This window comes from Cydia amplana, chromosome 5 (assembly GCF_948474715.1).
Source record: "Cydia amplana chromosome 5, ilCydAmpl1.1, whole genome shotgun sequence".
In the NCBI taxonomy this organism is placed as follows: domain Eukaryota; kingdom Metazoa; phylum Arthropoda; class Insecta; order Lepidoptera; family Tortricidae; genus Cydia; species Cydia amplana.
Genome location: NC_086073.1, coordinates 6,195,037 through 6,465,518, shown reverse-complemented (window position 1 = coordinate 6,465,518; position 270,482 = coordinate 6,195,037). Strand labels below are relative to the sequence as shown.

Sequence of the window (270,482 nt, the reverse complement as noted above, 5' to 3'; positions counted from 1 at the left end):
CGGATGTGGAACAGGTCGGTACAGAAACGTCTTAGCATCGGCGTAAGTGCTAGACTGCTAGGTAATTTAGTCGGTAACCAAAAAACCTATTAGAAGCATGGACCTAGAATATTACGGACGGACTGCCACCTAAGACAAACTGTGACACTGCAATGGCGGACGGTTTGAATGTGTGCGTGTAGACAAGTGTTACCATGTAACACAAATTCTCCCCTAATGGTAAAACAATTATTCAAACAAACGTTAACTATCATACATGCATGTAAGCGTCTAATCTCCTTAGTATCGGGAAATTACCATACCGACCTAGTTTGAAATGCACTATCAATAATTTAACTATTTACCTAAACGATCTCTTAATACATAATGATTTAATAAGAAGGGTATCAATTACCCTACTTTCGGGAAATTACCCTATTCATGTTACTGGTCACACTCCTGTTTTGCAGTTTGATAATTTAAAAACAACAAATTATCGTGATTTTACGTACTAATTGATAAACTTAAGTATGAAAAGTTATTCCGTGACTTTTTTTCTTTCGATCGGTACAATTCTAGCAGGATTTAACTACGCATGCCGGCATATTTTATATTTTTCTTCGACATGTTTACTTCAATAACGTTTCGATTCATCTGACGGCAAACTGGTGGATGTGGGCTGTCAATGTGTGTGTGTCACGCGTAAATACTATGAAACAGGTGGATGTTGGAATCACAGTTGTGTTGTAAGCGAAACTCTGACCGTAATATTATAGGACCATGATTAGAAATGAGCAGTCAAGCGTGAGTGGGACTTAATGTACGGAACCCTTGGAACGCGAGTCCGACTCGCACTTGGCAGGTATTTTGAAATAAAAATTACTAAAATGTAATATTTGACGTTTTTTATGGTGCTATCTTGACATCCGCATCCGCATCCGCATCCGCGGATGTGAGCCTTAAAAAATCCGCATCCGCATCCGCATCCGCGGATGTCAAAAAATCGGCATCCGCAACATCCCTGCTTAAAACTTACTTCCTACAGTTCAGAAAATCGCAACTCGCCACATTCCGTACCTACATGCCGAAGGTGTGGCTAAATGGCAACGCCTGTCTAGTTTAAATATTATAGAATAGAATACTCTTTATTGGCACACCTCAGTAAAAAATAACAAAAGAAAAGTACAATTGATTAAATGTAGAGGCAGACAACAGGCGGTCTTATATTTATATTATAATTTAGCCACACCTTCGGCAAGTAGGTACGAAATGTGGTGAGTTGCGATCGTTAGGTACTGGCGATAATAATTAATTACTTATGCTTCCAAAATGAAACTTTAATAACGGGCGGCAATAACGCCTTACAGGACAATTCGAACGTACACTGACATCCGAATTAAACCTATCTAAATGATGTGATTTAGTTATCGTGCATTTCGCTCATACTTGTTCGTACATGTGATATTCTGATGTCAGTGTACGGTCGAATCGGCCTGTTAGACCATACGAGACAATGACAAGTCAAGATTGTTGTGTAAGATGGTAACACCAAATAGTCCAAATACCTACACAATTCACATCAGTATGTTATATTATAACTACTGTATCTAATGAAAATCTTTAAATTGTGTTTACTTAAGTCTTGTAATGTACTTACTGAAATAACTATACCTGCCTAATCTACCTATACATATATAACCACATTTACTATTAATTTAATAGTAGGGATTTATATTTTTACGGCGTCAGTTATGCAGCCTGAAATTATCAAACATTTAATTAAAAATGTACATAGAGTCTGTTCGGAAATAGAAGAGTCGTGGAATGTATTGGGCCCCATACATTCCACGATTCTTCTCTTTCCGCACAGACTCTATATATATCGTCGGGTGACAAGCAAAAGTACTATCAAAAAATTAAAGTAACAATGCACTTTATTACACTTGTAAGGCCTTGTAACACGGTTTATTGTCCAATAATTTCAATGGTGTTTGTGACTTTTGCTTGTCACCCGACGATATTTTCACATTAAACACGCAAATAAATCAAAACTGAAAACCCTAAATCGAAGGTTATGTAATTAATTTTTATTGTAGAATAAATTGCAAACAATCATTATGAATTATGATACAGTATGACTGAATGTGAATTGTGGTTTCAGTGAACTCCATATTTCACAAAGATCAGTAACACCTTAGACGCTAGGAAAAGTCGACTCCTACGTAGGTACCTTTACATTAAATACGTAGTGCGTACTTGTACTACCTACTAAAACATTACATGCGTAAGAATGTAATATTTAAGTAATTGGAAATGTCTTTAATTTATTATTCCTACGTAATGTTGTAAGTGTAACTAAGAAAAATAAACAGAACGCGTCAATGACCTCATCATACGATTTATACGAAACGCCGAGCCCCTTCTTGGGCCACAAATATTTTTGATTAATCACTTTATTATCTATAAGGAGCGTAACAAACGGCAGTGACGTACGTAATGTTTTGATGGCGATGAATTGACATGATTTTATGCAATAAATCAATAGCAGAGATCGAACAAAACAATGCTCGAAATTAATTCGATTGTTCTAGGAAAATATATTACGATTAGGTATGTAAATGGTTTAATAGTTATTTGTACAACAAGAGATCAAAGTTTGATGTTTCTTCGTGTGCTTATTTTGAGTCCCGTGCAAGCTAAAGATTCTATAATTTAGAATCTTGAGCGTAGTAAGGGAGATGTAAATAACTTTGATCTCGTGTAGTACACAACATTTTTCACCGGAGCAGTGAAAACATACCTACCTATTAGACGACTTGAAAAGTGAAATCCTTCTTCATCACTTAATACCTGCACTCATGTTTTCTTAAGATATAAAAACAATTAAGTTTCAATTACCGCAATCGAACACAAAAACAAAACGTAATAGTACATTAAATTTCAGTAAAATAATATGAAAACGAACATCAACTAACACTTCAATCGACAACTTTTTTTTTGTTAAAAAAAATCTTTGTAAGATACGGACCGAATTGCGGATACGCGCTATTTGTTAACTATGGTAGAAATTCTTAAAAATAAAATAATTAATTTTGCGTGATAATCTGTGTATTTTACGAGTTCATATATATAATTGTACAATAAAATACATAAAATATGGTATTTTATCAGTTTTTATCAAATCTTAAACTTTATTTTTATTAATTAATTATTAAGAATTCATACTCGTACGTGGTTTGGAACGATGTGGTCTGAAGTTTTTCGGGGGTCTATTATAAACCGTCAATATACCGTTGAATGTCGTTTTGACTTTTTTTTTACCGTTTCTTTTTGCTAACAGTGTGAAAGGGACAGAGATAATGGAACCCAAGTATTTCGAACTTGTATTACCCTGTATGTACCCCGCATGTTGAAATGACATTTGACTATAAAGGTAACTTGAATGTCATTTTGTCTCACTCAGTGAGCAAAATCGCATTTAACTCACTGTTTTGAAGAAGCAAAGTACCCTTGTTCGAGCTGCTGAGGTGAAAAATATAAAACCTCAAACTTTTGATGATTTTAATCTCTATTAGTTAACTTATACCTACATGCTTACAAATAAAAAGAAATTGCCTACGTTCAAAATAAGAACAACAAACTGAATAGGGTTACCGAAGTAAGAGATCTTGGTGTTTACATAGACAGCGAAATCCAGCTCACTTCTCATATTGACAAAATTACGTCTAAGGCATATAGAATGTTAGGTTTTATTTTCCGGCAAAGTAAAAATTTTAGTGATCCTCGAACCGTTATTTTACTTTATAATGCCTTTGTCAGGTCGCATTTAGAATTCGCATCGGTCGTTTGGAGTCCTCAATATTCGGTGCACATTAATGCCATCGAAAAAATTCAGAATAAATTTATTAAATGGATGAAATTTAGGTTTAAATTGTTTAATGGTGATAACATGGTAAGTCTCCAGCTGCGCAGGGAGCAAAAAGATCAAATTTTTCTGTTTAAATTATTAAACCATCTAATCGAGTCGCAATATCTTATTAGCAATATTTCATATAGATGTCCTAATTCCCGAACTAGATCAAAAGCTTTATTTGCCATTCCATTCTGTCGTACTAGGTACTTCAAAAACTCATATCTTGCTAGATCATGCTCAATGTATAACTCTAAATATTCAAATTTTGATGTGTTCAATATGAAGCTGGGTAAATTTCTCACTTCAATAAAAAAATAAAATAAACCCTAACTTAGTAATAATTACAACGATGTACCTAACAAACTAACATTAGCATAGAATGTACATCTATTTATTTATTTTTCCTTTCTTTCTCTTTTCTTCTCGATTTAACTAACAAGTTTAGTTAAAATAATACAGTAGTTAAAATGAAACAATAATGTAGTTCAATAACTTTCAGTTTGCTTGATTGCTTTGGATAATACGTTTTGTATTTTTTGTATTCTATTAAGTACTTCCCTTTGAGCATATCTGCTTTAATTTACTAGTGGAAACTGTTTTGGCTTGTGTTTTATTAATATTAATTCATATTGTGTAAGATTGAAAGCTGTTTGTTTCCCAATAAAATAAAATAAAAAATAAAATAAAAAAAATAGCAATTTACTAATTTTCCGTGTATTCAATATTTACTGCTTTTAAAAATCAGTGACGTTGTCTGTTGCCATTATTTAGTATGCAAGTACATACATACATATGACTAATTCTCGTTAACTTTGTCTAAAAGTGTAAAGCATGTATAATTACATACGTATTGCCTATTAAGGGGTTAGGCCTATGATAACTTCAGAATATTGATAGATTAAGAACCTAAGTATGTACGTAGATTTATAATTTCGACTGGGTCATCTAACTATACGTAGATGACACTATTTCAATTGTCATATTATCAAGCTACTGCATGTACCACCTCTACAAATTAAGTCAGGATTTCCGATGCTTAGCATGTACGTACCATATTAGATGTCACGTGATTCCTCAAAGGACGCTAGTCAGCAGTCAATGCACAACAATGCCGAGTTGCCGACGCAGCAGTCGTCGCGCCCGGTTCGCGAGCGCGCGTAGTAACTTTTCTACGCCATTGCGTCATCCGTCTCCATTGATTCCAATTAATGCACAATTAGATGTTTAGCTTTAAAATTAGAATGAAATCGCGAAAACATTTTGCATCAGATGATCAGAATTTATAATAGGGAACAAGTTAGACTAGAATAACATGCGATTTATTTTATTTTTTACCTATCCCCTAATCGAAATTATAATGACGGTGGACTTCATGGAAAACATAATAGGGATTTTTTTGCCGACTATTCCATACTTGATCTTAAGGAAAACTGTGGTAGGAAGTGACGACACCTTGTTTATCCGAATACTTATTACCGATAAATGATATTGATAAGAATATGTTGACGTTAGAGGATCACCGCGCGATCCGCGAGGGCGGGTTCGTTCACCGAATACGTCACGACCGACTAATGTATGTCGTGTCACAGAGAAAAAAATACATAGAGTGCTCACTCCATACATCAGTTTTAGTACCAAAAAGACTATTAGCATCTAGCATCGAGTAGCGGAACTATCAGTACTGCTACTTGACAATAGATGTAGCACCGACCGGAAAGTCTTATCTCAACAGCATAAGACTTTCCGGTCGGTGCTACATCTATTGTCAAGTAGCAGTACTGATAGTTCCGCTACTCGATGCTAGATGTCGACACTGAAATTAATAGTCTGAACTGATGTATGAAGTGAGCACTCTTGTCTTACTATATTTCTCTATGGTCGTGTACAATAATAACACTACGCCTATACATGCCTATCAAAAACCGAATTTCTGGAGCTGCTGTAAAGATATGAATGAATGAATGAATGATTTATTCACTTGATTTATTCCTTTAACAAACGCAGATATTAGTATTCATATAAAATGTATATTTCCGTACAGACACGTAGCCGATTGTTTCTCTGATATTGAAGCACCATTAACATCCGATGTACTATTTCTAAACATGAAGGTCTTTCTACTTCTGTTGCCGACTATAGGTACCTAATACCTACTGTAATCTCAGCTCGCTATAATGCGATTCACAAGACATTGGTCTACATCTACAATATTAATACTAAACGCTATCTAACTAAATATCCACAAGAGCTACTCTGCCTTCAGTTAGTTTTATGATTGCCTGAAGCCACCGTACACAGCCACCGAAGTCACCGTAATCTAGGTATTAGTAAAAATAATTATATGACATACCTACCTTCCTTCCATATACTACTACCTACCTTCTATATATTTCATAATAAATGCATTACAGTTGAATAATCAGCATTACAGGGGATGAAGCTGATAGTATTCGGCCGGCGCGGCGGCGGCGGGCGGCGCTAGAGCGGGCGGGCACGCGGCAAGATAACGGATTTATTACATCAGATCGCGGCGCGTGCGTCTCTGCCGCCGCTACCTATATAAGCTGCGCACCGCCCGCTCACGCTCATTCACTGATCGCTACTGATAAATGACACGTCTATATTAATTGGTGGCAATGATCTACGCTCTCATGCATCATCCTGAATTTTGTGTAAATAAACAACCTGATTACGAACAGTGGTGGAAAAGTGACAATTGGTGCGACTGCCATTCTCCGCGTTTCGAGCAGCAACAGAGATAGCAAACGGATCGCAAGTGCATTGATAAGAAGGTAAATATTGTGTTTACATAAACAGGTTATTATAATATCATTAGATAAGGGTGCTGAGACTAGGTCAGGGTATTGATTTTCAGTAAACATTAGATATAAATATTACTGATTAGTTACTAACACTGAATTATCCTAGATTTCAAAGGCTTTTTACTACCTACACTACATTATTGTACAAAGTATTCCATTTTTTCTGAAAGAAAAATAATGTTCATTAAATACAGTACAATAGTACAATCCATGATTTTTTTATGTGCAAAAAGTACCAAACTTGACTACCTATCGATAACGAAAGGTCAACCCCATGTCACCCAATTATCGTGAAGTTTCATTTGCGTCACTATTGATAATGTCAAACAGTGGGCATTGTTTCCGATAAGAAGCTCTTTTGCCATTTTTAAAGAAAATCTTCCTCAAATTATAATTTAATGATCTCCAAGAATAGTGTTGCGAATTCCATGTCCGGGCATTAGCCGTGTAATTCTATACAAGTAACTGTATCCAGTAAAACGTAACTATTCACGCTCTGTTGCATTGAATAGGGCTGCCAATAGGATATACCTACATCTCCATCCATTCATCCATATTTCCCATACTAAACATCGTACATTGCCAAACAAAAATTACATTTTAACAGTAAAGTTTATCAGCAATTAAAAAAAACCTTTATTTGCATAGGTAACATACTTGTAAAGAATTCTAACTCTTCTACATTACAAATAGCCGACAACCCTAACATGAAGTGAAAATTGTACTTATAAGGTTTCTTAATTCTTTTACAGACAAGCGAGACACCGGTGTTCATTCGCATCTAGTCCGCCTGAAGACATTAACGCTTGAAAGCTTTGAAGACTCACGCAGAAATTTAAAGAAGTTTCTTTTGAAAGTTTAAAGAACGAGAATCAAGATGGCAACGGTGCAAACTGCTCCTGAAATGAGCCTTTCGTCAGCTCCGCTGGCCGTGCCGCAGAACAAAGATCTGGATCTAATGGCGCTCACCATGGCCGCGCTGCGTCTGGTGAACCCCTGGGTGAAGGCCGAGCCCGAGCCCTGGCAGGAGCCCCGGGACGAGCCGAAAGACCGCGTCATCACCCTCGCGGAGGTCAGCCAGCACGACACCCCGCGCGATTGCTGGGTCGTCATCTACGACCGCGTCTACGACATCACTACCTTCATTGATGAGGTGAGTTTCAACTTCAGCTAACTTTGCAATCTTAAAAATTTAAACCAATCAAATCATCCATGGATGTCACTCTTGAGCCCTATTTCAATTCGTACTACTGCTTTGGAATCAGAGCTTGTTCAGCAAACTAGACGCAGAATATTCTTCTGGAAACGATTATTATCTTCCAGCTTCAACCCCCAATTTGCCTTAAAAGGTTCTGTTATCTATAGGGGATATGTATTCATAACTGTTTTCTCTTTGTTACAGCATCCCGGTGGTGGCGACATAATGCTGGAGTACGCGGGCCAGGACGCCAGCACGGCGTTCCGCAGCTCCGGGCACTCGCGCATGGCCGCCAAGGCGCTCGACCGGTTCCTCGTCGGCGAGCTGCCGATGAGCGAGCGCATGTACCGCCGCCCCGGAGGCATCCGGCTCAGCGACATACCGGACTAAACATGCGTCGGATCTACGTCAGCCGTTTGACATCACAACTGCCTCGACCAACATCAAACGCAGATCTCCTTTTTCAAACGGGAGAGAAGCGGGATAGAGCGGGAAATATCTTTACATCCGCTTCGCATCTCGTATAAAAAACCCCTATAAAGGAGGCGTTAGAATTTACCGCCAGACATTTGTGAATTATCTAGTTCAAAGTACGGTTGAATGTAGGACGTAAATAAAAATGTTAAGGTTAAACAATTTATATAATACACTAAAGGCTTATTTAGACGGTGCGACAACCCGCATGCGAGTTTCATTACATTGCGTTATTTGATCGGTCGGCTGAATTGTAACCTCAATAGTCCGCAATATAACTAAAATCTATGCGAGTTCGCGCGCCGGCTAAATGAGCCCTAAGGCTATTTACTTATCGCCTTGCAACAAAATAGCTGTTAATTATTATAATATTAACCTTTCGCTATACAGACAGCTTATTAAATAACATGATAAGAGTGACTGAGGATAGAGGCCCTCAGAGACATATTCTGCCTGCTTGTCTGCCTGTATGTGATTGTCCGTAAGATATTTTTTAAGTATTGAGTTTAAGTGATTGCATTTATTTACTTTAAATTAGTTCAGTAGCATCCCCTTTAATTTGTATTCAGTATTATTTCTTATTTTATTTCAAGCCTTCTGTTTCAAGTTCCTATTAGTTTTAACTTTTAATTATTATAATAAACTTTATTATATTGAATAATACCGTTTTATTCCTTCATGACAAGCCTGATAGTTATAGTTGCATTTTTAAGGAGTCTGATTGTTTCTTAAAATATGTTCCTAAAATTCGAAACACACCTCTATCGGGACCTTAATAAATTCAATTATAATTATGTATATTAATTACTACTGACATGAAATCAGTAGGTAGGAAGCTAGGAAGTAGGTCATCCCGTAAAGGTCTAGAGGATAAGTTCAAACTTTGTTGCAAACTTTTTTTTTTTAATTTGATCACACCTATTACTTAGGTACCTATGGTACTAATTGTAAGTGGTACAGTCAACCGTATCAGGAAAAATATTAATCCGAGTAGGTATCGGTTAACTTTCTCTCTGCCTCTTTTCATTCGCACAGGATTGAGGATCTTTCACAATCACTGGTTATTTTACCTTCCAAGTATGCAAATCTCAAGTTTATGTCAGTCAGTCCATCTAAAGATTGCTAGATTTAGATTTAGATATTTATTCTCATAATATGAAATTAGATTATAAATTATGCTAAACTAATGTACATGAATTTATATTATGATCGTTACGCTACGCTTATTGTTCTTTGTATGCCCAACCACTTTGAATTTTCCAGAATTGTCCCTACGTATGTGCCTACTACTTGTGTGAGTGAACTATCCAAGAATTCGTTTGCTTGGAAGCAATGAGGACAAAAGGGTTTAATATTTAAGTCGTGAAAAGATTGTCTCGTTGGCTCCACTAGTCTTTTCGTGTTGTCCATTTCACAACTCCTTAAAGAAACAACCCGCCGCTAATAGTATGTCAGGCTATACTCAGTAGGGTTCCGTAATTCTCTAGTTACCCCTTCGTCATAATAGGCGGATTTAAAAAGAGTTTTTTTTTGTAGATACTACTAGATACTATAAACAATGAACAAAACAAGCAAAAGGGAGTATTTTCGCAGCACTTACGTCTATTTTGAAGTCCTTTATAAGTCTCTTACACAGCTGCCAGCTGCCATCTTGGTCGCTCGCAATACCTATCTCAAAAGTACTTGAGGAAAAACTTATTAATGTAATTTATAAATAAGGCAAGTAAGTATACAAATGGATTTAAGCAGTTCTACACTCTTTTTTTGACAACATTTTAGTAATAACTACGGGGCCCTAAAAATTAAGGAAGCGGGCAAGCGATATGATATGAGGCTTAATTATTATTTATAATCAAACAAAGAAGTTCGGCAAATTGAACTCTTTACGGCGTTAAACAAGATAATAAAATTCACAACACAAATGAGTGCCGTTATGTCAGGCCACCTAACCAGATATAAATTATAAAACAACTAAAATGGCTATTATAGACTTTATTACATTGTAATAAGAATAGGAGTTCAACAAGCCCATCTTGTACATATTATGTATCTATACTTTCCTAGCAATATTAAGTAGGTACATTACGTTTATCCGAAATGTTTTTCAGATGACCGATCGGGTAAATTCTAATAAGTACCTAGTAAATTATAGTGAGGAGGTTTCACTTTCTGGTTTGTGTAGTTTAATAGCCTAAACATAACATAACAGTCAGAGACTAAATCGTCAATATTGTCTAAATTTTTTTATGTCAATCGATTCCATATCGGTCCAGGATCAAAAGCTTCTTAGAGACCAACCAAGGTTAGGCCACTAAAAAGCCACAGAAGAAAGAAAATTATGCTGAAAACTCAGCAGACGTTTTAGATGGCTGATCTCAGATGTAAGTGACCGCGCCTGTAGGTACGCGATATTAGGTAACTAAGTAATGACAGTTCATGGTCGCAACGATAACTCGTTTCCAAAGTTCGTTATGCTTGTGCCTTCAAATCAACCTACGATAAACCGGCTCAAATTTATCTACTTAAATAAAATAATTATCTTTTCTTATTTTTTTATCTTTTTTCATGTAGTATACCGCAATAAAGCATTTTATTATTATTTATATCTTCATTTTGGATTTATTTTTTTATTAATTATATCACTAAAACAACGCAACAGAAATGCAATTTTTATTTTGATGAGCGGAAAATGGATTTTTATGAAATTTCGGTGACAAACATCTCGCTTGGTGGTAAGTGGTCACTATAGCCTAACGACGCATGCATCTCCAGGAGTGTTAATGCGCGTTCCAAACTTTAAAAAAATCTGAACACTCCATTTTGAAGAACTCCTCACATTACATACGTATAGTCCATCGAAAAAAAATATTTCCACAGTCAGTAGCGAAAGTGTCGTCAAATACTCGCTTGCATACATCAGTTTACTCTTTGTAATTCTTGATATCACTTTACGAAATATCAGTAAAAGTTACCAGTCGTTTCTTTACTTCCCATTTTATAATTAAATCTCATGAGGTACGTTGGGTCATCTTAATCAAAACCAACAAAAAAAAACCGACTTAAATGTTTATTGTTTTATGTTTAAATACTAAAATAAAGATAACTAATAAAAGATTACCTTGTTTTTCTGCTACACTTTCTTCCCCGACCTGTAACCAAGCGAGATTATCTTTTAATAAAGACGATGACACGTGTTCAATTGTATAACATGTCTTCTTATAAATTGATACTAAATAAACAAAAAAAATGTGACAATGAAAAATAAAATGAAATATAATTCAAACAGCTGTTTTTCCGACTACTCTCAATAGCCGACTGTGTCTTCACACCTTAATTTAGTATTATGCTTGTTCTCTCATTTTAGGGTTCCGTAGTCAACTAGGAACCCTTATAATTTCGCCATATTACCTAGTCTATCTGTCCGTTCGAGGCTTTGCTCCGTGATCGTGCTAGAAAAAAAATGGTACCTCTACACGTACAATCGTGTTACATATCAAATGAAAGAGCTCAGTGTAAGGATCTCAAATTTTTTTTTTATAATTTTAGAATTAATAGTTTAGCAGTTATTCAAGAAAATAGGCAAAAAATGACCATTCCTCCCCCCTTATCTCCGAAACTACTGGGTCTAAAATTTTGAAAAAATACACAAAATAGTTCTTTACCTATAGATGACAGGAAAACCTATTAGAAATGTGCAGTCAAGCGTGAGTCGGACTTAATGTACGGAACCCTTGGAACGCGAGTCCGACTCGTACTTGGCCGGTTTATTACTTTTGTGTTGATTTAACGCAATTGGTCCCATATAGGTATGTAGACATTTTATCTTCATAAAAATAGAGTAAAATTACATTACGAGTACGTCAACATGCGTCAACATTCTAATGCGCATATTCACTCCAATATTTTGTCAACATCCCTATACGTGTTGGCTTGGCACTGATTCTAGAACCTATATTGCAAGTTCATCCCTTATCTACGACTAAGGCATAACATAAACACATAATATTATTATGTGCCGCAAAGACGTTGCTATGCAAATATCAGTCAGACGATGTCGACCGTTAGATTTAAACTTGAATGGGCAACTTTAACTTTCTCTGACTTTTAGAAAATCTGGTGTAAAGTACCTACAGTTGTGTGCAATAAAAATTAAAAAGCAGTGATGAAGATTGTCATAGACTTTTTGAATCTACTTAAACAAGCAGTCAATAGTAAAATGAAAATTAGGGGAAAACTATAATTTTAGATTTAGTATATGGGATCTTTTTTATAATTCTTATGCATTACTTGACATTGTTTCAAAATTAATTCGTGATGTACACGATTCTAGGTTTTTATTGATATACCTAATTTAAAAATATTGACCCTGGACTATATTCGTATCTATGTAATCAGAAATCAAAATCATCATTACCAATTCATCATCAATATATTTCGTCAACTGTACCATGATCTCACCACAATAACATACGATAGGTCAGAAAAACATGTAGGTACCTACTTATGTTTGAAAATGTACTTATCAACTATCTCAGTTGCTAAGTCGGATTCCTTATCGGTTTTCAGAAAACAAAAAACAATTTATACGGTCAAGTGTGACACGGGCTCTGTGTTCTGTACAGGGTGCGTAGCCAACGTGCAGTCGATAACGCTCCGCAGCGAATGAAACAAAACTGTCACTGTCGCACTAGTGTGGAAGAGTGATAGCGAGAGATGACTACGATACGCTACGGAGCGTTAACGATTGGCACGTTGGCTACGCGCCCCACGGCTTTACGGCGGCATTAGAGTAAAAAGCAATGAAACTTATTACAGTAGCATTTTTGTGATAAGTCGCAATACAGAGAATCGAATAGACCTAAACATTTCAGTCTTTATTCAAGCTTAACCTGTTGACCTAGAACTATGAAATTTGGCAAGTAATATCGTCTTACTCTACAAGTCTTACCTACAGAAAAAAAATCTAAAAAGATAAGTCCGACTCGTACTTGGCCAGTTTTTTTAAACAAAATATGTCTTCACACCTGCATATGGTTGTCAAAACTACAATAAGTGAGTCAAGTAACACAACATAATATTAATTATCACAGCAGTTCCAACGGAATACAGAAATTACCGATTGTTGCAACACTACCACACCACATCCAATGTTTTTATTGCATTTGCAATTTTAGTGATGTAATTTTACATTGAACCTTAGTTAAACTATTACGTTAGCTGTTTGTGATGTAAGAAATCACTTGCGCTCTTTTGACAATAAATAACTAATTAGCTTATCTTTATAGCTCTTTACCCCTAAGCCGGACATACATACAACTTAATTTTACCTGATTCCATAAAGCATAAAAGAGGGATTAGATCAACTTGTTTCCTACCCTTTAATCTAATAATTTATCTGTCGATCATGCGTATTACATGCAGGGAACACACGCTGATCAACATGATCCTGTATTTATGTCTTAGGTTTGTTTATGCTATGCCTAGCTGTCTGTCGGAACCCTAAAAACCCGTTTTCTCACACCCAAACCGGCTTCTACGTAAAAGATATACAACATACAAGGTCATGTTTTTCTCTCGGTGCTTAAATATCGACTTGGCGGCAGTTATTTGATATAGGTATAGGTATCTATTGTTGCGAACGTCAGTAACGTCACACAGAGATGACGAAATACTATTAAACTAGCTCCTCCACCTGACTTAGTTTGCGTAGTCCGCCATCCCTCTTCCCTTACTATTTAGTATTTTCGTAGCAGATAATTTGTGTAATAATGTCCTATAATATTATTTATTTATTATCTTTCAACCAACTTTTCACTCCCTGAAGACTTTAGCAACAAACGTACAAATGTTCAATCATCTAAACGTCCAAGCATGACACAAACCTTCAGATCTAATTTACATAATACCGGATTCGCAATATAATTTCATGGTGGTGGGCTAAAATCCCACCCACCAATGATTGCCAGTTACAACAGTTAGGCAGCAATTGTGTATTAATATACAGCAGTGGTGTATTATTGCCTACACAAATAGTAGCGAATGACATAACAGGTTAGTGCCAATCATTGAATGGTTTCCTACTTAAATGACATCTTACATTTAGGCTACAAAATAGGTGACCCTGCGAAATTACCCTTTGAAGCCTTTGTACTTCTCACTACTTGTATGTTATTTTCGAACGAGCGAGCGAAGCGAAGTGAAGTTCTTACATTCATTTTCGAACGAGCGAGCGAAGTGAAGTTCTTACATTCAACTTGGGACACACGGCTGGCTAGGGGCACGTCCCGGCATTTCGATGTTTTTAAGCTGAACTATCAGAGGATAGTTTGATACACAATAACTTAAGCAAATTTGGTCTAATTTAAATGAAATTCGGCAAACGTGTAGATGAAGGCATTATATTTTAATCATTGAATTATGAGCAGGCTCGATCAAAGCGTTATGGAGCTAGAAGGGCCTAGAAGGCCAAAAAGCTATTTGTGGGAGGTCTTGCTATTCTGGTCAACTTATTTGCAAGAAACATGGTCGATCTTGGTATCAAATGAAAGTGCTCGGTTTACACATTTAAAATAGATTTAGAATAGATTTTTTAATTTACGATATTCAAATAATTGGCTAGATTTATAATAAAAACAAAATAAAATAAATATCATCATATGGGTAGGCATTTGACGTTTGACAAGAAAGATACCTTACCTACCACAGATACTGTTTTAAACCTGATTCTTATATACAATAAAAACTTTGAACTTTAAAATTTATGGTGACTTAAATCTATCAGTTAAGGGCTCCACAGACCTTGCAATAAATCGCAAGCGGTTTTCGATCCTTTGCTTACTAGATTCAATTGATCTAACTTTTTGGCGAACCGCGAGTTCTCAGTTCGAGGCGAACTACTAGTTAATATGTCTTTTTGTACAATAAAGAGTTTACTACTACTAAATTATCAGTAATCGGAAATGAAGAACCAAATACGTAAAGAAACCTAGATAGGTATTAAACTTAATCATTTCTTTAAATGAAACTTACAAATGCTTATAGTTGAAGTCTCTTCGCCTGGTATTGTAGTATCTCAGGTACAGTAGGAGCGCAGCGAGGAGTGTTACCGCGGTGACCTGAAGTGTCCATTCGCGCGGCAACTCGCACTTGGACACCCGAGCCTCCTCGGGGTTGATGGTCACCTGCATTCATGAAGTTAAAGTCTATTTTTTTATTCGGTAGACTAAAATGACATTTCATAGTATGAAATGACACATGATGTTCATACTATGAAATGTCATTTTAGTCTACCGAATAAAAAATAGACTTTATATATGGTGGAGAGAACTGTCACTTATTTGCCATACTAAATTGAACCTTATCACCTAGCTAGGAAGGTGTTCTTACCAGACTAGAGAAAACGGTCCACTTGAGATAGCAAAGATGGGCCACGGTGTCTCACTCGCACATGTTGCCAATGTTAAAAAGATACCATTGTGGTAGTATTTGAAGTATTTCTATCAATATACAACTGAAATTAAATATCTTCTTATATTACCTATTTAAGTGCTATATTCAGAGTACGGTTCTGATATATTTTAAGCCATTTGTAAATAATTATGATGTCAATATTATTAACTGGTTTAACCAAGCATGTGCACAACGAAAAAAAAACATTACTTTTAATATGGTAGACATTGTAGTAACTTTGAATATTAATTGGTATCCCTAACCTGATGACATGTTTTCAAAACACGTGAATGTAAAATTTCTTAAAAATGGTGAAGAAATGTTGTGTTACAGGTTGTGGGAGTGAAGTAATTGCTAATTGGGGAATATCGTTTCACAAGGAAGCCACAATTATTACATTTTACGATAAAAATACAAGACAACATTTCCAAACTCATTAGGGTGACTATGATGTCGGCACGTTGTGGATCGGTCTCACAGAATTCTTATTACGTACTTACTTAAAAGTACATTTATACGTATTTATTACGGCATGGTTAAATTGGTGAAATGAGAGCTATTACAGAATAAATAATTGCCAAAATTGAAATCCAAAGTCCTTAAACATTACAGATACATTTATACATTGTTATAATAAATAAAAAAACAAATTGATAATAAAAGAAAAATAGAAGTTTATCGTAATTTACGGACTTTTGGGACGATACCAGAAACGTTACTGGGAATTTACGAGTACTATCTTTGGAAAGTTTACTGGGAAAGGCACATGGTTCATGGAACGTTCGTTCGCGGTAGAGCCACTGCTCCTGTCAGAATATCTATACCTCTCACTCATACCTGTGTTCTTGACAGACATTACGGCGGACCACCTTCCTGACGATCGACCATGTTCGTGGTCCGGTACGCCTATCTATCTATATTTAGAACAACAAAATTGAGTACCTAAGGTTGCGTGAAGCGTTTTACAGAAGAGAAAAAAACCTATATCCATCCCTTTTGAGGCCATAATACTAATACAGCGAAAATACAGTATGATCCTCTATAACTATACACGAATAAGAAAAGATCCTGGCCAAACTATATATTCCATGTAATCCTAATATCCCACATACATATGACTTATGAACCCTAATTAGAAAGAGATGCAAGGGCCCACCTTGACGTCTCATGTGGACACACTTTTTGGTCAATGTACTCGATCCGGTTTATTCTCTAGGTCCGTGCCTGCATTATAAAACAAATCTTAACACCCTTATAATCCTTATATATTGAGCGAGCGAAGCTAAGTTCTTACATTCAACTTCGACCAGTTACAATACATGGGAGCGCCATACTTGATGTCCAAATTAGAGTAGGTATTAGACGGACGCTAGATGTTTGATATATGAATCTCATTTTCATTAACTTTATATTAATGCTAATCAATGTAGTTACGTCATCCAAAAAAGCATTTGATGTCAAATAATTACTGTCCCAGTTCAAAACGACTGGTGATTTTATAATTAGGTAGTCGTTATACGATACATTTGAAATGCAGTTGAATTGATGAGATCCATGTGCGCTGAGATGAGATCATATGCTCTTTATGTAAATTAAGTCGATTCACATTATCATCAATTAAACAGGTAGGTATATGAATACATAGGTTACGAGTATCTGTCATGCACCTACTTATGTGAATCGTGAAGGTCCAGTGAAGACCCCAGAAATCGCGAAAATGATTTTGATGAATTAGAATAATTTCCTTGTATTATGCAACGTTATGAAAGGAGCGATTCACATGTGAAAAGCAATTCAATTTAAAGTTATATTGCCAGTCATTTCATTACTAAATTACGATAACTGAGGTACAACTGATTGATAACGATGAGAAGGCGTTAAGTCACGTAACTCGTAAAATCTCATGAAGTTCTAGATAAATGTGTTTTTATTGATATTATAAACAAATGGCGTCATAAGAAGGCTTCATATCAGAAATTGGGTATTGGATTCATAGCAGAACCAAGGTGACCTACAGTGACCATCCGACTACTATTAGAATTAGGTACCACAATGGGCAGAGCACATAGTTCATAGAACGGAGTCTGTGGACTATTTAGAAGAATATCTGAATGACCAGACCACATAACCATTACCTACTTATGCTATTGCATAGGTACCTACTTCTACTTACCAAGTAATTTTATGTCTCAGAGCTTACGCTCTGCCCATAGCATATTTTGCGTATGCGCACCAAGCGCGTGCCGTGGGTGCAGACTCTTTAAAAAAAATGTGAAGACAAGTCTATTCCATAAAACTTACCAAATAATATTTAGGATCCAATCTATTCCGCCACGAGAACGAGGGAACAGTATATTCCACAAACTCAATCTTGTGGTCCGGCGTAGGCACGAAGCTGTGCCGAAGCGCGCAACTATGATGCGTATGAGCACCGAACGCGAGCCGCGGGTGCAGACTCTCCACTAGATACTCCGTGGATTCCTTCGACAGGCAATCCCTTCGTTCAACGAACAGGCTGTCCCTCTCTGGTAAGGGAGCAGCGTCGGGCTCCGTGCATTGGCTGTCGGATGCTCTGTATAGGGGAAAATGCTGAAAACATAAGCTGGGTTTAACCTTTAGGGGCGCATTGGCCTCATTGGGGGCCCAGCCTACAATAAAAAAATACCTATGCGTTAGGTTTTTATATTTAAATTTGAACACAAAAGTGTTGAAATAAGTATAGCGGTGTGCCTACGTTATGCTTCGTTCTAACGACATCGACACTATAATTAATTCTCAGCATATTTAAGCGACGTGTTATTAAGTAGGTACCTACACTTATTTAATAGATATTTTATCAAGAAAAGCGCAGCCAGAATAAAGTTTGAAGTATAAAATATGTGTTTAGACTGTTTAGTAATAACATATAGGTACCTGAATTAATATAGGTTTGCTGTACTTTTCTAGTTTCTTCTTCCCTTTGCATAATTTTGACCCACTGCTGCACTTGAGGATATCTGTAAGCACCAAAGATTTGCTTTAGAAAGCTACACATCCCATATAAAATATAGTTCATCCTTAATCCTAGTATTTTTTTTTTACCCAGCCCAATCTTTAGAAGTCCGCGACTTGAATGGCAATTGTTATTTTCAGTACAGTCGCCATCAGATATACCGAAGCGGCCGAGGTGCTCAAATATATCTGAACACTGAGGCGTGTTGTGTACATACCATCGGTAACCAGTGCTGCCTTGAAAAACAAGTCATGCACGAATGGGCACTGCAAAACATTGCTTGTAGAATCATACTAGGAGTCCATGCGTAAACGTAAACTCCTATGTTCTAGGTAAAAACCGGAAGGTGACACCACGACAAAATAGGCACGTCTGGCCGTTCAACGATTGACAGAAACCCATTCTAATTGTGCCCTACAAGGTGCTAGATATCTCTGCGTTACAACTGTAACAAGCAACTGACACACATGGCTATAATTCCGTGCTGCACACGTGCAGGCACGATTCTTTTCAACAAGTAAATCGTACCGACTGAAGACGAGAGCAAATACTTATAAATAGTTCAAATTACCAATCGAACAAAGTAAGAACGAAGCGTGGAACGAGACCCCAGGCATTACCAGCAATCGTAGAACAGAAGTGCGAGCAGCCGCTTTCAGCGCCCCTACTGCTGTATCTTGATATCATGAGAAACGTAACGCTAAATAGATTATTCCAGGAATATGCGCAAAGAAGGCGCCTAGCAAAGCTGCCACATATTAAGGTGGGTCCACACGTCACAGACTTTAGTCTGCGCAGCGTGTCTGTACAGACTTAAGTCGGTGCAAATGGGACGTGTGGACGTGAAGTCTCAAGTAACGACATCTGTGCATTTTTGTATCTGGCATCAAAAAGTCAGCGCAGACATGCGTGTTTGCGCCGACTACTGCACTGTGTGGACGCATGTTCAGACTTATTTGGGTCAACATACGACAACTTTGGTTAATTAATTCACAGTTTGCTTTGTTTTTATTATAAAAATGAACGATTTAAGAAAATATTCAAGAGAATTCTTAGTTGAATTTATAGATCTATATAAGTCCCTTCCAGCTGTATGGAAAATTAAGTCCAAAGAGTACAGTAATAGGGATATGAAGACGTCCGCACACCACGAGGTTTAAGGAACAACTAACATGTTTGTATCGTGTGGACGATGTGAGTCGCACATACTTTTGTCCGTGCAACAATCTGCGCAGCGCAAGTCTGCACCGTCTGGACCCAGCTTTACGGATACGAATATTAACGCGCCACAACATGTTACGAGAAACTGTAGAACCGCGAGCAATAAACTAGTATACTATACAAATATGTAACTATGTACTCATATACGTACAGCTAGAGAAGGCTGCCTAGTACCTACTTATTACCTGCGATGTTATGTATCTCAGCGTCGGCGCGCGCGCACAGCTCGCAGCCGTCGCCCTGCAGCGCCATGGAGTTGAGCAATACGAAGTGCGCGCCGCGCACGCTCAGCAAGCGCACGGGCGGCGCGCGCATGCGCCGCTCCCAGCGCCCAGAGAGTTGTGGAGTTATTCTGCCAATACATTATTTAAAACTTGGAATAAAATTATTATTATATTATTATTATTATTTGGAGCCTGTCGTGTCCCACTGCTGGGCAAAGGCCTCCCCCCAATTTCTCCACAAATCTCTGTCCAGTGCTATGTCTGGCCACTCCTTTAAAAAGGAGTCCAGATCATCCCACCATCGCCAGCAGGGTCTGCCAGAGCCCCGGTTTGAGTTTTCGGGCTCCCACTCTGACGTGATTTTGCCCCACAACTCACTCGGCATTCGGCAGACGTGACCAGCCCAGTCCCATTTTAGCTCGCCCGCCTTCCGAGCTACATCGACGATTTGGGTATAAAATTAAAGGTGGAAAACTTTACTGTCCTGGGTGAGTCACAACCTGGGTCAGCCCAGTGCTCTGCCATCTGTGCTATCAAAAGACCTCATCCACCACACCATCCCACTACTACCACACCACCATCCCAGGACAGTAAGTTTTTCCATTTTTAAATTTGTTCTAAGCTTAATAGTATTGTTCACAGACGTTTCGGCTTGATACAAAATTATTTTAGATTATTTCAAGCACCCCATTTCCCATACAAAACGAACCCGACTATTGGTTTCTTGGCACTGAGTGTTAATAATGTTGAATTGTTAGAGAAAGTTGTTGTTGAAAGAATTACATTTTAAATTGGTCAGAAAATAGACACAATTACTTATTAACAACAAACACAAGTAAGATGATACATACTTGTAATGGAACCCAACGTCGTGGTTTCCGGCAACAGCATACAAAGATGTCCCATCAGGTACTTTAAATAATTCATGAAATCTTTGCACATATTCATTGAAGTCCTTTTCTGAACACTTATCACCTTCATCAAACAGATCACCTGAAATTAAATGGATAGGTAAGTAACAGTGTCCAGTCTAACTCATATTCCTATTTTATAGAAAAAAAAATATGGACATAGTACCTACCTAAAATGTGATAAAAAAATTGATGAAACAAGAAGATTAACAAAAATTACAAAAATAATCATAACTAAAATAAAATATAAAGTTGCTTGCCTACCTAAAACAAACACTATTTCTGGCCTATGTAAGGTCATAGCAGTTTGAAATGCGCGATGCATCTGCCATTCCCGTCGCCATTTGTCCAACCAGTGCGCATTGCGACCCAGCAGGTGGGGATCAGCAAAGATCATGGCATATACTGGCTGGACATTGGACATCTTGTCTAACGCAGGAAAGCCGCACTGAAAAAGGAGAACTTTACCTAAGATACTAGCAAATAACATGAGGTAAACCAACGCAAGAGTATTAATCGAGTACCTGAATTTGAACTACATAATATATGATATATTCACAATAAACATAAATAAACAACAGTCCTGCTAAAAGCCGGGGTAAAGTATTGATAAACAACGACTGTCTTAACTTTCGGAAACCTAAAGCCATAGCCATGTAATTCTTACTATCGAGATAATTTATACGCACATAAAACCTTATGTTTATAACAACATTTTATTTCTAATAATACAAGTCCACCAAACTATGCCCGAAATTAACGATCGAAATGGTTTTGACGTTAATTACGCGTATTTCACTCGGCCACCACCCCCGAGTTTTTTTTTTAACAGTTATGGCCTGGATGCGAGTCTTTTAAGCCAAGTCTTTGTTTTGTTATTTTTAAAACACTTCATATTGAAGAGCGCTTTTCATCCAATGATCTTGTTTTCATCGCCATCAAGCACAAAACTCTACTCCATTTTTTGGTTGTTTGCTTCGCGCTACGAATCGCGCACGAGTGTGGAGGGCCCATAATAGCACCCAAAAGAAAAGGATGAGTATAGTTTTCTTGGTTCTTACTGACTGATAAATTGATTTGACCAACTATACCTAACAGACGGGTTTAAAGAAAGCTGAAATGCTCCTTTGGACAGCTGATTAGAACTGTCATGTTAGCATTTTATGATATGGTGTCTGTGCTGCCTGATTGTAGCATTTGTTTTGTTATCATGAACTGAACAATCTGTGTAAATAAAAGATATAAAGTTTTAATAATTATTATTGTATATAATTAATTTGATAACTACTAATCAAAATGTCTGTGCACTGGAGTTCCGAGCTAATGAAGTGGGAGTACCGGGAGTTGCAGGCCACTGCTATGTCCGTCGATTTCTCTGGCAACAATGTGTTACTAGCCGGGCGGCGATGGCTAGCGATTAAGCAAGTTAATTTAGAAGAAGATGCTGGTGACATTATAAAGAAGTACCCGCGTCACAGCAAGTACGACGCAGCCGGAGCGGAGTGGTGTCAAACATATCACGGACAGAAGCTTTGTGCGATTGCGGTAAATAAAATAAAATATTCTCCGTGTAAATTGGCAGCCGTTGTCATTCACACAAATATATGATAACCTATTTTAATTTAATTCTACTTATTCTAGAGTAATCAGCGTGTTGACGTATACGAATGGCGAGCAGGCAACGATCTGACTTGTATTTGCTCTCTACGCGGGCACACGCGGGTTGTGAGCGACACGCACTTCCACAGACAAGACCACAACCTCATAGCAACATGTTCTATAGATACTTTCACTCATATGTGGGATCTCCGGGATGCAAGAAAACCAGTAATCTCACTGTGTGCAGTTGGTAAGATGCAATGTTCTTAGTAACTATTATATTACACAGGTATCCCAATGAGTCTAAGTGTATCCATAAATCTAGATTGCAAACTATATTTACCTATTAGAATTTAATAAGAATTTTTAATAATTAAACAGATTAGGATTAACAAGTTTTATTATCTGTATGATAACTTAATGAACAGACTTTATTATAGCTATTTTTAAACGTGAATTTCTTGAGACTTGTTTAGTCATGTCACTGTATGTTTGGTTTGCAGCGGGAGCTTCTCAAGTTCAGTGGAACAAGGTGGCATCTCACATAGTTGCAACAGCACATGACGGGGACATCAAAATATGGGATTACCGAAAGCACAGTGCACCATTTCAGTACATTTCAGCTCACTTGTGCAAAATCCATGGTGTAGACTGGAGTCCCCATCATGAATATCAATTAGTGACATCCAGTCATGACGGGAGCATCAAGTTCTTTGACATTAACAATGCTAGGAGGCCAGAGAATGTTATAAACACTAACTTCCCAGTGTGGAGAGCTATATATACACCATTTGGGAGTGGTTTGTTGACTATCGGTGTTGGATGGGGCGGTTTACCTCGGGTGGAGCAAGCTGGGGTCATTGGTATATGGGTGTCAGATATCTTAACACACCGGCTCGTGGGACATACAGACACAGTACAGACAATGGTGTGGAGGCCGAACACACCTCCAGATAACTACCAGCTAGTGACATGGGGCAGAGATCAATCTTTAAGGATTTGGGCAATGCAGCCCTCTTTGCTGAAAATGTGCCACCATTATTTACCCAATGATAGTGAAATTGAAGAGGACAACAGTAGTGACAGTGAGTATTCTTGCATAATATAAAGCAAAGTTGCTGTGTTAAACTGTATGTTTGTATAAAACTCAGAAACAACCTTGTGCAAATAATTGCATTCTGTTTCAGCAATGTCACCAGTTGAGTCTATGAATGATGGATCTGACAGTACAGGACAAGATATACAAATGGTATCATTTATTTCCTAAGATAATAGGTGTCTCTCATTTTGACACAGCTCACTTACCAAAAAACCTATTTATTTCCAGACCAAGATGCCAACCTCAAACTTAATATCTATAGATGAAGAGTTCGAATCTATACGAGAAATGGCGAATATTGAAGTGACTGACATGAACACAGATACAAGGATATGTCAGATACACTCAGAACGCAATGGATATACCGCCAACCTACAAGTGGCATTCCCTAAGAATGTACCTGAACAAATTATACCAAAGTTCTCCTGGCTCTCAGGTACAAATATCGATAGCACAACAACTATCAAAATTCTACAAGCTTTAAATAGAACAGCCCATCGCAAGAAGAAGGAAGGCCAAAGGTGTCTGTTACATTGTCTAAAGACATTGGCGACATCTATTGACGAGGTAATTACCGACAAGTTTTTTGATCAAATGAGCAACTCCGTATGCTACTTCAAATACTAGTACATAGGCAAAATTATTGTAATTATTACAATAGCCGTTGTAGGTCAATTTGTCACAAGCACAAAAATTGATGTGAGCTCTTTTTGATTTTTTTGATGTTTTATTTCTGATAAATACGGGAAGGGCGAGTAAAACCACAGACGGCCGTTAGCGCACTGACATATATTTAAAACAAGTAACAGCGTGAGGACGCAGCCTCACGCACACATATGCAACACTTCCTCCCCCTAGTTACATAACTAATCTAAAACAATTCTTTTAAAAATACTTCTTAAAACTAACATTTGTACGCTTGCGTAATATTTTTTTGGGGACTATTGGCGCATTGCTTGCCACATCTGGCAAATCTGGCGTCTGGCCTTCTGCTTCCGCTTCATGGAATTCCTCCTCGTCATCTGAGCTTATCGCCTCATTTCTCACTTCGCTCTTTGCCTTACTTTCCCCCTCTGCGGGGTCTTCCGATGATGGGGCCATAGTCCGCGTGAGTGATGGACCCAGCGGTGGTTCATGGGTTGTCGTCGGCAATGGCGACGGCAGTGGAGTTGTTGGTGGCGGTGGCGGCGGCGGCGGCGGCGACGGCGGCGGCAGCGATTGCGGCGGCGGCGGCGGCATTTGCGGCGGCGGCGGTGGCGGCGGCAGCGTTTGCGGCGGCGGCGGCAGCGTTTGCGGCGGCGGCGGCGGCGGCAGCGTTTGCGGCGGCGGCGGTGGCGGCGGCGGCGTTTGAAGTGCAGAGGGTAAGGATGTCTCAGGTAAGTCACAATCCAGTGCGTCACAATAGTCCCAGTTACTTTCTGTACCTTTGTACTTAAGTATATGATTTTTATGTTTTTTAATAAACACTGAAGAAGTAATGTCTTTTATTAAGTATAAAACTTTACCTAGTCTTCTTTCAACTACACCTTTCGACCAAGTGAACTTGTTTTTATTAGTGAATTTTTTGTATAGAACGCGTTCACCGGTTGTAAAGGTTTCATTGTTCTTCCTATTCAACTTGTTATTCTGCGAACACTGTTTATTTTTGACAACATTAGCAAGGGTGACCGATAAGGATGAGGGCGTTGGCGTAACCGGGTGCAGTAAATCTAAACGCGTTTTTAGTTTGCGACCATACACTAGTTCAGTTGGTGAAGAGCCGGTGGTAGAATGAACGGAGTTCCTGTAATTGAACAAGTACTGTAATAGTTTAACCTTACTATCCCGTACATTACGACCTGTTAGTAAACTCGATTTGATTCCTTTTTTAATAACTTTGACCATACTTTCCGCCTGGCCATTACTGGCCGGGTGGTATGCCGGTGACGTCATGTGTTGTATACCGTTTAAGTTACAAAAGGCGGTAAATTCGTGCGAACAAAAAGATGCACCGTTATCACTTACGATTACCGCAGGTAATCCGAACCTTGAAAAAAAATCACATAATTTATCTATGACCGAAATTGATGATGTCGAGCTTCCCATATCATAGACCTCCACCCATTTGGAATATGCATCCACAACGATTAAATATGTGTGGTTATTTATGGGACCCAGAAAATCAGTGTGGAGCCTAAAAAATACCGTGGGGGGTAGGTCCCAATGTGCTAATGGCACCCGCGCCGGAGATGGGCGTAATTGAATGCAAACGTCGCACGAACCTATCATTTTTTCTATCGCCTCATCTATACCGGGAAACCATAACCTTGAACGTGCCTCCGCTTTAGTTTTAACGATACCTAAGTGAGAGGTATGTAATTCAGACAACACTTTCCCCCGCAACCTTTCCGGTATAACTACTTTATGGCCCCTCATAACACACCCGTTCTCAATTGATAGTTGTGTGCGACATAAAAAAAATGGTTTTATTTTATTATCGTTAATTTTATGAGGCCAGCCATTTACGGTATACTTAATTACCTGTTGGAGCACAATGTCTTTACTAGTTTCATTACGGAGCTCATTAACAGAAATAGGCAAATTACCATCCGTGACAAAACAAATGTATGCAGCTCGATCCCAATCATCGCGCGGGTTGACCCGAGTTGCATCTTCCCCGCCCCCCCGCGGCGGCGGCAGGCAAGCCCGCGACAAGTAGTCCGCGCTGTTATCAGCGCTGCGTACGTATTCTATGACGTAATTATAGCCACTTAGAAACATTGCGTATCTCTGCAATCTATTCGCAGATACTTCGGGAATGCCACGCTCGGGATGAAAAATGCTGGTTAAGGGCTTGTGGTCTGTACGTAAAACGAAGGGTACCGACCTTCCGTACAGGTACTGGTGATATCGACGTATACCAAACACGATACTAGTGGCTTCCTTCTGTAACTGCGAGTAACGTTTTTCGGCCGCGTTAAGGCTGCGCGAGGCAAACGAAACCGGTCTTTCGGTGCCATCTGATTCGATTTGTGATAAAATGGCAGATAGCCCGGTAGGGGATGCATCAACTGTTAAGATGACCTTCGCATTAGGATTGAAATGCGCAAGTACCTGATCTGACGCTAAGACACTTTTAATTGTTTCAAACGCGTTGTCATGCTCGCTAGCCCAATGCCACTTTATACCTTTTTTTAATAAGTCGTACAACGGACTCAGGATTGTTGATGCTTCCGGTACGAAATTCCGGTAATAGTTCACGAGCCCTAAGAAAGACTGTAACTCATTAACATTTTTAGGTTTTGGTGCATTTACCATCGCTTCTACTTTGTCCGATGATTTTTTTAACCCGTTTTTATTTATGACATACCCTAAGTATGAAACTTCGTTCTGAAAAAACACGCACTTTTCCCTTTGTAGGGTTAACCCTGCTGATTGCAACCGCTTAAGAACTGCGTGCAACCGTTCTAGGTGCTGTTTTTCATCACTGCCCGTGATGAGCACGTCGTCCAATAAACACAACACGCCATCCATGCCCGCTAGTAGCCCCTCCATAGCACGCTGGAAAATCGCTGGTGCCGAGGACAGACCGAACACTAACCTTGTATATTTATAAAGGCCTCGGTGTGTATTTATACACGTTATTTTTTGTGAGGGCTCGTCGAGCATAAACTGATTATATGCCATCGATAAATCGAGTTTAGAAAATTGTTTGCCACCACAAAGTTTGGAAAATAACTCATTTGCGGTAGGTAGCGGGTATTGCTCAACGACTAGCTGTTTATTTATACTCACCGAGTAATCTACACATAGTCTAACGGTTCCGTTTCGTTTTAATACGGGAACAATTGGGGAGGCATATTCGGAGTGTTCGACCGGAACGAGAACGCCTAGATTGACTAGCCTATCTATCTCCTTATCGATCTTATCTCGCAACGCGAACGCGATCGGCCGCGCTTTAATAAAAACCGGTTTGGAGTTTTCCTTTAAGGTTAATTTAATTTTAGTTTTATTGTAACACCCAAGTTCATCCGAGAAAAGTTGAGGATACTCTTTTTGCAACCTTTTAACTATAGTTTCGTCACTACAATAATGCACAGGGGTTAATTGTAAATTAAATGTAGAAGTGAAATCTCTTCCTAGTAGTGCGGGGCCCTCATCACAGACTACATATGCATTTATCGAATGCGTGCTCCCCGCATATGAAATGGGTAACGGAATCATTCCTATACACCGAATACGTTCCCCAGAATAACCGTGCAACCTTTTGTTCGTGGATCTTAAGGGAATGTCACTAAAACTCTTATTGTATGTATTTTGCGGTACAACCGTGACGGCACTGCCAGTGTCAATTTCAAATTTAAATTCTTTTTTACGAATAGTAACGGTTTCGACCATAGGCTCTCCGCGAAATGAACGAATAAAATAAATCTTACCGTCGTCGTCATCGCCCTCATCCTCTGGTCCCATATTAACGTATTTCACTTTACACATTCTACGCAAATGTCCCTTTACATGACACTTTTTGCACACGAAATTTGTAAAACGACACTCTGCAGTCTTATGATTTGTGTAACCGCAAACCGTGCACGGAACCTTCGCGACACCTTCGGTTTTCTTCGGGTTCTTCGATATCTTCAACAGCTGATCAGCACCGGGTTCGGAACCCGACGCCACAGCCCCCGCGCTGGCACACCGAATAGTTTCTGCCAACTGGACTGCTTTAGCGAGCGTCAAATCTTTTAAGTTTTGGGCATAAAGCTTTTCCTTCTCCCGACCTGGCAACATGCCTATCAGGAACCGGTCACGCAGTGCCTCTTCCACATTCACGAAGTCACAGTGTGCAGTTAGACCACGGAGCCTCGCCGCCCATTGCGTGTGAGACTCGCCTACCTGCTGTGACGCGGAGTAGAACTTATGACGCTCCCCGAAGCCCACCCGTGTCGGTGTAAAATGTCCGTCCAAGAGTGTCAAAATGTCCTCGAATGGCACGCTTTCCAATTGCTTCGGCAACGCTAAATCCTCAATTAATTTATACGTGCCTTCGCTGAGTGCGCTTAAAAGAATGGCTTTTCTCTTCTTCCCCGTAGCATCTGTCGTCTCGTCCAGATCATTAGCCAAAAAAAATTGTTGAATCCTGCCTTTGTAGCTCTTCCAACTTTGGCCAGCGTGATCAAAAATAGTTAAAATACCGATATTAGCATTTGCCATGTTTTATTTTTTGCGAGACGGGTAGATTGCGCACGCGAGTCGCCACTGATAAATACGGGAAGGGCGAGTAAAACCACAGACGGCCGTTAGCGCACTGACATATATTTAAAACAAGTAACAGCGTGAGGACGCAGCCTCACGCACACATATGCAACAATTTCCATGAGACTTTCCCTGATTACTAGAAAATACCCTCTTATTTATTTATTTTTGCAAGCTTGATTTATTATCTGACCTTCAATTGCCCTACATTTGACCCGTAATCATTCTGAATAAGGAAATAGTCGACGTGTACTCGTCTACGTGTTATTAATCACTGTTTATTTACAGATTCCAGTTAAATCTAGTGACGATTCCGACTCCATGAAGTCTAGTCAAAGAAGTCAATCGGAAAGCGAAAACGCCGGCGACGCGTGCATTCCCTTCCCCCGCACTTCCGGGGCAAAGTGGTGCGGCGTCAGCACGTTAGTTGTGTTCAATCGTCCGTCGAATACGCGGAGACTGTCCTTGAAGCATGAGGCGGGGACCCCGAGGTCGATGTCGTCGCTGTCGACTATTCCGAGCCTTTTCGGCAGCGGGTACGGCTCGGTGTCGCCGCACGCCACCACGACGCCGTCGCCGACCAACGCGCCTGGGTTCCCGCAGTTGCTACATAGGCATCCGTCTAATTCTATTACGACGTTCTACTTTCAAGATCGTTGGGTAAGTACTCGTACAATTATAGTCTGCCACCCATGGCTTTGCGAAGCGTTTACGAACGAGAGCGCACAATACATAGGTGTTCTTTGAATTTTAAAACGCTTCGTTGCAAGCTGCACCAATCACTCAACTATTTTTTTTAAACATGTTTTTCTACTCGTCGACTGCAATGCTTGAATTAAGACTTCGTATACCAAAGTGAAATCGCATACTTTTTTCACTATGGGACCCCAACTCAACTATAATATTCATTTCGATACTGTTTAGGAAATTATAATATTCATTTCAATCTCGTACCTTCCTTAGGCAACTCAGCAAGCTTCGTTGCCTAAACACGGTACTCGACTGAAAAGCTCTCCATTATATCACGATTGTATAAAATACTATTAATTTACATAAATAATGTCATAAACGTGGCAATTAAATGAGTAACCAGTTCGCTTTGCAGCCTCAATGAATACATTTATATAGGGCTTTGTTTGGTGTACCTTACAAATAATTGCATTATGAACATGTATGTACATGTTGATACAGAAAGCGCAAGGCCGGCGCGCCGGCAGCATGCGCAGCCGCGGCAGCATCTCCGGCTGCTCACCCCGGGTCGTGCTCTACGCGGCGCCCGATCTGTTCCCTCTGAACCGGGTTCTCGCCGAGAAATACGTCATCAACGCTGAGGATTCCGTCGGTACGATTTCCTAGTATTTTTTATTCCAATTGACGTTATGTAAACTTCATCCATCAAACATACGGGTTGTTTTCTCAACCCTTGGCCATATTTTGCGAGGTAAGGATTGAAAAGACAGTCATGCTGTATGTGGCAAATATTGTCTACATTTTACGGTTAGTGCAAAAAAAAATCGTTGACATATAGACGGACAGTTTAGACTTAGTATCCTATCCTTGAATTTAATCCTTGAAGTGTGTATACATTTTTACAGAAATGTGTGAGGCGAATGCACGGATAGCATCAGCGGAAGGCGAAAGCGAACTGGCGCATGCGTGGCAGCTCGCGGCGCTGGCGGCGCGGGCGCTCCGGGCGCGGCCCACCGACCACTGCGCCTCCAGCGAGGAGAGCATGGGCTGGGCGCAGCACCCGCTGTGCTGCAGCCTGCTGCAGTCGCTGTGAGTACTGCACTACTAACACCTCGCTCACAAAAACTTACATTCTAAACATCCGGTTCGAAGGACCAATTTGCTGTTAAAATAACTGCATATAACTTTGAAGTCCATTTTAGTTTAGTACTACTTATATAAGTTATATGGTTAATATATATTCTAATTAAGAATAAATAAAGAAAATTAAAAAAAATTAAAATTAAAAATATACTTTTGATACCTTTTTTTTTTGATACCTTTGGTTAGTGGTTCACGTAACCACTAAGTTTGTGATTGACAGTTTTTATACAAATGAGTTTCTACTTTATCAGAATAATCAGTGTCTATATTACAAGAAATAAACATTTTAGAGGATGTGTTTTAAATAGGTATTAGATTCATTTTATTAGTGGCAAGGTTAAGGTAGAGAGTGTTGATATTAGTGTCAGTACATACATCTCACTAGAACCCGTATTAAATTCTTCTTCTGCCATGCTCAAGCGAGCGTCGGTGATTACCTTTGCAAATCCTTTTCTATTCTTGGCCACTGGCCAATCTTGTTAGCGTACCCGCGTTCATGTTGACTTTGTCCATTTTTTGATGTTCTCAAATTCAAGATACATAAAAATATGTTTAATAATGGATTGTTTCTAAAGCTACTTTGAATTGTAGGATATCCCATTACGCGAAGGCGTTGGACGTGCAAATGGCGGCGATGTTGGCGTGCGCCTTTTCCATCTTCAACGACACCAACAAGTGGAGCTCGCAGTCCACTATTAGCAATTCTAGTTATGTAAGTTGTTATTTTACATTCTAAGATACATGGAGATATAAATCCCATGTGAATGAAAGAGATTAATAAAATAGTTATTGATCTTTGAATAAAATGTCATATACTAAGAAAAAGTGACCAAGGCCTCCAGTGCCCCAGGCTGGAATCGAACCAGCGTCCTCTGCTATCGCGGCAGGTGCCTGAGCCATTCGGCCACCGGGCCACAGCGGCATAGTATATGACATTTTATTCAAAGTTTATAATTTATAGTAGTGTGTCTACTTGAAATAAAAACAAATTAAAATATTTTCTGAAAATAATTTAATTTGTTCTAATACATAGTTATTGATCGCTGAATGTCACAATTGCTTTTCTAAACTAAAACACTCGTCCGAGAGGAAAAGTTCACTCTCAGTTTTACGTTGGTTACCTAAGTTTTACGCTCTAGTACTTTTTTTCTGTTGGGCGCGATTGACTAGTAAGATTATATGAGAACATGGCATCGATTTAAACACATCTTGTGTATTTTATTTAAGACACTATACTAGGGCTTTTTCTACGAATTCATTCGCGATATCCTTTTTATCTTTCATTAATTTGTGATCATGTTTTAGGGCAACGGTACATCTCCATACAGCACAGTAAACCAATACAGCGAAATAGCCGACGGCTGGACGAACGTCCGCAGCAACTCGTGCTCCGAGGCCGAAAACTTCTACACGGACTCGAGCGTGTCCAAGTCGGAACGGATGTCGGCCTGCGTTCTCGACGAGGCCGCGGTGCACCAGTACCACTGCTTTAAAAGAGTCTACGCGGATATTTTGCATCGGTGGCAGCTTTTATACAAGAGGACGGAGGTGGGTTTTATACTAACTTGTGATGTAACAACTCACGCTCCGAGGCCGGAAACTTTTACACGGACTCGAGCGTGTCCAAGTCAAAACGGGGGTCGGTTCGGGTTCTCGACGAGGCCGCGGTCCGCGGTGCATCAGTCCCACCGCTTTAAAAGTGTGTAAGTACGCGGATATTTTGCATCGGCGACGGCCGTCATACAAGACGATTGAGATAATTTGTATGCTACCTTGTGATATTACAATATTTGGAGCAGGGCTCGGAAACCGTTTTATTTTTCAAACCGGTTACGTTCATTCACCCGGGAACGAAAAGGATTTCGTTTCCATTTGCGGTTACCGGTTAAAGAACTGTTCTATTGAGATACTGAATCATGTCAAATTCGTTCGTCTTCCGTTTTTGTGGAACGAAATTAACCGGTTAAATTGAAAATATCGAAGCGAGATAGAAGGAATAACTATTCCTATCTATTTCACGTATGTCAACGAGTTTAACCGAGAGACTCCGAAAGTCAAGGGTAACCGGTATTATATCGTTTCTTGCGAACCATAAAATTCCGTTCCCTCTTATTGCCGGTTAGGAGAGAGAACGTAATTTTTTAGTTCGCGTTCCATCAATTGACAGGTTTTTTAATCAACGAAATAATATAACGGTTTTGGAACGATATTAACAGGTTTTTCAATACCGGTTCCGAGCCCCGATTTGGAGCGCTTATCGTACTCCAATTCGACCTTTAACACATTCACTACCGGGAATCCACCCGGTCGGCGCTCGTAAACTTTGCTCAGATGCCGGGCGGGTCGTTTTATACGCAGCTATAGACGACCGGTTTCTGGGGTGGGACGCCGTTTTTTGTCTGGTAGTTAGTGAATGTGTTAAAATAATGTAACAAAAAAATACGTAGCTTCGTCACATGCATTAGGCAAACATTTAAAACGACGAACGAACGATACATAGGTAATATTCGTGTCCTTAGGTGATGAAGCTGGTCCGCCAGCGGCAACCGGCCCAGTGCGCGGGACCGGAGCTGAGCGCGCTGTGCGCCGGGTGCGGGCGCGGCGCGCGCGGCGGCGCGGCGTGCGGGGCGTGCCGCCGCCTCGCGCTGCGCTGCGCCGTGTGCGCGCGCGGCGTGCGCGGCCGCGCCGTGGCCTGCGCCTACTGCGGCCACGCGGGACACGCCACGCACATGCTGGCCTGGTGAGTCTACCCTAATATCTTGTTACCGACTTCCAACCCAAGTAAAACTCGCAAGTCCTCGGTTTTCAATGACACCGTGTGAGAAGTATGCGACTTTTACGTAATACTGTACGCGTATGGCCTTAACCGCGCGCCGATTGACCCGCCTTTGAAACATATGAGACCCCGTATCGAATGGCATATACGGTCTGAACACGAGCTCTAAAGAATTGTAGGCGCCGTATTTTTTTTTTAATACCACTTCGATAGCAAACAAGCATACGAGCCACCTGATGGTAAGCAGTCACCGTAGCCTATGGACGACTGCAACTCCATGCGCGTTGCCGACTTGGTGCGCGGCGCGACGCAAACTGCACAAACTCCCACTTCTACAACTCGGAAATGGACGGAAATCGTGCTCGGGCTACCTGTAGGTATATAAGTATAGTGAATATGTAAAATGTGAAGTAATTATGTTGTTTTGTTGTGCCAGGTTCGAGAAGCACGACACGTGCCCCACGGGCTGCGGTTGCAAGTGCCTCGTCGACAGCAACGCCTTCTGGAAGGGCGTCAAATATGCCTAGAACTATACAAGTACCCACCTTTCTTATATCTCACTAGTTTCTTGATTTCCACAGGTTATCTAGTCTTTACAGAAGGGACGAACGCAAGAAACAAAATGCGAACAAGAAGTTCGATAAATAGCAACTTCTTGACAATTGGACATCATGTAAACCTTCATATTTACATTTCCTAGGCATATAAAAAATAAAATTTCTAAGAGAACTGACATTAAAGTTTGACATGAAGTGATCAGGTCAAATATGACGGATTTGAATATCAATGTTTAAACTGGAAACACTTTCATATCCCGATCGGTATAACTTAGCTGCAATTTAATAACAGTAACTTAGCTGCAATTTAGTAACAGTAAGTGAGGTTGATTTGTAATGATAATGACTATCATTAGGATTTATTTGTAAATATGTAATATTTTAGACATAATTTGTATAATAAACGACTGCCAATTTGAGTACAATTTGTAATAAAAACACTCAAGTTATTTTATATTTTTATTTAACAAAGTTTTTACAATTTTATAATTATGCAATTACAATGAAAAGTGCACATTACTATTGTAAGTCGAGTGCGCGTACGATCCTTAAAATGTATGCTTTACTTCAGTCTCGTTAGAGCATTTCATAAGATTAATCGAAAGCGATATTAGGTACGTATAATTTGACGGTCGGTCTAGATAAGCTAGGGTTTATGACGAGTAAACGATAAAAATCTTAATAGCAATAAGAATTATGGTAGAGAAATATGATGATACCGCAAGATACAAGCGAAAAGAAGATACTGACGTGTCAAACTCGTCGTAAAACCTTTCCACAATGACTTTTGCCAAATCAATATTCGTATCGAATCAAGCGTTATTCGAATCGAATTAACTAATATCAAGTGAAATAAGTTACGAAGACTGACTTTATCAATCCAGTAGTAAGCTTTATTGGAAACTGTCCATCGCTAGACTTAGGATCTAATAAATTAAACTCAATGGCATTAACACAGTATGTTTGATGATCTACTAGCCCATCCTTTATGACACTGGACATGAATTATTTCACCTTAATTGGACTAACATACTTCACATGAGGGTGACAACACGTCATAAAAATATAAACCACGAAAAATTCGATCACACTCAGTCTTAGGCCGCTCTTACTTACTTACAATCCTTCCATTTCCAATGTCGTAATGAATGAAGCTGTAGAAAAAATGGTGGCCAGAAGAATTTATTTTAAATGTACCTGCAAACAGCAGTAGCAACACTTAAACTGTCATTATCATATCACATTTTTGCGTTGATAATCAATTCTACAAATGGTTACTTGATTAAGTAGGTATGTTAGGATTAGGTATGTATGTATTGTATGTTACTACATTATGGCAATATTGTTAAGGTTAGATAAGGTAAGAGAATCACTTGTGGGGAATTCTCACACGGTTCCTCTTTCCCCGAGCAAAATAAACTGTTTCTCTTCCCAACATGGCCTCACCTATTTTTGTACCGTTTGAGTAATTTTAATACATAGATTCGCTCGATCTATCAATCGTATGTTCGTATGGTAGTCAATATTCTAATTACATTAATTGGAAAAAATATAGCTTATTTACAATTTGCAGCAGGTTTTATTCTATACATTACTGTTAACTTACGACTAGCAGGCAAGGTACTACTAGTAGAACAACGCACTATTAATAGGTACGCACATTAAGGCGACTTCCTCCATAATGACTTCGTGTTCATTCATTGTTATTATTTTATACTTCATAACATGTGTTTTTTGCACTGCACGTTTCGTTATCTTGTTTGTGGCATAAATAACTGATTAGTGATTACACACTAAACCAAAGTATCTTCACAACTACTATAATACAATCATTATTGAGATTCGTCTCAATCATTTCGAGTGTTTTTGTTTATTTATTAGATAATCTGGTTTTAATTACGTAATGTCAATTAACTTAACTTGTTATTAAATTTGTTTAGAAGCATTCAATGTAACATAAAGTTTACACTTACATGACTACGAGGGGCGGCTGAAAAGTTCGCGGCCTTAGAAAAAAAAATGAAAGAGAGTATTAAAATAAATGTTTTTATTTTTCAATATAGTCCCCATGGAGTGATAAGCACTCTCGCTTCGAGCAAACAATGCTTTAATACCGCCGAAAAAATAATCTTTTTCCTTCGCTTCAATGAGGCTCTCTACCGCAGCCTTGATCTGATTGTCATCGGCAAACCGGCGACCACGTAAGTCTTTTTTCAAATTTGAAAAAAGGAAATAATCGCTCGGAGCCAGATCTGGACTGTAGGGTGGATGATTGATTTCTCCATAACCAGTGTCTTTTAGTGCCTGCCTAGTAACACGGGAAGTGTGAACTGGTGCGTTGTCCTGTAAAAACAACACTCCATGCTAAGTTTCCCACGTCGCTTCTGGACGACTGCGTCACGTGCTTGAATCAATAAATTTGCATAATAATGACCGTTCATTGTGGTCCCTTTTGGCAAATAATCAACTAATAAAACTCCTTCACTGACCCAAAACACGGTCGCCATAAGCTTCGAAGCTGACTTTTCCACTTTAAATTTCTTTGGTGCCCTCTCGCCCTTTTTTAACCATTGCATAGACTCTTGTTTTGATTCTGGATCGTATTGGCGAACCCACGTTTCACCTACGGTTACGATTCGGTTGCAAATTTCGTCCAGATTCCCTTCAGCTAGATCCAAAAATTCTTTGGAACTTTTACGTCGCCGTTCTTTGTCAAGCGGTGTCAGCATTTTTGGTACCCAGCGCGCAGTAATTTTTTTCATGTGTAAACGTTCATGTAAAATGTGTCCTACCCTTTCTTTACTAATTTGTAGTTCCTCCGCTATCTGCCAGATTTTAATTCTTCTGTCAGCCGGAACACATTTCTCCACTTTTTCAACATTTTCGTCAGTGACCACCGTGACAGGCCGCCCATGGCGGGGGTCATCTTCACAGCTCTCTCGTCCTTGTTGAAATAAACGAGCCCATTTTTTTATCATAGTGTACGAAGGGCTTAAATGATGGAGAGTATCCGTCATATCATTAAAAATCTCTTTAGGCGATTTTCCTTTTTTTACAAGATACTTAATAACCGCGCGATGTTCAAATTTGTCAAAATTTCCGCATTCAACAGACATTGTTAAGTATATCCGCGCACAGAACGAAAAACGAATATTTTTTTTTTAAATGGCGGCAATATTTAAACTGCCAAAGAGGCGGGGGAAAAAGTAGCATAGTTTTTTTTTTAATCTTTCTTTTTTTCTAGCTTAGGCCGCGAATATTTCAGCCGCCCCTCGTACATTTTACAAATACCTACCTTTTTTTAAATTAAAACCAAAATATATTTAACACGCCCATTTATTAAACTATGAAATATGTATATGTTAACTATGATAGCGTAAATTATATGGGTGGGTAGGTACGGTCGAAAGTAGGTATGAATTTATGATCCATTTCGTACCTTGTCACAGTGACAATCAATATGAAAGTCGCTAGAGACCTCAATACTCACACACTGTGACAAGGTCCAAATTCGGTCATAAATTAAAACTTTCGACTGTACTTACATTGTTTTTGTCAGCGATATCATATATTGAGATTCAATTTAATATTCATAATCAATGCGTTACAGTATTAGGTATTTACAATATTTTATAATCCGAATGTTGAGGTCCCAGAATTGAATTAAAAACCTAAATAACAATGTAATAGATACTAAGATGGGCATATCTGCACACGGCGTTAATATTAAAGTCTATTTTTTTATTCGGTAGACTAAAATGACATTTCATATTAGGAAATGTTATTTTATGTTCATATTATGAAATGTCATTTTAGTCTACCGAATAAAAAAAATAGACTTTTAGGTAGTTACCCATAAAACTAATTTAACTAATCGTGCTAACTTAACTGTAACTTCTCTTAATATTCACTAAATAACTTATAACAAACACAAGGCTACAACTACAACTAAGCGCTATTTGTAAAATAAAAAGCTAGAACACTCTTCTATTATAAATTCTTTGAAACACAATTTAAATAGGTAGTCACAGTCAATGTACGTTTGATCAGATAACATCGTAGGTAGGTTTCGCACAATCTACGATGTCTTCGTGACATTGGTTGGACCCGCAGAAGTGTACAATCTACTAATTGCTGTTAAATGATATAAATTAGCAGAATAGCACCTATTCTGCTAATTAAACATCAAATTGCGTTTACGGATAGATATGAATGGGTGATGCTATTGGAACATTTTTGAGTATTAGGTACTAAAAATATCTACACACTAATAATCTACTTTCTTCATAGAAATAAGGTGCATGCACGACGAAATAAGGTGGACACGTCGGGTCTCAGAGGCGAGTTGTTCTATTGTAGCAGCTAAAACAAACAACATCGATTATACAACACCTATAGCAAATTTTCGAACAGTGCAAATAAGTAGTTCAATGGTGTGCAGTTTGTCCTATGAAACTAATTTACAGGTCAACTATTCCATGTGTTAACTAAGTAGGTACCTAACCTAAGTATAATTTAATGTGGGTGAGTAAAATGTCTATTTTATTAGTTTTAAATTGATTTTTCCTGCCCTACGACCGGAAAAATCAACTTTCGGCCCGCTGCGATAAACAAAGTTACCGCTTTCAGGCACCGTCGAGCAGAAAAATAGTATACACACCTCGGCCAGTCAATAAGATAGCCTCAGATCCCATACCTATTACATGTGATCTGATGCATTTCTTACTTTACTGCAGGTACGCAATACACTATTACTCACATAGGCATGTTGCCAAAATCTCTACAAGAGCAAGAATCTCCTCCATATTGAAGGTCTTACTGTAAGAGACACATCAGCAAATACCTTACTAGATTAGCGGATACTTTCGAAATGATCGTAGACCTAAGTCTGGGGGTTCTAAACGAATTGAGCTGAATAAGAGAAATATTGGACTGGAGAAATATGCCTAATGGTGAGCGCATAAACCACAAAACTATGTAAATAATGGACTGACAACGGACGTTGTCGTCGAGGTAATAAAGTACGGTCGAGTCGCAAATGACGTTCAACTTCGAAGAGATCGTTCAGCGCGAGTCAACGTAAAGAAGGCACTTATATTATATGAGGTTACATGTTGATTACATGGCACATAAATGTTCAACCGTTTTAAACTATAACGATCAATCAACGCGAGTCTGCCTGATAAAGGGCGTGAGTAAAATGAGCGTGACGTTCCGTGCGTACCTCTCGAGCAGGCGGCGCTTGAGCTCGGGCGGGTAGGTGACGTAGATGTAGTGGTCGTCGTGGTCGGGGTCGTCCAGCAGCGCCTCCTCGGCGGCCAGGCGCTCGGCGCGCGCGGGCGACGAGTGCGTCGTCATCGACACCGACGCGCTGCCCGCCACGCTGCCCTCCTCAGAACTGGAAATAGATCACAGATTTAAACTTTCACGATTTTTACACATTATTAAATTGTACACTGGGACTTAATCGCGTATCTAAGTTTTAAGATTTACCTCCGACGATTCAAGGACGGCGTTGTCCCCGTGGTCTCGGAGAAGACTGGCTTAAGTTGACATCAGCATCTTCTAACCGCGCGAGTTTTTCGAACTACCCGCACTTGATTTTGTTTATCAGCTTGAACGTTTTGCGCACTAGGGATGTCACTCAGTGGACACGCAACACTAACGATATTCGATTTATCGACTGTCGATATACGTTTACGCTTACATTTACTAATGACTGGATTCCATGTGGATGAGATCTTGAAACCCTCGTCCCGATTGACACGGGGACAACGCCGTCCTTGAAACGTCGGAGGTAAATCTTAAAACTTAGATACGCGATAAGTCCCGGTGTACAATTTAATAATGTGGAAACAAATCATTTACAATTTATATGATTTGACACTTTCGTGCTGACCAAAAAAGACTGACCTTCCCGGAGATATTCCCACAGCCGTTTTATAGCACGGAACCAATCGCAGCATTGGAGTAAGCTTTTTCAAAGAGATGAACGCACTGTGATTTCGCAAAACGCGAACCAGAGTAAATAGGAGAAGCCAGCGGAAGATGCGGCCAGCGTCGTGTCTCCTATTGTAACAAGTGAAGCTCGCAGTAGCGAGAATATTTTTATTAGTTTCCCATTAGTAATATGCTTACTCGAACACGATCCAGATGATGTAATAGCACATGCATAAAGCCAACGCGAGCCCGGTGGCTAGCGCCAGCAGCAGCGGCCAGGGGAAGGCGCGCGCGGTGGGCGCCGTGTCCTCCCAGTAGCGGTCGCAGCTCAGGTACCAGCACACGGCGCGCTGCATCTCGTCTGCACAAAGTGGGACATTATTTATGGTAGTCTGTCGCAAAAGCAGTTACTTTACTTACTTAAGTAAGTAGATACCCATGGACTTTGCCCTCAACGTCAATAGAGATATACTCCGTGAAACTTGTAAGGTACTAGGTACCTAGAGAAAACAATCTGTGTACCGCACTTCCCAACTTATTTTTGAATTGGCTGATGTATAAATTTAGGTAAGGAGGTGTGGTGTGACCCCGTATTAAATATTTTCGGCACAGTATTACAAATTTGGCACTCAGCCTACAGTTACTTTAGTAAGACTCCGTAGCCGATGTGTTTGTTATCAAGCAGAACAATAGTGAAGCTAAGAAGCTGTTTCCTTCTAATCAAATATACCTTCAAGTTCTGTGAACTGATGTTGCGTGAGATGCAACAACAAAGTGGCGATGCAGGAATGAACCACTCGCTCACACCGCACTTTGAGTAGCTGAAGACGCGCTGGGTCGCAGGCAGCACGCTCCGCCTGCAATCGCAAACAAGTTGCTGGTGTCATTAATTTATTAATTAATAGTAATGATTAGGGGCAATTGAGCATGGTGTCTAAAGATCACTGAGTAATATAGCCAAGCAATAAGGAATTCTGAAGACCTGGCGAGCCTGAAATGTGACGTTTTGATACTTGCCGGAACTTGAGAATAGTTATCCAAGAAGAAACTAGAGGAGACTGTAGGTCAAATTCTGGAAGGTCAAGCTCAGGGTGTTGAGAACGAGAACAATAGATTATGATACAGTTTCCTCGCGGTTAAAGGATGTCGAGTTGCGGAAACCTGACTGCCCTTGCCTTGCCTGCTGTTGAATTATACAATACAATGATACAGTTGCATTGAACATGTAACTGTATAATCACCTGCAGGTCGGCCAGTCGCCGCTGCCTGCTGTCGGGTGGCAGAGAAGACTCCACCGTGTCTGCGTCGCATAGCTCAGAGGTCTGATTCGCGTCGCCTTCGCTGTCCTCTGTGCGTTTCTCTTCTGGCTCTACAAATTGATAATTGAATTCTTTGTTTAATCTGCTTTGCTCTACTTAACCCTATATAGTCACATGTTTCATTGAGCTAGATAAGCACAAAAACAGACCATAAAGGAGAAAAACTTAAACGATAGAAATGTCTGAAACTGAAAGCTATGCTTGTGTTGTGTGTGACCTAATTACGGCGTGAGAGGAGTTATTGGAATTTGCTCGGTGTTTTTCTGGCGTTCGGGTTACGTGAGCATTAAGCGGTGCTGGAACGGTGGTCTGTGGTACGTATTTTTGATGGCGTCAACCTGCAACCGTGTCAGCCGTGGTTTAGATTAGCCCCACCGGCGAGGTCAACCTTCCCTGCTAACCACTTTCCTTACCTACAATATCAGGATCAAGTTCAGTCGACGGGCAGTCTCTGACAGGGTGCGACTGGACAGCACGTGGACGGCGTCGCCGCGCCGGCACGCGAGCCACGGATCTCGGCGCAGCGGGCGCTAGCGCCTTACGCGCCGCCTCTGCATCTTGCCACACTTCCATATCAGTGCTAGGCCCGCCACCGCCGTTTAGAAGCCCATGCGCTACCAAAACTTGGCACCGCATTATATCGCAGTACTCCGCTAGGCATACTGCATCCTCCGCCTGCAAAACATATTTTGATTTAAAGGAAGATGTTTTTCAAGGTTTCCGAAACAACAAACTTAAATATTTCTAAATGTATCCTCATCAAAATTTATGCTGTGGTCGTAGGTCACGCGTAACCTGATAATGAAGAATTATCAAAATGTTGCAGGTACCATGTTAATATCTGGATCGGTCGAAATGTGTGTTGATGTTCCTTATTATTGTTTTATTATTTATTGATTTAATAAAATACAGTGATATTCTTAAATATATACTCGTATGTATATAGTCATAGACCCGCAAAACTCAACAATAATTTTGACTGTGCGGTCATCAGTCTCTATTTATGTAACTTAAATGCACCTCTACCTCATAAAACGCCGCGAAGAACTGCGCCTGGGGTGAAACGGTTTTCTAAAAAGGTATGTTACCTGTAGTCCTACATGTTAAACATGGCGCAGTCGGTAGGATACGAACCTATAAGCCCCCAAATCAGTTGGTTTGCCTCACTGCGATTTATAAAACAATCCCATTCCGGTCATTACTCATACCCTGTTAATCTGGTTCTTGTGTCGCTGGTCGAAATGTGTGTCGAGGTGGCGCTCCTCGTAGAAGGACTTGCCGCAGAAGGCGCAGGTCCACTGCGAGGGCCGGTGCTGCATCTTGGCGTCGTGCTGCGGCGCGAATATGTCTCGCGCGGGGTGGAACGGGCACTCCAATGGCAGCTTTACCTGTTACACGGATGTAAACCTTCATTACTTAGGGCCAGTTGCACCAACAGCCATTTGACAGACTGATCAACGTCAGCGGGCGCGCCCCGGCGCTTTACTATGAAACTTTCCATACATAAAAATTTAGCGAACTCTTTAACGATACTAACAGTTTGGTGCACTCGGTTATATACGCGGCCGAAAGGGCAACGGACCCTTAGAGTTGCCTTAGGGTAAGACTATTTGGAATTCGTGGAACTGTGTGACTATTTGGTTTAAAAAGATCTAGTACAACAACTCCATATGTAAACTACTTATCTAATCGAATGATATTTTCGTACGTGTTTTCTGGGTCATTCGGGAGATTGAAGAGGGAAAACTTTACATTACCTCCTAAAGCTAAATGTACATTATAATGTACGTATTCGTGCAATCTAATTTGAACCTTTCATGAACCAAATAAAGACGCATTTCTTTTGTTTCATAGGTTTTTGCATTAAACAAAATTCGTTCTAATTTACTTATAGAATAAGGTTCAAATTAAAAATTTGAAAACTTTATATGTTGGGTGTTACGAGGTGGAAGTACTATTTATTTGTTTGGAAACTAAAGTATTTCTACCCTTTTTTGTCCGACTTTACCGAGGTCGAAAAAATGTGACTGTTGAAGATAAAACCGATGGCTCTACATCCGTGGTACGAGTACTACAAATTTGTATAAAATAACTTAGCTACATTCGCTTAAAAGCATAAGTAATGATTAGAAACATATTCCTTTTTTATTTACATCTAGTAACAACGGACACTTACTTGAAACCTTTCTAAAACGGGGAGCCATTTGTTTTGGATGACCTTCCGCACAATTTTGGAGTTGTCACGTGAGCAGGTGATCTTGAAGACCGACGGCCCCGGCCAAGGGATCAGCGTTAGGAACAGCAGGGCCAGGACCTGGAAACATGCCATATTGTTTTACCCCAGACCTCTGAAATTGTAGTATAACTACATCAAATATGACTTCACAACCTGAAATGTAAACGATGTAAGTAGGTAACTTCTATACTTTCAAATTTTTCATAATTATGCCTTGTATTGAGATTGTTGTTAAAAATGATGTGTGTAAATCAACCCGTTATCGTTATAATAAACATTCATTAAGCAAGATTTCTGAATAAACGTTTTATTTATTTATTTGTTTTTATTAAGTATATCCTACGCACGAATACCTTCCTGATTTAATTAAAATATAGTATAGAACGAATGTGTCCTAAAAGCGATAACTGTATAAATTATTCAGTAACCTATTGTATATATAGACGCTAGTAGGTACGCCTACCCACGCACGATGATTCGCTTTGAATGAAATAAATAATCAGCAAACAACAACATCAGTAGGTAGTCGTCCTCGCAAAATAGGTATCTACTTACCTTTAGGTATTAAGTTGAGTTAGTACACATGTCAATGAAAAATAGTATTTTAATTATTGATATCGTTTCTAATGACATTGTATTTACTTAATTCTAAGATTTTTAATAATTAAATACAGAAGTGCACTGTGTAACGAATCTCATTAAGTGATAATATACTTGCCTGGGCAGCCGAAAAGCTAGTATAAAAACAATCTCGCATCACTGATAATCCATGTTACGCGCACAAACACCTAGTTACCAGGCAATTGTTCAACAAAAGCTACAAAATATCCACTTTTCTAGGTTATGCTTACTTGTGTCATTTCACTATCGATTTTCCATCATCGACTTGCAGGAAATGTTAAATGTAAACCATATTCACTGCTTACCTCGAGAGAGAACGAAGTGGTCCTCATTCATATCTCTTATACGACTAATACTTAAAGAAACTTGGTATTTAAATATAGATAAATAAATGGTACACCGATGTAGTTGTCAGTTTCGTGGTCTAGTTGTACTCAATTAGGCCATCGCCGGTCCACCCCGTGCGCATGCGTCTACTTACCCTTCAGATGGGGTTGAAACTTGCAGTAACTTATCACAGTATATAGAAATATCAACAGTACTTTAAGCTCAAACAGATATTGATGTTGTCTTGTTTTGATTCAGCAGGTGCCTAAGTAGTTCGCAAATAGCAGCAAAACAAAGAATGAATAAGAAAACTACTGACATTAAAGTTACGGTCAGGATACCTGTGATTTTATTGTTTCGGTCTTCAACGTTTGTAATAGCGGCTACAGAACTTTTGATTGAACATAACCCGATACCTATGTATTAGCCAGTTTTACGTTAAGGGGACTGGTAGCCTCCGTACAAAGTCTGAAAAACAAATTAACGGCTTGCCGCGGTATACCTAGTCTTGTTCAGATATTTGTTATTTACTTATTTCCTACAAAATTGTTTCCAATACTTTAGGATAAGTCTCTTAAAACTCTATCATATCTAAAATCACAATAGTTGAAAGAAAACGCCCATAAAAACTTAAATAATGTACCTTTGGAAATAGACATAAGTTATCCCGATACATTTATTAGTTAGTTAGTGCTTCTGTGGGCATTTTCCGCAAATCGACAACCATTATGCCTATTTTGCGTGAAACGAGGTAGCGCTACTACATTTGTTCTTTCCATTCGGGGTTTGTCGCTCTACGATTGTTATCAGGCTATAGGCACCCTTGTCTGCCTGTAGTGGCAGGGCCTAACCTCGATTCCCATAACTTGCCAAATTGGAACAATGGCCACCATTTCTACAGAACTCGACAAAAATTGCCTAATCCTACTAAAATAATAAAAATGCGGTTAGCATAATGAATTATACTTTAATATATTTTTGACGTCATCCCATTGCAGTTTAGTAGCCGCCATAACTACCGTATAGTAAGAAAACGTAAAACTATGGTGCTCGCGAAATAACAAAGCAATAAAACAGCAGTTAGCAGGTCAAAACATTGTGTGTTATCAAACATGCCGAGAGCACAGCCAATTAGCCGTGGCCTCTTCCCTCCGTACCAGCAGCCGCTGCGCCCGCGCCTCCCACGCACGTTGCCTCACACCTATTTCTAAGGTCAGTCGGACTTGGGTTAAACTCTCATTTTATATCCAAGATATCCACTAAATGCCGGTTCGATTGTCCAATTAACTACTCAGTTAATCCTGTTGTTTTGGCACAAATGCATGGAAGGCAGTTCGGTTGGACATGGCAATACAACTGTCATTTAGTATCTAGGATAATGGGGGTCCTTGATGTGTAGGTACTGTATTATAAATGTTTCAGTGGTCCTGCCATACTCTAACTAAACTATAAGTAAAACACGATTTATTTACGAGAAAAACACTATTATGAACTCTGTAGCTGCACAATTTCGGTACCTTGTCGCGCTAACATAATAGAGTGGCGTCGATTTGCATTCATGTGTTAGTGACTGCGACAAGGTACTAATTGTACATGCAATGGACTGAAATTGTTTTTAATTGCCCATTTATTTTAATTAAGAATTTATATCATACGTTTACTTGTGTCTGTCTGTTTGGAACCAAACCACGTGAATTGGCTTCTCCGGCGACGGTACAGTTATAGGTATCCAGAATTGTAGTAAAATGACACCAGTTTTTTATGCACAATCCAGAGCGCTGCCGGCATTAAAGATGGGAGTAAGTACGCTCTTTTCTAAAAGGTTTGAATTTTAAATTTAAAAATTGTTTAGCTGTGAGTAGATGAAAATTTTTAGAAGACTGCTAACCATCGAAACATATTTACATATATATATATTATAAAAAATACATGTTATGGCGCTACATAGAGATAGAGAGATCTCAAATAAAAGCGCGATACCATGAGTGAGTGTGTTGTGATGATGATAATGACAAATTTATCTAACAGAGTGAGGCATTAATAATCACTCGGTGCCCACCGGTTTCATCGCATGAATATAATCAGCTAAATTAGTTCTGGCTTGCCAGACGACATGATGAACGCTGTGCCACGGCCACGCCATCTACCTACAACAATGATGAGACCCGATCGACTTTGTATGGTGATTAGCTGTCTTCAATGTTTAACGGTCTCTGGTCTAAGTAGGTACTTTGTTAATCATGTCTATATCATATTTCCGTAACTACGTCTGCACTTTGAACTATAGTGAAGCAAAGTGATAAGTAATTCCTGTTCTTTTTGAAGGCTAACTATTAATTTGCTGCATATTTCAATTTATTTGTGTCAATCATCTGTTTTGATAACAAAAACAACATGGCAGATCACTAGATGTTGTTATCATTTATTTAAAGTCGTGGTCGTTACTGAGTGTCAGATTTTAATAAGTGAGCAGATATCTAATCAAGATGATCTTTTAGAAATTCTAATGCCGCTTCCTCGTTCTTCAGCGTCAGATCATAGCAGTTACTATCCTCCGAATCCGTACCCTATTCTTGTATTCGAAATTTTAAGTTATGATCTTAATTTGACACTGATAATGCACCATTTGTGAGGAAAGTCCGTCAAAATTTAGGTGCGCACGATCCAAATGAACACGAATTATCGTGTTGAACAGATAAGGAACCACATACTTAATTGTTTACAAATGCAAGATTTATCGAGTGATTGTTGATTTTTAAAAATGTAACAGTTTTGTACCTACCTATTTTCAATTAGAAGTTAAATACTTCTTTAAGGTATACCTTAGAAGACTATTTACATATTTCTTGTATTTCTTTATTGTATGATTTGTATGTATCTAAATAACCTTACCGCCAACTGTACGTGGATTCATTTTCATTAAAATCATGACTAATTCGATAATCGATTAGTTTTTCATTACACTGTGTGTGCCACTTCGCGTCTCTATCTGTAGCATGGTGCTACGCTTGCCTAGATTTAACGTGGTAGTCGTGGTACCTAATGGTAAACCTCTGGGTTTCTCCTAGTTTATAATTATAGCAGCGATAATGCTATCGTTATTATCATGTGGAATGAAAACGGAGTTAATTATAATAGGTACTGTGTCTTTGAGAAATTAACTCGATTTACGATAACGAATCAAAAAAAATCAAAAACATGGTGTATTTCTTTCACCTCCTTCGATGTGGATGCTTACATATAATAATGATTTGTGGGGACCTCCGATCATAATGGGCGGGCAGGTCGCCTCGTGCGTGCGTCTATTTAGGAGCCAAATTCTACATGTTTAATGACAGCTCGTGATATGTAAGTACATAGATACATACGGTTGTGTCGCTCCATTTTTCCGAAAACCGCGGAGGGTAAAAGAAAGAACGACCAAAAATCACGATGAAAATATCAGAAAAGATTTTAAAGCCGCAGCACTTACAGAAAGGATACCTAACATATTAGAAGGAAGAATAGGTGGACATGAAATATGTCACCAGCTGTTCAAAGCAATTTGGAAAAATGCCCCAACCCAATTCTCTTCTCAGGTACTTATGGATTCTAAACGCGTTCCTCATCCCATTTAAGGGTCCCCAGCAAGCTCGATATTCCATACAAACGTAGTTACGCTCTCATTTTAAAACGACTAGCTAGATTGTTCTGAAACTTTGTACTTACAATAGGATAAGGTATATCTAGTTCTGCAATTAATTAATTTAGCTTCTGATACGTTAGTTAAAAAAATACAGCAAATTTAAGTTTTTCATACAAAACTTACTTTTGCTCAATTTTTTTATTTTATAAACTGGAGCTATATACACTTATTACAAAACTAGATAAACCTCATGTCATTGTATATGTATTACAATCCAACACGTATAGTTTTCAAATGAGAACGAAACTGCGTTTGTATGGGAAGGTGAAATTCGGCCGAGCTTGTCACTCTTAATTCTAGTTGAGGCGCCTATTCGATGAGTACGAAGGCAGCATATTTTAACTCACTCATAATAAGGGTCAGCTTCCTCCTATCAACTCAGCAAAAAAACTTAAAGAAGCAATATCTGACTGATATTTACCCAGCAACTACTGTAGCTACGAGGCACCTTAACTCAACCGTACGTGCCTGGATATCCATTTGAGGGTTAACCTGGTTAACATAGACGGACCGCCACTTATTTTTTTTATAATCAACTATACTACACCCCTTTACAGAGTAATCCAATACGTGGTATGTATTACATAAAGGAAGTCAAATAATTAACAGTTAACAACACACTTAAAAATATTACAGTAAAAACAGACTATAACTAAATATTTGGCAGATAACATAATTGCCGGCTTGTTATCTTTGTGAATTCACTCAGAGTGCAGTTAAATATATCTATTTTGGCGGAGACTTCGTTCAATATTACTATTGCCCTGACAATGGGCGCTTTGGCAAGTAAATTAGTATATCAAAGAGAATAGAGAATACGGAGTTACAATATGTCTTTGCTTATGTGTATTTATGGAAAATAGCGCGATATTTCTGCACGCGAATCGCCGATTTTCACACAAGTTGCAGCTTCTATTCATATCAATGCAATGCCCCTTTCACGAAAAATGGTTTCCGTGTCCTGTGCCTATCTTCATTCTTCCGATTGATCCCTAATTTTCATCAAAATACTAATACTAAACCATGCTTTAAGTATTTGCATAGTTATAGCTAGTCATAGAGTGAAACAAAAACGGGTGCAGTTTGATGAAATTTTTCAATACCGGGGGTTCAAAGTGAAATGAGTAGCCTAGGTACTTCCAAAATAGAAGGTTAAGTAATCATTTCAAATAGGTATCATCATCATATGTAGAATTACCTTAATAAAAAACAACTCTAGAAAAAAGTCTAATTAATGATTTAAAATTGAGTGTTGAGGCGTGAGGCGGGCGGGCGGCCGGCCGGCGATTTCGCGCAGGCGCGCCGCGTGCAGCCTCCGCTCTCACCCTCATCTTCAGTGCAACCACACTTCCCTACCGCGCGCCCGCGACCTTACTCGCGCGACTCATATTACCTATGCACTGAACTGCAACTTACGTCATCTTACAGAAACAATAGACAATCACTAATGACAAACATGGCACCACAATGCGAGATAGACACCGCTAAACCTATCATATGTTTTTGTTTTTATGACCCCGTACTTGTTAAGTGGTGAATCATTTCTTGATCTGGTGAGAGGTGAGTTACAATCAGGGTATTACCGTAAAGTGGGCTGGTCGTCCGCCGTTAGTTGTTACGTGATATAGTGACTTAATTATATTAGCATAATGCACTCATGTGTTGTAGTGGAAAAAATATTAAATTTTAGATGAGTGAACACTTGACTTTAGTATCTATTATTACTAACGTATATCCTTCATAGATAAAACAATGTTGCTAAATTACTTGGGTGATTTAGCGTTGTGTCTGAAAGCACCTTCAAGATTTGGGGCTCCAACCGAAAAAGGGTTAAGGCCGATTAAGGTTCGTAAGGAATAAATACGACACAATTTTTATTTGATATTCCTAATGTAGAGACGACAATTACCTAATCTTCTTTAATTTCTTTAGGTTATGGCTAGTATCATTTTATTTATATTAGCCATTACCTACATATATTGCTTCTAATTTTCAGCATGACGTCGCTTCAACCGACATGTTTGGGAGGGATACGCTTGCGGTGCCTATTCGTGGTGGCCTTGGTGTTCGGCGTCACCTTCACGACGATGTCGCTCTACCGCGAGCCCGAGTTCATGTCCCTCGACGGCGAGCTGCTCCGCCCCGCCCACTACTACCAGCTCGACTCAGACAGCCGGTTCACCATCAATACCAACGGCTGCACGATACCTGCGCTGCGCCCGTTCGACGACAACATCAAGAAATTTATTGAACCCCCGAGGCGCTTAAAAAAATGTCAGCATATGCACACTTCCCTCCTAGCTAACAACGCCACGCACATATGGATCAACAATAATAACTTACACCACTATAACTTGTCTAAAGATTTCAATATTTCGTGCTGCTACAAGGCCTTCTACCGACCTAACGCGATCGCGGACATCACTTCGTACCACGTGGACGACCGCGTCAAGTACCACGAGTGTATCGAGTTCTCTGATGTAATAGAAGCGCTCGATGAATTTGTTAGAGTATCTTGTTATGATAACATGGGTGAAAAGGATTCCCTTATATTTGAGAATTTTTTCATATTTGCGCCAAAGAAAGTCTTTATTTCGGATAATATAAACAACGTACAGATTACGCAAAATCAGTCAGCATATAACGTGATCATTTTAGGCATTGATTCAGTATCGAGATTGAATTTCTACAGGACAATGCCAAGGACATTAGAGTTCCTTAGGAATAAAAGAGCAATTGAATTATTTGGCTATAATAAAATTGGTGACAATACTTTTCCAAACCTCGCCGCGATGCTACTGGGTGTCAAAGACACGGAGTTAAAACGGATGTGTTGGCCAAGTCCGAGACACACTTTCGACAACTGTCCGTTCGTTTGGGACTGGTACAAGGAGAATGGGTTCTACACGGCGTTCGGCGAGGACAGCGCCTACCTCGGCACGTTCAACTTCGTACGGCACGGCTTCGCCGCCACGCCCACCGACTACTACCTGCACACCTTCATACGCGAGGCCGAAATGCACGTAGGGAATATCAAAGATTTCAATTCCTACATATGCATGGGGAATAAGTACGCATATAAGGTTTTATTAGATTATGTCGAAAGCCTAACAAGAACTCTGCGGTCTTCTAAGTTATTTGGATTTTTTTGGGAAGTGACTATGAGCCACGATTTTTTAAACAACCCGAAGTCTATGGATATTGATTACGCAAACTTTTTAAAGAAGCTTGACGAATCTAAATATTTAGATGATACTGTTATTATCATGTTAAGTGACCATGGTATAAGATGGGGTAATTTCAGGTTAACGAAACAAGGTCGGCTGGAGGAACGTTTGCCGTTCGTGCATATCCTACTGCCTCCGTCGTTTCAAAGGCATTATAGTTTGGCATATAATAATATAAAACTTAATAGTAAGCATCTGACAACACCATTTGATATGTTTGCAACGATATCGGACTTAGCAAACCTACAGTCTATTAGAAATGAGAAAATTTCGGCTAGAAATAAACAGAATTATGCTGATAACCGAAGTATAAGCCTATTCCTGCCTATACCAAGAAATCGGACGTGCAAGACGGCCGGAATAGATGACCACTGGTGTACGTGTCACAAAGACCGGTCGCTGTCTCTAGAAAGCGATGAAGCGAAGGAAGCTGCACAGTTTGTAGTGACGCATATGAACGAGTTGCTAATTGGACATCCAGAATGCGCGCGTCTGTCGCTGGCTAAAATAGTGGACGTGCGAGAGATGGAGGCGGGCACGCCGGCGATGGACGAGGAGGGGTGGCGGGAGCTGTTGGTGCTGGTGCGGGCGGCGCCCGGCGGCGGCGTGTTCGAGGCCACGCTCCGGCGCGGCGTGCGCGGCCCCGGCGGCGCCGACACCACCCCCGAGTCCGCCGCCGCCGACTGGGCGCTCGCCGGCTCCGTGAGCAGACTCAACCTCTACGGCGACCAGAGCCGCTGCGTTAACAGTTACATCCTAAAACTATATTGTTTTTGCTTGACTGAAACTGTTACGTCTTAGCAGACAATGTAAGTGCTGTGATATTATTTAGTAGAATGCTACATGTTCATTCCATACAACATTAGAAAAATGTTGTATCCTATAGATAACATAGGAAATGAAATATGGCACCTAGGTACCTACATACCTAATTTATGTTCTAAGATAGATTTTTAATAAGGGTTCCTAGTGTGACTACGGAACCCTAAAAATGAGACTCCCTCTACAATCTAATACAATTTAATCAATTAAATTGTAGACGAATGAAAGCTCAATCAGAACTTCAAATGTAGGTGTCTAGTCTAGGTACCTATATTATATTAGTCGACGGCCGAATTTAAAGTTCCTGTGTCATATATTTTGACGGTAGTCACATTAAACCAATAGATAGGTTCGATAGATTGCTTCAGATGCCCGAAGGGCAAACTAATCCAAATAAGAGCCGTTGACATAGAGAACAAGACAACGATTTTCACGTATCACGATATGCCTAGAAATTTCATGATCTGCCAGATTTTACGATTGGCCGCCAAAATTTATATGTAAAGATATGCCACCTACTGGGGCCCATTTCTCAAAAGCTTATAACTTGTAATACAAGCGGATGTCACTTTTTGACAGCTTTTGGTAGAAAGGGCCTTCCACTTGTATTACAAGTTACAAGCTTTTGAGAAACAGGCCCCTGATATTAAATGCAAGCTATGTATTAGGTATACTTACTAATTAGTCGCCTAGCTAAGTACATATCTGTCTTGGTACCATGGTACCTATGTACCTAAACGAACTGCCGCGCTAAGCATAAGAGCAGTAACTCATTTTGAAATATCTTTCAATTGTAGAACATATATCTTACAAGTACAAAGTATAGAATTGAGTGACATTTCAAAATGAGTTACTGCTCTTATGCTTAGTGCGGCAGCGAAGATGTCCGTTCCATCTAATCTAAATGCAAGTTTAAACTTTAAAGTGTTTAAACCATACCGAAATAAATGTGGCTTTCTATCAGAGAAGTGTCCTTGGTCCCATAAGGATCATTCTATCAGAATTTCTGTTGTAATTTCAGATAAAACGATCCTTATTGCACTTGAAACATTAAGGACCCGTCAATATGAAAGCTACAAATATCCAGTCCTCGACATAGATAGAATTGCATTAAATTTCAATCTACTTTTAAATAAATTTTGCTGATGTTTCTTGACGCTCGAAATTCAGATGTTACGTAATGCGTACCTATTTAACTTTTCCGTTTAAGTAACTTATTCAAGACTGCATTTCACATTCACATATCAAAATTATATCAAACACTTATTATCCAATAAGCGTATGCGTCTTTACTCAAAACCACAGTGTGCGAGCGCAAAGACTATTGGAATTTATAATACTAAATTGGTGTTCATTGTTGTTTCTAAGATTTATTTATGATGTCGCATACATTTATAAATTGTACCTACCTAATCTTTGAATTTTATGTATGTATATATGTAGGTACTTGAATATGCGTTAAGCATGCTGCTATGAATAATTTTTGCTGCACATCATGGAAAATTTAAATTAATTCGCGCTACGAGCTGCTACGCAGCGTAGCCTCGGGATGCAAGAGGTTGGTGCGTAGCATATAAATAAGGCTAAAATCCGTTCATGTAACATTAACAATGGCATTAAGTAGTACGTCATATAATTGTCATAAATGTCAGAATAGATAACTTTTGACTAGTACTTAAGTATGATTTTTGTACTATCAGCAGTCTATCGCTATCACAACACCTTATAGTTACCTAAAACAAAGTCCCCGCCCACCGCGTCTGAGGGTCTACCGCGAACCACGTTCGACGTGTTGCCTCCCTGTCACACTTACGTACCTACGAATTTACAAGTGCGACAGAGAGGCAAAACGTCGAAAGTGGTTCGCGGTAGGCACGCTGTCTGTTTGTATATATGTATGTTCGCAATTTACTCCAAAACTACTGAATCTAGGTATCAATAGAGTGATACTTGAGGAAGGTTTAAATATAATTTGTTAAGGTTTTGTATAACCCGTGGTCCCTAGTTTTTTTAATAATACTATGTTACTATGCGTGAAGTAGAGCCAAGGGTTATTATTGAAGCCGTTTGGTTGTAGCCCTATTTTCCAAAATGAATAGTGACAAAAACATGTCAAATAAATACCTTATTTATATTAGAAATTAAGTGCTAATGATTACGCTTTCTCTTTATTTGTAAATCCTAGTAAATCTAGTACTATTTGGAATGAAATATCAGTATTGCCTAGTTTAAGGCGTTCTAAAACGATCTATTTTTGCTCAAAGGTTCTGTTTCTTCAAGTGATTGTTTATAGGATACGTAAACAAGGCTAGGAAGGTTTTCAAAATCTCTAGATAAGCGGCTGTCCCAACGTCAGATTAATTTCGTTATACCTACATATCTAGAGTATACTAGAGGTAGGTAATTATAGTATACATATAGCTGGTCAACCAAATCTTGTCAGTACAAAAAGGCGCGAAATTCAAATTTTCTATGGGACGATATCCCTTCGCGCCTACATTTTTCAAATTTGCCGCCTTTTTCTACTGTCAAGATCTGGTTGACCGAGTATATATGCCATGTGAAGCGGTCGTTAGAAAATAAAAGTATCTACCCTCCGCCAAATTACTGAGTCACGTGGTTTTTTGTTTAAGTATTAGGTACATTACTTTAAAATCCGTTTGAAAAACCATACAAACCGTGTCATCATCATGTTGGTACAATACCTAAATAATAATCCTAAGCCTAAAAATTAACACGGTAATAATGTTCATGACACTGCAATGTATACTAGTATATTATTGTAATTCCATGTCTGAATCCTCTTCCATGAACTAAGTACTACATACTACATTTTTTCTTGCTGCACCCTAATTTTACGTGGTGCATGCGCAATCAGAGGGCCTACCGCGAATAACGAAAATCTAACTATCGTTATCTGCCTCTCTATCGCTCTTGCATATTCGAGCTATAGAGAGGCAGATAAGGAAATATCGATATTCCTAATTTCGCCGTCTGGGCCTCTGGTAATGTGGGATTCTGGTATTTCTACCCACTAAAGTCTTCCAGAAAATATATAACATAGCTAAGTAATATATAGTCGTAATTAACAGCTTATAATCTCACGATTAAACTTATTTAAGTAGTGGTATTTTAGTCGTGTTGTTGGGAATGATGTGTCCCGTAGAAAGGCCTACTCAATGAAATAATTAGTGATCTATTCTATTCTATGTACTTAACGAGTATATCTATCGACACATATCTCATACCCATTATGTATCTATAAATATATTGGGGTTTTAGTACTTATGTGTTTCCATGATTTATGAATATTCTGGATGGGTTTAATTTGAAAAATAATTTAAAAATAAGAGTATGTGTTTACCATATTTTTATAACTTTAAATGTTACATTTCTAAATAAATTAATGTGCCAAAATTCCAAAGATTGACTACTAATATTTTACGTTCCTGTAGCCCCGTTTTTTTCCAAATATCATTACATTTTTTGACGAATATTCAGTGTATAATAATTAGTATTAATTTTCTGCACCTACTAAAAAATCTGTCTTGGCGGGGGCACTGATATGCCCCTAGATGTGCTTATGTAAGATCGTCGATTTCAATAACCCTGCAGGTATACCCATATTTCGGGTACCTATGTAATCCTAAAAACTTAGGTACATACTAAGTCCAGTTGTTCAATCTTGTCAAAGCCAGGTACAACTTAAACAATAAATGATCAAAGTTGATCAAACAGTTTGTCATTTTTTTCCTGCTTTGGCCCATAACACCTTCCCAATAAAGTGTCGTCAGGGCTATAACCGCGAAAATCGAAGTTCGCAAATTGCGGGCATTTTTCTCTGTCACTCTAATTACGCCTTCATTGGAGTAAAAGAGAAAGATCCCCGCAAGAGGGGCTACCGCGAAATATGGTTTTCGCGGTAGCCCCTCTGATGTAGAAGGTAATAAGTTCTAAGTATTTTGCAAGACTCTTCTCTATCTTCTAAACTCTTCTCAGTCTATCTCGCGCCGAGATACAGGATAGGGGTGCCTGAGCTAATTACAGGACGACAAATTTATTTAGGGCTATGGGGCTAGTTCAGTAGTTTTATTTATACATTGCGTATAGAAGGCACCCAGAAAAAACTTACGAGTTCAAAGCGCCAACACCATCGTGTGAATAAATACACATGTATCTGTCGCAGGGAAATGATCAAAACAGAGATTTGAACAAATCTCTAAGGGATAAGATCAAATCACGCAGGATGTTAAAATGGCGAATCCATATCATCATTTCCCTAGAAAAATTCAGTCATTTGACTAAATCACTGACTCTGTTTAGTGAAAAGACAAAATCGGCCAATAAACGCGAAACGCTTTTTCATTTCACTAGATTTGTTTAGGAATTTGACAAAATCCCTAATCACGACAGTAAGTTGACGAAACGAACTTAAAAAGTCAACTTGTTTTATCATTTCGCTAAACAGGTTTAGTGAAATGATAAAGTCTCAACTGGAAGATCTTAATACTAATACTAATATATAACTTAATCTAGTCAGAGATTTGATCAAATCGCTTAACTGTAAACTGTTGTATTCTGTCTTGCTTTCGTCATTTCACTAAACTGTTCAGAGATTTAATCAAATCACCATATAGGTACTATCTTCCAGTTGAGACTTTATCATTTCACTAAACTTGTTTAGCGAAATGATAAAACTAGTTGACTTTTTAAGTTCGTTTCGTCAACTTACTGTCGTGGTTAGGGATTTTGTCAAATTCCTAAACAAATCTAGTGAAATGAAAAAGCGTTTCGCGTTTATTGGCCGATTTTGTCTTTTCACTAAACAGAGTCAGTGATTTGATCAAATGGCTGAATTTTTCTAGGGAAATGATGATAGGGATTCGCCATTTTAACATCCTGCGTGATTTGATCATATCCCTTAGAGATTTGTTCAAATCTCTGTTTTGATCATTTCCCTGCGACATATCCATTCGTGTCATTCAAAGGTTTTTTAACGCGCGTTGGAAAAGCGCTCGTGCTTATTGGGCCTTATGGTTAATATGCTTTAATAGCCTTAACACACTGCCGGACCGCACCATGCGACTTAAAGCTATAACAGACGGGCGTACCGGACCGCTACATTGGTCCGGTCCAAGGCCTGTTCGATCGTGTATCAGGTGGTTCATCGTATGTATGTTTAGGGCGCACTATAAGAGAGAGCGAGAAAGAGATATTTTGACCGGACCAAGGTTGCGGTCCTGTACGCCCGTCTGTCACGGATTTGAACACCGACCGTAAATCGTAATAAATAAACCGAACCGTAACCGTAAGAAACCGAACCGGATCGTAAATAATAATTATTCAGAGACTACGTCTTTTAAAAATAGGTTAAAAGAACAAGCCGAACGCGAGTGTAAGCGGTGGGCTCGCGTCTCGTGGCGCGGCTCGCGGCTCGTCTCGTGGCTCGTGCGAGAGTCTATCTGCCTATATTATAAAACATGTCTCGAACGGTATTTACCAGCTACGCATGGTTGCGCATGAGCTACACCTACGCAGAAAACAAACTTCACTCACTCACATGTTAACGTCAAATTGACAAACTTGACAGAGGCAAAAGTACAGTTTTTAATTTTTCATGCAGTTTTCAACAAGTTTCTTAAATCCGTAAAACATTTGTTTTAGTTGATTGACTATTATAATGAGCCTATGAGATTTTCACTCTGAAAATATGTCTCATTCTTTTAAATTATTTTATAGACAAACACATTGCTTCCTAAATATAACCACGCCGGTGAGATGTAGTGCAAACCAATATCCAATCCGGATTTTATCTAGTGGTATCAGCTATCAAAATAACCCAGCTTGGAATATATTGAACAGCGTGAAGCGTAATAGTATATCATCATGTCAAATACGAAATTACGTTAAACCTGAAGGAAGCAATGCCTGTGACACACCTGAGAAACCCACACCCCCGGAAAAACAAGGGCTTTTCCAAAAGTTTAAGGAGATGTACAAAAACTACTGGTATGTCTTAGTCCCCGTGCACATGGCTACTTCTGCGGTTTGGCTGGGCTCTTTCTATTATACTGTGAGAAGGTAATAAATAAATGTAACGAAATATTTTCAAATGTTATGAATTTTTTTTCAGTGTTTTAAATATAACTATTATTTTTCAGTGGTGTAGACATAATACCTATGCTAGAAACAATGGGGATCAGTGAAAAACTGTTAGAGCCATTGAAAAACTCGTCTGCGGGCTATTATGCACTTACTTTTGCTCTGTATAAAATAGCCACACCCCTTCGATATGCGGTCACTGTTGGTAAATATTATATTGTTTTTTAACTTGCCATTAAGATCATACAAATAACCTCCATATCCATGGATCTCGTCGATCTTGTATCCATCGTAACATGGATCCATGCAGTTCGTATTGAATTCTAATTAGAACCAAATACCTACAAACATGGATCAATGATCTGGAATATGAAAGGTTAAGTGCAACTGATCATCATCATATTCAAATTGTAGCAGCTGTTCTTTGTAAAAAAATTGCTTAAAACATGGAATTTATTAAATTTTCCAAGAGAAATTTTAAAATGCTTTCCAAGAGTAAATACACAAAATACCCAAATCCTGTAGGGAGATACTTATTGGCATGCCTGTAACATTTGAAGGGTTATTCCCACTAGTTACCACCAAGTTGTTACCAGTGGGAACTACTGGGATTTTTTTTTCCCACCTTTTACCAATTCCCAGTATTTACCACCAAACCGAGTTGGCGGTAACTACTGGAAATTATTTTTCCCAGTAGTTACCACTGGCAACAAAGTACCCCTTTGAAGAGTGCCTTTGATTTCAGCAAAATCTATAAATACCCTTTAATTAAAAAAAGTATTTTTCCAATATGGTTCACCTGTCTTTAAGATTCCAGGAAAGATATGAATGTGAGTTGTAGTTTTTAAAGAACTAATAATGTTTTCTATATTCAAGGTGGCACAACCCTTGCTATTAGAAAGTTAACAGCACTGGGATGGATCAAACCAGTGCCTTCAAGACAGCAATTCAAGGTGATGCTGCAAGAAAGAAAGGAGGGCTTGCAGGACCGGTTCAATGAGAGTACGGCCCACTACCGTCTGACACAGATGAGGCAGCAGGGCACAAAGGTTATGGACGAAATGCGACGATATAAAACCGAAATACGAAACATGAAGAATAAAGTCAAGAAAATGTGAGACAACTAAATATAAAATTAGTGTAGTGAGTTAGGGCTTGGCCAGGCCTTATAGGTTGAAGCGGTCAAACCTAAAACACTTATGTACATACATCTTGGTTTTCGGTGCGGGAATGTTTTACACTAGCCAAATAACAGGTAAAAACTGTAAAAAACGATACTAATTTAACATTTCTAAGCACATTTGGACCTTGTTACCTATATTTAATTCATAGTTTGGTAATTATTTTACAATAAACAAAGTTATAAATACACGAAATCATTCCCGCACCGAAAACCCCAATGTATGCTTATGTATCGTCAGATGAAAACCAAAAGAAACTAAATACTACCACATGATCAGAGCCATAGTGAACCAAAGTAGTACCAAAATTGGTTAATTTTTGTTCAAAGATTTTTTTTGTTTACATTATTACACACTTTTAGTAGATTTTGAACATTTAAGACTCAGCTGAGACCTAACTTGCTTTGCTAGGTAAAGGCAATGACTACATCTTGATCCTAAGCTAGTAGGTGTTGTATGAGAAAGTGTTTACACTTCTGTGATGCACAATATAAATTACAAGTATTGTACTTGAATTTCCATTTTACAATTATATTTTAATTGAGTATCTACTCTGAAGATCTAGTTTTGCAGGAGTTGATACAAAAAATTCATGATATCATTTCGTCAGGTGACAAGCAAAAGTCACTAAGTACCTCCACAAGTTCATAGCCATAGTGAACCATATTAGTACGAAAAGGTTGATTTTGGTTTAAATATTTTATAGTAATTAGTGACTTTTGCTTGTCACCTGACGATTTGTAAAGTGTGGGTAATGTGATAACTGTCCATTATAAGGCAATAGGAATTTCATGGAAATTACTTGGATGAAAATATTTTTATGAATTTCACTGTTACCATATATGTATATGGTATTTATATATGGGCCAAAGGAGAGTGTTGAGTGTAAAAGGTTACTTATAAAGTAGGATCCTTTTAAATTATCAAACAATTTATTAAATTTTGAATGATTTATTGTTTAAATATTATTATTTAAATATTAAAAAGTTATGCCTTAACAAACCATCTTTATTTTGTATAAAAGGGCTAAATAATCACATTTTTCCTCAGCAATATGTACAGATTATAAAACAACCTAATATTAAGTACACAACAAGACAGCACGGAACTGGAATGTATAGGAGCGCCATCGTGAATGTCTGGAGATGACATTGAATTTACCATTTAATTTCATTGCCACAGACCCGAGTTCATCACCAGGTGTGCTGTCATATGGCGTTTTATTTAAAACGTAATAAATGCGTAGCGACATTGCCCGCTTCTAGTGGCACTTTTCCATTGAATGGCATAGTTAACCATTAGCAATCGGTGTCATAAGTCATTATTGATACATTGCGAAAAATGCATAAGTTGAGAAAATGCATAAAACTGTCTTTAAAAAATACATATTAATGGCATAATAGTCAATTATTATAGTGTACAACAGCAATTCACTTGTTGTTCGCAGTGTAGTAGAGACATAATATACCTACACAAAAGAATCAGAACAGTAAATCTATCGATATCACATCTATAACAGGCTTGTGCCACTGTTGGCTCCAACTAATCACAATATACAATTACATATACATGCAATTTGCTATTTATATGAAATATTGAACAGAGTAGCCTATTTGCTGACTTATAATTATAACAAACTACATTACATTTTCGTAATGTTTATCAACTTAAATTAGTTTTTATACGCGTTTTGTATTTATGGACAATTGAACATCTAATACTTTTCCTTTTTGTCAGCTTTTTTATCACCATTAACTTAAGCCTATATACTAATATAAATCAATTCATTGTCAAGTGGAACATATGCCGTAATTATTATTTGAGCCTTTTAATAGGTGTATAACGTACATCGAGTCTTTCGTTACTTTAACAGCAACTAGAGAGCATATAAAAAAGTGCACTTTGAATACTTTTCTAAAAAAACATTTTTCTTGGCCAACTGCCAGGTTAAAAACAAATGCATACAAATATTACCAAGCTGCGCATATTAGTCTTAAATTAGCATCAAACATTGTTTTGATCGTTTATGGCTCACAACTGGATATTGATATATTTTCTTTACTTACAGTAACACCTAAAATTTCATATGAACATAGAGCAACTAAGAACTAAAAACTTAACAAAGGCTTTAATGGACAACGAGTTTTTAGTCATTATGCATTATAGTTAGTGTATATCTAATTGTCTTTGCAGGCATCCCGATATGATTATATGTAATTCTAAAGGCGTGGTTCCACCAGTGTGCGGCACAAGCATTTTTATACTGAATATGCTTGTGCCGCACACTGGTGGAATCCCACCTAACAATTTCAGTGCAAAGCGCTCCATTTTCAATACGCCCGTCTGCTCCATTAGGTATTTGTAAGTTGACAGATCTCAAATGACAATTTGAGCCCACAAGTTCAGTTTTGCAGTCGCGCACAATGCTCAACAGTATTGCGCTTTTTGTGACATTAGAGCCCTCGTGTGTTTTCCATCAGTGTGTGTGTGTGTGTTTGTTTATCCCATGTACTGGTAGGAGGCGGGCGAGAGGTGCGGCGCGGGCGGCTGGCCGGGGCCCGAGGCGGCGCCGATGGTGGCGAGGTGGCACGAGCGGCACATCAGCTTGCCTGCAACAACAACCACACTCACGACTGCTCATACGACAACCGTGGGATCTTCTCATGAATGGCTCGACCGATTATAATATATTCTAAATATTTTTCGTGGAAATTTCATTAAAATAAGTCTAAGTTATCATTCTAGGCTACGGAACCCTAGAATTAAACAAAACCCCGACGAGAACCTTGAGTTAAAAATCGGCGCTGTCGTTCCTAAGAAATTTTGCTAATCTGACTTTCCCACGCTGTTCACGGACGCGTTAAGCCCCGTCTCCATATCGCGCGGCAAGCTATCAAACATTGGCTCGCGCGGCAGCCGCGCGCAGTGGATACCGGGTTGGCTCGGGAGCCAACTCGCTGGCTCGCGAGCCAACCCGGTATCCATTGCGCGCGGCTGCCGCGCGAGCCAATGTTCGATAGTTTGCCGCGCGATATGGGGACGGGGCTTTATCTACAATTCGATACTAAATTTCAAACTCCAAGGTCGACTTTTGACTAGCAAATTCGACCCAGGGGACTCTATAGTTGAACCCCTAGGGGTTAATATAGCCCCTATAGATATACTGACCGGCGAGCGGGTAGCAGCGCTTGTCGGGCTCGTCGGTGAGCTGCATCCCGCACACGCAGCACATGTAACAGTCCACGTGGAAGTCGCGGTCCATGGACACCACGCGCACCGTCTCGTCCGTGCCCTCCACTGGGGTTATGCCTGCAACAACAGTTCAGCTTAGTGCTTCTAGCCTCTGGTGTTACTAGAGTCTAAGATCCAACTAGGACTGACAGCAGCAAGTAGGTACTAAAAACCCCGAAAAAGTATAAAAAGAGAAAAGTAATTCATTGGGTAATCAGACTGCAGTTTAGTATAACGTTTTATATACTCGTATATAGCAAAAATGGTGAAATCAATAAAACAGCAATGCGTTATATATGTATGTACCCATACGACGGTAGGTACACGAAATAGTCATAGCCATGGAAAATAAATGAATTTTTCCCTATACAATCGCCATCACATATATTGGAGCGATGTTGCACAAAAATGTAAACGAACGTTTCAGCTAGCTAGGTATTGATATGAAGCGTTACAAGCAATTAAGTTCGATAGTTGGCCTGATAATGGAACCAGGAGGTGAAGGGCAAAACTGAACTCTTCGATAACTTAACGGTAATTATGATAAGTACATTTGTAAAGTGGGTAAGGCAAATACAGTCGGCAACTACATGTTTTAAAAAATCACCCGTAACATACGTGATTATCAAAGCATCTGATTGGCATTGCGATATGTAGCATAAATATTCTTTGACGAACAATATCTTATCTTGGTATTTTATCACAAACCTTTTGAAAGAGATTGATCTCGTAGAGCATGTTACGCGTCTACAGACGGATCAGTCAGGGATCAGGGGCATATTACTTATGATGTGTTTTCAAATAATAGACACCCCCTAAAGCCCGTGGTATTTTTTTTTAAACTACTTAAAGTCGTTTTGGTGAATGAATCGATTCGATATCGAGGTTAATAGGCTAAATTATTTACAGACTTCGCAAAAATGTTGAATAGCCGTCTTCTCGTCGTCATTAGAAATTCAGTAATTCGAGTTAGCAGCAGGAAGTTACGTTACCTACCTTTTCCGCAGTTGGCGCACCGCACTCGGGCGCGAACATGCGGTTGGGTGGTAGTCGTTGACGTAGTAGATCTTGTTGTCCACGTCCACGGTGAAGGCAGTCACACTCTACACACACAGGAACATGAGTTACCTTTCCCGCAGCTGGCGCACTTGGGCGCGAACATGCGGTGGTAGTCGTTGACGCAGTAGATCTTGTTGTCCACGTCCACGGTGAAGGCAGTCACACTCTACACACACAGGAACATGAGTTACCTTTCCCGCAGCTGGCGCACTTGGGCGCGAACATGCGGTGGTAGTCGTTGACGCAGTAGATCTTGTTGTCCACGTCCACGGTGAAGGCAGTCACACTCTACACACACAGGAACATGAGTTACCTTTCCCGCAGCTGGCGCACTTGGGCGCGAACATGCGGTGGTAGTCGTTGACGCAGTAGATCTTGTTGTCCACGTCCACGGTGAAGGCAGTCACACTCTACACACACAGGAACATGAGTTACCTTTCCCGCAGCTGGCGCACTTGGGCGCGAACATGCGGTGGTAGTCGTTGACGCAGTAGATCTTGTTGTCCACGTCCACGGTGAAGGCAGTCACACTCTACACACACAGGAACATGAGTTACCTTTCCCGCAGCTGGCGCACTTGGGCGCGAACATGCGGTGGTAGTCGTTGACGCAGTAGATCTTGTTGTCCACGTCCACGGTGAAGGCAGTCACACTCTACACACACAGGAACATGAGTTACCTTTCCCGCAGCTGGCGCACTTGGGCGCGAACATGCGGTGGTAGTCGTTGACGCAGTAGATCTTGTTGTCCACGTCCACGGTGAAGGCAGTCACACTCTACACACACAGGAACATGAGTTACCTTTCCCGCAGCTGGCGCACTTGGGCGCGAACATGCGGTGGTAGTCGTTGACGCAGTAGATCTTGTTGTCCACGTCCACGGTGAAGGCAGTCACACTCTACACACACAGGAACATGAGTTACCTTTCCCGCAGCTGGCGCACTTGGGCGCGAACATGCGGTGGTAGTCGTTGACGTAGTAGATCTTGTTGTCCACGTCCACGGTGAAGGCAGTCACACTCTACACACACAGGAACATGAGTTACCTTTCCCGCAGCTGGCGCACTTGGGCGCGAACATGCGGTGGTAGTCGTTGACGCAGTAGATCTTGTTGTCCACGTCCACGGTGAAGGCAGTCACACTCTACACACACAGGAACACGAGTTACCTTTCCCGCAGCTGGCGCACTTGGGCGCGAACATGCGGTGGTAGTCGTTGACGCAGTAGATCTTGTTGTCCACGTCCACGGTGAAGGCAGTCACACTCTACACACACAGGAACATGAGTTACCTTTCCCGCAGCTGGCGCACTTGGGCGCGAACATGCGGTGGTAGTCGTTGACGCAGTAGATCTTGTTGTCCACGTCCACGGTGAAGGCAGTCACACTCTACACACACAGGAACACGAGTTACCTTTCCCGCAGCTGGCGCACTTGGGCGCGAACATGCGGTGGTAGTCGTTGACGCAGTAGATCTTGTTGTCCACGTCCACGGTGAAGGCAGTCACACTCTACACACACAGGAACACGAGTTACCTTTCCCGCAGCTGGCGCACTTGGGCGCGAACATGCGGTGGTAGTCGTTGACGCAGTAGATCTTGTTGTCCACGTCCACGGTGAAGGCAGTCACACTCTACACACACAGGAACATGAGTTACCTTTCCCGCAGCTGGCGCACTTGGGCGCGAACATGCGGTGGTAGTCGTTGACGCAGTAGATCTTGTTGTCCACGTCCACGGTGAAGGGCACGCCGTCGAGACACTCGTTGCAGACGCAGCAGCGGAAGCAGCCCGGGTGGTATGACTTGCCCATTGCTTGCAGGATCTTAATACAAAGAAAAATGTTCATATCATGTCCATAATTAATTATATATTTTTTTTTATTGCTTCGAATTATGTATAATGTATTATGGGCTATGCACGAAATCTAAGGAGCTAAACTAGCTTGTTCAGTATGGAAAAATGACCACCACTACAAAATTAGCTTTAAGGCTTGGCCAGACAAAGAGCGCGACGCAGCGCCGCGTGATGCCGACGCGATGTGAACAGTCATCGCGTCGGCATCAGGCACAACAGGCCGCGCGCGGACTGCGCTCTCAACACGCCCTCATCACGCGCGCGAACGCGGCGCGGCTGCGCGGGAACGCGGCGCGGCCGCGCGGGAACGCGGCGCGGCCGCGCGCCACCGCTCGCTGCCTAACGTCCGATCCGACTGATGTGACACAGCGCGACGCGGCGGTCCGCGGACGCAAGGGGCCGCGCGGCGCGGGGCGCGACAGAAGCGGGGCGTGATACCGGCGGGACGCAGTCTGTTTGACGTCGGTAACCTGTTAGCATGTGCCGCGGTCGCGCGGCGCGGACGCGGTGCTGCGTCGCGCTCTGTGTCTGGCCAAGCCTTTAACCTCTTTTTAATACTTTTGATTGACTTACCAATTCCATGATCAAGTGGCCGCATATTGCACATTTCTCTGCAGTCTGTTGGAACCCAGAATACTAAAATAAATAGAAAATAAAGTAAATTAGCATTTCTAAACAAAGGTACCTACACAAACGTCGCAAAAAGAGGATTAACCGAAATATTATATCTAAATACACAATGTTTTGTCTAGGAATCAGTTGAATAATCTAACTTGAATCACTGCAATATTATATACCTTTGCAGTGACAGCACAGCACAGCATCTGAAGACAACTAGTTTTTTATATCTCACAATTTACACCACAGTGTATTACCAAGTAGTCCTCCTCGCAGTACACCTTGCCGTGCACGTTGTAGAAGTCTTTCCCGCGCAGCGCGCGCCCGCACGAGCAACAGATGAAGCAGTTGGTGTGGTACAGGTTGCCCATGGCTTGGCACGCCTGTCCGGCGCCCGTGACGCCCGTGCCGCATGTGTGGCAGATGCCTGCAACACAATAATATTACCGTTCAAAAAACCTGGACAAATAATAAAGTAAAATACTTTAGGTACTTATTATAGGTTGTAAACAAAATAATATGGGTCCCAATAATCCTCACCAAAATATTCTCCTTCCTCATCTTGCCTTTCCATTTCTTCTTCAAGCTGTCTTGTGAGCTCCTCAATCTTGCGTTGCGCCTCACTGGGCCCAGCAGGGCGAGGTGGCGTGATGCTATACGGCAGCAAGCTCTTTCCACGTCCGCCTGAACCGCGCGAGCCACCTGACACTCCAGACACACCCGATACTGAACTCGGTGTTGGGCTTGGTGCTGGTGATGCTGCTGGTGAGCACATGGATGGCAGACCTGACACTAAGTTCCGAGATCCTAGAGATTCCGAGCCAGATGACATGTTATCTCTTGTTGTGGGAACTGTTGTTGCTGGGGAACCTCCACTCATGCACACATAGTCTGAACCATTGGCATCATCCACTATCTGCATCCGATTAACTGGCAGTGGCTTTGCAAATCCACCATTTATAGCCGGTGGCTTGTCAATTCCTGGATTAGGCTTAGAGTGATAAAAATTGGGATTTTGTTGAACTTCAGTGGCAGAATAAGCCTTAGGCCTTTGAGCACTTGGGGCTATTGAGGCGTAAATAGCAGTTGATGGAACAACTTTACTATCAAAACTGGAAGCGCTGCCATTTTTAAGAAGAGCAGTGACATCTGTGTACTTAGGTGGAGCCGATTTCATAACTGTGTAATCACTGCTAGAGCTGTCTTGGGAGGAATTGTATGGAGGCGGTGGAGGAGTTTTTTCTGTAATGCCTTTGTCATTCATTAACAACTGAGAAATGCTCCTGTTGGATGAAGTATTAGGCACCTGTGGCCCTGGCATTGATCCTTGCTGCACAAAACGTTGCTCATTCTTCTGAAGTGGTTTATATTCATTTTTCTTATCACCATCTGAACAAAGCATATTTTCGTAGACAGTGGGGTTATGTTTAGGCTTAGCGTTGACAGGTACTTGCGGTTGAGCCTTGCTGTAGCGCGTGTCGTAGTAGCCGTCGGACACGGGCGGCGGCGGCGGCGGCGGTGCGCCCGCTTGGTACAACTGGTGGAAGTACGGCGGCTGCTGGGATCGCTGTTCACCGTAGTATTCTATGTTTTCATACACAGGGGGTGGAAACTGAGAATTTGGGTTTGCAGGAATCTCGTACAGATCCTCAGTTTGGTAACTGAGCGACCTCTGTGACTTACTATCGATGGATCGTGTTGGGCTCGCGGGGAGGGCCGCCGTGTTTATATCGCGTTTGTTGATCGACGCTATCGTTTCTACACGCTTTGGAGTCGCGAACTTTGAAGCTGCTATCACGTTTGAACGTTCGTAAAAACTGTAATCCTGTCTATTAGTCTGGGTGTTGTCCAGAACGAAGCTTTCGATCGCTCCCACAGGCCGAGCTTTGGCGAGAGAATTTGTTTTCGATGTTGCAGCCCCGTGCGCTTGCTCAGTGCCGTCTTCATCTTTGTTGGATAATTTCAAATCTTGTAGTCCTAGGATGCACCGCTGATCTTCAAAGTTATTTCTTCTCGAAGAATCCATTATTATATAAATGCCAATCGTTAAAACTGCTTAAATAATGATTAACAGTTCATTTGGATACGTGAATCATAATTTTTGCTTTTGCAAAGAAAACCTCAAACAAAACATCAAATCGGATTGGTATAAAGGTAGTTCCACACAACGCTCAACGCTATTAAAAGTTGCTCTTTTGTGTCCGGGTCCGTGAAGCATATCAAGACCGAATTCAAAGTTAATAAGATATTACTTGTACCTTGTTCGACAAATATATGAACATTTGGAATATATAATACATTTAAGTTAAAAACAAGTAAAATAAACGTTTTGTAAAAATTTACGTTTATCTTGCGGCTGGCTGCATGCCTGATGATCAAAGTCACTCGAAAATAAAGTAATAAACGTCAATAAAATGTTACCATAAATTTATATTTTAATACAATTAGGCAAAAAATATAGAAAATCCAGAAACTAATATTTTTAATTTAGACTTTTTTCGTATAAAAAATGAGTTATAAGATATGTGTATATTTAATTTATATTAATTATAACTTTAACTTCGATTCTTTTACCCTTTTCTGGAAGCGTTAGGCAAAATAAGAGTAAGTAGAGTGAATTTAATTTAGCAAAATGGCAACACAACCTTTTACCGCAACAGCGCATGAACGCCAGTGTTGCCAACTTGGCATAATTGATGCCAGATCTGGCATATTTTCACACTCTTTGGCATCAAAATTTTCCATTTAGAGTCAGTTCGGAAAGAGAAGAGTCGTGGGCCCCATACATTCCACGACTCTTCTCTTTCCGCACAGCATCTGGCATAATTTTTAGCATAATAATTAGTGAATTGTGTCCCTAAGCCAAGTTTGAAACCTGGCAGTGTAATCCAGGGATGTTGCGGATGCAGATTTTTTGACATCCGCGGATGCGGATGCGGATGCGGATTTTTAAAGGCTCACATCCGCGGATGCGGATGCGGATGCGGATGTCAAGATTAGGTACTTAGAAAACGTCAAATATTACATTTTTCTTCTTCTTCTTGTTAGGGGCTATATAAGGCTCCAAACCCTATGTATCACTGCGACCATCGCTGATCTATTGTGATCGCCACCTACTACAACTCTCGATCCAAACCTGCAACTTCAAACAGCTGCAGGATCTTTTTGAACTCGAGAGACTTTACCTCCTCCGGGCGCAATATGTGCCCGCCCAGGATTAAGTCACGAGTACGCATTAGGCAAGGGCACTCTGTGAGAATGTGCAAGGGCGTCTCCTCTGCCTCCATACAGAGTCTGCACCGCCCCATGTCACGTTTCCCCATGGTGTGCATGTGCTTATTTAGGCAACAGTGCCCAGTAAGCACCCTTACCAAGTTGCGCAGTTGGTTCCTAGACAGCGCTAAGGCGTTCGAGGACGCCTTTTTGCTGAAGGCCTTGATAAGCGCTTTGAAATGGTTCAAACCTGTTGTTTCCCTCCAGAGTTGAATTGTTGTGTATTGACAGTAGGTCTTTAGGGTGAGCCGCGTTAGGCTTTTGGGGATACCACAAAACGGCTCAGGACTGTAGTTTTTCCCTTTAGCCCCTGCTCGCGCGAGCTCGTCGGCCTTTTCATTTCCTACGATACCCGCATGCCCTGGGACCCAACGTAGAACAACTTTGTTCCTGGCTCCAAGGTTGTTCAATAGTTGCCTGCCATTACATTTTTAGTATTTATTTATTAAAAAAACCAAACCTTTAGTATTTGAGCAAGAATATAGGTGCGTTATATTTAATAAACAGTAACTTCGCCGACTTTTCTGGATCTAGATGATTTCGTTATAGGTAATGACGAAATTACCTAGCACTTACGCCGCCGCTAAGACGTTCCTGTACCGACTTGTTCAACATCCGCATCCGCATAAGCTCCGCATCGATTTTATGCGGATGCGGATGCGGATGCGGATGTTGAAAATAATGCGGATGTTCCGCGGTTGCGGATGCGGATGCGGATGTTCGCAACATCCCTGGTGTAATCCATGGCACAACCGTCAAAGGAAATTTTATACATACGCGGAATTCTAAACGGTAACAGACTACCGCGGTAATAGACGAGAGTAGGTACTTATATTTAAAGAAATGTTGAGGCGAAAGGTTGAATTCCCATAAGAAAATTGAATCTCGCGCCTTTTCTACTTACAAAGTGGGTGTGCCAGCCAGAGTATAACTATATTTTTTGTTGTGCCTGTTTTACATTAGCCACATCATATTAAATTTGACAGCACAAAGGCTTGTTTTAATATGTTTCCAAATTTTCCAATATATGGCATTCTTGTCACAATGATTGCCTTCTCTGCATCAACAGGTACAAAGTGTTGAGAGCCACTATAAAGTCAAGTTTCAAAGAAATTTGGCATTAGCTAACCAAGTCGGTGCAAAGTTAGCTTGGTCTGACTCTATAAAAATTTCAGAAACAGCATTGTTTGATTTATGTAGAAGATCCTAATTTTTATAGCTGGTCAAGCAAATCTTGTCAGTAAAAAAGGCGCGAAATTCAAATTTTCTTTGGGTCGATATCCCTTTGCACCTACATTTTTCAAATTAGCCGCCTTTTTCGACTGAGAAGATCTGCTTGACCAAGTATATTGTTTAGCATTTTTTTTAGCACTTTTCTGGCATAATCTAGACATAAGCCGCTGTGAAGCCGCGGTCCTGGGTTCGAATCCCGGTAAAGGCATTTATTTGTGTGATGAGCATAGATATTTGTTCCTGAGTCATGGTTGTTTTCTATGTATTTATGTATTTGTATATTACATATGTCGTTGTCTTAGTATCCACAACACAAGCTTTCTTGAGCTTACCGTGGGGCTTAGTCAATTTGTGTATAAATGTCCTATAATATTTATTTATTTATTTTATTTATAAGTCTGGCATTTTTTCAAATTCCGAGTTGGCAACACCGATGAACGCTACGCGTCATTTCATTCCCCTCGTCGGCTAATGGCCGGGTGGTATTTATTGGATTGCATTGCATAGCACATTGTAACACAAGCAAGTAAGACGCACTATACGTCATTCTTTCATTTCATAACAAGGGATAACTGCGTATCCACGCAGTTTTCCCTTTACTAGCTTTGGTTTCAAACTATAAATTGTAACTGCAAGCCATCAAAATGTACGACACAGAAGATGATCAGTATGAGGAGGAAGACGTTGAAGAAATTTCGTCTGAACTCTGGCAGGAAGCCTGCTGGATTGTCATCAACGCATACTTTGATGAAAAAGGTTTAGTACGTCAACAATTGGATAGTTTTGATGAGTTTATTCAGATGTCAGTGCAGCGCATCGTAGAGGATTCGCCACCAATAGAATTACAAGCTGAAGCACAACATGCTTCGGGAGAAATAGAGGTACCACCAAAATACCTTTTGAAATTCGATCAAATTTACCTCTCCAAACCTACGCACTGGGAAAAAGATGGTGCTCCATCACCTATGATGCCAAATGAAGCTCGACTTCGTAATCTGACCTATTCTGCTCCACTATATGTTGACATAACTAAAACCATTGTAAAAGAAAATGAGGATCCCATTGAGACGCAACATCAGAAGACATTCATTGGTAAAATTCCTATTATGCTGAGATCTACATATTGCTTACTTAGCAATCTAACTGACAGAGATTTGACCGAGTTGAATGAATGCCCCCTTGACCCCGGTGGCTATTTTATAATTAACGGTTCAGAAAAGGTCTTGATAGCCCAGGAGAAAATGGCAACAAATACAGTGTATGTGTTTAGCATGAAAGATGGAAAGTATGCCTACAAAACTGAAATAAGATCATGCTTGGAGCACAGTTCCAGGCCTACATCCACTCTTTGGGTGAACATGATGGCTCGAGGTGGTCAGAGCATCAAAAAATCTGCTATCGGTCAGAGGATTATTGCCATTGTGCCTTATATCAAACAGGAAATACCAATCATGATTGTATTTAGGGCTCTTGGATTTGTCGCAGATAGAGATATTCTTGAACACATTATCTATGACTTTGATGATCCTGAAATGATGGAGATGGTTAAACCATCACTTGACGAAGCTTTTGTAATCCAAGAACAGGGTGTTGCACTCAATTTTATTGGATCTAGAGGTGCCCGACCTGGTGTTACTAAAGAGAAGCGTATTAAATATGCTAGAGAAATCCTACAAAAAGAAATGTTGCCTCATGTTGGAGTTTCTGATTTTTGTGAAACAAAAAAAGCATATTTTCTGGGTTACATGGTGCACAGACTATTACTTGCGGCTCTTGGACGACGAGAATTGGACGACAGAGATCATTATGGAAATAAGAGATTAGACTTAGCTGGGCCACTGCTAGCTTTCTTATTCAGAGGTCTGTTCAAAAACTTGTTGAAGGAAGTTCGCATGTATGCCCAAAAATTCATTGACAGGGGAAAAGACTTCAATCTGGAGCTGGCTATCAAAACAAAAATAATCACAGATGGCCTTAGATACTCACTTGCTACTGGCAACTGGGGAGACCAGAAGAAGGCTCATCAAGCTAGAGCTGGAGTGTCTCAGGTGTTAAATAGATTGACCTTTGCATCAACACTCTCACATTTGCGGCGTGTGAACTCGCCAATTGGACGCGACGGAAAGTTGGCGAAACCTCGTCAGTTGCATAATACTCTATGGGGAATGATATGTCCTGCTGAAACTCCTGAGGGAGCTGCTGTAGGCCTTGTAAAGAACCTGGCCTTGATGGCTTACATTTCCGTAGGAAGCCAACCTTCTCCCATTCTTGAGTTCTTGGAAGAATGGTCTATGGAAAATTTGGAAGAAATTGCTCCATCAGCCATAGCCGATGCTACTAAGATATTTGTAAACGGGTGCTGGGTAGGTATTCACCGTGATCCTGAACAGTTGATGGCTACATTGCGTAAGCTTCGACGCCAAATGGATATCATTGTTTCAGAAGTGAGCATGATTCGTGATATTAGAGACAGAGAAATACGAATCTACACTGATGCTGGCAGAATTTGCCGTCCATTATTGATTGTCGAAAATGGAGCTTTATTATTGAAGAAAAAGCATATTGACAGTCTCAAAGAAAGAGATTACAATAATTATGGATGGCAGAATTTGGTAGCCAGTGGTGTTGTAGAATACATTGACACTTTGGAAGAAGAAACAGTAATGATAGCAATGAGCCCTGATGACTTGGCTCAAATAAAAGAGTATGCCTATTGTTCTACATACACCCATTGCGAGATTCATCCTGCTATGATATTGGGAGTGTGTGCTTCAATTATTCCATTCCCTGATCACAACCAAAGTCCCAGAAACACATACCAAAGTGCTATGGGTAAACAAGCTATGGGAGTTTACATCACCAACTTCCATGTCCGGATGGATACTCTCGCCCATGTGCTGTATTATCCTCATAAACCACTGGTAACAACAAGGTCCATGGAGTACTTGAGATTCAGAGAACTACCAGCTGGCATCAATTCAATTGTAGCTATTCTATGCTACACTGGTTACAATCAGGAAGACAGTGTCATCTTAAATGCATCTGCTGTGGAAAGGGGCTTCTTCAGATCAGTGTTCTACCGTTCCTATAAAGACTCTGAATCCAAACGTATTGGCGATCAAGAAGAACAATTTGAGAAGCCAACAAGACAGACCTGTCAGGGCATGAGGAATGCTTTGTATGACAAATTAGATGAGGATGGAATCATTGCCCCCGGTATTCGTGTCTCTGGCGATGACGTGGTAATAGGTAAAACGATAACTTTACCTGAAAATGATGATGAACTCGAAGGTACCACAAAACGCTATACAAAGCGTGACGCATCAACATTTTTACGTAACAGTGAGACTGGTATCGTAGACCAAGTCATGTTGACGTTAAATAGCGAAGGCTACAAGTTCTGCAAAATTCGCGTGAGATCCGTCCGGATTCCACAAATCGGAGACAAATTTGCTTCACGTCATGGTCAAAAGGGTACTTGTGGAATTCAATACAGACAAGAGGACATGCCTTTCACCTGCGAAGGGTTGACCCCCGACATTATTATTAACCCCCATGCCATCCCGTCTCGTATGACAATTGGTCACTTGATCGAGTGTATTCAAGGAAAGGTCTCTTCAAACAAAGGCGAAATTGGCGATGCCACACCGTTTAATGACGCTGTAAACGTGCAGAAAATCTCGTCCCTTCTGCAGGAATATGGCTACCATCTGCGAGGCAATGAAGTCATGTACAATGGCCATACTGGGAGAAAAATAAATGCCCAAGTTTTCTTAGGGCCCACTTACTATCAGCGTCTCAAGCATATGGTAGACGACAAAATTCACTCCAGAGCGAGAGGACCCGTGCAGATTCTAGTACGACAGCCTATGGAGGGCAGAGCCAGGGACGGTGGCCTGCGTTTCGGAGAAATGGAACGTGATTGTCAAATTGCTCACGGTGCAGCGCAATTCTTACGTGAACGTCTTTTTGAGGTTTCAGATCCCTATCGTATTCATGTCTGCAACTTCTGTGGTTTTATCGCCATAGCCAACCTCCGTAACAATACATTTGAATGCAAAGGCTGTAAGAACAAGACGCAGATATCGCAAATTCGTCTGCCATACGCTGCTAAGTTATTGTTCCAAGAACTCATGTCAATGAACATTGCACCTAGATTGATGGTCGTCAGCTAGACATATAAGTGGATTATTTGATGTAAGGCATAACTTTGTAATGGTTTGGTAATTAATAAAACAATATTACAATGTTTTATTCTAGTTTTATTATCACAAATCGACAACATTTAAATGCATCTTACTTAACACAACAATATAAAAGTGGACAATACTCCTAGAATTTCTAAATAACTACCGTCGCGTGAAGCGATTTCTAACTTGGAACTTAAAGCTCAAAAGTTATTAGTTTGAATAATGGAAATAGTTATTAAATGATTCATTCATACCGTTATATAAATTATAGTAGAGATATTGTGATGGTTTAAAGCATGTACGGCTTCCATTCCAAGCTTAAATTAGCTCTACGCGAAGGTATTTTTATAATAATTACACACTAAGTACAGTATCAAATGCAATAATCAAATTAAGATCTTGAGGTATATTTTGTATATATTATTTCATGGAAGTGCGTGATTTTTATCATCATAATTTTTCGATACTAAAATACGAAACAAGTAACAAAAATATAAATATATATAACAATATATTTCACAGGCTAAGCAGAAATACCTCCAGGTAACCCTTACTTTGGTTAGGAATACAATAAATAGACGTAGTTTGCTCTTATGTACAGTAACTGTACCAATCCAACAGCATAATTGCGAAACCAAACGGACTCTCATTGCAATCGGAATCTATCCAGTTTCCATGTAAAAAAAAAACATCGTCAACAGCAGTTTGAATGTCTCGCAACTAAGCTGTAATATCGTAGATCGTCCATCCGTGGCACAGCGGGGACGATAAATAAATAAAAAAGTGAGCAATATTTTTATAACAAAACAAGCGAAAGATAATAACAAAATTTACAATTAACGCCAACGTTTTAAATGCTAAAGGAAGTTAAACACTAGCAATTTACAGAGAGCTTATTCTTGCGGTAGGTACTATTAAGTATAATGCAAATTGAAAATAATTTATATAAGTAGGTACCTATACCTAGTCATCTTATGTGTATTGTGAAAAATCATGTACAAGAGAGAAGAGAGATTATTTAACTATAACGACCACCACAACAAAATCATGTTACTTTTATGGGTGCAACAACTAAAGCGACCTAAGTATTTAGAGTGAATTTACATAACAGGTAGACAACAGTTCGAGTTTCATCTACGCACTCATTGAAGTACAGCAGTTAGTCTTATATAAGTTACGCTGTACAACGTATGTGTTTAACACACATGTAAATTACTGCATTAATATGTAAAATTAAAAATATGGAAACTTTTAAGCGTATTGTAAGTTTTAAAATATTGTTCATAATAAAGTGTGGACGTAATAGTTTAAATGTCATTCGTTGATTTTCATAGTTGGTATAAAGTCGACTAGAACAAATTAGGAGACACAAATTGACCATCACTAAATCATTCAACGTTAGCTTACTAGCTACGACTCACTGCTGGGCACAGGCTTTACCTTCTATTCAATTAATTTCATTGCAAATCTAAGGTTTTCTCACCTTTGTGTGTCGCCTTTATAGAAAAGCTAGTAGTGTGAAAGTTAGATTAGCCGAGTCATTCAGCTGCCTTTTAATCTGAGTACCTAGTATATTGTTATTGCCGTTACGGGCGCCATAGTGGCGAGACGTGCAACTATCAGACAGAAGGGAATCACATTGAGATTCTCAGAACTTTCTTTTACGTTGATAACATTTGTCAATTACTACTAGCTTTGGACTTTATGCCATTACAATAAGGATTAAAAACGAACGATCAGTTATCCATGTCTTCGGCAGTAGTGCGTTCAGTTCCTCGAGAGCGGCGGTAGCGCGCGCTGCTCGGGAATCACATTGAGATTCTCAGAACTTTCTTTTACGATGATAACATTTGACAATTACTACTAGCTTTGGACTTTATACCACTGCAATAAGGATTAAAAACGAACGATCAGTTATCCATGTCTTCGGCAGCAGTGCGTTCAGTTCCTCGGGAGCGGCGGCAGCGCGCGCTGCTCGGGAATCACATTGAGATTCTCAGAACTTTCTTTTACGATGATAACATTTGACAATTACTACTAGCTTTGGACTTTATACCATTGCAATAAGGATTAAAAACGAACGATCAGTTATCCATGTCTTCGGCAGTAGTGCGTTCAGTTCCTCGAGAGCGGCGGCAGCGCGCGCTGCTCGGGAATCACATTGAGATTCTCAGAACTTTCTTTTACGATGATAACATTTGACAATTACTACTAGCTTTGGACTTTATGCCATTGCAATAAGGATTAAAAACGAACGATCAGTTATCCATGTCTTCGGCAGTAGTGCGTTCAGTTCCTCGAGAGCGGCGGCAGCGCGCGCTGCTCGGGAATCACATTGAGATTCTCAGAACTTTCTTTTACGATGATAACATTTGACAATTACTACTAGCTTTGGACTTTATACCATTGCAATAAGGATTAAAAACGAACGATCAGTTATCCATGCCTTCGGCAGTAGTGCGTTCAGTTCCTCGAGAGCGGCGGCAGCGCGCGCTGCTCGGGAATCACATTGAGATTCTCAGAACTTTCTTTTACGATGATAACATTTGACAATTACTACTAGCTTTGGACTTTATACCATTGCAATAAGGATTAAAAACGAACGATCAGTTATCCATGTCTTCGGCAGTAGTGCGTTCAGTTCCTCGGGAGCGGCGGCAGCGCGCGCTGCTCGTCGGCGTCCTCGTCCTTGGGCCGGCTCCACTTGATCATGGTCTCCGGCGACCGGTACAGGAACACTAGTTTCGCGAACAGGTCCTCCTCGAGCGCGAGTTCCAAGGCTTCACGGACCTGAATACAATTTGTTTAGGGTTATATTTTATAATTATGAACATAGTTGAACCGAGTGCCCGTTTAGGCTGCACGTCAAAATTACCCTTAACATTATCACAGATTACCAGATTATCACAGACTATCACAGATTATCGCCGGACGATATCAGCCTCTCAGTTGTTCGGAACTGTCACCTTTTAAGTTTAACTGACAGGCTAATATCGTCCGGCGAACTGGTAATCTGTGGGCCCCATTAGACTCACTCATAGACTAGGAATCCTCTAGACGGAGTTTAGAGCAATTATTTCATGAAACCGATGCTGCCAAAAATACTGGGGTGCGGGGGACGAAGCGAGCGAGTCCCGTGCCGTGATTGGTCCGTTCGAAGACACGGACGTCACACAAAGACACTTTGACTCGAAAATGGAGTAAAACTACCGTATATTTGTGGCAGAGGGGGTAGCGCTACTATGCTCAGTCTGGAGGATGTCTTGTCTGTGGACTCACTATACTCTATAATGCAGTGGCGCTAGCAGCGCGTCTAAAATATTTGCAGCGAAGTAAAACCCAGTAAAATTTAGCTTTCCTTTGCCGTATTTAAAGTACTTGACTACGAAATCATAGGTCAATTAGAGACTGAAAAAATGTGTATATACCAAGTAGATGTCCAGACAGAGCTGTAGCACCCTGTCGGCGTTGGGCAGGTCGTCGAACATGATCTTGGTGTAGATGCCGGAGAAGAACCCGCGCAGCAGGCGAGACGCTAGGAACACGAACGTTGTGTACAGACCGATGATCCTGATGGCAGATAATTATGTTATGTCAGAATATTCTAAACTAACATAAGATATACATATACTCCAAATGATTAACTATTAAATCTGTCAGCTCCCACGGCTCATATATGAGCCAGAACGCTTATGGTGACGTCATATCGTGGGATTCGACAGGTTAATGGGTTCTTGGTAATAGTTGTTTTCAAACTACGTTACGGGCCTCAAACTATAGTTCGTTTTTTTTTTGCATTAGAAAGAACTTGAAAGAAGGTAAGCGATTTTGACATGTCTTTTAATTGAAATCACTTTTTAAAAATCAATAACTATTACTTATGAAAGCAGACGACTATAAAATATCGTATTATTAGTATTTAAAAGACACATCAAGATTGTTTACCTTATTTCTAATGCTAAAAAAACGAACTATAGGAGGCACGTTTCTTCATTCTCATGATGCGTTTTCAAGCTTCCCAAGCTATTGCAAACTAAAGGAGGCATTAGGTACGGTCGAAAGTATTAATTTATGACCCATTTCGTACCTTGTCATAGTGACAATCAATATGAAAGTCGCTAGAGACCTCATGCCATAGTCAAAGGTACAAAATGGGTCATAAAACTCATAAATTAAAACTTTCGACTGTACTTATAGTTAGATACCTAGATTATCTTGCTAGCCAGACATGAGTAAAAATACACAATTAAAAACAACGTTTACCCTCCGCCGGAAATAAAGTTGAGCGTCTCAGGAAACAGCTTGTCGTTGAACGTGAACATGACCAGCATGTCACAACTGTTCTTTGGTATGTTCAGCAACTGCTGTTCTTCCTGAAAAAAATAGTACGTTGTTATCTACATCTTCATTAGTATAATGATTACTCAAGTAGTATAAGTATGACAATTTAGGATAAGGCGATTGGGAAGAATGATAAGCGCTGGTGGCCTAGCGGTAAGAGGGTGCGACTTGCAAACCGGAGGTCGCGGGTTCGAACCCCGGCTCGTACCTACCAATGAGTTTTTCGGAACCTATATCATTTGATATTTACCAAGTTGCTTTTCGGTGAAGGAAAACATCGTGAGGAAACCGGACTAATCTCAATACGGGCCTATATAGTTTACCCTCTGGGTTGGAAGGTCAGATGGCAGTCGCTTTCGTAAAAACTAGTGCCCACGCCAATTACTGGGATTAGTTGCCAAGCGGGCCCCAGGCTCCCATGAGCCGTGGCAAAATGCCGGGACAACGCGAGGAAGATGATGAATTATATAAGAAGAAAAAGTAGTGGAGCCAACCTTAGTTGGCTGCACTACCGTAAAATGGTTGTAAATGTAGGTACAACGGTACTCCAATATTTTCTCTAAATTAAGGACATTATAAATATTGTTTACCTGAGTAGGTACCTATAACATAAAAATAATCATTTAACAGAATTTGAGCACATTTTCCCACAGGGGAGCAAAGTAGAATCATTTTACGGTATCCATATGTTGGCACTATTTATCTATAGTTTGCTAAACATGGGCAGTGCAGATCCGTAGCAGACTATTTATCACAATACGGGCTTGAACTTGCTACAGTTTTCTTATTTGTCAAGAAAAGAGTTACATATATGATGACTTTTACCTTCTCATTACAAAACTCGTGCACTCGCCAATACATGGTGTCCTTATCTCTCTCCAGTCTCAGCTGCACGTCGCGATACTGAGTCGCTTCGTCCTCTAAAACAAGGTTTTAATAGACAATTTTACAACAGTTTTTAGGGTTTTGTACCCAAAGTGTATAAACGGGCCCCCATTACTAAGACTCCACTGTCCGTCTGTCTATCACCAGGCTGTATCTCATGAACCGTGATAGGAAGATAGTTGAAATTTTCACAGATGATGTATTTCTGTTGCCGATATAACAACATATACTAAAAAGTACAGAACCCTCGGTGGGCGAGTCCGACTCGCACTTGTCCGGTATTTTTTTCACCATATCAATTGAAAAAGGCTCTCTTTTTTCTTCAAAAACAGATGGGACAGTTTCATTTTACCGACAAGAGCAGGGGCAAAGTAATATGATGCAAATTTCGAGTTGTTTACTCCTGTTGGGTGGTAAAATTGACTTTTAAGTGATGATTTTGAATAATAACTATTTAATTAATAACATTAATTTAGATTCGATTTGTAATTTTATCCTTGCGTAAAATATTATAATATTATGTTTCACTTAGTAACAAATTTTGTTCAATTCACGTGCCTCGGACCCTCGCAATGCTGAATATTCTGCTTTTTGAACCACATGCGTAGTATTATAGTAATATTTCTCTTCCTCGGGCAAGAACGCGAGGGGTTAAACGACAACTTTGCCCCCTAGTAAAACAAATAACTATTTTAGATCAGTTACCTGGGTCTCCATGTATCAGCTGATAGGCCGGTTTCGCCGTTCCTTTGTTGAACACTTTCAAGAACTTGGGAAATAGTTTTGGCACGTTCAACCTGAAATCAGAAAATATTTGCACATAAATAAGGCCACAAAGAAAGAATACATAAGGTCATTTTTAACTCGCATTATACTGGAAACGGCCCGAATCGAATGAAACAAATGTTTTAAGGCAGCGGTCGGCAACCCGCGGCCCGCGGGCCGCATGTGGCCCGTGAACCTGTCACTTGCGGCCCGCGAGCCTCCCTGGCTATTTTGTATGTAATATTGACGAACGACAATGTCTGATAAAGTCATAAATATTAACAACGTGCGGCCCGCGTCAACTTCGTTAACTACTATGTGGCCCTTGGCTGCTAAAAGGTTGCCGACCACTTTAAGGGATTGAAATTAGTGTCCGACCGAAACATGTTTTTTAGCCAAAACCGAAACCGAAAACGAAGGTTCGGCTTTGGCTCTAGTTTCGGCCGAAACCGAAACTTTAGTAGACCTGTTAAGATCATTGAAAAAATTACATAAAACCGCTTTTATACACCTATTATTATTAAGACTGCGTCCCACCGTCCAGTGGCGCCCTCGTTAGGGCATTGTGTTTTCTAATAAACCAATTAATTTTTGTATACATAAATATCAGTACATTAATATTGTTGTCCTACTTGTTCCTCAACTTATGGTCGTTGTCACATAGTCAAGTTTCAGTTATTCATAGTACGAAGTACCATTTCGTAAGTTTCGGCCCGGCCGAAAGGTTCGGCCGTTTTTTGGCCGAAATCGAAACTACGGCCGAAACATGAATTTTTATCCGAAACTGGCCGAAACCGAATCTTCCGTCGGACACTAATTGAAATGTATTATCTATTCATACCAAAATTCGATAATTTTATGGTTTTATGTTAAATATACCTATGTAGAGTCAGACCGAGAAGTCTGCAGCGATTTTGGTAGCCCACGCAGTGCAAGTGTCATTTTAAACGTCAAACTTCTATGAATTTATGATTTCTGGACATCGGATGATGGTAGCATGATGTAGGAGGAAACGGGGTCATTCGAAGCATGATTTTTGGATGATTTTAGGGAGGGGGAGTCAAAAATTGACAAAATAGATGACGTAATTTATGAACAGCCCCTAAGTAAATTAATCGAACTGTCCTCTATAGAGGACAACGACAACTATACGACAACTATAATACAACAACAACACACGACAACGACGACTATAGTCGGAGGGTTCTGCACGTTGTTGCTCGGGTGCGATATCGTAAACGTGAACTTTATCAAAAGAGAATGGAATACGAACCAAGTGTTAGCGGAAGCATTGTTCTGCAACAGATGAAGTAGCGTGTCTCTCTCCTTGTTCCTAGTGCCGTTGGCGTAGAACGCGTCCAGCGGCATCTCGCGACTGTCCTCTATAGTCGGAGGGTTCTGCGCGTTGTTGCTCGGGTGCGATATCGTAAACGTGAACTTTATCAAAAGCGAATGGAATACGAACCAAGTGTTAGCGGAAGCATTGTTCTGCAACAGATGAAGTAGCGTGTCTCTCTCCTTGTTGCGAGTGCCGTTGGCGTAGAACGCGTCCAGCGGCATCTCGCGACTGTCCTCTATAGTCGGAGGGTTCTGCGCGTTGTTGCTCGGGTGCGATATCGTAAACGTGAACTTTATCAAAAGCGAATGGAATACGAACCAAGTGTTAGCGGAAGCATTGTTCTGCAACAGGTGAAGTAGCGTGTCTCTCTCCTTGTTCCTAGTGCCGTTGGCGTAGAACGCGTCCAGCGGCATCTCGCGACTGTCCTCTATAGTCGGAGGGTTCTGCGCGTTGTTGCTCGGGTGCGATATCGTAAACGTGAACTTTATCAAAAGCGAATGGAATACGAACCAAGTGGTAGCGGAAGCATTGTTCTGCAACAGGTGAAGTAGCGTGTCTCTCTCCTTGTTGCGAGTGCCGTTGGCGTAGAACGCGTCCAGCGGCATCTCGCGACTGTCCTCTATAGTCGGAGGGTTCTGCGCGTTGTTGCTCGGGTGCGATATTGTAAACGTGAACTTTATCAAAAGCGAATGGAATACGAACCAAGTGTTAGCGGAAGCATTGTTCTGCAACAGATGAAGTAGCGTGTCTCTCTCCTTGTTGCGAGTGCCGTTGGCGTAGAACGCGTCCAGCGGCATCTCGCGACTGTCCTCTATAGTCGGAGGGTTCTGCGCGTTGTTGCTCGGGTGCGATATCGTAAACGTGAACTTGATCAAAAGCGATTGTATTACGAACCAAGTGTTAGCGGAAGCATTGTTCTGCAACAGATGAAGTAGCGTGTCTCTCTCCTTGTTCCTAGTGCCGTTGGCGTAGAACGCGTCCAGCGGCATCTCGCGACTGTCCTCTATAGTCGGAGGGTTCTGCGCGTTGTTGCTCGGGTGCGATATCGTAAACGTGAACTTGATCAAAAGCGAATTGTCTGGAAATTGAAAATTAAAACATAACGTAACTGTTCGTTGAAGGAAGCATATATGTATAATATTTGCGTTTGAATTTGTTGCGTTAAGGCATGATTACAATATGCATTTCCTTGCCTTAATGCGTAAAAAAACGATCACGACACTTCAAAATGAGTCTTGTAATTTGTATCCTTTAACCAACCCTGTCCATAAAAGTAACCTACGTGATTTTTACTATAAAACCATGTATCTTGCAATTCAAAATGATCATCTTTGGAATCAGTTTCCCTAACCTGTTTCGCGTGCGTTGGTTTGGCACCTATTTATTGTACCGATTGTATGAGATGTCCCAGTTCAAGTTAACTTAACAGTTACAGTGCCAAGCGCCCCATATCCAATACAAAATGAACCCACCTAGCAGATTCTTGGCAGTGAATGTGTTAAGTACCCAATTTGACATACTAATGGGGTTGGCCGGTCGAAGTATTAAGCAGATAGCCATCATAGAATTGTGACAAATTTTTGTTTTTTTAATGCCTTGGAAGCCAGCCCTTTTATCCAAATCGCATAGAAAAAAGGGCAAGCTATGATGGCGCCATCTATGCAAACCTTTGACAGTTGCCAACTCCATTTTATAGAAAATTGGATACTTAGGGAACGGACTGAACATGTACTTGTAGTATTGAACAGTAATGACTCACTAGAGATAGCCTCACGCTCGAGCCGGTCGAGCTCGGGCTGCGAGATGTCCCAGTTCATGGTGGAGTTGGGGTTGAGGCTGATAACCGCCACGTCGTTGTACATGTACTTGTAGTATTGAACAGTAATGACTCACTAGAGATAGCCTCACGCTCGAGCCGGTCGAGCTCGGGCTGCGAGATGTCCCAGTTCATGGTGGAGTTGGGGTTGAGGTTGATGACCGCCACGTCGTTGTACATGTACTTGTAGTATTGAACAGTAATGACTCACTAGAGATAGCCTCACGCTCGAGCCGGTCGAGCTCGGGCTGCGAGATGTCCCAGTTCATGGTGGAGTTGGGGTTGAGGTTGATGACCGCCACGTCGTTGTACATGTACTTGTAGTATTGAACAGTAATGACTCACTAGAGATAGCCTCACGCTCGAGCCGGTCGAGCTCGGGCTGCGAGATGTCCCAGTTCATGGTGGAGTTGGGGTTGAGGTTGATGACCGCCACGTCGTTGTACATGTAGGTAGTTGTAGTATTGAACAGTAATGACTCACTAGAGATAGCCTCACGCTCGAGCCGGTCGAGCTCGGGCTGCGAGATGTCCCAGTTCATGGTGGAGTTGGGGTTGAGGTTGATGACCGCCACGTCGTTGTACATGTACTTGTAGTATTGAACAGTAATGACTCACTAGAGATAGCCTCACGCTCGAGCCGGTCGAGCTCGGGCTGCGAGATGTCCCAGTTCATGGTGGAGTTGGGGTTGAGGTTGATGACCGCCACGTCGTTGTACATGTACTTGTAGTATTGAACAGTAATGACTCACTAGAGATAGCCTCACGCTCGAGCCGGTCGAGCTCGGGCTGCGAGATGTCCCAGTTCATGGTGGAGTTGGGGTTGAGGTTGATGACCGCCACGTCGTTGTACATGTACTTGTAGTATTGAACAGTAATGACTCACTAGAGATAGCCTCACGCTCGAGCCGGTCGAGCTCGGGCTGCGAGATGTCCCAGTTCATGGTGGAGTTGGGGTTGAGGTTGATGACCGCCACGTCGTTGTACATGTACTTGTAGTATTGAACAGTAATGACTCACTAGAGATAGCCTCACGCTCGAGCCGGTCGAGCTCGGGCTGCGAGATGTCCCAGTTCATGGTGGAGTTGGGGTTGAGGTTGATGACCGCCACGTCGTTGTACATGTACTTGTAGTATTGAACAGTAATGACTCACTAGAGATAGCCTCACGCTCGAGCCGGTCGAGCTCGGGCTGCCTGATGTCCCAGTTCATGGTGGAGTTGGGGTTGAGGTTGATGACCGCCACGTCGTTGTACATGTACTTGTAGTATTGAACAGTAATGACTCACTAGAGATAGCCTCACGCTCGAGCCGGTCGAGCTCGGGCTGCGAGATGTCCCAGTTCATGGTGGAGTTGGGGTTGAGGTTGATGACCGCCACGTCGTTGTACATGTACTTGTAGTATTGAACAGTAATGACTCACTAGAGATAGCCTCACGCTCGAGCCGGTCGAGCTCGGGCTGCGAGATGTCCCAGTTCATGGTGGAGTTGGGGTTGAGGTTGATAACCGCCACGTCGTTGTACATGTACTTGTAGTATTGAACAGTAATGACTCACTAGAGATAGCCTCACGCTCGAGCCGGTCGAGCTCGGGCCGCGAGATGTCCCAGTTCATGGTGGAGTTGGGGTTGAGGTTGATGACCGCCACGTCGTTGTACATGTACTTGTAGTATTGAACAGTAATGACTCACTAGAGATAGCCTCACGCTCGAGCCGGTCGAGCTCGGGCTGCGAGATGTCCCAGTTCATGGTGGAGTTGGGGTTGAGGTTGATGACCGCCACGTCGTTGTACATGTAGGTAGTTGTAGTATTGAACAGTAATGACTCACTAGAGATAGCCTCACGCTCGAGCCGGTCGAGCTCGGGCTGCGAGATGTCCCAGTTCATGGTGGAGTTGGGGTTGAGGTTGATGACCGCCACGTCGTTGTACATGTACTTGTAGTATTGAACAGTAATGACTCACTAGAGATAGCCTCACGCTCGAGCCGGTCGAGCTCGGGCTGCGAGATGTCCCAGTTCATGGTGGAGTTGGGGTTGAGGTTGATGACCGCCACGTCGTTGTACATGTACTTGTAGTATTGAACAGTAATGACTCACTAGAGATAGCCTCACGCTCGAGCCGGTCGAGCTCGGGCTGCGAGATGTCCCAGTTCATGGTGGAGTTGGGGTTGAGGTTGATGACCGCCACGTCGTTGTACATGTACTTGTAGTATTGAACAGTAATGACTCACTAGAGATAGCCTCACGCTCGAGCCGGTCGAGCTCGGGCTGCGAGATGTCCCAGTTCATGGTGGAGTTGGGGTTGAGGTTGATGACCGCCACGTCGTTGTACATGTACTTGTAGTATTGAACAGTAATGACTCACTAGAGATAGCCTCACGCTCGAGCCGGTCGAGCTCGGGCTGCGAGATGTCCCAGTTCATGGTGGAGTTGGGGTTGAGGTTGATGACCGCCACGTCGTTGTACATGTACTTGTAGTATTGAACAGTAATGACTCACTAGAGATAGCCTCACGCTCGAGCCGGTCGAGCTCGGGCTGCGAGATGTCCCAGTTCATGGTGGAGTTGGGGTTGAGGTTGATAACCGCCACGTCGTTGTACATGTACTTGTAGTATTGAACAGTAATGACTCACTAGAGATAGCCTCACGCTCGAGCCGGTCGAGCTCGGGCCGCGAGATGTCCCAGTTCATGGTGGAGTTGGGGTTGAGGTTGATGACCGCCACGTCGTTGTACATGTACTTGTAGTATTGAACAGTAATGACTCACTAGAGATAGCCTCACGCTCGAGCCGGTCGAGCTCGGGCTGCGAGATGTCCCAGTTCATGGTGGAGTTGGGGTTGAGGTTGATGACCGCCACGTCGTTGTACATGTAGGTAGTTGTAGTATTGAACAGTAATGACTCACTAGAGATAGCCTCACGCTCGAGCCGGTCGAGCTCGGGCTGCGAGATGTCCCAGTTCATGGTGGAGTTGGGGTTGAGGTTGATGACCGCCACGTCGTTGTACATGTACTTGTAGTATTGAACAGTAATGACTCACTAGAGATAGCCTCACGCTCGAGCCGGTCGAGCTCGGGCTGCGAGATGTCCCAGTTCATGGTGGAGTTGGGGTTGAGGTTGATGACCGCCACGTCGTTGTACATGTACTTGTAGTATTGAACAGTAATGACTCACTAGAGATAGCCTCACGCTCGAGCCGGTCGAGCTCGGGCTGCGAGATGTCCCAGTTCATGGTGGAGTTGGGGTGGAGGTTGATGACCGCCACGTCGTTGTACATGTACTTGTAGTATTGAACAGTAATGACTCACTAGAGATAGCCTCACGCTCGAGCCGGTCGAGCTCGGGCTGCGAGATGTCCCAGTTCATGGTGGAGTTGGGGTTGAGGTTGATGACCGCCACGTCGTTGTACATGTAGGTAGTTGTAGTATTGAACAGTAATGACTCACTAGAGATAGCCTCACGCTCGAGCCGGTCGAGCTCGGGCTGCGAGATGTCCCAGTTCATGGTGGAGTTGGGGTTGAGGTTGATGACCGCAACGTCGTTGTACATGTACTTGTAGTATTGAACAGTAATGACTCACTAGAGATAGCCTCACGCTCGAGCCGGTCGAGCTCGGGCTGCGAGATGTCCCAGTTCATGGTGGAGTTGGGGTTGAGGTTGATGACCGCCACGTCGTTGTACATGTACTTGTAGTATTGAACAGTAATGACTCACTAGAGATAGCCTCACGCTCGAGCCGGTCGAGCTCGGGCTGCGAGATGTCCCAGTTCATGGTGGAGTTGGGGTTGAGGTTGATGACCGCCACGTCGTTGTACATGTACTTGTAGTATTGAACAGTAATGACTCACTAGAGATAGCCTCACGCCCGAGCCGGTCGAGCTCGGGCTGCGAGATGTCCCAGTTCATGGTGGAGTTGGGGTTGAGGTTGATGACCGCCACGTCGTTGTACATGTACTTGTAGTATTGAACAGTAATGACTCACTAGAGATAGCCTCACGCTCGAGCCGGTCGAGCTCGGGCTGCGAGATGTCCCAGTTCATGGTGGAGTTGGGGTTGAGGTTGATGACCGCCACGTCGTTGTACATGTACTTGTAGTATTGAACAGTAATGACTCACTAGAGATAGCCTCACGCTCGAGCCGGTCGAGCTCGGGCTGCGAGATGTCCCAGTTCATGGTGGAGTTGGGGTTGAGGCTGATAACCGCCACGTCGTTGTACATGTAGTTGGACAGGAACGTCTGGGCCGTACGGTCGAGGGCGTATTGGTTGCTTAGCTCATTGTAGTCCTCCTCTGTGTACCTGTTTAAACAATAGACGTTTTAGTAACGGCAAAATAAGCGATAGCATTGCATTAACGGAGTCGTTATTTAAAGGATTAAACCGAAGCTTGAGATTCTCGATTCTTACAGTAAATTACGGGTTTGACCCAACATTGTACATAGTAATTTATAATTTATTGTAATGTATTTTTATCTTTTTGCTGTCTTTGTCTTTTGTATGTTATATATTAATTTTGTTTTGTATTCATGTTACCTGTCGTGATTGTTTCACCGGATGGACTCATCGGAAGATCAGCGCTGGAAGTCGCCAGCAACATGCTGAGATGAGACCATTTCGTGGCACTTTATCCTTTTATTCTCTGTTGTATCTCTTGTTATATCTCTGTTATATCTGTTACATCTGTTTCTATTTTGTGTTTGTGCTCACGAATAAAATTATTTCTATTCTATTCTAAATGTTATAGGTTCAATACTCAAAGGACAGCCAGCACAGGTCTTGTTTAAGAATCGATCTGTACTTAAGTTGTAAAAATGATAGACGACCCTATAAAATAAATGTTACGTCTACGTGAAAGTATCGTAAAGTACCTATAAATGAACTTACTGATAAATGTCATGTGACTGTGCCGACATCTGGTAGGCTGGCAAGAACGGTCCGATGCGTATCTTGACCGTCACGTCCGTCGGGGGGTTGGGTTGTCCCACCTGTATCGATGAAAACACATTATTTTAAACTTTATTGCTGATTGTTAGTTTTGTTATAACCTTATAACATTTATATAATTTCACTTGTCTGCATGAAATTTTACAAGTTAAATTTGTCTCACTTCACAGTTTTCAACTGAACTGAATTTTGGTACATCTAACTAACTTTGGTGAATGATGGTCTAATTAGCGACATTGAAGGTTGCAATGTTAAGCTCGTTAGAATCGTCGTGTAGTTTCAAACATATTTTTTTAACTTATTTTATTAGTCATCAGTACCAGTGACTAGTAAGTGTAGGTATCAGCATAGAGAAATATAGTAAGACAAGAGTGCTCACTCCATACATCAGTTTCAGTGTCTAAATCTAGCATCGAGTAGCGGAACTATCAGTACTGCTACTTGACAATAGTAAGTAAATATTCTTTTCTCCAATATGATCGGAAATGTTCACCTTATTGTAGCAAAAATAGTACGGGAAGTTCTTCGTTATTGTCAAACTCTATTAAAAAAAAATCAAACTATCGCTGTCCTGTTCTAGCGGACGGGAATGAAAAAGACACTACAGTAATAACTTATTACTGTAGTGTTTTTTAATTTTTAAAAATAAAAAACGCAAACAGCCAATTATTATAGCCGTGAGCCGCGTCTACACGACCCGATCAGCTATCATTTCAAGCTATAGGATAGAGTGAGATAGTAAGATAAACCACCTTACTTGTCTCGTTCTTACAAGACCGTTGTGCTCGTGTATGATCGTGCGAATACTGCTTAATAAAATCAAAGATTATTTTTATATTTTTTAAGGATCTCATCTGTGTTCATAAAGCTTATATAGTTTGTCAAAGGACTTTCTCATTTCAAACATAGACAGAGAGAATCATAGTATCTTTGTCTTACACTAGTACTAGCACCCAAAAGTAAAGGATGGGTATAGTTCTTACTGACTGACAAATTGGTTTGACCAACTATATTGCACAATATATTGAATGGTACTGACTGGCAGAATAAGTTTGTACCCTTAACTTTTAAAAATTAATTAAAGAGGGAAATTGTTTTTGACATTTTTGATGTGAAGGTTCGATTTGAGTGATGCTTGATGCTTAAATGATTATTATTTTACCTTATTTCCTCGCATGTTTGGAGAAAAGCACTATAGTATATATGCCTCGGCAGGAATAGCAATTCGTGGATTCGTCTTCTTTGTCGGACTCCGCTTCGCGTCGTCCGACAAAATCGAAACTCATCCACGAATTGCCCTTTCCCGGCCTCTGCAATAATGTACTATTATTGCACCAATAATTATACGTTTTACATACATGTAAAACTACAAAGAAATTTTAACAGAAAAATGGAACCAGGTAACAACAGGCGGCTTGACAATAGATGTAGCACCGACCGGAAAGTCTTATGCCCAACAACATACGACTCTCCGGTCGGTGCTACATCTATTGTCAAGCTGCAGTACTGATAGTTCCGCTACTCGATGCTAGATGTAGACACTGAAATTAATAGTCTTTTTGGTACCAAAACTGATGTATGGAGTGAGCAATCTATGTATTTTTTTCTCTATGGTATCAGTGACTGATATTGATATATGTAGGTTATCTGACCGTGTTGCCAAAAGCGAAGAAGACCAAGGGGAACCAGATGATGGCAATAACGAAGGCGAGCACGGTCCCGCCGAGCAGGTACTTGGACATGGCGGGCCGCTTCGTGCCGCGCGGCGCCGGGTACTCGTCCTCCACGAAGCGGGAACACTGGAACATACGACGATGGAGGGTTTAGTTCATCTATTCACGAAATTATTTGACCGTATTTAAAATAAATTATATTACACCATGCAAGAAATAAAGCTTCTTCTTCTGGTGCCATGCCCAGTCTTATGGGCGTCGGCGGTCAGCATGGCATTCAGCTCTTTGGTCTTTGCCAATCTCTTGAGGGTGGCTGCGTCTTTTGTATGCGTCCAGTCTTTAATGTTATCTATCCATTTATTTCTAGGTCTACCTCTCCCTCTTTTTCCCTCATACTTTCCCTCGATAACTGTCTGCAATAAGTCGTATTTTTCATTTCTATAGATGTGACCCAGATAGGTTGTTTTTCTTTTCTTAATGATGTTGAGTATTTCTGGTTTCTTCCTCATTCTACGTAGTACTTCTTCATTCGTAATGTGATTAGTCCATGAGATTTTTAACATTCTGCGGTAGAGCCACATCTCAAAGGCAGCAAGTCTGTCTGTTGTGTATTTATTCAGCGTCCATGCCTCCATGCCATATAGCAAGATGGATATTATGTAGCATTTGACGAGAAAAGAAATAAAGCAACGGAAGATTATTAGAAAAACGTAGACAGCAGTAATTTTCAGACACAATTTCTATTTTAAAACCCGTATAAAACTATAAAGAGTAGGTAATTTGATCGTGACGTCACATACTAGTGTTTCATATAAATTCTATAGTAGCAAAATCGTTTTGACAGTTCGAAAAAAGAAACTGATTTGACTAGTAGTCAAATACCCTATTGTAGAACATGCAGGTTGATGCGGACATTGACACATTCTACCATCAGCCGTAAAAGGTGCATGGCGACTTTATCAATGAATTCATTCATAATTTCTCCATGCAATTTCGCAGCTCATTGTAAATTAAGCTGTTCGGTTACCTATTAACTACATGCTGGTTTTTAGGACGCACTGATTTTTGAAAAAGCAAATTTATACAACAAGAAAAGGGATAGTCAGCCTCGTATCTAAATCCGCCTCGCTACGCTCAACGGTCTATGCCTTACTTTAACGAGAAATTTTCACTTCCCGGTCTCTGTAGTAAAGTAGTATTGTAACACAAGAGATAAGAAAGCGTAGCCATAATATGTGCATATAATTCATGTACTCAATATGTGCGTAGCGAAGAAGTACCTTTAGTAAGAAAACACTGGCGAATATGTCCTCCATTTTCAACCAGTCCATGAGCGTCATGGATGTGTCCGTCCAGATCCAGTCCATTAGGGTCCGCAACTCGAACACAAACGGCACAGCCATGAAACTAAAACCAAAGAGTATGATAATATTGTTTTAAACCCTCTTTAATTAACTTTATCTCAAAATACATAAGGTAGCCTATTTTATCGACATTTAATCATTAAAAAATTTCATCTTTTTTACGACAGTAGCACCAAACGCAATTACACGCACTTGATCACCCACCTAAACCCCTCTAAGCGTTACGTACCACTTAAAGAAGATCATGTTGAGGAAACCGTACGACTTGCAAAGGAAGTTGCCGATGATGCGGCGCGGGTACCCGCAGCGGATCTGATGCGCGGACAGCAGCAGGTACACGCACTTTATCATGTACCACATCGGAGGCGGGAGCAACGCGTTGAATGTTCTGCAACGATACACGTCAACATTATTCCTAAAACTTGTTGCAAATAAATACGGTATACTGGTAGCACTTTAATGGACACAATAGGGTGTTTGACTGTATTTAATAGTATTTTATGCAACCGTTGTTTAAGAGAGGTCAAAAAAGGCGTGAGTAAGGTGTTAATAAAGACGCCACGAGTATTTTTTGACTCAGTTAAATAACGTTGCATACAATACTTTTTCTACGACCTAGCACTTACTTTGAAATAAAATTGTAAATTTAACAAATATTTTTAATTCAAGAAGTAGCAAAAACGGAGGGTACGGGCGGGAAAAGAATGAATGAATGAATGAATGAAATTTAAAAAAAACATGTCTATGGTTCACTTATTTGTCAGAGATGACATTTAAAATAAGGTTGGCAACACTGTATTTCATTCAATATTTTTTAAGTGGTCATTACACGAAGTATCGTAAAATCGCCAAAAAGATACTGCGTGTATGCACAAAATCTTTTTTGGGGAATAGACTAAAGACTTGTCTTGATAACTATAAGGTAGGGTTTTAAAGGTGTGTGCACGATCCTTTAAATGACAAATAAAAGTACGGGAGTAGAAAAAATAAATTATTTTACACCATGTATGAAATAAAGCACCAAAAGATTAATAATGAAACGTTGGCAGCAGTTATTTTTAGACACAATTTCTATTTTAAAACCCGCATAAAACTATAAAGAGTAGGTTATTTGATTGTGACGTCATACGCTAGTGTTTCATATAAATTCCATGGTAGAAAAATCGTTTAGACCAGCGGTCGGCAACCTTTTAGCAGCCAAGGGCCACATGCGGCCCGCGGGCTGCCTGTTGCCGACCGCTGGTTTAGACAGTTCGAAAAATAGTACATTATTGCAGAGGCCGGGAAATGGCAATTCGTGGATGATTTTCGATTTTGTCGGACGACGCGAAGCGGAGTCCGACAAAGAAGACGAATCCACGAATTGCTATTCCTGCCGAGGCATATATAGTGCTTTTCTCCAAACATGCGAGGAAATAAGGTAAAATAATAATTATTTAAGCATCAAGCATCACTCAAATCGAAACTTCACATCAAAAATGTCAAAAACAATTTCCCTCTAAAATTAATTTTTAAAAGTTTAGGGCACAAACTTATTCTGTCATTCAATATTCGTTCATTCAATATAGTTGGTCAAACCAATTTGTTAGTAAGAACCAGGAAAACTATACCCATCCTTTTCTTTTGGGTGCTAGTACTAGTGTAAGACAAAGATAGTATGATTCTCTCTGTCTATGTTTGAAATGAGAAAGTCCTTTGACAAACTATATAAACTTTATGTACACGGATGAGATCCTTAAAAAAATATAAAAATAATCTTTGATTTCATTAAGCAGTATTCTCACGATCATACACGAGCACAACGGTCTTGTAAGAACGAGACAAGTAAGGTCGTTTATCTTATTATCTCACTCTATCCTATAGCTTGAAATGATAGCTGATCGGGTCGTGTAGACGCGGCTCGCGGCTATAATAATTGGCTGTTTGCGTTTTTTATTTTTAAAAAGTAAAAAACACTACAGTAATAAGTTATTACTGTAGTGTTTTTTTCATTCCCGTCCGCTAGAACAGGACAGCGATAGTTTGATTTTTTTAAATTAGAGTTTGACAATAACGTAGAACTTCCCGTACTATTTTTGCTACAATAAGGTAAACATTTCCGAGCATATTGGAGAAAAGAAACTGATTTGACAAGTAGTCACTATTTTATAGAATTGACATTACATATTGATGACATTTATAGTATCTCACTCACCTTTCAGTAATAAAGGGCAGCACAAAGAACATCCACACGTGCACGCCTATAATGAGCCCGTACTGGAACAGTATCTTGCCCAGCATAAACTTGCGCAGGTACAGCGCGCGGTCGATCACTATGAGCGCGAATTGGAGGATCAACATCACGAGGAACGGGATCGGGACCTTGTTCTCTTCCAGGTACGCTTTCACGCCGCCGTCGCCTTGGTGGGTCTGTTAATGGAATAATCAAGTAAGAATAAAACAATACAATGTCTATACTGTATATACACGTTTATAAAACAAACAAATACGTAGTTAAAATGACAGATAAAGACAAACTATTAACAGCTAATAGACGGAAGTTGAAGAAGTCACACAGAAACATGTAGGCGTAGGTACGCGCGGCTGTCACGCGCGCGCCCGTCACCAGCATTCTATAGAAGAAACTCTTCAGCGGCCGCATGTATAGTTCGTTTTATTTTGCATTAGAAAAAAGGTAAACAATCTTAACGTGTATTTTTATTTAAAAAACACTTTTAAAAAATAAGTTACGGTAAATATGTAACCGTTGTATAATTTAATAATGTGTAAAAATCGTGAAAGTTTAAATCAGTGTAAATATGTAACAATTATGAATCATATACGATTATTTACATTCTTTTGCTTTCATAAGAAATAGTTATTGATTTTCTAATGCGTTTTTCAATTAAAAGACACGTCAAGATCGCGTAGTCTTTTTCTAATGCTAAAAAAACGAACTATAGCGCTTCATTATGTTTGTAGTTCTCAACAGAGCTACTTGTACACTCACCCCGAAGGCAGCGAAGCCGAAGATGACGACGAGGAAGTTGAAGAAGTCGCACAGGAACATGTATGCGTACACGTCGGCGGTGACGCGCGCGCCCGGCGCCAGCATCCGATAGAAGAAACTCTTCAGCGGCCGCATGTAGCGCTTGATTTTGTTTGTAGTTCTCAACAGAGCTACTTGTACACTCACCCCGAAGGCAGCGAAGCCGAAGATGACGACAAGGAAGTTGAAGAAGTCGCACAGGAACATGTATGCGTACACGTCGGCGGTGACGCGCGCGCCCGGCGCTAGCATTCGCTGGAAGAAGCTCTTCATCGGCCGCATGTAGCGCTTCACCCTGTATAGTAAAATCAGAATTTATTTTTCACCTCAGCAGCTCGAACAAGGGTACTTTGCTACTTAAAAACAGTGAGCAAAATCGCATTTTGCTCACTGAATGAGACAAAATGAGCAAATTGCGATTTTGCTCACTCAGTGAGCAAAATTCGATTTTGCTCACTGTTTTTAAGTAGCAAAGTACCCTTGTTCGAGCTGCTGAGGTGAAAATTTAATTGCTGGTATATCTTAAGAAAACATGAGTGAATAGAGGTAAGTGATGAAGAAGGAATACATTTTTCGGATTCTCTAATATGTTCTCACTGCTGAGGTGAAAAATGTTGTGTACTACACGAGATCAAAGTTATTTACATCTCGTGCGCTTTTGAGTCCCTTACTACGCTCAAGATTCTAAATTAGATTCACTCGCTACGCTCGTGAATCTATTATAGAATCTTTCGCTTGCACGGGACTCAAAATAAGCACTCGAAGAAATATCAAACTTTGATCTCTTGTTGTACAAATAACTATTGCTTAATCAACTTTTTCTTGTCACACGTTGCTATGGTTACGGACTCCTGAGTCACTCTTAAAATTCTAGGTTTTTCGTATTTATTTAAATGAACCAAACTTGCATATTATGGTAGTTATAAGACCTTTCCATAATGGGACATCTACTGAGCATGTTAGTAGAACATGGTACAGCAGTTCTTCTAACAATCTATGCTACTATTAGTCTCCTCGCTGATGGGACAGAATAACAACAAGAAATAGTTGATTGATCCATTTATATCGTACAGTCAGTATTAAAACTAGCGTAGGTATCAGACGATGCGGCCAAAACTGTTGTCTACTTTTGAATGCCAACTGTTGAGATATATTTTTGGCGCGTTGTTTCATATGCTAATTTGACTCTGACTGCACACCAGGGGTTTCCTAATATTTCAGTTCCTTTACGCGGGTCGTATTAGTATTGTATGTAATGTGGCTATTTTTGCGGTCGGAATTGGCAAGCTACTAAGGTTATCATAAATCATAATATCAAGTATTAAATAGCTCCAAGTAGGTTTTGAAATTGACTATCCACAAATATATTGAAGAAACTCGGTCAGCTTGTTTTATTTAGGTAATTTCGTGCGCTCGTTTTAGTTTCATTGCGCTTTATTCACTATTAAATATTGTTGAACACTAGATAGAACAGACAAAAATACTTACGACAGCAACATAAGTTCAGGATAATGTTGATATTTGTCACCTAGTGTCGTCGTCACGGCGATGATTGGCTCCTCATCGTCATTTACTCTGTAACGAAGTATCGAATGTTGGAGTTATTGGTGACCTATTATATAAAATGTAGTTCTACTTTCACATCATATAATAAATGAAGTTTAAAGACTAAACTTCGTGCTGGACCTAAAAAGGCTTGATAAAACCTACTTCTTAATAGCTGTACAATAAAAGCCATAGTAAAAAGCACAAAATATATAATGTCCACAGGAAAAAATTGGCGTTTCCCGGAACATTTTTGGCCCACTCTCAGAATCTTTAAATTTTCGAATAGAATAAACACACCAAACCAAATGATATTTATTAAAGGGAATATAGTATACACTGAGACACCAGTGCGCCGTTCTCCCACCTTCGTCAGCGGGCACGGCATTCTCCTGCCAGCTATGCGGTCGCGGCTGCCGCTCTCGCATTGGACTTAATAGTCATTTGCGGAAGTGCCGTTGGACGTTGTATAAACTAGTGTTGAGTCGCTCACTCGTGAGGCACCTCATTTGTACCACTCATTTTGTTAATTTGTCGCAGTACTTCGTACAGCAAAAATGTCTTACTTCACTCCTCTATTCATTTTACTTGATTCTAAAATTATCTTTCTCCTAAAAGTTCTATTCTTAACCTCCAGAATTGCACTCCAATTAAATGTTATTTATAAAGGAAGTGATGAATACATAAATATGTATATACATTAAATATTTTTGTCGCCGTTGGAATTAATGGAATAGTCGACGCTGAAAATATGCTAGTACCTCACCTCATTTGAAGTAAGACATTGTAACACCTCATTTTAGAAAATGAGGTACTCATACAAACCCATTTTAAATTGATGTCCTACCCATCACTAGTATAAACCATCACTTTATTGATCTTCTTTAGGTGCCATATCCTCCACGGATGTCGGCTACCACAGTCCGGAACGCTTCTCTATTTGCAGTTTTTCTGCAGGCCAATGACGATGAGTATACACACTTGTAATGGTCGTCGCCGTCCTCGGGCGGCCTGGACGGCCCGGCCTGCTCCTGGTATGCCTGCTCCCTCTCCTGATCGTCGTCGGGGTCGTTCCTCGAGCCTGTCCGCTGGCTCACTCCCTCCACTGTCTCGTCAAGGCTGAAACATGACAGTCTCATGAAATCTTTATCTTCTAAGTACTTGGCACCGATCATACCTGACAGTGAATGCTTTACAGAATATTACATACATACTACGAGCGTCTACCCGCTGAATTACGAATGGAAACATCTGACGAAATATTTGAACGTCAACTGAGGGTCCTTTTATTGGATAATCCACTTTATTCAGTACATGAGTATATGACTTTGACATTTGAAATTGTAAATTGAATCGTGTAAATTTGACATGTTCTCATTTATTGATATTCAACGTAATGTATACCATATTTATTGTATTTAGAACATGACGATCATTAAGAGATACTCGTACTTAGTTATTCCCGTATTTTGTTTTGACATGAATTGATAAAATTGTTGACAGAAGATTGATTATTTTTAAAACATTTTTAATTTGTATCTAATAAATAATATCATGTTAATGTTAATGACGATCATAATATAAATTCATGTAGATTAGTTTAGCATAATTTATAATGTAATTTCATATTATGAGAATAAATATCTAAATCTAAATCTATTGCTGGCATATTACAGAGGCTCAACAAACAAAATGCGACTAAGGTCTCATTTAGACGGCGCGCAAATACACGATTTTAGTTACATTGCGGACCATTGAGGTTACATCAATTCAGCCGACCGATCTAACAACGCAATGTAATTAAACTCGCATGCGAGTTCCACCCCGTCGTCTAGATGAGCCCTTATGCGGCAAGAAGTGCCGCGCTTATATACGCATAAGCGGAAATGCATTGGCGGACTCAAGCGCTCTTAACACAGCGTTGCAACAATCATCTGTCAGGGATGTAGTGGCTATTGATGATCACGTAAAGAATGCCGGAGCTCGGAAAGAAGAAGAAATCTCATGAATCTCATCTATATGCAAGTCGTATTATTTCCTTTATGTGAGGAAAAAGAAGTAATTTTACAGCAAATATATATAGTCTTTTACCAATGACAGGTTCGGATGAGAGAGGGGGGGGGGGGGAGGGTGGTGGAAAAATATGGGAAATTTAACATACAGGAAGAATTTGTTGCCTAAATGATCACTTACATTAGCTTTATAATTAGATATCATTACTTGATTTTAAACTATGTATTTAAATTACCTAAGTAACTATGGTGTACAATTGTACATTATTAGTATTTATTATTCAAACTATCTACGTACAGTGTATACTTTGTCTACTACGTTATCTATCCACGTCTGTCGTAAGTGTGGCTACTCTTCATTGTACTACATCCAAGTATAGGCCCTTTACGATAGCGCTCTAATTCTTACAATTACGTTTCTACTTATACTGAACTACATAGAAACATTACACAATCTCGCGTAAGCTAAAACACAAGTCCATGGAACTTGCTAACTATGTAAACAAACCGCCACATTAAAATTGTCTCTGAATGTCAATTTACTAGTGACTTTTGTTTACATAGCATGTACCATAGAAGCGCTGGTGGCCTAGCGGTAAGAGCATGCGACTTGCAATCCGGAGATCACGGGTTCGAACCCCGGCTCGTACCAATGAGTTTTTCGGAACTTATGTACGAAATATCATTTGATATTTACCAGTCGCTTTTCGGTGGAGGGAAACATCGTGAGGAAACCGGACTATTCCCAATACGGGCCTAGTTTACCCTCTGGGTTGGAAGGTCAGATGGCAGTCGCTTTCGTAAAACTAGTGCCCACGCCAATTACTGGGATTAGTTGCCAAGCGGACCCCAGGCTCCCATGAGCCGCGGCAAAATGCCGGGACAATGCGAGGAAGATGATGAGCATGTACCATAGAATGACAGTTTATTTGTATACGTGTACGGGTTGTAGTGGAAGTGACAGTAACTCGCTCAGCTGGCTTTGGTGCGGATGCAGGCGAAGCCAGGCGAGGCGGATGACGCGCGGGTCGGTGCGCGGCGCGCGCAGCTCGCGCGCGGCCGCCTGCAGCGCGGCCTCCACGTGCCGCAGCCGATCCACCAGCCAGTGACGACTATCTAAGTCGACATAATACTATGTACCGTCTGTCTATGGTACCTAAGGTACCTGCCTACTATATTCAATTATATCTGAAGTTTATTTTGCCTTTTTTAGGGTTCCGTACCCAAAGGGTAAAAACGGGACCCTATTACTAAGACTCCGCTGTCCGTCCGTCCGTCCGTCCGACTGTCACCAGGCTGTATCTCACGAACCGTGATAGCTAGACAATTGAAATTTTCACAGATGATGTATTTCTGTTGCCGCTATAACAACAAATACTAAAAACAGAATAAAATAAAGATTTCAGTGGGGCTCCCATACAACAAACGTGATTTTTGACCGAAGTTATTACTGAATCGCGATTAGAAAGGGATTGAGATAGCTGTCAATCCATATTGATTTTGACGTAAGTGTATGGAAATCTGTTATTTCTAATCCCTTACTGATCGCGGCATGATAATAAGCAACGTCAGGCGGGGTCAGTACTTGGATGGGTGACCGTTTTTTTGCTTGTTTTGCTCTATTTTTTGTTGATGGTGCGGAACCCTCCGTGCGCGAGTCCGACTCGCACTTGGCCGGTTTTTATTTCGTTAGTGGCTAAGTCTAAATATTGTATTTGTGTTGTGTAGATGTTAAGTACGGAGCTAATTTAATTTATTTTAATTGGTAACCTGGTCTGGGCTGAAAAACAGCGCTGCAGTGTCACTCATGCTGAGTTGATGCTGGCAGCATTATGCTGACGCCCAAACCATTTGTCACAGCAAATGTTTAGTTATTAAGTTACAATAGTCTGGTTAAGTTTTTAGATAAAAGGTATACCTAATGTTTATAGGTTAAGTAACTTCTTTTTTTTTATTGTGTGTCCTGTATTCGCTGTTGTGTTGTGACAATAAATACATCTTCTTCTTCTACTGTTGTACCGGCCTGTCATTCTGCCGATATCGGAAAATCATGTCACCCTTTCGATAGTATTAAAGAACCTAAGTGACGACGCTAAGTAGTAGTACTAGTACTAGCACAGATAACGACATTAGTAAGTTAGGTAGTAGTGCGCCATTAGAAGAGCTTTTGAAGTCCCTTAATGGCGGGCGATGTAATATATTTGTCGAGTCAAGCTTCACATAAAGCTTTCTCTATAATTACACTAAAGAAAATCGAGTACCATAGGCAAACAAAAGACTATAGGTTTTTAGGAAAGGTTCATGGAAATTTTGGAGGGATGATTAAGTTGGTAGCAGTTTATTTATTATCATTGGTCTTGATATTTAGGATAGGACAAGCATAGTGTTGATAGTATTGAAAGTGTCATGGTCACCCAATCGCTGTAATATCTAGAAAGTCTCTCGCATCTCTGGTAGGCTAAGGTATGGAACCTAGTCAAGAGGTGGTACCTATTGCCTGGCCAGACTCTTTGCCTATTAATCAGTACTGTAGCATGTGTAATAACAATACTCACGGGCCGGATCGATCGTGCAACTGCACGTATTTCTTGCCAACGTCTTCCGACTTGCCTTCTACGATCATCTGCGTGTCTTCGGACGTGAGCGGGTACTCCGTGTCCTCGCGGAGATCTATTTCGGGGCTGGATTCCTTCCAGAGACCCAGGGATTTTAACATGAACCTAGACGGAGAAGTGGTGATTAGCGTCAGTGCTTTAAATACGTATCGTAAGAAGATACATGATACACTGTTATTGGTAAACTAAAAAACATCTAATATAGTGAACTCTATTTACTCTATATGCGCGGGTACACCTACAGGTTCAGTAACAACATAATTTGTACACCGTACGGTTTCTTCGGTAGAATATAGAACAGTAAGTAACTCGCCTATGTAAGAATATAATGAGCAGCAACAGCAGGTCGTAGAGGGCATAATTGCCTTTTCGTTCGATGCCGATGATGCGTGGGGCAGTGAACGGCACGTTGGTGAGGTAAATCTTCTGGTTCCACGGTAGGATTTCGAATTGGAACATGCTCTTGATGAGGACGATTACCTGGGAATAACATTGGTTTTAGGACTGGAACTTATTATCACGTTTAGCGTGTAGGATGGAACGCATATTAGTCACACATAGGTTCAGGGCACGTGTATGTCCGCTTGGCGCCTTCGTTTTTGCGAGGTAAGTGAATAGCGTACATATGGATTTTAGATTAAATTAATGGATAGATTAACTATTTCTTTTGTTTAAATTAATATATCTGGTTTAGCTACGCTAAAAATGTTTTTAAATTAACGAGCATTATAGATAACAAATGATAGTGGTACTTTACCTCCGTATATGCAATGAGAGTAACCCAGAACGTCTTGGTCGGTCGAGGTATGGTGAGAGTGCCCCACAGAAACACCATCATCGGCAAAGGTATCGATAAAATGGTCGCTGACTGAATCTGTAACATACAATAAAATATTACTTATTTGCTTTGCTCTAATCTTCTTAAACTCGATATCAGATAGCAAAAAACCGGCTGGTTTTAAATTTAATTTTGAAGATGAATTTTACAGTTTGAACCGTTCCAATAATTCTTTAATTGATCGGCAGTTTGTGAACCTACTTGGAAAATAAATATATATGTAATAGTGGAAAACCAGATAATAAACTAACCTGGTTTATGAAAACCATGATGTAGCAGACAATGTCGGTGTGCGCCAAGACGGCGAACCACAGCGCGTACGCGAGATGCAGGAACGGCGACCGGCCCTGCTTGAACATCGAGTCCTCTTGTTCCTCTAGTATCGTCAGGTCTTTGCTGCAATAGAACCAACATTATACAACTAGTTTTTAACAGTGCGTAGAACAGTAGCTATACTTCGTTTTTTTAGCATTAGAAATTTGGTAAACAATCTTGATGTGTCTTTTAATTGAAAAACACATTTTAAAAATAAGTTACGGTAAATATGTAACAATTATGAATCTAATACGATCTTTTACAGTCTTCTGCTTTCATAAGTAATAGTTATTGATTTTTAAAAAGTGTTTTTCAATTAAAAGACATGTCAAAATCGCTTATCTTCTTTCAAGTTCTTTCTAATGCTAAAAAAAACGAACTATAAGCGTCAGCTGGTTTGCTTATATGAAACCACATGAACATGTCTTATCTAAGAGCTTCAGGCCTGATTTCCTCCTACGCTGATGTTGCTGATATCGTTCGTTGGCGTCGCGTATGACACAGCAAAGTCCAGCAGAGAGAAACCGATCGCTGTACAGAACAGTCGTGTGCATACTTGGTTGGGAAAATCAACAGTAGAACATTAGGTACAGTCAGCAGCACTAGTCGCTAAGCGGGCCAGGTGTTCAAAATTACCTTGACACGCTCTTATTATCTTAACAATAAAGTCGCTTAGCAACTTCTGCTGCTGACTGTATATTCGCACAATCGACCCATAACAGTGTAGGAGGAAATTAAGTATGTAATAGAAAAAAGCAAACTCAACTGACATATTTGACGCCATGCCACTGGTGTCGAGTAGATTGTGATAGGTGGAAAAGGTAGGTTTAAAGTGTTATTTTGTAATTAGCAGCGTTTTATAGTAGAATTGGCTTGAAGTGTTTGGTGTTTATGTGTAGGTTTTTTTAGCTTAGACATTTGGAAACTTACCTGTTTGTATTACCTAGAAACATAGTAAACGACGAAAGCAGCGACACCTTGTGAGTATATATAATAAATAATAATAGTGGTAGGAAATACGACGAGTAGAATATAATATAGAAAATTCGATACATAGCCAAGCCCATCGCATACAACGTATAACAGTTGAACGAACTCGCGCTGTGACTTTTTTGAGTATATATTACGTTACATCCAATTTTGGCAAAAAATATTGACTCGACTTTTAAGGCTAAACCATTAACTACGGCCCTTCATTTCAGAATACGTTATGGATTTACATCAGTTTACCCGCAATTTATTAACGATTTTTGTAACAAATTAGAGATTATAAGTACAGTGGTTCGTTTATTGTCTTAGACCTCCCAGGGAGCATCAAAATCAAGGAAATTATCCAGAGCTATGGAGCAATCAGTAAAACCGTAGTCTCAGTAGGTGCCATGAGCAAATTAACGTCTTTCTCATGTATCATGTCGCTAAAAATAAAGAAGAGCTTTATCAAGTGAGTCACAGCACGAATTCCAACCCAGTAGACCAGTGGTTCCTAACCTTTTCAGTCCGGTCACCCCTATGACTACCTAGGGAACCGGATTTTACCCCTCCTCCCAAGGTAATAAAAAATAAAACGTGTACGTTTGTTGTATTGTTAAATTAGGTTAGCTTATTAACCCCTTAACTTGCTTGGTAACTCCGTAAAATACCAGTTTTACCCCCACGGGGTAATTACCCCCAGGTTAGGAACCACTGCAGTAGACACTACACCTCTCAGTAGTCTGCAAACTAAACGCGCTCTCGTGTTCGGACGTGTCGTCATCGTCGGAGTCTGTGTCGGAGAGCGGCGGCGAGGCGCGGCGCGACGGCGGCGTCGCGTCCAGCCCGCGCTCCATGCTCGGCGCCAGGATACGGATCTCCGGGACGCTTATATCGCTTAACTTACGGCTGTGAACACCACGCCACTTGTACTTGTATGCCAGATACCACGTAGCAATGTTTAACTCGACTATATCAACTTAGGTATATGCCTTTTCATTCAAGAGAAAATGTATGTCAGATGTTTTGTTTAAATTCTGAGCGCCACACAAATTACACTTTTGTCTGACAAATAATTTCAATTGGACTGGTAATAAACATATATAGATAAAGGATCTAATGATTTAATTTTTGACGCTAAGATCTCTATGAATCAAGTAACTAGTTATTTTGCAAATGCGAACTATTCGTTACAATTATTTTATAAATGAACACAATCGATTAATAATTATATATTAGTACATTGAATAAATACAAAAACATAATGTACAAACCCCATTTCCACATCCGGGGCGAGTAGATTGTTATCATAAGATTCCGGTTCCAAGTGCACACTAGGCCGCATGCAAAAACAAGACACTACTCACTAAATTACACTAACTATCATTATCTACTCTAAAACTATCTAAGCTAAGACTAAGTTCATTAGAGTTATTCACTAGTAATCATTTCACATGCACAAAAGCTCGAGCAGTAAGCTTTAAATTCAATTCAATTGCAATACTCTACCTGTTATCCTGTTACTACGACAATAGAGACGAACTGTTTTGAAACTCTTATTTTCATATTTCAAAACAGTTCAATCTTTAAAGTTAAACGACACTAAAATGACACATGACTAGAAATCAAAACGTACAAAACAACTACAATCTATAAAATTTTAGAAAAAAATGCTTAGAAAAAAAAATATACTCACGGATGTGCCAGGGTCTCCGGCAGGGGTTCCCAGATCATTTGCGATCCCTCACGAAGTCCGATACCAAAGCCTTCTTTTTCCTGGAAACGTATATTGTCGTTGAAATAATACAACTATCAAGTAAAAGTAATCGTAATGGAATAAAGTAACTTTAATTGTAACATTGATACAAATACCTAGTTTCAATATAACTAGTACTAACGGCAACATTGTTAACTAACTAATGTATCCGATCAAAAACATTACATGTAAAAAGGTGCAAGTCTCGCAACGCTTTTACTACAAAAAAGTTTTGAGATGTAATGTGAAACCAAGTCGGTTATTTTAATCAGTGCCAGGGGGTGTTAAAACCGTATCAATAAGATATCTTTAATTTGTAATATGTATAATGACTTGGCCATCGCACGGCTGCATAATGTCAAAAGGATCATCGTCACCTATTAAAAATAATTCTAATTGAACATAACACTAGCGCTAATTGCAGTTTGAGCATTACACACACGAGTACGGTACGAGTAAAGCATTATGTGCGATTGCCAAGTCATTATATGTATTACAAATTAAAGATATCTTATTGATACGGTTTTAACACCCCCTGGCACTGATTAAAATAACCGACTTGGTTTCACATTACATCTCAAAACTTTTTTGTAGTAAAAGCGTTGCGAGACTTGCACCTTTTTACATGTAATGTTTTTGATCGGATCTCATCTCTTTTTGTAGGCAGTCTTTCTTTTCGGGTACTCATACCCATACTATGTATACACATATCATAACTAAACATATCTTCATTCATACTCACATCGTACATCGTAGTGTACCTTTACTTTACCTACTATTTGTAGGAACTGCAACAGTAACTTTGTAATATCATATATTTATATGGGATTACAAACTTACTTATGCAGTTCTTAGATCTTTAAAACGTGACTGATATTGCAATATTTTTAGGTTTTCCCTTTATGTGGCCATTAAACCCTAACTCTGTACCAAATTTCAGCTCTCTGAGTTTATGGGAAGTACTAGTTCTATTCTGATGATCATGAGTGAGTGAGTGAGTATCATAAATGCGAAACTTTGCTTTCGCTTAACTTCGGAACTAAATGACCTACAGACTTGAAATTTTGGATTTTAAGTATGTGATTATAGCTTACTGGATGACGAAAATTTCTGCGTTCTGGGTCTTATGCAGAGGTTCTCAAATAGGGGCCTGAGAATGCGGCGAAATGGTTCCAGTAAAGGATGGTACGGCAGTGTTTGCTTCGCGCTCGACTTGGCGGGGGCACTGCCGTGCCCCCAGATTTGCGGCGTGGATCGGAGCGGCTAAGGCGCGCACAAATATCTGTAAACGCCTTTATTGTCAGGGCGTTAGAGTGCGTGTTTAGATATTGGGAACACCTTGGCCGCTCCGATATATCTGGTGGCGACTGTACAAAAGTATGCCTGTGACACTATTTTGGTAACTACCTTGAGTATCTTTTTCTCCATGGACAGAGCTCGCGAGACGTAGCGGTAGTCCCGGGAGTACCGCATGAGATGCCGCGTCGCCGTCACGAGGAAACTGGAGATGAACACCCACGCTGTGTTCAAGTAGCGCCGGCATTTGTCCACTATCGTTTCTTTCTCTATAAAAAAATAAAGTTGAAAACTTCAATAGTTTAATTAAACATTCACAAAAAAATTCGCGGACGAAAGTATAGGATGCACTAATTTAAAGGTATTTAACGCAATACATAGGTTGTAAGACTTATCCGTTGCTCTGACATAGGATCACAATAACTTAAACTCCCTAAAAAAATTCTGCGAGCGAAGTCGCTTCAATTTGACACTGGCAGTGTCGAATAAATTCGCTCTAAGTAGATCCTTTTAGTGGTAGTACCCCTGGTGGTAGTGGTGGTGGTGGTACCCCTAATCACATCACTGTTAGTACTCTAGTTATATTAATACTAGTTAGAGCGAAACTCACTAGATGGCATTTAAATCAATAAAGAAAAACTCAATGACATTACATGTAACAGTTTTTCGATCAGGTCACGTGTCCGTCTTACACTTCGTCTTACGCTGTCTCGAGTTTAACATTTTTTCCCCACCTCAAAAAGTGCATAGCGCCGCTAAAGAAGTTTTCATTTCAAAAAACGTACCGGGCTCCGGTGCGAAATCGTCTAGTTCTGAAACCCCGTCACCTTCTCGTTCTTGGTCCGTTAGGTCGCTTTTCTGCGCAACGCTCGGCTGTCGACGCACCTGCGTATAGTATATGTGATTAACAATTAACATACATGTATGACAATTCTTTGTACATTTAACGCCCCTGCACCATTCAACACACCCTCTGCCAACAAACTGTCCTGCAGTTTGGCAGAAAAAGAAATTGTACAAATAGGGTTTATTTCGCCTGAATAAATGTTTTTTATAACGATCCCGGAGTTCACCGGTTAAACCTGGAGTTACCATGGTTACCAGTACAATTTGACTCTGGGTTAACGGTTTAGCCCCGGGTTAGTAGAATGGTGCAAGTGGCGCTTAGGATTCTAAATTATAAACGGATTTTTTTTTGAGAAATAACTAGGTTATAAACGGAAAAACCGGCCAAGTGCAAGTCGGAGTCGCGCACGAAGGGTTCCGTACCATTACGCAAAAAACGGCAAAAAATCACGTTTGTCATCACGTTGTATGGAGCTTGTTTTAGTATTTGTTGTTATTGCGGCAACAGAAATACATCATCTGTGAAAATTTCAACTGTCTAGCTATCACGGTTCATGAGTTATAGCCTCAGACAGACAGACGGACAGCGGAGTCTTAGTAATAGGGTCCCGTTTTTACCCTTTGGGTACGGAGCTCTAAAACGTTTAATGTAAGTCGTTTTTAAAATGTCAATCAAATCTTTCTATCACTCTATTATTATGCCACTGAGGATCTGGATAATAACTTCAGCATGCCTAGCTTAGTTCAAATAATCACTATATATTTATATCTTTGTAGATATCATGCATCAAAATAATCTAAACCCAACCACCACCCAACATGCGCAAGTAACAAATAGGTACCCATTTAAGCATTACCCTTACTCTACTTACTTTTCGCATCCGATGAAGCACAAAGATCATGCAGGGAATCGTTGAATCTAACCAGACACGTGCTTCCAGGTATAACATGAAGTGCAACACATACCTACCTAAATATTGTTAATACGCCATATAAAATGATGATATTCATCATCATGTGATATTTGTTAGTAAACTTGTTTTTGTTTTTAAATCGTTCTTAAACCATAAATAAAATTTTAACGATAGAGGTCTTAATTATGCTGATTTTTCAAATAATCTACCCATTTTTCTCACTCAGAGACTGGTAATGCTCTCAGCGAAGAGTGTCAGCTTCTAGTCCGTCTTGACGCCGTCTATAGTCGGCTGGGCGAGCGTACACCAGTTATGATGATCTCGTGCGGGTCAGAGCGAGGAATGCTCCCGGCGGAGTTGCGACTGCTTCAGGTTCATCTTCATCGCCATTTGAAGTAGCCGTATGTTGTATACCTCATACGGGTAAGAGTGAGGAAATGCTCCCGAAAGAGGTGCCTGCTTCAAGTCCGTCTTGATGCCGCCAACAGTGGGCGAGCGTACTCGTACAGCGGACATGTGTATTGTTTACCTCGTGCGGGTACGAGTGGGGAATGGTCCCGGCGGAGAGGCGGCGCCGCGAGCGCACGGTCGGCATGGACGCGCGGCGCACCGCCTGCTTCAAGTCCGTCTTGATCGCCGTCGACAGTAGCTGCGCGAGCGTACGGTAGCGGGCAAGCAAAGTTATGAAAATAATTCACACGTTAAATTTTGAAAAATACCCAAAGTTTTGCCCGCTGCCTTTTTGAATAGGTAGGTACCGATACACAAAAAGTAAGTGCTGTATTATCTCCTGCCTGCTTCAATGCAGAAGTGGTTACTTTTCGCGACCCGACATCGAATATAGCGATACTTTGAACCACCAAGATAAAAAATAGTTAAAACGGACACGTCTGTGCAAAAGTTAACACAAAAATATGTAGGTTATTTAACATAAGCAGCACATAGGCGAATGTAATCTGGTTTACAGATACCCAAACAAACATCCAGGGACTAATCAAAATGTCTCTAAAACAATTATATTTTAGAGGATTTAAACATGCTGATATCAACCATTCCACATGGAAACTTATCTATGAACTGTAGAATTCCACTCGGGCTGTAAAAGCATGCTCTTTTATAACCAATTCACCGCACACAATACATACACAATTTAAATACCCAAATTACTCCACCAATTTAACTATTCTTGCAAATCGCTATTGGCAATAGGCAGGTTCATAGGAAGCGACCGGCCTCGCAGAATCGCCTCAAGCGTTTACTGTGACAATTTTGTCATGTGAGGCTGTCATGCGTCAGTAGTAAGAAAAGTCTAGTGTCTAAACCATTGAGCAAGACCGAGCGGATGGCTCGGCCTAAATGACCGAGAATTTGCCTCACATGGCGGCCTCGCCCGGCTAAACACGACAAATAGCATACCTTATTATCTATATACTAGCATAGATTCAGCCTACTATCAAAATCTTAGCGAAAGCTAATTTTGACGTGTTTGCTACATATAGCATAGTTGAGCCATTAATTTGTAATGTTAGTCGCTTCAATATGCTAGTACTATGTACTGTTTTTGTAACCAATGTGGTCGGCGTCACAGATCAAAACATATTACAAGTTACGTACCTTGCCCAAGCCCATTTCCTTGGGCGCGTCCTCGTCTTCGCTTGACTCTTCCTCCTTCAGAGGAACCTCGGTGTCATCGAAGTCGTCGAACATGTAGTAGTCTCCCGACCGAACAGCTATACAGAAAAAACTGTTTAGTATAGTCAAATAATAAAGTTTAAAATAACCGAAAGCTCCCATTGTATTGTTAGGTAATGTAACTCAAATTGGTTGTTTTAGACTATTTACACGACTGCCCAAAAAAAAGAGTGTATTGTTTAGTTCAAATGTTAAACCAAAAGAAAGCGAAATATCCTTTGATTACAAAGAATGGGTATTTTTATGTGCATTGGCAGATAACAAAAAGTGCTTATACCGAACGCAACGTGAAAAAATACATCGATATACCGAAATATAAAAAGCATATTTGCATTGCAATATGTATGTATAATCCGCCTAAACTTAACATTCAATAAAAAAAATTAATCATCAGGGACGCATCCAGGCAAGTTGATATTTATTGATATACGTTGTTTAGTCATTAGTCTTTTAATCATTCTCAGCAAGTTATCTATCCCATAAATTCGTCCCTGATGAACATTTACATAGCAGACACAAAGTGACACAGACAAACACAGGACAACAACAAAACACAATCACAGTGCACGATAATAAGTGGCATACACATGCGGGCATGCAGTCTAATAAACACATGCAAAGCAACAACTAGTGGGTGGCGCATTCTGTCTTAGTTATTATATTTACAACATTTACAAAACGAATCATAATCCCAGTAGACATATAATCAAGACAGCCCCCGCCAAAAGTTCCAACTTGCCTAAATACCGTCAGTAGAAGCTAGAGATTAGTGAAGCGAACACAGGTTACACGCGATAGACGGAGGCTAAACGTTACCCCTCTGATGGCTGGTCGGCTGCTTATACGGCCCCTCGGGCGCTACAAGAATAAAGCACACCTCAACACCACAAGTCACACACCACGGAATGATCAGAGCTATGTCGCTCACAGGCTGTAGGGTCCAAATCGAAAAATAACACCAAAAACGATACAGGGAGCTGTTATTTAAGCGCGCTTCTTGAAAATTATTTAATGACAGAAACAGATTCTCATGATTCTTACAGCTAAATCTCGTTTACCACTGTGCGCGAATTAGTATATGAGACATTTTTTGTGCAAAGGAGACAATCACCTTCCACACCAGCTAAAAAGGTTTCAGATATACCTTTAAACCTGTTTGTGTGTATCCGTCGCTCATATAGAGGACGCTCACTTTCTAATCCTAATAAAAGAAAAGATATAATTAACACGTAGACCAGAAAATGCTTTACATTATATACAAGGTGACACACCAATACGCAACTAGAGGTGCTTTTAAATTTAGAAACGTTACACGTATGATGAGAGTTGGGCTCGGCGCGGCTCGACTGCGATATGAGTGAGGTGCGCAGGAGGCTCGGGCTGGCTACTGTATGGCGGCGACGAATCGGAGGGGGGGAGAAGACAGGGTAGGATTCTTCCGGGCTTTGAGCACGGGGGAGGAGATCGGAGGACGGGGGGGATTCGAAGGAAATTCGGCGCGGTTCCAAGTATGCGTCTAGGGATACGGTCATCAAGGCGGAGGAAGGCGACGGCGGGCCGCCTTGGGAACTGGTGGGAGGGGGCAGGGCGGGGAGCGTGAGGGGGCGGGGGACTGGCGGCGGGGTGTGGACTCTCGACGGGGGCGCGGAGGGCTCGCTGAGGGGGGTGTGGAAGCCGCGGGGGGAGGCGGGGCTGTCGGGTGTGTGGTAGCCGCGCGAGTCCGAGTCGCCGCGCACCAGCGGCACCGCCTCCGTGTCGCCCGGCTGCGTGTCCGAGTCCTCCTCTATGCACGGTTAGCGGGATGGAATGGAACAACATTCACCGTTTCCATAACAAGATACGTAATAATTCATTCCAATTCGTTTTTACGTAGGTAGATTCCATGTGGAATAAGCTGCGTTTAGAAGTCAATTATGGACTCAATAAATACCTACCTAAGTTTTGCGATAACCCATTTCCGTTATATAGGTATTATATTTTGATTTATTTTCATTTCTTTTTAATTTCAATTAATTTATTTATCTCTGATTTCTATACTTTGATTTATATACTATACAATGTCATTGACATTGTATAGTATATAGAGCATAATACTAACAATATTTTATAAATCATAGTCGCAAGTACTAACAAAAATGATCTCAGATGGTCCTTAAATAAATGATAATTGAAAATTTAAATTTTACCTAATATGTAATCGTTTCAATACTTCACATTTTCTGCAAGTCGTTCAAGAATTATTCATATTTGTTGTTTTACATATTATAACCATTCAAAACCAGCAGGATTCAGGAAGTGTACATATTACCTAGTGCCTGCGCATTTTGTTGAAAGAAGAAATATGCACTTTTTAATTTAGTTTCATCATTATTAATACAATATGTGACATCTTGCATATTGGTTCGTGAATTTTGTGTATTTGATTAAGGTCATCGGTTTACATTTCAAGTACATTCAATATTCGGAGAGTATTTTTAAGATACTTTTAATAAATATGTAATCATAATACCTTACCTCGATCATGGTGTTTCGGGTCCTTGTGCAAAACCCCGTGGATCTTTTTCTGGTTGGCTTTTATTCTCTCCATCTTCACTTTGATCTTTTCTAATATCCTGATTTCCTGGTCCTCTTGGAGATGCATTTGTTTTTGTCGCAGCTCTTCAATAAGCTCGGCTCCTCTGTAAAGACAGTGGTTCAAGCCATCTCATTATACCTCTCTTCTTCTTTAATTTTTAGTAATTAACATTTTTTTTTTTTTATTGTTCAGAACACATACAGTCATGAATAACAAATATAGATAAGATTACAAAATATGTAAAAAAAGACCTGGAGGTTCATAATGTAAACATGTAAACATCAACTGATACAAAAGCGTTTTTGCGAAAAGAAACTAAGTAAAACATAGCTAATAATACTAACTAATATACTACTACTTATACTGATAATTTATGTTATTAACAACAGTTTGGATCTCGTATGTTCTTTTAAAACAGGAAGAAAGTGCATAAATGGATCGATGTCACAGAAATAATCATTATAGTTTTTTGATACTCGTTTGAAAAAAGTATGCCTAGAATAGTTAGTACGTGCGAAACTCACATTAAACAAATTACGAGGACGTAAGGAGCGATGCGGTACATTAAACATAATATTTTGTAGCAAATTTGGGCAATTGATTTCATTTTTTAAGATTTTGAAGAAGAAAATTGTATCTAAAAAGAGTCTTCTATTACAAAGCGAAATCATATTGAAATGTTTGGCTGACTTGGCTGAGGATTCCAGAGGAGTACCGGAGTAACATAGTTTTTAAGTTTATACATAAGTTACTAATAACGCTATGGATCAATGATCAGGGGCCTATTTCTCGAACGGTATTAGACTAATATTATTAGTCCACGAACTGTCAAATCGTATGGGTTACTATGGCAACACACTAATAATATTAGACTAATATCGTTTGAGAAATAGGCCCCTGAAATAAACATTTTTTTAATATGTGATATCAATCAAAATTAATGTCTGACTCACTGTAATATATACCTAACTGAGCATAGGTACTCGTAGGTGAAGTCATTGACAAATCTGAACACTTTATTCTCAGGAGAGTAAGAATGTGTTGTGTGTAGACCTGGGGCCTTTTTCTCGAACGGTATTAGTCTAATATTATTAGTATGTTGCCATGGTAACCCATACGACTTGACAGTTCGTGGACAAATAATATTAGTCTAATACCTTTCGAGAAATGGGTCCCTGGGGCCTATTTCTCAAACGGTATTAGTCTAATATTATTAGTGTGTTGCCATAGTAACCTATACGATTTGACAGTTCGTAGATTAATAATATTAGTCTAATACCCAGAATGGAGGAGGAGGTGGAGGAGGTTCGAGAAATAGGCCCCTGGTCTTCACACCTCGCCCCTTTAACCACTTTTCTCGCTGACTGTACAGTCGAGACTGTATAAATATGTAGACATTTTTTCATCTTATTGCAATGTATATGACACTGTACGATTGTGAACCCGTATACCTACATGTTTATGAACTCGACTGTACCTGCTAGTATTTAAAATTATAAAAGGTTACCTGGACGCTAGAACGGTGGTAGCCTTGCTCTCATCTATAACTCTGTAGAAGTAGTAACTGTGGAAGAGTCTCCGCTGCAATATTAGGAAGGCGAAGCACACGCCGTCCCAAGCCAGCCCGATGTCTTCTTGAGGTACTTTGCATTTTGAGTCCTAGAATAACAATAATTAGGACACATTATGGCTTCGATTTCGTCCACTCCTCCCAAACGGCATGTACACGGGAAAGACATACTGTGAAATTTTAGACCTGATCCCAAGAATTGACGTAGGTAGTCGAGTAGAATTGTTTTTACGAAAGAGACTGTCTGGCATGAGTTGCGTTCTCAAGATGTATGGAGTCGCGTGAGAACGCAACTCATGCCAGACCGCCTGATCTTACAACTCAAAAGGGGAAACTATTTCTTACTGAAATTAGACTGGTTTCCTCACGATGTTTACCCTATTATACTTACTTTACTCTTTGATGTTTACCCTCATCAGAGTCTACCTTGTAAATAAAGAAGATTGAATTAAAACATGCGAGGAAGGCGGTGTTGTATGGAGGTTGTCAGTCTTAAATATATTTACCAATATTTCCTCTCATCGAAAAACGTGTAATGGTAATAAGGTATTGATATTTTATGAGTTACGGAAATATCCTAGGTACGAGCCTAGTTTTGAATCATAAATAAAAGTCGTAAGCCTTGCCGCTAGGCTACTTAACTCCTCCTCTAAATAACTAATAGTCAACTGAAAAATATATATTACCGTAATAGGAGTCGGCATCTTAATATAAGTTCCAAGGGTGCCAGTAAACTTGTCCACGCAGCCTATACCCAGCAGTTGCACCAACCAACAGGCGTGCAGTTGCGTCGTCTCGCGGAAAAGGCAACCCGGGATTTGGAGTATCACCTTTATCGCCACTACGGACACGTTGTAGCGAAGGAGCCATGACCACCTGTAAGTTTTAACAAATTAACGTAATCAGTAAAATAAGTTTCGATAAATTGAGGACATAAAACACGACATAAGTAATAATAAAACTAATATACCGTAAGTAAAATAACATTTAAGGATCAGAACGCCCGTTATAACTATAGCTGGGCGAAGCATTCCCATTTTTATATCAGAGCGCAGTGTACAATTTAGTGTTTTAACCCTGTACAATTTACGAGTAGTAGGTTTTGTAAATGCTTATGCGGCAATTAGGTTATCAAGCGCTAACGCTGGTTACCATAAAACCTATGGCTCCGTACAGCGTCATGTACACCAGTTCTCAAATTAACCTTGTGTTCTACCTCACGCGTCTAATTAAGATTATTCCTTTGTCTATCCTAAAACCTTTATAAAACAAACAATCAAATTAACACTAAGCTTACCATTGTAAAATAGCCTGCTTCGGTCTCAAATAGAAGTCCGTCCCCTGCCACAGGAATATGAACGAGCCGATGAGGTACCCCATCGAGAACAGATTGACGCGGTTCGTGCCCGTCAGGAACATGATGGCCAGGGTAACCCACAGCATGCCCAGGAACACCATGCGCTTTAGGACGTCTAGCCAAGTGCTGGTTGGAAAAAAAAAATAAAAATAAAGTGGCACTATTTGTGGTGCTGTGAACAAATGAATATGGATTTGAAAATTTAGATTACAAATGTCTTCTGAAACCGATTAGTAAACGTTGTTAAGGCTTCTCCTCGCTCCCCGCAAACTGGATATGTGGTCAGCAAACAGAAACAAAATCCAACTCTAAATTTTAATTTTCAGTAGGTATAGTTTTTACACTACCAAATTTAGTGCCCTGGAATTTGAAGGGTAAATATAGTACTATATATATATATATAAGTAATCTCGCTATTTAATCCATCCGGATAGGTCTTTAGTCTGAACACAGGCAAATAAAACTTTATCTATATGTAGTTCTGCACCCGACAACTCCAAGGAAGTCCGGCAAAGGGTTGACGAAGCTCGGCGTCTCCCAGTCCTGCCCTATATCCTAGCTATATCCGCCCGGACACTCCTCGCTCCTTCTTTATAGTCTGAACACACCAAGTTGTCGGGACATCTCAATTAAAAACTTTATCCATACGTAATACTATACCCGACAACTCCAAGGAAGTCCGGCACAGGATTGACGAAGCTCGGTGTCTCCCAGTCTTGCCCTATATCCTCGCTATATCCGCCCGGACACTCCTCGCTCCTTCTTTATAGTCTGAACACACGAAGTTGTCGGGACTTCGCAATTAAAAACTTTATCCATATGTAATACTATACCCGACAACTCCAAGGAAGTCCGGCACAGGATTGACGAAGCTCAGCGTCTCCCAGTCTTGCCCTATATCCTAGCTATATCCGCCCGGACACTCCTCGCTCCTTCTTTATAGTCTGAACACAGGAAGTTGTCGGGACTTCGCAATTAAAAACTGTATCCATACGTAATACTATACCCGACAACTCCAAGGAAGTCCGGCACAGGATTGACGAAGCTCGGCGTCTCCCAGTCCTGCCCTATATCCTCGCTATTCGACCCGCCCGGATACTCCTCGCCCTTCCGTTCGAGTCTGAACACACGAAGTTGTCGCGACGCGAACACCAACAGGCAGAAGTCGAACACGAGCTTGGTGGCGTGCGGCGGACTGTCAGCGTATGGGAGGAACAGGAACGTTCGGAGGTCCTTATCGCTCTGAAAATAACCACAGAAGTGAGAACCCGTATTTACAACCAAGTTCCATTGTAATCAAGCTAAAACTAGGTACCTACATATTTATAGTAACTTTGCGCCGAGACATTACCTCACGTGCGAGAAAATGCTCGTTCCTTTCTATTTTATACAGTTAGAAAAAAACTGGTACTTTATGTCGCTCGCCGGAAACTGTCGCGGCGTACGCATGCTACAGGCAAGTCCTACACAGCCATCGATGTCAATTATCATTGTGATATCATTGGCTGTATAGTACATGAGTCTTCTTTTAGCTTTAAGTGTAAGGCCTGAGTGGACGCTCGAAGCGGAGCGTTCGGCGGGGCGTGCAGCGTGGCGTCGGGCTCACAAGTAATTTGAGCAGCGTGCACTAAGGCCGCTCCTATACGCTTGCATTTGTTTAACATGCACGCCGCACGCCCCGCCCCGCTGCACGCCCAACTCGAGCGTCTACTCAGGTCTTACACTTGGTCATATTTCGAGTTAAGTCTTCATGAGTATGATACAAAAATCGCACTTTAAACAATTGTAATGTATTTGTACTCACAGCAGTATCCGTTCCCCATGGATAAGTGATGCAGAACTGCGGCAGGAATCCAACCGCTATCATGTACTGTATAGGCACCAGGATCGTGATGAACACAGTGAAAGCCGCCCACACCCGCGCCTGGCTCGGTCTCTTTAATGACACCAGGAGTAGCAGCCAGAAGGAGTACAGTATTGCGTATACGTCCATACGCGATCCTATTACACCTATTAAGCATATTAGGGTCACCTGCCAAACAAAAATGTAAATCCAAGTAAGCAAATTTTATTAGGAAAACCATATAGTAGAGAAATATGCATTAAGAAGACTTGTATGATTCATATTAAAAACCAAAGGTGTTAGGGTTATCTCTTTCTCTAGTTAAGATTAACGGTATTCGAGTATTTTATTTTTATTACCTCAACACCGAACTTGTAAAAACCATAGTTGATCATGTACTTTGCGCAGTGAACCAAATTTATGTCAGCCTCCTTGCGCGTGACCTCGGGAAACAGAAGCTTCTCTTGTTGATTGGATATCCATCCTTGATCCCTGTTATCATAAAACACATGTATACCAGTTAATAAAAACTATACTCCGTCAATAGGTGTTTTCTTTTGTTTCAATCTTCCGCTATTTAAAGACGATATAAAATGGGACATATATGTCACCTGGTTAAAAAAAATCTCAGTTGACAACTCATTTATCAAAATTTGCTCAATGATTTTAGCGCTCAGATGAAACACACGAAATGGGAACACAGACCTTCATAGATTTTTAAAACCCTTAGCGTATTTGGGTCGAACTGCATATTGAATAGATGTTCAGGTCCCGAACAATGCCAATCGGTAGGAATCGAGTTCTAATGACACCCCGTCAATGATAGGTTTCACCACACACATATCTAGGATACAATACTAGATATACGATACAAACCTCTTTGTTTGCTGTCGGTACGTGACTAGAGAATGGAATGTGAACACGACTATAAGCCCTATGTAGTCTTTAAGCAGCACCGCCAAGTTCCTATTTTTAGTAAAACCGAGCCATTCTGCGTTGTTATACGTAGTTTCCTTTGATTCGTTATAATAGCTCTGAAATAAAAGTACGTTTTAAACATATAGACGTATTAATGCCTGAACTTGTAGGGTCTAAATTTGCCAACCAAAAAACGACCTTGGAGTTTCATATTTAGAATTTAATTTTGATTCTCTTTGTTGGCCTGTTATTGAGTTGGTTGGAGGCCAACAGTTAAGATGCGTTACTAGACTAAACGATCGGGAATAAGAGATGTAATCTAGATGGTGTTATATTCTAGAAACATTCTAGACTAGTATTTTTTATACAAATTTTTTTCATGTTTGACGATCCTTTTGTGAAATTCTTAAATTTGTGTTAAATTTGATTTGTATAATAATCCAATATTATTATGGAATAATAACATCAATAAATTGCTCTGATAATTAGCTTAAGATAATATATAAGTATGTTACGATTCATAAGTGCTTGTTGCTAGGCCTACACTAGTACTACTACTACTAAAATAAATAACGTAAGACTTCTATTTATACATATTTATATAGTCAAGCCATCTAGTAAACTCAAAGTTTCAGAGATATTCGTATACTTACAGTACAGTTGACATCAAACAGACTAGGCCGGATGTATTCTATTTGGTAAACCATCTTGGCCATAAAGTAAACTGTGATAAGTGTGGATATGAAGAGAATGATGATGCGCTGTTTCTTAGCGTTGAGTAGTAGTGCTGGGGTTACTATAAGCATTATTGGTACGTGCATAGCGCACACCTGTAAGACGAACAAACATAATGTAATATTACACACGGTTGCTGCGTCGCCAGTTCCTTTTTCTTTGAACTTGGCTGGACACGCTACCGCGTGTCTAGATATGTAAGAAGGTATAGTTATGTCGATAGGACATCACAGAGTCCATCTAAGCTAACTATGCACCGAACATGACTATAGTTCGTTTTTTTAGCATTAGAAAGAAGGTAAGCGATCTTGACATGCCTTTTAATTGAAAAACGCTTTTTTTTGATCAGTAACTTATACTTATGAAAGCAGAAGAATATAAATGATCGTATTAGATTCATAATTGTTACATATTTGCCGTGACTTATTTTTAAAACATGTTTTTCAATTAAAAGACACATCAAGATTGTTTACCTTTTTTCTAATGCTAAAAAAAAACGAACTATAACAGACCAAAGTGAGGGCTATTGTGCTGCCCTCTACTGCACACTCCCTAAAGGTTTTATAAAAATCCAAAGTGTGGAAACTGTGGAATAATAAATACGTATCTAATATTATAATTATATCGGGTCAAATCAGTTAAAGAGCGCCAGCCACAAAATTGCATGGCCGTTTTATGAATCCATTTACCAATCACACAACACATGGGGCCGTACAGCGCCATCTACTTCAGCTGTCAAACTCCGAGGACTTGGACTTTACTACTCTTTTACAATCACTACATAGTATAAAACAAAGTCGCTTACAGCTGTCTGTCTGTATGTCTGTATGCTTAGATCTTTAAAACTACGCAACGGATTTTGATGCGTTTTTTTTTAATAGAGTGATTCAAGAGAAAGGTTTATGTATAATTTGTTAACCCGTGCGAAGCCGGGGCGGGTCGCTAGTAAATAACTCTTATAATATCAACTTACCCGCATAACGCAAACCAGAGTGAGCGACAGGAACACAACTTTAGTGAGGTGCAAGTACATGTACATGAAGAGGTAGTCGACCCACACGTACAGGCCGGCCTTGAAGGAGGCGCACCTCCCCGCGAACCACTGCCGGAACGGCGTGGAGCGGGGCTCCGTGATCGTGGGAGCGTACGATCGCGACCGAGATGGTTTCCTGTACAAAAGTACTTCTTTAACCTTGACATTTCCATAGAGAAAAAAATACATAGAGTGCTCACTCCATACATCAGTTTTAGTACCAAAAAGACTATTAGCATCTAGCATCTAGCATCGAGTAGCGGAACTATTAGTACTGCTACTTGACAATAGATGTAGCCACCGACACTGACCATCCAGCCTCTAGACATAGCATAGTCGCGCTACCCCCTCTGCCTCACATACGGTAGCGTTACTCCATCTTCGAGTCACGCCTACACCGCTTACTTCAGTCGGCGGACCGGGCTCGGTCTAGAAACTTCGGTAGCTCGAAGAAGTTTTTGCTATCAAAAATGCATTATTGTTGTGTCAAATTGTGTGGCAAGAACACTAAAAACTCTGGTGTACAAAAAAATGGCATTTCATTTCACAGGTAAGCCGATTTTTTAGAGAGTTGGATAAAAAAATATTTTAATTTAAGCGTCTCATCAAATTTGACAGCGCTTGAAACTCGATGACGTCTTTTAAGAAAGTCTCTTTCTATCGCGCTGCATCCGTATACATCCTTTCTTGTCTTTTATTACGTGACATTCCTAAGCCCAAACTAGTGATGTCCATATCCATAGAATGTGATTGTTTACTATTGACAATTCAAATCGCATAGGTATTTGCGAAAAATTCACTATAAAACAAATAAATAATATGAGAATTACACTCACGGTCAGGTACCAATTTTCCCTTGAACATAAACGATATTGTCAATTCAGCACTACATAGGTACTCGTATTACTTTTAGCGATTATAAAAACATTGCAAAAATTAATCACAAGACCAATTTTATACAAAAACACACGGTTGCAATTTAAAATGCATTATTTTGATTCCATTTTTGTTGAGAATAGTGGGCGCCGGTTTAACTTTTTAATTTTTGCTTTTTTTCTGTGTACGACTGCCAACATGGCAATGATACCTACTTGAACATTCGGCCAAATAATTTAAACCTCATTTAGGGCCACTTGCACCATTCCACTAACCCAGGGTTAACCGGTTAAACCTGGAGTTACCATGGTTACCAGTACAATTTGACACTGGGTTAGCGGTTTACCCGGTTAACCTCGTGTTAGTGGGATGGTGCAAGTGGCGCTTAGTTAGATTATGTTAAATAACATTTCATTTACATAATAACAAATAAATATTTGATTTAAACCATGTAATAACTCTTAATAGAATTATACAGGATGTTTTTAATGGGTGGGTATAGTAGGATACCGCGAATACAGGGTGGATTTTCTTTTTGGCTCAGTGAGGGCAGCTACCAGATCCCGTACTGCTACGAGAAAACGGTCTTAAGAGACCTTCCCTCGATTTTAAATTAATGAAGATTGGCATTTACAGATTTTGGAAAAAACATACAGGATACGAGATAAAGGTCATTTTTGACAAACTTTTTTTTTATGCCAATCGATCCCATTCCTATTGAGCATCAAAAGCTTGTATGGAAGCAAAAAAAAAATTCCGGCTAGAAAAGCCACAAATCGAGGAAAACTTTTCCCATAATATTTGAATGAAAATGAAAACTTTTTTTTTTACATGCTACTTTTGTATGCCAATCGATTCCATTCCTATCCAGTACCAATAGTTTCCTAGGGGTCGACTTACGGTAATGTACTAAAAAGCCACAAATTGAAGAAAACTTATCCATACATTTACTATGGAGAAAACGTGAAATTTAATTCACAGTTTTCTATCTGGCCAATCAGTCCTGTCCTGTTACATTTAAGAACCATAATACTGTATGAAGACATTGCTGTACGAATGATTGGCGAGGTAGAAAATTGTGAATAAAATTTCACATTTTCTCCATAGTAAATGTATGGAAAAAGTTTTTATTAATTTGTGGCTTTTTAGTACATTACCGTAAGTCGACCCCTAGGAAACTATTGATACTGGATAGGACTGGAATCGATTGGCATACAAAAGTAGCATGTGAAAAATAAAAGTTTTCATTTTCATTCAAATATTATGGGAAAAATTTTCCTCGATTTGTAAAAAAAAAAAAAAAAATTTTTTTTTGCTTCCATACAAGCTTTTGATCCTCAATAGGAATGGGATCTAATTTGAAATCGAGGGAAGGTCTCCTAAGACCGTTTTCTCGTAGCAGTACGGGATCTGGTAGCTGCCCTCACTGAGCCAAAAAGAAAATTCACCCTGTATATAAAGCCGCAACCCGACTGATTAATTGACATAATTGCTCTCCCAGAACAGAAGGGGGTTCCTGGGGTATTTGACTTTGATACGGTCGTATAGAGGGGGTGGTTTGATGACTTCCAGAAAAATCCGACTTTTGGTCTACCGGATTATCCGACTTTTGGTCACTAAACGGTGACAGATACGTGGGAGATGCTCGACCAAATGTCATAGAGGGACGCTGACAGTTTCTGAAGCCGCCATTATTTTTTCAAAATGGCGGATTCAAAATGGCGATCATTTTTCAAAATGCTCCCAGCGCGCTAAAATTTTGGTCACGAAAACTCGGGGTCACCTAGCTGTATTCCTATGGATTTTTTTTTTAATAAAACCAATATGGCGGTAAAAATGGCCACTTATTTTTTATGAAAAGCTTCAAAGGTGAGAGATAGGTGGGGGGTGCTCGACCAAATGCCATAGAGGGCCCGAGACAACACAAATTGCATTTAAAAAGTTTCAAAATGTACTAACTAACATAAGAACACCTTGTAATACCATGGTTGCAATAAAGAATTATGATTATGATTATGATTATGAAAATGGCCGTCTTTTTTTTTCAAGTTGGTCTGAGCGCGTTGAGATTTGGCATGCGGCGAGCTTGGGGGCCCAAAATTAGTATGTGAATTATTTTTTGAAAACACTCAAAATGGCGGCGGACACGGGCAAAGGAAAATTTCCAAGTAGGTTAAGCGAACCCGAAGGGCGAATATCAGGCTGGGAGGCCGAAGGCTGACCCGCCGAAGGCCCGAAGCCTTCACCCCGACTCCCAAGCGTGCAACCCTCAGTAATTTAAAGCGAGGCCGAAGGGCGAGCTGCGTGAATGAAATGCTTCCAAGCAGGGATGTTGCGAATATCCGCATCCGCATCTCGTCTCGTCTCGCGCTTCTCTGAATCTCATAAGACGCCTTTTTACCAATAGTTTATTTTTAAATTAATTATATAAAGCAGATACACCTGCTAACGAAACCACAACGTTATGGGTTAATGTTTTCGAACGAACGAATCAACATAGCATTCAAAACATGCTTGCATATTATTACTGTTATTACATTATTGACCGTGATTGACAATGTTATTATTCAACGTGTCACATCACTAGCGCCCGGCAGATATTTCTGTCTGACGCCCACGTGTGTTTGAACGGACCAATCACGGCACGGGACTCGCTCACCTCGTCCCCCGCACCCCTGTATTTTTGGCAGCATCGGTTTCATGAAAGAATTGGCCTAAGTTGAGTCTAGAGGCTGGATGGTCAGTGGCCACCGACCGGAAAGTCTTATGCTGTTGAGATAAGACTTTCCGGTCGGTGTACTGATAGTTCCGCTACTCGATGCTAGATGTAGACACTGAAATTAATAGTCTGAACTGATGTATGGAGTGAGCACTCTATGTATTTTTTTCTCTATGACATTTCTGATGTCCTTTATTTAGAAGCAAAGCGTAATCATAACAGCGATGCCTTTTCAAAAACCTTTTTTCGGAGTCTTAGGGCCACCCCACATCTAGCGTCTTTCGAGCGTCGGCGTCTACAACTCTATGGCCGAACGTCGACGCAACGTCATTTTCCATAGCGCTGGCCGACGCTCGAAAGACGCTAGATATGGGGTGGCCCTTATGTGTAAGGCCTGAGTGGACGCTCGAAGCGGAGCATTCGGCGGGGCGTGCAGTGTGGCGTCGGGCTCACGCGTGATTTGAGCAGCGTGCACTAAGGCCGCTCCTATACGCTTGCATTTATTTAACATGCACGCTGCACGCCCCGCCCCGCTGCACGCCCAACTCGAGCGTCCACTCAGGCCTTACACTTATGATTTACGAAACCTTATTCAATATACTTTCAGTTTCAGAGCACTTTCAATACATGATATGTTTTTATACTTTTTATACATTTTGGGGTGCACCGACCAAATATGTAAGTATTATAAATATAAGTTTGATAATTGAATGAAAGTGTGAATTATCTAGACATACCTGTGCAAGTTACGTTTAGTATTATACGTAGATAACGACTGTTCCACTTCGGTAATAGAACCTGTCACTGATACTTTGTCTGCTTCCTCCTCAAGTGGCAATGGTGGCACCTGCAGAAACAGAAAATAAATAAAAATATTCAATAATACATATACTAGTAGATTTAGTTTGCTACTTCAGTCGAAAACAACCGGCCTAAAATATAGAGATTAGACAAACCATAGACTACACTCCAATATATCCCTATTGCATAGGGCCCCTTGAAGTAAAAGATCATCAAGGTTTAAATACGCTTCAATATCAAATGGCCTTAATTCGGCAGTTCGTGAACCTGAACATAAATTCTCACGGAAACTCTCAAAGTGCATCCAGTTTTACCGCGTTCGCACCCGCCATCCGTACGATTGAGTCGCCTCGACTAACGTTACCACAACCACAATAATTAATTACACACAAACGCAATGAAAACATTTACTATACGTATACTTATATCGACTGGGATATGAACCGTGATTACCTTTTGTATTGTTTTAGAGTTACCGATATTTCGACGCACCCCGGTCGATATAAGTCTAGTGAAACTAACCGTGAATCATTCAAAACTGTTGACGTTTTCACTGATCGAATTTGAACTGTCTAAACCGTAAATTTATTTTAATGTTTTCATTGCTCTTGAATGTGGTTCGGATAAACTGAACTCAGACCAGCTATCATGGTCGCATTTTTATCACCTGTCATGCCATGCGTCACTTTCGCACTTACAAATTTGTTAGAACGTGGCAGCCATGGTGACAAATGATAAAGAGCCGGCCATCGTAGCCCTATCTCGAACAAATTAATATAAAATGAGAAAATAACATGTATTTTCACTTACATCGTCTTTCATGGTGGATGCGCCGGCGTTGCTAGGTCTGCTCGACTCATTTCCATTTCTGGGTTTACTATTAGTATTTGTACTGTAAGAAAAAAATATACGTTATGAGGTAGAGTGGCTCTCATTATCTTATCGGTTTTGGAACGCGCACTGCGCAGTTTATTAATTGCCCAGTGGAACTCACATAATTGACTAGGTATCAACACTTCTGACTAACTTTAGACCTTTTTTCTTTGTAACAAGGTTTAAGAGTGGCCAGTAAAGTTCTCGCGAGAATAAACAGTAATACAGAATCTTTACATCATGTTTCTGTTGTGTTCAGTTCAACGCAAAAGGTTCGGGTGATGGGCGTCTCGCAAAAAGTGTTTTTTTTTCCATGGCTAAACGGTGATAAGTTGCAAGACTGATTGATTGTGTATAAGTAGGTACTTCGATAAGTCGTACGTTTAGAGGCCAGAGCCTCTGCTATGCGTGGTAAAAATTTAAATGGTTAAAAATCACAAGCTAAAGGTACCTAACTATAGTTTTATAACAGTCTTAACATACCTAGTGTTCGGATCCGAGAGGGCCATGAAGTCTTTATGGAAGTAGTGCACCTGCATTATAGTTATTATCAAAAAGCAAGTGGGCGTCAGAAGCTTGACGAACAAGTCCGCCGGATGGTATGGCTCCAACCCGAGGTCATTTTGCCTGAAAGAAACACAAATTATATGAATGACTAATTGTTGCCCTAAAATACAATATTTCCTTCTTATGTTATCTTTACTGAACATACATCTGTGAAGGAATTCAAAGGTGTATGTGAAGTCTCAAAAACGCAGTAGACCAGTAAAGCTTTGGATTCCTCCGAAAACGGTGCCGTCATATGACGGCCGTCATATAGCGGCAGCAAAAGACGGCCGTCTTTACGGTGGCGACATGTGGAAAGTACCACGGCGTCATAACACACCGTCATCCACCAAGATCAAAGCGGCAAATTTGAAAAATGTAGGCGCGATGGGATAACGTCCCATAGAAAATTTGAATTTCGCGCCTTTTCCTACTGACAAGATTTGCTTGATCATCTATAATTCACTTGGAGGATGAAATATCATCAGACAAGGAAAATAATCGTAGTACGGAATCATTTATTCAAATCTCGTGTCATTTATTCCAAAATGGCGTCACCGCTATCTAATAAAACGTTCACGAAACTATCGACACCGTCATGACGGCCGTCATCTTACGTTACGTTGACAATCAACGTAACGTAACGCCGTCTAGGAAACCGCGCCATCTTGTTTGTTGTTTACAACGTTCTAATAGTGACGTCAGTCAACGCTATATAGCGGCCGTAATATGACGGCACCGTTTTCGGAGGAATCCAAAGCTTAAGGACTAATAAGAAGTAGGGATCATAGTTATTATTGTATATTATACTTGTTTTGATTGTACTTAAAATATATATCATCATCATCATAACTTAAGAGCTTTGCTCTTGTCGGTGGAGTAATCGCCAATCATTTCTTTCTTGTGCCAAATGTATATGTGTAATCTTAATCTAATAATTTTAAAAATAACATGCATATAACATTCTGTAACAAAACTTACAGTTATATTAAATATATTTAAAACGGGTCACTCACGTATTTTAAGTCGAAAAACGCTCGACTTGTTTCACTTCGTATCGAGAAGTGTCATCAGGAGCTTGCGTTTACGGTGACGGACCGGCGCAGACTGCGGGCCGCAGCTCTCCGCGCCCGATGACTCGGCGCAGGCGTTTTTAATATATTTAATATGTCTTTGTCTCACGGAAGTTTTGTTATTAAAACTTACAGTTGTACTGAGATGTGCAGGTACTTCTCAATAGTATTGGGGAAGCCGTCAAATTGGTATATGTAAAGGAGGATGAGGTTGATCATGGAGTATATGATCACTGTTATCCAGAAGACATACATCAGCCGCCGCCACCAGTACCAGCTCATCTGTTAAAACAATAAGTTTAGTTGTAATAAGATCTAACTAACTAATATGGCTCAGCGACCCAAAGAGGATCTTGGCCTCCGAAACGAGAGCACACCACTTTTTCCGATCCTGCGCCGCTTCCTGCCAATTATCAGCTTGAAGCTGACGCAGATCCGCTTCCACACTGGGAGACAGTGGTATCTAAGCCAACCTACCGGGCTATAATAAGATCTACAGTTGCAAATGCATTAAGTTTGTATAAAACTAGAATGAGCGTCAATGTCGGGACAGTTGGAACACTTCAATCTCACAGGAATCTATTAAACTAAACATCAGAACCGCTGGTCTTTGTAGACGCTTCGTAACGCGGAGCGCAGCGCAGCACTAGAACACACCTAGCGCTACGATTTACGGTTATCGTCGGGCCTTAAAAGCTCTTTGAACTATAGTTCGTTCGCGTTAAGAATGCAGTAAATCCATCATATTCATTGTCCGCCAGCCTAGCGATCCTCATAACCAATCAAATCGATCCTAATCAGAAAATATGCCTTCAACTGGTCACAAGAACGAAAGAACGATTTGATTGGTTACGCGCGAAGCTAAACCGGGGGACAATGATGATTTAACTGCATTCTTAACGTGAACTAACTATAAATATATGTCGCAAAGTATAGTAGCAAACTTACTTGGAACATCAGTATAAATCCGAGGCATAAGAACATGTAGACTATTCGGAAGATTGTCATTCTTGTGCCCGTGATACCGATGACGAATAGCATTATGACGACCACGTATATCCAGTAGCGAGCGCACGCTGCCCTGAGGAAGTCCCCCACTTTGCTCAATAAACGCGAACGTCGTTCGTCCTCACGCTGCGCTTCTATTACTGAAAGGTAAATAATCGGCTTTAAAATGCGTGTAGCATTAATGTGTAAGTGTAAGGCCTGAGTGGACACTCGAAGCGGAGCGTTCGGCGGGGCGTGCAGCGTGGCGTCGAGCTCACAAGTGATTTGAGCAGCGTGCACTAAGGCCGCTCCTATGAGTTTGCATTTGTTTAACATGCACGCCGCACGCCCCGCCCCGCTGCACGCCCAACTCGAGCGTCCACTCAGGCCTTACACTAAGTTTAAGCGGTGATAAAATGTGTCATAAATTCCTTACCAAACACACCGAGCTCAAGACTTTTTCATCGATGCAAAAAAAGATGGTATTGTCTCTGTTTGTTGCTACACATGTGTGGAAAGGCAATCACGACATTGTTCGAAGGAGTCAGCTTTCTTCGAAGAATGCCGTGATTGCCTTTGCACACAGCTAAAAGTTTTTTAGAGCTAAAAGTTTGGTGGGAAGATTGTTAGTAAATATTATATTTGGAACTTAGTTCAGTGAAGTGCAATATTTCCGGAAAATGTGCATACTTATCAATCAGGAAAATTATAATAAGAATCAGATACTTAAATTTAAACAGGGTCAGTTAAAGAAAGTAAATAGAACAAAACGCGGGTAGGATATGCAGAAAAATGTCTAAAAATTAGTTTGATGTTGAGCATGTGAAATGATTTAAGTAAGAAAGGAGAAGTCGGAGAAGTCAGATATTAGGCACGAAGTTAGCAATATATTTACCACCGGCTAGACCTGATGCGTGGTTGACATAAAAATACAACTTTTGGTTAGATTTGGCTAACTTAGTCAGTGAAACTTACATTCATGACGAAACTTAGTAATAAAGAGAGGTATGGGCACTGTGAATGTCATCTCGCTTAGTGTGATAGGGTACAGCACGGCGGATGTCATTACAGATCTAGAGCAGAGCCGAACTGGGGAAGTACCTCCACCTTACAGAAAACCGCAGCCAAACACTAGACCCTTCTAATAGTGTTTTGTGTTCCTGCCGGTGAGTAAGGTTGCCAGAGCTCAACGAGGGTGCGGGGTGTTAGGGTCGGCAACGCGCATCTAACACCTCTCGAGTTGCAGGCGGCCATAGGCTACGCTTACCATCAGGCGGGCCGTATGCTTGTTTGCCACCGACGTAGTAGAAAAATAATACGTGTAAAAAATGGACGCTGGATTGAGTTAAAGTTGTCCATAAAGTAAACGGATCATATACAAGACCCACACCATCGGCATGTTGACGCCTTAAAGAGAGACAATATCCATACTAATATTATAAATGCGAACGTGTGTCTGTCTGTCTGTCTGTTACCTCTTCACGCTTAAACCGCTGAACCGATTTAGTTGTAATTTGGTATGGAGATAGTTTGAGTCCCGGGGAAGGACATAGGGTAGTTTTTATCCCAGAAACCAATCACCCTTTAAGGGGGTGAGAAGGGGGGTGGAAATTTGTATGGGAATTCGATAAAAAGCATATTGGGTAAAAATAAGCTGCCCAAATTACTAACTCCACGCAGACGTAGTCGCCGGCAAAAGCTAATATTTAATAAGAATGAGATGAAGAACGTACCACTGGCCGCAGTAGACACTGTCAGCTGCAGCGGCGCCGCCATGTCCGTGATGACGGCGGACTGGCGTCGCTGCCTGATCTCCTGCACGCGCTGACGCAACGTCACCCAGAACATGCACGTGAAGAGGGACTTGATGAGTAGAGGCACTAACGGCATCCCGGGCGGTGGACTTAGGCCTATCTGCTGTAGGTTGACGCCCTGCAAACAAAGTGATACTGATTAAATATAGATTTCATACCCACGCTATGGAACCATCCTTCTTCAGGACACTTTCAGCTGAGAGAGACAAAGAGTGGAATATAATGTTTACTTTAAATAATTTTACGGTTTAGACTCACTTGTTTTAAGTCACTCGCGTGCGTGCTCGCACTGTTAGTGCTTGAGAAAGGAGACCTAGGCTATCCGAAACATGTCGCGCGAGGGACTTAAAACAAGTGAGTCTAAACCGTAAAATTATTCAATGTTAGTATGTCTCACAACAGTTTAAATTCGATTATAATGTTTACTTGTCCCTCTTAGCAACAAGATAGTAGAAGATAATCTGCGAAAGAATGTAATAACGCTTAAGGATAAAGAAGAATATTCTTCTCGTATAGAAAGTGTGTATAACTAAGTGTAAATACCTACAGAAAACAAGTAGCAGGTAGAAAATATCATATCATTGTTTACTACCAAAAGACAGGTCTTTTGATTTTGGGGGCTTGGGGCCTGCCACAAGGTTGAACAAATGAGCATTCTGCTGTGTTTCTTCTAAATCGGATATATCTAAAATACCTTACCGTTTCATTATAAATGGAGGACGGCAGCTCGGCCTCCGTCAAGTCCATGCCGTAGATGTACTGCGCGAGCAGCAGCAGCATGGCGTACAGCACCAGCACGGGGCTGGTCTTCAGCATGAAGGAGCGCTGGTCCTGGCACAGCCACACGATGTTGGCCCACATCAGGAACACGAACGTCAACCACGAGTGGTACATTATGCTCCACGCCATCATTGTGATCGTGGTCGCTATGTACGACGATCTGGAAAACAAACGCAGATTAAAGAACTGCCCAAGTGCGGTTTAAAATTTGATGAAGGTCCAAGGCGCCGCTGACATAGCGCTATCGTTAATGTGTGCGAGAGGTAATGTCAAATCTAAACGAGCCATATACACAGGACCACTGCTATAATCACCCCGAGGATTATTGATAATAGATGAACCCAACACAGAACGAACTGCCTCGCTAGGATATTTCCTCTGAGGCATCAAGACCGCGTGTTTACCTATATGCTTCATTATCATCATCACAGACCGATCTCGCACCCGCGTTCTGTGCGGACAAGCTTAACGAAAGGAAAACTCTTAAGAAATTTCAAAACATCTATGTTTACCTGATCACAACTTGGAAGAAATCTATTATAGCAGCTAATATATCATCCATCAGTGTTGGCTCGTTCAATTCCGTATTAGATTCTGCAAAGAAATAGAGAGCACTAAAATATACATCAATAATACATGTCTTCTTTTTAGAAAGTTTGTCAAAAGATTTTGGTAGTAAGTTACCTTGTATTGTGGTTCTTAGAAATTAATAAAGGGTATATTTACTAAGTTACTGCACTACAAACCGCTAGATGGCGTACTTTTCAAGTCAAGGTACGCACAGACTATTCAGCACAGATATTCCTAATAAGCAAGAAACCACTTGAACGGATAGAATATTCTAATGGAGTGCTTTGTGCCCATATAAGAAACCATTAGATCAACGATGGCGGTAGTTTTACTAAACAGCTGATTGATTTAGTTTCATTTAATCCTAACATTTACGACGCACGTAGCAAAGTTAATTTGCAATTTTGCAGTGATCGTCGTTTTGGTTGCTACATTGGTTGCAACATCAAGTAAAAATGGTAATATGGAAAAGCCACTAAAGACGCGATACCGACTCCAGTTGAATTAAAAAAAAATGTAAGCGTAAATAGTGTATTTATAAAAACATCAACATTAAATAAGCAGTGCTTGAGGTCATTCACCCCGAGTAGCATCCAAATCGTCAATCACTGGTAGGTCATTTGCAAAAGTTTGAAGTTTATTTCGTTATTTGAAAGCATAAAGTTTAATTTGACGAGAACGCCACGACATCCATAGCTGTAAGGTAAGAGGCACTTCCTTCATAGGCAAAGTTAAAAATATATCTTAAATAAAAAAATAAGTTACCTTCATCTGGAATAGTCACAGAGCCGGATGGGTCCTGTTGCAGCCTCCTGATGGATGAGCGCGACCGCCCGGCCGGCCACCGCTTGCTGGGGCTCATATTGCGGATCAGCTACATATGCATAACATACGATAAGAACACACGTCTATGCTCGAATTTAAACTGTTGTGAGACATACTATAAACATTGAATAATTTTACGGTTTAGACTCACTTGTTTTAAGTCACTCGCGCGACATGTTTCGGAGAGCCTAGGTCTCCTTTCTCAAGCACTAACAGTGCGAGCAGCGTTCACACACACAAGTGACTTAAAACAAGTGAGTCTAAACCGTAAAATTATTCAACACGTCTATGCTATATAGGTATTTATTGTCCGTACCCATTTACAGTCAGCAAAACCGTTAGCTTATCACACCACAGAATGTATGGCTGCAGAGGTGCAAAGCTAATAACTTTGCTAACTGTACACAGGTATAGCCACAAAAAAATATATAATATTTTAGATTTGCAATATTTAATTCTGATATGAAAATTTGAACGTTACCGTCATAATGTATTTTATATTCAAAATTTGAATTATTTGTAGATACAGAATTTAGATTATTTTATTACCAGAAAAGAAAAATTGGATAGGTCGTACATTTCAAAATGTGTAATTGTGAAATTGGTTTCATTTTACAATTACAATATGTAATCATCGATCGAAATGAGCTATGTACGTTTGAAATAATTAAGTTTGGGTAAAAAACAATAAAAAATAGTCCATCCGATCTGGTCAGTTTGACTTACGTCGGGACTCTGGCAATTAGTTTTGTATTTTTACATGAATTAATTATTCGTAGTAAGTTCATACCTTTATAATATATTTCACATGATTTAATTTAACCCTTTCGGTACCACAATTTGTGCAAGAAAACTTGACAAATGGACCGAAAACGTTAAACTACATACCAAAAAAATACTAAACAAATTACATTCAGGACAAACAAACAAACGTATAAAGCAAACAATCAAACTTTAATTGTAAAGGTGCATAAACTACATACTATTACTATGAAATACGACCAAGCATCACAATGATGGAAATCAGGTGAACGCTGCATGGTTATAAGATTAATATCCCATTAGCATTTAAACACAAAGACCTCGGCGTATTACAGAAAAGCAAATTAAGTAAAATTTCCAATATAGTACCTATAGGTGTTTTACTGCTGTCGAGGCAAGATCCCGTGCGAAGGGAAGTTTTATACAGACCCACTCCGATAGTATTTTTTGCTTCATCTCGGTTCGTTGGCAGACAGCACCTCCCGTCCCAATAGAAATGCAACTTTTTGACATGAGTAAGAAAACTGAAACCTCTTTAGCAAGCATCGGATGGGTCGTCAACTCGTTAGCGACAATAACATAATTTTCAATTTTCTTAATCATATTTATATTTAAGGTCTTTTTCGACTCATAAAACTTTTTAGTCAGCAAAAAGCAGTGTTATGCACAAATGCTGACAAATGGTGAAATAAATATGCCTTTAGTTAGTTCCAATATTGAGCAGAGTCCAGCAACTGCATTAGAATACGCTGAGGTTGTTTGTGTTGTTGTTTGTATATGTGGCAATTTTGATGCAAGAGTTGTCTCAAGAACTCTTTGTATAATGTTTACAACATTCCATTTCCCCATAATAAAGTAAATAAAATGATACCTACAGGAGTGTTCTCACTGGGACTGCCACGAAGTGAATCTGAATCTATGTAGGAATATGCAACCTATAAAAGAATGAAAGCAAATTGCAAAAAAGTAAACAAATCAGTCAAACGGTTTAAGAAGAAACGGAAAACATAGTGACAAATGTCGATTGCCCATTTCGTGTTAAAAAGCGTTCATGCTCAAGTCCTAAACCGTTATTGGTTATAGGAGTTATCATCTAGTATCTACATTACTCTATGTTACAGCATGCTCAATTCTACAGTGAATTTCTACGTGTGTACATGTGGTAACTAATTCTACTTTCGTCTATCTGTATAATACAGAATGGATACGTAATATCAAACACATCTAAACTAACAGACGTACTAGGTCAATGGATTACTGTGAAATCTTAATGACAGCTTCGCTAGATGGTCCTTACTCTGATCTGTGTCACGTTCTTTGGAGTATTAAACATATTTTTTTTAGTATTTGGCCTCTGATGATAGGTATTTCGACGGTTGTCCGCAGAAGACTTTTCTAATTGTAGATTTGTATCCTGCGAAATAAGCCAACGGCGTTTGACAATCAGAGACTCGCAAATTATATTACAGAGCTGTTTTAGCTCCACATCGTAAAACTATTGCAAGCACGGCAAGTATTCCCTTGACTTGGCACGTTAATTAGATCAGGTGTTTTAATATACCAAAGGTGTTAGCATCATATGTATAGCGTTCTACGGTGTAAGCGTGTTGCACTCGTGCGCTTACTCGGACGGTCTTAGTGGCATTCATCCACTTTTCCTTAGGGTTGAGGGAACCGCCGCGGTGGAACGACACTCCTCGCACAAGCGAGCCATTCGACTTGCCCGCCTCTACTCCGGTCAGGGCACTCTTTTTTTTCCCCTACATCCATTTGTCAGCATACAAGACAAATAAAATGCTTCAATCACATACAAAACTACTGGTACATTTTCAAACTCTGTTGGCACATCGGGTTATAAAAAGTTACAGCCGAGTTAAACGACGCCATTCTCGCATGCTAGTACTAGCACGCCTGGACACAAAACGGTACCAGCAAAGGCATTTTCATAAAATCTGGGCATTAGTCTCGCACGCACATTTATTATGCGAAAAGACAACACCGAGATTGAAATGAAACCACACCTTTCATCTCTTGATCCGAGAGTTATCATTACGCGACTTTCGGAATGCTTTAACATTATAAGACCCTCTGCGCCATCGGATTTTGCAGTAACTTTAACGAAACTTAAACACATAATTACATCGAAAAATATTAGTCCCCATCCGAAGAGAGTCGAGACTAAATATCCTGGCGTGAACAGGCAGGCTAATTTGCTTAAGGCACATGTCTACCATACGTTATATCACTTGACAAAGCATTGTTAATAACCAGGTTAGTCAAGAAAAAACTGAAAACATTCATTCGTAACATAATTAAGGTAACGTGCACACATACCTTTGGTTTGAATAGTTCTCGCGTCTCTACTCCTAAGACGTAGTAAGTGAAGAGTATAACTAATGGGCTGGCTACAGTAGCCCAAGAGTACTTGCTGCTCGTTTCGTAGGAAAAACTGGCAGGGTTGGTCTCGGTGAGGTTTACCAACTGTGTTAGACCGAAATACCTGAAATTAAATCGTTTTATTGAGTCGTCATCGTCGCGTCGTGATTACGATACAGATTACGCTTCACATGTAAATGTAAGCAGCTCTTTCTCCAGTAGATATGTGCTTTTGTAATGACGTCGTAATTCGTCTCTCGCAGCTCAACTGCTTTCAAGGGACTAAGCTGTTCCAGCTACAAATAAACATCGTGCTGAATTTCCAACGTGACGTCAGTCAATACGCTCCTCAACACCAGATGAGACGATTAGAAATGCATGAAATATAGGCTAATGTAATATTCTTGGTGACGGGAATATATGTAGGCAGTGCAGATACCAATGGTCAATGTGTCATAAAGTTAAACTATTGACTAACCTTGCTAAATTCATTTCAGGCGGATATAATTCCAGCAGCCACGTGCACTGATAGGCGAGCAGCACCGCTATGTGCACCGCCATGATGGCCATAAGGCAGCGACCGACCACCGCGAAGCCGCGCTCTAGCGGCTGGCCCAGAGACCACGCCGTTGCCGCGCCCATGAATATGAGGAAGTAGATGCCTGACGTCACGCTCGGGAGCATGATACCGGAGAACATTATTAGGAAGAGGCATAGGTATTTGCCTGGAATCAAGGAAATCGCCTATCATTGTCATGGAAAATTTGTTGGTACGCAATGAAGAAGCGCAGTGATAAAACCAAAAGATAGAAGAAATACAGTCAACAGCAAAAGTCGCTTTAAGCGGGCGAGGTGTTCAAAATTACCTTGACGCGCTCTTATTTTCTTAACAATAAAGTCGCGTCATTTTGAACACCTCGCCCGCTTAGCACTGGTACAATGATTAGATTTCGTTGATGACAGATGTTGAGCGCGTCCTCGTTCGAACCCTCTGTACTATGTATTGCACTTATAGAGATACTCGGGAGTCGGGACACTATGTCCTGAATGTCCACCCTTCGGGCACGTTATAAACTGTACTTTTCTTTACAGTCACAGAGAAATTAATCAAAAACTTTCAAAATTTGATTACAAACAAAGGCATACATATCATGCATGTAATAAGAAAGGAAAAGTATGTTTCCTGTGTAAGAAATAGTTTAAAATAAAACTGTACCGGCACTGGTGAGGAGCGGATATTTTTGATGTTTCGAGCTGGGCTTTTCTTCGGGGCGGTTTGGTCCCGACAGTAACTTTTTTACCAACACGTATACCAATGACGAAACGATTGCCATCAATAGCTGAAAAAATAAACATTATTCTTTATTACAAATTACAATTAAACAAAAATATTTGGATCGCATTTGTTTCCCAAATCTTCTATTCTATCTTATTCCCGATATTTATGTAAGACACTGAATTGAATATGTACCTAGTACCGTCAAGCTGCGAACGGCGGGTTGCGATTACGCGAATACTTCAAAAACGAAAAACACAGATTTCCCCTGATACTCTTCAAAACTGACGTGATATTCTTTTTTTAGCTTTTTACTTCTAGTAACTTAACAGCAGGAAAAAAAGCTAAACTGCGTGTGCTTACCTCCGGTGCCAAGTAATGTATGGCCATTGTTGGATCTATAAAATCATAGGGCACCAGGCCCAAGTTCCGACCGATAATTTCCACGAGGGGGTTTTCGTGTGGTAGCGACCCGTAGGGCGGGAACGCGGCCAGGACTATGTGCCATGCTATGTGTAATAATAAGAGCAGAACTGAAACCACGAAGGTTAAACAAAGAAACCTGCCCGGCCATCCTGAAATTAAAAGTTTTCATTAAATGTATGGCAATAACAAAAAAGTCTACTTGAGGCACTTGAGCAGTAGGTGCGGTCTATTGAGGCAACTATGAAATGTGATTAGTAAATTCAGTATAAAGACGTTGTATTTTTAAGCGCTATCTCTTTTAGTAGTACATATATACATACTTCTAATTGCCGGAATTAATGCTAACAATGTGAAGTCTCTCATAGTCGCCCCAACATTCAATAAAGGTAAAGACACCCCATGTTAATGAATATATGTATTTACTTACTATTGTGCAGATAATTACTTGGATTTATAAAAAAACTCACGGCAGAATACAAGATTTATCATGCACAAATCGTCGAATAACATTTTGCTAATGCAATTGCTTTACTTTTGCCTCAGGATAGATTAAATATTAACTTCGTGTGCTAATAAATGAATGAAAATACTGCAGTCTTACCTCGTATCGTTTGCGGGGATGGCACTTGTGTTAGAGGTGCTATTAGGTAGAGGAGAAGGTATATAAATGATAAACCGAACGGGCGTAGTGCTATACCTGTAACAAAAAGAAAGTACTTTATTATCCCTCATCCAATTGAATACCTCTAATTAAAGACCGACAAGCCGGCACGAATGTGCAGAAAATAATTATTGACCATTATAAGTACAAATTATATATTCGTCGTCTTAAAATTCATTAATAAGATAAGTATTCCCGGAAAATAAGAGATACGAAAACAACCCTATATACGCAAAAAACTATTAATGAACAACAAAAACAATGGTGAATACTGAATAGAGCGGAAAAGAAAAATGGTCATAAATCGAATGAATACAGCTAGAATGACATGACAAATCGCCTTAGCTGCCCTCAAGTGAAGTGAATTACGTATCTATATCTACTTGACGTGGATATTTTCAAACCAACTAATCTCTTGAGAGGTCCTACGAAATTTTAACTTTAAGGCTTTATATGTAAGATTCATTTTCGAAGAATCATAGCAATGAGCACTTTTGAGTAGGCAGTCAAACGCTCTTCAGTTGATTTAGATAGTTGTTGTTGAGATGTTACTAAGCGAAAATAGCTACAATTGTAGATTACTCGCAAAAGTATGTAAACATAATAATAATACTACGATTAGATCGATTAGAGGGACGTTCACTCAACCTCTTTTGCCGATTTTCAACGTCTCTCCCACTCTAATGAAATTAAAATAACGTACGATTAACGGAAGATTTTTCGAAATACGCGTTTTAGTGAAAATACTTAATTTAATCTGAGCTTTATTAAGTCCTTACATTGATACCATCAGGTTAAAGAAAGAAGAAGAGGGACAAAGTTCCGATTACTTTCTATCATTACCATCGGTCTCCATGACCAGATCATGAAGGGACATAACATAGCTCGTCAGAATCAGTGCGGTACCGCACCGACCGGACCCAACCATTTGCTGCGTCCTGCAACACCGTCGACGCTGCTGTATTGTGTCCCGTCTACACTACCTTACGAAGGTCGATGATATCGTAAAGTATGTGAAAGAAAAAACCGGATGCATCCTGAGGGTCGCGAAGTTGGAATCTCGACACAATGCGAATTTTAATTCGTTTGTGGTGATCGTTCCGACTGAACATCTAGCGACCCACCAAGGAGTTTTGGCCGAAGGGTGTCAAGTTTCGGCGGTTCCGCGGCCGGCTCGCTGACACTGCGGGGTTGCGTAATGCGATTTTTAGTGTTTAGTGTTTAGTTATATTTTTAAATATGTATGTATGCTAGTTTTAAGGTATTTATGTATGGGCCACTATAGTATAGTTGCCTGAAATAAAGATTTCATTTCATTTCATAACAAAGATAGACTTAATTACTTCAACTAAATCAAAGTTTATGAAAATACAACGGGAACTTGACTTATACCAAGCAGAAATAATTGCCGCGGCCACAAAATGCCACTGTAACATTTAGCTGGATTGTTCCACTCTGTTTTCTATTCGCCCCATTTTTCGTCCAGACGGCCGACGTCGACATAATAACTTGGTAGATTATTTTGCCGCAGTAAAAGCATAAACGTGTCATAACAAACAACCGATTTAGAAAAACTAGAGCAAATAAAATAACTTTGCAGTGCAGATTAAATAAAGTGCCTACTGTACGGCTCTCTACAGTCGATACCACTATCATAAAACAAGAAACAGCACACGAAATAAATCAAATACACGTAAAATTTAATAACGACAGAAATTAAAAGCGGGTGCAATCACAAATACAGTATTTCAACATTTAAAAAAGGTAAAACGGAACTCAGTTTGCTTTCATATAATGGTACTTATCTCTAATAAAGCTAATAAAATTAATTTCCGCCATCTGTTTGGCCCACAGAACATATTAAAGAGGTTAGAATGGCTATCGCGCACAGTTAGTACGCAACCGGTGTCGCCGCTCGTTCCTCTCCACATTTAAATCAAATGCACGTAAAATTTAATAAAGACAGAAATTAAAAGCGGGTGCAATCACAAATACAGTATTTCAACATTTAAAAAAGGTAAAACGGAACTCAGTTTGCTTTCATATAATGGTACTTATCTCTAATAAAGCTAATAAAATTAATTTCCGCCATCTGTTTGGCCCACAGAACATATTAAAGAGGTTAGAATGGCTATCGCGCATGCAGTTAGTATCGGAACCGGTGTCGCCGCTCGTTCCTCTCCACATTTACTAACACTCGCGCAACGGTAGTAAAAACTAGCTAGCGTCTTGTGTGCGTGGTGAATGGATACGCCTCCTTTAAACAGATTTGACGTCAGGCTTCTTAATCTGAACGTTATTGTGGCGCAAAAAAGCATGTTTACTTCATTTTCGGTCAGCGCGGGCGAGTAGCATGCGAGCGTTTGCTCAAAACCCCGCGGCGACACGTACCCTGCTCGCATCGCCATTCTAACTTGTTCTGTGGTTTGGCTCGTTACCTCTCACAGTCGTTACACTTTATACACCCGTTATCCTTATTTCATGAGTTTTATATTTTAATGCTTAGGTACATTTGAAGATGATAATAAAAGCAAACATGAATTCGAAATGTCAAGCTCCCAACCCAAATTCTATTACAGCTACCAGCTAACTTACTAATACCCACTCCCACTTGCAATATTTACAATAAATAAGCAATAACCCTTTGCTGGATACCCTAACATAACGTACTTTACTACTATAAGCTATTTGAATAATAAGTTATTGGCAAAAAAAAATATTTTTGGTACAACCTTTTATCGCTGACTGTACTTTTCTTTCCACAGGCAGCTAATACTCATCGAGACAATTCTCATCATCATCATCATAACTTAAGAGCTTTGTTCTTGTCGGTGGAGTAATCGCAAGACAATGTAACGATCCCAAACACAATTAGGTTGCGTCGTTTTATCACAGAGCTCCTATGGCCACATCCTGTCTCAAGCTCTGTGTTTTCAGCTTCATCGGAAACTGGGAAGTGGGACAAATTTAACTTGCAAGATATGATTACAGACAACGGGACAGGTCTATGGCCTCCTCGTCTCCATCATCAGATCGGCTCGATAGCACCAACATTGCATTGTCACCCGAATTACTCGTACATATGTATGCAAATTTTCATCTTCATCGGAAACCGGAAAGTGGGTCAAATTTAACTTGCAAGAATTGATTACAGCTTGTAAAAACGCATCGAAGTCAAGAGAAACACGCTTCAACATTTATTGTAGAGGTATAAATGTTAAACCTGTATTTAATATTTACATTACAAGAAACATAAAAATACATCATGCATGCTGGCGATTACTATAATATAAAGTATGGTATTTTACTACAATCACGTACTATTTATTGTTTACTAACATGAGATTTGTACCTGATGTATTTAGATTACACATCTGTTTTGCACACCGGCGTAAGACTAATGCTAGTGCTAATCGTATTATGTAAAGGTGATGTTATCGGTGTACGATAAGGTATTGGAACTTGTAAGTTGCTTAAACTAGGTACATACACTCTTGTAAATAGATGTAATAAAATGAGAGACATAATTGACTAGCAGCATGGCAAAAGTATTTATAAATAAGACTGGATGTAGTATTAAAAAATGTTAACCTCTTATTGAATTTTTATATTTAGGTGTTCGAACTACTATTATGTATGTAGGTAGTATAGTAGGTACTTATATTTTTTATAATTAGGTGTGCGCACATCGAGGCTAAGTACAGAAAAGTAAACAAAATCTTTTTTCTCAAACATGCAATGAAATGTCGTCGCTCCGGGCGTTATATCAGGCTTCGAAGTATCACGTTTAGGGCGGAGCAACTCCATAGAACTGTAAAGGAATTTCATACGAAATTGAAGGCCTAAGCCGGGAAGTATTTTTTTTTAAATTCTAATGTAAACATGGGGTCTGTGTCCATGAACAGGCTAAACAGCCGAATTATATTTTTTTTTTAATATTTTTAGTGAATGAATGGTTATCGGACCAAAATATCCGTGTTAACGCCCGTTATACACGAACGTAGTGATATTAAGAATACGAATCTGTATGATTCAATGTGTTGATGAATAAATTTAAAATCTTGTCTATACGTAAGTCACCAGAGACCATAGACAATATTTAAAATCCTCTGCATTTATTTTATTTATTGAAATTGAGATTCTTATTATCAGGTTGTGTATAATGGCCCTAATAGGGTCTATTCGAACACTACACACGCGAAATACGGACGACTTCCGTAAAAAAAAGGCATTATGGCAGGATTGGAAGGAAAATTAAAAAACTTTTGTCGTGTAGCTATTGGTGGTTGATATTTATAATTTGTTTTTTTGAGTGGTGATTTTTTTTATTTCATTGCATATGTTTGAGAAAAGCACTATACATGCCTAGCCGTGAAAAGGTCTTGCCGACTTCGTATCACTATCCGGCCTCCCTACGGTCGGCCGTCTATACCTACTCACCCGGCAAGCCCTTCTTTCCCGGCGTCTGCAGTAATGTACTATTACGAGAACTTTCTTTTGTCTCTATAATATGTTGACATTTCACATAACATTAACAGATTCATAGTAGGTAGATGCATAGGTAATATAGGTCAACAGAGTCAACATCCTCATTTATTGGCTTTTGATGTTAGTGTAAAGTCCAGTCTAAAAATATGTATACAATGATACACCTGAAACCGGCATAGACGGGACTTAGACAAAAAGTAGGTCATCTCATCATTTTGCACCGTTTATCCAATACCTATTGGTAGAATATTTTTTATCGCTCATGTTTCATGTTGACTTGTAATGTCAGACGATCTGAGATTAGCTAAATGCTTCTACAATATCAGAATCAACTGCTTTTCAAAATAACTCTTGTAACTCTACTTGACCGATTACATCAATAAAATAATATGGGATCCCCGCGCGACGATATCATGCCATTGTCATTTCAGTGCGAGACTCTAGAGTCTCTAGAGTACCTAGGTACGATACGATATTGATATTGTATTTTTAAAATCGGAATAGGTATGCCTCTGATTTGAGCTTTACCAACGACTACGAAATCAAATACATACACATATACGAGCGCATGCAGCACATACGTTGAATTTAAATTAAATAAATTTAATTTGTAACTTGCTGAATACAATTGTATATAAACCATGTTGCCTTGACAAAGCCAACGTAACAACGTGTGATTTTTACAAGTACTTAGACAAATTAGTAGGTAAACAGTAAACACTCAGACAATGGGCATGGGCACACCTTCAGCTGTCAAGGATAGCATGCTACGCTACCAGTTTATTACTTTATCTGTTTAATTAAAACTATTAAAAATTACTTAACGTACAGTGTGTGCCATGCATCAATGCAAATACCTTATGAATTGGCAAACACTGGCAGGCATGCAACCATATGTAGGTAGTATTTACTTTGCATAAATAGGTAGGTACATTTTATATTATCTATCAATTCAAGTGGCAGCAGTGCTAATTCCGTTTGATATGCTTACACTCCGACGATAATTGAATTGATACTCATGACATGAGTATGTAAAGATATCGAACATATTGACTGAAAAAGAGTTTACATTTAGGTACATGCGATCGCAGATAAGAGTTATTATTTTCAATAACTAAAATCTTATACTTCCCGATTTAAAAGATCCGAAAAACAGACCAAAAAGAAGTAAAACGTACTATTTATAAACGTATTATTTGTAAATATTGTACTATTTATATACCAGCCAGCCTATTATGGATAGCTTTATCCATCTTTATCCACGTGATAAAATAACTGTCACTGTTTAACACCGTGGGAAAGAAAGTGACGGACACCGTTTTATCACGCTGTCACGTAGACAAGAACGACCATCATATCCGTACAGATGTATTTTTCTTTGACAGACAACACGGAGAAAAGTAGATAGGTATAAAAACATAAAGGGATTTCCCGTTGAGTTAAGCACAAATAAATATAAGGTTTATATAGGTACCTATTTAAGTATTTAGGTTAGCTTTTACTGGCAATTTGATACACATGAAATCTTTACCGTACCTATAGCCCCCAGTTTAGATATAATTCCTGCTAAAACTGCTTTAGTCACATGTACTAGGTTACATGGTAAAAAGAGTACCAACACACACGCTTGAGCGTTTCAACAAATTAAGGTTATGATGAAAATTGGACCACTCTACCCACGGAATAATAAAAATGTACTCCGCCTAATTTTTCAGTTAATCATTTCCTTGTTAGACAGGATAGCAACTAATGACGGCCGATGATGTCATTGTATCAGGAAATATCAGACCTGACGTCCCCTTAGATATGTTATGATATGACTATGACTAAAAAACCGGGCGCAGTCGCCGACACAGATATGGGTTACCTATAAATACACTGGAATCTCGAAAGCGGGAACCATTCTAAACGTTTATTTAGCTCTCTTTAGGTTAGTACGTATAGGTATATCCACATGAATCAGAATCAGACATAGGTATTAAAATGCTACTCATTTTGTTACTCACTGCACTTAGGCCATTTAGTAAGCATAATACCTATACCTATATGCTCTTGGTATACAGATTTACTGGACATTTGAATAAAATGAATGAAAATCATCGGATCATACCTACCTACACACTTAATTTTAATAATCAATTTTAAATAGAAATGTGTGACATTATACACATTATTTTATAAACTCGACCTGATCAGTCCTGTTCTACAACTTGTGTAACATTCCTAAATTTAAAAGTCTACTTTAAAATTAGATTTATTTATTGTAGAGATCCGTGTGGGCTCTTTCCTCCTCACCTTTTGTATTAAACATTACATCATAGCTATACAGACAGCGCGAATAAGCATGTGTCGCATTAAAGTAGGATACTAAATTTATACTATAGGTCCTACTTGCCGTGGCATGTAAACTTAGCGTAGACGGAGTTTACCTATACTGGATTAGTTATAATTATATAATCTAAGCTATGGAAGGCAAACATTAAGGGCCTACTGCAGCCGCGTCTGGCGCTTCGTAAACCACGCCCGCTAGTTCTTCCCTCCCCGCTAACACGCACACATGGAAACGCTTCGCGCCGCACGTGAAGTTTGTGTGAACCTTTAGCACCATCTAACGTTACAGAAGTTAACTACCATTATACGCGGTCGCTGCGGTCGGCCAGAAACTTAAATTCGGAAAAAATTTAAACAGATGGCGTTGTTACTTGTTCATAATAGCAAACAATAAAATAATTAATTAATAAATCTGAATATTTATTGTTGTTTTGGAAGATGTTAACAGCATAGAAGCAGCAGCGTATATAGCATATAAGTTAAGAGTATTGATAATAAGAAAATAGCACAAGAACAGAAAAGAGATTATTTTTGATAAAATATGATGAAAACAGATTTACTTGATTACGCTCACCTGACTTTGCGGTCACTAAATGCAAATTTCAACCTTATTGTTATGGGGTTACAATATCCCTGGGGTTGCAGGCGTCCATAGTCGTTATTATTATAAATACTTTGGTTGAAATGCTTTTTAACCCTCGAATTTTTCATAGGTACAGTCACCTGCAATAATATGTTACTCTTCGACGGCCGCAAAAATATGTGACACGCTCGCTCTTATGGCTCTACAAATAAGATCTAACATGATCTACCGCAAAACGGCCTTCGGTGTGTAACATATTATTGCAGCTGACTGTACTCGTATTCATTGTTGTATAGGTAGGTATTAATATCTTTTATCCGATCGATTTGCATTTATTTGAAATAAATCACAGTGTTTAGTTTATGTTTTATTGAATAAGAGATTATTTAGGTATGTAATGAATACAGGGTGCCTTTTTGAAACACTCATTTTTAGGGTTCCGTAGCCAAATGGCAGAAAACGGAACCCTTATAGATTAGTCATGTCTGTCTGTCTGTCTGTCCGTCTGTCCGTCCGTATGTCACAGCCACTTTTTTCCGAAACTATAAGAACTATACTGTTCAAACTTGGTAAGTAGATGTATTCTGTGAACCGCATTAAGATTTTCACACAAAAATAGAAAAAAAAAATTTTTTTGGGGGTTCCCCTTACTTAGAACTGAAACTCAAAAATTTTTTTTTCATCAAACCCATACGTGTGGGGTATCTATGGATAGGTCTTCAAAAATGATATTGAGGTTTCTAACATCATTTTTTTCTAAACTGAATAGTTTGCGCGAGACACACTTCCGAAGTGGTAAAATGTGTGTCCCCCCCCCCTGTAACTTCTAAAATAAGAGAATGATAAAACTAAAAAAAAATTTATGATGTACATTACCATGCAAACTTCCACCGAAAATTGGTTTGAACAAGATCTAGTAAGTAGTTTTTTTTAATACGTCATAAATCCCCTAAATACGGAACCCTTCATGGGCGAGTCCGACTCGCACTTGGCCGCTTTTTCTGGATAATTTTGAATTTCAATTGTCAGGGGTACATTATTTTTTAATACATTTTACAACGACAACAAACAAAAGTTCAAATTCGCCGTATTTTTATTACCCGGGTCGATCGCAACAAAATAGAAAATCATGTTTTTCAAATCTAAGCGTTATTGTAATTTATCTCAAATAACCAAAAAGTCAATCTGACTAGAACTTAAAAACGAACTGAATTATTTTAATATGTCGATTAGTCTTGGTGACCCAGGAGAATTTTTTTTTGTATCCCATATAAAGAGAGCGTATCCCAATCGCGTATCGGTTTTGGTTTGTACTTATAAGTGTGAAAAATATATTCTACCATATACGAAGGATGTGTGTTTTTTCATGTTTTATGTGTCTTTTTGTACAATAAAGTGTTTTACTGCTACTTAATATATCATATTAACGATTAACTAAAACGGTATTTACATCTAATTTAACTGGTAAATTATTAAAGTCCGCTAAAATTAATATATACTTATTCAAAAAAATATTTTTTAATATGTCCCAAAATCATGGCTCATTTTTTAAGTCTCCTGACTTACCAAACATATCGCAACGAAGGCAAGGGTACAACGCAGTTACTTTTTTAGTCGCCGACCATTTTATCCGGGGTACGAAAAGAGGTATTAGATTTATCCTGGGTCTAATATGTTATAAAAACATAGTTTTTTGAAAAATGTTCGTAGGTAGTACACAAAATTTACATTTTCTTTTAAATGTGATTTGGGTGATCGTTCTCCCTGGTGACTTTTCTGGTGACCCAAGAGACATCAATTTTATTATGACTCAGGAGACTTTTTTTCTATGCACTTTGATTTTTTTGATGCGCTAATTTTGTAATCTAAAATAACTTTAAACTGCTGATATACTTATATCACTTTGCTGATGAGTGGAAGTGGAATTGAAACTTAATTTATTGTTCTCTCCCTTGACATTTTGGCATACATTTGACATGCTGCAGTGCACTCCTAACGTTAATAAAGACATAATTTTTAGAAAAAGCTTTAGGAAAACTCACTCTTGAGCTTAAAACGATTAAGTCCTTATCATATTATGTTAGATTTTTAGTACAGACCCCAAATCAGTGAAAATGTCTCTTAGCCAACTAAATTTGTCTCTGGGAAAAGTACGATATCCCTAAAAATTGTACGTACATTTCGCATTTTTCTGAAGGAACGGAATTCATAAATTGGGTTATTATTATTTTTTCAGATTATTTGATTGCATTGACATATCACCAAGATAGATAGAACATTTAAGTTACCAGAAGAAAAGCATTTGTGTTCTTTTATACAGTGTGGAAAAAGTAGGTTCGATTCCCGGGCGCGACTAAGCGAATTTAAAAAAAACAACGTGTTGCATTCCGGGAGTGCCGACAGAAGTGAAAACTCAATGACTAGTCCAAAATGTCTGCAGCACTATGTATAATTGACCCATCCTCCTTTCTATTGAAAACTTTTGGTTCCGAAATTGCTGGTCAGTGAGCTTGTTTAAAATTCGTAATTCAAATTTATAGCGTTAATTGTTTAAAATTCGAATAGAAATTGTAAAGTTACCTTGCAGACCTCGCATCTAAATATATTTGGTCATGATATTTTGAGTTTTATTCACCAGTACTAGAGTTCACTTTTATTAGCGATTTCATCAAGATGTAGCTTTATTGAATTATATTTGAGTGATATAAAGTTATAATACTGTGAGATCCTCATATTTCAGCCCGTACAAGATTATAACCTTTTTCATGTAATGTCATTGAGTTTTTCTTTATTGATTTAAATGCCATCTAAATGATTGGCCATCTAAACCTTACGGTCACATGATCGCCTTACGCTGTCTCGAGTTTATCATTTTTTCCCCACCTCAAAAAGTGCCTAGCGCCGCTAAAGAAGTTTTCACTTCAAAAATCTTTGAATGCAGTTGTTTCTTTAAAAAACAATAATGTTTCATTTAAGTAAAATGAGCAAACTTAAGGTTTTAAGGCACTTTCCCTCCAGGGCCCATAATTTTTTTCCACCCGGTAGTAGACAACTATTTTTTTCGACTAAATGAAGTTTTATTAGATAAATCGTTGATCACATGGTTCGTTTCACACATCACATCAAATCGTTTGTCATCACAATCAAAATTTGTCAAAAGTAATGAAATTTATGCCAAAAAAACATAAATAAAACATATAAATTCAACACATTTTTTTAATAAAAATCTTTTTCGATGATATAAAAAGCGGCCAAGTGCGAGTCGGACTCGCCCATGAAGGGTTCCGTATTTAGGCGATTTATGACGTATAAAAAAAAAACTACTTACTAGATCTCGTTCAAACCAATTTTCGGTGGAAGTTTACATGGTAATGTACATCATATATTTTTTTTAGTTTTGTCATTCTCTTATTTTAGAAGTTACAGGGGGGGGGGGGGACACACATTTTACCACTTTGGAAGTGTCTCTCGCGCAAACTATTCAGTTTAGAAAAAAATGATATTAGAAACCTCAATATCATTTTTGAAGACCTATCCATAGATACCCCACACGTATGGGTTTGATGAAAAAAAAAATTTTTGAGTTTCAGTTCGAAGTATGGGGAACCCCAAAAATTTATTGTTTTTTTTTTTATTTTTGTGTGAGAATATATCTACTTACCAAGTTTCAACAGTATAGTTCTTATAGTTTCGGAGAAAAGTGGCTGTGACATACGGACGGACAGACAGACGGACAGACGGACAGACGGACAGACAGACAGACATGACGAATCTATAAGGGTTCCGTTTTTTGCCATTTGGCTACGGAACCCTAAAAAGAACATCGACAAATTATGTTCAAAGAATTAATATCAAAACAGATGTCATAATTAGGATTGGCTACTTTAAGAAAGGGACAGAGAGATTTAATCCTCTCGCTCTGCACGTTTTTCTCATTCCTCCTTGTCAAGCCAAAATAAACTATAAAATGATAGTAACACAGTACATTGTAATATTCACTTTTTCCACGGTATCATGTCATTGTAAATTACTTATGTGAAATTGTAGTGGCGTGCGACTTTCAAACCGGAGGTCACGGGTTCGAACCCCGCCGGCCCGTGCAAGTGAGTTTTTGTAAGTAGGGACCTTTTTTTAGTGGTACTTAAATATAATAACTTTTCGTATTATTGAAATAAAATATTTTATTCAAACAAACTTAATAATATAATAATTAAAACGAATAATATCAATTAGTTTTTAATATTTATTCATATATTTTAAATTATTTGAGCATGAAACATACTAGATTTATTTTTATCATTACAATAGAAAAAAAGCAAAAAATATATTCTTATAGATATTTTATTTTCAAACAAAAATAAAGCAAAAAGTTACGGTTAGATTCTGATGACTAAATACCAAACAGCTACCGATACATTTCAATGTCTGTCGAAATTTCCTAACCCGTTGTAACTGACAAAGAGTATAGATTTCGACGTAGCATGACGTAGCCTAGCAAACACGCACACATGCGTAACGTATAGGCCTGTAAGAAGGCACAATCATAGGTTTACCTCCGATTCCGTTACTACTCAATGGAGTTACGACTCAACGTTTATTGGATATTAAAATTTTACGTAATTCGGAGCGCTGCGCGAAGTGACATAGGTCTTACCTCTTTGAGGCACGACGGCCATCTAACATTACTGGCATAAAGGATGCATTTATGACTTTGACGCATGACAGAATGAGAAACCGAACTGCGTAAAATGGGCGTTTGCTGTTGAATTCATAAAATCAAAAATCGATAATAAATCCATCGGTAAAGGATAATAAGTTAATATTTAGTTCTTTGAAAGTTAAGACGAGATGAAAACCTTTGCTGTAAGGTGGGTTGTGCTGGATATGGATGTGTTTTCTAGTTGCACGAAGCTAAAACCGAAAAATGAACACGTAAGTTTGGATTTATTTTCTATCGAGAAAATTTTAAGCATTCGTGTTTCGACTACTACGAAATCTCTTATCATATAGTCAAGAAACATATATCCGAAAATCACTACTGTTTGTTTCCGGGGCTAGCCACTGCCACCTTTCTAAGATCCTGTTATTTTTCGATGCACGGCCTTAAGCAAGTGAAATAAAATACTCCGCGCCGCTACTTACTCTCTTAATTAAAGAATGATCAAATTCGACAGATAGGAGTGTGCATCGATGAGATCATTATGTAGGTTGCCGCTGCCGTTGCCCGGTTAAACTGTGACCTTGTGAATCACTCCGATAAGGTAACGCGCCGAATGAGTTGTGAAACGGTCACTGACAGCCGAACATACTAATGATATACTGAATTGACTGAATACACGTACAGTTTTAATTATTGAACAAGAGTTTGGTGGAATTTACGTTTTCAAATTCAAATGAACCTGAAGACCGTGTTTATAATGATACACCGTCTCTATTGATGTGATTTGCACGAGGTACCTAGAGATTTTTTGAGCAGAATTACTTTCGGCTTCGGGTTCGGCTTGTAATGTAGGTAACATTATCTTTTCTGCACATTTTACAGATCATTCACATATTTATAACAGAGGCGTTAACATGCAAATCCCATCTATTTATCCTGAATTAAACGAAATAATGAAACAAATTAATAGGTTACAAATGTAATTACATATATATCCTTAATGATAAAGTATCACGTCTCTCCTGCCTGCCAAGCAAAAGTCTATTTTTTTATTCGGTAGACTAAAATGACATTTCATAGTATGAAATGACACATGATGTTCATACTATGAAATGTCATTTTAGTCTACCGAATAAAAAAATAGACTTTACAAGTGTCTACAAAAAGTCTTTTGACAAAAAAAAGTTTATGTGTAGTAGGTGTAGGTATGTGTTGACAAGTGCCCGCACCATCTACTGCTGATTAACTTTCCTCGAACTCGCGCCCGAATCACCTGTAAAAGTAATCAATCTAAGCAAAACGTGTTAGCCTAATTGGAATTCAACGCTACTTTATTGTGACATTTGGTAAAGATTACATTGTTTTTCCCGGAATGATTGTGTGTTTTAATATAGTTAAGTGGGAACGTGTGGTGTAATTAAGTGGTGGATTATATGGGGCTGGGCAGCGGTGCGTGAGCGTAACGATTACTTCGCGAGGGAGTGTTCGCGAATATCCTAATGTATATGAACTGTTATAATCTCGACCCGTTTCTATTTCAGAGGCAGATTGAGGAGATCGCATCTGTACTCTTACCATTCCCACTGGTTGGAGTATTAATTGTTTTTACAGTACATATGGAATGATGCTAATTTACCGCCCTAGTGCAATACACGTGCGAAAAGGTAATTCGCAAATCGTGTCGATTTAAAACATTCCCTTCGGTTGTTTTGCAATTTATCGCCACTCGTTGCGAAATTCCTACTTTTCGCAATTGTATCGTAATGTACTATAGTGTAATTATTCTTATTTGCGTTATTTGACACATTATGACCGACGTATATAGAGATGTAACTAACCCAAATCGATTGTCACAGCAAGCGGTTACGATTGGATGGCACCTAGACCGAGGTATCGAATTGTGACGTTTAATGAAAATTTATTTGAGATTTAAATAAAGCTAGAACTATATGGTTAATAAATAATAATATCTGGGTGACCGAGCTTCGCTCGGAAAACATATAATAACTCGGAAATGCGCGTTTTCCCAGAGATAAGACCTAGCTAGATCGATTTTTCGCCCCCGAAAACCCCCATATACCAAATTTCATCGAAATCGTTAGAGCCGTTTCCGAGATCCCCGAAATATACATATATATATATATATACATGTATATATATACATGTATATATATACATATATATATATAAATAAATAAGCAAGAATTGCTCATTTAAAGGTATTATAATAAGAAGATATAATAAATTTAATAATGCTTTCTTATAAATATCTAATAACTATTGTAATATGAATGATTTATAACAACATTTACCTAGATTTAATAATGTTTAAAAATTTGACGTGTAAAATGTATACAGGATGGTCCAAACCTTGACGTCCAATATTTTTTTTAGATTCCTCACGTCGTGGGCTAATCAGAATATACCCCCATGTGTGTTAGCCGATTTTTCGTAGTTTTCAAGTTATGATTTTTTTAACTTTTAAGGTTTCGGCACACAGGCGCGTTTTTCGGGCGGGGCGTGAGCGCGGTGTGAGCGTTTTGTATGTAAAAGCGGCGCGCCCCGCTCACGCCGCGCCCGGAAAACGCGCCTGTGTGACGAAGCCTTTAACTTTTCTTATGAAATTCCGAGGTTCCCATACAGAGTGGCTAAAAAATAACTGCATTCCCGTTGCCAGGGAGGTGTTGGGATTATACTGAGCAACTTTTACTATGGGACCAACCCCGAAATCGCGAAAAAAAAAATTTGGCTGTTTCATACATTTTGGCTGATGGTCCATTTTCTATGGAAGGGTAATTTTTTTTTCGCGATTTCGGGGTTGCTCCCATAGTAAAAGTTGTTCAGTATAATCCCATAACCTCCCTGGCAACGGGAATGCAGTTATTTCTAGCCACTCTGTACGGGAACCCCGGAATTTCATTAACAAAAGTTAAAAGTTTAAAAAATCATAACTCGAAAACTACGAAAAATCGGCTAACATACATGGGGGTAGGTATATTCTGATAGCCCACGACGTGAGGAATCAAAAAAAAATTTTTGGACGTCAAGGTTTGGACCACCCTTATATTTTATGAATAAAACATTGAATTGAATTGAATTGTTGCGACCTAAAATGAAAAAATTATATCGATTTACTTAGACGACTACCGATTCATAACGGTGGTGTCCGGCCAACCCTAAATTAAAAAAAAAGACGTAGAACGTAAACGTTCGCAGTGCAATTGTCTTCCTTTGTAATTTCGATGTGAAAGATATTTTACGTTTTATTGCTGTTGTCAGTGTCATGTGTCAAATAACGCAAACACGAGTGCACAAAGTATAATTAACCATAGCTATGCCCCTTATATTTGATTTTTTTTATTGTTACAAAAGTGGAGCGAAATCCAAAATTTCATACAAATTTCATACAAATTCTCAATCGAAAAATATTTACGATTGGGCATAGCTAATATAGTCAGCATACATCAAATTGCGTAAAAATATTTTCTATAATATTAGTCTAGAGAGGAAAATACTCCTAATTTGGAAAATACACTAAATTTTTCCGACTTCATGAATCCTTACATTATCTGCACCATACCACAAAAGGTTTAATTGAAGGCATTTGGTGAAAGAGGTGCGGTCCATTAGTTTGGCAAACATCACCTCCATACACAAAGCTGTACCATCCATATTTTACAGCTATTAGTTCTAACTCGATAATGGTCATTCTAGTTCGTGTCACATTTTCCGTAATTGCATCCCATAGTGGAGACGTACAGAGCAGAGGTGAGGCGAGGTCGGCGACTGACCGCGTTACGATTAGAAGTTACTACTAGCTGTTGTTTTGTTCCTATATCAGAGTAACTGCGGGCGAGCGCCGGCGGTTTATCAAAACCAGTAGCAAATTGATCTCTGATAACTCATAGTTGTTACGGATTCGGATGTCATAGTTATACTAGATGCTTGAATTATAAGATCGCATGCGATCGGGAGGTGGTGCTGGTGCTGGTGATACAAGACTTGCTCGCAGCCTACGCCCGCCGAACCGTACATATATGTACATCTGCTTTGTTATGACGTCTCTACATTTACATGCAATAAACTATGATATCTTTGGATAGATAATAATAAACACAACGCTACACTTATAATATATATTTGGAAACAATAGCATCAGCACGTTTACCACCGCCAACGTTTACAAATCAAAGATGTCTAAATTGTCTAGACATTAAACATGGATCAGAGGAGCGGACCGGTGGGCCGAAGAAAACACCAACTTTATGAGCACTTCCCAAATGTAAATTAAATAATAAGTAGCCCGTCGACCTTCAAACGAACACAGAGGTATTACGTTTTTATAAACAAACCGGCGTCGTTAAACTAAAATAGAAAAAATATCGGCTCGATCCGAAGTGGACGTGGACGGCTAAGAGCAATTAATATAATTATTTTACAATTTACATAAACGTATACTAGGGTGCCGTAAACTTGCTAAAAATTGATTCACTTCAATTACTGTGATTCTCTACTGTTTCTTATATACTTATCTAATTCCTAATAACGCACAAAAGACAAAAGGCGTCCATTTGTAACTGTTGAGGAAGTTTACGGTATGTGCCAAACCGAAGGGCAAGTTATGAAAAATCTTATCAAAGTAAATCCAAAAAGTTGGGAGCCAGGATTGTAGCACATGCAAATGAGTGCTCTCTGACCTCTGTCTATCCCTTAGTTAATTAATAAAAAGCATAATTTTTCGTAAAAGTTTAATCCTACTTTCCCATTTGTATACTAAAGGAAAGCTAGGCTTAAAAGCGCTTACCATTTAACTTAAAATATTAAGAGAATAATGCTTTGTAAAACCACGGTACTTTCCCTCATGGCATTCCGTTTCGTGCCCCCAGATTGTTTGGCAGAAGTCACTTGTGAGTGGAGCATAGGCAGAGAGAATCGTTTATTCCCTTTTTCTTATCCTAGTAATAGAAGCCCAAAAAGAGAGAAAGTTTTTTGACTCTACTTTTACTTATTAACTGCCAATATTGATGGTTTGCCAGCTATGGTTGCCAGATGGTTTACCTACACCTACATAAGGTTCCCGACTCATTGGTAGGAGATGAAATGAACTGAACGCTCAACCTCCATAGTTATTAGTATTACATATCTATGTAAACGTTTATTCGAGTAAACTTCACAAATAAATCCGTGAATGTTAGCTATGGCTGGCGCAGGTATAAACACAGGGCCGGGCAGGTGGATGTGTTCTAAATCGTCGGATTTATGGGACACGTGGGGAATCGGGTCACGCAGGATTTTCCTTTACGAGTATGGCACTCATTTGACCTACTCGTTTTTCATGATCTACAGCCGTAGCCGAACGAAAACCAGGAAAGGTCACGTGAATGCCGTGTGGATATCGCTGTGGTTGAATGCTATTCTCATTACGCTGAAGGCGTGACTCAGATTTCACAACTCTACATAAGTTCAGTTTCATGTAGGTATAGCCTTTTAGGTATGACTCATCCAACAATTCATGTTCAGTTCCCTTAAAGTCGCACTTTGTTGGTTTAGGTGCTAATTGAATACCAAACTCGTTTCTCGTACTTGTATAAAATTTAACGGTGGTATTCTTGCTAAGCTCTCTTTATATCTTTATGTAAATAATACATTGGTTACTCTACCACTTAAATATTTGTTAAGAACTGCACTGAAGGCGATAAACGAAAAATGAAACGAATCGAAACTAGGTTCCGTAAATGTCCAATTGTCCATGTAAGAGAAAAAGAGAAAGATAATGTAACAGCAAGCTGCCGATCATTTTTAAGAGCATTTTTTTGCCTAACATTAATTTTCTTCCCTACTGTACCTACGCACTACGAACTACGCAGTTGAAATCAGAGCGTTCGGGGTAGCGTTGGTTGCGTGTTGTAAATGGCTTGCAAATTTTGTGATTTGGAAGGGCTCGCGGGCAAGGCCACTGAAGTCGGTCACCGGGGAAAGTACTGCCGAGCCCTCAAGCCTGATGGCGCGCCCAGAGGAACTCTCCGCAATGCGACGCGTGCACAAACATGTAATTACTCTTTAACCGATTCCGATTATACAAAAGCCAAAGCGTTATTATTTTAACAAGATGTGTATGTAGGTATGTTAGTGTCGCGATTCCACCGTAGCGTCAAATTTAGAGGTGCATAAATAAGGTTAGAGTAGGTATGAAGAATTAATTAAGATCCTCTTCATGGCCCGCTTGATGTGAGCTAATGAAGGAGCAAATGAAGGAATAATTAATGGCATGTGCTGAAAATTTGCTTCGTAAATTCCAAAAACATAGGCGTAACTTAAGTCGTTTTTAATCCAGAAGGCCTATTATTCCGTTGCTGAATTCTTGGATGAATAGCTCGACGATTAACTACTTATTGTTTTTAATTTCTTAATGACATTGTTAGAATTTTATTGTTACATTTTTTCTGTATTAATGTATTTATGTTTGACATCCATCTCGCATACCTATGTACCTAATTATAAAACTGACAATGTATGATTAATACAAATAAAATGAATATGAATATGTAGTTCCTTTACTGAGCTCTAGGTACTGATTTTCATTATTCATTATCATCCTGTATGGATGATTCCTCCTCATGCGGTGTACTTCATATTATGTCGGCAAGTGTAAACAGGTACGACACGACATTGAGTAGGCCGGTGAGTATGTGATTAATGACACAGACGGCGTCATGGATGGAATAGCAATGAATTATCTTCATAAAAACCAAGATCATGGTGGTTTAATTGTAAAAAAACTTAAAAGTCGGTGATGTAACAGCGAGTTCTGACAGCATGCATAACAACATAACAACTCAGTTCGCGGCCGCTGGCCGGTTCCGCCGTCGCCGTGATAAAAATATTATACCTACCTAACCAGTATTTTAAGCGATTCCTAGAAACTTGCGAAATTGTCGTTTGATTCCTTGTACATTTCCTTTTTCCAAACATTTACCTACTTGTAAAATACGTATATAATATACCTATATGTATTATAGTGACAAATGTTCTCTATTTTCGCTTTAATCATCAAAACTCAAAAGAAAAGGCAAATGACCGAGCTATTGCTTTCTCACAACGAGCGGAATCCCCGCAGACTTCGCATTAGTTGTCTCAATGCCAGATTTGTTTTTTATTTGCAAAAAACAAGCTGAGGTCACGCTTCCGATTTATCAGTTCAACCACGCCTATTACTTACAGCGCAACGTGAGGCTACGTTTTATGTGAGTGTAGGTAATGGAGACAGCTTCGTAAAAATAACCCTGCGGGACTGCTACATGGAAAGCCCATTCTGTTTCTTTAAAATCAAAGGTCCCTACCACACCACGTTCCTTGCATGAGAACTCGCGAGAGCGCGAATCTCTCTTTCGTCAACTCAAAACTTGATGAAGTGTTTTATGCAAAATCTCGAAATTGGCACAGTACGTATATGAACATGCAGGCAACGACTGCCGTGATAAGCACCGACCGACCAGTCGTTTAAGCGGGTAAAAAATGTCGTAAAGTTATCATACAAGTATACCTACTTCCGTTCCGTAAGTTAGTTGTGTCGAAAAGTTATCGTACAGTACCTAAGTAGCCCAAATGGAGGATATGCTTTGGCCTCATTTATTTTGCTCGTCGTTATTCGACTTGCAGTCCTTCAAGTGCAGAAGCATGTAGGTACTAGAGTGAGAAAGTACATGTTACCACTAGCAGCTCGCTACAGAACTGCAGGCAAAACCGGGAGTATACGATTTTAGGGTACCTACTCATTGATTACGAGCATATTTCCCACATAACTCAGGTGGGATGCATTTATAAGGAGTAAAGGTACTGTTTTTAGGGTTCCGTAGCCAAATGGCAAAAAACGGAACCCTTATAGATTCGTCATGTCTGTCTGTCTGTCCGTATGGACGGACAGACAGACGGACAGACAGACAGACAGCCACTTTTTTCCGAAACTATAAGAACTATACTGTTGAAACTTGGTAAGTAGATGTATTCTGTGAACCGCATTAAGATTTTCACACAAAAATATAAAAAAAAAAACAATAATTTTTGGAGGTTCCCCATACTTAGAACTGAAACTCAAAAAAAATTTTTTATCAAACCCATACGTGTGGGGTATCTATGATCTTCAAAAATTATATTGAGGTTTCTAATATCATTTTTTTCTCAACTGAAGTTTGCGCGAGAGACACTTCCAAAGTGGTAAAATGTGTCCCCCCCCCCCCCTGTAACTTCTAAAATAAGAGAATGATAAAACTAAAAAAAATATATGATGTACATTACCATGCAAACTTCCACCGAAAATTGGTTTGAACGAGATCTAGTAAGTAGTTTTTTTTAATACGTCATAAATCCCCTAAATACGGAACCCTTCATGGGCGAGTCCGACTCGCACTTGGCCGCTTTTTTGTAGGAATCTGTACCTGGTTGCGTCACTGCTACACGTTGATACGCGCGACATTAAATTAATAGGTGACAGTTAATTCGCACTTAAGGTGGTACGAATTTAATGCCAGCCAATTTCAAAGGTCAGGTCATTAAATGTGGCACAGAGAAATAAAGGTAATGACTGACAATTTCAGGCATTTAGGATAAAATAAGAGTATTAACGCGGTTTTCACACTAATGTCGATTCATACGCCAATCCAGAGCGTTTCGCACGTATAGAGAGTTGTTCTGTTGGAGTGGCGTGCGACACGTTTTAAGTATTCTTGTATAATGATATATAAAAAAAAAAGCGAGAATATCGGCATATCGCGACTGTTGCGATATTAAAACAAGGTTTTGAATTTGTATTTCACATTACATCTCACTTATTCAATCAATAGAATACAAAATGACTCTAAGAATGCGTAATGTATGACGAGTATAGGCCTCTTCTTTATTATTCCACTGTAGCTTCATGAATATGGAGTCTTAGCTTTTTGAAGGCTTCTAACATCTTGCATTAGTACACATACTCCACTTGAAGAAGCTTGATAGAGCAGACAGCGGTAAGGTATACAAATATGAGAGTTCTTGCCCTATGATGGTCTTAATGAATAATTATTTGAAAATTCACTTACTGACTAGCAGTGCACTTGGCAGCACTACTCGGACCAGAAGAGCTGCTGGTACATGGAGCTTGGGCATGTTGTTAACTGTAAATAAATAAAAAAGCTACATTTGAAACTGTCTTATTTATGTGTTAATAATTTCATAAACAAAATCAAAAACGCAATCTTATTTCTTACTATTACTTGGAAGAATTAATCACTTCTTTATTTATTATTATTTTGTTTAAGTATTATAAGGTAACTTAGTTATTTAAAAAAACATATTTTCACATTATAAGTGTATTTAGTAAGTAGACTTCTTCTTTTACTCACACCCAATTCTGACTAATACTCCATGAGTGCAAGTAGACTAAAGCAAATAGAGACTTGCAAAAATAAAATTCAAAATTGCGCAGGTTTATAAACAACGCTACTAATTAAAATCATTATCGAAATATACCCAAAAACATTAGAAATAGGTGCCTAAATAAATTGTAACAAGGTTTAATTCATTAAACGATAAGAAAACTCAGAACTTCACAAAACATACCTTAAACTTAAAATCCTGATTAAAGTAAACAAATAATTATGTCACTTCAGAAGCACACAACCACTTTAAACTTAAAGTTATAATATGGAAGTCTTGGATAAGAGAAATTAGCATAATTTCCGCACATTTTACGACATTACTACATTTTTGAATAACAACACTACCGACGGAACGCACTATCCAATCCACGCCCGAGGTGACACTCTTTGCTCGCTTTTGAAGTTTTGACATTCGTGACAGTGACATTAGATGTCAAACCTATTATTGCCAGACGTGTTTTTTTAAATCTACTAAAATGTATAGAATGACATTCATCATCATTATCATATCAGCCCTTTATCGCCCACTGCTGAGCATAGGCGCATAGGCCTCTCTTCTAGTACGCCACTTGTCCCGGTCCTGAGCTAATCTCATCCAGAAGTGACCCGCAATCTTCCGGATGTCGTCCACCCAACGAGCTAACAGACACCAGGCGCAGAATGACATTATACATATAGACCAATATAGACCAAGATAATAGCCTTAACAGACTACCACACCGCACCGCGACCTGCGCAGATATTTTGACCGCAACAAGGTCGTGGTGCAGTGTGTTTATGTCTATGACATGTTAAGCCGTGCCCAGACGAGCTGGGCAAATCGACCGATTTGATCAGGAAAATAATTGGCGCTAATCTCCAATTAAATCACCAATTTAAGACTTATGGTGATATTTGAGCCCTCTATGTTAAAAAATGATCCAAAACGGAAATACTAGCGTCACAAATTAGTATATTCTTGCGTTCGCACCCCATTTTATCAGTAATATTCGGAGAGCCAAATTGGCGATTGCGTCCGCACGTCATGATTTGATCGGACAATTTCATCAGATTGGCGAAAAATTGTCTCATCTGGACACAGCTTTACGATTAACTCTAGTTTAGCCCAGGATCAAATTTCTATGAAAATATGACGTTTATACGAGGGGTGTTCAAAATATTCTCGGTATGAGAATGAAAACAAACAAGTACGAAAAGTTTGATATTTTTATTTTTCAATATACTCCCCCCCTATGTTCATACACTTAAAAGATCGATCAATTATTTTTTTTAATCCCTCGTAAAAATATTTTTTATCTTTCGTGTAAAAATGCTCCTCCACTGCCGCCTTCAATGCTTCATCGTCAGAAAATTTATTTACACGCAGATCCTTTTTAAGATTGGGGAGCAAAAAGAAGTCGCTGAGGGCTAAGTCCGGACTATACGGTGGGTGAGTAACAGTTTTAAACCCACATTCAACAATAGCTGCCTTGGCAATATGAGCAGTATGGACGGGGGCGTTGTCATGCAGAAGCAGAATACCTTTGGTTAACTTTCCTCGCCTCTTTTCTTTAATTACATCCTTTAATTGACGTAGAATGTTAGCGTAGTACTGTCCTGTGATATTTACACCTTTTTCTTTATAATCGATTAGTAATACTCCTTCACAATCCCAAAATATCGTGGCCATGACCTTGCCAGCTGAAGGGATGACCTTGAACTTCTTGGGATGAGCTGAACCCTTAATGTGCCACTGCATGGACTCTTGTTTACTCTCTGGGTCATAATGATGAACCCAGGTTTCATCTCCAGTAACTATTCTTTGCAGCACCTCATCAGGATTTTCACCGCACAGGTCAATAAAATCGGAACAACAAGCTACACGCATGTCTTTTTGAAGCCGAGTCAGCATTCGCGGAACCCATCTTGCACTTACTTTTGACATATTAAGATGGTCATGTATAATATCATGTACGGTACCAATAGAGATTGGTTACTTGTGCTATAGATTTTACCTTCACTCGACCATCTTCCAATATAAGTTTTTCCACTTTATCAATATTTTCTTGTGAAGTAGCTACTACAGGCCGGCCAGGTCTAGGGTCATCTTCAATATTCTCCCTTCCGCGTTTAAACTCGCTTGACCACTTTTGAATGGTAGATAAAGAAGGAGCAGACTCACGGTAAACACAATCCATTTCCTCTTTTATGGTTTTTTGATTTTTACCCTGTTTTGTCAAGAATTTTATCACGCATCGATGTTCTAATTTAGTTAACATTGTCAATTCGCACATGATGTTCATGTTTGTTCAGCAATTGCAGAAAAACAAAAGACCATCTCGGTTCGAATTATACTTTTTTTTAATGTCAATGAATAAACCTTAGCGGCCAGTAACGAAAGAAATTTTAGAAGAGGTCGTAAGATATCAATACCGAGAATATTTTGAACGCCCCTCGTAATAACATAACACTTCATCACTTTGTTATATTTAAAGTGGTATCCAGACGGGAATTATCAAATCAGTCGATTTGTTCAGGAAAATAATTGGCCAATCTCATCTAGCGTCCACACGTACACAAATTAAATCACTAATTTGCATTCCATGGATAATTACTATGAAAATTGGTACTTTTGTGTCCGCACCTGCTGATTTAATCAGGGAATCAGAATCAAATTGGTATTTGCGTCCTCACGACCTGATTTCATCGGAGAATTTCATCGGATTGGCGAAAAATTGTCTCGTCTGGATACCACTTAATTCTGGACTCTACTGTATATACATATACTGCTAGAGTCCGTGGGGAAAGAGAAGAATCGTGAAATGTAGGGGAGCCCTTACATTCTACGATTCTTCTCTTTCTACACAGACTCTACAGGCCATTATAATAGCCGTAACACACTACCGCACCGCGACCTTCGTGCGCCGCACCTTATACTACTCTTTGGCAGCACCCACGTGCGGGTGCGGGCCGTGCGGGGCACCGTGATCTTGGTACGATGCGATAGTGTGTTACGGATTTTAAACTCGACTCAGCTGGGCAGTATATTGAGCAGTACGCTTATCTCGATAAATTTTGCACAGGAATTTCCAATCGATATTCTACCAATAAACAGATTTTTATATTGTGGCAACATTTAAAGTTTCGTAGTGTTGAGATAAATAATGATATATTTTCGGTTTTTATTTTGCCATCCTATTTTTATTCAAAAACAAGTTGTATCTCAAATTTTATGAAAATACTTCATATTATGAAAAATATAAAATATTGTTTTATATCTTAGACGCAAATATAGAAAATAGAGACGCCAAAGATTTTTAGCGATTTTTATACAACACTATCAATTTTATTTTTATTGCGAATTAATGGCGTAGCCAGGTGAGTTTTCTTGTTTATTTCCTATTTTCATAGTGTTCTATGGCATTCAATTGTTTTGTCTAAATGTTTTTCAACGAGCAAAATATTATATCTCCATAAAGTCAAAATTTTTCCAGCTAATCTGTTTTTATTGCACATAAAACCATTCTAACGAGTAATGAACACGTATTGGATTTGTTCCGAATTTATTCGCTAGGATCATTGTCATCACTTTCACTTTTCACGCGTTTTAGTGGTTCTAGTGTGTAAACGATGCAACAACCCGCAGTCGCCATGGATGAGTGAGTTCCCTTATATTTCGCATCGCATTCGCTGGTTTCATTGTGTATAATTATGACAAGGTTACTCATCACTGATCACTCGGCGTTTTACATTAGCAGCGATTTGATAGAGAAACTTGGCGCTCCTATGTTTTCTTAGGCATGTAATGAAAATGGTTTGTTTGGTTTGCAGCACCATGTCGACTGTAACGAAAATGACCCGCACGGTTAAGAAACTGGAGGTGCCCAGACCATTGAAATCGACGACCAGTTCTGCTCATAACCGCAACTCTGTATTAGATGTCAAAATAAACTCTGGTGAGTATAGTTTTTTAACCCCAAAAATAATCTTAAAATAAGACTGCCATTGTATCCTTCAAAAATGATTTCATTTGAGTTTTAATTTGGCATTCATTCTTTTGTTTTCAGTGGATGATCTAATAGTGTTGACGGAAGCAGTGGCATATGAAATGATGCAAGGCAACTATGACCGTGCGCTTCAAAGTAATGTTTCTACCATGTATTCTAACTTAAAGCTTTATGGGGCGCAGCTCGAAGCACTCTACAAAGATTTCCTTGATAGGTAAAACATTTGACCTCCTTTTTTAGTTTGATGTTATTAAATAGCATGCAAATATTACTATAATTATGTTTATTTTGTTTCCTTTTTCAGATATTTTGTTGTGTTCCGCAACGGTTCGCAGGATGAACGCTTGGACAAGAAAACGAGGCTACATCTTCTTGAGTTAATTGAGCTGCGTGCTAAGCATTGGCAGACTTCAGACTATATGAGTCAGTATTACAGACACCGTGGCACACATGCAGAGGTATAAATAACTTTTACATTTATTTATTTTTGTAATTTCTTAAACTATGTTTTCTTGGATGTGTTTATTTCCGCTACAAAAAAAAAATTGTCCAGTATCCTATCATTTGATGTGACTATTGTCATAGTTTTCTCATTTTGTTAGTTATTTGGTAATTTGATTCCTAGTAACCCCATAGGCCCCTGGGGTTCTTTAAAAATTGTATTTTGTGTGTGGGCAAACAAATTACTTATAAACAAAGAGTTCATTATGAACTTGCATTTCATCAAACTAATGCTACAAAAAATTAACCCACTTATATTTGTCCCAAATGATTTCAAGTGGCCTACTTGAAAAGTACAACACTTTGTTTATGCATGCTAACTATGAAAGGTTTTTATTGTAAAATTTCTTGTAAGAAAAGTATTGTTTACCAATTCCAATTATTCTCTTAGCTTTCAGTTCAATTTTCGTAGCATGTGCTTATAGTTGTGTAGCGCAATGTTGGTGCATGTGCAGCCACTACTGGTGCCGACGATGGAAGGCGCGGGCGGGTCCGTGTCCCCGACGCTGGCTACGCCGCCCGAGCCGCCCGCGCTCCTGCAGCCTGGGGAGGTCATCAAGCCCTCTGGCAAGTTCCCCAAACCCACCAAGATCCCCGGCAAGAACTACTCTAAGGACGAGGTTGTTATTCGAAACGCTGATTCTGGAAAAGGTATGTCAATTGTAATCAATTGGTTTTTTATGTTTACTCTTTAATTGTTGTCGTGGGCTCAAATCTATATCAGTAGGGCATAATATATTTGTGCAAATAACAACAATATTTGCTCCTTGGACCTGTTTTGAGTTTCATAAATTATTTAGTAAATACCAAACAAAAAAGACAGATTCTCTGCATGGTAATTCTAATTATCTAAGTCAATAAATCTGGGAGAACAATGCATGATAAATACAATGTGATGCTTATCTGTCTGTAGTTTTATCTTGCTGTTGTTCAATTGTTTAGCTTACTTTGCATGTTGATAATGATAAAAATTATCTTATTTTAAATCTAAAGGATTCTACTGAATTAAGAATGGGGTTGGGGCCTACTGTTTCTATGGAACAAGTAGATTTTATTATGATTTTAACTAAATAGTTTTTGAGTATTAATATATTATTATTAATTTAACTTTCGCATGTGGAATTTTATGTTTTATTAGTTAGGTAGAATATTCTAATACTATAGCGGTATACAATTCTCCTTACTCTTTTAATTAAATGGGTAGAAAATTCCACGTGTATCAGCATCAGCCACTGACTCAGTTTTTTATTTATTATTTACTCACCAAGACTGTATTTCTGGATGCTTCAGTCGAAATTGTCGAAAACCAGCTACAGTTGTAGCAGAACTAACGTGAGTCATAAACGTAGGGGCCAAATTATAATAGGTAAAAAATCAGAAGCTAGACAAGCAGAAGTGATAGGCAGCTAGCGGCGTTCCTGAAGTTGTATTGTGGTGTTACAGTGATGGGTATCAAGGGCAGGCGGGTGCACATGATCGAGGAGCTAAGTGACACGATCATATCGTTTCAGCGAGGTACGAACCACGGGGTGGCGCTTGCATGGTGACCGGCTCTGCGACCTTCCCGCCTTCTCTGCCTATATTTAATGACATTCTAGCTACTGTGTTTGAGGCTACTGTCTGTTGCGTGAAAATAACACAATCACGTGCATCTAATGGGGAAAGTGCCTTTACCGTAAGGGTAGTCATAAATGCTTGGAGTATTTTTCCAAGCCGATTGGACATTAGGATAGTGAAGGCACTTATTCCGTGGAAGCACGTATTTGATATTTCTTTAATGGTGTTTCTGCATGGGGATTGGGTTATGTTACTAATATAATCATATAGCAGTCTATTAACAACAATAATCATAACTAAAAGTCGGGGCACCTCGTGATTAAAATGCATTTTCAGTAATAATCATGTTTCACAGCAACCGACCTAAATGTAAATGAATTTTTTACATTCTTTCAACTTCATAACACCCATGCCATTGTACTAACGGCTGACTTACATGATAATTTCGTTTTGTAATGGAAATATGGGATGTTTTTCAGTAAGCCCTGGTGCTAAGGAGCGTCTCGTTCAAATCACTGGACCCAATGAGGAAAATGTGAAGTGAGTTGTCTTATAAGTTAAACTAAGTTTTTTTTAATATTCATGATATACTTGTGATTTTAACAGTGTTTAATATTTTTCTTTATTCTTACAACTTTATAAAGCAGAGGGATATAGTGTTTCAAAGTGATAGGGTTCAATTTCGCATAATTTGTGACACGCTAATGCCTTATAAAGGGTTAGAAATGTTTAAGTAATTTTATTTGTCAAACATAATGTCGGCTCATTTAGGTTTGAGTGGACCAAACCATTTGTCAATGTCATTCCTTAACCTTTTGGACGCCAATGACCGATATATCCGCACCGTAGGTTCAACGCCAAAGACCGATTAATCGGTCACAGAGCAACATCGACCTACGTGCATATACATAAAGTTCAACTTCAGTTTTGACACTTCAATGATGAGGCGTCTGAGCATTGATATAGTATAAAGAACTGGATACCCAATCAGCCGCCAAAAATGGCCCCACAAAAGTGATGTCAAAACAGATCATGCATTACTTTTTCGTTTAGTCTTGTTTGAAAGGCTCAAATGTGAAGTTGTCAACAATTACGAAATGTGCCGTTAAAATATGTAAAAATAACAATGATAAAACAAGGAAAAAGGATGGAATGTATTTCTTTCGGTTAGTTCTTTGGATAGCATTACATAATTTATGTAATCTGGTGGTAATTTTATGGTTTTGAATAAATTAATTTGTTAGTACCAAAGAAGGGATGTCAAGGAACAAAATTCTATTGAGTCGATGTGAGGTCAATATTTTTTTATATTTTTATATGGAATTCATAAGAAATAATATTATGTTTAAATTGAAGATTTCCAAGAAAACCTATGCGACGTGCAAAGTGGACTGCTATTTAATTATAGCGAGAGATAGGGGTGATGCAGTTTTAAACAAGGCAAAACGGCACATGTGTTTGGCCCATTTCCCTGTTTCCGACATATACACCACCAATAAGGGCTTATATCGACTAACTGTAAATGCTAAACCTGTCGGAACACAGTGACAATCACAGGATTTTTTTTTATAAAGTATAGGTAGACTTTATAAAAAAAATCCAATCAGTATCTAAATGTCCCCGTGCACCCGTGCTATGAGTAAATGTAGATCTTAAATACACAGTTATTTAATAAGTAGAATTTATTTCAAGGAAATTAGTATTTAAAGACGTATACTTACGAATTAAAAATTTAATTTGTTTGAATTTGAACCAAGAATTAATTTTATTTGAGCTCCCGATTAAATTAAATTTGTTTTATTTATTACTTCAATTTTAATATTTTCCTGTACAGTAATACATATTAAAGTGTACCAAAGTGACTCCATTCGTTCATTATTCTCGTTTGACGTTGTTTGACGTAAATACGTTACGTTTAGTGCCATCGGACTAAATTTTTTAACAGTGTTGGTACTTATGTTTGCAAATTTGACACTTAATGCTTACGACATTAAGCTCTTTTCTGTACGAAACATTTATCTTGACTCAAAATTTACGTAAGCGTTTTTATCATCAATGCAAATGGTGCGAAACGTCATTGAGATCCACATTTCTTGACGTTTTTGTTCTGCTTTGTGTGTCTATTTCTTTTATATTAAGTCAGTGCGTCTGAGTGATAGCTTTTGTGTTTGACACGGCGTGGAAAAGGTTAAAGATCGACAGGTCGATCTGTTTGTTGAATGTGTTTTGTGTGGTGCAATTATACGATACGAGAACAACTCGCATGCGAGTTCCATTACATTGCGGGTTTTGATCGGTCGGTTGAATTGAACGTAACCAACAGTCCACAATGTAACTAAAATCGCATGCGAGTTCGCGCGCCGTCTAAATCAGCCCTTAAGCTGGCCACACACTAGGTTTTGCGTGTCGGTTTTGCTTGTGCAAGCAAAACCAACAGGCACGACCGAGTTCCATAGGGCACACACACGTAACGATAAACCTGCACAAACTCTCAGTTCAAACCATCATGGCACCGGTAGCGGTGGTTGACGTAGACGCAATAGCGCTATTAGGTTTATATTTCGTCAGCCATACACGCATACAAACCATGAATCCACTCCACAGTTAAAAATAATAAAACTGGCCAAGTGCGAGTGGGACTCGCGCACGAAGGGTACCGTACCATTATCTATAAAAACGGAAAAAAAACATGTGTTGTATGGGAGCCCCACTCCGACTCGCACTTGACCGGTTTTTTAGTATTTGTTGTACTAGAGGCAACAGAAATAGATCATCTGTGAACATTTCAACAGTCTAACTAGCATAGTTCATGAGATACAGCCTAGTGACAGAGGAACGGACGGACAGTGGAGTCTTAGTAAAGGGTCCCGTTTTACCCTTTGGTTACGGAACCCTAAATATCTATTTAATTACACAAACGGGTCTAACGCGATATAATATCTACCCCTAAATATCTACTAAAAATCCTCTACAATTGCATTTCGTTTGCGAGACGACATTGTTGCACAGTGACGTGCGACCTATCCCCTCGGCAATCACTGGATAACTGAAGCCTATCAAGCCTGCCAGCCACACACGTTCAGTTATGCCTGCGCAAGCGAAGTGCGCAAGCACAACCGACAGGCAAAAAATATAAATTTTGATATTTTCAATTTTGCTTGCGCAGGCAAGGAGTCATGTCATACACACGTTCAGTTATGCCTGCACAAGTGAACTGTGCAGGCATAACCATCGGTTATAACCTAGTGTGTGTGGCCGGCTTTAGTCGTAACACTCGTAACCACCCGGGAAGCGAATATTGACGTGGTGTTTTATGTCAGTCACGCGAAGCATCTGATCGGCGACACGATCCGGCGCAACGCGTCGCCGGTGCGGCTGGAGGGCGCGCTGGAGGCCGGCGCCGCCACCGACGACAACGGCGACGACGCTGACGACGAGCCGCGCGCCAGGGAGGTAACCAACACATTTATGGTAACCAACACATTTATGACACAGGGAGGTAACCAACACATTTATGGTAACCAACACATTTATGACACAGGGAGGTAACCAACACATTTATGGTAACCAACACATTTATGACACAGGGAGGTAACCAACACATTTATGACACAGGGAGGTAACCAACACATTTATGACACTATAGAATAGGGATGATGACACATGTTGAATTTTATAACAAAATCTACTAAAATAGATAGCAAACGAGCAATTTATCACAATAATCTGGATATTAAAATAAAATATGGAAATGTTACAAAAATACAGGACCTGAAAGTTAAAAATTTAAGTTTTTTTTTAAACTTCCAAAAACGATAAAAGTAAGGGTACCATTCGATTCCTTAAATTTCATCAAAAAAAATATTGTATAGCAACTATATACATAAACGCAATATTTCACCGACAAAAACGCAATTTTCTTGTTTTGTCCATACAAGATGGGCTCTCAGAGACCTTGACGTCACGTTCATTTTATCGTTTTGTTTAGGGCGTTTCGCGAGTGAAGTGCGACTGTCGGCCTTTGACTAAAATTTCTGACTTTTGTGTTACTTTAATGCAATGGGTCCCATATAGACATTTGATCCTAAAAACAAACCCGATCGATTGATACTATAAATGAAAATTAGTCATGTAGCCTATTGAGGCCTTGGTCTCTCATTAATCTATGCTTTAGCTAGCTTACCACGCAACCAGAAACAAAAGCCAAAGTTCTAGTGTTATTTTGTGAGATTCTTAGCTTAGCGTTGTAGTTTGTGTTAAAATAGTAGTTAAATCTAAATTTTTCAACATCTTTCCTTTCAGAAATCGCCACACAGCAATCGAGCTTTACTTCATAGTTTTTCAACGAACGACGCAGCGTTAGGAGAATATAAATACACTGTGACTTTTGGTCAACATTCCATCAAAATCACGGGGCAGAATCTGGATCTCGTCAAGGTACTGTAATTTATATAATAAATTAGAATAGTTTTGTAAATTTGTCCACCAAGCTTTTCTCGTATTGGATGTCATTCCTTTTCTTTAAAATAATATAATAGTAGTTTATGCAACAGTGATATAATAAGGGTTCTTAAAATTCAAGGGTCGAAGTTACAAAACGAGACGTAGTCGAGTTTTGTAAAAAAAGACCCGAGAATTTTAAGAACCAATTATGAGCTGTTGCATACATTACTTTTTCTATGACAGCTGCAGCAAAAAAAAAAAAAAAAAAAAAAAAGTTATTATTAAAAAAAAAGAGTTATTATTAAAAAAAAGAGTTATTATTTAAAAAAAATTGAGTTATTATTAAAAAAAAAAAAGAGTTATTATTGTAAATGAAAACATACCTCTTTCAATCAAGATGATCGGAACTTGTATCTTTAAAAAAAATAAAGCAGTTGTATTATACTCATAAGATGACTGCTAGCAGTCATCTTATGAGCCTATAGACAAAGCATTCAAATGACATTGCTTTAGATATCACTGTCAGTCATTTAATTGACACATTTAAGTGCTGGAGTAGAAAAAGTATTATAAAGCTTTAAAACTACATATTTTATCATATTTACGACTACTTGCTACCGTGATGTCTCGTGAACTTGTGACTCAGCCCTTACGCTGGATCAGTACAGGTGCTGTATCTATACTATCTGTATACCAAGCTGGCCATCAGGGTCTTAAAACTTCTCATTACTACTACTTCAAGGTTGCAGGCCGAGTGAAAGAGATACATAGTTATATGCCTCCGGCGTCAGTTCGGTTAGCAGATACTATAGTCTCGTAGACTCGGGACAATTTTAGCGTTTCGAATTGGGGGCCTTTTGTTTTTTCTATAGTTCGTTTTTGATTCATAATTGTTACATATGTGCCATTATTTATTTTTCTGATACGATCATTTATATTCTTCTGCTTTCATAAGTAATAGTTACTGATTTTTAAAAAGCGTTTTTCAATTGTAAGACATGTCAAGATCGCTTACCTTCTTCCTAATGCTAAAAAAACCGGCCAAGTGCGAATCGGACTCGCGCACGGAGGGTTCCGCACTATCAACAAAAAATAGAGCAAAACAAGCAAAAAAACGGTCACCCATCCAAGTACTGACCCCGCCCGACGTTGCTTAACTTCGGTCAAAAATCACGTTTGTTGTATGGGAGCCCCACTTAAATCTTTATTTTATTCTGTTTTTAGTATTTGTTGTTATAGCGGCAACAGAAATACATCATCTGTGAAAATTTCAACTGTCTAGCTATCACGGTTCGTGAGATACAGCCTGGTTACAGACGGACGGACGGACGGACGGACGGACAGCGGAGTCTTAGTAATAGGGTCCCGTTTTTACCCTTTGGGTACGGAACCCTAAAAACGAACTAAAAAGAGTTCAAAACTCAAATTGAACTTGTACTTTTACTAGTATTCGGGGTTTGTAACCGGAGATAGTTATTTCGTAACGGGGATCCGTCGTCGTTGCGCACAGACAGGGTTCGAAATTATCCAGAGAATTATAGTCTTTTTGATAATTATCCCATGAATATCCTGACGATAATTATCAGGCATAAAAATCACGATACTTATCAAAATAGTTATTGTTACTTAGGGCCACTTGCACCATCCCACTAACCCGGGGTTAACCGGTTAAACCTGGAGTTACCATAGTGACCAATACTATTTGACGCTGGGTTAACGGTGTAACCGGTTAACCCCGGGTTAGTGGGATGGTGCAAGTGGCGCTTATTGTGATAATTATCCTTCGGAACCCTGCGCACAGACCGCGAAGCTGGTGCTGGACGAGTACTTCGAGAGCTCGGGCGCGCTGGAGGCGTGGGGCGCGGGCTCGGGCGACTTCTTCACGCTGTCGCAGCGCCCGCAGGCCGCGCTGCTGCTGCGCGCCGACCCCGAGCTCAACGGCGACCGGGACGACGTGTTCGCGCCGCCGCTACCCGCCGCCGCGCACGACGAGCCCGGTATGTACCCACACCAGGGATGTTGCGGATGCAGATTTTTTGACATCCGCGGACGCGGATGCGGATATTTAAAGGCTCACATCCGCGGATGCGGATGCGGATGTCAAGATTAGGTACTTAGAAAACGTCAAATATTACATTTTTAGTATTTTTTTATTTAAAAATAAACGAAACGTTTAGTATTTAAGCAAGAATATAGGTGCCTTATATTTAATAAACAGTAACTTGGCCGACTTTTCTGGATCTAGACGATCTCGTTATAGGTAATGACGAAATGACCTAGCACTTAAGCCGCCGCTAAGACGTTACTGTACCGACTTGTTCGACATCCGCATCCGCATAAGCTCCGCATCGATTTTATGCAAATGCAGATGCGGATGTTGAAAATAATGCGGAAGTTCCGCGTTTGCGGATGCGGATGCGGATGTTCGCAACATCCCTGACCCACACCACACTACACGGCATCTACATCAATATACAGTCAAGTAAAAATTCTTGTAATGCCGAGGCCGTAACATTTAACGAGGCCTTTAAACCTACTATGTTGATAAAAGAGTAAATGAGACCCTGGTCGATCAATATACAGTCAAGTAAGAATTCTTGTCGTAATGCCGAGACTGTAACATTTAACGAGGTCTTAAAGCCTACTATGTTGATAAAAGAGTAAATGATCTGGTCGATCATTATAATATACATATAATCTGCATATAACTGCTGTCAAGACAAGAAGGGAAACCTAGAATAACTTATCTTAGCCAAATAAAAAATGATACATCGTATGAGGAAATTAAAAGACTGGCACAAGAAAGGAATGATTGGCGATTACTCCACCGACAAGAGCAAAACTCTTAAGTTATGATGATGATGATAACTGCTGTCCTAAATTAGGTACAATTAGCTATAATCCAGCTTTTTATTCTAGTTATTTTTGCAGAGTTAGTAGTCGACAATGCTATTCATTAATTTAATAGCATGAAAAGCCGTTTCAAGATTCGAATCTAACTTAGCATGACTTGAGTGTGATATATTATTTGAATTATTTCATAAGAGTATACAATATAGTATCGACTGACTGAAGCATGTAGTTTTTTATTTAGGGTTGGAAGTTGGCCAGGACTACGTCTATCAACTATGCAGGGTGACTCAAGATACGTTATCAGGAATAAACTTACTTCAGTGGATCATCTATTATAATCCTATTTTGTCACAAATCGTAGCGTGGGGTGACTAAATAAATCTTGTTATTCCAGGCCGCGTCTCCTGAATCATCCTGTTTTCGACTCATTTAAATAGTCACGGTACCAGTTTGTGTGTCATTCATATATAATGGTGTTCAGACTCGACATAAATATGTATTTATCTGGCATTCATATTATGATATATTAATATTGTATATTTTTTCAAATCGACATTCGATCACATCCACGGCCGCGGTAGCGGGTCTTCCAAATTTATCGCATCTCCAAGGTAGTACGGAGTCTTAGCTTCAAATTACGGACCTATCCGGCAGAGCATGAAACTTGGTAGATTATGTATGTACAAAAAATAGAAGTAATAAACAAAGGACCATGGGCAACTTTGTATGGAGCCTGGACCCAACGCCAACAGAAATGAGAGTAAGGTCATTAGATAGGTATTTCTATGTACTTCATTTTGTTCTATGGGCACCAAGCGGAATTCCATCGCAGAACTGAGATATTGGTATTTTAGCCAAAATGTCGTCACCCTTATTATTATACCTAGGCGTCCCAGGCAATAGAGTCCAAGTAAGTAAATTAATTGCTGCGCACCGCCGGACGAGCATACCGAATGATTTGCCGCGCTCGCCCGGCGGTGGACTCTATTGCCTAGGTAATAAGGGTGACGAAATTTTGACTAAAATACCAATATCTCAGTTCTGCAATGGAATTCCGCTCGGTGGCCATAGAACGAAATGAAGTACACAGAAATACCTATCTAATGACCTAACTCTCAACTCTGTTGGTTTTGGGACCATTTTTGACGCATAGTCCTTTATTAAGAAGAGCTTGGTAAGTTGTCCTGTAGGCTGTGCTGTGAGCCTGTGACTATACTTCGTTTTTTTAGCATTAGAAATAAGGTAAACAATCTTGATATGAAAAACACATTTTAAAAATAAGTTACGGTAAATATGTAACAATTATGAATCTAATACGATCTTTTATAGTCTTTATGCTTTCATAAGTAATAGTTATTGATTTTTAAAAAGTGTTTTTCGATTAAAAGACATGTCAAAATCGCTTACCTTCTTTCAAGTTGTTTCTAATGCTAAAAAAACGAACTATATAAAAGTCCATTATATGTTCTTCTTCATTTTCTTGCTTGGCTGTTGTCTGCTTTCATTTCTCGCCGTCGCCAACATTAATGCGACGCACAATTTGAAACAGAGCTAACCTCCATTTGAAAAGTAACTGATGAAAATCTTATAAGGAATTGCTTATTGGCATTCTCTTTTTAGCTTTAACCATTTATACAAAGAAACACGGAGGGGTTGAGAAATATAACTTGACGACTGATTTCCATTTCTATTCGTTTATTACCTGCAAAAGCTGCACTTGCGTGTCAGTTTCATGGTTTCTGCCAGATAGGAATATATTTTTAAACGTGATAAGGCAAGAAGCCGTGCTATCGAGGAACATTTTTAACAAATCATCCATGATCGCTCAAACCTGCCGTGACTCCAGCAGGTCTCAAATTAGATACCTATCAGTAACGATCATCCCGCTAAACTCAGAATCGACCACTCTACCCTTCATCTCTTGCTTCGTAGGTTTTATTTTCCTACGAAATATGTATATGCTATTTGAACCACCTCTTTATTCATTATTTTTGCATATTTGTGACGTCCCACGGGTAAAGGTATCTTATGGCGGTTGGCGCCTACGCTATTATTAACGCCGCTCCAATACAATTGCGGTGCTATGCGACGTAAGCGCCAAGTGCCATAAGGTACCTTTTCCGTGGAACGTCACATTTATTTTTCTATCTGCCTAAAATCTCATACCAAATGGAATTTAAAAACATTAAATTAAATGTAAAGCAATTACATTGATTAAGAGTAATATCTTTATTTTTTCTAAAAGAAAATTGTTCGTAATATATAATATTCTCTATGTAATCAAAGGGAAGGACCTTGTTATAGGGCTTTGTTGGGAGAGGATTTGATATCATTACACTAGCCTAATATAAATATGATTTAAGATGCGTGATAAGATAAAATGGTCCCCGGATATGATGGTCGACTTTTGTCGTTCCGCGATAAACGTCACAAATGCGGCCATCATAGACCCGTCAACCATTTCGAATGCATGTTGCTCTTGTGTCAAATTAAAAGGAAAGCTGCAAGTAGGATGTGGTAGAGTAGTCGTTTCGTTGTCGGCCGTGTGATGTGCTGGTGTGCGCGAGTGTGTGACGGCTGTGTGTCGCAGCGGCCGACGACGCGGTGCCGCGCCGGCCGCGCTTCTCGCGCGCCGCGTCCACCGACAAGAACCAAGGTCAGTACCGATATGGTTGGGCGTCACGTGTCCCACAATTACTACCGATACGAGTTACACCGAGGGTGCTATTTAAGTGCTTCCACTTTTTTAGGATAATCCGTGGTATATTTCCGAGAATTTTAAAAACCCTTGCGACTCTGTTGATACTCGAAAACTGCTGCTTAGTCCCCCAGGAAAGAGGGTAAAAATTTACCTACCGCGGTGCAATCACCTGGAACTATGCAAAGTTTGTTTTTGAATTTTTACACAAATCGAAATATTTGTGATTCCTTTCAATCCAACATTCATCCTGCGGAGCATGATTGCTCGTAAAGGTCACTTTGCTAACCCAATGTGTCGCCCAAGCGTTCTCGATGTGACTGGTATTTATTTGTGCTTTTGCTCGCCATCCGAGCACATCTTTCCGTCGTAATCGTTCAGAGCACGGCACTCCACGCCCCGCTTAGCAGAGATTGCGCACCACGTCCGCTGTTTTCTGCAATCGGATGCAGAAAAAGCGATAATGATTAAGTAAAGTTATGCAAATGTTTAATCGATAATTAGTATCCGCTACGCGTTTCTCGCGTGTTAGGACTTATTCCGGCGATCTCTGTTAACGTGGCTGCAGATGTTATCTGCTACATGTGTTAGTGTTAGTTATTACTGTAAGTGTAAAAGATAATCATTATCCTAACTACTCTAATTACTGGAGTGGTGATCGTTCTCCGATTGAATAACGTTCTGTATTATGTAAAATTATTTGTCTATAACATATTCAATGTCTTTTCATGTCTCGCATTTCTCCATTTCATCCATGTTGACCAGTACCTTCATGTCATAGTATGCAGAAGTCAGTCAATAACTTCCGTATTTATTTGTCTCGCTTGTCAATGCACATCGGTTGATAATGGATGGCTGAGCATTTTAGTTCTACCTTCCTAAACCTGTTTGAGTTGCGCCAGTATTTTAACATCAATTTCTTACCACTGCTATTTTTATTGGAATGTCCATCTAGGTATACTAAACAACATGCGAATGAATTCAAATAACCTAACATTAATAAATGCATTTTAAGAGCTTATTTACGTTGCACTCGTTTTTAATGTTTCGTTTGACCAAAGCGGGGACCGCAAAATCTGTATTAGGGATGCTTTCGTGTAGTAAAGTTTCCAAAGAATAGTTAAATGGAGCACTTAGTGTTACCAACATTACATATTATCAACCTTAATAGAATCGTATGGAATTTGGATAAAGCACGCCGCATATGAAGTTTGCGTGAGAAGGAGGGATGTCCAAATTTCTCGACCACTAGTCCTTTATCGTCGATGTGTTACGGTGAAGTTTTAGGCCGCCAGCGCTTCATATCGATCGACCGCCGACGCGTTTAGTATATAATGGTAGGTCCCGTTCTAAGTGGTGATTTGGTGCGCAGGGCCGGGCGGCTGTGGGGCCGGCGCCGTCCCTCGGCAGACGTACACGTACGAGACGCTGGTGCAGTACGCGGACTCGCCGCTCAGCAAGCTGCCGCCGGCCGGCCTGGCCGCCTTCCCGCCGGAGCTGGCGCGCAAGGTAACGCACTGCCCGCGCCGCGCCGCGCCGTCGCCCGCGCTCGCCCCTGTGCCCGCCGCCGCGCGCCGCATGGTGCCGCCGCTGCGCGTGTGGGCGCCGCTGCGACACCCCAACTACCTCGCCGCGCTGCTCTGTCGCAACTTCTACTGAGCGAGGCGATCGGGGTCCCCGAGGCTGCGATGTCTTATGTTTTTTATTACCGGGAGGATTCGAAAGTTTTCTATCGGGACGATAGTTTAGTTTTCTTTTGGAGCCATTTCGACGGCGATCCGAGTTTATTTGCGAGCGCGGCGAGGGGGCGATCGTTCCTTCCGCGTCCTACTCGTCCGTAGAGTCTCTGAGAGCCGGACTTTGCCCGCAGCCGGAGGGAGCGGGCGCGGGCGCCGGGCGCGGCGACGCCGCCTACTAGCGGCCGCGGAACCTCTCTCCTCTCCCGTCCGCTCGATCCCACCCCGGTCTCCCGTCCGGCCGCCCGACGAACCCGAACCTTCTCTATAAAAATGTTTTTTATAAGCTAGTTTGAGATCCCACCCGGTCGTGTGCCGCCGGCGTCGGATCGGTCCGAATGTAAAGACGCTTGCATGTTTTCAGCTTCGGTTTGATGTTAGTGGTTCCGTCGTGAGTTTTCTAGTTCCGTGATCGGCAACTGAGATTAACTATGACACCGGTTGAAGTTGGAAACGCACTGAAAACATTCAAACGCTTTAAATTACGTACTCGTAGAGTCAATATACTTATTGTACACTGCGTAACGCATTCATTTTGTACTAATTAATTACGCACTGAGCTTGTATGTTTGCACCTCCACATACTAACCTTTGTACGATGGCTTTTGGGCTTCTAAATTCTGGTTTATGTATATTCTGAAAATATCTATTTCTTTAAAAATTCCATCATAATGTTGTGATTAACCAACTAGTCGTTCCCTCGAGTATTTTAGCAGTCATGCTAAGTATAAATGACAATGATTACCTCAAGGGTCCTGTGATTTAAATAGAGTAGGTAAGAATAGCTTAGAGACATAAGACTGACTCTAGCGTAGTCTGACGTACTAGCTACAAGCTGATCTCGGTGGGTGCTGCGGCAGCCCTCGCTCGGCGCCCACCACTGTGTACGCGAGTATTATTACTTTTAGGAAACTTAAATTACCTGTTGATTGAAGATCTGATTAGAAATGTCAAAGACTGAATAAGAATTATTATTACTATTTTCATAGGTTTATTAGAATTAAATTCACATAGAATTTACTGGTTAAGTGTTTTAACTTGTTAAATTGTATATGCATAAGTTTACATAAATCCTTGTTGACAATGATGCTATGAAGTGTTTACTAGATAGATACTAATTCAATGTTTGTGTCGTTTTCACGCTGCTCGGACAGAATGGGTATTCGAGAGGGGTTCGTTAATACAGGTAAAAAACGATTAGGAGTTTTCGAATTAAAGACTATCTCAGTGAGGTTCCAAATTACGCTTTTAACATTCTATTTAATGTTAATTTATTTAATTGGTATTGTTTTTTCTTAAATGTTAACAAAATTATTAGTGTTATTTCACTTTTGTTTTCAATTCGATTTCGTAATAAAACATGAAACAAAACAAGTCTTTCCTTGCTCGTAGCTTTATTAACTCTACCTTCCTTCAAAAATCTTCGCTTTTCCGCTATAAGGGCCGATACAGACAGACTGCAACCCGACTGCAATTTGTATGGGAACTGCACGCCAACTGAAACGTAGCTGTGCACTTCCCGTTCCCATTAAAGTTGCAGTCCGGCTGTACCGGCCCTACTTAATTAGACCATGATAGAATAGGTAAATAACATAATAATTATTTATGCATTTGTTTTGATTATTAAAAAAAAAAACAGTTTTCTATCATGGTCCTATGTCATTGTGTCTAACTTTGTTGCACCGTTTGCTACTAATGAATCTAACGATGCAACATGCGTTACTAACAGGTTAATTTTCACTGGCACATCACAGTCAAACCTTAACACGCAAAAATGTTGACAAACGAGACTGGCAAACATGGTTAGGTTAGGACTAAAATTGCATAACACCAACCACACCAACTGGTAAAGATTCTCTTGATTGTTCAAAAACTGATAGCATAGTTGCATTTTACTCACATGTGAGGCAAAGTAATCAAATGCAAATTTTGAGTTGTTTTCTTATGTTTGCTGGTAGAATAGAATAGACTTTTAAATGATGATTTTGAATGATAAATATTCGATAACATTCATTTAGATTTGATTTTATTTGATATCTTACAGTTAATATTTTCTTCGCTATTACAGTGTAAACGATTTCCTCTCTGAAGATATACAGCCGGATTTGTAGTCGTTTGAAGATTTTTGCATGCTAGTACAACCTGTATAGTACAAATAGCAACCAATTGTCACTTACCACCTAAGACACTATTGTACCTACTTATTCTTTGCAAATAAATACTTAACTTACTTCGGGTTGGTGTGGTGAAAAATTTCGTGTTACCCTCCTGCTTTAAAACCCTCGCAACGCTCAAGATTCCATTTTTCGAACCACTCGCTACGCTCGTGCTTAAATTTTGGAATCTTTCGCTTGCTCGAGTATCAATATTAGCATGAGCGGTTAAACAACAACTTTGCCCCCTTGTAAAACAAATAACTATTTCATTTTCACTGGATGAAAGTTTTGAACTGTCCTCGTTCGTCAGCATTCTTAATTGCTGTACTAACAGTAACAACCATGTGGTTGCAACAATAACCGGAGCATGTGGAGAAAGCGGCAGAGATAAATGAACATGCATATTATGCTCTTATTGACAATTTTTGCACGTGTCTGTGGTCAAGCAAATTTTAGGTTATGAAGTTACATAATTCGTCGGGTGACAAGTAAAAGTCACTAACTAACATCATTGAAATTATTGGACAATAAATCGTGTTACAAGTGTAATAAAGTGCATTGTTACTTTAATTTTTTGATAGTACTTTGACTTTTACTTGTCACCCGACGATATACTGTATGTAGCAGTAAACAGTTTATCATGCGCTTTTCGCGTATAATCCAAACATAATAAATAGCGCCATCTACGACAATACATAGGCATTAGGCACACGGCGTTGTATGGAGGTGAAGCCTCTTTATTAATTTACTTCCCTAGGTGAAAGCATGCATGCAGAGAAGTAGACATGAAGTGCCATATAAGTACCTATATACTAGGTCCTCCGAAGTTGTTTGTTGTATGCCGTCAGATCGTCCCACTTAACACATTCACTGTCCCCATACAAAATCATGTGACAAAGTCACATTGCCAAATAGTGGGGTCATTTGGAGTTGTGAACCCATAGTGAAAGCACGAACTCCTGAAAAAAGCTTCATGACCCGACATTGGGGACATCCGGACACAATGATGGTGACATTGGGACTCTGCTTCTATTGGTAGAAATCTATCATAGTATTCTCCCGAGTGCATGGGAAAAAAGTTCAGAGTAGTTTTTGAGCATAGTATTGGGTCTCCAAAACTGCCGGGAGACAGCGGCGCCGGCCATCTAATGACGTCATCAAAATTACTCTCATCTCGTCAATACTGCATATTGCACCCAAACTTATGCACCTATGTCATGTGTGTGGTGGGGTGTACTACCTTAGTTGATATATAAATTCTGAGACTAAACTTGATTAAAACCATACAATATGCTACATTCCTACTAGTCAAATCAGCTTCTTTTTGGGTACTGTCAAAACGATTTGCTAATATGGAATTTATATGAAAACGAATGTAGTGACGTCACGGTAAACTCACCTACTTTTTCGATTTCAATCCGATTTATTAAATACAAATTGTGTTTAAAAATAACTGCTGTCTATGTTTTTCTAATAATAGTAATAATTATCTGGTGCTTTATTTCGTGCACGGTTTGAAATAATTTATTTCAAGTACAGGAAACATCCCTATTATATTGGTGTGAGTACTTGGAAGCACGGTTTAAGGTTATCGCACACATCAACCCGGTACCTACCTATCGTCTATCATTATAGGCATTACACATACCTATATTGGGTACGCGATACCGTTGCAAGGCGAGGCGATGACGGCTTGGTGCACAGAAGGTGTTCATTTGTGCAATGCATGTGTGTTAAGTGCATTGCGGTTTGGAATATCATAATGAAGTTTGAGCTGGGCCCTGGTGGTGGTGGTTAATGAGAAATTAACCTTAAACCGCGTGTGATCAACAGAGCTGCCTGGAGTTCGACAGCGCCAGCTACCTGAAGAAGGTGCGCGCCGCGGCCGGGACCACCGTGGCCGCCGTGGACGCGCCAGATTCTCCTGAGCCGGAGTAACCAGCTCTACAACGGTGTCTAGCAGCTCGCCCATACCTCACGATACATCGCCATTTTCTTATTCACAATATTCTATATTCACCTTTTTGACTAACCCATACATATACAGGGTGCTTCCTGTAACAGGAGCAATAAATTAAACTGTAGGCTGTACTCCTCAAACTGACCAACATTTGTTCAGCAACTTTTAAAAATTATGAATCCTTTAGACTTCCTCTTTTTCATACAAAATAAATATTGCCTTCAATGTACGCTGACATCAGTGTGTTTGACGTTGCTTGTCACGCTTTAAACATAACAAAATTTGCAATACATTGCGTCTTAGAATAAACTTTAAAGTGTAATAAAAATGAAAACCTGAGTTATTTTTAAAAGTTGCTGAACAAATGTTGGTCTGTTTGAGGAGTACAGCCTACAGTTTAATTTATTGCTCCTGTTACAGGAAGCACTCTGTATACTCAACCGATGTGCTCGGGGTTCGCAGTTGGCAATCTTGAATCCTACTAGTAGCAAATCAATAGGTACCCAAGTCAAATCTTTAGTTTATTGCGGCTCGAGACCCCATAGCCGATAACTTTTGAAAAATAGGTTGAATATCCACACTAGGCCTTACTACCTACCTGTCCTACCTACTTGAAAATAATTTGGAATGGTTTATAATTTATTGACCTACATCATCCAAAGTTATTAGAGCCAACAATTGCCAAGCTAATATACAGTGAAATTTAGGTATAGAAAAAACCTACCTACACTTTTACGTTGGATTTCAGTTCCATCTTTGGTATCCTGTAAAATCAGCAGATGACTGTACCTTTTGACGTCTAAATAATTTATAAGCGCGAGAAACTTGAAGATTCCTTTAATACGGCAGTATCAAAAGCTAGTTGCTTAAATTTATAATTCTCATTTAGTACAGTTGCCATCAGATATATCGGAGCAGCCAAGGTGTTCAAAATTATTTGAAGAAGAAAACCTCAATATATCCATGCCATGAACACCTTAGCCGCTCCGATATATCTGATGGTGACTGTACGTAATAAACTGGCAATGGGCAGCTGTGCGGCATGAATAAGCAGAGACATTAGGTATAGGATGATTGAGAAAAGTGTATCAAGTGAATTCAAGTGTAAAAATGTTAACCCGTTTAGAACTACTGACTGCCACTTCCACTAGATGCGCCAGCACTAAAGTTTTCCTTTCTTATGCACTTTAGGTGTACACATTATTACTAAAAGTATTGACACGCCAAATTAGAGGGTATAGATATTTATTTTTCCTTAATTAATATTTACCTCATATCATTAAACTTGTTTTAAGAATGCTTTGAACTAGGTTTTGGACACTCGGGCCAGAACGCTGTTCATAGCCTCAAGTGGAGTCCAGACGAGACGATTTTTGCCAATCTGATGAAATTGTCCGATCGAATCAGGCCATGCGGACGCAAACGCCAATTTGATTCCCCGATCAAATCATGCAGGTGCGGGCACAAAAATGCCAATTTTCGAAGTTGTATCAATGGAATGCAAATTGGTGATTGTGTAAGTACGTGTGGACGCTAGATGAGATTGGCGCCAATTATTTTCCTGATCAAATCGGTCGATTTGCCCAGCTCGTCTGGACTCCACTATAGTTGATCTCCTGAGACCTATATTATTTTTATAAAGATGAGCGCACTCCATGCATGAGTAGCCTCGCTCATATTAATTGTTCATTCAGAGAAGGAAATGTTAAAGGTTGCTAATCTCTTCATCAAAGATTTATTGATTGTTTGAGATGTATAAAGTCTAAGTAAAAATTGTATATATCCCTAATAGGTAGGATTACTGCAATGTTTTGCCGCCAGAGTGCAGCACTAGCGCCTTTAGTAAACCATAGAGTAACTTGTACATACTGTACCTTGAACTGTTTTTTGACAAGTTTTCACAGACAATCAAATATGACATTGATACATCGAGGCGGTTTGTTTATAAAGGGCCTACTGCATGCCTACTGGGAAACGGGAAATCGAAACTTGGCTAATTGCCTTTGTAAACAAACCGCCTTGATGTATCAATGTCATATTTTATTGTCTGTGAAAACATGTAAAAAAAAAGTTTAAGGCACAGTATGTATAGGATACTCTATGGGTACTAGTGCTGCACTCTGGCGGCAGAACATTGCAGTAATACCCCCTATTTAGATAGCTAAAGGTGTTGATGTATGGCGCCGTGATTTGTGGTATCTGCATTGTCGGAGGTTGACGTTTAGATTAAACATTACCACATAATTGGAGCCGTACAGCGCCATCTATATTTGCTATCAAATTCGAAGCAAGAATTTGTCATAAACGTTATACATGTTACAAACAATAAATCTTGAATGATAATGTTTCACTGACCTATTCAAAATATAGACCGTGTATATTGTTCGAATCATTACATAGGTTCCATCCGAACTTAAGTCACCTGATATGTACAGTCAGCAACAGATAGTAAATGGACAACGTGTACCTATATCCACGACTTTACTTTTATCCTTCGTAGGCTCCTATTGCCTGATGCTACTTCTGCTGACTGTGCCAATGGTGTAAGCTTTTTTCCCAGTCATCATTAGTTTTATTATCTTGGATGTGCTGAAATGTGTACGATGGTTGTACAATGTACAGTGAGCTGCAAAATTGCATGGATAGCTTACTAATGAATTAATTCATAAAGTGGTCATGCTATTTTGCGGCTAGGTGTACATCATCAGGATGATATTTTCCTGTGTTTAAACAGTGATGTACATCGCAGGGAATGATTACCCATTAACGCAAATAGAATATTTCAGACTAGTTTACACTGTATGTTTTGTACGAGTCCATTTTATTTACTTTTGTATATAATATTGACTGTAACGGGCCTCGGTCCGGATGTCAGAGTGATTCCATTTACTATAAGACGAATGCATGCATTTCTTTTGAGTGTCTGTGTGATCATTTTCAGACTTCGTAATTAGTATCTAGTCTCGACGAGTAGTTATATCGATTCTCACTATTTCGTAAGTGCTATATCTTTTTGAAGAAAGCCTGGCAATTCATTTATAAATATATATTAAATGACTGTTGGAGTTGGTAGACAAATAACGGTATTAAAATATATTATAGATTTAGATTTATATTAACCATTAGAACTATTGCAATTGCTGTGCACTAAACCAAATAATTGTTGATTTCGTAAATCTATTTAAACTAACATGTTTATTTCTTATTGGAGTCTATTTATTGTTATGGTAATTGGCAGGCTTTCTTTATACCAGTTTTTATTTCTTTTGGTTGTCTTAAGAAAAAGAAAAAAGAAGTATATTTTAGTAAGACTGTTCATTTCAATTAAAATATTGCTTAAAGCTCGATCAAGATGGGTTGTAACGAGGTTTTTTTTTAATTTTATTTACACGTTAATGAATTCCTTTGGGAGTCCTCAAATGCACAAATGTATTGCCGTAGATTAATAAATATAATACGATCTTTATATTCGTTTACAATATAAGTACTCGGTGCTTTGATAAAGTATTGTCATTCAAGGGGTAATAGGTTACTTACCTAGGTATCTATATATTCTTTTCACCTCGTGTAAAAAATATTTACACTGTTTTTTATGAAACAAGGCAAAGCGTTATATTATGTAAAATATTACTAAATTTTCTACTAAATATGTGTTTTATTTTTAATCTTTAATTATTGTAGTTCCCAGCTACCATAAAACTAAGTATAATTTTAACAAAAAGTAACGTGCAAAAAGACACTTAAATTATTACATAAGCTTGAAATCGGTGATTGTAGTATTTACAAAAAAAAAAATCTGTTAATAAAATAATATATGTAACTAAGTAAAACTGCCACCAAGTTAGTTATTCTCTATATTAATATTTACAAATTAATTAACAATAAATATGTATGTTTATAATCTAAATATTGCTATACAAATCATTTTAATGTTTACAAGCTATTCAACAGATTTAGCTAATACGATTATTTGTACAATTCAGACTTCATCTAGCAAAATGCATACGATATTGTCAATATTTTTTTTTCGAGAGTTAAATACTTAAGACAAAAAATGTAAAGTGAGCTGAACGTCCAGCGAAGAATGTTATGGAAAAATTCTAATTGAAAGTTTACAATTATAATAAAGTTCTTATGATGTTTATCAAACTTGCAGAAGAGCGTATCATATCGTATTTATAAGCAACTGGAAACGTACATGGCCACTTTTTATAAATTCATTATTAATGTGTTCATGCACTTCTGCACCTCACTGCATTGTAATATCGTGTGCGCACAAAAAAATGCACTGCAAATGTCTCATGCGTACTCTGCAAATAAGATACCGTCAGATGAATTTACAATATTAGCAGATTAAACAAAGTTTCTTACGGAGCACTAATATAGTCCTCTGCAACATGTACTTACAGATTTACAGAGGTTATTAGATACTTATGGCTAGGCCAGGTGCTGGCAAAATTTTTAGAAGAACCAACCGAATAGAAATCACTAGTTCTAGGAAGTTGTTTTAAGTGTTAATTAGGGTTCCGTAGCCAAATGGCAAAAACGGAACCCTTATAGATTCGTCATGTCTGTCTGTCCGTCCGTATGTCACAGCCACTTTTCTCCGAAACTATAAGAACTATACTGTTGAAACTTGGTAAGTAGATGTATTCTGTGAACCGCATTAAGATTTTCACACAAAAATAGAAAAAAAAACAATAAATTTTTTGGTTCCCCATACTTCGAACTGAAACTCAAAAATTTTTTTTTCATCAAACCCATACGTGTGGGGTATCTATAGGATAGGTCTTCAAAAATGATATTGAGGTTTCTAATATCATTTTTTTCTAAACTGAACGAGATCTAGTAAGTAGTTTTTTTTTAATACGTCATAAATCGCCTAAATACGGAACCCTTCATGGGCGAGTCCGACTCGCACTTGGCCGCTTTTTTTTAAATCACTCGCAGTTCGCGAGCCGCGTGTTGCCGACCCCTGACCATCTGCCGCACAGAGTCGTAGTGTCTATTAGAGTTAGACCAAGAAAAGTCTGCAGCGATTTTGATAGCCCACGCAGTGCAAGTGTTATTTATACGTCATAATTTCATAGAAGTTTGACATTTAAAATAACACTGGCACTGCGAGGGCTGTCAAAATCGCTGCAGACTTTTCTTGGTCTAACTCTATGATTACTACTGTATTGTTCACTTTTTAGCTATTCTTTGCTGGCGTTTAGATCGCTTCCCATACATTAGCACTTTCTTCTTATTGTTTATAACAGTTACCATTGAAGCATTGATAATCAACAATTGACCATGTGAAAATGAATCGCCCGTTACAAATAATTATTATTTTACAAATAATTAAATACAAAAATGCCATAAACCATGACGTATATGTCAAAATGGAATGCAAGTTCTTAAAATCAGAATCTAGATTTATGCAGCATCAAAATATTCTGCTATGAGTAGCTAGCAGCAGATTGACTGATCTGATTGAATTAGAGCCCGGACCCACTTGTCGGATGTCGGACCCGGATTTTAATCAGATGTCCCACTGGCAGATCATTTTATATGCAGCTGTTAACACTTTTCACACCGATTTGTCTGCCCGATTAAAATCTGGACATCGGACAAGTGGGAACGGGCTCTAATCTATAGGTACGAGGGGAGGCTGAAATATTCGCGGCCTAAGCTAGAAAAAAAAACAGCTACTTTTTTCCCTGCCTCTTTAGCAGTTTAAATATTGCCGCCATTACTAACTAAGGCCGCGAACTTTTCAGACGCCCCTCGATGTCCAAAAATACATTAGTTCTTCTAATTTGACCGCTAATATAGATGGCGCCGTACAATAGTTCTAACTAACTGGTTGTCAGAATTTGATGTTATACAATTCAGTTACAAAACGTGACATCAAACACGTATCGTACAGCGCCATCTTCTTCAGTTGTAAAATTCGATCAATGAATCTTTGCTAGCCTTATCTTAAATGAGTTACATATATGTACTGAAATCACTGATGTGCTGTCGAAAAGTTTACAACATTGCGAGAATTACTGAGTTATTTTTGCTATAGAAATTGTACCTATGTATTACTACTTAATTATTGCTTAACAGGATATTTTCATTTGAAATAGTTGAATACGACTGCTGTAAGCTCTGTTTCTCCTTAACCCTTTATAAGGCATAAGGGTGTCAGGAATTATGCAAAATTGAACCCTATCACTTTGAAATAAAGTTCAAAATCAGATGGATAATATATCCCCACTGCCTTATAAAGGCTTAAAAACAATGAAGCATTAGAATCCTGGGGCCTATTGCATAATAAAATACAACTACCTATTAGTCATTTTGTATGTAAAATCACTAATAGTATTCGCTTGTATTTTGTTATGCAATAGGGCCCTGATGATTGCCTGCATCCTGTATGATTAACCTTCAGTAATTGTAGCACTTAAATTACAAATGTTACCCAAAAATCACCATGATAGCAGAAAAGCATAATAAACTCGTTACACACTTTCAACTTACACCTAATATTCTAATACGGTACAAATGAACACGAAGTGACACGACCAATTATAAACCTTAACGTCTTGTATTAAGGTTTACAAGATGTATGTTAGTCAATAAGATTTGATTAAGTGTAGACTCGGAAATATTTCGCGTATTTACTTTATATAATGGAAATTGGCTCGATAAACTTAGGCAAGAGTGTAAGTATTAATTAGGATACATGAGTAATGTTGTAGATAACGTACCGGCATGCCTATAGCATTAGGAATGTCATAATACTCCTAAATAGATAATTGTTCTTCATTCATTCAAAGGCATCACTTAAGGCTTGGCCCTCTAAACTACCGATAGTTACTACTGTGTGAGATTGATATCATCTTAACCTTAATTAAAGCAGCCGTTTGTGAAATGATGTTTACTGACTTGTAATGGCAAATTCCCCATTCAGCTTTGCCGTTTACTTGATTCTTCTCGTGGAAAAGCAGCCGTTAAGCTTTGGATTCCTCCGAAAACGGTGCCGTCATATTACGGCCGCTATATAGCGTTGACTGACGTCACTAGAACGTTGTCTATGTAAACAAGATGGCGCGGTTTTCTAGACGGCGTTACGTTACGTTGATTGTCAACGTAACGTAAGATGACGGCCGTCATGACGGTGTCGATAGTTTCGTGAACGTTTTATTAGATAGCGGTGACGCCATTTTGAATAAATGACACGAGATTTGAATAAATGATTCCGTACTACGATTATTTTCCTCTTCTGATGATATTTCATCCTCCAAGTAAATTATAGATGATCAAGCAAATCTTGTCAGTAGGAAAAGTCGCGAAATTCAAATTTTCTATGGGACGCTATCCCATCGCGTCTACATTTTTCAAATTTGCCGCTTTGACCTTGGTGGATGACGGTGTGTTATGACGCCGTGGTACTTTCCAAATGTCGCCACCGTAAAGGCGGCCGTCTTTTGCGGCCGCTATGTGACGGCCGTCATATGACGGCACCGTTTTCGGAGGAATCCAAAGCTTTACACTATCACCTGTCACACCTACAGCGGGTAGCTAGTGTGTGTTCTTACTGTAACTGCTAGTAGTATGTAGTAGTGTAGTGTTGTCTAGCCTCGGTCGGCGAGCTTGTCGGTGAGCGCGGCGGCGCGCGCGCGCGCGTGCAGCATGACGTCGGCCGCCAGCTCCTCCACGGCCGTGTAGCGCGAGCGCTGGAAGCTGAACAGGTCCGCGATGAACCCCACGATCTCCGCCTGCAACCAGTGCAACGCCACATCACATCGATATTTAGATAACATCACAACTACCATATCCTTACAGAGACCAATAGGTACATTTTTAGGGTTCCGTACCCAAGGGTAAAAACGGAACCCTATTACTAAGACTCCGCTGTCCGTCCGTCCGTCCGTCCGTCCGTCTGTCACCAGGCTGTATCTCACGAACCGTGATAGCTAGACAGTTGAAATTTTCACAGATGATGTATTTCTGTTGCCGCTATAACAACAAATACTAAAAACAGAATAAAATAAAGATTTAAGTGGGGCTCCCATACAACAAACGTGATTTTTGACCGAAGTTAAGCAACGTCGGGCGGGGTCAGTACTTGGATGGGTGACCGTTTTTTTGCTTGTTTTTTGTTGATGGTGCGGAACCCTCCGAGCGCGAGTCCAACTCGCACTTGGCCGGTTTTTGATATCCTATTTGAGGCCGAGCCCCCTCCGGAAACTTACAGCATTTAGTCTCCTATCTACCCCAACTTGCTCTGCAATAGCCCTTTTCTCGCAAAACATAACACTGAGGGAATTTTTGCAACTGACCCGAGTTGAGTTTATAATGGGAGGTTGTGGGCACAGGCCTCCATTAAAAAAAAAGCAACAACGGTTGCACTCCGGGAGTGCCGATAGAAGTGAAAACTCACCTCACTATGTTACCGACGCCCGGTAATACGATACATACGTTTAGCGGAGGTATTCTATTTATTTATTTTTCAAATAAGATCACACTTTCATTGACATATTTATTTACATACTGCCATGACAACGTCAAATTATTTGAACATAGATAAAGAGTCTTGAAAAGGAGTCCGCAACATAAATGTCAAATAACATTGAGTTTTTCTTTATTGATTTAAATGCCATTTAAATTATGAGTGGCCACCTTACGGGGCTTACGGTCACGTGATCGCCTTACGCTGTCTCGAGTTTATCATTTTTCCCCCACCTCAAAAAGTGCCCAGCCCTAGTAGCACGGTCGCATTTTTATCGTTTATCACCATGCCTGTCACGTTCTAACAAGTATGTAAATGCGAAAGTGACGGGCATAGTGATAGTCGATAAAAATGGAACCGTGCTGAGCCCGCATCGCCGCTAAAGAAGTTTTCACTTCAACAATAGGTATAACTACACCCCTAGCCGTCGCAAGGTAATCTGTATAACTTACTTGGAAGGCGCGGCACACTTCCTTGAGCCGCTCGTGCGGGCCGAGGAAGCCCCACACGAGCACGGGCAGCAGGTGCTCCGAAATGGAGTAGAAGTGCGCCATGAACCCCTCCGGGAACTGCAGGTAGCGCCGCTTCGCCTTGATCACTGACCACACCGCCGTCGTTAGCGCCTGAAACAAACAATATACTTTTCTCAAAAATGGACGGCAAAGTCGACGTTGCCGGTTAAAAAATAGGTCGCGAAGTGTGTAGTTTATAGTCATTCTAAAAATTAAAAAGTTAAAAACATTGCAGTCTCGATTTCGGGACTGCAATGTTGCATACAAATTCCATTATTAAACGAGTTCCAAACTTTTAAAAACTTTAAATGGCCATATCAAATGAAGGCATAGGTCCATTAAACAGCCAAACAGATGATCAGCACTTATTATTATTATAATGTTGGTACCGCGACTATTTAGGTGTCTCAAATACGTTGGCGTATTTTCAGCAGAAAAATACACTTCTATTTTTTTTAAAGGCGGCAAGCAAATCTTTTTAATGGTTTTACTTTTCACTGTGAAAATTAGAACGTTGCTTCTGTAATATTTCTATTTCTTGCACCATTTTTGAGAAAAGCACTATATATGACTCGGCTGGAAGGCTACTTGCTGGCTTCGGATTCAATTAAACGGACTCCCAAGGTCGTCCGTTTAAAACGAATCCTCAGCCTGCAAGTAGCTACTTCCGAACCTCGACAATAATGTACTATTAAATACTAGTCCAGTGGTTCCCAAAGTTGACTGGCCTTCCACCCACTTAAAAAATACTGCCAAATTCGGGACCCACCTCTGAAAAAAGCCGTCTTAGGGTGGAATCACATCTGTCAGCATCGAGCCGCATTTTATATATGAGAAATCGCTCGTTAGTATGAAGATGCGTACGCATGCTTTCAGCTTTCCGATGCGTACGATACTAACGAGCGATTTCTCATATATAAAATGCGGCTCGATGCTGACAGATGTGATTTCACCCTTAAAAAGGGGGCATAAAATATTATTGCTAACGCTCAGATACCCTGATGGTAGTTTCAGGGCCCAATCAATATTCGCTCGCGACCCATAGTTTGGGAAATGCTGTACTATAGTTCGTTTTTTTTAGCATTAGAAAGAACATGAAAGAAGGTAAGCGATTTTGTCATGTCTTTTAATTGAAAAACACTTTTTAAAAACTAATAACTATTAATTATGAAAGCAGAAGACTATAAATGTGTTTTTCAATTAAAAGAGACATCAAGATTGTTCACCTTATTTCTAATGCTAAAAAAAACGAACTATAGTCAACTACCTCCCGTCCTTAGCCACTTTCGTCGCTAGCGATAGTGAGACTCATTTTCAACAGGTTCAGTATAACATCGGTAGGTACTCACGCTCTCTTTGAACCCGTCTGAGAGCCACCGGTTGCGCACGACGGCGAGCACGGACGAGGGCGGCGACTCCAGGTCCTCGAAGGCGTCTAGCAGGATGTAGTCTAGCACCACGTCGTAGAAGGACAGCACCTGCACAACGCACTACACTTAACACAATGGCGATAGCCAAAAACAAACATGCGCCAATTAAACTCTCATACAACTCTAACTCTACACATGAGGAAGTCTATACCCGTCAACCGTAGTAACTTAGAAAGTAGTCAATGAATACCATGGGTATCTAAATTGACTTAATCCGTTTCAGGAATTGTTAGGGTGGAATCACATCTGTCAGCATCGAGGCGCATTTTATATATGAGAAATCGCTCGTTAGTATGAAGATGCGTACGCATGCTTTCAGCTTTCCGATGCGTACGCATCTTCATACTAACGAGCGATTTCTCATATATAAAATGCGGCTCGATGCTGACAGATGTGATTCCACCCTTATTCGCCGCCGCGGCCGCCTGCAGTAAGTAGTCGTGCGTGCAGCTAGTGTTTATTCTAACCAGTTAATAATACCATCGATAATTGAGTAAAATTACTTGAGTGACTCGTTTTCCTTCGAGTCTTACTCTCTAGGTACATTGATCCAAGAATCATGCACGGACAAAACAATCATTAATCAAGAAAATCTTACCTTAACTCCTTTACTGGAAAGTTCGCTTTCAATTGTGACCCAGTTCGCGGGATCTGACGTCCACGTTACCATTTCTTCATATGCAACCAGAAACTCTTTGGGTTCCTGTAACATCAAGAATATTATTGAAGGGGAAAAGAATACACTCCAAAAGACGTATTAGCGGTAAAAATGTAGATACCTACGCACCGTTTAATAGTTCATACGAACATAGGCATAAGTATTCACATCTGTTCCAGCAACGCACAGGTGATGAGCTCAGTCAGACATGGATTAATATTATGGACACGATTACTCGTTTGGTTAAATAATTTCATGTGATTACGTAGTTATGTACTTAATTCTACTATGCTCAGTGCATTTATAATTTCAATTTATTTACAAGCAGCCTAAGGTTTAAGAAGTAATAATTCTACAATTGAATTGGTTAGACACCTAATAAGGCTTTGGGGTATGTCAATATGATAAGATAAGATAAAAGATAGTTTATTCAAGTATATAAAGGCATAATTACAATACACTTATGAACGTCAAATAAAGCTAGGTAGACCGGCTCCAACCCTACACCTCTGCCCCGAGAAGATTTAAATTCCCCCTCAATTGGAGGAGGGTATCCCAATATGGGACCGGCAACAAACTCGGCGGGACACATCTTTTCAAAAATAATTATGGTTTTGGTGACCTTGTCTGCGTAGAGCAGCAGGTCGGTGAGCACCTGGCGGCCGGCGTCCACGAACCACGCCCAGTTGGCGGGCGCGCGGAACACGGCCGCCAGCGCCAGCCGCAGCGCGTGCAGCTTGCACAGGAACTCCGAGTCCGACGCACACTGCACCACGTCCGTGCGCAGAGTTCTGCGAATAATTACACATGTAACGCTGGGTGAGAATACGTTTGTGCCATACGCCACTTACATTGGTTTACAGGAGAGCGAAAAGAAGCAAAAAGAAAAATTCTCGAAAGGTTTTACATTTAGGAAATATTGAACTTATTTATCATTTAGGCACATATGTTTACAATCATAGTGCTATACAAATATTGTGAATACAGTGGTAATCGTGAAATAAAAGCATTTTTATTATTGCCATATTCGTTTTTGATGAGTAAATGATAAACGTACAATGTATGATATGACAAAAGTTCTGGATATGTCACACTTTTGTGATAATTTTCTGTTAACAGAGTGTAATTATCCTATAGTAAAATGCGGATATGGCACAACATTATAGAAAAATATGTTTTTCCAAAAACCGATTAGTGTCAATTATAGCATATTTTTTGTTATTTTAGAAATCTTTAAAAAACGATTTTGCTCAAAAATGGATATGGCATAAACGTATTCTCAGCTGGCGATATCGCGTACGTGCGTGAAGTATCTATCAGTAGGAGCGATAGGCGGATCCAGGGTTGCTACAATACATTTGACCAAGTCACCCTCCCCCTGAAACGAGTACCGAGATGACAACAGGATGTCATCTCAGTACTACTAGCAACTACCGATAGGCAAAATTTGCAACTTGTAAAATAATTATTTAATTAGTATAACATAAATACGCGTCAATGGAATTTCAACTTTAGCGTTCGGATTTAAGGTTCTAATTAAATTGCACTTTCTGAAAATGTGACTATTGCCTTTAAATTAATCCAATTGGAAAACATTTAGATTTTTTGGGAAAACCTTGTAGTTTGGTGCGGCCTGAAAAAGGGTTAAATGAACTTACCTATAAGGAATGCCGATTTCTAATTGTTTCACACCTAATTGATATAATTCTAAGTTTTCTACTTCAGGCAGGTCATCTTTCAGGTCGTCGAATTCTCTTAAATCCGCTACCTGAAAATATAGGAGAGCACAAGATGAGTAGGTAGTAGAACTTGTTTCCAAGTAAATTGAGAGCGATATAAGTAGGATATCCGAGCGTCTGCTATGGAATTCCTTTTCTGTGGGTTAAGACAGTGAAGCCGAGAGGGTAATGCAGGTGCTGGGCATCCCTGCGTTTCCTTAATTCCGTCCCAGGCGGTGTTAAGTCTGGAGAGGTCATTGTCTCTCCAATTTGCACCATAAATCGTCTGCAATAGACGCAAAGGCCAATGGCTATGGAATACCTAACTTAGCTACTTCCCTCTACCTACTTAACAAGTTGTAAAAATACTCAGTACTAGGTACCCATACTGTCCAACCTCAACAGCACTAAGACCGCGGACTGGACGCACGAGACTGGCGATGGCGGTGAGAGCAGCGATGCGATGCACAACCGGTCGCGTACGTTCAGTCAGCGGCCTAAAGGTGCTGGTCGTGGTAGGTATAGTATAGGTATACCTGATCTTCCGCGGACGCGAAGGACTCCGCGCTGGAGTGGTGGTCGCGGCGCGTGTGCGAGGAGCCGGTGTGCGTGGACAGCAGCCGCGATCGCCGCCCCGCGCCCGCGTCCCCGCCCCCGCCGCCGCCGCTCTCCGACCGGAACAGGACCGAGCGCTGGTCGAGGAACAGGAGCTCGCACCGCTCCTGCAATTCAAATGAAGGTACTAAATTGAAGTGAAATCAATTATCACACATTAGGAATTCTTAGTACCTATATTTGTTTGGTCCTTATTACCTATATCTGTTTGGTACTTAGGCACAAGGGTAAAGTAACGAAGCACGTAGCAGGTTTTATGACGAAGGGGTAGGTTACATCAAAAGTTGCATAGGTATTGCTACAGCTATATAACGCGACCAACGCGTCCCTCAGAACTTCATGCTCGTCTCTAAGGCCGCCACATCTCCAAGCTACCTTGTAAGCCAACATGAACCTACCTGTAGCAGGTAGGCGTTCTGCAGCAGGTCCTGGATCTCTCGACAGAACTCCGCTTCCTCGGGCGAGGTGAGCGCCAGCGTGCCCGACACGCCGCCGCGGGCGCCCAGCGAGAACGCGGCCAGCGCATCCTCCCAGTAGTTGATGCTCGTCTCCAAGGCCTCCATGCCTGTAAGATGGAAACAAATTTTTCATTTCTCATGCTCTGAAAGAAAGTCATTGTTGTTTTAAAAGGTGTGCAGAAAATGATACGTTTCTGCCCTATAGTTCGTTTTTTTTAGCATTAGAAAGAACTTGCAAGAAGGTAAGCGATCTTGACATGTCTTTTAATTGAAAAACGCTTTTTAAAAATCAAAAACTATTACTTATGAAAGCAGAAGAATATAAATGATCGTATTAGATTCATAACTGTTACATATTTGCCGTAACTTATTTTTAAAATGTGTTTTCCAATTAAAAGACACATCTAGATTGTTTACCTTATTTCTAATGCTAAAAAAACGAACTATAGAGCATTACGTTCCAAGTACGACTATATGATTTTTTTTACGATAAGCAATTGAAATTTACTCTCACTACGTTCGAGCGCCAAACTACCTCGGCAGAAATGAGTGCCTTTCATCCCTTGGTTAAGAATCTACTATAAAAATGGTGAATCATTATGTTAATAAGTATCTTATTTACTTCTAACTTATCCTCATTACCTGTTACTAAAAGGTTTACTACTTACTTAATATCTCAGTAGTACACCATCCTAAACTAAACTAAAGTGATGTCTTAATGAAAAACAGGTAGGTTATTAAGTGTTTTATTATACAGAAAACACATTATAACTAAATCAGGGTCAACCAGTCTTTAAATAATTTTTGATACCCTCTTATGCCGAAATTATTATATAAGTTAATAATTATTGCTCATTTTACATAAAATCACACTCCAATCCAATTTAAGTACATACTTACATTGATTTTGTTTAGGTAGGTACACATACTTTATTTAATTTTTTTATAGCATCCATTATTCCTACATCATTGCAATGCTTATTAAATTATGTACTACATTTTCATTCCACTTGTGATTTGAAATAACTCAATTTTTAATTATGTTGACTAGATGTTAAAATACATTATTTATTTTTGAAAATGCTGCCTATATTTTTTATTCTAAGTATTAGTCTAAATGAAGACATGGTCTTTGATATCAGGTCCATTCGACTGGACAGGATTTAGCCTTTGTAAGTGCATCACAGTCTCTTGTATTCCTCTATTGAGTTCTTGGAAATTTCCAGCCACAGATGTCAAAGTGTCCGCTATCCTCTCGTCTAGCATGTATCTCCGCTCTTCTTGAAGCCTCATAATGGATGCTATGGACTCTAATGCTGCAGCCATGCGCTCCTCAGCGGCAATTCGTCTTTCTTCTAGTTCTAAAGCCCATTGTGGAGGTGGTGTGCCAGATCTAGCTTCATCTGTGAAATGGTTAAAAATTGTTTTTACAATTTTGTTTTATTGGTTTTTGCAAAAAGCTCAATTTACACAAGTTTTACAGAAAACAGCTTTAAAAGGTTGCGAAAATTTAAGGTGGCCATTTATTTTGAAGTACTATACTCCCAAGTAAATTTCTTTTATAGCTCAAATACATCTAATCATATGAGGGTCAACAAGACCTAATTTCAATGATAAATAATTTCACTTTGATGTATTGATAACTTGAATTTCTGTCAGTAAATAGTTTTTTAGAAACATACCAGGTGCCGCAGATCCTTTGGTAGAACTTCTCGTTTTATGAACTTTGTGTATTGGCAGTGGCTCAGCTTTTACGTTTTCTGGAGAATGATGTCCAATGGGATCACTGTCAGAATTATCAGCCAACATGTTTTCTAGTTCTTTAATAGGCTTTGACTTTGATCTCACTAAATTGCTGCCGCTTAGTGCTAATACTCTGACTTCTAAGTCATTAAGTGGAGCAAACCTGCTTGGACCACCATGAGGATTTTCTTCAAACCTTCTAGCATCATTTGCCTTTTTTCTACTCTTATGTCGCCATTCAAACCAGTACTGGAAAGAAATATTTTTATTAGTGAGCCGGTATTAAACAGACAAGAGTAAAGAAAAATAAGAAAGACCTATATATTTTGAGCAGTATATTCAGCAGGTACCTTTTTCCAACCATCTGCAGTTTTCAAAGCTCCTCCCGGCACAGCGTTGAGCAGTTTGCCGAGTTCGTTCCAAGTTTGTCGCACAGCGTTGTGGGCACTGGTGGCCGTGGACGCCGCCGTACCGTTTGAAGGCGTTCCCATGCACATCCCTTTATTCTGCTCTAGAAAATCTATCATCACCTCCAATTGCTCTCTAGAAATCCTTCGTGGTGGAGCCATTTATGATTTAACTTATATATTTGTACTTTACGAAAATTACGAAAACATCGTAGTCTCGTATTTATTAAAGAAAGCACTTCGGTTGCTGCTGTGCAACTTTATTTAGTACTTTGGAATACAAACAAATTAATAACCGCGCGCTATTTTGATCCATTTGTTTGACACAAGCTATTTCTTTCACAAATCGTTATTGAAATGAAAGAAAGAAATAATCGTAATCACGATATGTAATGGCGACTTTTCTTACGTCAAACATGCGTCAAACGTCAAACCAACGTCAAACGACGCGAAGTTTCCACACATAGAAGGTAATTAATATTTTCACAAATTATAATAAAAAAATATTACCTACCTATAAAAATTGTATATAATAGTTATTAACTACAAACAAAATACATATTCTGTTTAACATTTTTCTAAACGTAAACAATGATAATTTACAATAAAAACATTTGTTTGCTGTATACATAATCTAAAACTGATATCAGCGCTATCTAGTGTCGAGTAGCTTAACTAATAACAGCTTCATCAAAAATTTGTTTAGCCATACATGTCACAGATGGCGCAGGATCGTAAATATTACATGAGAATATACATATAGGAACTCCCTATGATACTCGTATAACAATTTAATTAATTACAACAGTAGGAACGATTTTTTTGCAAATAAACTGAAAACCAAGAAACGCCTTAACCTAATTTAAACAAATAGTATGGTTTGGTATGGTTATCAAAGGGTTTGTCTAGTTTTTAGAATTCCCTGGGGCATGCCTGGGGCCTATTGAATAATAAAAGACAAGCTAATACTATTAGTGATTGTGATTTTGTATGTATAATCACTAATAGTATTAGCTTATATTTTATTATGCAATCCGGCCCGGCTGTGTTATTAGTGCTGTTCTCAAACAAAAAAACAAATCTTAACAACAATATTAACTAGTAGTTCCATTACTTAGATTTGTGTACACCTCTTAAAATGAAAAAAACTTCGTTGAGTCATTAGTACAGCCAACTCACTAAGCTATAAGCGTACGCACGCGTACGCTGCTGTAGCTAGTACGCTGTATTTAATTTACTTTAAGCGTCATATGTAGGTAGGTGTATCCTTTGTGATTGTGCCAATAACGTTTTTTAAAAAACGAAACTACAAGAACCTACATTTTACTTATGTACGAGTAGACAACTAAATGTAACCTGTAGAGGAGAACAGACATAGGTACGTAATAATTTTTATCAAGCCGAAATGAAGACCTTCGCATTCGCTCGGCCAATTAACTCTTCGTCTTACTGGTTTCTTTCAATATTTTCGATAGGTGATCATAGAGACGAATAATCTCCAAATCTTCAAATATTTAAGATAGGTAATTAGTTAAAAGATCAACATTATGTACCTAATTACCTACTTGTATTCTGTATTTGTTATCGGTACACACGGGATTGTTACGCCATTTAGGTTCCTAGCTAAATTGGTTGTTCCATACTTACGCTATAGAATGTCCAATTTAGCTAGAAGCTTAAATGGCGTAAACAATCGCGGAGCGTGAATGTACCTTATTAATACTTACTCGTAGTTCATGTGCAGCTGATGTAAGGCAATGTGCTTGTGTAACACTAATTATGTACCTATAAATAAATACTAAAACTAAAATTATAATTAAGTTTACTCTAATAGAGTAATTATTTCGATGTAAACGAATTAGTAATTTAATTAGGTACGTAAAGACTTCGGAAGGTGGCACCTGCCGGGCCGTGCATGTAAATCGGCGGCACTCGGGTGTCGGCTTAATGTGGGGACTTAATTAATTTACCCTGAATTTTATATCCCCGCGTGATAACTAATTTACCGAGAAATGCCCACAAACACTCAATCACAGTGTAGTGAAGCCATTTTGAGATTGAGATTATAGTTAAATGGAAAGTAGTTTTTTCACAACACTTGTGAAAGTCCAGAAAGAAACCTCATGCATTCCCTTGCAAAAGGTTGCTATATTTTGATGAAGGTAGTATATTGGTAGGATACATAGGATAGGGTCGTAATAACATAAAATAAATCTAGATTTCGGATCGTATTAAGGTGCGTACATACATATACATATATTAATTATGACATGACGAGTTGACACTAGGTATGACTAAAGTCTCGTAAGTGGTTTACCCCATTGAAGTATAATGTACTATAGCTCAATGGTTTACCCTTGAATTACCGACAGACATTTCATCGAATGTTATTTCGAAGACAACGTTTCAAGTATTTTCATTTCATCGACAAGTCATTGCGTCGAGGAATCGATACTAGTTAATTTAAATCTCGGACTTTTAATTGGTACTTGAGTTTTTTGCATATAGTTTATATCGTGGTATTTCTTTACGGGTTTTCTTATTTCATTTTGGATTGCATTTAATAAAATTTATTACGCATAATATTATTTCAATTTGTAATATTTCATATTTATTTAATATTTGTAATACTTTGAAAGCCGTTCGTTTCTGTATGGGGTCGCAGTTCTAACCTAACCTAAACCTACTTTGGTAGCCGTTCGTTTCTGTGTGGGGTCGCAGTTCTAACCTAACCTAAACCTACTTTGATAGCCGTTCGTTTCTGTATGGGGTCGCAGTTCTAACCTAACCTAAACCTACTTTGAAAGCCATTCGTTTCTGTGTGGGGTCGCAGTTCTAACGAGATTACATTAAATTACCACACGTTTTAAACAAAGTAAAAATTATCGAAATCGGTTCACATGTTAAATAATTATCCCTGAAAGATACATACCTAAGTTCTAACCTAACCTAAACCTACTTTGAAAGCCGTTCGTTTCTGTGTAGGTTCTCAGTTCTAATCTAACCTAACCGAAACCTACTTAGTTTTATTATACATATTTGTATGACAAAATTATATACATAATTTGAAAATTCTTACAACAGAAAAATGTATAAATGTGTATTACGACATATAAAAATATATTAAAGTAATACGTCGAACAAATGAATTGCAATGTTTAGTAGTTGTGTCAATTAAAATAATTTGAAACGAATCAGCGATCAAGTAATATTCATTGAATAGTATTTCTACGCAGTAAGAAAAATTGAAATAAATAGTATATGAAACAAAATAACGCCAAACAATATTACGAGTACTAATGTTTCGATGAATCGTTGTCGATGAAATAATATTCGATGAAAAGTTTGTCGACAAAACAAGGGTACACCCTCGTAAGTATATGAAACATTACATGAAAGATATACATAATTTTTTACATGACAACCTTAACCTTTCAGTCCTATAGGTAAAAGGATAAGTATGTACAAGGGGTAAAACGAGTACCTAAACAGCATCGAAATTATGCGCTTCAACAAAAAAGCGTAAGTATCCGTCGAAAAGGCGAATCTGTAGCTGAAGCTAATGCCAGCCTGCAGCTAAAAACCATGTTTCAATAGGCTGGCAGCGCAAATAAATATAAATTATTATAAGTATTATAACATCCGGCCCGGCTGTGTTATTAGTGCTGTTCTCAAACAAAAAAACAAATCTTAACAACAATATTAACTAGTAGTTCCATTACTTAGATTTGTGTACACCTCTTAAAATGAAAAAAACTTCGTTGAGTCATTAGTACAGCCAACTCACTAAGCTATAAGCGTACGCACGCGTACGCTGCTGTAGCTAGTACGCTGTATTTAATTTACTTTAAGCGTCATATGTAGGTAGGTGTATCCTTTGTGATTGTGCCAATAACGTTTTTTAAAAAACGAAACTACAAGAACCTACATTTTACTTATGTACGAGTAGACAACTAAATGTAACCTGTAGAGGAGAACAGACATAGGTACGTAATAATTTTTATCAAGCCGAAATGAAGACCTTCGCATTCGCTCGGCCAATTAACTCTTCGTCTTACTGGTTTCTTTCAATATTTTCGATAGGTGATCATAGAGACGAATAATCTCCAAATCTTCAAATATTTAAGATAGGTAATTAGTTAAAAGATCAACATTATGTACCTAATTACCTACTTATATAATTCTAACACCGCGACGCTACTCGATCATGCGTACTCGAACATCTGTGCCGACCGTGTGTATGCCGATTGCGTCACCACGCACCTGAGCGATCACTCGGCGCAAAAGATAAGGATCGTAAACAAACCGCTCGCGCAACGCACTCCTATACCTAAACGCATTTTCAATATTGCAAATAAAAACTGTTTCTATGCAGCCCTAGAATCTATTGACTGGCCTTTGGTTGTTGCAAACAGTAACAAAAATTGTGAATCGCTAACTGTCACATTATTAAATATATTAGTTAATAAATTTGAGATTTGTTTTCCTAAGAAATTACATAAGGCAAATACAAGTAAATATCCATGGATTGATGATGAGGTATGGAACTTGAAACTTCTTCTTCACGATATTTCAAATCTAAAAGATAAATACCCATCTAGCAATCAGGTCTCGGATATGTTGGCTAGCATCTCATCTAAATACAATTATACGTTAAAACGCAAGCGCACTGCTTACTACAGCGCGCTAATACAGAACGCACCCAATAAATGCAAACGTATGTGGGGAGTAATAAACAAAGAATTAGGACGGGGTTGTCGCGAGCGCGCGGACTATACCGACGTTATAAAGGACAGTCATGGTTTAGCATTTGTCTCTAAAAAACAAGCAGTCGACTCAATTAATGCAGAATTCATAACTGCTGCTATTATATGCGGTGCACCGAAACCGGACGTCCAACGCTCGTTGACAGCTATAGCTATGAATATTCCCGAGTGTAACTGTTCATTAAGATTAAGATTTTTTACAGCTCATGAAGTAGAATCTATACTACGGACTCACATTGCGCCGAAAAACAGCACCGACATCTATGATCTTTCTGCCAACATCCTTCGGTACGTGGGTCCGGCACTGTCCTTCGTCCTATCAGAGTTGTATAATTACTGCATACGACAAGGGACAGTTCCAGAAGGCCTCAAAAAAGTTAAGATTACCCCACTGTACAAAGGGAAAGGTCCCAAAGCAGCCTTAAAGTCTTATCGCCCTATATCGTTAGTACCGGCAATAAGTAAAATTTTAGAAGTAGGTATTAACATTAGATTATTATCCTTTTGGTTCCCACAACTAACAATATCCGACCGACAATACGCATACCGCCAGGGCCGTTCGACTACGGATCTGGTGCGCGAAGTGGTGTGGCATACGCTGAGCGCGCGAGAGGCCGGGATGCAGGTGGCGGTAGTGTGCTGCGACCTCTCGCGCGCCTTCGATACCGCCAATCATGGACTTATCGCGCAGAAACTCAGTCACTACGGCATTCGTGGCCCCGCATTGGCGCTTCTAATGTCATTTATGTCGAACAGGAGTCAAGTTGTCGTAGGGGATAGTGGCCGCATCAGGTCTGATGAGATGAGAAATCAGCTTGGGGTACCGCAGGGATCGTGCTTGTCAAATACTCTGTTTAGCATCCTCCTAAATGATCTCCCACAAATAATAAAAGGGTGCGATATCTTTATGTACGCGGATGACGTCACAGCGATCGTCGCCAGCTCGTCTTTACCGGAACTGGAAACGAAGGTAACCGACACGCTTAAACAGCTTTGTAACTGGTTTACAACAAATGGGTTAGCCCTCAATAAAGACAAAACCTTCGTCATGAGACTTAATCTAAATGGCCACACATCCAGGCCCATGACCGCGTATGCCGGCGACGATGCTGTCCGTCAAGTTGCGGACATAAAGTTACTAGGTTTTACCATCGATAGTGGCCTGAGGTGGAACGTACACATCGACCATCTGTGCGCGAGGCTGGGCAGCGCGTGCTACGCTTTAAAGCGTCTCGCGAGTACTGCGACCAGGGACGTCGTCAGGAGCTGTTATTTCGCAACCGTGCACTCGCTCATTTCGTACGGCACCGAGCTATGGGGTGGAGCCGCTGACTGGCGTCGAGTGTTCTCATTACAAAGACGAGCTGTACGCGCAATAGCATGTGTTTCTGATGACGTCTCTGCTCGTCAGTATTTCACAGAATACAGTATATTAACACTACCCTGTGTACTTATTCAACAAATAGCTATATTTACTCACACCAACTCAAACAAATTTGCTGTGAAACAGGTAAATCCAAATCGCCATCTGCGTAGCAACAGGAACGCGGGCTGCCTAGTATCTGTGCCACATAAGTTAACAAAAAGCGGACGATCAGCCTATGTACTTGGTCCACGCATATACAACCACCTGCCTAAAAGTATCAGAGATGCACCTTCCTTCCATAATTTTAAAATGAAACTAAAACACTGGTTACTAAAATCACCGTTTTACGATATTGATGAATATCTTTCATGCAAAACTGATGATGTACTTACCTAAATAAAATTAATTATAATAAATAAACATGTATACTACGACATATGTATTAATAATTAATAAGTGTAATACGTATAAGTATATCTACAATGATATTTCAGATTTTATGTAATCTTTGACTTGTAACCTAATGTTATGAATAAATTTTCATTTTCATTTTCATTTTCATTTTCATTCTTAATCAACCGGCGGATGAATAAGACCAAGATAACCTTCTTGTATGTTGTTAATAAAGTTTTTTTACTGCATAACAACTTGTTTAATTTTCTTGTAATTAGCAAGGAATACAATTTATACGATAGGTACAATAATAAGATAATTCGCGCTTATTTAGTAAATATTTGTGAAACAAGTATGAATATTATTTCAGCCTATTTTGATCCAATATTTTCTATGTACATATTCGAGAGTTCATAGCAGAATATCAATATGTACAAAAATATTAGTAAATATAAATGAACAAATTATAATTTACTATTTTTTTCAGGAATATAGAATAAGCATAGCAAGAAAAAGTTATTGTAAAATAGTAAAGTGTTTGGTAACTAGGTAGTGGTAGGTACCTATTATAATAGTAACATGTAACATAATAGATTAAACTATAGTGTCGTTTGCATTCAATTCAATTTGCATTACAACCACATTTTTCCTCGTACCTAAATTAAGTTATTTCAGTTCTTATCGAGAATTCAGGTGATATAATTTAAAGAGTTGCTTTTGCTTCAATGGTTTTTTGCGCGAGTCGCGACGACACGGAATTTCCACGGTCACGAATGGTGATTTTAAAGCGCAAAAACCGGTTAAAGGTGACGTCATAAGAAGCCCTGCTAAAGTTAAGCCTGTAGCTTAGGTACATTACCATACCTATCTCATTAGAGTATTTGTTTTGTTGGAATTATTAATTACGTATAACGTATAACGTAGTATTTCAGTTTTCCATTACCGGTATTCATATAGGTAAGTATTACATTGTAATTGGAAAATGAATACTTTTATATTAATGTAATTTTCGTTTCTTATATGCATATGATGTCTGCGGCTCGTATGAGCTGCAGTACTTATTATTTATTTTGTGGCTATGATTGTATTGTATTGTAGGTAGCTGGAGATAGTGGAGATATGCGCTTCTAATTTTTTTTAAATAAGAATAAGTAATAAAGGAAATATATCCGATTATAGGAACTAATTAATTCTAGTGTAACGTCAGTTACATTCTACTAAGCTTATGTTCGACATAGCTGGAAGGATGTATATTAAACCTAATTATTAATAAAATACCCAAGTAAAATAGAAAATAGGTAATTATTAACTGCTTGCGTTTCATGCCTGTAGGATGCTAGGTAGCATGGTTGTAGAAATGACGACGGATCCCTTGGGCGATTTCGCGGACGGGCGGACCCGCGGCGCCGCCGCGGCCGCGCTCGCGCTCCGTCAGTCGAGTTGAGACTCCGCACTGCGGCGGTACACTGAACGCTAACGCTCCTTACACTTACACAATCATTTACCGATGGACCTCATCTGTCACTTCTCATCAAAGGATCAGCATTAGTTATTGAACTTCAAGTGCTTCAGCGAAACATCGCTATAGTGTAGTGAGTGATCGCAAACCCGCGATTTGTGTTTTCTAAGAGGCTTCATCTCATCCCGCGCTTATTGAGGCTGATTCGTATCAAATCAAATTACAGGTAAGGAACCTAAAGGCAGGATTCTGAGCGTGAAGACTCGTGCTTCGGCTCGGTTGTCCAATCTATATTGAGCGAGCGGTGTATTGACACTAATGAAATTTTGTTTGTTATTTTTAAATTATCTAAATACGCACACTTCTTTCAGCAACACTTTCGTGTTTTCTTAGAATTTATTAGCTAAAAAAAACGTTTATTTAGAAATTGGTTTACAGTAATTATTATTTTAATTTATACCTATACTTAAGCTCAATTTGCAGGTAGACCTTGATATTTCTCAGATTATAAATGACAACTCGATCGATCAATTTACTACCTATTCAATCTAATCATCCTACTATTAACCAATTTTGTACTAAGATCATAGAAAACAAATTTGATAATCGAACTGTCATTTTAGTCTGGGATATAAAAACAAGGATAAGAATAATAAGTGTTTTAAATTTAAAATTACCGGCACATTAACGTACATGTATCACCTACATTAAAATTTGATCACTGAAGAGGACCTCCTAACACGTTTCTGTTAAACCGGTTCCTCCGGCAGTGTTTCGTCGGTGAGACTTATGCAATCGACAAATAAATCGAATCACGATCTAATAAGTGAGTGTGTAGCATGCAGTGAGCCTGTTCAATGCAGGTTACCTGCAATCCTTGCAGTTAAACTGCGTGAAGCATGCTTTACGCAACATACACATAGCGTGAAAACGAAAGTTGATTAGAACAAGGACTATTATTGGCTAATACTTCAGAGTATAGAGTAAGTAATCGCCTTTACAACGTGTCTGGGGCTAACCTCTAAATGTCGACTTTGAGAACCAGTTTAGGTTACGAGTCTATTATAAAGCTGTTGCAGGTGTATCAGATCGGCCAAGAGTTCCAGCCATGAATTGGAATGACTTAATAAAATAGATAGTTCATTTGATCAAGGTCAGATATTAAATAAAACAACATCATAAAATGATTTATCGGAGTAGTTTAGAACTATTATATGGAATTATCGATTGGTTATTCAGACAAGAATATGTTTTCTTCCTAGATTAATACAATACAAAAAAAATTGTCAAGTTAAATCTTTATTCCCGTTTGGTTAAATCAAGTTACATATTTATAACTATTTTGATGCTATCAGAAGTTCCATGTACCTATCTAAATAGGTACGAGTATTCATATACTTATTTATCGAAGGATTTATAACAGGTAAATCGCTTATGTCGAAACTGCACCTTGTAAACTGCAGCTGCGTCGCCACGTGTCTCTGACTACAATACTTCATAAATAAAAAACATAAGAAAAAACCCATACTCACGGCAGATACAATCCGCGGAACCGTTTATACCGGCATGCGATGCGCGTGAAGCAATTGTTGAAAGTCGGTATTGTGACAAAAACTTTGCATTTTATACGCAACTGTGTATCCAGGTGTCGTGTCGGGGTTCGATTTATCACTGTGACTATATCAACATTGACGAGTAGAATTCTATGAGAGATGAATCTTTATCACAGTTACTGGGTTAATATTTTTCTATATACTTGCGTATTGTGTTGTGTCACCGTAAGCAACTCCTTGTGATCAGCATAGCGCGCCAATAGCATATATCATAAAAGGCAATAAATAGCAGGGAAATGGAGCTATATTTACACACAAGTTGAAGGTCAGCGCGTCAGTGTTGAGCTGGCTAGGCAATAACAAATATCAACAGCTCGGAGTTTTGAACCGTGTTGGCCAGAACCAGCGTGACGGCGCCGCGTATCGATCTACTTACCGCCCACGGCATGGGGACATAATCCTCCAACAAAGTAAACAATTACGATTTGATTGACCACAGCTTTCAGCACACTTTACCCTAAATTATTACATGCCTTTTCACCCCTTTTATAAGCATTAATAGCAACTACTTATTTTAATAACGATAAACGTAACTAGGCCCGGTGGGTACCTAAATGTTACATATTTTTACAAAGAAGCCAGTGTTTTCTTTTACGCGCCACCCTCATTTCAGGGTTGTAGTCGGATCGCTTTACCTGCTTCTAGCATTTCCCCAACATCACATATATTTGCGAGTTCCAAGCGAATATAAATAAAGCTTACCCCTCAATACTGTGTAACGCGTACTTTTCGTTGTTCTGAACCAGACGGCGGCGCTGCGTAAGTAGGTAAACATAACGAGTATTGATTATCGTGAAAGTTCAACGAGATTCGATAGAACCTCTAGATGTTAATATGATACTGTGAACAGGATCAAATTACGCTTCACTAAGGTGTGCTAAATTACCTCCCTGCATCAACTCATCTCGACAGTGTAGTTGCCTATTTCCGTAGCTCAGCTCCGATTCCATTCCATTAAACCTTTATGTAATACTAGCACATGTCGTGTCATTTTCCTGTCAATGACCTATCCTATCAAGGCAAAAAGTTAAGTGAAGTCTTTGATTCGATAAGACAAGAAGAAATTAACCTATATGTAGGTACATACAAATTATTCATAGGACTAACTAACATAATGTAAAAACATATATATTTGGGGTTCAAGTCTGCCTTATTATAATAACACCATCCTACCCGATCCTCCCGGCCCTTCTGACCCATGCCTCCAAGTAACGCCCGAGGAGGTTCTCGCCGCGATTTTCTCCTTTCCCAATGGCTCCGCAGGGGGTCTTGACGGTCTGTCGCCCCAACATTTAAAGGACCTACTTGGCTACTGTTGCGGCGAAGCCGGTGAGGCCCTTTTAAAAGGTCTGACATCCTTGATTAATCATATGTTACAGGGCAAAGTTAACCCAGATGTCATTGAAATTTTATATGGAGCCAACCTGTGTGCGCTGGCAAAGAAGGATGGGGGAATCAGGCCAATTGCGGTAGGTACGACTTACCGCCGCCTGGCGGCCAAAACCTGCTGCAAAGCCGTATCAGACACACTAAGGAATTACTTCCAACCGCTTCAATTAGGTTTCGGCTCTAAAGGTGGGTGTGAAGCAGCGGTACACTCCCTACGTGCCTTTACTATAAGAAAGGAAGGCGAGGTCTTACTAAAGGTAGATGTACGTAATGCATTTAACTCGGTCGATCGAGGCGCCTTGCTGACACAAGTCAAAGAGAAAATCCCTGAACTTTATAATTTTATTTGGCAATGCTACAGCAACCCCTCCAAATTACTTTTCAAAAATAACCTCTTATTCTCTTCCGTCGGATGTCAGCAAGGCGACCCTCTGGGACCAGCTCTTTTTAGTCTGGTTATCCACCCGATTATTAAGCGCCTCAATTCAAAATTTAATGTTTGGTATCTTGACGATGGTACTCTGGGTGGCAAAGTCGACGAAGTTGTCCAAGACCTAGAAAGTCTCACCACAGAATTCTCACAAATAGGTTTGACTTTAAATTTTTCAAAATGTGAGCTATATTTTTTAGACAATTCCCAAAAAGACACAGCAATTCCTAAATTCGAAAATTTCGCTCCAGATATCAAAATTTTAGATTCTAGCTCACTTTTTCTATTAGGTTCACCCATCTTGGACGAAGCCTTCCCAGGGTATATCAACGACAAACACCAGAATTTTAGTTATTTTTCGGACCGCTTACTCCAAATTAACCCGCACATGGCTTACACGATCATTAAATTCTGCTTGTTTGTACCCAAATTTACGTATGCCCTTCGATGCAGTCACTTTTGGAAATATCCTCAACTTTTGGCCAAACTAGACGAACTTATAAAAAATACAGTTTTTTCAATCATGAACATTCATTTGGACAACCGTCAATGGACCCAAGCCACCTTGCCCATCAGACACGGTGGTATTGGGATCCGTCAAATTTCTAGTATCGCATTACCTGCCTTCCTTTCTTCGGTTCATAGTATTCAAAGTTTATTTATCAAAATTCTAAAAATCAACGAAGTCAACATTTTGGACTTACCTTTTTTGTCAGAAGCAGTGGATAGCTGGAAGGCTGCCTGCCCCAACAAGGACCTGCCCGAGATGCGTCATTCACAGCATCAATGGGACGAGCCGCTCTGCGTGCTGGTACGTGATAATCTTTACGAAACGGCCACCAGCCCGGTAGAGCGAGCTCGTCTTCTTGCTGGAACGAAATGGGAATCCGGCGCATGGCTGCAGGCACTCCCTTCCACTAATCTCGGCACTCTCCTAACGAGCAGTACTTTTAGGCTCGCAATATCGCTGCGCTTGGGGGCGGCATGCGTGGCCCCACACCGTTGCCACTGCGGCACTGACGTGTCAAAGTTTGGCACTCACGGCCTCTCTTGCACCAAGAGCGCCGGCCGCATGGCACGCCACGCCAGTCTTAATGACATACTGCGCCGGGCCTTCGTCTCTGCCGGAGCGCCGTCGGTTCTAGAACCGACGGGGCTAGCGCGTGACGACGGGAAGAGACCAGATGGCATGACGCTGGTTCCCTGGAGGCTGGGTCGACCACTCGTCTGGGACGCCACGTGCGTGGATACCCTCGCGCCGTCCCATCTTCCAGGGACCTCTTCTAGGGCTGGCGCTGCTGCCGATGCGGCAGAGCATCTCAAGCGGCGCAAATATGCAGCCATAGACAGCGGCTGCATGTTTGAGCCGTTTGCGGTGGAGACGCTTGGGCCGTGGGGTCAAGGCGCGCACAGCGTTTACAGGGAGTTGGCCAAGCGCCTTATCGACGCAACGGGTGACCGGAAGGCTGGAGCATACCTCGTCCAACGCATTGGCGTTGCCGTTCAGCGCGGCAACGCCGCCAGCCTTCTGGGCACCCTACCGGTCGGCACAGACTTGGGGCCAATTTTTTATTTGTAGGTTTTTACTTTTTAGGTAGTTTTAGTTTAGTATATATTTAGTTATTAGTTTATTTTATTTTTGTTAGTTGTAATTAATTTTACGTGATATATTGTGTATTTCATAAATAAATTGGAATTGATTTTTTTCCTTATTATTGTAAATATGTATATATAAAAAATATTTATTAGGTAGGTATGTTTCTGTTGCATGTTCCACCGTAGCGTTAGAATTCCAGAGCCGATTTTCGTTAAGAGGAATCAATCGATTCGAATTAATGTCATTGGTGACTTAAATAGGGCGCATTTTAACCGACTCTAGTTTTCTGACGGTTTATTTGTCTATGTAAATATTACCTATTTTGCACTACCTATAGTATAAGTATCCAATAAGCCTATTTATTATGTATAGCTAGTACGGCACATACTCGTAATCTGATTTTATTTTAACCCTGAAATAAGCAAGATAGAGTCATAATTAAATAAAATTTTAAACAAAATGTGTGTTACAAACTTTACGTATACAAAGCAAGCTCCATTAGCATATTAATTTCTGGAAGTTTAATAATGTCACGCTCGGTGTCGGGAATTTACACGCCTACAAATCCACGGGACCCCGCTCCGTGTTCTTATTAGGCAGGCTGGGAGTGGGCCACGGAGACATTCGCGATGCAATAAATAGGCGAGTTCTCGGCCGGAAAATTGCGTCAATTTTCAGGGCGGGATCGCCCCCCAAGATGCCAAGATATAATCAGTTTAATAGCCTCAACAAGGAAAACTATGTAAGAAAAACTTGAGCGAGCGCAAGCGAAAAAGAAAATTAAATACCATGCAGTTTTATTCTGTCTATAAAGACTCTAAAGAGTTATATAATATAACTCTCAGTAATGACTGAACTATCCAGGTAATAAATGCGCCTCATCTCGTGTCGATGTCGTGTCCAATTATTATATCGGAACGTAGAGTCCCGTTATTGACTCTGGGCGGATGACGTCATCAGACGGCGCTTCTTCAGAAAATATTTCCTTTAGCTTATGTCATAGTGTACCCGTGACCTCATCGTGGGGGGCATTCTAGGTGAATGTGTCCGTCTGCAATCTAAACGAGGTCGTGTCGTCGGGAAAATGTAAAAGCCTTTTGCAATTTTACCCTTGGCTTTATGCGTCACAACATTGAGGCAGAATGGCTATGTCATCTTTACTTTTAATAGATATTACGGGCGCAACTGTTTTACTGTGTTGTTAATTGGGTTTGGGGTCGGGTCACTTAGTTTGAATGACGCGTGTTACAACTTAATTACGTTAGAAGATACGTGACACAATGTCTGATGGCGGCGACATAACGCACAGCTAGGTGGCAGTGCTAACGAAGGGCCAGCCAGGGTCTAGTGGAAGTTAAGGGGCTGCACGGGGGCTCTTGTATTCGTATGCAGGCCGCGCGGTGGCGCGATCGATACGCGCCCGCGCGACGCGCCACCCTCGCGACTTACCAACTCAAGTCTTTAAACACAAATACACCTTCGAAATTCAATCAGTCCCGAAGCCCAATTGCATCATATCAAGAACTTTTGCATTTACTTTTCATGCCCCTAGATTACCGGGAAAAACTGTTTTGTATAACTATAGGTTATACAAAACGTTTTAAGTTAAAATTGCTTACCATTCCTTCACTCTCAAAGAAAAAAGCATTATTAAACATTGCGATATTTTGAAACTTCCGGAAAATTATACAAAATAGTGTCATGGGTAAAAAACCTGATTGCCATTTTGAGCTTAGCTTCTTTTGTTAAACAAAAAAACGATGTATAATCGAGTGCCTGGAATGGAATTAATGAACAGTTTAATTTACACACGACAACATCTTTATCTTTGCAGCGTTTTATCACTTTCATTATCTCGAAATGTCTAAATTGTGCAACTGTATAATTTTACGGTCATTAACCCGTCCGACTGAGGGTGATCATTTTGAGACACGGTTCCGAGCCGACTGGCGAGTCCGACGTGTGCACTGACTGCCACTTACAACAAACATTAAATATACGCTTCAAGGCACCATGCGTTTGACCTTAACATAAAAAAAACCGGCCAAGTGCGAGTCGGACTCGCGCACGGAGGGTTCCGCACCATCAACAAAAAATAGAGCAAAACAAGCAAAAAAACGGTCACCCATCCAAGTACTGACCCCGCCCGACGTTGCTTAACTTCGGTCAAAAATCACGTTTGTTGTATGGGAGCCCCACTTAAATCTTTATTTTATTCTGTTTTTAGTATTTGTTGTTATAGCGGCAACAGAAATACATCATCTGTGAAAATTTCAACTGTCTAGCTATCACGGTTCGTGAGATACAGCCTGGTGACAGACGGACGGACGGACGGACGGACGGACTGACAGCGGAGTCTTAGTAATAGGGTCCCGTTTTTACCCTTTGGGTACGGAACCCTAAAAACGAAGAAATCAAAGTCCGAGTATATATATCCACTCACAGCAAAATTGAGATAAATAACAATATATATGTATACTTGAATGACATCATCGGCGGCCAAGCGACAACTGGTCAAGTGAAAAAAGACGGTGTTGACTTGACACAAGAACTTGAAGCAATTTAATGTAGGAACAGTATAGGCATGTGCTCGGTTCTTCGACCGGTGACCGCGTGGCCCTGATCTTGACGAAATAAGCGTTCAAAATGAGATCGCGGCATTGCGACCACGTGTTACAGACTATTATACTATACTTAATGACTTTACTATTTATAAAGTATGATTAAGAGTCGTTACACTTACAAAAACGTGATAAAGTAAATAAAAACTTATGAGAACTTTGGAAGATTTAGCTGCCGGTTTCATTCTAAAGGGAACCCTCTATGGTGCACTAATTGTTGACTAATAGTTTAATGTACTACCAATAGCTCTCGGACCGACAGAGATTGGGGAGAAAACACTGGGAGGGACTACTGCTGCACGTTCGAGGGTGGTACTTATACAAAATATGCATTGTTCCAGTAAATTTCACACAGAACACATATAAGTAACCCTCCATAGTTAGTGAATTGAGCGAGTCATTTAAAAATATTTAAAATTTAGCAAAAGTTACGTATAAGCTAATATATCTGATTTTTTTATATTCCTATGGCAAACACGTGTCGACATTTTTGAAACGCCCGCGTACTCGCAGTCTCGTACTCACATTGGTAGGAAAGTATTTCATTGTGCTCTATTTATGAAGCATTGTGCCCGGTTTGAAGGAACGTCGCGTAGATGTGGGTTGAGATACGAACCTGATGCATTCAACGATACGATCTGGTCCGTGATTATACCGTGTATGTTGCTTCGTCATACGGTTTCAAATTATCAAAAACAAGTTTATGAAAGCGTGCAGGTTATATGTCCGTAAAATTTAAATGCGTGATTTTATCTCAACTTTGACAACTCCTTGCACTCTTGCACATCATATTAATTTAGGAAGAACAAACAATTCAGTTTGTATTGTATCGTAACTATCGTAAGTGGTTTGAAACAAGCAGTGATTGCAATGTGATTCATAAATGGGTATTGTTCAATTAACAAATGCACAGGAGACCGCGGAAACATCATAAGTGAATAAAGTTGCATTGCAAAAACATTGGACGCATCGCAAACAGTTAACTGGTCATTGACTACCCGCATGTAGATACGCTTCGTATATAATACCTAGGTATAGTTACCGCATTGTCGTCAGGCTCATGGAGAAACTAAAAATAACTCTCGAGTAAATTACTTAATATTTATATTACTTAATTGATAAGGATTGTAATACAAATAGGAATAGTCGCAAATAACTACCTATCTAATTATTTTCGCGTGTTAGTAATGATAGTTTTTGCGCACGATTATTTTCTTTCAACCGGCCGCGAGTGAAAACTATTTCAAACATGCATATAAGTCAACAGTCAACATAAATAATTTTAAAGAATTACACACGTTAAATTATTTGTTATGGTTAGATTGCTTTCTAAATCGAATAGCCTACAAAGCGAATATGTTCCAACTAAGGTATTCCATGCGTGGGTACCTGGATGCGTTCCCTTGATAAAGTTTTTTTTAGTGCGGCCATTACTCCCCGTTTTGGACGACCCTCTGGCCGAACAATGATTAGAGCCGAGTCGAGGGGAGAGCGAGATGCAGCTGCTCTTTTATTTTTCCTTGTTGAGACGCTTAAGGAAGTTACCGGGTCGCAAATAGATGCTGATTTCATAAAGAGATACTGAAGTTAAATGCGGTTTTAGAAAAAGGGAAATGTAATTTGTACTAAAGGAATGTTTAGACAATGATCTAAATTATTACATTTTGTCGAAGTTATATCCCCTAAGAATACCTTGTTTGTTTGGTTGAGATGAAATTTGCTAAGGCGATATTTTGTATTGGGGTGGAAGAGGTGTAGAAGTGCAATTAAAAAGCTCGTTGTAAACAGGAAAAACCTACTTCAATATGATGTTTAGGTATTCAAAAACTGATATGCTCGATACCGTCGATACGGATGAAACTGCCGAACCAAACCGTCAACGTTTAACACTCGAGTTATATTTGAAAGCTGAACCAGACCGTTTCTCGCAAGCAAAAAGCGGTCGTGAAGCGTCTGCGCAGCCTCCAACATTTATGATGCAACGTGAAACGCCGAGAAACGCAATGTGGTTCAGATTCTTAAAGCGCGCAACTTTTTCCTAGGCGCCATCTCCCGTCTCGGCGTCAGCTGTAGTTTCTAGCTCATGAATGGTGTTAATTTTCTGTCTATGCTGCCTGATGACATACCTGGTAACAAATTATGTTGTAGTTAAATACCGTGCCGAGAGAATTGCTTATCCTTCGAAACATTAAATTACGTATTATTAATGTATGTACCTACTAGTAAAGTAGAAGCAATTATTATAGCCTCATAACTAACTATTCCTATAGTATTTAATTATTCGCTTATGTCTGTAGCTGGAAAAAAAAGAATAGGTAAGCTCTAACTAAATCATCATCATCTGAGTAAGTAAACCGGGTAGAAACATCACAATAGTTGAGAACTTGTTGCAAGTTTTATTTTAAAAAGAGGCTATTCATTTAAGGAAAGGGAAATAGTGCTCTGTGAGTGTTTAGAGAAAAAGAGCTAACATTAATCTAACTGGAAGCTCGGAACTTACAAACCGCTTCCGCAAATTGAAAAAAGAATTATAGAAATGTAGCATATAAGTTATAGTGTATGGTTACCAAGTTGATACTTATCACTTGACAAAAATTATCGTTTGTATACTTAGTAATACTTAACTCTTAGAATGTAGATGCAGATACGATACAGGCACCCATACAAATGCTAATGCTTAACATCATACAGATTCTCGGTCATTATAAAATATGTACTATTACCACAGATTATATAATAATCAAATTTATTTACCATTGAGTTGACTATTTTATAGTTCACGAAAACAAATACAAAAGTGCTCGACATTCGACACGACTCAGTCGACGAGCGTACGTACGAGTATTAGCACGTATTAGGTAGGTATTGTATATGATGCTTATTTGTTATTATGGACTGTTGCCGGAGACGTGTTTGCATTAATATGAGTGGAAACAAAAGTAAGTCCTAAACAAGCACTCCGAGAATAGAATTGTAAAGAGTTACAAATTCTAATAGCATCTCCTCTTTAAAGGGTCCTAATTAAACCATCTCAACAGCACATAACGAAGCTCAGTAAAATTAATTACTCGCATTGAACCAACAAGCGGGTATCGCGGTCACCGCGAGGAAATTAAATGAACACGCAGACGCTTCTCGGTGGACTTTTCTTATTAGAATGCAGATACGGACGTAACGAATGATGCACTAACGAGAAATACATATTTGCTGAGGTTTTACATGTTTACTTGTGAATGAATTGATCAATCGGTGAGGCGGGATAGAATTGTTAACAGCTTTCTTAGAACATGTGTTGTTGATGGGATACTAAAGACATGTATCGTGTTATTGCTTTATATTTCATGGCTATTTGCAAGATGAGCTTTACTAAACAGGAAGAAGAAACGCTTCCAAGCAGCTTTTGTTACAACTACGTAGTAACAACTAAGAGAGGCAGAAAATTTATGATTCATAGCAAAGTTGCACAGAATCAGAGGAATTCTAAGGGTAAAACTAAGGATCCCTCTGGATCAAAATTTGTCCAAGAAAAAACCATAACATTCACTTGAAATTTGACAGTGCAATAATCTGCTAGCGTGGAGCTGATCTGATGATGCAGCCGGAAGATAACCAAAGGAACTCCTCTATGGCAAGTCTTGCCCTTGCTCTAATAAGTATTGGGGTAGTTGGTAGTGGTAGTAAACTCGTGTGACGCGGGTATATTGGACAACGCGGAAGTCCGGCGCGTGCGCGCACCTTGTAACGCCTAATTGACGCGCCGACACCACACGTGGCTGCGTACGCGCATAAACAACTTGCTTTATAGCTCGTTTATTGTTATTGCCGGTTAATATGAGAGGAAATGTTAATGGATGTTAACACTCAATGAAGGTACGATAACTACATAAATTAGGGCCTACCTACTGTTTCTGTGAGTGAAACGCTCATGGCACGCAATGTTCCATCGATTTTTGACATTTTATGAAATTTGAGACTGTCCGCTTAATACGTTTCTAATATGTAATTCTTTGCTGACATTCCCCCTGATAACAAAAAATTATGATGATTGAAACAAATCAAATCTGTTGTAGTATTTTGGTGTGGGTTACTGACCGGCATTCAGGGTCAACCGACATCACTCGTGTGTAACGTTTTTGTAAAGAAAACAGATACAACGCGAATAAAAGCAAAGTCCCGCCAGAGTGACTTCAGTGTTGCATGTCAGTTGGAGTGTTCTCTATTACTTTCACATTGGATTACAGCATGGCGTTCCCAAATCCACAATGACCGTTAATAATTGGCTCGTAAAACTCCACGTCCACAATGGAACCCGCACCTCACCGTCCGGCTCTCACCGACTATAATTTAATATCCGCCCGAAGCCCAAAAATAATCCTATTTCCTCGGTAATGCCCTTGACAATACCGGGTTAGTTCTGCTACTCAGATAGCTTCATATTTGAAACTCTTTTCCGACAGCCAGAGATCGAATGAACTGAAATCCTTTATAGAGCAATGGCTTTCCGAGCGTCTTCAAAAAGAAATGAAAATACGGCTGAGTCACAGCAACAGGAAGGATTTCAAAAAGGCGCCGGCGCTTATTTGCCGATAGATAGAGTACACAGACGAAAGCGATAACATTTCCAAGACAATCGGTGGAGTCAAAGTGTTTGTGTTGACAAGTGGTATTAATCGATGAGAGCAAGCCGAGGACAAGCGTCTCGTATGATTGATGTCGTGACGAAAGTGATGCATCGCCTGACATTCGAGAACCGTTATGGAGCTCGGAAGCTAAAGCTGTAGTTATCTAGTAACAGCATTCGGTATGTAAATAGCGAAGTTCAAGAGAGAAAATAAATAAATATTTTTTTAATTTATCTTGATGTCACAAATCATGCTGAATGCTAATCTCTTTCCAATAGACGGCAACGAAATATTTAGACAAACGAAAGTATAATTATGTCCCTAGGTATAGTATAGAATGTGTCCTAAATCCTGTTTTATTGTTTAGGTACATATTACCCGTCCCTTACCTACCTTTTCATTCATATTTGGGTTGTGCTGAACAAAGGAATGTTGACCTTTTACAGAAATATAATTATGGTAGCAAGTGAAACCTCGGGCCATTAATCATTCATTAAACAGAGCTTGATGGAAGTGCGTCTTAACTTGTCGTGCAAGGTCGTCTCGGTACCATTTTCCGTACAAGGTTACCGAGGAGGCCTCGCCCGGATTCAGCGATCGATGTCCTTGGCCTGTTCTAGAGGCTACCCGGGCTCGCCATCGTTGCCTTTTCAGCCTATATACCTACCTGTTAGAACCTATATTGCATTCCTGAACACTGGACAAGACTTATGACAAATAACTGTTGGCGAAATATACAGACAAATAAGTATCAAATTGGTTCAACCAGGTCAGTCAGGTGCATAAGTTATTGGCGGCTCGAGTTTCCATTGATTGTAAACTGTAATTAATTAGTTGCTCAAGTATTGCACGGGTGAAATTCCGGAAGCCGTGGCAGTACAGTATGTTACACATCCGGCGTTAGTGTTCGTCCCTTTTTGAGGTCGCGCCGTTCGCTAACGGTATTGCATTGTACTAAATTATGGCAAGCACTATTAAATACACAGATGAATGAGCCCTTGATGGTATATTAATAGCAGTTTTAAGCTAGTCACGTTGGCGAGTTTACCTTTCCGAGCCAGCCACTAAGTAAACAAGTTAAACACGAGTTAGATAATAAAGCGGACACAATACAACACGGAACGGACCTAACTTGAGTAAAGCGAGTCTGCTTGCGCCGTGCGACCTTTTCGTCGGTCGATAGAAGGGTTTGGGCGGGCGTGCAAATATGTTTCAGAAGTCAGCAGAGGGGACTGCTATTTAGATAAGCAAATTTCAAGACTTAATTACACCGTATCATTCAGGAACAACGTAATCAAGTCGCCGATATCGAGCATGCGGCGAAGGGACGCGGACGGTTCAATAAAAACATGAAATCATGATCGATTTACAAGTGAAATATTGTTCTTCTGTTGAAACACGTTCTTATGAAACAATACCTGTAGTTGCAGCAACTTTATTACCCAAACAATCGCTCGCGTTAAACGTATAGCAAACAACCTGAGAACCTTTCAATAAGAGTGCATAAAGGAATATAACTAGCGGAGTATTGAAGCGGACAATGCGGCGCGGTAACGGGACCAGGCACTAATTGTGAACCGAGCTCTTCCGTTACCCGCGGCGCGTTAAGAGACTCCCGGGAACAACCAGCACATACCGCACGACACGGCTTTTCCTGACTCTAATGGTAAAGCTCACCTTATTAGATTCTCACTAGAATCAAGTTTGACTAATGCGTTGCTTTAGCTCTATTGTGAAAACAGTGGATGGTGTTTGACTATATTTTCTTATTATTGTGTTCTTTGAATGTTGAAAATGAATATTATAGCTAGCTCCCAATTTACAACATTTTTAACAACTAAAAGTAAAGAAGACGCTCTTCGCTCCGCTCCGTCGCGAAACGTGCCACGACTACCGAAAGATTTTTCTTATTTTCGTTTCCGAGCACGAATTAGGAACAGAACACGTACTCTGTCTCGAAATTATACATAATCGGTTTCATGGGAACATCCAAACAGATATAATAAATTTGTTAAGTAATCAACGATAATGGACTGAATGGACGTGGTTTATTGTTTCGTACGATAAGAAATTATTTGTATAATACTTACATCAGATAGCGTAATATTAGTGTTTTACAAGAAATCTTGTAATCATTGTAATCTTTTTGTCGTACGAAAGTATTGAGTCATGTACGTACCTTAGAATGATGTAAGAGTAAAGCGCACGGTTGTGGGGAGGCGAGCTAAACGTCGGCCAAACCGCAACCGCAGAGGCGCTTGCCGTCAACACCTCACGACAGTTTATAAACACAAAGGTTACATACAGTGGTGCGTTTACGGATAGTTAAGTCACAACTGTCACAAGGTACGTACTAATTTTAATAAGCTTTACTTTTTTTGCCTAAAAATAGGTACAAAAATACAATGTACATTTTAACGGATATTTCAACGCCGGGCTCATAATAAGAAAGTGTGCATTAAAGTTTTTGGTGGCTGTTGCTTTTATTGGTCAACAGACGCCTTTTAAGAGGTTCTTTACAACACTCGAAATACTTATCCAAACGCCACTTAAGGTACGAGTAGGCCGATAGTAAATACAATGGCATTCTCCCACGACAAACAAACCAAGTTCTACAGGTGTCCAAAGCTTTTTAAAGATGATTTAAACAACGCAAAAACGTAAACGAGGTTTGAATGATGAATGATGAACTCTACGAGTTATTGATGAATCACTTTAATTGCATACCTATACCTTTATGTTCTGATATCACAAGCCCTTTATGTTTTGTACAAATAGGTCAAATATATACTCGTAGTCTCTAAAAACTACACCTAACACTTCCATTATTTTGCTATACTTTCTTTTAGTCCGTTTATTCGTCTTTTGTTTGGTATGGTTTTGTACGTACAAGCAACCAATGCAATATATCAGGGCAATGTATACACAAACAAAAAACAAGGGAAAAACCGCGCAAAGAAAGCGTCGAGTGGTCTAGGCAGGTGCTCCTACATGTCCCGACGTCTTCACTGGAGTGGCTGTTCAAAAAACACTCTTCTTAACTTCAAGCTACCTCATGTGTGGTGAAGATCCTCAGACGCGAGACAAACGCAAACATTGCAGACATCTCTCTTAAAACAACACACGACGTTTACCATCCGACATACCCGCGGTCGATGCGGATTTATACATTTAGTACAAAGAATACTACGAGTATTTCCATGATAATCAATTAGTTTATTGTGTAATTCGTGCAGGGGTACTCGTGGCGATGGCGGGTGATTTATTTATGTTAGCGTTCCTCGTAAAACTGCTCCACTTGAGATTCAATAGGTTGAACGCACGCAGGCCGCCTATCGTAATATTCGTAATAAACCAGTAACTTATGACCGGTGGTAATAATTACACATTTTTGTTATTACGTCAAACCGAATTTTAGAACGTTTAAACCCTTCAGTAGCCTCTAAGACCTAAGTGCGAATATATACAGTTGCTGCACGTTTTAGTAGCAATGGACCTATAAGTATTTTGCTCTGACTCGATTTACCTAACTTATCTAAAGATTACGTAGTATGGATGCCATGACATTAAGTATTTAAATAGCTATCTTGTTAATATGCAATTCTCGTATCCTGTATTATTTTTTTGCAGGAAAAGGCAAATTAGCATAGTCGACGGAGATAAGTCCTTTGCTAAGTTTTATTTCTCGGGTCCGTATTAAGTTACCGTCTCTGAGATATCAGATGCACTTTAAGTGTGTCTCCCGTTAATGCATGGTCCACCAATCGTCAGCTCGGGTTACGAACTAGCGCAGCGAACCTTTTGTACTTTGATCGGCGTGCGAGTCCTAATTAACAAAAATATTCACACGCACTTACTGTGACGTCCACTTTTTTGTCGGAGATTTTTTTTTGTTATTTAACTGACCTGCAGTTAGTTCTAGTAAGAGTTAACTGCAGGTGTAGCTCATCACTCTTTGCTCGAAGAGATCTAAATCGTTTTTATCAGTACGCAGATGACGGGGCGAATTCCATCCCTTAGCAGTTTGAATCAATTGCTAGTCAATTTATATTACATGTACTTTCATCATCATCATCATCATCATTATCTTGCCCTTGTCCCATTCACTTGGGCTGGGCTTCACTTGGGATATACTCATTCCTTATCCTATCCATTCTCGTCACGCCACACATCCATCTTAACAGTCTCATCTCCGCTACATGCAATCTCTTTTCATCCGTCACCTTTACTCTGATCCATACATGACGTTATACCTTCAATAACAGTAGGTAATTAACATTTGCCAAAGAATAATGGATTTCAAAGAGAAGTGTAAAAAAACAGCAAATTGATTGACCGGCCACCACGCACACCGCACACATTGAGTAGATTGGGCCGTACGCCTAAAATGGACAGGTAATATATATACCTACGTAATATAGTAGCCGAGATGAATGTAATAAAAAACCGGCGCACAAATCACGCGGTAATAAGACTTTTTGTCCATACCAGTCCATACAATAGGTAAGAATTTTCAATCGCTAAGTATAGAGGGTAGGTAGGTATTTATATTTATATCACGCCACACACCGATGAGATACCTAGTTGAGTTGTAACAACGAGCAATAAGAATAAAATGAGTGTAACTGCTACGCTTTTGATGGTACCTACCTAATAGGCGGAGTAAATTGTTTGGCGACATGGCCTCGCCTCGACCGACACGAACACAATTACTTGTAATTTGTAATGAAATGATTGTAAGGTAAAAAAAAATTTATAAAGGTACTTACACGTACCAAAGCACACCAAATAAACAACACATCCGCACACATTGCTAAACAAATTTTAGCGATATTATTGACGTTTTGCTCAAGTAAATACCAAGGCCATCAGATAGTCGTAACAAGATCGAGTAACATACATAAAATACAAATGATTTACGATAACAGTAATAAAGGTAGATGCATTAAAATGTGATTCATCAATGACTCGTATGATGCATGAGAATGTGAATTCGAATTGAAATGGGTCAAGTTTGCATAACCCAAATATGTATATACAACGCGTAATTCAATGGAAAACCCGCCCGTTTTAGTAGCATTTCGCTTTTTTACAGGCTTGTATCGTATGGGTACGGTTTTTGTTGTTCGGTAAACATTGCTAATATTCACGAGTCGAAGTTTTTAAAGGTATGTCGTCTAACAAATTCACGTCATAGGAAAATTCAATTAGACAGTTTGTTTTTAATACATAAAACATTTCGGTCAAGGATAAAGCAATATAAATAATTGGTCAGTTCGAGTTGTCCGCGATTAATAACGTTATTAATGGTCTGGTCGCGCGGAATGCCGCCTCTTACGTCATTTCGCTGTTGCTGCACTCAATATAATGCTAAACTCATGCTCAACTGACCAGGATCCAATAACTATGAAAGGTTAACTAACGAAGTTCAAATAGATTCTCGGGTATGTGTTAAGTGTAGTGACAAAAAAGCGGCCAAGTGCGAGTCGGACTCGCCCATGAAGGGTTCCGTATTTAGGCGATTTATGACGTATTAAAAAAAAACTACTTGCTAGATCTCGTTCAAACCAATTTTCGGTGGAAGTTTACATGGTAATGTACATCATATATTTTTTTTAGTTTTATCATTCTCTTATTTTAGAAGTTACAGGGGGGGGGACACACATTTTACCACTTTGGAAGTGTCTCTCGCGCAAACTATTCAGTTTAGAAAAAAATGATATTAGAAACCTCAATATCATTTTTGAAGACCTATCCATAGATACCCCACACGTATGGGTTTGATGAAAAAAAATTTTGAGTTTCAGTTCGAAGTATGGGGAACCCCAAAAATTTATTGTTTTTTTTCTATTTTTGTGTGAAAATCTTAATGCGGTTCACAGAATACATCTACTTACCAAGTTTCAACAGTATAGTTCTTATAGTTTCGGAGAAAAGTGGCTGTGACATACGGACGGACAGACAGACGGACAGACAGACAGACATGACGAATCTATAAGGGTTCCGTTTTTTGCCATTTGGCTACGGAACCCTAAAAACGGTAATGTGCCGTTTGCGTGTGAGTGGCACGTTCATCACGAATTTATCTTTGGTACGTGACTGAGGAGTGTTAACGCTTTCGTCTCCCGAAGGCTCGCGGCGCGCGGGTCGCGCCCTTGCATTTGTGCAAGTGCAGGGCTGCGCCAGGTGACCGGTGAGTCAACTGCGATCATCGACCTGCCTTCATGTGGTGCACTTATCCTTAATATTGCTCTTTCTATGTAAATAAAACGGGTAATGAACTAACATTTAAAGTTCAAATACATTATATAAGAGTTAATAACGAATCATTTGACATCATTAAGCAAAAGACGTTCGAGGAGTCACTTAAATATATCTACTTATTTTAGAAAAAACCCAAGAAATAGATATGAATCATATTGGTTTATAACTTCAGGATATGACAAGGTCAAGGGACAAGGAAGACAAAAAAATTGGACCTATGGAATTGTGACTGAGTCAACTCTGCGTTGATCTGACGTCATTTGATCTGTGACTGGACGCTACTGATTGTATGAATGAGGTATATACTATATACCATGCCGAATGAGTCATATGCTACTAAAATATAATATGAATGTTGCAAAAAACAGAAACTGCCAGTTATGAATCGGTCTGCTAACTGTATTTCATGTGGAAACGTCCGAGCAAACTTTACGCTTTACAAACAGCTCCGGATGGCGGAAAAAAAGTTTCATGGTGAAATTCGCGGCTGAAAAAGCGTTTAACTATTTTTTTACTTTTTCATGCCGGAATGAAGTAAGAGAGCTCTTCAAAGGGATTTCAATCATTCAAATTTATCTTTTAATTGGACACTGGTTCACATTCACAGTCAGTAACTTCATAGTAGGTACGAGACATAAGCAGAAGATATTAACAAAATTGTCAGCACGTTGCGTAAGCTATTGTAGAATGTTTATAGGCATCAGTTAGTTTAATGAGAAAGTTCAGGTATCAACAGCAGTAATTGTTGCGAAGTTCGCCTTCAGGCAGCTCTAGGTCAAGTATTATGTAATTTATGTACGTGATGATGGACTTAAATATGTGCACATTTTTAGCTAAAAATTCGAATTCGTACATACGTATTGCTTTATTTTCAATAATAATAAATAATAAAACAATCATTTGTAATAGTTGTTTTATTTTACACAGACAGATAGCTCTCAATTTTACCAGTTATAAAACCGCTAAAAACGGTTTTTTCTATATAACAAACTTGCGGGCAACGCGTACGGGAGTAAAAATGTCATTAGTGCTAAAAGCGCGCCCGATCCAACGGAAACGATAACCGCAGATTCATTACTTACCAATCCACCAATATAATACCCAGGCCTCTTATTATTGAGAGCTAGCTGCCTTTATACGATATCCGACAAATTAACTAGGTATCGCCGTAGTCGCTAGAATAAATAATGGAACTGCCGATACCGATACGTGACTGGTTAGCGTGAGATTAGAGAGAAAGGAATCGTGAGGTGCATCTGTATTCTGTATTCAATTTTGAACTAGATTGCATTTTAATCATTGATCAGAGATCAGAGACGATGTTTTCGAGATGCAAATAAATAGGGCGAGCGCGGAAGACATACGATTTACCGTACAATCTAGGGATTGCAGAACCGGTACTGTTTAAAAGAACCGGGATTTTCGGTACCGGGCAAAAATGGAACCGGGATTTCCCGGTATTTTCGGTACTTTCGGGACTGCCTTCAAAAATCAGTTTTCACATCAATTTTCAGTAAAAAAAAAAGCGTAAAACGACCACGAATCTTTCTTAAAACAATAAAAAAGTAGCACAGTGAAGGTACACACTTCTTTTGTACCATAATATGTGTCTTTAAGTCACACAATCATTAATCTATTTTGTTTTTTTTCCTAAACTACATGATATTTTTACTATCTTTGTTGATTGGCAAAAACTGAATTATGGCTCAATAATATCATCATTTTTTTTAAATATGCAAGACGTTTTGTGAAAAAGGATAAAAAAAATTGATAATTTTCGCATGCGTTCAAAATGGGCTGTGGACCTTCGAATTCGAACATATACCTAATAACAGAACTATCAATACGACAAATCAAGAAATTATTCAGCCAGAATTATTAATTCATTTAAAATATCATTATCATATGTGAGTTTCTTATAGAGTCCGACCAATAAAAGTCTGCAGCGGATTTGATAGCCCACGCAGTGCAAGTGTTATTTATACGTCATAATTTCATAGAAGTTTGACGTTTTAAATAACACTTGCACTACGTGGGCTATCAAATCTGCTGCAGACTTTTCTTGGTCTGCCTCTACCGTGTTTGAATTTGAATTAAAAGTAGTATTTTATTAATTACAAAATTGTCTCTATTTTTGCTTCTAGTTAGTATACAAATATGAAATAACTAATTGTTCGTATAAAATTATTTATCGTACAAACATTTATGCCCTTAAAGTATCAAATTACGCAATTTTATATTGTCGGCATTGTCAAACCCATTGACTTTTATTTAATTTATTTTAATGTAGTGGTCAGCCGTAAAAGTATTACCATCAGCCTTAGATTGATAAAATATGTTTATTTTCTTTATAAAACATGATATTTCATGCTAAGTAACAGAAAGCAGTCAAATATTATACCGGAAATTTTAGTCCCGAAAATCCCGGGGGTACCGGGATTTTAATTTGAAATCCCGGTTCTTTGCTTGGCTCTAAATCCCGGGAATTTCCGGTACTTTCGGTACTGGTATTTCCCGGGAGCAAACCCTAGTACAATCCGTATAATAAGGTATTTGACTACTAGTCAAATCAGTTTCTTTTTTCGAACTGTCGCAACGATTTCGATAGTATGGAATTTATATGAAACACTAGTATGTGACGTCACAATCAAAGAACCTACTCTTTATTGTTTTATACGGGTTTTAAAATATAAATTGTGTCTATAAATAACTGCCGTCTATGTTTATCTTCTGGTGCTTAATTTCATGCATGGTGTAAAGTAGGTAATTTATTTTAAATACAATCCAATACCCTATCCATACATATAAAATCCTCCCACTTTTAATACAAATTCCCACGTAATGTGCCATTTTACGGTGGTCCCGGGATGCATATTGTTTTCGTCAAGTTTTCGTATAGGTATTTTAATGTGTTAAATATGTTTTGACGTGGCTCCTTCAGAATTTTCTTAAGGGGGTTTTACTTATAGAAATACTAAGCAAATCTTAGATCTCTGTCACGTTATAAGGTTTTTTTTAGTTGTATGAACTAGCGAGAATAAATTCTACGAGGGGTGTTCAAAATATTCTCGGTATGAGAATGAAAACAAACAAGTACGAAAAGTTTGATATTTTTATTTTTCAATATACTCCCCCCCTATGTTCATACACTTAAAAGATCGATCAATTATTTTTTTTAATCCTGCATAAAAATATTTTTTATCTTTGGTGTAAAAATGCTCCTCCACTGCCGCCTTCAATGCTTCATCATCGGAAAATTTATTTCCACGCAGATCCTTTTTAAGATTGGGGAACAAAAAGAAGTCGCTGGGGGCTAAGTCCGGACTATACGGTGGGTGAGTAACAGTTTCAAACCCACATTCAACAATAGCTGCCTTGGCAATATGAGCAGTATGGACGGGGGCGTTGTCATGCAGAAGCATAACACCTTTGGTTAACTTTCCTCGCCTCTTTTCTTTGATTGCATCCTTTAATTGACGTAGAATGTTAGCGTAGTACTGTCCTGTGATATTTACACCTTTTTCTTTATAATCGATCAGTAATACTCCTTCACAATCCCAAAATATCGTGGCCATGACCTTGCCAGCTGAAGGGATGACCTTGAACTTCTTGGGATGAGCTGAACCCTTAATGTGCCACTGCATGGACTCTTGTTTACTCTCTGGGTCATAATGATGAACCCAGGTTTCATCTCCAGTAACTATTCTTTGCAGCACCTCATCAGGATTTTCACCGCACAGGTCAATAAAATCGGAACAACAAGCTACACGCATGTCTTTTTGAAGCCGAGTCAGCATTCGCGGAACCCATCTTGCACTTACTTTTGACATATTAAGATGGTCATGGATAATATCATGTACGGTACCAATAGAGAGATTGGTTACTTGTGCTATAGATTTTACCTTCACTCGACCATCTTCCAATATAAGTTTTTCCACTTTATCAATATTTTCTTGTGAAGTAGCTACTACAGGCCGGCCAGGTCTAGGGTCGTCTTCAACACTCTCCCTTCCACGTTTAAACTCGCTTGACCACTTTTGAATGGTAGATAAAGAAGGAGCAGACTCACGGTAAACACAATCCATTTCCTCTTTTATGGTTTTTTGATTTTTACCCTGTTTTGTCAAGAATTTTATCACGCATCGATGTTCTAATTTAGTTAACATTGTCAATTCCCACATGATGTTCATGTTTGTTCAGCAATTGCAGAAAAACAAAAGAACATCTCGGTTCGAATTATACTTTTTTTTAATGTCAATGAATAAACCTTAGCGGCCAGTAACGAAAGAAATTTTAGAAGAGGTTGTAAGATATCAATACCGAGAATATTTTGAACGCCCCTCGTATTAAGAATAATATTAGTCACACAATAATTAAAATCATTTGATTGTTCTCATTACCTACGAACATAAAATAATACATTTATGAATAGCTTTAGGATCTATTGTTTAACCCCAGGAGCGCCCCAGAATTACCGTAGTATGGAACTCCTATACTAGTTACTAGCACACGTGTCTTGTTAGGGCGCTCCACGGGTTAAAACCGCAACTATTTGTAATACATAAATTAACTAATTAACAAAGATTTAATTGCAACAGAGTCATAAATAACCCTCCTTCGGAAGTCGGGAAAAATACTAATAATTAAATATCAGCTTGAGCAATAGGTCGGTAATGAATAACTGAGTTGGTTGAATTATGATGAGAATAAAGCATAAACAAACTACCGGTGGACTGGTTCCATATCCTTCGGGGGTACTAAAGCACTGAATAAATAAAATGCAATTAGACTATAGGGTGTGGCATAGAGCGCGAATCACGCCCCGCGGAACGACGGCGTTTTATAAACAGTTATGAAAACTCTTATCACAATTGAAAAGGTGAGTGGGTTGTATAAAGGAAATCAATGTATGTAAGTTGAATACCAAGTGATGTATCAAGTTTTAGACATGTTACAATAAGGTGATTTAGGAAACAAGTACAGTTCAAAACCTGACATAAGTGGCTAATACTTAATACCTATAGCGTGCGCTTTCCCCACCAACCGAGACGTACCTATCTCATTATCCTCATGGGTCAAATTTCGTCAGGCCATTTATGTTTAGATAAACACATCCTTCTACATAAGTTAGGAAACAAAAGTGGTTATAATGACTTATTAACCGTAGTTACACGTCAATAAACGCTCGCATAGTTGAAGTTTCAAAACAACAAACGAGTTTGATTGGTACCGCGAACGCGATATAACACGAGTGATTACACTCGATGGAATACCCGTGGTGTAATCGGCTGACACAAGGGTTTAGGTTTACCCATGAATTGAAGACGCGTGTTTCAGGCTGCTAATTCGAAGGCAGCGGCGGCGGGTCACGTGCGGGGCGTCGCCATGGCAACCGAGGAAACTACGTCGTTTCAGACCCCCGGTGTCGAGCCGTTCCGCGTTTACCAATACTTTTAAAATATCGAAATTTTGCTGGGGCGCGATTTCACATTTCGACAAATCTTGTGGTTTGACCACCATTAGAGTATAAAATACAAAATATTTACAGTTGCCAAGCGGGTAGGGTACCATAATGTCTATCTTTTTAGTTGAACTCACTTAGTGCGACAACTTTTTCATGAACGACGAATTTTGTTATCAGTGGCAGTTAATATTTACGGCGGTTTTTAACATCTGCCAAAATAATATTGTCCTGAAGCTGTGTATCCTCATCAAATCAGTGGCCCGTAATAACAACTCTATTGGACAAAAGGGTCGCAGGATTTTGCCAGGCAATTTGAGAGTGCGGGGGCGGGTATTGTATCATATCATATCGCTAGCCATAGTAATCATCAGGGGTCGGACAAAAAGTGCGGATGACGTCAAACCACTTATAGGATGATTTCAAATAGTATTTTTGATTTTCATAAACAATTATCACTTATCATTTATCAACCTCTTTATTAAACGATATCGCCACTTGAAATGAGTAAGTACGTTTTTGACTGACACATTGTCAATCAGATGAACAATAAATTGACTTCGTTATTGTGTAGCTATTGTATCTTCACGATTATATTTAGCTAAAATTTATATTTACTAATGTATAAGAAAACGCTCTAAAATGTCATCTTTACTCGAATATTGTGGCAAGTTTCGTGAAATTTATTTTATTCACTACATCACCCTACCACCTGTATTATTAATTCCATGGATTTATTTACGATTATTTTGTTACTTCATTAATACTACTTTGTTACTACATGTCACACGGAAGTTTAAATACAAACTCAAACATCATCCTGTGTGCAAGATTACGTCATTTTTACGTCATCCGCACGTTTTGTCCGACCCCTGGTAATCATATGACGAGACATAGGGCGCAGACCGAGCTTATGGGATTTGTGGAAACGTTGACCGCGAACCTTTGATCTGATTCATGATTTACTATGATGGCTGGGTTGTCTACCTATAATTAACAAATAAGAAAGTTCTCAACATTATGAAATGATTTTAAGTCGAACGTGAGGACTAAAATGGTGGCTGGGTTCAATTTTACGATCCACTTTAAGCATGGTCGCGTTAAACTCGCAAAATCCTCGACTGAAAGATTAAGATAGAGGTCAACCAACACCCTCGGATCGCCCCTTGTCTTCTTAGTTATTTGACCCCTGTCAATATGCAATGGAGGCCTGCCCATTAGCTTCCCCCCTCCTATTGGAAATCGCTGCTCCTTTACACGCGTGTGGTTAACTCTGCAATTTTGTAGAACGGGAACTCGCCACAAATCGAAGTAGCTTTTGTATTATGAAAACGAACGCGTATGCTACAAATAAAATTCCATTGAAAGGTTTCTTTAACTGAAATCAATACGCTGTTTAAACACATCCATATACACGAGTCACACTACAAGTAAACTAAGTTATCCGGTAGGTATGCAACCTGTACAAATCATGAAAATAGAACATACAGATATGTGCAATAACTGATAGAACAGGGCGCGCCAAAATATCACCCACAATAACTCTCTTTGCAGAGCCATTACACCTTGTCAATATTTTTTGCGTGTTTTTCCTATCAGCTAGTGTATACGATAGCAAAAAGGAAAGTTTTAGCAACAACATTCATCCGGGTGGGATAGGGCGGTAACTGTCCATTAACTAATGAACCAGCCGATGCCGCTGCGTCCGGTCGGCAGCTGTATCACGTAAGGAGTTGGCGAATCGATTATGACATATTGTGACCACATCGAGTAATCAACAGTGTATGAATACACCGCTTCCTGTGATGGACATCGTATCCTAATTAGTTATTAAGAGGCTGTCATATAAAGACAGTGGACACTGGGATCCAGTTTCCAAGTATTCATTGTATGCACTTGTTACAATGGCTCCGTTGCCGTGGCGAAGGACGACCCACCGCCGCATAACGGCTGCATTATAAACCATGCTGCAGCTACTCTTAATGTGACGCAGTTTTGCAGATATCGGGCTAGAATACAATTCAAGATTGCTCCTACACAGATATTGATAAGTATCAATGATCATAAAGTTTGAGCGTAGGTAAAGCTACTGAAGACATTTAAGATGTAACCAATGTAAAATTTCAATTTGAAGCGTACCTCGCGTGATTTTACTTAAATATATTGAGATATCTAACAATCTTAATAGATAAGTGCCATGACCATTAGGTAATTTTTACTTGCATACCTACCCTACTCATAAGTACTTGACAAATTGTTTCTATTGCAGTAAATGCGATGAATTGTAGGTGTTAACTGCAACCGCGCGCTTTCAAAAAAGATGAATTTTGCGATTAGGCCTGCAGCTGCCGACTGATGGTAAACCCGATACGTGCATCTGTTGGATTAGCTCGCACTGGCTCGTAGACGGAATTAAGTGATACAAAGCGCATCACGTAGACAGCTGCATTGCAACGTGTTTGCAGTGATTGACGCTAATAGATTCTTTATAATAATTGCATATTATGTATGTATGTAATGTAGTTCTGCTACTAATGTATATTCGCAGTTAGACACCTACCTACCTATTACTTATTAGAATATTGAAACAATTTATGACTATAATATGTAAGTGCCGTAGCCGCAGTGGAAAAAACCACTAGGCGTTTTTCACATGGTTATATGCGTGTTTTACAATTACTATAAAATGCTTTAACTTAATGCATATTATTACCGAATCACAATAACCTATGTGTATCTATTGTTTCAGATTCAGACTTTGGAAACGGCAAAGTGGAAACAATACCATAAACAAAAGGTACCTAAACTAGATAGATATTTTACGAAAAATCCTTTAGAATTTTACGAAAAGCTATCCTTTAACCGTATTGCAATTCTACTCAGCAACCGACCGACCCATGTTAAATAGCGAAGGAAATAAAACGTCCGGCCGCTTGTAAACAAAATGCGAGTGCATAACAAATCGGTGTACCGAACCGGAGCGACGCGACGCGAGCCGCCAGAACTACCATAAACTTCCAGTTCAGTCCAACCAAATATCAGCCTCCATGCGACAAAAAACTACAAAAAATAGCGCGGTTTTTAATTTAAAACCTTAATTAACCTATTGCGGTAAAAACTTTAGCTGCAAATGATATAAAAATAAGTAATCAAATGCGTGTTGAATCCTGGAGCCTTTGTACAGGTTTAGGTACTCCGTAGTGAGGAAACCCCGTTTTACAGTTGTTATAATAGGCTCTGGGGTCAATTATTCGTGGCATTATGAATTTCTACCCACGTTATGTGTGTCAGAATCGGGAAACCCCAAATGAAAATTTGTATGTAACACGAATGGCTCTTCTCAGAATATTAGTGGAACTTCAAAATTCGTTTTAGGTTGCTCTGTTTTTTTCTGGTTGAAGAGTTGTTTCTTAATGTAGCAATATTCTTTTCAACCGTAGAACCGTTACGCAATGACATGTCCTGGTTCGTCCCGATTGTCCTAGAGCTCAGTAAGTAGATATAATGGAAATGCAACACTAGGCTCCTCACGTATGGAGGGTCCGTGCAGTCCCGATGCTATAGATAGACTAGGCACACGTCCACAATAAAATTGGGCCAGTGTGTCGTCAGAGTAGCTATTATCGACAATCAGAAGCCGACCTTGCGGCTAGTTGTCGCTTGTCGCGCAATTCGTGGGGTACGGAGGTCTTCATCCGCCTTGTCGCACTTCATTTTCATTACATAATCCCTGGTGTATGTCATCCTTCCAATTTAGAATGTACTCAAATAAACAAGCTGATATTTTCGTTTGTTCTTAAAGCACTAATGTGTTTCGGATTATACGATTATATATTTATTTATGATACTATATTCCAAAATAGGCGACAAAAAGTACTTGAAAGGGTATACACTTCATTTGATTTTACTTTATTGGCGAAGCGAAGTCAAATCAAATGAAATTATAATTTACTCCATAGTTAAATAGGGTATATGTAGGTACATGTAGTTTGTTGTTTGACCTTTAAATAGGCAAGTAGGTGCCTTTACCTTTAAGTAAATCCTACGCATATAACATACAACTTGTATGACGTCATCGAGTGTAGTAAAGTCCCTTAAATCAAGAGTATCATGACACACATTGATGAGATTAATGTAGAAACAAAAGGCATCAAACATTAATAAGCAAATAAAGCGACTTGTCGTTTGTTGTTTAGTCTCGGAGTCTCAATGTCAAAAGCACAAGACCGCTTTGTTTATTTTACATCTGTAGTGTTTATTATGAATGAGTTCATGGTACCATAATATATATAGATTTGATTTTGTTATTAAACATTATCCACATTTCGAAGAAATAAGATACTGATTAAAACATATTGGATCGTGTTTATCTTGCTTCATGTACAAAAGTAGGTAATAACTAATAACCTGCTAATAACACTAATAGTACCTAACTATACTTGCGTTATGCTACTACAACGTTGAAAGTACCTAATACGTATCGACTGTTGATTGATTCAGTTTTCTCGTTTTTGTGCAAATAAATTATTATCGTAGGTATAATCAATCACATGGATTCCTGTGTAATGAGTTGAATAATTGACGTTTTACATTTTATGGTGTTTAATTTTTTGCTATCAGCGTTTTATTGATTCCTCTTGCGTGTCAGCCTGCAGTTTAGCGGTCTCTGGAGAGGAAACTAGTATAGATGTTATTTTGTAGCCTGTAGTGTCATGGACCTAGAGGCCACAGTTAGACTGGCTCGCTGGAACCTACTACCGATCTCACGGTGAGCGTGTGACTTGTAAGCTACAGGAATTGAGGGCTTGGTCCAGCCGAGCCTGGCAACAGGTGCGGGAGAGAAACTCCGGCTGGTGTTAATTAGCCCCTCGCTGCTTGATTTATAGCCTAACTTTGTCTTCTAATACGTACTACTTATATACGTTTTATCCATGCGATATCCTAGGATGCTGGGAATTTAATAAATCTAGTCTAGGTTATCTATATTCGCAATTAATATTGATTTATACATACAACCTTTACTTGCATACGCAAGAAAAGCTTTTCATTTTGTTTCGTCATTTTACAATATTCTACTTATATAAACAAGTTTTGAAATGTGGATGTTTAAGAAACTTGTTTGTTTGTTTAAAACACGGTAAACATTTTGTATGTGCATTGCAACTTGCAACCACGAAAAAATGCAATAAGTACAGTGTATCTGTACGGTACGATATAGATTCCCGATTTAAACTGACTGATCCCTAAATGCACTTTCACATTATTAGTCACTGTCCGTCCGATAGTTAAAGAACCTTCGATAAGGCTGTCGAGGGCGATCTTTCGGGTAACGGGTCTAATGTATTTTTTTCATTGGAATTGAAAACGGAAACCATTGCGTGCGAGCGCGTGAGGTTCTAGTGGATGCGTGAGCGCGGGTTCAATGGCTAACTAGTGTAATATGAAATATGAACTCGACACTTGTAACATGCTGTACCTACTGAAGAATGTTCTTCAAGCTCGTTACCTTATGAAAATATTTAGCGGCACTTGTTTTCATATTCGAATCGATAGAGCTTGAGATTTTTATTAGGAATACATAATATATGTAGTGTAACATTTCTGGAAAATATCAAGATACCCACCGGCTTGCCGGTTTTGAAACCATTTGAGCACCTTATTCCACAAGTTTTGAAGATAATTTGCGCGCACGTTACGGATTTATTTACTAACCGCCCAACAACCGTAATAGTACCTTCAGTCGAATAGTGCTCTTATATTGGTTCTTTCGAGAAACCAATTTGCTCACACTCAGCAAGCGTATGCAATGGCACCCCAGCTATCACGCGACATCTCCGACACCGTCACGCCTCGCCTCAGTTTACGTTTTACATTTACAGTGCCACCGACTATCTCATGATTCTGATTAACCTTGTTCGTACACGATCCCCTTTTTCACATAAATATAGTACCGGATGTTGACAGTTTAATCACATTCACGTATGTGTGTGATAATTGCGATAACAACTCTCCAAAAGGGAAACTGACGCGATCCACAACGTAATTTGAAGTGATTAAATATCTCGTTTTGTTACTTAACAGCCACCAGGCTCGATTGATGCGTTGTATAGGAAAATTAAGCATGACTAAATAACTACGAGATGCGATGATTATAGCTCCAATAATACTAAATCACGGTAATGCTGTCGTCACGCCGGTAGTCCCATCCATTAAGCCGGTGCAGCGATGTAGCACAATCTAACAGAGATAGCCCCTTAGCCGCTAAGATAAGGTAAATAAATGGGAGCATACAGAATTTGAGATAATTACCAAGAGCATAGAAAATTAAAAATTAGAAAGTGTATCGTTATAGAGTACTATGCCTAGTAAAAGATAATAAAGCTGTTAATTTCTACAACACGATTGTTCAAACAAAACTGAGGTCAGGTTAAGTAGATAGGTATATGTATAAATCGAACCGTTTAAGGTCCCAGGCAAGTTAAGGCTAAATTTGCATAAAAACAAGGAATGCCGCACAAAAAGCATATATATATATTATATGTATATATATATATATATATATATATATACACATATATACATATATAATCTATAAAAAAATTGTAACAGTGCAGGTTTCTCTACATATCTATCCCAGAAAATTTTAGAGTTTGGCTTTATAACGCTATTATTATGTTAGAATATTTCGGTGATAACAAAGGGTTTGTATAAACTTATAAAGCGTCAGTGAGCAATAATAAGTTAATTGTATTGTCAAGCAAGATGATGAGCGCTAGTTGAAAGAAAAGATCCGCCACAAAGTCAGCCCGCATCCTATTGTTTTAAGAGCTTTGAAGGCTCAAGTACATGAATGGCGTGTACTCAGATATGACTCAGTCACATATTCACAAGATATATTGATGATATTGTTGCAACTGTAAGCTCGGAACTGGTATAGTGCGACTCCTAGATTAGTAACAACCATGTGTAAGCGGAGTTTAAGAGCCACTGGCGATGCTCTCGATGGGTTTCGTGAATCCGCTTCTCGGTCAATGTCTGTTTCTCTACTCTCTAGTGTAAACAATACACACACATCCACAACTGAATAGGGCCAATTATTATTTTTTCTTCATCCAATCAACAACAATATAATGCCACCGCTATTCATTCAATCAGCGAAGTGTTTCTCTAAGGTAGATGGTAGATATACCTAGAGAAGTAGAGACTATTAGAGAGTACCATTTATGCATACCTATACATTTTTATTCTGATAAACAAAATCTAATCATACCGACAGACTCAAGGAATATACCGAGAATACCTACCTATAATAGGTACACAAAGTCTCGTCTCTGGGAAAGCCTAAGTATTTATTAGATACATACTTAAGGTCAATACCAATATTGCAAAATAAGTATAATGTGATTGACACGAAAGATCGTGAAGTTGGAAATTAGGAGACTCACCTAAGTGTGCGTATTATTAGCTGGTCCAATCCAACAAAAAAGGCAAATAAACGTGATAATTTAACAATCGCGAAGGCTAATGCGATGGTATATGTAAACAAATGTCCAAGTTAAAATGAAGGACAATGTGCAAATCCACTTAGCGAGAATGTAGGTTGATATCATAAAGCACAGTCGGTCGTCTGGGGTTATGGTCTTCACGCATGAGGCGATTCCCACGCTATCAGCTGCTGCACGCGCCGCTGCGCGCGCGCACCGGCGCGAGGCCGCCTCGTCACCAGGGCTGGTATTCCTGTCACTTAAATGAACCAGCATCGCGTGATCTCTTAGCACGCGTAGTTGTTATGGATCTCGAGCTCACAGTGTTATTAGTTTCATCGAACCTCTGGCTTGCCTGCGCTGGTTAGGTGTGAATACAAAACCTGGCGCCGCGCACCGACAGATAACACCGGAACTATGACTCCATATTGAATATGCATTTAATATTAGCCTGCGATCTGAATTTAGACACGTCAGGCCATTAAAATGTCTGTAGTAAACGTGAAACCGATTTGCGTAGTAGTATTTCGCGTGAGTTACGACTTTGGAAATGCCAGACTGTTCAAACGTGTTGGCACGCTTCGAATGCAACATAACCCGTGAAAGACGTTGCAGCTGCTATCTAATATAAGAGTCATCGCACAGGATACGACAACTTCTTGCTGTAGCCGTTATATGTGCCTTTAACCTAGCTGTAGCCTTTAACAAGGAAGGTGTTGGTTCTCGCGGTAGTTCTTACACGCTATCACTTCATCTAGTTGCGCACTCTTTGTTTGTCTTGGTCAATTCTGGTGCCGTTCTTCCGATCTTTCAACCCAGTTATCATGGTTCCAGGTTGGGAGATCACTTTATCTACATAATAGCACGTCATAAACGAATACTGCTACTGATATTCGTTGTGCTCGATGGTTCGACTAATGCCGTTTGTCATCCGTAATACAGAAGTCAATTTGTCACAACATGAACACAGTAGCCGCGGATTATGATAGAGATGATTTATTGACAGTTACAACACGTCGGCGTCGAGAGAAGCGACTAACGGCCGGCGCCCGCAACAGGGGAGCAATTTGCGCACTCACAAAACTTCCGGTAATCCGGAGTGCCTAGGTACATGATGTACTTAGTCACACGTTGCATTATTGTAATTTGTATTAATTACTAAATACAATTTTGGTGTCATATATAGTTTCTGCCATTTCCTGTTGTCTTCACATTTTAGTTTTGACGTACTACTACCCGAGCTTTTTGTATTTCAAATGGTTAGGCGTATTTATAATTAGGTTAACCAGCCGGTCCATCAATATATACTGGTTAATTGAGAGGTGTATGTAAGTCCCGCCAGTCATTATTATTAAAAGGCCATTGTCTTTCGTGTGCACAAAAACTAAAGCAGCTTAATGTAGTAATTTATCATAATAAAAAATCTAATTTCCGTCGTCTCCGCTAGTAATTCGGTAGTCACTAACAGTTATCCCGTGCTCTTTTCGCTGCTAGACTTTGTTGTTTCACAAGTAAAACAACCAGCTTCAGATGTCGTTGAAACATTGTTTCTTGTTGCAGTTGAATTATGTGGGACTTTATACTTATCTGAATCGGAACTTTAAGAGCATTCAAAAGCTTTACTATGGTGAGCTCTTCGACTGGACAATGGGATATACAGCGTATCAAGCGAGAAAGCTATGGCACGTGCATCGTGGATACCTAGATCGTGCTTTTGAGATGAGAGGCGGCAACTGATAACGAAGCTATTACGGCGATAATTGCCTGAGGGTGCCATTCCAAAAGCTACGCGATCAGGGGCTGAAGGTTCAGAAAACTAGTAACAGATACATACACACACACACATATACATACATATTAGCTATAGCTTTGATTGCAAATAGTTGTTATGGATGGAAGGACTCAGTACGTTGGTAATAAGAATAAGTATCCATCGCTTCGTTGTATGTATGTTCCAAATAAGTGTTATACTAGACTAGACGATAAGTGAATACCAAAAGATGGAACTAAGGTATTTAATTTTTTGGTATTCATAGAATTTAGCAGATAATGCAACTTTTAAGTTCGAACATAAGAAAACTATTGGTACAGGTTAAGAGGTTACGGTGGTTGAAAAGAAGGTATGTTATCAATATCGACGATGCTAAATGTGTATTACTTACTCAAGCGTCGTATAGACATATTGGAATCTAAATATTAGATGATAAGAAGAAAAAAAAGTTATATAAAGATTTTTTCCAGCGAGCCGGAAAGCGTCTACAATTTTTTTTAAATTTCGGGAGGTTGTTGGAGGGCTGGAGGGTTAAAAAATCGTTAAGCAATTTGTGGGTTTGGTCGTTTTTGTCCACGTTAATGCTATATTTTTTCTATAACTTAATATAACACTTATTTGTAGGCATTTTCTTAATCTGACGAACACAAGTTTGACCCCTAATTTTTACATTGTAACCGTCAGATTAAGGAAATGCGTGCAAATAATTATCAGATTTAGTAATAGCACAATTATAGCGTTAATTTGGACTAATATGACCAAATCCACAATCTGCTTAACAATTTGTTGAACCCCCCACCAACCAAGGGCTCAACATAGATGGCTAAAAGGGGTAAAGGTAGCAACATATCATTCATATCTTAATCTGACGCGCTCGAGTAAACACAAAAATCCGCTCTTGGGCTCCTCTACTAATAGTATCACGTAGCAAAGTCTCCGCTCGAGTTTAACGACTAGATAACAATGTTATAGAAAATCGAACCACGAACAATTTAAGCTGTTTATAACGGAGTTCTAAAACTGCAAGATTAGATAAAGCGTCACGTTTTGCGAGTGTGAAATCGGTAAGCACTTTGCCACTATAAAGCTAGGTTAGGTGGTAAACGCCCTGGTTAAAAGCACTTGTGGTTGATGGCGCCGCAGCTGGCAAATAACAGCGGTCTGAACTTGGGTCAAAAATAACTGTCCGTACGTTCATCATGTTCTAACGGGACTGATGCAGACGTTTAGACAGATTAAATCTTTTAAGCTGTTATTCTCAGATAACCCAGTATAACTGAGAGCTCTGACTGTAAATAGATTTGACGAGTCTCGAAATCATCTTACACTTGTTCGCCTAAGGCGAATAAGGCTCTTGAAAGATGAGAATACTAGGCCAGACCTTGGATCTTACAGCGATTACGAAATATTCATTATTGAATAGACACGAGAAGGCAATTAGCCTACAATGGAAAATATATAATAATTAGAATACAAAGTAATTCAATTAGTCGCGTACTGAGTCACTAGGGAGTGTCGTCGTATTAGCACTAAAAGGATATTTTGTAGATATTATGGTTAGGTACAGACATGAAACTAGGTTAAAAGCGTATCGCTGTTACGGCTTAGGATCACAACACAACACACTCGCGAATTTATTTATTGCAGCAAGGTGTGTTCTTTTAACCTAAAAAATAAGTTGACGTGTAAGTAAAGTAAGTAATTAGTTCTTTACTATTTGACCATCACTTCAAATATGATACGTAAACATTTCATGCCTTTCACCGGGACCAAACACTCCTTATTTATTTTACTTTAATTTAAACCGTCTCGGCGTTTTAAGCGTGAAATAACAACATATAATATATACAGACAGAGACACCTTGGTATTTATTAGTATAGATAATAAGAACATAACTTAATTATTCCCATTATTGTCAGCAAGAGTTTCCCCTCCAACGTTATCCATATGTATAACAATTGACACTAATCCGATCAAGTATTATGGATTGAATGTACAGCAGTCGGGGCAATAGGATTACAGTGCAAGCAATTGCTCGCGAGCTGCTTTACGTCCTTACAATAATAGTCTTATGCTGAGGCGATTGAATCTCACAGGCTTACACTATCTTAAGGCAGCTCATCTCATTGTCCATGCTAAACGTTGTGTGGTTCACGACACTTAATAGATACGTGTAATGTAACATCTGTTTAAAATGTAGTTGTATACATTTAAACGGATCTACCGTGAAACGGAACGTAGAATTAATTTAATTTACTGTTTCTACGTACAAAAATTAAATACGCTGCTTAGTGCTAGACTATACCCACTAATAAATTCCTAGGCAACTTAGGAAATTGTGTCAATAAGAACACCTACTAAAGCCGATCGCAATTACTAGCTATTGTAAAATTTTTGCTTCTGATTCAAGTTCTGTAGGCAATGTGCTCGTATTCTTGAGTAGAAGGTAGGTAGGCTATTGATTTATAAACAGAAAATACCAAGAAAAGTCAGCAACGCAACGATTTTGATAGCATACGCAGTGCGAGTGTTATTTAGTATTTACACGTCATAATTTCATTTTGACGTTTAAAATAACTCTTATATACTTGCATCATTTATAGTACCTATAGTAAACAGCGTCATGATAAATAAATAACATTATAAGCATCAGGGATGTTGCGGATGCCGATTTTTTGACATCCGCGGATGCGGATTTTTAAAGGCTCACATCCGCGGATGCGGATGCGGATGCGGATGTCAAGATAGGTACATAAAAAACGTCAAATATTACATTTTAGTAATTTTTATTTCAAAAAACCGGACAAGTGTGAGTCGGACTCATGTTCCAAGGGTTCCGTACATTAAGTCCCACTCACGCTTGACTGCTAATTTCTAATAGGGTTTTTTGGCTAATGACTAAATTACCTAGCAGTCTAGCACTTACGCCAATGCTAAGACGTTCCTGTACCGACCTGTTCCACATCCGCATCCGCATTAAATCCGCATGGATTTTATGCGGATGCGGATGTTGAAAATAATGCGGAAGTTCCGCGGTTGCGGATGCGGATGCGGATATTCGCAACATCCCTGATAAGCATAATGGCACAGGCAGCGGCAGCGCCGTTGTCGGAACTAAAGATAAAGCCAACAAAACTGTCATCTCGTGTGTCAAGTCCCGCAATAATGACGCACATAAATCACTCTGCCACGGTACACCTCAGTCTTTCTGAGTAATCACATAATGATGGACCAAATCTTTTATTTCTGGTTCCCACGATGTGCCAAATATTGCTCAATAGGTAAATACAAAAATAGTACTTTACTAATCCGCGAAAAGATAACGTGCTAGTCAATAAGCGCTAGCCCGTTATACTTACTTGCGTATTTTTTACATGCAATTAATGTTCCCACCGTCCCACCTCAAAAATAATAATCATTATTTCCAATTAGCTTTGAAATTCAGCGATGGATGAAATCAGTTTTCTTATATGTTACTTAATTACACTTTTAAACCTTAATTTATCATCTTCACTTCGTCAAAAGTTCAATTATCACACTGCGACAAATTAGCTATCATTTCAAAAGGGGGGAAATTATAAATGAGAAATGCGACGGCCCCTTCGGAACTCGGAAATTGAAATTTATCTGCGGTTCGTCATTGAGGTGGACCGTTGTCTGTAGATGAAAGAAAGACAGTGCAATATGACATTATCGTATATAATGGCGATAGCAGAGGTATAGGTACAAAAAGACAGAGCACTAAGACGAGAGCAAAAAGTTTGATAACTTTTGATTAGTTATTAAAAACAAATGCTTTACTTACTCGTAAATTACATAACGAGATATACTTTTATTTGTTATGTAATTTAAGAAATTATAATATGATTGAGAAAACATTCGATTAAATAGAGATTTTTCCAATGTCGCTAATTGTAACCAAGGGCAATTAGTGCTGTATGTGTGTACCCGTAATGCAGTTATTTTTAGCTGTCCATACAATGCAACCCTGGACAAGGTAGTTAGACCATCATAAATGTTTATTACTCACCGCAACATTAAATAGTCATATTGTTACTATTGTTGCTGGATATTTTATGAGCACTTCACGTAAGAATACCTCTATTATCTAACATGTTTTTGTAAAGGTTATGTACCTATCTTATTGCGATTCGTTTGAATACCTGGATTTTAAAAATGAAGCAATCCTTTTAGGAGTTTTAGGTCCAAAATACTTTTTTACCACTGTACCATCTGAGGTAGTAGTTGTGTCACGAATATTGTTCTATTGGTAGAAGACAAGCCGGGAAACGCAGACAACACATTTCCTTGTTTTATCTCAAGTGTTGTTTCCCCTTGTGGATCGAGAGCTAGGGTGTTGCCATCGCTTACCGAGCGCAGCTGAACCGAAAGATCGAACCAACCACTTTAAAGTGCGTCGTAAGATTATGAAAAGTTGTTATGGATAACAAGTCACTGTTACATTGTTTTGTTTTATCATTCGGCTTTCCTTGGTAAGGGAAGCAATAGGAATATGCCTAGACGAGAGGAGTCATCAGGAATTGTGTCGGGACATATGGGGCGTTTGAGCGGGCGATGTACATCGCCGCTATTGTAAAAGTTAACAACTTGGTCTGTAAGTGTTATCGCTGCTAATTTCTCGGGGGAAATTCCGGTTTAATTTTGATCATAATAGAAGGGGTAAGCGTCTAGCCGTATGGAACACTCAACAATATGACAAACCTGAAATATGGGGTGTCTTTGTTGAGTTCTGACATTAATTACGTAAATTCACAGGAATTACATTTTTATTTGTACAAAAGGATAAGACAATTGGTAAGTCAAATGACTAGACCAATAAGCGAAGTCCAGAGAACAACAAGTTTCCAAAACCTTATGAAGTAAAAATAAACTAATATCTGCCACTTCTCGTATATCTCGTATAGGAAAAATAGATTAGGCGTTTATACGAAAACGAAATTGAAACTAAAATGCGCCCAAAAGAATGCGTTTTGAATGTAATTCTGAATCCAGTTTCCCACCAAACGCACGCAACGGGATAAGGTAATCGATTGTGTTAGGTGTCGTATTGGCGAGCACAGAATACCGGCTCAGATACGGAGCGTGCTCCCATACAATGGGATTTGTTCTCGACGCGTCGGAATGCGGCCAAAAACAGCCTTTTATTCCGTTGTTGCTCAAAAATGCTTTAAAACGACCAAATATGAGTTTTAAAGGAAAGTATACATGAAAATATGTTTAATAAACCTAAAATGCTCTGTAACCTAAACAATATAATAATGGTTGTGTGTAACTATTTATAATATTTATATGCGGATAGCATATTTGTTTGCAGTGATATTGTTCAAAAATACTCTTACAGCAGTCAAATATGACTTATTGGAAGGTATTTAGATAAGGAAAGTATATTTCTTTGCCACGATAACTTTTGACCTTAGACGCGACCCAGTAATGATATCTAATATTTTTCACTGTAAATTCAGCATTCATATTAATACAATTGACGTTTGTTTGATAGTAGAATTATTTTGTTTTTGTAAATAATGCAGCACATGAGTAGTTGAGTACCTAAGCCTAAACATACGGCACCTGTCCAGAAATGTAATAAGTATTTAAAGCTTTGTTTGCCAATGAATACACAAGTATTTTTTATAATGTGTGTAAGAAATTAAAATTGTCACAAGACTATACGCGAATATGCGAATACTGTGCAATGGTGGCGTGGTAACCTGGCAACGCACTGATAGTCTTTATCTGTAAACCCATATAAGTATACAATACCTATATCAAATTTGATCAAATGAAGAACGGTGCGTCCGGATTTGTGTCGGACCTAATGGGCCGTGTCAAATCCCAATTGAACTTATTAAATTCAATTTGTTGCAACATGATGATGAATAATCGTTCGGACAGGCGATGGATTAAAAAATCTAATATAAAAAAATACTTACTGAACAAAACTGTAACTTACTATGCCTTACAGTAAATACGTCGACTTACCTGTAAATAAAGAAAAAGTATTAGTAAACCAACCATGATATGAATGCAAAACGAGACAATGTACAGTCGACGTCATAATTATTTTTACATATTTCGCCTTATTAAAAAGAAGTAAGGTGCAGCCCGTGCAGAAGTGTACATTTCTCTTTGACGTCGACTGTACAGAAATAGTCATATAAAGTACCCCAAGTAGGTATATAAAACAAGAATAGGAAGGCAAACGGGCGGCACGGCACTGTAAAATAGTAACGAAAAAGAAAGGTAAACAGAAACAGACAATTTTCAACCTGCAGCGCACTATTGATTGTTTTAGGCGCCTCTCAGTCCGCGCCTGACTGCCCACTGTACGTACGCTACGCCATCGCCACCCACATTATTATTGTGGGCCAATTCCTTGACATTGGCAATGAGAAACACTAAGACCTTTCAATGCTAAGCACTATCAAGTTCAGTGTTTCATAAATAATAAAATCCCAACTTACAAACGAAATTAAATATAAATTGCTTTAACAAAACAGTAGGTATTTAACTCTTGACACTGCCAATATTCAATTGCTTATTACAAAAATGAATATTTTGTGCATAAAAGCATTATGGAGGGAAGGCTATACCAGCTTCTACGATCTTGGCTCACGGCTCGGTAACTAAATTGAGTTTAGGTGCGATCGACATAAAGTGAAGCATACTGTGTCGCGTTGCGAACGTGAAATAACGTACCTAATTAAACTACATATCGAATGCTTCGATATGCTTATTTTTAGATTTTTCAATATCGTCATCATATTTTCGATAATCAAGACATAATAAACAATAAGACTGACAAGATAAACAAGACAACACTATAAATTTGGACGAAGTAAAGATCACCATTCTCTTTGTTACAGATTTTCACAATGAAGAATAAGAATAGATTCTGCACGGGGTCCTGGTTAGTGGCGCTGATGGCCATGTTGGCGGTACCCACCTTGGCCGACGATGGCATGGCCGGGATATACAAGACTCAGTTTAATACAGTGACCACCTCGAGCACACTCAAGTGGGCGAATCTAAAGAAGGAGAATATGGAGAACTACGTTGTCGGAGCAAAAACAGACGATGGTATTTTTTTTTTATGGTTATTGAATATTTATTTTTAAAATACATATAAAATGTAATATTTGTTTCAGGATCACCTGTTTATATATGCAGAGCAAGTCATGATGGCGACATGTTGTTAGGACATTTAGGGCCTCAATATACTAAGTGCGCAGTGTCTGAAACCAAAGCCTACGATACTTTCGAAGTTCTCGAAAACATTGAAAACTCCTCCCTCATTGTATGGAATCAATGGAATAGGTTCAACCCAAGACCAGATGGTGCTATAGTTGTTAATCCATCTGATAGTTCCGATCTCATTGGCAGGGCCGATAATGTGGCCAGAATCTCTTATGGCCAGGACACGGGCCGCCTGATAACTTTCGATGAGCAAACTAAAGATGAAGGCGAAGTTCTTATTGAAATTGAACCAGTAAGTTACAAACTGGAAAATGTTGCGCTGGAGGAAAAAGCATCCAGACAGAATGATCCCCTCATATTCCGGGAATTGGTTCTTTCCAATGAAAATGATTATCCTGCCACGGCAACTGAGGAAGTCGCATACAAGTATAACTACACAGTTTCTTGGGGCCACGGACATGGCCTTTCGGCTGGTTTAAACACAACTATAGAAATGCCTGATGGCCCTGTTAAAATTCGATGGGCTAGTCCATTAAAAGAAGAAAGAAATGGATTTTATAAAATTGAAAAACATTTGGAACCTGGAACATCTTGTAATGTAACATTCAGAGGAAACTATACAGACCGGGATGTGCAATACTCCGCTACTTTGACAACATATTATAAAGACGGTATTACTCGATCAAGGTTGCTGCAAGGGGAACTCATTGAAAATACGGTCGACGTTGAAGCAATTTACGGTGAAGTCTATTTTACCGGCAATTATAGTTTAGTACCCACCACCACTACGACCACAACGACAACAACCACGACTACTACTACCACGCCATCACCCAAAACCGCCCCACCAGCTTCAGAAGAAGAAGATAACGATAATAGCATCGCTAGTGACATAAGGAAGCCTGATCACTCAGGGGAAATGGATAGCCACATGTTAGGTGACAGTAGTGAAAATATGGGAAAAGCACCCCCGGCCAAAGAAGACATCAAATCCGCTTCCGTGGGTCCACTAGGCAGCAAACCGAATGACGCCGACAGAAGTGTATTTGCGTTGAGCCTACTCGTTATGACGCCACTATTCGCGATGTTGCTTTAAGCAGCCGAGATTGTAGAATTCCTGTAAATAGTCAAGCGGATTTAACTACATATTTTCGCTTTGTTTCCCGATTAAGCTTGATGCTATTACCTATTTTTAAAGCGTAACAAATATTTTGCGGTACGATATAGTGGAGGGTTCTTGACATTCCCGTTATGTGATTCATTCCATGTAAAATATGACGCCAAAATAAATCACATAATGTGTAAATATAAATTGTATATAATAATAATTATTGAATATTAAACAACGTCGCCGAGCGACAATGTAATAGGAAGTTTGTCAAAAGCAGTAGAAGAATTGGAGATACCCGGCAATGTAGGTAGGAAAAATTAATAATGCAGCATAATTATTGCTGATGTTACCAATGAAAGCTACACAATACAAGCCTAATAATGAAAGTTTGCAAAAATAGAACTTATCATGAAAAGAGAAATTATAACAATAAAATGAAGTGGCTGCTTACCATTTTGCCTGTTATTAGGTATGTCTGACACAATGAAATAAAAATAAAACGTTTTAAGTTTTATACGCCTAACGTTTCTGGTAATTAAACCAAAAATTGTGATTGAAGTTGTAGTGTCTCGTGTTCAGAACTATGCCAATCATTTAAGTAGAGCCGGTGGGCAATAGGTCAAATCTATGCAAAGATAATAAATATAAATCTGTATTTTTCTATTTTAGTCGATTATTGCAAATATTGAAATTGTAAATAATTGCAATATTTTTATAGATGCACTGAGCGAACTGGCTGATATTTACAAGAACTTAGTTATATTGCACCTTTATCTGTACCTATTGTGTTCTTATTTTATTTGGCTATCACCATCCAAGTTCGATTGTAATGACTGTATACATATAACAGCGTCAAAAAATCATAAGTTTTACGGTACCTCGTTGTGTTGTAAGTTCCATATTCTTTAATTGTTTTTTTAGTTATATAAGTTAAAAGAGTTTAAAATCCAGAATTAAGAGATATTACTATTTTTAAACTTTTAGTGTTAAATGATATTTAATTTATTTGTTTTCACAGTGATGTATTACTTAATATTTTAGTTTCGTGTAACGCAATGCAAGCTACATCAATTATTAACAAATAAATACCTATCACCTATTATTATAACTTGGATATATTGTTAAAGTTGTGTAAAACTATCAAAACTAATTAAATAAATAGTAAAAAATCCCTCCGGTTACCTAACATCGTCCTCTACAAAATCTTGACCTTAAACATTTTCTGTCTTACTTACAGTTTAAACGCAGTGTTTTGGGTATGTGTATAGAAAGTGAATGATATTTTTGTATGGGTATATAATATCTATTGTAAGTTCGCCTTTAAGATAACTTCTCCTAGGGTCACGTCATAACTTTTGAATGTTAAAACTACTAACTAATCAAGTGGTTCTCAGTATTTTTGTTAAAGATTATTAGTTAAGTCTTTATCCGTTGGTTTTCTCAACGTAGCGAAACAGTTTTATCGATACTTTACGTAGGTAGATAAATGTCCCACCTAGTGTACCATTATTGTGTAAGGTTTTTAGTGTACCTATTTGAATCTCTTACTTGGAGCACTTGAATGCAAGCCTCGCTCCAATAGTAACTTCAAAAATGCAAGAAATTGTTGTTATCAATTGCAAGATACCTGTTCTGTGCTTTTGTCGGGATACTAGTATCAATTATCCATCATTGTTATAAATACTGAATGTTTCCATGATTTAATGTAGTTGGCTACAGTAAATAATAGATAGATGGGTGTTCACAACGGCCTTTGAATGTTCAACGTCTAATATTTCAAAATTGCTTATATTGTTCTTTAGATATATAGAGATTTTTCTGATTAGCATTATTTGTGTATGAATCCGTATTAGTAGATATCGATCAATGAGCCTCTTTGACACACCAACACTGTTTTGCGAAGCATAATTGTGATGTTAATTCCATGTAAGTTTTATTTGTTTAAACTTATTAAAGTGTAATTAATAAAACATTGAATTGTTTTCTTCCTTTTACAAATAGAGTTCTTAGTTCAAATCCAATTTTAATTAATCGAAAAAGTGGTGGTAAAAACGTAATACAGAATTCAAAGACTAAAAAGTAGGTGATGCGGGGGAGGAAAGTAGAGAGTACACGTATGCATGTATAAGTACCGTTCTTCAAAAGTACGGCGTCCCTTCGTTGAGGGAGGGCTTACACGCAATTTATAGCCGAAGCACCGTGGACGCGACCGATGGGGCGTATGGGAAGTTTACGAATTGCTCCTATAAAACAAAGTTTAATGCTGACTATGGTGAGCAGGAAGTGGGTTATATTTCGTAGAGGGGTGTCCGGATGTTCATGGACCTGACATATCAATTGAGATAGATACAAATTCGAAGATTTGAGCTCGATGATGAAGTTGAATTAAGTACCGTAGTTGATGCCTTTTAAATTTGAGGTCATATTTCATATTATCTGTTGGTAAAAACAAAATTTGAACCACAGTAGGTATATTTTAAATTTTATTGGTTAGTATTTGTATTTGTTAGCTGTTTGTTGGCTTAGAACGGTAATCGTTTTCGTTAATTAATAGATCGAAAAGAGAAGAACTAGAGTAGGTTTATCTTTCCATAAAACATAAAATGTTTGAACGATGATTTGCATATAAAGCATTCAGACTATTCGAGAGCCATCATCCTTCTTATTAGTAAAAAAAAAATTGGCTAGTACATAACGCCGTCCAGACCTACATAGGTACATGTCCGTCGCAAGTGTCGCAAGTGTCGCAACCGTCTCGTTATTTCTTGTACGACGTCGTGTCGCTCGACACCCCGGTCCTTGTTAGCGTTGGAAATAGGCTAATGTTATTCAATTGGGCGACCTCAAAATAACCCATGCAACACAACTTTTGTAACGTTCAAAGTATTCCGTCAACCGTGCATTACTTTATTACTTATAAATAGATTAGGAGTGTAGTAATATCTTCATAAACCAGCAGCATAAAAGTCATAGGGTTAATTTGTTATTTTTCAACAATCCAAAAAATAATTAATTTAAGAAAGTAAGTAGGTAATAGAGGAAAAATCTGGGGGAATGGGGTCGACTTACCGTAGTCCGTTTTAACTCTACCAATTAAGATACAGATTCAGGGTTGTTTAAGCTTAATAAACTTTAAAGCGTTCTATAAATCTAAATAAGTTATTTTCAAAAGTTGCTGAACAAATGGTGGTCTGTTTGAGGGGTACAGCCTACAGTTTAATTTATTGCTGCTGTTACAGGCCACACCCGGTATAGGTATGACATAAAACATTCATAGAATTATATTGTAGATATAGTTTGTCTAAGTAGGTACCTAATGCGAGAATATATCTAACTAAGGCTAATACAGGCAGATACAGGACATAGGTATATGTTATATAGCGGAATTTTTATTTCGTCCGGTTATAAGAAGCCATGCCGCGTATGAAAACTGTATAAAGTTCATGGGAGTGGCATTTTCATGGCCTCTGCGAAATTCGCCCATTGCGCCGTAAAACGACCATTGCTCTGCCATTCCAGTTAACGGCCCCAACAAGGGGAAGGAAAGAAACCCAAAAAGGTACTACTTATAGACACCATAATAATTCATTTATTAAACAGTCAACTTTGTTCTAAAGCCCAATATTTGTAAATTTCTAACTTTGCTTTAGATCTGCTTTTGGATTAAATTTTTCTCTAAGTTATTACGACTTCCTTTCAAATAAAAACGGGTTTGAATGAAATTTATGGCGCGACAGATGGCAACAACGACCCTGGCTCCGAGTGGATTCCACGAGGCCGGAAAACCTTGTGATACAAGAATCCTAAACATTTACTTTGGACGGAAAAGCACTTTGTTATGAATGAGCCGGGTACAATTACGTAAGAGAAACAAAATTAAAGGTACCTGCGGAAAGAGTAGGTAGTGTAGGTATCTACTTTTAGCGAAACGGATTGAATAAACGCATGGAAGGTAATAAAATTGGTTATTAGTTCAGAACATGGCTGCTTGAAGTACCTAAATATAATAACGTTCTTGATAGGTTTTTGTATAATACAAAAAAAAGACAAAACACAAGGCGCAGTGCACGGCCATCTAGTTCAACTCTAAAAACACACATAATATTTCGCACCAACTTGTCCGTCTCATTATTCTTTTCATCTTATGATATAAAGTAGCTTCATATACACCGTGTTTTTATTGAATTCCGTTAACTTCGGGGTATGGTCAAGTACGTTTAAGATAACTAAATGGCATACTTAATTTTCAAAAAAAATTTTTTTTTTTTGCTTTTTTACAAAAAAAATTAAGTTTAAAAAGTAATTAAATGTAGCATAATATAGCGTTGTTGTAACACGGGCATTACATTTAACTCAACCAAACAATTGAAATCTGTGACATATCAATGTCATTTCGAACGAGTTTCGAACATCGATTGACCGAGATTGTACTTAAGTTTAGTAGCAAATGTATGAACTCATTCTAAACACTAATCAATATGTAAACCGGCCCTAAGGCAAGTGTACACGCTTGTAGAGGCCTTATAGGAAAAAAATAAATTATTGATTATCTCCGAAATGGAGTTAATTAGAATATCGGTGTCTTTGAGAAAGTTACTTGATTTAAGCTCAGGAATGCACCCTTGATATTAACGGAAATAAAAAAAACACGGTGTAGACTGGAGGTCCTTGCAAGGGTGGAAATAACTTTCCCGTGGATTAAACGCTTACAAAACCCTTCTGGGCTGAACACAGGTTGCTCGGTAAATAGCACGTGTTCTTTCTGCCCAAGGCATTCAGCTTTCTGAGGCGTTTCAGTGAACGAGCAGGGGTGTAGTTGCAATAAGCCGAGGCGAGTAGATCGCTCAACCGGGCCAGTTTAAAAAGCATCCTTAGGTTTTGTAATAAGTATCACAGATCTCGAGGACACAGTTTTATAGCTTTGGCTGAGCGTTAGGCATATTCCTAATTGATTAGACACGTAACACAAACGATGCAATCTTGTCGCACAACGAGATTAAATAGTTACACTAGTGTAAACTAATCTCCTTGGACTAGGGCACCTATTTCAAGCTTAGAAATTTAGAAAGAACCGCGGGAGTAAGTTTCATCATTAGCTAATCATTAGAGATATGCAAATATTGGACGAAGGCAGCGTATGACCAGTCGTTGTTAAGATTATTGATTAGATGTCTTTTGGGTGATATTATGACATTTATGACTGATTAGCCAATTAGGACGACGCCTTCGAATTACAAGGGCTTGGCAAGCAATATGAACACACTGCCTGCAGGCACCTTCGTTATTTATAACCGTCGGGGTTGCAAGGAAACGGAACAGAAAACCTCTACTTTGTATACGTCGTAAAGAATGCGACTGAAGTAAAGACCTTCAAGTGTTTATGTAAACTAGAATACAAAGTAGTTGCATAAACTAGATAAGTATCTATAATAGTCGTCATCAAATGATAGGGTCTACTGAGGCAAAAAATTACCACTGTTCTAAGTACATATTACATAATGCGAAGTGTTCTATTCTACAAAAAAAAAACGTAAATATACAACAATGCTTCTTCGACGTGGTAAAAAAAAACATAAAAAAGAAAATAAAAACATCTAGGTCTCAAAGAAATAGATAACAATAAAATAAAACAAAAAGATTGTTGGGCTCGTCCGGGATTTGAACCCGGGACCTCTCGCACCCTAAGCGAAAATCATACCCCTAGACCAACGAGCCGGTTGATAAACGTGTTGAAATTTGTTAACAGTTTCAAAGACAAGTCATATGACTAGCATTGTACCATAAAATAAATATATTAATTAATCTTCACACTGTTGAATTTATTATATTGTTATGTTATCATTAGGCCTATGTTATTGCGTAATAAACGAATGCTCAAATTATTAACATGTAAAATTTGTACTTAAGTGATGAATACTTATTAGTAAATACTGGTCTATAATTGGGCAATAATATTATAAGCTGCTATTTCAACAACAATCATGATTATCCAGATGTTCTCCAGCCAGCCTATTATGGATAGCTTTATCCATCTTTATCCACGTGATAAAATAACTGTCACTGTTTAACACCGTGGGAAAGAAAGTGACGGACACCGTTTTATCACGCTGTCACGTAGACAAGAACGACCATCATATCCGTACTGTTCTTTATAAAATTTAAACCACACGACACACTTAACCGACTGTCCGCAGCGCCATCTATTGTCGAATAGCAGAACTGCCGCTCGTATAATATTTCACGACGGCAGTAAATTATGACAGTGCAAAGTACACCGCGGTAATTTTCTATGATAACATCCTGTCTGCTCAACTGGACGTTAGAAATAAACGGTATTTAAGGTTCGATTGCAATAACTTTCTCGTTTTATGCCTTATTTGTAGCTGTTATGTGGCAGGTATTGCGGGTAATTACATAGATTATGGCGAATTGCTATTTAGCCCAATACATGTTGTGCCACTAATTATACTACACTAAACTACTAGTATTAAAAAAAAAAAAAAAAACAACGGGTTGCACTCCGGGAGTGCCGACAGAAGTGAAAACTCAATGACATCTTACGTCTTACGCTCTCGCGAGTTTAACATTTTTTCCCCATCACAAAAAGTGCACAGCGCCGCTAAAGAAGTTTTCACTTCAATAAATAAAAAACTTCAACATTTATTGATTTTTTTCGTATGTAGTTTTGTACAGAGTCGATTATAGTAAGTAAAGTACAATGTCTAAATTCTTCACCCGTTGGGCACCCAATTCATCATAAAAAAGTCACATCGTGCAGAGTTTAGATCCCAAGACCGTGCGTAAAATATGCAGTTTTAAGCAAATGCATTACTTCTCTTTCCTCTGAGATGTACCTAAACCAGTGCTGGATTAAGATATTTTGATGCCCTAAGCATTCCTAGACCATGGTGCCCCCTCTTCCTAGGGTCATCAAGATTACATTGAATTTTCTTGGTAAATTGAGTGACGTTCATTGCCGCATTACTGCTGAGAATGGACTTTTCAATCAGTCACAACATTTTATCACGAAAATTGACAGTGCAGCAGTAAATTTGCAACAGTAATCCTGCTGCAGTCGCTATTCGAATGTAAAGTTGGATTAACTTTTAAAATGTTACAAAAAAAACGCGAGCGTAGCGAGCGCGAAAATTTTTCATTACATAAAACGCAATGCGATCATATTCAATTGACAATTAATTGGACATTTTTACTTTTAGTCTCAAACAGGCGCGGATCCAGGATTTCATACAGAGAAGAGAAGAGATGGGATAGTTTTTTGTCAGCCTAGCTTCGGGCTCGATGTTTAAGGGTCGCAGCGAGGTTGTTTTCAGAGAAAGAAAGAAGAGCTTGGAGTTGATCAATGACGAAGTCTGGACGAGGCCGAAGGCCTAGCTCCGCATAAGGCTGGACGTCCGGAGCGTCCGATCGCGATGCGTTTCATAGTTACAACCACTGGTGAAGTGTGAGCAAGGCAGAATGCCCAGCTTCGAGAGAGGAAAGCTTGGATTTGGATCCAAGCCCAAGTGTAATTGAGGCAGAAGATCGACTTTGACGTGAGGTAGAAGGTCTCGCATAAGACCTGACCCCGAACTGCAAAAGAGTGGCTTGAAATCGAATCTTATGTAATCACGACTCTCCTACTGCTCGCTCTTTGGCTTCACTTGAAAGCGCAACTTGATTAGGATGCTTTTAGTTTTCGGCTTTCGCGGGGCCCCTTATAACACTTGGACAATTAGGTCGCAGGATCGCGGCTAAATATGCAGCAACTCGGGCTGGCAGACTAAATAATTTGGCGTGCAAGAGAGCAAAATTCGCTATAAAATCGGTAACCTATGTCGAAAAAATCGGCTAACCACAAGCCCGAATGCAAGATTTTTTGGCCTTGAGGATGAGCGTAAGGACAAATCAAAGGCCTACGTTGGAGATGTTCTTTTTTACGTGCCCTCACTTTTTTACTCTTAAGACCGTTCGTTACTAGATGGGTACTTGTACATGTACAAAAGTTTCATGTACATACTCAATTACATTACGACTGCAATGCTAAATGCAGCCTGCGCGTTTTTTGCCAACGTTTTTGGTGCCCCCCTAGACGTGGTGCCCTAAGCACGTGCTTCTTTTGCTTATTGGTTAATCCGGCACTGACCTAAACACAGCTGCAAAAGTGCGTACCTACCCGCCACTTATTATAATTAGCGATAATGTCTCAATTTTAGTTACATTTGTGGCTTTCCATCACAGAAGGGTCCTTATGCTTCAAGCGCAATAAGGTCCTTTTTTTCTCAAATTCCAACAGAAATTCTGATAGAAAAATTCTGATTGTACATTTGGTTTTTGCAAGTGAACATGATCACTTACTGGCCAATATAACGACGTTTCACGTCAATAAATGTTATATTTATATGTTATATTTATATTTAGCTACATTACCTAATTGATTTTTGCAAGTGATTTTGCAAGTGAAGTGATCTCTCAGACCAATTTAAAGACGTTTCACTTCAATAAATGTGAATAAAAATTGCAATATGTTTATCCCAATAGAGTGCGTAAAATGTGCAATGTTTAGCAAAGGCATCACGTCTCCGTGCCATCACAGCGTGCTGTGTCAGTGGGGCGGGACGTGCCGGGAACGCGCAATCCCGGGGGAACTAACGGGTGACGCCATTGTCTCTGGCCCTTTGAGATGCGTCACTGTTACAGTATATATGACGACACCCGCTATTACTGAATCGTTAACGCCGTTGTTTCCATATTTAGACATATGGAGTACCTAATACCTATGTAGGTACGTTATTAGACTTATTAGCGCTCTGAATCTACCTAGGTATTAACATGAAATTAGTATTTACAAAGAGAAGGCATAAGTATACGAGTAGATGTAATTGCCATAGTCAGATGACAATGAAAATGGAACTTATTATGCTTCATAAATCTTGTTATCGCAGGATAAGAGTAATAAACCTTTCTTTTCTATCGAGCGAGGTAAATAGGTCGCGATAAGACGATTACATAAAAAAGTTCCATAGAAAAATTTAAAAAAATCGAACATGTGATTATGGATTAGGGTGTACATCAGTTTCTTGTCGCCAGGGTCATGTCTACTTGTTCACACTTAAAAACCAATACCTAACACAAAGGTAATCCTCCATTTGGGTACACTGGCAGAAAAAGGTTAATATTAATATGAACAATGACAGGAGTATCACACAGCTTGATTATAGTTGCATTAGAATTTGGCTTTGCTAAAAGGATAAAATGAATTGCATATACTTATTGATTTATATTGGTAAGTTGAGCTTAGATCAGTGCAAAGTTAGATTGTATCTTTATGTGACGCGTGCGATAGGTATAATATGTTTTTTCAGAGCTATAGGCATATTATTCAAAAAGCGGGCTCGTCCGGGATTTGAACCCGGGACCTCTCGCACCCAAAGCGAGAATCATACCCCTAGACCAACGAGCCATACTATCAGCCAGCGAATACCGCCGTCCGGGCAGGCTCGACGCGACGTCATAACGAGCCTTCGGTGAAAGGCTCCGGCTCATAAAGCACATTTTCCACACTTTAACTTGGTAGATAAACGTAGTAAGTGTGTTTAATTTACTAATAGTTCTCACTTTTTTCTTCGGACGATCCACATAGGGCAATCTTATCGTCTAGGAGAAGTCATAAGAGTTCGTATGTACCTACAGTGAGCTGCGAAATTGCATGGAGAAATTATGAATGAATTCATTGATAAAGTCGCCATGCACTTTTACGGCTGATGGTACGACTGCTGCGTATGAGTAAACGTGAGGTGTGTAAGCATCAAAAGACCTTGAAAATGTATTTTCATTAACAAATTTTAACAGCCAGCAAGCTTTGACACGCCCGCTCTAAATACAAATTCACTCAAGATGTAAGTTAACACATTTAACCCCTCAGCTGTGTAGCAAAGTAAGTAGTTGACATCAGAATTTTACCTTTTTCCTTGTATTGCTTTTCATGTACTTTTAGGTTTGTAAACTTACTTAAATTTTGAACTTCAGGTCTGTACTGCCAGTTTACTAGGATTGTATACTTTTGTTGGCAAGGAAGAAAGCATGTAGGAGGTAGGTATTACAATATAGAAACGCCTGCTAAGTACTACTATAGGTACTAAAATATATAATTACGATAAAAACTACTTAAATTACACAATATATGTTAAGTATTAGTATAACTATTATTTATGAGAAAATTCCTGGGCTTTACAGTTGACTCGAATCTTGGCTGTTGACCAATTTTATGTAATAAGTTGAGTAGTGCTGTCTTTGCCATTAAAAAACTGCAGCCACTCATAACGAGAAAATCACTAAAAGCTGTATACTTTTCCCATTTCCACTCTTTAATATCCTATGGTACGTTGATATGGGGAAATTCTACCGATGCTAAGCGAGTCTTAATACTCCAAAAAAGAGCTATTCGATTACTGGCAGGAGTCCAAGGCGGACATCCGTGTAAAATAGTAGTTTATGCAACAGTGATATAATAAGGGTTCTTAAAATTCAAGGGTCGAAGTTACAAAACGAGACGTAGTCGAGTTTTGTAAAAAAAGACCCGAGAATTTTAAGAACCAATTATGAGCTGTTGCATACATTACTTTTTCTATGACAGCTGCAGCAAAAAAAAAAAAAAAAAAAAAAAAAAAAAAAAAAAAAAAAAAAAGTTATTATTTAAAAAAAATTGAGTTTTTATTAAAAAAAAAAGAGTTATTATTTAAAAAAAAAAAGAGTTATTATTGTAAATGAAAACATACCTCTTTCAATCAAGATGATCGGAACTTGTATCTTTAAAAAAAATAAAGCAGTTGTATTATACTCATAAGATGACTGCTAGCAGTCATCTTATGAGCCTATAGACAAAGCATTCAAATGACATTGCTTTAGATATCACTGTCAGTCATTTAATTGACACATTTAAGTGCTGGAGTAGAAAAACCTTTTTAAACAACATCGAATCATGCCGTACTACTCCTTATACATATTTCAAATATTGATGTTTGTGAGAAACAATTTAACCATGTTTAAAGTTTAAACGCGTCGAGGTTGCGGGCAAACAGCTCCGATCCACGGGGAGACTACGCACAGTGCCGCGTCGCATGGCACTTTCAGTCAAGAATCCGAGGGTGATAGGGCCAACGTATTATGAGCGTCTACCCACAAAACTGCAAACCGAACGATCTGACGAAACATTTGAACGCCAATTGAGACTCTTTTTATTGGATAATCCATTATATTCTGTAAATGAATATATGGAAATAACATGTAATAATCCAAATTGAATGTAATCCACTTCTCTATTGACCTGTTTTTCATTTTATTTCATTTTAATTTGACGATCATTATGAGATATCCGTGCTTAGCTTAGCCATATTGACATTGTTAATAATTTAGTTAATTAATCGATTGCTTATAATGGTTTTTAAATTGTGTATTGCTTGACATTTGTATAAATCAATTGTAATCAATTGTTTTTCCTACTTGACGATCATAATATAAATTCGTATAGATTAGTGTAAAATAATTTATATTGTAATTTCATATTTATATGAAATAAATAAATCTATATTATATAGTCCTGGGGTTTAAATTTTTTATATCCGGCTCCCTTTATGCAAATTGTATATTTTCATTAAATCTCCCGCCCTTTTCAGTAAGATATATCGCGTTCCCAATTACCATTGAAACGTCCTCTGTATAATAATAGGCTGCAAATGCTGCAAACTCGAAGCGCAGCCATTTCATCTTAAGTGGTATAACTTCATCCCAAAACTACGAAGGTGCCATCATATTAGTTACAATGTGTTTGTACCCGTCCCCCAATGCAGTTTAAATTATAACTGGCTGTCTACTTAATTAGTTTCACATAATTTGGTGTTGACACTAATTAACTAACGACCCGCGCCCGGCTTTAGAACATGTAACGTATGATGCTATATGTAGGGAACGAAATACCAATGGTAAAGTACCTACTTGTGTAGTGTAATGTAATAGCCTGCAACAAAATTATTCGGACACATATTTCACGGATCGCTATCAAGGCATATCTACAATGTATAAATATTATATCCCAAATCCCAAATAAAGAAATCACGATATTAGAACGCTAGAATAGAAGTTTAATAGTAGTTTAGCACCTATCCTTTGATACCTATCAGGGTATTATTTAATAAGAAAGTCGATATTAAGTAAGCGCAGAAGTTGATGACCTAGACTTCAGTAATAATCATCTCCCACAACGGGTTAAGGTAAGACAATGAAGCACTGACATCAGAAAACGTGTAATATTACGATACCTTGAAGTTAAGTCAATTGCTAATGTGGGAAGCGGCTCTATAAATAATTCCAGTTCTGAGGTCTAGGTCTAATGCTATATTGATAGCTCTATGGAGTTACGATTGGGGTCTGATGCTGCACGCATGTGCAATGTCACGTGGGCGATGTGGGGAGAAATGGGACGAGCGTTATATAACTGGAACTGTATAGTGTGTAATATACTCATTTTGCAGAGGTTGTCAGTTGGATATTCTAAATGTATTTAATAAATAAAACCGGGTAACTAAATATTTTGACGGATATGTTCAAATCTACAAATATTATTAATTTTACACAAAGACCATGGCAGGATAAGCTTCTCGGCCTGATTTTTTCTGATTATGCCACGTAGGGTACGTAGATATAGGTAGAGAAATAGTAGGCATAATTACAATGCGCTTATGAACGTCAAATAAAGTTACATATATTTCAAACGCAAACTCCATTCTTCGCGTGTACAAACAACTTTTCTTTATAGGCTAATTGACCGTTATCTAAATAAATCTTATTATCTGAACAATTTCAGTTTTTTTCATTTGAATTCACATAAATTCCTACCTACATTATCTGAAAGGAAAATTCCTGTTGACAGTACAAATGATCCTGCTATAAATATTGTGTTATGTCAAAGGTTACATCACCGGCAGTCACAGTCGCGTGGGCGCAAGGTGACTCCCAATCAAGATATATCAACACGACACGTTTATCGCGAGATTTGACACATTCCTAATGTTGTCGTAGTAGGTGTTGTCGTTTAGTAAACTAGGTGCAATTGGGGAATTGGTATCAATATACTTAAAGGTTATATACCCTTGGCCGTCAATCCGACTTTATGAGTGATCCTATAAGGGTTCCGGTTTTTCTTTCGAGGTACGGAACCCTAAAAAACCGGCCAAGTGCGAGTCGGACTCGCGTTCCAAGGGTTCCGTACATTAAGTCCGACTCACGCTTGACTGCACATTTCTAATAGGTTTTCCTGTCAGCTATAGGTAAAGAACTATTTTGTGTATTTTTTTCAAAATTTTAGACCCAGTAGTTTCGGAGATAAGGGAGGGGGTAAACTATTTATCCTAAAATTATAAAAAAATATATTTGGTATTCTTACAATGAGCTCTTTCATTTGATGTATGTAACACGATATAGATTAAAAAACTTTATTTTTTATTTTTTTCATTTACCCGCCAAAAATGGCCTCCATATTTAAAATTCATTTATTTACGTTATACGTCCATCTTTGGGTCACAAACTTACATATGTGTGCCAAATTTCAACTTAATTAGTCCAGTAGTTTCGGAGAAAATAGGCTGTGACAGACGGACGGACAGACACACGAGTGATCCGATTAGGGTTCCGTTTTTCCCTTTCGAGGTCCGGAACCCTAAAAAACCGGCCAAGTGCGAGTCGGACTCGCGCACGGAGGGTTCCGCACCATCAACAAAAAATAGAGCAAAAAAATCGTGTTTGTTGTATGGGAGCTCCCCTTAAATATTTATTTTATTTTATTTTTAGTATTTGTTGTTATAGCGGCAACAGAGATACATCATTTGTGAAAATTTCAACTGTCTAGCTATCGCGGTTCATGAGATACAGCCTGGACAGACGGACGGACGGCCGGACAGCGAAGTCTTAGTAATAGGGTCCCGTTTTTTACCCTTTGGGTACGGAACCCTAAAAACTGCATTTAACTAATGAAAATATCTTAATTAAATCAATCTGAATTAAATACTATGTCATGTTCTAGCTCAGTTTTAAATTCGGCCAAAAAAATAAAATGATTAAAATTTGTGCCATCTTGTACAAAACTGTCTGACCTTTTAGGTAAGTAGCTTAAGAGCCCGTTAACGATTTTAGAGCCAAAATGTAAAATTGATGGATTTAGTCGTTGAAATTGTGCACCTTTTGTTACGTAATATCTAAATAACAAGTATTGGTTTCTATTAGCACGTCTTCTCATCTTGCCTTTTAATAATGAGATCCCGAGCGTGCGTCACCGGCAATATATGACGAGAAGGGGCAGTTTTTAAAAATTTTTCAAAAAATTATAGTGGTAAATTATACAAAATGATGTATAAAAACAGTTTCAGGAACTGTTGTAGAATGTTTAAGTATCAAAATTACGTTGAAATTAAGTCGATTTTTACGAAAAATTGTCACTTGTTTTGAAGTAATTTCCGGTGAAAATTTATTTCGTCTAACTTTCATTTACTCTTGTTCAATATCATATAACAAAAATGTAGTCTATTAAAGGTGGAGTACAGGATATGTGTAGGTAATACAAAATTACTATTTTTAGCAGTCCAAACTTTACGAAATTTACAAATAAGATCGACAAAATCAGTGCTTTACGCGCGTTTATCTAAACGTCCATCAGAAAAAAAAATCATTAGGTACTAATTTTGTGTTAGTGAGTCTGTTTTAAAAAAAATGGTCTGTAAAACTGCAAGATAAGAAGACGTGCTAATAGATACCAGTACTTGTTATTTCTATTACGTAACAAAAGGTGTACAATTTCATCGACTAAATCTTATCAATTTTACATTTTTGCGACTAAAATCGATACCGGCCTCTTAAGAGCCAACAGGAGTGGTCATTTCTCCATACAAACGTACTCGACTGTTTCCTCCGTGGGTTTTGAAGCTAGAGCAATGATTTTTTTAACACAGATTAATATTGTCAATATCTGTGTCGGACCGTTTTGCTTTTTTTGATATTTTTGTTTTTTAAGGCGCTAGAGCCCTTCAAAAATGGCCAAAATGGCCTAATTGACTATGCCGCAATGAGAGGCGCGCTATTCAAAACTTATATCAATTAGCCAAAAAAGCAAAACGGTCCGACACAGATAATGTCATAATCATTTAGATTTCCAAATTTGGTTACGATTCGTTAAGTTTTGGAGGAGGAAACAGTAGAGTACGAAACCTCGATTTTTGAGATTTTTACGCAGGATTTTTCGCCTTGTCCTTATCGCACTAGTTTTAGGAGCCGCTTCCGTTAGCGAGACGGGTATATTTACCTAAAATATTTAAATCTCAGCTCCTGTTGGCTCTTAATAGTAACGCTTCCGTGTGTGTAGTGTAGATATAGATTGATATATTGTCACCATCTGTTCAGATGAAAACAACATAAGTAGCTAGTCAAGTAGATTAATGTATCGAGTTTTAAGCAGGTATAAGCTCAATAAGGAAGGAACGACTATCGACATGGTACTACGCAACTACGTAAAACAATCAAGAACTATACTATAATATCTCAAAAATAGTATATGTATAAGTACATACACTGATGGAAAACTACCTATTTAAACAGGCACCGTGTAATGATGCCACCTACTTATGTACTTACTTGAAAAATGTAACATACTTAGGTATGTATAACTCTAAGTTCCATCATCATGATTAATATCTGGGTGACCGAGCTTCGCTCGGAAAACATATAAAAACTCGAAAATGCGCGTTTTTCCAGAGATAAGACCTAGCTAGATCGATTTTTCGCCCCCGAAAACCCCCATATAGCAAATTTAATCGAAATCGTTAGAGCCGTTTCCGAAATCCCCGAAATATATATATACTTATATATAAATAAATATATAACAATAATAACAATAACAATATTTTTATTCACAATTGAAGTTTAGCAGGAAGGTTACATTGAACCCCGCACTAGGCATGGCCTGTATCGCGGGGGTCATGATCATCACGAGTTACCAGAAACAAGATAACCAAACTAAATAAACAAGAATTGCTCGTTTAAAGGTATTAGATATTATGTACAGTTAGCAAAACTATTACCTATACATATTTGTATGCACATGTACCTACATAAGCTAATCTTTACGTCCTGTTAGCAGTTTTTGTACATAAAAACTATTAAGTAGGTACAAATGCTACGATCGTAAATTTAACCACAAAGTATCAAGGGCGTGTCAGTGGCGGAGTTTGAACATATCCGGAGAGCATACCGGAATTAAATAGGTTTCGTACGTATTTTTATTCAAACTTGCTAAATTATTTTCATGTACATAGGTACGACGTAGGTAGTCAAAGACGGCGGGCGTCCATCGGAAGCTTCGCCACAGATAGGCGTAAACTAGTATTTTTGAAAAGTTGAATAATTATCATATTTGCGGGACCGACGCAATAGTTCAGCGGAAAACTGCAATAGCACCAATTCAAGTCCGAGAGGACGGTCTAACGCAACACTTCCTTGGACAAATTGAGACATTATCCAATAAAGTTTAAAGTGCAATTTTCTTTAGCTATCATACCGGTAGAAGGTAGGTATGATTTTTAAGATGACCCAAACACATCTTAAGCGCTCTAGAATCTGTATCTAAATAGCAAAAATAAAGTTGTGCAGAAGAAATCAATATAATTTGCCAAGTGTGAAAGTACGTATTGAATATCTATCTCTTTCCTATATGATATGAACTGTAGACGGCAGCACTATGCTAAATAGAGCCAGCGTATAGTGTACAGGGCAGCACCTGCTTAGATAGATAGATCATGATAAAAATATTTAAAAAAATTATAGTTCGCCCGTTGCTTATTCTATAAGTACTAGAGTCTATGCGAAAAGAGAAGATCCGAGTCTTGGAATGTATGGGGCCCAATACATTCCACGACTTTTCTCTTTTCGAACAGACTCTATAGATTATATCTTATACCTTTAAACGAGCAATTCTTGTAATTATGAATACAAGCGTGAATTGTTTCAGCTTTCGATTCAGGTCACGAGATGGGAGCTCCAACATGCACGGTTTCTAATCTATTTTTAACCGCCTTCAAAAAAAAAGCAGGTTCTCAGTTTGACCCGTATGTATGTATGTATGTATGTATGTATGTATGTATGTATGTATATTTGTTCGCGATTATCTCGCGTTTGGCTGAACCGATTTTGATGCGGTTTTCATAAAAGTGTTTCTTACATTCTGGAGAAGGTTTTAGTATACATAGATCTGAGCTGATGCTGAACCCTGGCTGTAGCTAGTGGAACTCAGGTTTGGTGCAACATAGGCTCACGCTGTTTTGGTCATCCGACACGCCTTGATAAGCACTTGGGAGAGCAGTACCCAAGATAGAGCTGATGCTGAACCCTGGATGTACCTAGTGGAACTCGAGATGTACCTAGTGGAACTCAGGTTTGGTGCAACATAGGCCCACGCTGTTTTGGTCATCCGTCTCATCTTGATGAGCACTTGGGAGAGCAGTGCCCAAGATAGAGCTGATACTGAACCCTGGCTGTACCTAGTGGAACTCAGGTTTGGTGCAACATAGGCCACCGCTATTTTGGCCATCCGTCACATCTTGATGAGCACTTGGGAGAGCAGTACCCAAGATAGAGCTGATGCACCAAACCACCCTGGCTGGCAGGGTTCACCCTGGCTGTACCTAGTGGAACTCAAGTTTGGTGCAACATAGGCCCACGCTATTTTGCTCATCCGTCACCTCTTGATGAGCACTTGGGAGAGCAGTACCCAAGATAGAGCTGATGCTGAACCCTGGCTGTACCTAGTGGAACTCAGGTTTGGTGCAACATAGGCCCACGCTATTTTAGTCATCTATCACATCATGATCAGCACTTGGGAGAGCAGTACCCAAGATAGAGCTGATGCTGAACCCTGGCTGTACCTAGTGGAACTCAGGTTTGGTGCAACATAGGCCCACGCTATTTTGGTCATCCGTCACATCTTGATGAGCACTTGGGAGAGCAGTACCCAAGATAGAGCTGATGCTGAACCCTTGCTGTACCTAGTGGAACTCAGGTTTGGTGCAACATAGGCCCACGCTATTTTGGTAATCTGTCACATCTTGATGAGCACTTGGGAGAGCAGTACCCAAGATAGAGCTCATGCTGAACCCTTGCTGTACCTAGTGGAACTTAGGTTTGGTGCAACATAGGCACACTTTGTTTTGGTTAACCGACTTGTCGTCGTGTGCCTATGTTGCGGAGTTCCACTAGGTGGGTCGATGAACTTTTTTCTAACTGCCTTTAAAAAAAGGACGTTCTCAGTTTGACCCGTATGTATGTACGTATGTATGTGTGTATGTTTCTTCGTGATTATCTCGCGTTTGGCTGAACCGATTTTGATGCGGTTTTCAGAAAAGTGTTTGTTACATTCTGGAGAAGGTTTTAGTGTACAGTTCATGGATGGTTTGAAAAACCAATTGGACCCGGTAGGTGGCCATGCTATCGGTATACCTACCAACAAATTTATGTTGCTAAAACCGATTTAGATAAAATAGTGGGAGTGGGAGTCGGACTCGGACTGGGACTGGGAATGGGAGTGGAAGTGGGAGCAATATACATACAAATCGTTTAGCACCAAAACGTCATATTATGTTGTGTCGCGATTATCATCGAGTTAGGCCATCACCAACATTAGTAGACTAAATGGAGAGCCTAACAAACTAGTATTTTAGCCCAAAACCTAAAATAAATAAAGTATCTACCTATCACTAAAAAGTAAAAAATAAAATAAAATAAATAAAAAATAATTAAAAAATTAAAAATAAAACCAAAATAAAATAACTTAATATAATATCTTTTTTAAAAAAGGGACACGCCTTCAAAAAACCAACCCACTGAAAAGTACAAAATAATTTTTATATGGCACCCCTTTACGTGTCCAGTCCCTATCCCAAGGCGTAAAGCAATTTTTTGCCAAAAAGTAATTAATACGTAATAATAAGAAAATTAATAATCATCCGGGTAATTACTTAGTTTTTGAAGGCGGTGCCAAACCAACAAAAACAGTCTTTATTACCAATCAGAAAAACAATACGAGTACGTAGTACCTACAAGAACTAAATTAATGGGTAAACTAAGTATGTCTTTATAATGCAAGTAAGTACAGCGTTCTTCGTTGTCTAAAATATCGGTTCTCAAAAATTTTGGTTTGGCACCGACTTCAAAAACTAAGTAATTATCCGGATGATTATTAATTTTCTTATTATTACGTATTAATTACTTTTTTGGCAAAAAATTGCTTTACGCCTTGGGATAGGGACTGGACACGTAAAGGGGTGCCATATAAAAATTATTTTGTACTTTTCAGTGGGTTGGTTTTTTGAAGGCGTTTCCCTTTTTTTTAAAAAGATATTATATTAAGTTATTTTATTTTGGTTTTATTTTTAATTCAAACTTGTACATATAATGAAATTTGAAGTAAGCGTCATCTGTTCATATATTTAAATACTAATGAATGACATTGCGCTCCAATTCTGAACTACGTTTAGCTACTCACCAAGAGATGGCGCTGTAATTTATTTAATATAACCCCACTTCCAAAATTATTTACTTTTTGCACTGAATTCACACAAAAGATAACGTAGGTGCATGATAGCGCTTTTTATATTGGACAAAGATAAAACATTCGGTTCTCTTACACCATACAAGATGTTTTATCTTTCCTTTGCCATATCATGTGATGTGATAAATGCAACCATAACATTCCTTCGACAATCAATTATCAGAATATTCTGCATTGGATACTAATTTTAACACTTATGCAAAAATTCTGAATTACTTCTATTACAGAGTACTTATTATAATAGCTAAGTAATTGAAGAAAATGTGTATACATTCTGTATTGCAAGCCATAATTTCTAAATACTGTATACATTTACTGACACTAATTTAGCTACTCATTAAGAGATGGCGTTAAAAACTGTCAATTTATCCAACTATGAGTAGCGTATTCCAAGGTTAGCACTTAGCACATTTGTAATTTCACATTATTCTCCCAAAATTGGTTATAAAATACAAGTGACTTACCCATAACACCAAGCTGCTGTGGTGAAAGTGGGGCAGCATCTCCACCTCCTGATCCAATAGAACCTGAAGCTAGCGACAGCCGCTCACTGAAGCCCAGGGGACTGCTACGGCCTCCACTACTTGCGACTGATCCCATTCCTACACATATACACATATGTATTTAAAATTATACTGAAATGTACTAAGAATGAAGATGGTGTGGATGAGACCGCCTGTAGTTTACCTATGCTTGTGTTCCTGTTTTCTTTTGTATTGTTTTCTTTTATTAAGGTGTGCAAAAAGAGCATTTGTATTTTCTATTTGCATGTAACCATCCAGAATGAATGAGGAATAGTGCCTAGAGTCAGACGACACTAAGTTTTAATGCCAAGTGTTGTGTCAAGTAAGGAGCTTATAGGGATGCAATCTTACTGCCAAGTTTGTGCAAAGTTAGTGAGGACAGAGTTTTACTCTATTCCCATCAACTTTGATATATATTTATGACATATATAAGAATCCAAATTGCTTGAGCTTGTCGGGCTTTCCCACAGCTGAGTGGGTATGAATATTTACCAATATTCAACTTGTATTTTTTAACTTTATGGTGCACAATAAAGTATGTTTACTTTACTTACTAACAAATTAAGTAAGAACAATCGGAATGATTGGAATTTCAATGTAATTTTTTATAGCAAATGTTTAATAGTGAGTAGTTACCTCCGCTAGGACTCCTCATCCGAGAGATTCTCTTGTTTATTGCCCTCTGTATCCGAGGGTTCAGTATGGGCTTGGCTCTCCTTCTTGCTAAGTATCGAGACAATATCCCAACTACTACAGCACTTGTGCCCACTACTCCTAGGCTCCATAATACAACCTGAAATCATTAATGATCTCATGTAGCAATGCTACTACAACTATTTGATATTTTTCTCATGAATTAATTGTTTTATTCAGTCTTATTTATTAGTAGTAATGGTAAAATATATCAATTAATTGGATATTAAAGTGGAGTGGATCAGTGGAGTAATGCCAATATATAAATAAGTTAAATAATAACTATTTTTACAGTCAAAGGTTATAACCATTAAAAAAAACATTGCTTATAAATAATTGATGTTGATAAATGAGACGGGAAAGTCAATTCTCTTCTTCTATTATACCCAATGTAGAATTTAGCATTTAACCACTTTTATACTAGAAAAGTTCAACTCCATTGATAAAATACAACCAAAATAATACTGGCAATAGTTTTTAATGAGTATTCCTAAACATAGCTCGGACACTAGTAATTTTTAAGGAATTTGTTGAAAGACCAGTTTAATGGTCTTGACCTACATAATGTTTATCAACAATGATAGCAAACTGAATGGAACATCATCTTTAGAATCAGTGCAACAAACCTTTTGAGATGTAGTTAACTGCAACTCACTAAACGATAATGCCTTTTGGCAATGCTTCAGCTTATCAAGTAACGCACTAGCTTGAAGTTGCATTGCTTATTTTCAATAATAACAAATTTTAAGTCCAATAATTGCGGCCAAACTGTGGTCGTAATAGGTTATCTGTCAAGTACTGTCTGTCACACCCAAAACAGTTTATTTACTTTAAGCACTACGTTACTACGTATTACAATGTTATTATTAATATTTCTGAATATAACCATGTGACATATTAACATTTATTCATCATTGAACACATTATAATTATTCTACTCATGTGCTACGAGCTACGAGACACTTGAAATTCCCGGTTTTAGAAGCTAAAATGTGTACAGATAATACATACTATACGCAGTTGTACCATAGAGGTACAATAATATAGAGATGACATGAGGGGGGGGGGGGGGGAGTAGCCGGCCAGAGGGCCTCCCGCGAACCACGTTCGACGTGTTACCTCCCTGTCACACTTACGCACGAATTTACAAGTGCGACAGAGAGGCAACACGTGGAACGTGGTTCGCGGTAGGCGCTCTGATGACCGAGCGAGATGCACTTAAGATACTTTTAAGTGTGCTAACAGACTAGACTAGCCATCAAAGAGTAGTATAATATATATATATATATATGCCAGCCATTCTCAAAGTGTGTTCCGCGGAACCCTAGGGTTCCGCGACACCCCTGCAGGGGTTCCGCAAGAATTTAAAATAATTTAGAATAATAAAATAAGCATAATTATTATGCTTATTAATAAAAAAATACACTTCTAAAACTATTGTTTTATTGTAGGGTTCCATCAAGTATTTCGCTTTCCAAAAGGGTTCCGTAAAAAAAAAGATTGAGAACCGCTGGACTAGACTATCGCACCGCACCGCGACCTTGGTGCGTCGCACCCATAAGTGAGAGCGAGAAACAAATATCTCTTTCTCGCTCTCACTTATGGGTGCGACGCTCCAAGGTCACGGTCTGGTGCAATAGTCTGTTACTATAGTTTGTTAAAGGACTGCTTCATTTCAAACATAGACAGAGATAATCATACTATCTTTGTCTTACACTAGTACTAGCACTCAAAAAAAAGGATAAGTATAGTTTGTTTGGTTCTTATTTACTGACAAAATGGTTTGACCAAGTATACTTTAAAGAACTTTCAGTAGGAGTAGCAGAGAAAGCGCTATTATTGTTTGTCCTTGTCAAAGTCTCGCATTTTTTGTTCCCCACCGTAAATTTATACTCTGTCAAGACATTTCCGTCAGTAGAAAAGAGCGGCACATTTAAAAAATGTAGGCGCGAAGAGTTATCGTCAAGACCTTCCACGCTTGTGCGTGAATCGCGGCGCGAAGTCTGCGAAAATCGACTCAACACTCGTGTTCGTGGCTTCGCGCCGCGATTTGCGCACAAGTGTGGAGGGGGCTTCACATAGAAAATTTAAATTTCGCGTACTTTTCTACTGACTGACTGACCGGCTATGCTATGGTTTACGGTGGGCAGCAAATAACCCAATCAAACCAATCATTTTGTCGTACGCATTGCGTATATTGTCTGTCCCTCACGGGCGCATGCGTATAGCTCATCTATATAATACTAGATATATGAGCTGCACACACGCGTATCGTAGTAGGCTTTTTTAATTGTAGCTGAAACAACTTATAGCCGGTCAAGCAAATCTTGTCAGTAAAAAAGGCGAGGAATTCAAATTGTCTATTGGACGATATCTCTTCGCGCCTACATATTTCTTTGCCGCCTTTTTCTACTGACAAGATCTGCTTGACCAGCTATATTTATCTGTTTAACGCTTGGCATATGTATTATTTATCTATTGAAACTTTGGACGGAGTAGCCATTAACAGGCTTTCCCCTCTGTCGAAAATAGGCGGCCAACGGTCATACACAATGTATGCACTGACGTTTATCTGACATGGCTATTTTTACGTTACGCACAAGGCCCCAACGTTCTCGGTTCTCAGTACAAAATTTATCCGTCAAGCCGTAGCCATTTTGGTGGTGGGCAAGCTGTGTATGTGTGCGTTAAAATGTGTATGTGTGAGTTTATTGCACGTTTTTAGGGATGTGGATTGGTCGATTTTAATCATCATGTATATCGATACTCTCTACACAGTGGAACGGAATAGCGATTAATTGAAGCTTCGATATCTTCACTAAAGATAAACAACCTCGAAATGCTAATGGATAATGAATATAGTGCGTCAAGCAAATCTTGTCAATAGCAATGTACTGCAAATTAAAGTAGGGTAACACCATGTAACACTCAAAGAGCAGAATTGCGCTAGGAAAAGCAGCAATGTACTTCGAACAAAACGTGTTTATTTTTCCGCCTTTCATACGTCAGTTCGAGTGAATTATCATAACCTCAAATTTTAGTAATATTTACCGTCAACGAGTATGATTGTACATTGTAGGCACCTTAGCTTTGCTTGAGGTCATGCATAATCTTGGTATTTAATG

General features: G+C 39.2%; 13 protein-coding genes and 2 non-coding genes across 23 annotated transcripts; 7 read left to right on the top strand and 8 right to left on the bottom strand.

The window, feature by feature from the left end:
• Positions 1-6,361: 6,361 nt before the first annotated feature.
• On the top strand, positions 6,362-8,331 carry LOC134648444 (uncharacterized). Its single transcript, XM_063502965.1, has 3 exons — positions 6,362-6,684; positions 7,467-7,867; positions 8,117-8,331. Exons 2-3 carry the CDS (start codon positions 7,592-7,594, stop codon positions 8,300-8,302), a joined length of 462 nt encoding a protein of 153 aa, XP_063359035.1. The 5' UTR covers positions 6,362-6,684; positions 7,467-7,591; the 3' UTR covers positions 8,303-8,331.
• A 3,114-nt stretch (positions 8,332-11,445) lies between these two features.
• LOC134648443 (metallophosphoesterase 1 homolog) lies at positions 11,446-21,956 on the bottom strand. The gene is made up of 8 exons (XM_063502963.1): positions 21,708-21,956; positions 21,448-21,631; positions 21,124-21,265; positions 20,234-20,400; positions 18,749-18,831; positions 18,137-18,424; positions 15,416-15,567; positions 11,446-11,535 (listed from the first exon to the last, which is right to left on the bottom strand). The coding sequence occupies exons 1-8, from the start codon at positions 21,837-21,839 to the stop codon at positions 11,517-11,519; spliced, it is 1,167 nt and encodes a 388-aa protein (XP_063359033.1). The 5' UTR covers positions 21,840-21,956; the 3' UTR covers positions 11,446-11,516.
• A 432-nt stretch (positions 21,957-22,388) lies between these two features.
• LOC134647877 (GATOR2 complex protein WDR59) lies at positions 22,389-34,370 on the top strand. The gene is made up of 12 exons (XM_063502229.1): positions 22,389-22,728; positions 22,825-23,032; positions 23,286-23,867; positions 23,970-24,031; positions 24,110-24,448; positions 29,402-29,773; positions 30,305-30,455; positions 30,709-30,892; positions 31,538-31,658; positions 32,252-32,494; positions 33,466-33,686; positions 34,159-34,370. The coding sequence occupies exons 1-12, from the start codon at positions 22,480-22,482 to the stop codon at positions 34,247-34,249; spliced, it is 2,823 nt and encodes a 940-aa protein (XP_063358299.1). The 5' UTR covers positions 22,389-22,479; the 3' UTR covers positions 34,250-34,370.
• Positions 34,371-38,527: 4,157 nt separating this feature from the next.
• On the bottom strand, positions 38,528-44,841 carry LOC134648442 (uncharacterized). The gene is made up of 9 exons (XM_063502962.1): positions 44,701-44,841; positions 43,715-43,852; positions 42,747-42,926; positions 41,952-42,213; positions 41,461-41,588; positions 40,950-41,076; positions 40,418-40,580; positions 39,504-39,677; positions 38,528-38,641 (listed from the first exon to the last, which is right to left on the bottom strand). The coding sequence occupies exons 1-9, from the start codon at positions 44,725-44,727 to the stop codon at positions 38,614-38,616; spliced, it is 1,227 nt and encodes a 408-aa protein (XP_063359032.1). The 5' UTR covers positions 44,728-44,841; the 3' UTR covers positions 38,528-38,613.
• A 4,799-nt stretch (positions 44,842-49,640) lies between these two features.
• Positions 49,641-52,562, top strand: LOC134647876 (uncharacterized). 2 transcript variants are annotated; one of them, XM_063502227.1, is made up of 2 exons: positions 49,641-49,960; positions 50,404-52,562. In XM_063502227.1, exon 2 carries the CDS (start codon positions 50,405-50,407, stop codon positions 52,433-52,435), a length of 2,031 nt encoding a protein of 676 aa, XP_063358297.1. In that variant the 5' UTR covers positions 49,641-49,960; position 50,404; the 3' UTR covers positions 52,436-52,562. The 2 variants fall into 2 exon arrangements, with proteins under 2 accessions (XP_063358297.1, XP_063358298.1); XM_063502228.1 differs by having other exon boundaries at positions 49,641-49,967.
• A 5,466-nt stretch (positions 52,563-58,028) lies between these two features.
• LOC134648441 (uncharacterized protein C18orf19 homolog A) lies at positions 58,029-59,707 on the top strand. Its single transcript, XM_063502961.1, has 3 exons — positions 58,029-58,537; positions 58,618-58,763; positions 59,435-59,707. The coding sequence occupies exons 1-3, from the start codon at positions 58,167-58,169 to the stop codon at positions 59,674-59,676; spliced, it is 759 nt and encodes a 252-aa protein (XP_063359031.1). The 5' UTR covers positions 58,029-58,166; the 3' UTR covers positions 59,677-59,707.
• A 2,500-nt stretch (positions 59,708-62,207) lies between these two features.
• LOC134647875 (LIM domain-containing protein jub) lies at positions 62,208-68,659 on the bottom strand. Its single transcript, XM_063502226.1, has 6 exons — positions 67,041-68,659; positions 66,758-66,927; positions 66,456-66,518; positions 65,685-65,850; positions 62,908-63,048; positions 62,208-62,348 (listed from the first exon to the last, which is right to left on the bottom strand). Exons 1-6 carry the CDS (start codon positions 68,524-68,526, stop codon positions 62,239-62,241), a joined length of 2,136 nt encoding a protein of 711 aa, XP_063358296.1. The 5' UTR covers positions 68,527-68,659; the 3' UTR covers positions 62,208-62,238.
• A 2,846-nt stretch (positions 68,660-71,505) lies between these two features.
• Positions 71,506-75,258, top strand: LOC134647874 (DNA-directed RNA polymerase II subunit RPB2). The gene has a single exon (XM_063502225.1). It carries the CDS (start codon positions 71,651-71,653, stop codon positions 75,179-75,181), a length of 3,531 nt encoding a protein of 1,176 aa, XP_063358295.1. The 5' UTR covers positions 71,506-71,650; the 3' UTR covers positions 75,182-75,258.
• A 2,575-nt stretch (positions 75,259-77,833) lies between these two features.
• LOC134647873 (piezo-type mechanosensitive ion channel component) lies at positions 77,834-159,390 on the bottom strand. Its single transcript, XM_063502224.1, has 55 exons — positions 159,201-159,390; positions 158,681-158,755; positions 137,482-137,577; positions 136,818-137,029; positions 136,395-136,518; positions 135,657-135,903; positions 135,137-135,302; positions 134,428-134,562; positions 131,981-132,089; positions 131,158-131,239; positions 130,565-130,805; positions 129,785-129,983; positions 128,013-128,212; positions 127,198-127,346; positions 125,929-126,072; positions 125,383-125,464; positions 124,509-124,618; positions 120,117-120,312; positions 119,062-119,238; positions 118,367-118,524; positions 117,850-117,982; positions 117,452-117,679; positions 116,654-116,889; positions 115,588-115,773; positions 114,977-115,166; positions 114,228-114,379; positions 112,660-112,823; positions 111,290-111,346; positions 110,962-111,003; positions 110,068-110,183; positions 108,983-109,102; positions 107,479-107,578; positions 106,805-106,962; positions 105,338-105,417; positions 104,916-104,975; positions 104,374-104,550; positions 102,609-102,753; positions 102,277-102,393; positions 101,833-101,999; positions 101,460-101,624; positions 97,874-98,011; positions 96,836-96,922; positions 95,495-95,642; positions 94,514-94,728; positions 92,549-92,707; positions 92,236-92,362; positions 90,935-91,081; positions 89,223-89,323; positions 88,456-88,637; positions 83,421-83,604; positions 81,128-81,219; positions 80,357-80,457; positions 79,460-79,557; positions 78,625-78,766; positions 77,834-77,986 (listed from the first exon to the last, which is right to left on the bottom strand). The coding sequence occupies exons 2-55, from the start codon at positions 158,745-158,747 to the stop codon at positions 77,834-77,836; spliced, it is 7,761 nt and encodes a 2,586-aa protein (XP_063358294.1). The 5' UTR covers positions 158,748-158,755; positions 159,201-159,390.
• Positions 159,391-162,242: 2,852 nt separating this feature from the next.
• LOC134647872 (eukaryotic translation initiation factor 4E-binding protein Mextli) lies at positions 162,243-180,971 on the top strand. 7 transcript variants are annotated; one of them, XM_063502218.1, is made up of 13 exons: positions 162,243-162,376; positions 162,830-162,954; positions 163,066-163,219; positions 163,310-163,463; positions 163,962-164,157; positions 164,950-165,021; positions 165,543-165,603; positions 168,384-168,516; positions 169,366-169,500; positions 171,308-171,503; positions 174,950-175,015; positions 176,430-176,566; positions 180,783-180,971. In XM_063502218.1, exons 2-13 carry the CDS (start codon positions 162,834-162,836, stop codon positions 180,885-180,887), a joined length of 1,530 nt encoding a protein of 509 aa, XP_063358288.1. In that variant the 5' UTR covers positions 162,243-162,376; positions 162,830-162,833; the 3' UTR covers positions 180,888-180,971. The 7 variants fall into 7 exon arrangements, with proteins under 7 accessions (XP_063358288.1, XP_063358287.1, XP_063358292.1 ...); XM_063502217.1 differs by lacking the exon at positions 162,243-162,376 and adding an exon at positions 162,410-162,657; XM_063502222.1 differs by lacking the exons at positions 162,243-162,376; positions 180,783-180,971 and adding exons at positions 162,410-162,657; positions 177,948-178,167.
• Positions 180,972-188,516: 7,545 nt separating this feature from the next.
• Positions 188,517-268,187, bottom strand: LOC134648230 (mitoguardin). Its single transcript, XM_063502716.1, has 11 exons — positions 267,984-268,187; positions 267,301-267,457; positions 266,605-266,742; positions 194,726-194,892; positions 194,249-194,434; positions 193,653-193,762; positions 192,617-192,785; positions 191,935-192,039; positions 191,256-191,384; positions 189,847-190,017; positions 188,517-188,660 (listed from the first exon to the last, which is right to left on the bottom strand). The coding sequence occupies exons 1-11, from the start codon at positions 268,074-268,076 to the stop codon at positions 188,517-188,519; spliced, it is 1,569 nt and encodes a 522-aa protein (XP_063358786.1). The 5' UTR covers positions 268,077-268,187.
• Positions 195,891-197,133, bottom strand: LOC134648439 (uncharacterized). The gene is made up of 3 exons (XM_063502960.1): positions 196,879-197,133; positions 196,468-196,777; positions 195,891-196,188 (listed from the first exon to the last, which is right to left on the bottom strand). Exons 1-3 carry the CDS (start codon positions 197,095-197,097, stop codon positions 195,899-195,901), a joined length of 819 nt encoding a protein of 272 aa, XP_063359030.1. The 5' UTR covers positions 197,098-197,133; the 3' UTR covers positions 195,891-195,898.
• LOC134647864 (protein unzipped) lies at positions 204,887-247,258 on the top strand. 2 transcript variants are annotated; one of them, XM_063502207.1, is made up of 4 exons: positions 204,887-205,145; positions 231,666-231,713; positions 245,057-245,270; positions 245,339-247,258. In XM_063502207.1, exons 3-4 carry the CDS (start codon positions 245,066-245,068, stop codon positions 246,481-246,483), a joined length of 1,350 nt encoding a protein of 449 aa, XP_063358277.1. In that variant the 5' UTR covers positions 204,887-205,145; positions 231,666-231,713; positions 245,057-245,065; the 3' UTR covers positions 246,484-247,258. The 2 variants fall into 2 exon arrangements, with proteins under 2 accessions (XP_063358277.1, XP_063358278.1); XM_063502208.1 differs by lacking the exon at positions 231,666-231,713.
• On the bottom strand, positions 252,142-252,213 carry Trnap-agg (transfer RNA proline (anticodon AGG)). Its single transcript has one exon. It is a non-coding gene; the product is annotated as a tRNA-Pro (tRNA).
• On the bottom strand, positions 255,887-255,958 carry Trnap-ugg (transfer RNA proline (anticodon UGG)). Its single transcript has one exon. It is a non-coding gene; the product is annotated as a tRNA-Pro (tRNA).
• Positions 268,188-270,482: the final 2,295 nt, after the last annotated feature.

Bases quoted from the DNA above. Each gene is read 5' to 3' on its own strand.
- LOC134648444 (XM_063502965.1), top strand. From the start codon at position 7,592: ATGGCAACGGTGCAAACTGCTCCTGAAATGAGCCTTTCGTCAGCTCCG. The intron at 7,868-8,116 runs GTGAGTTTCAAC...TCTTTGTTACAG, and splicing joins TCACTACCTTCATTGATGAG to CATCCCGGTGGTGGCGACAT.
- LOC134648443 (XM_063502963.1), bottom strand. From the start codon at position 21,839: ATGGCTATGGCTTTAGGTTTCCGAAAGTTAAGACAGTCGTTGTTTATC. The intron at 21,266-21,447 runs GTAGGCAAGCAA...ATTTAATTTCAG, and splicing joins AGAAATAGTGTTTGTTTTAG to GTGATCTGTTTGATGAAGGT. The intron at 18,832-20,233 runs GTAATAAGTAGG...TGGTGCTTACAG, and splicing joins TGAGATACATAACATCGCAG to ATATCCTCAAGTGCAGCAGT.
- LOC134647877 (XM_063502229.1), top strand. From the start codon at position 22,480: ATGTCTGTGCACTGGAGTTCCGAGCTAATGAAGTGGGAGTACCGGGAG. The intron at 24,032-24,109 runs GTATCATTTATT...ATTTATTTCCAG, and splicing joins CAGGACAAGATATACAAATG to ACCAAGATGCCAACCTCAAA. The intron at 31,659-32,251 runs GTAAGTTGTTAT...ATCATGTTTTAG, and splicing joins CTATTAGCAATTCTAGTTAT to GGCAACGGTACATCTCCATA.
- LOC134648442 (XM_063502962.1), bottom strand. From the start codon at position 44,727: ATGAGGACCACTTCGTTCTCTCTCGAG. The intron at 43,853-44,700 runs GTAAGCAGTGAA...GCATGTTTCCAG, and splicing joins CCACTTCGTTCTCTCTCGAG to GTCCTGGCCCTGCTGTTCCT. The intron at 42,927-43,714 runs GTAAGTGTCCGT...TCCGTGTAACAG, and splicing joins CCGTTTTAGAAAGGTTTCAA to GTAAAGCTGCCATTGGAGTG.
- LOC134647876 (XM_063502227.1), top strand. From the start codon at position 50,405: ATGACGTCGCTTCAACCGACATGTTTGGGAGGGATACGCTTGCGGTGC.
- LOC134648441 (XM_063502961.1), top strand. From the start codon at position 58,167: ATGTCTCATTCTTTTAAATTATTTTATAGACAAACACATTGCTTCCTA. The intron at 58,538-58,617 runs GTAATAAATAAA...ATTATTTTTCAG, and splicing joins TTCTATTATACTGTGAGAAG to TGGTGTAGACATAATACCTA. The intron at 58,764-59,434 runs GTAAATATTATA...TCTATATTCAAG, and splicing joins TCGATATGCGGTCACTGTTG to GTGGCACAACCCTTGCTATT.
- LOC134647875 (XM_063502226.1), bottom strand. From the start codon at position 68,526: ATGGATTCTTCGAGAAGAAATAACTTTGAAGATCAGCGGTGCATCCTA. The intron at 63,049-65,684 runs GTAACTCATGTT...CTGTTGTTGCAG, and splicing joins GTGCGCCAGCTGCGGGAAAG to GCATAACCCCAGTGGAGGGC. The intron at 62,349-62,907 runs GTCAGTATATCT...TTGTTGTTGCAG, and splicing joins GCGCTGCTACCCGCTCGCCG to GCAAGCTGATGTGCCGCTCG.
- LOC134647874 (XM_063502225.1), top strand. From the start codon at position 71,651: ATGTACGACACAGAAGATGATCAGTATGAGGAGGAAGACGTTGAAGAA.
- LOC134647873 (XM_063502224.1), bottom strand. From the start codon at position 158,747: ATGCCCAAGCTCCATGTACCAGCAGCTCTTCTGGTCCGAGTAGTGCTG. The intron at 136,519-136,817 runs GTAAGCACACGC...TTATTTTTTCAG, and splicing joins TACATTACTTGGCACCGGAG to CTATTGATGGCAATCGTTTC. The intron at 114,380-114,976 runs GTAATATATATT...TTGTTATTCTAG, and splicing joins AGATGCCGACTCCTATTACG to GACTCAAAATGCAAAGTACC.
- LOC134647872 (XM_063502217.1), top strand. From the start codon at position 162,629: ATGCAACAACCCGCAGTCGCCATGGATGA. The intron at 163,220-163,309 runs GTAAAACATTTG...TTCCTTTTTCAG, and splicing joins TACAAAGATTTCCTTGATAG to ATATTTTGTTGTGTTCCGCA. The intron at 165,022-165,542 runs GTACGAACCACG...GATGTTTTTCAG, and splicing joins GATCATATCGTTTCAGCGAG to TAAGCCCTGGTGCTAAGGAG.
- LOC134648439 (XM_063502960.1), bottom strand. From the start codon at position 197,097: ATGGCTCCACCACGAAGGATTTCTAGAGAGCAATTGGAGGTGATGATA. The intron at 196,778-196,878 runs GTACCTGCTGAA...ATTTCTTTCCAG, and splicing joins CTGCAGATGGTTGGAAAAAG to TACTGGTTTGAATGGCGACA. The intron at 196,189-196,467 runs GTATGTTTCTAA...ACCATTTCACAG, and splicing joins CAAAGGATCTGCGGCACCTG to ATGAAGCTAGATCTGGCACA.
- LOC134647864 (XM_063502208.1), top strand. From the start codon at position 245,066: ATGAAGAATAAGAATAGATTCTGCACGGGGTCCTGGTTAGTGGCGCTG. The intron at 245,271-245,338 runs GTATTTTTTTTT...TATTTGTTTCAG, and splicing joins CGGAGCAAAAACAGACGATG to GATCACCTGTTTATATATGC.
- LOC134648230 (XM_063502716.1), bottom strand. From the start codon at position 268,076: ATGCAACTTCAAGCTAGTGCGTTACTTGATAAGCTGAAGCATTGCCAA. The intron at 192,786-193,652 runs GTAAGTTCATTT...AATTATTCGCAG, and splicing joins GAAATCGGCATTCCTTATAG to AACTCTGCGCACGGACGTGG. The intron at 190,018-191,255 runs GTGAGTACCTAC...TGTTTGTTTCAG, and splicing joins CAGACGGGTTCAAAGAGAGC to GCGCTAACGACGGCGGTGTG.